Source organism: Amblyomma mixtum, chromosome 2, assembly GCF_055824585.1.
Source record: "Amblyomma mixtum isolate Tamu chromosome 2, ASM5582458v1, whole genome shotgun sequence".
NCBI lineage: Eukaryota > Metazoa > Arthropoda > Arachnida > Ixodida > Ixodidae > Amblyomma > Amblyomma mixtum.
The window spans coordinates 198392156-198680513 of record NC_143013.1 but is presented as its reverse complement, the minus strand read 5'-3'; the positions used below and the strand labels follow the sequence as shown (position 1 = coordinate 198680513).

The following is a 288358-nucleotide window of genomic DNA, read 5'->3' as shown; positions in this document are numbered from 1 at the left end:
GCTGCTGGCGGTATGACGACCAGCACAACCCCCAGGGATGTCGATTCCAGTCAGCCACGTGTAATTTTTGCCACAAGCGAGGGCATATCGAGAGAGCATGCATTACGAAACGGAGACTTGCCAAGATAAAGTCACCTTCCCAGCCTAATCATAGCGTCAACGCCTCAGAGAATACGCCGCTATCTGATCTCCATGGAACAACATCAGCAACACCATCTGTGTTGTACGACCTGAACACCATGAATCTCGGCACTCGACCGAAGATTTTTACAGAAGTAAGCGTACATCACCAGCTGATTAAGTTCGAGGTGGACTCCGGCGCGGCCTGTACTCTGATCAGTGAGGACACGTTCCGAACTTCATGGCCATCTGACGCACCAGCCCTGCAACAAGACGACACGCACCTGCGAACGTGGTCAGGACAGAATCTGCCACTATTGGGCTCTGCCAACGTGCAGGTTAATTACAACGGCCAGACCCATACGCTACCTCTGCTTGTTGTGAAGGGCTCAGGATCAAGCCTTCTAGGGAGAAACTGGTTTTCTCCATTAGGCGTGGTGATATGCGGCATACACCAGACGCCGAGCCACAACATGGTTGAGAAACTGCAAGAGAAATACGAAAGAGTATTCTCGGAAGAGATTCCAGGAAACGAAGGGCCCCCGGTCACACTGGAGTTGTTGGACAACGCGCAACCCAAATTTCTGAAGGCCAGGCCGGTGCCCTTTGCTCTCCGAGCTTCAGTTGAAAAGGAGTTGGACAAACTGGAGCAGCAAGGTGTCATCGAGCCGACGCAACATTCAGAATGGGCCACACCACTTGTGGTAGTTCGCAAGAAGAACGGAACCATACGCCTCTGCGGAGACTACCGGAGCACCGTTAATCTTGCGACTAAAGCGTCCTCTTACCCGCTACCGGCACCTGAAGAAGTATTCAGTGTACTGCGTGGCGCAAGAGTCTTCAGCACATTGGACCTCACCCAGGCGTATCAGCAGCTGAAGGTGAGCGAGTCAACTGCTGAATTATTGGCAATTAATACACTGAAAGGCTTGTACAAAGTCAAGCGACTGCCTTTTGGCGTAGCTGCAGCCCCGGCCATATTTCAAAAATTCATGGAGACAGTGCTTCAGGGCCTCCCAGGAGTTTGTGTCTACCTTGATGATGTCATCATCAGTGGCACTTCCACTGAAGAGCATGCAGTGCGCCTAGAGCTCGTTCTCGAAAGGCTAGCAAACGCAAATTTGCGCATAAGCAAAGCGAAATGCTGTTTTGCGGTGCCAGAGGTGCAATTTCTGGGACACAGAATTGATGCAGAAGGCATTCACCCTACCGAGGACAAAGTGCGAGCGATCACAGAAGCACGAGCTCCAACAAACAAGCAGGAGCTACAGGCTTTTCTCGGACTCTTGACGTTCTACGACCGGTTCTTGGAACAAAGAGCTACCGTGGCCAACGACTTATACCAACTCCTTTGGAAAGATGTGACATGGACATGGTCGCCACGCCATCAGCAGTCATTCGATGCCCTGAAAGACCTGATTCGAAGATGTACAGTCCTCCGCCACTACGACGAAAGGAAGCCTCTGCTTTTGGCTTGCGACGCATCTCCGTACGGAGTCGGCGCGGTTCTGTCGCAAACTGACGACCAAGGAAGGGAGGCCCCCATCGCCTTCGCCTCACGTACGTTGTCGCAAGCAGAACGCAACTACGCGCAACTTGACAAAGAAGGGCTAGCCATAGTCTACGCGGCGACACATTTTCACCAGTACATTGCCGGCCGAAAGGTGACCTTTATAACCGATCACCGACCGCTATTCGGCATTCTGGGACCACAAAGGCCTATGCCACCAACTTTGTCTCCGCGAATGACACGTTGGTGCATCAAACTCTCAGCGTACGACTACGCTCTGGTCTACCGCAATGGGAGTAAACATCAAAACGCCGATGCGCTAAGCCGTCTGCCACTAGACGCAACTGTTGACGAACCATTTCCACCAGGAGACGTCCTGATGTTCGAAGCACTGCCAGAACCTCCGCTTACAGCAGGCACAGTTGCAGCATCTACGCAGAAGTGCGCAGCTCTCCGGCTAGTTTACACAGCTGTTCAACAAGGCAACGTGCACAAACTCAAAGGGGACAACTTCGACGCTTACCGCAGGCAAGCTACAGAGTTGAGCACCCATCGCGGCTGTATCATATTTGGGTCCCGAGTTGTGATTCCGAGAGAACTACGCGCACAAGCTATGTCTCTCATCCACGCTGGACATCGGGCCACCGTTGCAATGAAAAAGTGTGCCAGAAGCTACATGTGGTGGCCTGGCATTGACAACGACATCGAAACAGTGGTGCGAGAATGCAAGCCTTGCCAGAGCAGCCGGAGCGCCCCGCCGAAAGCTCCTGTCCCAGAATGGGAAAAGCCAGACACACCCTGGCACACATTGCACATTGATTTTGCAGGACCAATTGAGGGCTGCACTTTCCTTGTGATCGTAGACGTCTACACAAAGTGACTTGAGATAAGGCAAATGGGACAGACGACTTCAGCAGCAGTCATTGACAACCTCCGATCACTGTTTGCAACGTTCGGCCTGCCAAGCAAGGTAGTATCGGACAACGGAACACCGTTTGTGTCTGCGGAGATCCTCAAGTTTTATCGTGACAACGGGATCTCATCAGTTACATCGGCCCCCTACCACCCAGCGACAAACGGACAAGCTGAGCGCTACGTGGCCGAGCTAAAACGCGCCCTTGAAAGAGATCAGACAGGCTCACTGCAGCGCCGCCTTGCGCGCTTTCTCTTCAAGCAGCACACGACGGTTCAGAGCACAACAGGCCAGACCCCAGCGAAAAAGATGTTCGAGCGCGAAATGCGAACCCAGCTCACAGCCATCCTCCCCGAGCCAAAGGCAGAGACGTTCCGGGAAGAAAAACCAATTCCGCGCTGCGGTACGCTTAATGAGGGGCAGCGCGTCCTCGCCCGCCAGTTTCTCAAAAAGCCACGCTGGGAGGAAGCTACAATTGTCAGACGCATAGGCCTGCGCTCTTGGCTCGTCAACATACATGGCACAGTAGCACGCCGACATCTCAACCAGCTGCGTAGATTTACGACGCCGTCTGAGAGCTGTCCGCCAGCGGAGAGAACACGTGCACCATCTTCCCACATAGCCTGGCACCTCTCCCCGGAAGAAGAGACTTCGCCCAGGACAGACCTAGGAGACACAGCGAACAACAGCCAGCCTACAAGTGTTTCTCCCCCGAGCGCACAAAGCCAGCGCGCCTCCACGCGTGAGTGCCGACCCCCTGCACGATACCAGGCAACTTTCTAAGGGGGAAGGAAGTGTTGTGTCCCCTTATTGCTTTTGTGTGTGTGTTACCCCTGCAGTGTCCCGTCCGAACGGCCACTTGCCCCCCTCTTGTGTGTTACCAGTGCAGTGCTCCGTCCTAACGACCACTTGCCCCTCTTCGCACGCTGTCGCCAGATGCCCCCCATGGTGCGCCCCCGCATCCTCCTCCTGTTTTGGGAAGCCACTCCCTCCCGTGGACGCTTCTCCGCTCCCTCCTTTCTTCGGGCGGCCAGTTCGGCTCCTGCCTCGGTCGACGCTGGTCGCACCCTCGTCAGCTTAAAATAAACAAAGTCTTAAAGTACCGTGTGCGTCTTTCGCTGCATTCAACACAGCGACCGGACACGACAATTATGTATACTGTACCTACCTTGATACCTTTTTTTATCCCCTATATATTCTCTGTGCGCTCATGTCTTCTAGGTTTACATAATGGCGTTTTTTTATTTTGATTTTTAGGATGCCTGTTACTGATACTGCAATGCCACTGATGCCTAAAATCAGTTTTTGAACATCGATTGTCACTGCTGATGTTTTTTTAATAAATTGTTCTTTGTACAAAGCCATTTACGCTCTTCGTTCTCGAGCGAGCGCGGCTGCTAAGCAGTCCCGCCGCTCGCCACCATGCACCAGCTACATCAACAGACATCGAAATACAAAAGCGAGTGAGCAGATTCCGTAAGTACTTAGGAAATCAAGCGTGAATGCAGCCCGGGAGCAGTTAATCGCCAGTATTTACAAAGCTTGGATCGAGCTAGCGGCCGCCAGCACCATTAACGCGCGAGTACAGTGCACTGTAGCGCGAGCGACCGGCCACAACCAGCCGCCTAAACGCGCGCCGCCATATTGGATTTTTGATGCGTTTACCGCCTCTCCCAGGTGCCGCCACCATCGCCATCAAAAAAAAACGTCCCCATTGGCTCTATGAGAGTGTCACTCCCTTGCTGCTGCTCTCTGCAGTGACCTCAGGTGGAGTTCTCCGCTGCTACGGCCGCTGCCGCACGCCCCTATGGCCAACCATTGCTTTTAGTACGCTCTTGGCGAATCTCAGCGGTAGAAATTGGCCGTGCGAGCGGCTGTGATGCGGTTTGAGAACAAAATTGCTGTTTGGCTGTATTCAATGATTCATTACGTATGCCTGTTGTGTGTGACGACTCTTTAGTGTTCTGCGGATGCGAAGAGCGTGCTACCCAGCGACACAACTCATCCTATGTCATCAGACGCTGACTAAAAGCTGTGAAGGTGGTGGCGCGCGTATCTGCGTAGTATTTGTTTTTATCGTGCACTTCAAGATTTTGCGGACTGGTTTTGTCGCTAACGTCGATCGCCGTTGTATACCGCAGTGACATCGCAATAATATCGTTCGGGCAGATGAGGGGTCCTGTTTGTAATAATGGAATCGTACTTATAACAGAGAAAGGTGTTACGGTTGCGAAGTACGCAGTGCTTGCGTGCTGTAAATTACACTCTTTATTGCACTGGGTCTAGAACAGCGACCGTTTGTCGATCCCGGATGTGTTTGACACATTGATGCTGAGCTTTATCACCGATGAAAGCACGGCCAAGCCAAACACCTGTGGTGCCATGTTGTTGGAGTAGGACGTGCTCCAAGCACCGTTTCGTCATCGTGGTCCGTGTTTGACGCCTTGCAAGCAGGTGTGACGCGCCGTCAGCGTTGTGCTGTGTCTTACGTGGTTGCAACAGGCTATAGTGTTGTGCAATCTTGGTATGCGAGCGAAGAAATCGGCGGCCGTCGCCACGTTGCGTGTCCTTCGCAGAGGTGCTTAGATTAATCAGCGATGACGTCCGTTTTTCCTGTTATATTTCGATGGTCAACATCGTCGAAGTCTGTCAGCAATCAGCACAGCCGCGCAGCATACCTGTAGCCTGCAGGGATGTTGGGAGTGGCCCACCCATAGCGCGTACGCTTATAATTTATGTACGGCACGCCGGAGGCGTGAACAATGGTTTTGATTGACAGGTGAACTCGGAGCTAAACTCGTGAATGGTGAAGTGCCCCGAATTCATCTCGGGACTGTCATGGCGGCAGCAGCAGCAGCCTGGGTCATCGCTTCCTCTGACGGCAAATGTCAGTACGGCCGGCTGGACCCGTTTACTGCCATGGGCGACGACGAATTCCAGTGACATTTTCGCCTCTCCAAAACGTCGGTAAGATGGTTGTGTAAAGAGTTAGGCGGCGACCCACGCCTGCGGAGAGTGCGTACCGGGCCTCATTCGCTTTCGGTCGAAGAGCAAGTCCTCTGCGCCCTCCGGTTGTTCGTAACCGGGAGTTTCCAGGGGAGCGTCGGCGCAGACCGTTTTATTTGACGCCACCAAAGCACTGTGAGCCGCTGTGTGAAGGACGTCACCGACGCGCTTATCGACGCGGCTCTGCAGAAGCGGTGTCTTGCTTTCCCCACGACTGCGGCCGAGCGTGCGTATGTTAAGGAACGTTTCCTTCTGCGCGGCGGCATCACAGACGTCGTGGGATGCGTCGACGGGACCTACATTGGCGTAAAGGCCCCTTCGAAGTCCAGCCCTGACGTGGTGAAGGCCTACTATTTCACGAGGAAGGCACATTATGTATTGAACACAATGGTTGTAAGAATGCTCTGTTTTTGCTTTCATGCATGTCACGGTTAATGGAATGTTCTCCCATTCATTAGTGGTTGTGGTCCGTGTACTGTGCAGTGTCAGTGGATGTTAAGGAACCCCGTATGGTTGAAGTTATTGGCAGCCCTTCACCATGGCATGCCTCATCGCTTGAGGCACTTTGGGGTATTAAACCTCAAAAACCGCTTCCGTTTATCAGTAACTGAGCAGTTTTACACACAGTGTAGATAACTTTTTGTTTTACCTTATGTTTGCGCACGTAATAGGTGCATGGATTTTTCCAGCTATTTCATGCATGCATTTTAATGGGTTTTTAAACGGTAGCATTTGTGTCACTTGGCAGATTGCATTCTTATGCAATATTCATAATCGTAAGTCGTAATAAATGTTTCACTTTGGCTGAAGTGGAAAAGCTCCTGCCGGAAGCACTGGCGTCTGTAAGCCAGGAAAACTGGCAAAACTGTTGTGTTCATGTGGAGCAAGTTGAGGCTGATGCATGGCAACGCGATATGATTGTTGACGCTGAAATTGAACCGGTTGTCTCCAGCATTTCTGACTCATGCAACTCCTCCTCTGATGAGTCGAGCACCGATTCCAGTGATTCCAGTGAAGATTTGAGTGGCATCGAGGAACTTGTCTGACTTCGAATTGATGTGTAATACATATGCTACCGAGGAAAGAGAGAGGACTCATCGGCTTGCTGTGATCACCTTTGTGCGTGTGTGGGTGAAAATGTGAAATATGTGTGTAAGTGGGTGTGTGTGTCGACCAGTCTACCGAGGCAATTGTAACATTTCCATGAAATCATTGCATCATTGCAATTCATTGCATCAAATTGTATCGGGCAGTAACTTGTAGAGTAGGTGTTGAGGTGGTTGTGTTAATAGTGTCTGTAGAGAAGTAGAATTTGTAAGGGAGTGCAAATAGTACTTTTCCAATGAGAATACGCATACTGGTACACGTCGTCAGTGTTTGCAGTTTTTGGAATGATTAATTGCAGAAAAATACGGTGGAGCTTAATGAAGCGTTGTGTCAATTATTCGGAAAGTATATGAAAATTTGAGAGCAAATTGGATTCATATAAAATAAATTTGAACATATACTGTTTGATTCCTTCTACTAACTGAACAGAAATTTATTCAATTATGCTGTCCAAAAAGTTCGAACATTCACAAACCCCTAGGCATTGGCCTCATTTTGTGTGTGAGGGTTGGGAATGGTATGTATGGGTGTCTGATCGTCATGTCCTGAAAAGGAATTCCTGGTTTGGTGCTGTCTTGCATTACTGTCAATCTCTGGTCGTTTTGACATGTTATGCAGTGACAGTGTTGAGGTAGCCAGTACTGTATGTTTTGTCCTTAATTTTTCGGAGGTGTGAATGATTTAAAGCTGGCTCTTGCTCAGTTGAGTGTGAATTTGTTTCGGGTCACGTCTTTGTTAGTACATTGGTCAGGTTTTCGTTTTATCAAATAGTGTTGTTCGATGGCTCCATATTTTTGTTTTCAGTTTTGGAGCACTTGACTGATTGTGTGTTGGTGTACATCCACTGCATGTGTCCTTTAATTTGTGTGCACTGTGATCCATGCCACTGGCTGTTTCCAGAATAAACCATTTCTCGCAAACACTGCGGGGTCAGCATTCTTTATTGTCCTGTCTCATTTATTGTTTGCTCTTTCGAAATATTTTTTCCTAGCGTTGTACAACTTTTTCTGCATTCTTACTTGACGCTCCTACAGCTTGGAACTCTTTGTACCTGGCTGCATGAAAATCCTGCCTGAGCAGCTTCTGCTCTTCTAGGAGAGCAGGGAAATCGAGCCAAGCTGACTCTTGAGGCAGTACTATTTGCTGTCACTGTGGTAATCAATGCTATGTTCAAAATTTAACACTTAACACGAGAAAACAGGCCATATCGAGGTGGTGTATGCATGGTGTATGGTGTATGCGGTATGCATCAAATGAACAGATGCATCCTGTTCCTTTCAGAACACGGAATAATATTCAAGCGATTCTGAACAAAACGAGTTTTCTCCAAGTCACGCGAAATTCAACTTGCGATGAAAAAAAAAATGTGGGAAGAAAAAGCTTAACTATGCGGGATTCGAACCCACGCACTGCCATTGCCTGTCGACCCTCCGGAGCGACGCGTTAGACCACACGGCCACAAAACAGCTTTTTTTTTTCTTTATTGCATGGAAGAACATCCGTAGAAAGAAGGAAAACTTCAATCAGACTGGATCGCGTCTCAAGTTGCCGGGCTGATTAATAGGAGCCCGCCATTGCCCTAACTCAACACTGCAGCCCCATCAAAACATCAAAATCCAGGGAGGCACACACATGCATCTAGGCACGGCAGCCAGCTTGGAGGTTCTTCGCGTGCAGCATATACACTCCTCACCAAAGCACACTGTTCTCGAAACACAGATTTGGACGATCATGGTGGCTCGGCATGTCTGTCCATCATACGGCTTTTCCAAAGACGGCCACAAAACAGCGCAGAGCGATACACCTCTTTATTTTTATTTGCGGACTACTTCCGTAGCCTTCACAGCGTTGCACATGATCGCACATGATGTAGCGTTGGTAGCGTTCCCTCGCGGTACAAAGGAAAATTTAATAATGCATGAATCACTCTAAAGCGCTTTAAATCCAAATCTTGCACACTATAAAATGCTTATAAAGGTGTACTAAGTGCATTATAAAATTCAACAAGCCTCGTTGGTCGAATTGCACACGCAATGCACTTAGTGGAGCGACAGACAAATGAAAAGGGCACCGGCGGTTGGCTCACGTGACCCGTTCTTTGTAGACCACCCAAGAAGCCCATGAGGCGGCGCCGATGTGATGGTAAAGCACGGAATATATCCAGATAACCCAATGAAGCTGGAGGCGTGACGAGGGTGGGATTTTGTCTTGCTACCATTAGCTCACTCATCTGAGGGCGTCGCCAGAACTCGGGAAGATTCCGAGTTTCAGCAAACTCGGGCCTTCCAGCATAGCGCCCCAGGTCGAATGTTTACATCGGCATTTCTCACTGACATCCTGGTTTTCCATATGCTGTGGAGGCCCAGTAGCATGATGAGATCATAAGGAACATCTCGGTCATCTTCTACCGCTAAGAACCGGATTCCATACGGCGGCTGAGCTACGGCGACGGCTGTCAAATCTTCTGTTTTCGGGGGTATTTATGTTTACAAGTAACTTAACCTTGAGAGTGTTCATCAGTGCCACCCACGTTCATAAGCGGCGGACGTAGAACGTCCTGAGTTACCGCAGGTGTGACGTAGAACGTCATCGAACGGAGAGGGTGGAAGCGGCGTGAGAACCCTCTTATGCTTCCTATGGCGTCAAGGCTGCCAGAACCGAGGCCCTCGCTAAGCAATTAAGCAAACAGAAGATTTGACAGCCGTCGCCGTAGCTCAGAGGTAGAGCACCGGACGCGTAATTTGGTTAGAAAAGCAGAAGAAAAAACAACCACATGCCGCCAATGCGATCCGAACCCACGACCTCCAAATTACGCGTCCGGTGCTCTACCTCTAAGCTACGGCGACGGCTGTCAAATCTTCTGTTTGCTTAATTGCTTAGCGAGGGCCTCGGTTCTGGCAGCCTTGACGCCATAGGAAGCATAAGAATGTTTTTTTCTTCTGCTTTTCTAATCAATTTTCCGGAGCCGTCCACTACGGCGTCTCTCATAGCCTCAGTCGCTTTGGGACGTTAAACCCCATAAACCAACCAAACCAACATTTTCTAATCAATTAGCTTTAAGCGATAACATATCCAGTAACATTCTAGATTGATCAACACCACAAAATAAATAAATTAATTAAAAATCCCCTGTGCCCCTTGGTTTCTGTGGCTGTTGGCTTCTTTCATATTTATAACGAGCCCCTTATTCCCCTTCTCTTGTTTGCTTAATTGCTTAGCGAGGGCCTCGGTTCTGGCAGCCTTGACGCCATAGGAAGCATAAGAGGGTTTTTTTCTTCTGCTTTTCTAATCAATTTCCGGAGCCCTCCACTACGGCGTCTCTCATAGCCTCAGTCGCTTTGGAACGTTAAACCCCATAAACCAACCAAACCAACATTTTCTCATCAATTAGCTTTAAGCGATAACATATCCAGTAACATTCTAGATTGATCAACACCACAAAATAAATAAATTAATTAAAAATCCCCTGTGCCCCTTGGTCTCTGTGGCTGTTTTCTTCTTTCATATTTATAACGAGCCCCTCATTCCCCATTCCCTTGTTTGCTTAATTGCTTAGCGAGGGCCTCGGTTCTGGCAGCCTTGACGCCATAGGAAGCATAAGAGGGTTCTCACGCAGCTTCCACCCTAATGATGATGATGATGATGATGATAACAACTTTTATTTCCACCGATGTAGGAGGCCCCCTACTCCCCGTCCCTGGCACGCAGGCCTAGGGGACGGGGGACGGGACCTCCGCGACTAAAGACTGGCGAAGATACATTGTCTCTTCGCGGCTTCAGCCGCCAGGCGGACAGCTCGTTTCTGGTCGGCGGGGACCTCGCTTCGCAGAAGGGCCTCCCAGGCTTCTCTACTCTTAATATTGTCCTCAGCACCCGGGGATCCAGGGCATTGCCAAATTATATGACCGATGGTCCCCCTCGCTCCGCAGGTCTTACATTTGTCATCTTTTCTATCGTCTAACGTGGTTCGAAATAACCAGACGGGGTTAACGAAATTTCCGGCCTGTAATCGTCTCCAGGCGATGGCCTCTGTATTGGTTAAGTTTGGATCTGGTGGTGGCATTAGACGCCTGCCTAACCTGTAGTGCACGGCGATTTCTGCATACGTTTGCAAACGTTCGTCCATCCCCTGGGGGTCGGGTGGCTCTACAGTTACCCGGAAGAAGAGATCTCGGGCTAACATGTGGGCCGCCTCGTTACCGGGGACGGATGTGTGTTCTGGGACCCAAATTAAGGTGATCTTGCGATCAATTTTGGCTGCGGACAGAATTCGAGCCGTTTCTGGCGAGACCCAGCCCTTTCCGATGTTGCAGATTGCTGTTTTTCTGTCACTAAGAATCAAACTAGCCTTGGTTCCGGCGCAAGCAAGCGCTATTGCGACCTCCTCGGCCGTATCTATGTTTCTACTCCTAATAGAGGCGGCGGCGACTGGTGCACCTCGGCCGTCGACTACTGAGGCAACCGCCGCCCCCGACCTGCCACTCGCTGCGTCCACGTAGGCGACCTAATTTGCCCTGAAATTCCCGGCCCTTTTAACCAGCGCCTCCGCCCTCTTCTCCCGTCTTTCCCTGTGATGTTCTGGGTGCATGTTACGGGGGAGGGGGGAACGATGATATTCTCGCGACATTGTGGCGGTAGGGCGACCTTGTCGCATATGCCCCTATCTACTTTTCGGCCGACCCACTCTAAGATGGTCCGGCCCGTATTCGTCGTACTCAGTCTTTCGAGCTGGGCGATTCGCACCGCCTCGGCGAGTTCAATCCAAGTATTATGCACCCCCATTTCCAACAGGCGGTCTGTAGAGGTAGAGATAGGTACGCCCAGCGCCCTCTTGACGCAACGCCGAATAATTGCGTCGATCTTCTCTCTCTCGTTTACCCTAATATCGAGGAATGGCGTGGCATAGCATATTCGGCTAATAATATACGCCTGCGTCAGTTTCAAGAGGCTACTTTCTTTGAGGCCCCTGCCCTTCAGCGCGACCCTCCTGAAGATCCCTGTTACTTGCGCAGCGTAGTTGCTGAGCTTCTTGATCGTTCCTTCATTGTAACCGTCCTCTTGGATAAAAAGTCCGAGGATCCTGATGTTATTAACTTTCGGTTGTGGGCAATTCCTCTGCGCGGGGACGCACAGGCAGTCACTCGAGGCAGGACTTTGTACAAAGGGTTTATTCTCACATCAGGGGGGCCGGTCGTCGTCGTGGCAGCTGGGTCAGGTGGTCCTTTCGCAGGGCTGGTCCAAGAGCAAGAGGCCGCGAGCCTCTCCGGTCTCGCCTGATAAAGGCTTTCTCCCAGCCTCGCTCCCACCGCCCCCCCACTCGGGAAGAAGGGGTCCAAGGCTACCCGCGGTGAGCGGCGCGAGATTTGACTTGCCCGCGAGCAGACCCTACATCTCCCCCCCCCCTCAAACGTCCGTCCCGGGGTCCGCCAGCAGGCGTTCGATGACCTCCGGGTCCGGGTCCATAGAGTCGTCGCAGGGGGGAGGGGTGCTCGCCGGGGGGCCGCTCACCGCTGGCTGGACGGGCTCCTCACGAGCCGCCTGGGGGGGCGAGGCGCCTGGCTCCGCTGGGGGCCCTGCCGGCAGCGCCCTCCAAAGCTCCTCGGCCGCCGGGGACAGCAAGTCTGGGCGGCTGGACTGGAGGATGCGGAGGGCCGCCTCCTCCGGGCTGCCCCTCTGCAGTGGCGCAGCGGGGGAAGGCGCTGCAGCCGCCAAGAGCTTTTCCGCCGCCTCCCTGCGCGCTCTATGCAGCGCACCGGCCTCGTGGCGGGGCCGGTGCACAACAAGTGTGCCGCAGAGGGAACACAGGCCGGCCCGCTCCTCGTCACTAAACACGGCCGGGGGCTCCTGGTCCCTCTCCTCCAGGGTCAGGCCGCGGAAAGGCAGCGGCACTTCCTGCAGGTCACCGCCGCGAAGGGGCTGCGCCTGGTCCCGCCACCTGGACCGCGCGCAGTAAGAGATGGCCGCTCCGTTGGCGACCGTGGTCCAGGTGGCCACGTGCCGCAGGACCCTGGGCCGCTTGGGTTGCGGCTGCTCGGCGGCCGAAGCGCCGGCTGGGTGCTGAGGGGGGCCCTGCGCCTGGTCGTCACTGGCCCTCTTGCGTTGTCCTGCACCACTGGGAGGTTCTCTCCAGTGGGCAGGCGCGCGGTTAGACTGGCGGTGGGGGCCACCGCGGCCGTGGAACCGGCGCCACTCGCGTGGACCCTGCCGCCGGCCGGGTGGCGCGCCTTGATGGCGGCCACCGTTCGACGGTGGTCTGCCATCCCTTCCGGAGTCCGAGCCCCGGGTGTCGGACCGCTGGAGCTTCCTAGAAGGCATATTGAGAGGGCGAGAGCATTGCGAGTGATAATTGATCGAGAGACACGGGTGCTACCTGGTCCTCAGGTTGTAGCGTCGGTTGCAAACCGCACCGCTACCTGCTCGTCCTCCCGGGGGTGAGATCGCCGCATCGCGCTGATTTTCCACCGCTTCGCAGCCATCGTCCTCGCGAAGGTGGAAAGCCTTCAAATCAGCGACATGCACCGGACCGGCGGTTTCGCCGTTTGTCAACAACCGCAACTGGTAGGTGAGCGGCGTAGTCCGTGCCGTAACTTCGTACGGCCCAGCCCACTTGTGCGCTAGCGACGCGGCGAAACCGCGCGCTGCGTTACTAAGTGGGTGCGTTCTCTTGAGTACTAAGTCGCCCGTGTTGAAAACGACGTGACGGCGACCTTTGTTGTACTGATCCGCCTGCTCCATGCGCGCCACATCGAGGTTTTCGCGGGCTGCTCGCTGCGCTGCCTCCAGGCGCTCCCGGAGCCTTGCCGCGTACTGCGAAAGCGGAGGGGGCGCAGGCCCCGCCGCGTCGAGTAGGGCATTCTCTAGCGGAAAAGCGATCTCTCTCCCAAAATTCAAGTAAGCGGGTGTAATACCCACTGACCTGTTCACGGTTGTCCTTGTAGCGAACGCCAGTTCGGACAGCCGCGCGTCCCAATCTCTGTGCTGCTCGGTCGTCGCGACCAGCATGCTCTTCAGATTTCGATTCACCCGCTCGGTTATTTTGCTCTGAGCGTGGTAGGGACTCGATCTCCTGTGGCGGATTTGAAGCGCCCGACAGGAGTCTACAAAGACTTTGCTTGTGAAATACGAAGCATTGTCTGTAATCAGGTCGGAAGGGAAACCGAAACGAGTGAAAGTCTCCAACAGTTTTTCCCAAATTCGTTCCGACACAAGCTTCCTAAGGGGGAAAACCTCAACCCACTTGGAATAGTGGTCCGTTATTACCAGGATGAATTGGTTTCCGCGCGCGGACCGAGGGAGGGGTCCCATGATATCGCACGCGACCACTTGCCACGGGTAGTTGCTAACTACCGCCTTCATCGTGCCAGCGGGCTTGCCCGCCCGCGGCTTGGCTACCTGGCATACCGGGCAGGTACGGGCGTATCCCAGCACATCCTTTCTCATGCCTGGCCAGGTCGCGACACGGCATAACTTGTCGTAAGTCTTACTGCCGCTGCCATGGCCTGCCAGCGCTGAGTCATGGAAGTACTGCAGGAACCGTTTCCGCAACCTTCTCGGGACCACGACTCGGAAAGGGGATGCTATCGCCTCTTCCTCGTCAAGTTGGGGGATATAGCGGAGCAGCAAGCCATCATCGCCCAGCAGATACGCGTCGTACTTGCCCTCAGCGTTAACGGTGCAAGCTGCGCTGCTCGCAGGCTCCTTCAGCACCCGCTGGCAAAGACCGTCTGCTTTCTGGGCCTCGATCAGCTCTTCTCTACTGACCGCTACTCCCCAAGACAGATTACTTTCTGCCTCGCTCCTAGGCAGGCGAGCGGTCGCCGCCACGAGCTGCTGTGTTTCCCTTCTCTCACAGCACAGTGCGGGACCTTTGTCCGCCTCCTCCTTCGTCAAACCGGGCGCGACACTCCCGTCCGCCCTCTCCTCCTCTCCAACAGCGGTGACGCCGCTTTCTACAAAGCTGGGCTGCGCCTCTGAAGCGCTTCCGCCAGCCCTGCACGGTGCGCGCGATAAAGCATCGGCCACCTTGTTCAAGCTGCCCCGGCGGTACTCGATGGCGTACGCGTAACGTTGCAACGTCAGCGCCCATCTCGCGAGTCTGCCTGCGGGGTTCTTGAGCCTCTTTAACCAAGACAATGCCTGATGATCTGTCTGCACGGTGAAGACCGCTCCGTCTAGGTACATGTCGAACTTCGACAATGCGAACATGATCGCCAGGCATTCCTTTTCGGTCACGGAGTAATTCCGCTCCGCCGATGTGAGCGTGCGACTAGCGAACGCGACAGGGCGCAGTTTGCCCTCGTGTTCCTGCAACAAAACAGCTCCAACACCGTAGTCACTAGCGTCTGTCTGCAAGACAAACTGCTTGTTCAGGTCGGGGAGGCGCAGACTAGCGGTATTCGCTATCGCGCGAGCCAAGGCAACAAATGCGTCACTCTGTTCCTTGCCCCAGACCCACTTCGAGCCTTTACGCAACAGCAGGTTCAGCGGCCTTGCAAGCTCCGAACAGCGCGGGATGAATTGCCTGTAGAACGCAACCATCCCCAAAAACCTCTGCAAGCTTTTCACATCCATGGGGCAGGGGTAGTTCAGAATTGCCTGCAGTTTGTCATCATTCGGTCTCAGTGTGCCATCATCCACGACAAAGCCCAAGAGGTTCACTCTCTTCGATGCCAACTGCACTTTCTTTGGATTAATGGTTAGACCGGCACGTCTCATTCTATCGAGAACGGAATTCAGGTGAATGAGGTGCTCCTCGAACGACTGTGAGAATATCACAACGTCGTCGAGGTACGCCATGGCGTAGTTGAACCTTGCATCGCCCAGCACGATGTCCATCAGTCGCATGAACGTGCTCGGGGCGTTAGACAAACCAAACGGGAGTCGAGTAAATTCGAAGACCCGCGGTGGCAGGTGAATGCGGTTTTCTCAATGTCACCTTCGGCCACCTCAATCTGCAGGTACCCTCTGCTTGCATCTAGGACTGTGAAGAACCTTGCGTTCCCTAACGCGTACATCACAGCCTCGATCGACTGAAAAGGGTACGCAACCGTAGGCGTCAGTGAGTTGAGCTTACGATAATCAACACACAGCCTGACCGATCCATCTTTCTTCGGCGCTAGAACCACTGGCGACGCCCAGGGACTTTGTGAGGGTCTCACCGCACCGGTGTCAATCATCTCGTCAAGGGCACAGTCGAGAAGCTGCCTCTTATGCGCACTTAACGGCCTCGGGTTACACCTGAAAGGGCGCGTATCACCCGTCTGAATCTCGTGCTGAAGCAGGTCGGTTCTGCCCGGTTTCTCCGTGAAGCAATCCGAAAACGGGAGTAAAGTTTCCGCGAGCCTTCGGCGCTGACTACTGGGTCCTGAGAAAGACGCAATAATCGCTTCTAACGGGCCACCGTCTCTCAGCATCTCGAGGGAGTTCACCTGCCTTTCTGTCGCACAGGTGTGGACACCCACCTTTTGTGCCGGACAGCCGGGCAAGGGTGCGCTTTCGAAGGGAATGAGGGGGGCGAGCTGGCTGTAACGATAGCCATTCTCCCCCATGTCGAGCACAATGCCTTCCCTCGAGAGAAAATCCCTTCCCAGAATTACTGGTATCGACAAGCCAGGCAGATAGACGAAGCGATGTCTCCGCTTTCTGCCGTCAAAACGCATCGTAAGACGCACTGCTCCCTTTGCCTTTGCCGCCCCAGCTGCTAAGCTTAACGGGGTTTGGGCCGGTCTGACACGGATGTTACCTATCCGGCAGGCCTCGTACACCTCGTCACCGACCAGTGACAGCGTTGAGCCCGTGTCTACGAGTGCAGAGTAGCATCGACCCGCTAACTGCACTAGCATAAAAGGGCTTGAGCGCGGAACGACTCCCTGAGCTCTACAGGCGAGCGGGACAAAGGCCTCCCCGTCGCCGGCGCGGGAGTTCTTTTCCTGACTAGCGCCTTGACAACCATGAAATTCTCCCGCTGACGGTGAAAGGTCGGTGCTACCAGACATCACCGCCAGCGCCTGGCGTTTCCCTGCATACGCCTAGCTTGGCATTCGCGTGCCACGTGGCCGGGCTGGTTGCAATTCCAGCAAAGCCGGTCATTCACCCGCCGCGTGGACGGAGGACCCCTCGTTCCACGAAGCGGTTGGGGACGGCTCTCCCCTTTCTCCGCGCATTCCTGACGCTCGCTCGGCGCGTGGCCTGTGAGACCGGCACGACGCCGCTGCTCGAATGCGTACGGGTCAAGCGCGCGAGGGACAACAGGGGGTTCCGCCTGCCTTTCCACGGCCATTACCTCGGCGCGCCGAGCCCTCATCGCGCATTCTCGGCCTCCATCCCATGCGCATCCCGGTTCCAGCGATTCGGCCGGCCTGGGGGGCGGCTGGTAGCGCAGTTCGGCGAGTAAATCCGCCTGCACGGTCTTGGCCTCCTGCGCTAGGGCCTCGAGGTTTGTAAAACTGCGGCCCCGCAGATACGGCTTGAAGCGTGGATGGCACTGCCTGATCACACGAGCAGCCTGATCTCGGTCGGTTGCCGTCGGGTCTGCCCTCTTGTACAGCTCTTGCATTGCGCGTACGTACTCGAGGAGGCTTTCCTCTGGGTGTTGGGTGCGCAACGCGAGCTCCTCCAGCATCCGGCGCTCATAATCAGGCGGCAAGAACTCGGCGCGGAAACGATCTTTGAAGTCCGCCATCGACTGGAAAGTCGGCTGGCAGCGCCTCCATCGCGCCGCGCTCTCGACGAGTGCTACAGGCAGGACCTGCCCTAGCATTACGTCATCTGGGGCGCCCAGAGCCGTCTGGTAGTCCTCGAGTTGTTGTAGAAACTCGTGGACTGATTTCGCGTCCGTGTACCCGGAAAAGGAGGGGACCTCCATATTTATCCTCGGGCGCGATGCTGTCGCCGATGCTACCGATGCTGCGGCCTGGTTGGCGCCAGCCACCGAACCGAGCTGACGGGCTAATGCGGCAAACATCTCAGTCACCTCCCCTATTACGGCCGCCGCGTCGGCCATCTCACTACCGGCTGCCCCGCCATCCAAAGCCGTGGCTGAAACATCCTTTCTGGGAGGCATAGTTCGCGCTAACTGTCCGGCCGCACCGGCTAACTGCTCGTGGCAACAAGAACATTCACATACACAACAATCTATCTACAAACACGCGGAAATACACAACACAAAACGCCCGAAAACTACATAAATAACACAAAACCCCTAACAAATTTACAACACTACACAAGTCGCTACCCCGCGAACATTCCGCCTGACCCGCTTCTTAACCCTAGCGGTCCGGCGTGGCCCTGAACAAAGAGGGCCTGCCACGAGTCTGGCTGCACGTCCCAAAATCGGCAGAGCAATCGTCCACAAGGTGTTAATTAAAGCCCCACGTTGGGCGCCATTATTTTTGGGCAATTCCTCTGCGCGGGGACGCACAGGCAGTCACTCGAGGCAGGACTTTGTACAAAGGGTTTATTCTCACATCAGGGGGGCCGGTCGTCGTCGTGGCAGCTGGGTCAGGTGGTCCTTTCGCAGGGCTGGTCCAAGAGCAAGAGGCCGCGAGCCTCTCCGGTCTCGCCTTATAAAGGCTTTCTCCCAGCCTCGCTCCCACCGCCCCCCCACTCGGGAAGAAGGGGTCCAAGGCTACCCGCGGTGAGCGGCGCGAGATTTGACTTGCCCGCGAGCAGACCCTACACGGTACAGCTTTGCCCTCTACCTTGATTTCAAAATTCCAGTCGCGCTTGCACCGGAGCGCTTTCGGATTGTAAACAAAAAGTTCCGATTTCTGCGGCGAACACACAAGGCCCCTTTCGGCCGCGTAGGACACTACAGTGTCTGCCGCTGCCTGCAGCCGCTCTTCTATGCTACCGTCACTACCACTGTTCAACCATATGTTGATGTCATCTGCGTAGAAGCTAAATTTTATGCCTTCTATATTCCTGAGTGCGGCGGGAAGGCCGCTCATTGCCACGTTAAAAAGGAAGGGGGAGAGCACCGATCCCTGTGGCGTTCCCTTACTTCCCAGGTAAACCTTGGGGAAGTCCTGAAATTTTAGCTTTATCGTCCTGTGCGACAGGAAATCCTTGATGTAATTATACGTCCTTTCGCCGACACCTATGTCCTGAAGCCCCGCAAGGACGGCCGCATGCTTAACATTGTCGAAGGCTTTGGTTAGATCTAAACCTAAAATCACCTTCGCGTCTTTGGATCTCGAATTTATAATGTCATGTTGCAAGCGAAGCATCACGTCCTGCGTACACAAGCCCGGCCGGAACCCGACCATCTCGTGCGGCCACAGGTCGTTCTGCTCCATGAAGCGTGTCAGTCTAGCCTGGATGACGCGTTCCATAAACTTTCCTACGCACGAGGTTAGGGAAATTGGTCTGAGATTTTCTAATCCGGGCGGTTTACCCGGCTTAGGGATTAGCACCACGTTTGCAGTTTTCCACTGCTGAGGGAGACGGCCGCTACTCCATACCTCCTGCATGTATTTCGTGAGCGCCGTTATGGACATGTCGTCCAGATTCCTTAATAATTTGTTCGTAACCACGTCTGGGCCGGGGGCCGATCGCGTCTTTAAAGTCAAAATTTCGGCCCTAACCTCCGCCTCTGTTATGGGCGCATCGAGAGTCTCGTTAGGAGGGCCCTTGTACTGCGGGAGGGATTCTGTGTCGCCGATGTAGGTGTTTACTAATTTTGCCACGAGCTCCGCGTCCGTCCCCTCGAACGCGTGCCTGGCCTTCGCCAACCTAGTGCCCGATTGTGTTTTTGAGCTATCAGGGTCCAGGAGATGTCGCAGCAGGCCCCACGTCTTGGAAAGGCTCATATTGCCTTCCATTTCATCACATCTACTACACCAGTTTTGCTCAGAAAGTTTAATTGCGTATTCCTCAATTTCCTTATTATGCCTGGCTATTCTTCGCCTCAAATTTCTGTTCCATCTCTGTGTGCTGAGACGCTTTTCCATGCCTCGTTTAGCTTCCCACATGTGCAAGAGTTTGCTGTCGGCGGTTGTCGGTGCGTCTTCCTCCTGTAGGGTCATGGTAGCGGCTTTAACTTGGCGCATGAGGGCTTCCACCCATTCGTCGATATCCTGGATGTTCTGCTCTACGTCGGAGCTTTCTCTGAGTTGTCTGAATTTATCCCATTGAGTTACACTGGGTTTTCTGCTGCTTCTTACTTTGGCTCCCCGTTTAAGGGTTACTGCGAGGACGTAGTGATCGCTCCCAAAGTTGATGTCGGTGTTTCTCCAGGTAATCTCTGCAACGTTTCTGGTGAAGGTTAGATCTGGGGTAGTGTCGACGCTCACGCTGTTTCCCACCCTGGTCGGACAGCCCGGGTCCGTTTGCAGTGTGAGGCCCAATTCGTGAAAGTCTTCCCACAGCTGCCTTCCCTTCGGGTCGTGCCTATTGTATCCCCACTCTTGATGGGCCGCGTTAAAGTCCCCTACAATTATCAGCGGGTTTGTTCCTGCCGCCTTGATGGCTTTGCGAAAGAGGGCCCTGAACCTAACTTTACGCTGCTTGGGGGTGCTGTAAATGTTTAAGAGGAAAATACTGGGCTCCACCTTCCTACCCGTGAGAATTTCAACGAGAACCGCCTCAATGTCCCGAGAACTGATTTCGTGTGCGATTGCCGCTACGTTCTTTTTGACGAATGTAGTAACCCGAGATTTTTCCCCGCGGTCGCTAGCAAACGCTTGATATCCGGTAAGTTTAACCGCGCCCTTGCCCGTTTCTTGCAGCGCTATGGCTAAAGGTTTCTCATTTTCCTGCTCGAGGTACTGTTGCACGAGCGCTCGCTTACGCGGGAACCCTCGGCAGTTCCACTGCCACACAGTCGAATCATTCTTTGATAGAGTTCTGGTCATATTCGGATTGGTGAAGTACTGGCTGCGTCCCCGTGAGAGCGCCAGTGGCTGCGTTCCCGGCAGCAACTGTAAGTTGTTCCTGAATCTTATCTGGAGACCCATAATTTCGATCATGCCAGTCTCGATCCTCTCGAATCTCGCCTGGTACTTCGCGTCTAACCTTTGTTCTAATGCCACAAGCGGATCTGTCTCCCCACCCCTCCGTTTCTGCGGGGGAGGTCTAATCGGCTCAGTGACCATCGTTTCCTCCTCCGTCGCCGGCGGCGCGTCTGGTGTGAGCACGTTTGACGCCGGAGGTGGGGGAGCGGATTTAGCGACTTGTCCTGAAGGGAACGCTTGCTGAGACGGGAGGGACCCTGCGCATGTTTGTGGTTGACGTCGGTGAAGGTCCTGAGTGAGTTTTTTAATGATCTTCTTAAGTTCATAGACTTCCTTTTTCAAATTTTCTATTTCTCTATCTTTCTCATCTTTCGCCTGGGAGGCCGCGCTGCTGAAACTTACGATTTTACGGTCCCCGCTCGGGCTTCTCTTCCGGGGGGCCCACGGGTTCCTCGCGTCCCTGGAGCTGGAACTGGCCCTGGCTCCGGACCTGTATCCGGATCGTCCTCTTCCACGGGAGCTCGAACTGGAACTGGCCCTGGCTCCGGACCTGGATGCGGATCGCGTTCTGCCACGGGAGCTCGAACGGCCTCTAGGAGGTGGCGTAGGCCCTCTGGATCCGGAGCGCCCTCTGCTGTTGGAGCGCGAGCTGCCCCGACGATGGTGCTGTCCGGGGTGCCTGCCCATGGTCTCTTGCAGGCTCGGGAAATCTTCGGCACGGAAACCCTCGTAGTTGTTGCCGCGCTTGTCTCTGGGACGATCTTGGAGGGTGTAATTCCCCTCCAATGTTTTCTGGGTCCCGTGTTTTGGCGAACTGCCGCCGCTTTGCTCCCACCGCCTCTTCTTCACCTCGTAGGGCGTGCGGAAGAGCTCCTTGCATTTCTTATCGCCGAGCAGGTGTCCTTTGCCGCACAGCTGACACTTGGTCTCGCATTGATGGTTTTCGGACGGGTTTTCTGCCCCACAACCGCGGCACTTTACGTTTTAAGGGTCCGGGCAGACGTCGGCTCGGTGGCCCATTCTTCCGCATGCGTAGCACACTTCGTATTTTTTCCGGTAGAGCGCGCACCGTTGAGCCAATGGCGTGATGCGCACCCACCTCGGGACTTTGCTATCTTCAAACAGTATCAGGACTGTCTTCGATTCCTTGCCTAATCTTCGAACCCCCAGCAACGGGGGATTGCCGTGCGTCTTGAGACGGTGCAATATGTCCGCCTCCGAGAAGTAGAGGGGAACGTCATGGATTACGCCCTTTCCGCAGTCCTCCGGCATGGCGACGTAGGTGGTCATATCTATTCGCTCCCCTTCGAAAGTGAGGTGCTTCAGCTCTACGTATTTTCTTTTTCGCCCGGCGTCTCGCGTCGCCACGAGAATGGACTGTTGGCGTGTATTTATGGAGACGATGTCCTCTCCCGCTGCGTCTTGGTCGACTCCGGCAGCCTGGATTATAGCGTTCGCCAAGTGCGCGTTCCCGTGTTTCGTCAGCCGCGTGACGCCGCCGCTGGGTCTCATGATTATCTTTTCGGCGTCGCTGGGGAGCCTGATGTTTTGCCTTTCCACCGACTTCGCCGCTCAGCTTCCACCCTCTCCGTTCGATGACGTTCTATGTCACACCTGCGGTAACTCAGGACGTTCTACGTTCGTCGCTTATGAACGTGGGTGGCGCTGACGAACACTGTCAAGGTTAGGTTACTTGTAAACATAAATACCCCCGAAAACAGAAGATTTGACAGCCGTCGCCGTAGCTCAGAGGTAGAGCAACGGACGCGTAATTCGGAGGTCGTGGGTTCGGATCCCATCGGCGGCATGTGGTTGTTTGTATGCGAAGCATACTACTTTAGCTACCACTTCAGCCTTTCACCGTGGTTATGCGCCTCCAAATCACGTGATACATGACGTCACACCACGTGACACGACGTCACGACAGTAGAGAAACGGGGGCCCACCTCGCGCCGTCGCTGTGGTTGTGCGCCTCCAAACACGTGATACATGACGTCACACCACGTGACACGATGACGTCACGACAGTGGAGAAACGAGGGCCCACCTAGCGCCGTCGCTGTGCGCCTCCAAATCACGTGATACTTGACGTCACACCACGTGACACGATGACGTCACGACAGTGGAGAAACGGGGGCCCACCTCGCGCCGTCGCTGTGGTTGTGCGCCTCCAAATCACGTGACACGATGATGCCACACCACGTGACTTGTTGACGTCACGGCAGTGGAGAAACGGGGGCCCACCTCGCGCCGTCGCTGTGGTTGTGCGCCTCCAAATTACGCGACACGATGCTGCTTCGCATTCTCCAGGCTTAACCAAGTTAAGCCTCAGCCATTTTTTCTTCTGCTTTTCTAATCAATTAGCTTTAAGCGATAACATATCCAGTAATATTCTAAATTGATCAACACCACAAAATAAATAAATTAATTAAAAATCCCCTGTGCTCCTTGGTTTCTGTGGCTGCTGGCTTCTTTCATATTTATAACGAGCCCCTCATTCCCCTTCCCTTGTTTCCTTAAAAACACAAATAGAAATTTAAAACACGAAGTCGAAATGTTTAATGGCGAGGGAGTGATGGAAGAGGGGGGGTGTGTCGCTGGGGCTGAGGACTGCGTACTGCAGCGGCGTAGGTCAAATTTAAGCCGGAGCTTCAACTGGAGGCGTCGATGGCGGGGAGCCAAGCGCATGCTGCACTTCTTTGCGGACGATTTCCTCAAGGGTCGCTACTTGAGGCTGGCTTGAAGATGGTTCCAGGCTACGCAGATCTTCCTGTACAACTTAGCGGATGAGATCTCGCAGGTTGCCTCCAAATGCTGTGCCATCCGAGAGGGTAGATGAGGTAACTTGGAGCTGTCGAGGAAAATGACGGGCCCGTGCTTCCAAGGTTTCCTCAATGGCGGCTGCTTCACTGGTGAATTCAGCGATAGTCTTGGGTGGATTGCGGGTCAGACCAACGAAAAGTGCCTCTTTAGCTACACGCATCAAAAGCTCCAACTTCTCCTCCGTCATGTCAGGATCGACACGTCGAAAAAAATTACCGACGATTACGTTACTTCCTAATGCGAAATTTGAGCGCAGCAAATAAGCTGTTTCACCTTTTCGATAGATTGAGGCAAAGAAATCGAGCAACACATGTATGCGCTATCACAGATTTTTTTTTTATTTTTCACACGTATTCCTTTAACAAAGACTCCACTAACAGTTCTTGACAGTCATGAAGGAAGCTTTGTGGTCGGAGAAATAGACTGATATATGTTCGACTTGGTACACCAATGCTTGATTCTCAAAGACGAGATCTATACAAGTGCCTCGCGAGATTGTCACAGCCGTGGGACGCGTTACGAGCGAGAGGAACGGGATGTTCTCCCGCATAAGTGTTAGGAAATTGCTGTTTGTCTTTATGTCAACATTAAAGTCCCCCACTACTAACATCGGTGTGGATCGATGGACGGTTAATGCGAGTTGCAGGAAGTGCACGACGTCTTTCGTGAGTGCGGTAGGGGCGAAGTAGGCAGCTACTACCAGCAAGCCGTTGGGCAACTTTGCGGCGCACAGTTCGCCAACTTCATGTGACGTGCCAAACATTTCGACTGGTATTGCAGAGAGACCTGTGCGCAAGTAGATAGCGACTCCCGCCGCTCTGTTGTGGTCTCTGCGAGCACCACAGCAGTATAGGAAATCTATGATTTCGAGAGGCTCTTCGGGATCCATCCAGGTTTCAGCAAAGCAAAGTACAGAGGAATGGCGCAGAATGTGATCGTGGTGTACGTCCTTGGCATGTGCGGCAAGGGAGCGTACGTTAAGAATGTGGTTGTGAATGATGAATCAAGTGCTGCCAGCGAATGACGCGTCCATTGGCTGTCTGCGTGTGTTACTGATGTGTGGTTAACATGTTAAGCTTCGCCTGTAAGAGTGGAACGCGACAGCGTCTTGCAACGCTGCCAGGGAGTCCACAGAACGCCATCGCCAATTCGGCTGTACGCCTTGCTGGACGGTAAATTTATTTTTTGAGGAAAGGAAATGTATCTCTCTCGCATATCTGGGTGGACACCTGCACCTCGCCGTAAGGGAAAGGGGGAAGGTGGGAGTGAACGAAGACGCCGTATTAGCTAGACGCGCCTTTGTTCATTCCAAACCGTTCAGCTGGCATTACGGAGTGGCTAGCGTGCTCGTATCGCACTCCGGAGACCCTGGTTCGATTCCCCAACTCGACCAATTTCGTTCTCGGTTTTATTGATTTATGCGGTCTAACTAGAAAGGTTAATTAGGCTATTTCATATTTATATTCTTGTATTTCTATCCATCGTGTTCTGTCATTAACCTGTCAATTGTTGGAACTGTCTAGGATGTTCGACACAACGTATATGAAACGAGCAACGTCTTACTGAGTGGGGAAGTGCGTGGTGGTGGAGGGAACGCGGCTTCGTACTTTTTTGTTTTTTTCAGCAGCGTTTGCTTCCGCGGACGCTGTTGTCGCTGCGGCGCGCGTCTTTCTTTTCTTTTCTTTTCTTGTGACCTCTTCATTCTCCTCTATATTAATTAGGCTAATTGATTAATTACGCAATTAACTAAACTCAGTCCAACTTAGTTGCAGCATCACTATACGATCCCTTTGATTGGTTGCATGGTTACTAGACAAAGTACAATTGGCCCCATTTGAAATTCGCGCACTGTGACGTCACGAGCATTTCGACCAATTGAAAAGCGTTACATTGGGGGCGGAGCTGGTTACGAGGCCGACGCCGACGCCGACGCCGACGACGACGCGAAACCCAGGAACGGACGCCAAAGAGCTGCGCTCTAAAAGGCGCTTCATATCATCTACATATGCGGTCACTGACTCGTTCGGGTGTGCGATGCGTGCTTGTAGAAGCAGCTGAGCTCTTTCTTTTCTGACGATGTTTCAGAATGCCTTCAGGGATTCTCGCTCGAATGATTCCCACGTCGCTTTTATTTATTTTTAGAGCGCAGCTCTTTGGCGTCCGTTCCTGGGTTTCGCGTCGTCGTCGGCGTCGGCGTCGGCGTCGGCCTCGTAACCAGCTCCGCCCCCAATGTAACGCTTTTCAATTGGTCGAAATGCTCGTGACGTCACAGTGCGCGAATTTCAAATGGGGCCAATTGTACTTTGTCTAGTAACCATGCAACCAATCAAAGGGATCGTATAGTGATGCTGCAACTAAGTTGGACTGAGTTTAGTTAATTGCGTAATTAATCAATTAGCCTAATTAATATAGAGGAGAATGAAGAGGTCACAAGAAAAGAAAAGAAAAGAAAGACGCGCGCCGCAGCGACAACAGCGTCCGCGGAAGCAAACGCTGCTGAAAAAAACAAAAAAGTACGAAGCCGCGTTCCCTCCACCACCACGCACTTCCCCACTCAGTAAGACGTTGCTCGTTTCATATACGTTGTGTCGAACATCCTAGACAGTTCCAACAATTGACAGGTTAATGACAGAACACGATGGATAGAAATACAAGAATATAAATATGAAATAGCCTAATTAACCTTTCTAGTTAGACCGCATAAATCAATAAAACCGAGAACGAAATTGGTCGAGTTGGGGAATTGAACCAGGGTCTCCGGAGTGCGATACGAGCACGCTAGCCACTCCGTAATGCCAGCTGAACGGTTTGGAATGAACAAAGGCGCGTCTAGCTAATACGGCGTCTTCGTTCACTCCCACCTTCCCCCTTTCCCTTACGGCGAGGTGCAGGTGTCCACCCAGATATGCGAGAGAGATACATTTCCTTTCCTCAAAAAATAAATTTACCGTCCAGCAAGGCGTACAGCCGAATTGGCGATGGCGTTCTGTGGACTCCCTGGCAGCGTTGCAAGACGCTGTCGCGTTCCACTCTTACAGGCGAAGCTTAACATGTTAACCACACATCAGTAACACACGCAGACAGCCAATGGACGCGTCATTCGCTGGCAGCACTTGATTCATCATTCACAACCACATTCTTAACGTACGCTCCCTTGCCGCACATGCCAAGGACGTACACCACGATCACATTCTGCGCCATTCCTCTGTACTTTGCTTTGCTGAAACCTGGATGGATCCCGAAGAGCCTCTCGAAATCATAGATTTCCTATACTGCTGTGGTGCTCGCAGAGACCACAACAGAGCGGCGGGAGTCGCTATCTACTTGCGCACAGGTCTCTCTGCAATACCAGTCGAAATGTTTGGCACGTCACATGAAGTTGGCTAACTGTGCGCCGCAAAGTTGCCCAACGGCTTGCTGGTAGTAGCTGCCTACTTCGCCCCTACCGCACTCACGAAAGACGTCGTGCACTTCCTGCAACTCGCATTAACCGTCCATCGATCCACACCGATGTTAGTAGTGGGGGACTTTAATGTTGACATAAAGACAAACAGCAATTTCCTAACACTTATGCGGGAGAACATCCCGTTCCTCTCGCTCGTAACGCGTCCCACGGCTGTGACAATCTCGCGAGGCACTTGTATAGATCTCGTCTTTGAGAATCAAGCATTGGTGTACCAAGTCGAACATATATCAGTCTATTTCTCCGACCACAAAGCTTCCTTCATGACTGTCAAGAACTGTTAGTGGAGTCTTTGTTAAAGGAATACGTGTGAAAAATAAAAAAAAAATCTGTGATAGCGCATACATGTGTTGCTCGATTTCTTTGCCTCAATCTATCGAAAAGGTGAAACAGCTTATTTGCTGCGCTCAAATTTCGCATTAGGAAGTAACGTAATCGTCGGTAATTTTTTTATTTCGATTTATGTCGATTTTATTTTTTATTTTTCCCTTTTCTTTTTTTTCTTTCCTTATTTTTAATTTTTATTCCTTTTATTATATTTATAAAACCCATGAATTCACTAGATGAACCTTTATTCGTGCTCCGACCTTGGCCCGCCGCGGTGGTTCAGTGGTTACGGCGCTCGGCTGCTGGCCCGAAAGACGCGGATTCGATCCCGGCCGCGGCGGCTGAATTTCGATGAAGGCGATATTCTAGAGGTCCGTGTACTGTGCGATGTCAGTGCACGTTAAAGAACCCCAGGTGGTCGAAATTTCCAGAGCCCTTCACTACGGCGTCCCTCATAGCCTGAGTTGCTTTGGGACGTTAAACCCCAATAAACCTAAACCAAACCTTGAGCTTTCGTGGTAGCGTCTCCGCTTCAAACGCCAAAGGCCCTGGTTCGATTCCCAGCCTCGACGCCCATTCTTTTTAAGTAGTGACGCCGAAACGCGGACAAATCTGCCGACGCGGCTTCCGACACGGCTGCAGACACGGGCACGGCTGCTCACGACAGTATTAGAGGCTATCGCCTTAAAACAGCCTCCCCTGTACCCGGCGTATCGTTTGTGGTCCTGCTCCCATGGGCTTTGAGGGAAATGAGGCAGCTGACGCCGCCGCCCGTGCGCTCTCTCACCGGACATACCCCTCCGACCACAACGATCAGGAACTCGAATTCACTCCAGCTTACTCCTTCAAAGACATTGCTTTACTTTATCAATCAGGTGCTCGGGGAGAGAGGGCAGATCTTGGGGTATCTTTTGTTGGAGCCTGCGTCTTCGCTTCGGCGGACGCGGTTGTTGCGACGCGCGTCTCTTCTTTCCCTCTTTCTTCCTATCTTTTAACTCTCCTCGATCTGCACGTGGCAGCGGTGGTGGCTCGGCTGGAGCCAGTAGGCAGGCCCGTGCACTTTCCTTTCCATCCTTCTCTCAGTCGCAGCAAACATAACAACGGGGAGGGGGGGGGGGGGGGGGGGGGGGGGGGGCTATGCGGCTCCGTTCGGGCGGTGCACTTACCGAGATCCGCCGCCACCGATCCGAGTACCCGGGTTCGAACCGGACCGCGGTGGCAGCGTTTCGATGGAGGCGAAACGCAAAAGTAGCTGCGGTTCAACTACTGCTGAACCTGGTCAGAGGGCGAAAGCTATGACGTATCGGGCAACCTTCACTACAGCGTCCCTCATAGCCTGAGTCGCTTTGGGACGTTGAACCACAATAAACCAAACCAAAACTACGAGGTCTGTTAGAAAAGTATCCGACTTTATTTTTTTTTACGAACACCTGACGGATTTTAAACAAGCACGCTTGCCGCAGCTTACCTTGAACCTTCGTGCGCATGCACGAATTTATCAGGTGGGCATGGCAAAAAGTCGACATCGTCCCAGTTATACAATAAACCCAAGTGTGGAGCAATGGGAGGGTCTGCTCTCCAGCGACTTCCGCGATGACCAGATCGGTTTGATACGGCGAGCTCAGCTGACGGCAGCATCCAGCGGAGCCCTTGAATAAACCTTTCCACAAATTCTGCAGCGCCACCAAGCGGCAGCGCAAAACAATCTGGGAAAACGGAGCGCCGCGGCGCCCGCGGCGCCGCGCTCGCGTCTTTTCGTCCGTCTCTCCGACTGTGCCTGATCACCGGAAAGCCTTTCTCGGCCATCTCGTCGCCATCGCTGTTTCTTATACCTGTGCTACACGGGAACGTCGGGAACGTTCGAATGACATCTGAGCAGAATTACATTCGAGAACTGGAATGACATTCGGACTCGACGGACTCCCGCGGTGCTACACGACACTTTCCAAACGCATTCGAAAGCCTCAGCTCGTTTTCAGTGTAGAACGACGACGACGGCGGCGGTCACACTAGTCCGACAACGACACTATATATCACGCTCAACAGTAACATGTCATTATAGTGAAATATGTAGTTTACTATAATATCATTGTAATGGGACAGTTTTGTCGGGCCAACGACACCGACGAATCCGATCGGCGGACGGTCAGCCTTTTTTCGGCGGCTGAGCGAAAGCACAGTGATGAGGCGGCAATGTGAATATGTTCGCGCTTCTAAATGAGCGAAAGGACGGCTATACTTCATATATCCACGCCTGAACACTTCCCAGCGATAAGCGCTTGCCAAATTAATTTCCGTCGACGACGACTCCCTTCCCTTCCGCGACGACTAGGCCTAGCGAGTCCGCAGGGTTGGATCTGTGATTGCGGCGGTTGTTAAGAGCGAATCATAAGCTTTAGCGAATGAAAATGGTCACTGAGTGCAGTTTTGGCAACAGTGACCTGAAATCAACTATTGCTTACATCGCAGGGCACGCATATGATGAACGGGAAACGCCGGTGTGACCCAAACTGCCGAGCCGTGCTTTACGGCCAGCAGCAGTCGTCTCTGTCGCTAGCTTGTGGATAACAAGTTAGGCCGTTTCAGTTAAAGCGAACGGTCGCCAAACATACTTCTGAATAAAGTAGTTTAAAATAAAGTACTGGTCACGTCGGAGGGAGCCGGGGCAATTAAGAAGCGAGAAGCGCCGGTTTTGCGTGATGTCAACAGCCCGCTGTCAAGTGTTTCTCAGGCGTGCGATCGCATCATCGCTTCCCACACATTGTCGCACTGCGTAAACAAGCACGGCTACTGTCGGTAAAAACGAAAACAGGTTGTTTAATAGAACTAAAGCGCCGGTTGCGTTTTATGTCATGAAAACGAGCACTATAGTAGGATACAACTTAAAAAAACAGCAGTTGCTAACACTGGGCCGCGGTCCGCGGCGTCCTGTATTACTCCGCTGGCCAATTGCAACTGTAAACGAAATCAGCTTTTTAATGTTTGACTATATCAAACAATCCACGTATCAAAATAATAGAGCTCATAATTCTTTTTCTTGTTATAAGCTTCTTGTTTAGGTAAGAAGAAACGTTTAAGCAGCGGACTACTTTTTTGTCGTGGAGGAATTCTGTGTGCAGAGGCTGAATGTGGGCGGAGCTTCACTGCAGACTTAAGTTGTATCCGACTATAGCTGTTCGTACGCAGCGATGTAAACAACAGTATGAGTGCACTCGTGCTCATCGGCGCACTCCTGAGAAATTTCATGCTGACGCGGTAGATGTTCATTGCTGTAATATTATCTTCAAGCACTCCCTTAGACAGACTAACAGATAACCACCACAGCAGTGCGCTGCAACATTTTGCTAAGAGGCAACCAACAACGCGCACGAGAAGACGCACAACGCCTGAACACGGCGGCACAACACAGCAACACGTTTGACAGCAGCCGACGCGGGAGGCGATCGCTCCTTTCTCCCATCATGCTTTGCGCGGATCCGCTAGGGGATGGCGCGGCGCTGCAATTTGTGGGAAGGTCGTTGCAGATGGACTCATCTGACCACATAAAAAAAAACACTTGTGCTAGAGCCAAATAAAGTTATCCTATCCTATCCTATCCCTTCTGCCGATAGCGTCAGTCACTGGGACGTAGCGTTTGAGTTAGGCAGTGCACAAACAGTGACCCCGACTTCATCAACACCATATCACTGGTGACGAGCCTTGGGTATACAAGTACGACCCGTAAACCAAATCCCAGTCGTCACAGTGGAAGCATTCCACGTCACCAAGACCAAAGAAGGCCTGCCAAGTGCGCAGCAATGTGAAAGTGATGCCGACTGCTTTCTTTGACTCCCTCTGTGTGGCACACCACGCGTACGCACCCCACAGGGTCAAACAATGACCAAAGAGTACTACAGGGATGTCCTCCGTCGCCTGCGTGGTGCTCTGCAGCGCAAGAGACCGGAGTTGAGGTCAACAGGAAATTGACGCATCCATCACGGCAATGCCCCTATACATTCCTCTCACTTTATTCACACATTTTTGACGAAAAACAAGACAGCAGTAGTTCAGCAGACTCCTTACTCTCCTGATATGGCCCCCTGCGGCGTATGGCTGTTTCCCAAAATCAAGAGGCCAATGAAAAGAGCGCAATTCCAGACAAGAGAGGACAATATGGCTGCAACGACAGCTGACCTAAACTCCATTCCGAAAGGAGCCTTTTCGGAATACTTCAAACAGTGGCAGCACCGCTGGGAGAAGTGTGTGGAGTCCCAAGGAGACTACTTTGAAGATGATTAGGTTTCCAACGCTCCAGTTATGCCAGTTTTTTTTTTCTTCGGCGAAAGGTCGGATACTTTTCTAACAGACCTCGTATATGCGGCTTGGCGTCTGCAGCGTTGATTCCGATGCGACGCTGGATAGGCAGCGCACCCACCCTGCCACCATGGCAGCTGGCAGTTAATGGTTGATAGCGGAGAGTTCGCTCATCGTTGTCAGCGCAGCGCATGCAGCCCACTCCCTCGGATCGCCCCACGTGCATATAAGCGCGATTCAGGCGTCCACTGACCCAGGGAGCCAGTAATGCGCACTTCATTTCCTTAAAATTATCGCAGCGTAAACGTTTGCAACGCCAAAGGCAATGAACGCCGACAGCCTATGGCTTCTGCGCCGCGTTTCTGGCACAACGTCGTCAATGCCTGCAGCCCACATCTCTCTATCATCACCCCAGCGCGGTTCAGGCGTCCACTGACCCAGGCAGTCTCCTGCACACTTCATTTCCTTAAATTGGCACAAGGTTGTCTTCGCAGCTGAAAGCACGACTGAGGTGTCCACTAATGGTTACGAGGGGAAACGGCGACGCCGACAAACGCAAGAAGGGGCGCCAAAGGGCTGCGCTCTGAAACGGTTAAGGAACGTCAATATAATCCTCCCGTCTACAACGACCGCCGCCGTGAGTTAAGTTGCCCGTTAATCCGCCCCTGTAATATGCCTCAACTAACAACATAGCCGCCGCGGTGGCTCAGTGGTTATGGTGCTCGGCTGCTGACCCGAAAGACGCGGGTTCGATCCCGGCCGCGGCGGTTGAATTTCTTTGGAGGAGAAATTCTAGAGGCCTGTGTACTGTGCGATGTCAGTGCATGTTAAAGAACCCCAGGTGGTCGAAATTTCCGGAGCCCTTCACTACGGCGTCTCTCATAGGCTGCAAATGGCCCAAGTTAAGGGGGGGGGGGGGGGGAATCTGATGGACGCCGCGACTATTTCCCACCCTCGGTGTTTGCGCCACTGCAGGTGCCGCCGTCTAGTCGCACTTTTTCGAGCATGAGTGGGTGAAACAGCTTGTTGGGAACTGCCCGAACTCATCAGATATGCCTTCGAAGCCGCCCGGTCCCAAGGGATCTCGGCCGTCTGACAAGGACGGGATGGCGAGGCCGCTGTCCTGATTATCTGATATAATAAAGTTTGTCTAAGTCTAAGTCATTGGCGAGCTGTGCGATTTACCACTTCCGAGGAGCGTCGACCTCTGTCTGCATGTCTTTTTGTGATGTTATTCAGCAATCAGCTTTGCTGGCCTACAGACCCATAGAGTTTCTTATTAGTAAGAAACTCTATGTACAGACCAGCTGAGCAGACGACAAGACTTATGACCGGACTGGTCTTCTTTCTGCGCCGCAATCCTCCCGGCACCTCGTATGGATACCAGAAAGAACTTAATATAAAAAAAAAACAAAAGCAGACGAAATCTTATTATCTAACGTGGCGCCATCCCATTAAAAAAAAGGAAAACTACCAAGTTATTGTCAATGTTCTACGAATGGATTGTTTAACGTTTTCCTCTATTAATAAAACATGACTGTCGCCAGACTCAAAATTTATCCAGCACCTCTTTATTGTTTATGACAAAGCGAAACAGAATATAAGAAAATGTTAAGAAAAGGTTACGCCACCTTCAAAATAAGCTTAACTACGTCAGATGGCCTACGTTAGTTAAACCTCTTGCTCAGAGGTGGCGGAACCATCTGCACAGTCGCTGAAACTGGCCAGCACAGATATGAGCCGGCGTTTCGCAACTGCTGTAACAGAAGTAGAAGTGTTGCCCGTACTCGAAGCTGGAAGAGAGATAAAATAATGTGACACCAAATATTGGCGCAGATGCGCACTGTTCGCCGTCTCGCACTAATGAGAAGTCGAGCATCGCAGTGACAGATGCGAAACAGGAGCGTTGAACAAGCCGTCGAGTATTGCGGCCGACGTCGACGACGCTCAAGCGAGCAGCCCGAGCAGCAGACGGGCAGCAGAAGAGCGATCACGCCGGAGCTACGCTCGCCGCCGGGCTCCGCCCTTCTTTGTGCTAGCCCCTGGTGCTCTCGGCCCGCGTATCTATCATGTAAAAGCCCTTGTACATATTGTACATAACGTGTTGGGGCTAGGCTCGGAGGCCTAGCCCGAACAGTGGTGGCAGCGGTGGGATGCCAAATCACAACAGTTCGCAAACCACGAAGCTGCCCTAGCGACGTGGGAATCATTCAAGCGAGAGTTCCTGAAGGCATTATCAAACATCGTCAGAAAAGAAAGAGCTCAGCTGCTTCTACAATCACGCATCCAACACCCGAATGAGACTGTGACCGCGTACGTAGAAGACATGAAGCGGCTTTTTCGACTTGCCGATCCTGACATGACGGAGGAGAAGAAGGTGGAGCTTTTGATGCGTGGAGCTAAAGAGGCACTTTTCGGTGGTCTGACCCGCAATCCACCGAAGCCTGTCGCTGAATTCACTAGTGAAGCAGCCGCCATTGAGAAAATATTGGAAGCACGAGCCCGTCGTTTTCCTCGACAGCTCCAAGTGGCCTCGACTACCCTCTCGGATGGCGCAGCATTTGGAGGCAACCTGCGGGATCTCATCCGCTAAGTTGTACAGGAAGAGCTGCGAAGCCTGTTACCATGTTCTAGCAAGCGTCAAGTAGGGACCCCTGAGGAAATCGTCCGCGAAGAAGTGCAGCATGCGCTTGGCTCCCCGCCATCGACGCCTCGAGTTGAAGCTCCAGCTTAAATTTGACCTACGCCTTTGCAGTACGCAATTCTGAGCCCCAGCGACACACACCCCCTCTTGCATCACCCCCTCGTCATTAAAAATTTCGACTTCGTGTTTTAAATTTCTATTTGTGTTTTGGTATATGTATTGCAATCCAGAGACCCTCCAGCAAGGTCCCGAATGCCCTGCGTGCAGTAGGCTGTCAAAAAAATTAAAAATGCTTGGCACTTGCCGAATAGCACGCATCCTATGCCCCGCATCTGCAGAAGTTTTAAGCGTTTTTTAAAGCACGTAATTAGTTCACCCCGCGCTGCATGCGCTATTAGATTGCGCATGAGAAATATATTACTGTACCGCACACCAATGCTAAAGAGTGAAGCATGGAAGTAAAATATGGTGTGTGATAAGACTCCGCAAAAGAGAAATGATAGATTTCATTGCAAATGCATATCTACTGAGCTCCATCATAAACTAAATACTTATCCCAAACAGCATAACAAGGTTGATCAGAACCCATCTACGTTTTAAGTTTTTTGTCTTGAACCCGTTTGAACCGGTTCGAACCGGAACGAAATGTCGCTTTGGAGCCGAACCCGGAACGGAACACGAAAAATGTTAACACGACTTGAACCGTACCAAAAAGAATTCCGGTTCGACACCTTGCGGGCCAGCAGTAGAGCAGCGAGGACCGAAGGTGCCGAGGGCCATGCAGCCGCGCAAACCACTTTGAAATTTTTTTGTTCTAGTGCCGCGCCATCTCTTGTGGAGAAATGAACACGCGCGCACAGCAGTGTTTTTATTATGCAAAAGGTGGCGTTTGCGTAGGGTTTTTTTTTTTTGTGCTACTGGCGCGAGTTTCAAATGTTTTGCTCCTGGATCTTGCTGGCAATCTTCATCTCACCATGCCCAGAGTAGCTTCGAATACTCAACAAATTCAATATATATTTTTTACTGTAACGTCTCAGCCTTACTCTCTCTGCAGCTGCAACGAAACGGACGCTCAGGGGCTCAGGAAAATTAAAAGAAAAGAAAAGAGCACAAAGCTGTTTGGTTTTCGCTCTCTTAGTGTGACCTAATTGCGTGCACATGTAGATTTTAGATGCGCCTAATGAATGCGCATTATTTATAGCTCAGATTCCCAGTTGTTTTTACGTGATGAATGTATATGTACTCAGACGTCTCTCAGATTTATCCTTCGGTGCACAACATTCACATATACAGACATGCGCAGATACACATAGTTGCTAGGTGCGAGCTACGCGTGCACGTTGAAGGCAAACAAACTTTGTCTTTTTCGTTATGTACACACGTGTACATCGGGAGTCCTATATAAATCTGGTTTGGTTTGGTTTGGTTTGGTTTATGGGGTTTAACGCCCCAAAGCGACTAAGGCTATGAGAGACGCCGTAGTGGAGGGCTCCGGAAATTTCGACCACCTGGGGTTCTTTAACGTGCACTGACATCGCACAGTACACGGGCATCCGAAAACTGACCCCTTTGGAGCGTTTCACACGGATGTACAATAAAAAAAAGAGTTTACTTTCTAACTTTTTTTTTAGATATAATCCAAGATATTTGCATGCCTGAAATAGTTATTAATGAAACTGGTATTTTAGCTTTATTAAACAATCTTAAAATAACTAATAGTTCGGATCACCTCGGCTTTAACAATAAGTTGCTGAAGAACACATCCCAAAGCATTAGCGCTGTGTTGTCCTGTTTGTTTTCGCAATCATTATCACACGGATTATTCCTAATGACTGGCGGGTAGCCAAAGTAATACCTATATTTAAATCAGGTGAGCGTTCCTCTCCATTAAACTATCGACCCATCTCGTTAACCAGCACTGTTTGCAAACTACTTGAACATATCATTCATAGCCAAGTCATCAGCTATCTCGAAGATCATAACATTATTTTCGATTATCAGCACGGTTTTCGCAAGGAATTTTCTTGTGATACTCAATTAGCTGGCTTTATTAATGACTTACAACTATCACTTGACGCGGGCTTTCAGGTCGACGCAGTGTTCCTGGATTACTCAAGAGCTTTCGATCGGGTTCCTCATCAAAGACTTCTACTGAAACTAGCACAGCTTAATATAGACCCTAACGTGCTCGCTTGGATTAAGGACTTTCTATCATCTAGAACTCAGTTTACCTCCGTTAATAATTCTAACTCTTCCTCTGCTAATGTGACATCTGGGGTACCACAAGGAAGCGTGCTAGGGCCAATTGCTTTTTCTAATCTATATTAATGATTTACCTGCCTGTGTAACATCTAGACTTCGCCTTTTCGCTGATGACTGCGTAATTTACCGTAACATTACTACAGACAGTGACCGTCAATCGCTACAATCTGACCTGAACGCAGTAAGCTCTTGGTGCGCATCATGGTTAATGACATTAAACGTCTCTAAAACTAAACTAATATCTTTCACTCGCCGTACAGCTCGTATTCCAACCACTTATATTCTAAATGACAACACTGTGGAACTAACATCAACATACAAGTACCTTGGGGTGCACCTTCAGTTTGACCTAACATGGCATCACCATATCGACCTCACCCTAGCATCTGCTAACAGCTCACTTGATTTTCTTAAACGTAACCTCAGATACGCCCCTATACACGTTAAAAAGCTTGCTTATATAACTCTAATACGCCCTAAAATCGAATATGCTGCGGCCATTTGGGACCCTATTAAAGCCTACGTTATCACTAACATTGAATCCTTGCAAAACCGTGCTGCTCGTTTCATATTTTCAGACTACTCACCCTTCACAAGCGTTTCAGCATTAAGAAAACGTGCCGAACTGGAAGATTTGTCATATCGCCGTAAACTTGCTCGCTTAACCCTTTTCCATAAGCTTTATCACCACCCATCCCTACGCCGTGATTTGTTTCAGTCACCTCATGCTCTCTTTCCACGCCGTGATCATTCTTTCAAAGTTAAACGCGTAAACTGTCATTCATCGTCTCATGCCAATTCATTTATTCCCCGTACTATCACTGAATGGAATAGTTTGCCATCAGTCATTGCCACAGAAACTGACAATAAAAAATTCCATGAGCTTCTTCGCTGTGACGGAAATGTGTAAATGTTTGCTGTTTTTGTTAGTGTTCAATTTTTCTTTGTGTGATGCCTTATGTTTTAATTAACGCTTTTTTGTTACACTTACTTGTTAAAATGTATCGCGATTACTTATGATTGTGCCCCCCCCCCCATGTGGCCTTTAGGGGTAACTTGAATAAATAAATAAATAAAACATAAATATCTCCGAAAACAGCTGGGACAAAGACGGCTGAGTTTATGAAAAAAAGGGGGGGGGGGGGGTTGAATCTAGCGGTTAGGGGCATTACGTACGTTGAAGGAATGTTCTTAAAGAAAATAGTTTGTCTCGTCTGCTTTCTTGCCCGTTGTATGCTGAGCTGCAGCTGATTATAAATCTTAGAGCAAACAGTTAATTTACATAATTCATCGAGATATCCTGTCTTTTTACGTGCATATTGCATTCGCGACAGTTACAATTGACTCATTTTTTGGGTTTGCGCTTTGCAGTGCATGTTTTATGTCGACAGTATGACGGATATGTGGCCTACCGCAGGCGTTTCGCCCAATCTCTACAGTTTTCGCGTGCACTGGAGAGGCTACTTAAATTTGCTTGCAAGCTTCTCGAAAGCCTTCGAATTTTGCGCTGTGTAGGGAAAACTTGTTCGGGCCACAGAGCGCCCAAGGTAACTGTGTGTCCGAAATTAAACCTATGAACGGACGTTACTTACGGAGGGCAACACTGTCCGCAAGAAAGACCAGCAGTATAGCTCCAAAATTAGCTACTCACTAAGAGCTAATAAGCCCACTATTTCGCACGTCTTACTGTTATCATGATGCTCTGCACTACTAACAATGCTGGGCCGAAAAAAAAAGCGTTCTTGTAACCCCAAATGTCTCCCTTGAAAGATTGCAAAACAGCTACGGTGAAATAAATACCCTTAGTACTTTAATCCAAAATTCCGAACAACAGCACACGCACGCTCGGTGCCAACTCGGCCAGTATGAATATCACACATGCGTTCCGAAACATAGTGAATATGTTTGGCGGCGACACAAAAAACGCCGAGCGCCAGGCTGGGGGACGCTTGTACCCATTTTACCGGTGTGTGTCCGGCGGTGGGTTTCGAACCAACCACCTCCCGCAGCCGAGACGGGCGCTCAATCCACTAGGCCACGACTGCGGTGTTGGCACAACCGCGCCAAATAGGCTTTTATACACACATGTGTAATTTTTCAGTTTTTTTAACCGATGGCTGTTTTCTACTTTATTTTTGGAGGACAGCTCCATAATAATAGATCCAACGTCCGAACGCTTTCGGCGGCCGGTTGGGCATCGTTGACGTCGACCGCAATACGCGACGGCTTGTTCAACGCTCCTGCTTCGCATCTGTCACTGCGATGCTGTACTTCTCATCAGTGCGAGTCGGCGAACAGTGCGCATCTGCGCCAATATTTGGTGTCACATTATTTTATCTCTCTTCCAGCTTCGAGTACGGGCAACTGCTCTACTTGTATCACACCAGTTGCGAAACTCCGGCTCATATCTGTGGTGGCCAGTTTCAGCGACTGTGCAGATGGTTTCGCCACCTATGAGCAAGAGGTTTAACTACCCTAGGCCATCTGACGTAGTGGCGTTAATTTCGTAAAGTGGCGTAGCCTTTTCTTAAAGGGGTCGTGAAACGTTTTGCGAAAATTTTAAACGACGTGTGTATTTGCAATTCTGACCCTTCATTTTATAGTATACTTTGGTTCGTTTCATCGTCTGGGTTGATTGAATAGCGAAAAAAACTAAATTTCGGTTTCCCAGCGCGCGTCCCCCTCAACTTACAGCTAACGTCATTTTAAGAAGTCAATCAGAGGCTTCTGTCGTCAACACAACATGGCGGCTTAGCGAGGCCTGTTTAGCCATAGTTGACCGAGGTTACAGCACGCATATTGATTCGAATGTGGCACCGTCGTCTGCTCAGAATGGGGTCTGCTAGCTGTCAAGCTGACACATGTGCGAAAACTTGGACAGCGCGCCGCACCAGTCGCCGCTTGCAAACTGCCGCCTACAGCAAGCAGGGACACGGAGCGGCAAGCATCTTTGCGCCATGCCCGGCCCACATCCGATGTAACACTTTGCCACCGCACACCAGCGCCTGCGCGCTGCTTGGCTACTGAAGTTCGCACCAGAAAAGACAAAATAGCGATGTTATCAGAAAGTCTGCCGGCTGCACTCGGGCGGCCACAAAGCACGCCTGCCCACGTAGCGCGCTTTCGGCAACGGCGCTGGACGCGGGCGCGCCCTGCGACGAACTGCACTGCTCTCTGGCTGCCCTGGTCGTCGCTAGGCCTGTTCGCATCGAAGCCGCGGTGGACAGCGCTTCGGAAGTAGCCTGGGTTATAATAAAATGCCTGCTTTTGGCATCGCTTTACTGTCAACAGCATCGTCTCACAACAAAACATATGGTCATTGTTGCGGTGCGCTCGGCAGCGGAGCTATATAGCGGACGCCAGGCGCGCAAGCCGGACCGCAACGGGCATGCGGCAGCTGAGCGGCGGTTGTGGCAAGAAATTTGCTCGTATTACAGTTGCTGCTTCTACCAGCAACTCGGCATTGTACAACGATCCTCAAAAATGATCTATTTTCCACACTTCTTGCTCCCAAAGTTTATTATTTACGTGAAGAAAAATATTTAGCTCATTTTTATGACGCCAGCGGACGGGATCCAGGTTTGCCGGCCGGCCTGCAGACTCGCTGTATTTCACATTCGCACCAGAAAAGACAAAACAGCGCCATGCTATCAGAAAGGCTGCCTATTCGAGCAGTGGCAGCATGCCGAGCTTTCGGCAACGACGCCGTCTGCGGACGCGCCGGGCGACGACCCAGATAACCAGGTGGCATCCTCTGGACATCCACCCGATATCGCCCTGAAGATATCAGATATCCATATGATGTCCATTAATACCCACATGATGTCCACTGGACATCCTCTGGACACGTGTTTTGACACAAAGTGGCAATCCACAGAATGTCTTAGGGAGACCCAATAAGATGACAAGAGGATATCCTGTCAACATCTTCAGAACATATTTTAAGTTTCCTTGCGATGTCTTACTGACATCTCCTTTCAGTCTTTTGGGTGTCCAGAATGACAGTTATTCCCACTGAACATTAAATATGCATGCACCCTGAACACCCCTTCGAATTTATGCAGTTCCTTCATGCACATATAAAAAACTTGACCTGACAAGCTAATATCTTTTTTGAAATTTTTATTTCAAAAATGCTTGGTCCATTTCTCTTCATTCACCACTTCCAGTGAGCTGTGAAAATAAGAAAAAGCATAAACTGATGACAAGTATACCATGGAGCAGTTTTCATGCCCACACAAGTGAACAAAAATCTTAAGTACTGCACAAGACTGCTGGGCTAATCATGGTAAGGTTGGATATTAGAGAAGTTACACATGTGGCTAGAGTTAATGCCACAAATATTAACAAGTCACAGCCGAAAAGAACCCTTACGGGATGATGAGAGCACCTGTTATCAGGGGCCACCTTAATAGAACACATTGGAGGCAACAAGGCATCAAAAAGTGCATGAATGAGTTGGTTAAACGTTAACGCTGGCCACTGGTTAATGCTGGCCACTTATTATGTATGTTAGTTCAAATTGGAAAGACGTTAAAGAGAAAAAAATGAAGACATTGAGGAGAATAAAGTTGTTCAAGCCAAAAGACTTTGAACTGAAACACTAATTTAATGAAACAGGGATGAGGAAAGTACTTGCAGGAGTCAAGAACAGGCAAAAGTGGTTGTTATAGCTGCCTTGGGAGAATTTGATGAAAAACCCCAGGTAGGTAGAAAAACTCGGCGGGCTTTGGTAATCATGTTCGTGCAGCATTGAAAGCAAAAAAAAATGGAAAAAGTAGCTGGTCGCTACACAGAATCATGTTTGTGCAGCATTAAAAGCAAAAAAAAAGAAAAAAGTAGCTGGTCACTACACAGAATCCATCTGAGCAACATCCCTACACGGCAAAGCAGGAGCCAAGGCATGTCAAACAATGTATGACAGTGTGGAAGCAAGGGAAAGAAGTATATATGACTACACAAAAGCAAAACAACAAAGACATCAACCTCACCAAGCCAGCGAAGGCAATGACTGAACAAGTGTTGGCATGCCCAAGATAAACCAGGTAAAAGCAGCACTTTATAAAGAAGACTGTTGGAATTACATAAGTCACACACTATGAAGAATATACAAAATTTGCCGCTCTTCAGGTACAGTCACACACAATGACGACACGCTGCATTGTTACTTTTCTAATCGCTGCAATGTCAGACATTTCAATACTTCGTATCCACAATACTGTCTTCGCTGTTCTAATCGTTGCAACGCTCAGTCACTAACATAGATGTAAACACAACAACACAAGCCCCTTGCGTTTCGTGTGCGCCGTCGATCACTACAGAACTGGATGGAACGCTTAGATCGGCGCTGGGTGCACTGGATTGCTTTTCTGAACGCCCAACAAAAGTGGATTCGCAACTGGGTGATGCGCCACGATCACACGTGTTTTCAAACAGAACTCGCGTTGCTGGCTCGCGCTGCTCCGTCGCATTCCCGCTGCCTTCAAAGAGTGAAAATGATTTTTTAGCTATTCTTCTACTAACACGAACTTGCTACGATTTGTGCTTCATTTTAGGCATGGCGAGAAATGCGTACTAAGACCAAAATCAGGAAACAAGCACTTACCTCTCACATGCGCCGCCGCCGACCTCGAAAAGCAATGGACGAACTACAGGCATGCAGGAAAGGCCAGCCAGGCGCTGCACAGGCCATGGTGGTGCCGCATTTACAGCACATGCCCCTAGATTGCGTATTAAATTCAATTTCTGAGTTTAATAACTGAAAGAAATTTCCGTGCTAAGTTTACTCAAATACTTTACCATTTCGTGTATTACACCATGATTTTCTACGCAACAAAATAAAGATGGCGACGACGGCGGTACCGGTGGCATACGGGGCAGCATTTTTGGAGAGCTTCGCTACGGTGGCTAGTTTGGCTGTGTACAAACTGAGTAAGATATATGCAGTAATAAAAATTCTGACATGACTGTTTCAGAAAATGCTAAAACAACCAGCGCATTTCAACGGTGTGGAAATAACAAGGGAATAACGAACGAAAAGTATTACTTTCCACCCATAGCTGGCGCCTAAATCTGCAATCTCCGTGATGTAGGATAATCGCGAGACAGCTCGACGTCCCGGTGCAGATAAAACTTTCTTGCACTTTGAGTTGCCCCGGACTTGGAGTTTCTATAAATAATTTTATTCTCTTAACATTTCTATCAATTCTCAACCCGGTAGAGGTTCATTTAAACTTAGACCTACGGGAACATATGTTCTCGTGTGGCCCGCTTTTGTCATGTGTCAAATTTTGTCTTTTTGTCAAATTTTGTCGCTTTTGTCAAATTTCGAACAAAATACAGCAGAATCTTGAATAAAGCTGCAAGTAAAATCAAGCGCCGCGGAAAAAAAAATGTCTTCATGACGATATCTTGTCAATATCCTTTTACTGACGTTTGACCGCCGAAAGTCGTCTGGATGTTGCAAGGATATCCTCAAATGATATCGGACATTGTGATTATTTGTGGACATCATATGGATATCAGTGGTTGTCTGGGGAAGCTGCGATCGAGGCTTGCCGGCGGCCCTGGTCGTCGCTAAGCCTACCTGGTTTTGCATCGATACTATCGATACGGCAGCTGAGGGAGCTTCGGAACTGGTCAGCGCAGTAAAAGGTACTACTCTCGTCAGCCCTTTAACTGTGAACCTGTCCCATAATAAAATAAAGATATGCTCGATTTCCGCGATGCCAGCGGAGCTACCAAATGCCAGCTATGCGAGCGGCGACCAGGCAGTAAATAAAGCGGTCATTGGATGAAATTTGCTTGTATCGCCGAATTAAATACTGCCAGCAACTCGGCATCAGCCAACGATCCTCAAAAATGATTCATTTTTGGCATTCATCTATTCCAGTGCTTGCGTGAACAAATAATACTAGCGTGTTTTTCTGACGCCGGCGGCCGGCATCCAGGCTGACAGGCCGGCCGCGAGAAACGCGCCCCCACGTCATTATGACGCTGGCGCTCTGCGCGCTCGCATTCTGCCCCTTGTCAGTGCGACGCGCCGCGTGCGGCCTGTCATTGACATCGGTTGGGCGCAGGCGGCGAGCTGCTGTCAGTCGTTGTTACGCCGCTCGCAACGGCACGTCGCGCGCCCGGCAAGTAGCAGTCATGCCGAGAGACCGCGACACCTCTACCTGCGGGAGCCCCGACCGTGAACGTCCGAACCCGGTCGTGGACTCGAGTCTTCATCTCTATCGCAAGGGGTGGGTTGACTCGCAGCCCCATCTGCAAATTATGCCTAACCCTCTTCACGCTTCTGGAATATATTTTTCTGCAGCAAAGAACAGAAGCGCGGAGCCGATCCGCGCCGCGATAGCTGACTCGTTCGTATCGAGTTCATGTAAACAGAGAGTCGTCGAGATGGGGTGGCCTTGCTCAGCTCGATTCTCCGACTCAAACCACCGCTGTCAAGGAACACCACCTAGATAGGTTCACGTAAGCAAGGCTATGTCGAGCCGCTGATACTGAAGCCAAGGAGGATGGAGAAGCAGAACCGAAACCGAAACTGGTCCCAGGTCAGTGATTGATCTATGACCACGCGCTGCAGTTTAACAGAGTGCAATTACGCGTGCAAATAATTGGAAAACCTTGTTTCACTTTCTGAATTTCTCATAAAGCTATTATTTTAGGGCAAACGAAAGTTGAAGATATCTCTACGTTTCTGAAGATCTTAAAATGACGTAGTCGAGTAGTGCGTGTGCCAGCCGACGGCGGCGCATGGTCGTTTCATGAGCTCAAAAAGGCAGCGATTTCGAACGGGATTTATTAAATGCAGACTCAAAATTGAGTCGAAATATTTCGGAATTAGCATGTCTAATGTTTATGGAAGCAGTAAAAATTAAAATCGGGCAGCTTCATTTTCTTTTCACAACCCCTTTAAAGCCTCCGGTGACCGTTGCGGCAGCCAGCCGTTCAAACCCTCCAATCAAGTCACGGCACCGGCCACCGTTCAAACTGGACGAATGGTCGGGAGGGCTCGGCCGTTGAAGGTTTGCAGACTGGAAAAGGGCGGCCGGCGAAGCGTTGTAGGAGTCTCGAGCCGGCAGTGGCCGCATTTGTTTTTCCAGTCCCGGACTACTTGCTGACAGGTCTCGGCTTCCGCTCGGACAGGAAAAGCGTCATGGTCACATGACCTACTTGCCATAGGCTGCTTGCGGACTCGCCGCCAAAGCCGGGCTCCCCCTCGGTTACCGTACCTGGACGCTGTCATCTAAAGCAGACGACGCAAGCCATGGCCACCACGACGCCGAAGCAACGCCCTGCGCTCGATCATGATACTGAGTCGATTTGAGGACCGTACTGTCAGCTTAGCGTAGGTGCATTACAGAACTCAGCTTCGGAGGTGTGCTCGCCGCTACTGCTCGCGCCGAAGTTTGCACAGAGTAGCCCAACTCGTTCCGAATAGGCAGATAGACGAAAGCTTTCGCAAAAAATGTTGACAGCAAGCGCTACAGCTGCTCCATTATACGAGTGGTTCACCTGCGATGCTTTCAGGTAAGCGCGCAGACAGCATGTCGCAAAACAAGCGAACAAGAACCTTGAAGACACGAGCAAACAATACGCGCTCGCCGCTCCGAATGCGCGTCCGTGTGTAGTGGATTTCAAGAAAATAGAACGAAGATGCAAGAACAAAGTCGTACGATGGCTCAGAGAGCAGCTACGGACCCCATGTGAAGGTTTCACGCACAATATCGTCCTCCAGGAACACGAAAAGTACGCAAAATGCACACACAGTCTAACTCAATATGGCTGGCACCGCGGCGTGCAGCTGTCGTCTTCTGCCTCCCCGCAGCCCCAAGCAGCCCGCGAACTGCCACAGGCGAAAAACGAACGCGTTGCCATAGCGACGCAGGAAGGTGGGCGGAGCTTTCTTGCTGCCCGAGAAAAACAAATACCTGACTCGAGTCCCCAAGTAGTCCCGGACAGGACTGAAAAACAAATGCAGCCAGAGAGGACGAGGAGGAAGGGTCCGCGCCGGCGAGCCGGGATGATTCATGGTGCAAGCCGCGACATGTCCGATGAGAGTCTGGGCTTGCTTTGCACGACGACGGGCGCACGGCGCTGGTTTCCAGAGAGGCTAGCGGAATGTGGGCAAGAGCACAGCAGAACCAAATTCTGGCTGGTCCTTGAGCGAAGAAAACCTGTCTTATTTTAGTCTGGTCATCCCAACTCTTGAATACGGTGACGCGGTCAAACTGTTCCAGCCAATCTTCAAGATCCTCGCCCGGTGAACCGTTGAACGTGGGCGGCAGTCGGGGTCGGTGCAAAATAATGAGGTCTGGTGTCGTAGCCATGGTTGACGTCGGAATTGAGGAGACCTTCCTTGCTCGCGTGCGGTCCGGCAGTAGTCCGAACTCTGGTGGACGCCTCTGGAGACGGCCTGCTGCTTCGCCCTTCATCTTCAGTTGAGGCAGCTTCTGCTGCTTTCTCGCGATCTTCTTCCAGACGGCTCGGGCTGCTTTGGCGGCTCCCAGGGGGTGAGGGCGACAGGGACATCCGTTAGCACCTGCACCAGATGTCACGTAGTGGTGACTGCAGTCTCGCGAACAGGAAAACAGCGAGGATGGCCCCTAAGCGAAACTCTTTATTTCGTCTGACTTGCGACCGCAAAGAACTGAATCACTCGGCGGCGGCGTAGCAACAAGCGTGCGCGGCGGTCGTTGAACAGAATGCCGGCCACTCTTGGCCGTGCTTATTTGAAAGCTGATAGCGAACTTTCGATATAAAGCTTGGAAAGTTGCTAGAACATTCTGGAATAACGTTGAATCGGCTCCGCCTGGACGCGATCAATAGAGATGAATCTAGGCGCGTCCTGCATCAAAAACAAAGCGATAAACAGGCGTGACGGCAGCTTTGAAGAACGAACGAACACTACATACATGGTCTGTTCTGAAAGTAGCAGGACTCATTTTTTTAAACAAAATTTATTCAAGATAATAGTACAAACGATTACATTTTTTCAAGGTAGCGCCCTTCCGCACCTACACGCTTCTGCCAATGAGTTTTACAGTTTTCGTACGCCTCCAGGAACGCCTGGACCGGAATGCTGTTTAGCTCCCTCGTCACGGCCTGTTGAACCACCTCTAGCGATCCGTGATGTTTCCCCTCGAGCGTCCATTTTATTCTCGGGTATAGAAAAAGTCTGGCGGGGCCAAGTCGAGGCTGTAGGGGGGCTGAGGCCGCGTTTCCGCCTTGTGCTGTGCAAAAAATCGGGTTCCTCATTCACATAATGAAGAAGATCCTACCGGTTGGCCTTTTCCTCCTCTGACAACACTCCCGGCACCAACTTCGCGCACGCTTTCCTTATGGATAAGTTTTCTGTCACGATATTTAAAACTTGGGTTTGAGGAATGCTCAAGTCATCAGAAATCATTCTGATACTCATTCTACGATTACTGTTAAGCAAATGTTTCACTCGCTACACATTTTCGTTGGTCTTGCTGGTCGAAGGGCGTCTGGAGCGGTCGTCTTCCTCCACTCTTTCCTTACCTTCTCTGAAAAGCTTGTGCCACTCAAAAAACACCTGATCTACCCATGGAAGCGTCACCGTAGGCCTTCTTAATCATGTTGTGAGTCTTTTTGTCCGTTTTACCAGGATTTACTCAAAATATGATCGCGTATCGCTGATCCAGTAAACGCTCGGCGTGACGAGACGTTTCGACAGGGGTTCACAGTACAAGCGACCTCCTCTCTTCAACGGCCGAGAGCCGACTGCCGATTTTCCCCAGCATTCCAAATATCCCCCTTCAACGATCCTGCACGCGCAGACCAAATCTCGTCCGCCCGTTCGCCCAGGAAAAAACCAGTCCTAATACTTTCAGAACAGACCCTGTACATTCGCGGCAATATGCTTACTCTGGATGCGACACGGCGCATTAAACTAAAAATGAACCATTTCGCACACGGCAAGTTTAGTAAATTAAAATCCACTTTGTGCAACTAAAGTGGTCTTAGTTCCTAAGTATAAATTAAACATTATCCTGCAAAATATGTTGCTAGTGTCTCCACATAGACTGCCTCACGAAATTCAGTGTTATTTAATGATTTGTGTTTTTGTCCTGTGACGGCCATAATTAGGCTTATCATGACATCATCCATCTATTTGCAGGCTCGGCGCTTCGTGAGGTCATCGTGCAAGAGCTGGACGAAGAATTTGTTTCAATGCAGTGCAACAGTCGTCTAGCAAGAGGAGTGCGACGATTACTTCGGATATGACTGATCAGTTCACTGGAGGACAGCTCCGTTAAGCACTTTATAGATGATTTAGCCGTGCCACAGTAGCTTGCCGAGCTGCGTTGTCCAACTTGAATGATCGGCACGCACCGTACTTGAAAACAAATGATTTTTCCACAGTCTCTGCCACCATGCTCTTGGCCCCCTTTTCTTTCCTCCCCATGGTGGCTGGCGGCATCGCAAGCTATCCTGCGTGCGCTAGAAGCTTGTTTCGTGTAACTCGATGCAATAAAGGGGTCCCTCTTCAGGAATTCTTTGGCATCCTCATTTATGAATTTTTGCTACGTAGAATGCCACATCCAGAGTGCTGGTCATTGTCTAGTGGGTTATATTTTTCATGTGCCAGTTTTCGAAAGCAGGATACCAATGCTCGAAAGCTGGATACCATTATTCGAAAGCTGGATACCATTACTCAAAAGCTGGACACTAATGTTTGAATGTTTGATGCCAGTATGAGACCTTTACTGGCCCATGCTGCAGAACGAACGCCGGACCTGCGTTGTCCGCTCGATCGACCGAACGTTGGCCCTAAACTGCCATGAAAGTGGGTCCAATGTGCCAAAATGGTAGCGCTCGGCCCAAATGCCAGCGTAGGACCGATGTTCGTTAAAATTTTTGCCAACTGCCCGACGTTCGACCAATGGTGTTGGGCTGCCTTAGTAAGCTCTTCATTGTTACCATTCCAGAATGAGTATCGTGAAAGATTTCGAGAAAATGCGATGCTGCCGCTTTTTGTACCACTACGCGGTGACCCCAGTAGATAAGTCCCTGACTTACTGTCAACTCGTTACGGTTGTGGAAGAAGGGTCGAAACCGCGACTTAGTTTCGGTCAGATGTGTGGGCCATCCTTTCCCAATCTACTTTGAGACCTGCTGCAACAATGAGTCTTTCCGAGTTAGATGCACTAATTTTTGGGCCCTGCTCTAATGTCAGCAAGTAGAGAACATACTCCGGCAATTCCGTCCGGCTGTTTTCCGGTTTTCTTGCTGGCACAGGCAGGCGACTGAGAACGTCCGCGTTTACATACTCATTGCGTTTGCGATAACCTAAGTTATACTGATAACCTCCAAGGAGCAGGCCCAATCGCTGGATGAGAGCCGCGGCCATCCGGGCAATAGCTTCATCGGGGCTAAGCAAGCGTGTTAAGGATTTGTGGTCCGTGTCTAGCACAAACAGCCTTCTATACAAATTGTACCGAAACCGTGTAACGCCAGATACCAAGGTCAGTGCATTTTCCTTCAGTTGCGAGTATTTCTTCTCAGCCTTGCGCAGGGTGCGAGATTTGAATCCAATACGGTACCCCTCCGATCCGATAGGAAAGGACTGTTCCCACACTGAACGATGACACGTCACGTTCCAGATCAATCGGGTTACTTGGATCAAAATGTATGAGGAAATTAGCCTTCTATAACGGTGTCTTTGCTCCCGGAAATGCTTCTTCCTGCTGGTTTCGCCATTGCCACTTCGTGCCTTTCGCTAGTAAACCGTACAAGGGTGCCAACATGGTAGACATTCGGGGCGGAAATCTGCCATAATAATTCAGTAGACCTAAGAAGGCTTTGAGTTCACTCATCGATGGTGCAACGCTGCCAAAGGCACGAAAGTAGTCCTGTGCAAAAAACAAGCAAAATGTATCCGTCCGCCTCGCGTCGTGGCTGAGTGGTACGAAGCGCGCGCCTGTGTGTGCATTTTACAAGATGCCAAGGTTCGACTCCCGGCTTTTGCTGTTTTTTTTTCACTTTTTTAATTTTATTAAAATAATCATTAGGTAGAAAGTCGAAACTGTCAAACTCTAATGCCTACCTTGAAAAACACAGCGCTCTTTACTTGCTTCGAAGGGAAAAGGCACTGTATTGTATTGGCGACGGACGTGATTGCGAAGTGCTTTTCTCGGGCAATGAGCGACTTTTTAGCATGCGGCACACAAGGTGATCTTATTCCAGCAGAGAGACCTTCTTTCTTGAACCTCGCAACTGTCCGAGGGCTCACCCCGGTCACCTCGCCCACAGTTTCGAGAACATCACGCGCAGTCTCCTCCGGGAAGCGCTTCCTTACGCTACAGTAAACGTTGACGATCACCTGCTTGCAGTCTTTCGAAATTTTTGGAGGCTTCAGCTTGGAGAATATGCGAGCAGGAGATGTTTTTAAAGCCGCAGTGGGCGAAGAAAACAAGCGAGTAGGAGATAGCGGTGCCATTTTCGCATTCTCGGAAACCGAAAGACGAAAGCAGACGACATCGCCGGCCGGCCTAGCTGCGAAAACCTGATACAGGAGGAGCCGAAAAAAAAACAGAAAACTAAGGCACTCTGTTTTGAAGAACATTAAAGAAAAAGCAATCTTTCTGCAAAATAAAACACCATTATCATTATACTGCAATATTAACCAATAATAACTTTAATTTTGAGTTCTTTACTCTTTTCACTTTTGACGCACTACATTACGATGCGGACGAGGAGCGCGAACAGGCGCCGTAGCCTTGGCTGCGTTGACAGCTATGTGTGAAACGGAGTATAGGTACGCTGAAAACTGCAGCTGCGTTGTCCTCGTTCGGTCTAAGGCCATTTTTGTCAATGCAGTGGCCTAAAAACGTGACCTTTTCCTCTCAGAACTTGCACTTATCCCGATTAAGCCGGAGGCCGTGCTCTCGTAGCCGTAGTAGCGCCTGCGTCAGCACCCAGTAGTCTCATGCTTTCTCGCACCGATAATATCGTCCAGGTATACCTGTACGCATGGAATGCCATTAAGCACCGCTTCCGTACGACGTTGAAATATTCTTGGCGCTGAGGAGATGTCGAAAGCAAGGCGATTGAAGCAGTAAAGATCATCGTGCGTGTTGATTACGGTAAGCTTCTTGGAATCATCATCCAACTGTAGCTGATTATATGCATCCAGAAGACCCAGCGTGCTAAAGACTTCACTCCCGTGAGGACTTGCGAACATATCTTCTACCCTTGGCATTGGGTACTGTTCGGTTTCGGTCGCAGCATTCACAATAAAGCGGAAGTCCCCACAAAATGGCAGCCTACCATTCCGCTTAACAACTCGTACCACCGGCGCCGCCCATAGGTTGGAACTTGTGATAACATGCCTTCGGTCACCAGCCAGTCTATTCTTCGGAGTTCATCGGATTCAGTGCATGGGGGACAGTGCGCGCATTACAGATCCGAGGGGTTAACCCCCCCCCCCCCCCCCCCCCTTCAAATGAAGACTCACAGGGGGCCCTTTGCATAGCCCCAGTCCGGGGGAAAATGCATCGCTTAACTCACCGAGAAGCTTTTGCAGGATCTCATTTTCGAGTTCCGACCCTACTTGCATGTATGCGACAGTGTTGGCCCCTAGGACCGGCCAGCCCGTCGCGTTAAAGCTACGGGATGATGTCGCGGCCGCAAGGCGTCGGCCCTGGTAAGTCAACGACAGTGAGGCGGCCCTGCACGGAAGTGTTTCCCATGGTTGCCGTCAGTTCCAGCTGGCCTACGACAGGCTGTGTTCCACGAAAACAAAATAACCTTACGGTACGTATGTGGTGCAGGCAGGGGGTTATTATTTTTCATTCTTTTAAGGTTGCTCCAACCTAACATATGTCCCTATATATCGTCTTCTGCAATGCAGGCCACACATTGCAGTGTCTAAGGAAAACTGCCTTTGAGATTACACTCCGGTGTCAGCCAACACGGTAAGAGGAACGCCGCTCCAGATTATCTGGCGCAAAACGGGCTTAATGTTCGCTTCATTCCCGGATGTTCGCGCGATTAAGGCATACAGTGCGTCCCCATCGTCCCAGTCTTCTTCAGTGCATCCGGAAAAGGTGTACGCTCTCGCATGCTTGTCGAGCCGTTCGCGGTGTGCCAGCCACACTCTGGACAGGTATGTGCTGCCTGTAGTTGTGACAGACCGTCCGTACGTGACGACACTCGTTGGTTTGGTGGTATACCCCGCCACAACGATCACACGGCTGGCTGTTATGTAGGTCCGTCCTAGCAGGTTCTGCTGCCTTCCTTTGCATTCGTGTCGTCTTGACGAAGTTAGCAGTGTCTATAAGCTGAGATTCGGTGTTCTGCATGCGTCGCGCGTCTTCCATGGCCTTTTCAGCCGACAGGACGAATTCCTCGGCTTCCTTCAACGTCCGAGTGCGAGACGTGAGCAGGTGGCGTTGGATGCTCTCGTCTCGTACCCCACAAACAATGCGGTCCCGGATCATACGCTCCAACGAGCCACCAAAATTGCAGCTCTCGGCAAGTTGGCGGACGTCAGCAATAAATTCCCGCACGGCCTCATTTTCATGTTGGACTCACGTGAAGAAGTTGTAGCTTGCGGATATTTCGTCAAACTTAGGGTGCCTAGAAGTTTCGCAGGTACTTGACGATGTCACTGTACTGCAGCTGGTTAATAGTTGTAGGGTGGAAACGTACCCGTAGCACGTTGACTGCGCTGCTGGGTAATGAGGCCACCAGCCAAGCTTGCATCCTGGCCGAATCCGTGATGCCATGCGCTTCGAAGGGCGCTTCCAAGCGTATCTGGTAAGTTTCCCAGGCGCCATCGGTTTCGACGAAATCCGGGGGGCTGGTCGGCAGGCATGGCTTTAACACCGCCACTGAGGCGGTTAGTTCGATCCAGCTGTTCGATCAGGTCCACTCCTCGGCGCCACTGTTACGTCACGACAGGCACACCAAGTGAACGACCAGAAAGTGACAAGGGTTCATTTCACGAACCCCGTTCATGTAGCGCGCACTTCCACTATCACCGCCGGACGTCATCCGCCGCGGTGCCAACGTTATCACAGTCCGATCGCTACGCAGCACAACGAAGCATCGCGGGGCTCGTTTTCTGCCTCCGCCATTTAACACTGACACGATCAGGCAGCAAATAACTCGCCGTGCCGGTTAGCTAGAACTCGTCAGTCTTCGGGAAGCGACACGCAGGTGCAGTGGGGAAAAGGTAAATGAAAAGACCATCACGCGATCAGGGCAAGGAGTCCCGTGCGGAGAGGGCGTTCAGAATTTTTTCTTTGTTTCCTTTTTTTTTTCCGCCAAGCCCCGCGTTCGAGTGTGCGCCCAACCTAAAGGGCTGTGGCTGCTCTATATAAAAATTTCATTACTAATCGAAGTTTAGGGTGGGCCCGAAAACATGACTCCTCTACCTTGTTTGTTTCCGAAAACCTGTAAAAATGGGAGAAAAGCGTTACAAACACCAGTTTTCTCTAGTCTAGCTTGAGGATCCGTGCTCAGCACGTACTAAAGTCATGGAATTTATGGGCGTGAACACGGGAGCGCGTGGCAGATAGCCTCGAACCCCACTAGTGGCGATACGCGGCGGCCGCTTTCATAAGCAAAGTGGAAAGGGAGGTGTGTCCTACGTCTTGCTGGACGCTGGCAAGGTGGCATAACCCTTTCCACCACGTTGCTAAAAGCAGCCGCCGCGTATCGCCACAAGTAGGGCTTGAGGCTATCTGCCACGCGCTCCCGTGTTGACGCTCATAAATTTCATGACTGTACTTCTATATACAGGTATCCTGGCATCAACCTTTGTTGGATGAGTAATGTCATGTAGAGTGTTTCTCTGTGTGAGATCAGTTCTTTTAAGTTGCACGCACTGAATTTGTCTGTGTGGCTTCGTTTTTGTGACGCAGTTTTCAACCTTGCAAATTTCTGTAAATATATTTCCTCGTCTTCATCTTCCCGACCACCGAAGGTCTCCTTCATCATCACCGCCGAATAACCAAGTTGTTTGGAGAGACCTGTGCCCCTCCGAAGAAAGACGGCAACGAAACGTCTTAAATTTGCTATCCCCATAGCATGAAATCGCGATGACCGGCAAAGTGGATTAACCACGGCATCATACACACCCGCAGTCCAGTGCGGAAGCAAAACCCTTGGCGTGTACACTTTTTACAAGAGCTGTAGTTTGTAGTGCTACTGCATCTTATTAAAGATGGGAGAAATGCACTTAAAAAACGGGATGTGAGAAACATGCAAGCAGACGACACGAGCACTCTTTGGTGTAGGAGCATGACAACCGTCCAGGAGTCGGCAGCACATTACCACATGCTACTAATAACCAGGGACTGAAGTGGCGGGCAATAGGTACGAAGCTATTAGACAGGAAGAGAGCAGACTGGATGAGGGAACCAATGCCAGTTAATGATTTCCACACTGAAATCAAGAGGAAATGAGTTTGGGCAGGGCATGTAACCCCAAAACAAGACAACCGATGGTTCCTAAAGGTAGCTGATTGCATTCCACGAGAAGGAGAACAAGGGAAGGCGCGGAGAAAACCTCCCTCGTGGAGGAAGCGAAAGCAGCTACGGGAGCGCCACCTCGAAAGTTACGCGGAACTCCGCGGAGACGGTGAGAGGCTCTTCGGAATCCGGCCAGCGTCGCGAGTGGTTGCAGCCGCACACTCCCGTCACCTTCCGCGGCAGGTGCATGGAACTTCGTCGTGCCTGGCCGCTGGACTTCTGGTTTCAGGCAGCGAAGCGAGCGCTGTAAACGTGCGCTCTCGTCACCTCCCCCAGCAAATGCTCGGGGAAGGCTCTGCACCAAGAAGGCGGCGCGCAGGGGAATATCCGGTCGCCATTGTCGGCGCATACAAACGTTCGCCGCCCATACATATCCGAAGTCGCGCCCCTGCCCCATCTGGTAAGCCGCGAAAGCCCTTCTTACGCAGCCTTCTACTTCCGAGGAATGCCTCGTTGATGTTTTCTAGCTAGCTGGCCCGCTCTGTGTATTAACTGCAAGTGTAATAAATAGCATATGAGTGTTCACGCTTTGTCGCCCCTCCCTTTTATTCCCTGGAGCACGAACCCCTCCGGGAAACGCTGCCTCCGCGGAGTGGAGTGCGGGGCGGGAAGCTGTTCCCCCAGTAATTTCCACAATTTACTCATCTTGTTAATTTACTAGAAGATAACAATTTCTTCTCTCTAACAGAGCATGGCTTCCGAAAGTTTTTCTCTTGTTACAACTATTTTCCTCCACTTACGACTGGCACTTTTTCACCCGCTTTTTCACGCGACTGCATATTTCTTGACTTTTTCTAAAGCATCCGATAAAGTTAATAACTCACTGCTGTTGCATAAACAGTGTGCTGGACATTGACCCGCAGTTCATAACTGTATCCGTGGATTTCCTTCTCGTGTCGAATTTGTCAGCATTAATGACGTTGATTTCTCTACTGTACCACTTGGTTCTGGGGTTCCTCAGGGATCAGTACTTGGCCCCCTTAGTTGTTTTTTTTATCTTCTATATTGCTGTGAATTGCCGTTCCCTTCTGTAATGTACACTATGTATTCCGAGAGTAAAATAAATAAATAAATATCTCTTGACAAGGAGCATGCCCGGAGAAGAGGGGAGGGCAAACTTGACGTGAATTACTATGAGGTATTCTTGGGGGGGGGGGGGATACTGGTGCCGACGTATGTTGGCCAGTTGGTGGCATCACTCTTGGGGACCAGCGGAAGGGGTAGAGGGATGTAGGGTGAGGGGAAGGGAGGGGGGATGGTCGTCGCCGCGACGGGAGCGGTCCGTGTCCTCGCAGGGGGAGAAAGAAAGAGAGAGTGTGTTAACTAGGACCAAGTCCCCCCCCCCCCCCCCCCCCGACAGATTGGAAACTCGGCACCTATGCATCGCTACCTCTTCCCTTTGTTGCAGCATGCGGAGAAGTGTCTGCAGTAGGAACCAGAGCTGTTGCAGGCACAGCTAGAGGAGCTGCACAGTGGCGCCGCGGCAAGACGGGCCTCGCTCTGTGCCTGGAGTCCTAGCTCGCCCAGCACAAAAAGCATGTCAGGTAGTGGCAGCAGCCTAGGCTTCATCGCGGCTTTCCCTCTCTGGCTTAACACACTTCAACTCACCGCGCTCTATTGAGCCAAGATGTGCCACTTATTGACGCAAAAGCTAGCGCAGGGCTGTAAAATAGCGCCCTAATTGTTTTCACAAAGTAATGTTTGTCAGTCATTTGTGATTGCAGGAAAGGAGAAGCAAGGACTCCACACTGTTCCTGGTTGTGTTTGTCTGGTTGGGCGACATAAGTTGCCTGGAAATGAAACGAAGAAACAAGAAGCCGCCTGGCGCTTATGTTTTCCCCACCGTGTCAAAGCGCTCCGTCTGTCCAGAGCATTATCCTCGGTTTCTGTGAAGCTGCATGGACCTGTTTCAACTGTTTATAACAACAACAAAAACGCTCCACAAGAGAGTTTTTGCCGCGCGAGGCGGATTTAGGGTTGTTTGACGGCGGAACGAATCACTGGCCCGTCAGCGCAACGATTTGGTGCAAGACCGTTTTCCCAGGCATTTCACCCTAGAAAAGCCGAGGAGGAGGCCGAGGGAAATCTCGTACTCATTACAAAACCGGTGGGTACAACCGCAGCAGCAACCTCAGCGACAACAACTGCAACAGTGGCAACAACAACCATCACTCTGGCTGCGGCGTTTGCATGTTTGTACAGTGTGGGAATCCTGGCTTCCCGCCGTTGCCTTTGCGCGGCGGTGCCGGCTTCCCGCGTTGTTCTCCTCTTTCCCTTGCTCCCGCCTCAGGCGGTGGAGAGGCGGCTAAGTGACTAATCACTGTCATTTGGCCAGAGCTCCGCCCTGGCTTCCCAAGGGCCCTTGCCATTGGCGCCTTTTGGCGGGATTTCGGGACCCGCTTGGGCGGCCGCGCGCCGCGCGACCGTCCGAGCGGAGCCCAGAGAGAGATCCCTCCGAGACAGCGTAAGGTGCGTACGCTACTGTTTGTCCGAGCCGGCCTTTGCCGTTCGGACCAGTGCATACTCGAACCCGCCCGCACGTATCCTCTGACCTGCAGTGGCTCGAGCCTGTCCAGCGGGGTCCAGTGACCTCCGGCAGGCGTACCTTGCGTTGATTGCCCACTCTCTCTCGCAACCGGCCCAACGGTCGATACGAGAGAGAGATCACAGCACTGCCGCGGGGATATTCTCCTGCAGCGGCGTGCTAGCGGCGCGCATTGCTCTAGTCGCTTCGTGCGCGCAGCGGAGCCTTGCTCCTCGCGCGCCCCCGGGACGGGGTGACTATTGAGTGTTTGTGTACCTGCTGAAGGACGACTTGAATAAACGCCTCCTTTGTGAACTTGGAGGCCTATTTCTCTGCGGGACTCGCTCTCCTCCTTGCGGAGGTTGAGTGCGCCGCAGCGGTGCCCCAGGGTGTGTGTGGTGACGGCTGATCGGGGCCCTTGGCTTGCGCGAAGCTCGAACCCGCAGTGGTTGGTGGCCTGTGTCCGCTCAGAAACCCACAACAGTTACAGAGCACTCTTTATTTTCTACACACATTCTTTCTTCATCGAACACTCCTCTCCCAGTCTTTGATTGCCGTAAAGGTGGCTTGCGGTCGGAGAAATGGGTGGACCTGCTGCACCGATGCCTGGTTCACAAGCAGACGGTTTATACCAGGGAGACAGCGCTGCGAGTGGTGTGGCCGACGGGGAAAACCTATCGCGTGCAACACATTTCCCAGCACCGCTCGCCAACGGAGCGGAGCGTAGCACTACTGTGCGGAGGCAGCGCGTGCAACGCCACCTAGACTGACCGTCTATGTTGCGTGCTGCCGGAGACAGAGCTCCCCTTCCCTAGCCTCGTCCTATCTCCGCGCATGCAGGGGTTCACTCGGCACGGCCGGTCTCGAGGAGTGCGGACTCCTCGGCCGTGCCGAGTGAACCCCTGCATGCACGGAGATAGGACTCCTCGCGTTCGATTACACCGAAGGCAGCGGATACAGCAACGCGGCTCAACCCACGAACTGGCGCATAAGAGCTGCGCTCTAAAACATGCAAGGTTTTCCAGCGTTGGGTTACCCGCAGCCGTCCTAGAAGGCCTCCAAGCCATAGGCGTAGGTCCGCGGATGTGCAATTACGCCCGAGACTTCCTCTACGAACGCACAGCCACACTCACCTTGGGCGACCACCGGCTCTCCGCTGCCTCACTGGGAGCATGGAAAACGCCTCAGGGTGCTGTGCTGTCTCCTATCCTCTTGAATATAGCCCATCTCCAACTTCTCTACCAACTTGACCAAGTTCCCGACGTACATTTCAGCTTCTATGCTGACGACATCACTGTCTGGGCCAATCGAGGCAGTGATGCAAACATGGAACACAATCTACAGTCGGCCCTCAACACCATCGACTCGTACGTTCGCGCGCGCGGCCTAGCCTGCTCCCCTTCCAAATCGGAACTCTTCCTGTACCGCCCCAGGCCGCACAACCCTGCCAACACTCCCATCGCACTCACGCTAGGAAACCACCCCATTCCGCAAGAGTCTCCAAGATTCGCATCCTGGGCCTCGTCAACGCGCTCCTCAGGAACTGCACAAAGATCACCCTCCGCCTAGCCCCCCCCCCCCCCCCCCCCTCTACTGCCCGGCTTCTCAACCTCGGTACCCACAACACGTTTGAGGAGCTGACTCGCCTGTCGGGTACCGCGACAGGCCGCACTCTACTTGTCAGCTAGGTATTACTCCTGCCGCCGCGGTGGCTCAGTGGTTATGGTGCTCGGCTGCTGACCCGAAAGACGCGGGTTCGATCCCGGCCGCGGCGGTTGAATTTCTTTGGAGGAGAAATTCTAGAGGCCCGTGTACTGTGCGATGTCAGTGCACGTTAAAGAACCCCAGGTGGTCGAAATTTCCGGAGCCCTCCACTACGGCGTCTCTCATAGCCTTAGTCGCTTTGGGACGTTAAACCCCATAAACCAACCAACCAGGTATCACTCCTATCACCCATCCTACCGATGGAGACCTCCTACCTTTAGTCCTACTCTCCCATCTCATCATCCTTCCCATCCCTTCTTCTCAAATGTAAAAGGGAGGGGGACAGAAAGAGTAAACACGGCGGCCAGCGGGGACAGCGAAAACGTGAAATGGAAAAAGACGACACGCGCAAAATACAAAATCACAGATCTCGACCGATTCATTCGCAATATTATCGTTTTTTGTCACGCTGATGACAAATGTATTACCCACGAAGCCTGTCGGCAATGCATTTGTTATTTTTCGCTCACCACAAGCAACGCACTATTTTCTGTCACGGATGCAGGCTGCGCAAAAAAGAGCGCTAGCTTCGACAGCGTTGCACCTGATGTATGAAACGGAGTATAGGTGGTGTTGGATTCAGGCGTCCACTGACCCAGGGAGCCAGTCATGCCCACTTCCTTTTCTTAAAATGGCACAACGTTGTCAATGCCAACGCATGCAGCGCACACCTGTCACTACTACCACGTAGCTTAAAGCACGATTGAGGTGTCCACTGTTCCAAGAGGGCAGTTATGCGCCTTTCCTCTGCTTTCCAAACTCCCGCTCCATTGGTTCCTCAGCTTAAAGCTAGACTAGGTGTCCACTGGTGGTTACAATGGGCAACGGCGACGGCGACGCCGTGAAACGCAGAAACGGGCGCCAAAGAGCCACGGTGGCTCAGTGGTAAGGTCCTCGTCTACCGAGCCGGAGTACCCGGGTTAGAACCCGACCGCGGCGGCCGCGTTTCGACGGAGGCGAAACGCAAGAGGCGCCCGTGTGTTGTGCGATGTCAGTGCATGTAAAAGATCCCCAGGTGGTCGAAATTATTCCAGAGACCTCCACTACGGCACCTCTTTCTTCTTTCACTCCCACTTTCCTCCCTTCCCTTACGGCGCGGTTCAGGTCAACACCACCTAGAAGTTCGTCTAGGTGGTGGTGTCTGCCACCACCCCAAAGCCACCCTCGACCATATTCTTTTCCTCTGCCCGGCGGATCCTCCCCCGCGGGGCCTGGAGCACCTTACCTCATGGGAGGCTTGGGAGACCCTACTGCGCTCCGAGGACCCGGCCAAGCAAGCCATCGCCACCGGCCGGGCTGCCAGCGTCATGAGCCTCCGGGACATGAACGTTTGAGTGCAGTGGGGCCGTGCGGGGGCCCAAGGACTGACGTGTCCAAAACTCCCTTGTTATAAATAAAGTTTTCATCATCATCATCATCAGGTGTCCGCCGAGATATGTGAGACAGATAATGCGCCATTTCCTTTCCTCAAAAACCAATTTACAAGAGCTGCGCTCTAAAATGAACTTGTTGCCAAAGAATTTGGGAAGTTCTACCTTGTCCTGACTACAACCAGGCTCTAATCAAACGATGCAAAACTAAATGAAAGCGCTTGAAGGAAAGGGTAATGGTTTATGGGATTTGACGTCCCAAAACTACTGAGGCTATGAAGGACGCCGTAGTAGAAGGTTTCGGAAATTTTGACCACCTGAGATTCTTTAACGTGCACTGACATCGCGCAGTATGCGGGCCTCTAGAATTTCGCCTCCATCGAAATTGGACCTCCGCGGCCTGTATCGAACCCGCAATTTCGGGTCAGCAGACAGGCACCATAACCACTGAGCCACCGCAGCGGCCTGAAGAAATGGAGGCAGATAAAACAGAAATCAAGTCCGCTTCAGCACGTGTTAAGGGGCAGTCACCGTAAAGGCTGAACCGCAAGGCAGCGTTTTTTCGGCGCCGCGTCAGCATCTCTTCTACCGGCGTTGTCGTTCGGAGCCGCAGGAGAGGGCGACTAACACATGGGGGCGTTCGAACTGGCGTCAGTGCTGGCGTGGTGGTTGGTTGGTTGGTAACAACTTTATTCATAGTCCTGCAGAGCTTTCGCCGACGGGGCCTTAGGTCTCCCACGTGGGGACGTCGAGGCGCTGCCTCGCCGTCGCCTCGCGGGCCTGCTGGACGGCCCAGAGTTGGTCCCCGAGGCTGGGGCTGCCAAGGCAGCGGCCAAACGCGGCGGGAGGGTTCCGGTGGTGTAAACTTTATTGGCCATGACAAATTACAGGTGGGGGGCAGAGCCCCCCTCATGGCCTGCGGGAGTGGCCCACACAGTGGGTTCCTCCCTTACAAATGGTGTGCCAGACCCTGGAGGGCCAGCCTGTTAGAGGCACTGGTGATGGCGAGTCGTTGGTCTTGGAGTGCTGAACTGGACATCAGCTGTTCCCAGTGAGTGCCACCTCTGGGGGAGGGGGGTGCGGGTAAGTGGAACAGGTGAGCAGAACATGCAGAAAGTCGCCTGGTTTGCCACATAGTCGACAGGAGGAGGAGAATAGGTCAGAGAAGCGTCCGTGCATGACTATCGGGTATGGGAGTGTGCGAGTTTGAAGCCTGCGCCAGAAAGTTGATTGCGTGGTTGATAGCGAAGGGTGAGGAGGTGCGTATATCCGTCTGTTGGAACGATAGTGTTGTAGGATGTCACTGAAATTTAACAGGCACTCCCCTTCGACGAAGGAGGCGGTGTGCTCACCCACCCGGAAGCGTATTCGCCAACTGCAGCCTGTACAGCCACATGGCTTGAAACCACGGTGAATTGATCACGGTGACTGAAGATTGTCACTACGGCTTACCTAAAAGGGATAATAAATCCTCTTAAACGGCGTTATATGGCACTAAGCATCACGATTTGCGACCTGAAAGGGAAAAAATTGGAAAAATGAAATTAAAAAGGGGAAAAATGAAATTAAAAAACAATAAAATTACAGTACAGAGAGCGGAGTCGAACGGCCGACCTTCCATACGCAACACGTGGCTCTAATCCACTGCGCCATAGCGGCGATGTCAAGCCGTCGTTCTGAATGAATATTTATAACCAGCCTTAATGTGGCTGCTACCTGCCGGTGGGCGGCGCTGTCATCGCTGGCTGTACCGGCTGCATTTGGCGAACACGCCACCCGGAAGGTAAGATCTCGGGCGAGGGCATGCGCCTCCTCGTTTCCGGGTAGTCCGGCATGTGCTGGCGCCCAGATGAGCGTTACGGTTCTGGAGGGATTCCAGCGTCGGAGTATGCTGCTGGCTTGCCGAGAGATTCGACCAGTGTTATAATTTAGGATTGCTGTTTGCGAATCGGATATAATTTTGGTAGCGGCTGAAGAGGAGATGGCTAGAGCGATAGCCGCTTCCTCTGCCGTGGTTATGGATGAGGTAAGAATGGTTCCTGCCGTGATGGGGCGGCCGTCACTGCGAACAGCCACTATAGCTGCCTGTGCGCCTGATGCGTAGAGCGAGGCATCAGTATATGCTACATTGGGATCCCCTCCGTAAGCGCTGTGTAGTGCTAAGGCCCGGGCCTCTCTGCGCTTTTTATCGCGCTCCGGGTGCATGTGTTTAGGGAGGGGGGTGTATCTGAACTGCAGCTCTTATGGGAGTGGGGATTGTGTCAATGCCGGGTATAACGCCGACAGGCGATATGCGAAGAGACTGCAGCAGAGCTCGTCCTGCAGGGGTGCGTGTGAGTCTGGCTAGTTGTGCCGTTTTGGTGGCCTCACAGAGTTCCTCGAAAGTGTTATGTATTCCTAGTCGAAGAAGGCGCTCTGTGGAAGTGCATGGGGGAAGGCGTAAAGCTGTGCGCGTACTGCTCCGAATGAGGCCGTCTAGGCGTTCTCTATCTTTCGCTAAGAGGGGCAGATACGGTAGTGCATATGTTATTCTACTGGTGATGTAAGCCTGTGTTAGTCGAAGCGTGTGTGGTTCCCGTAGGCCCGATTTTCTGTGTGCCACACGTTTGATGAGCCTAGTGGCTTGTTGTGTGTGCGTTTGTAGCGCTTGTATCGTGTCAGTGTGAGAGCCAGTAGTAGTGAGAAACATTCCCAGTATGCGAACCTTTGGCACTGTGGGAATCGGTTCCTTGCCCAAAACGAGCTGAATATTGGGTGGTGTGCCAGACATTCGGTGGGGTTTGTATATGAAAAGTTGCGATGTCGTGGGGGAGCATGAGAGCCCTCTATCATGGACGTACGTGAAAATGATATTTAGTGCAGTTTGTAAGCGGTGTTCTATATCCGCGTCGCTACCTCGGCATGTCCATAGTGTAATGTCATCGGCATAGAAGCTGAAGTGTAGGTTGGGTATCGACTTGAGTAATTTAGGTAATCCCATCATGGCTATGTTAAAGAGAGTCGGGGAGAGGACCGCTCCCTGTGGGGTGCCTCGTGCTCCGATGTTGATGTCGTTTAAGGAATGCGGGCCGAATGAGAGATGGGCCGTGCGATTACAGAGGAAATCGCGAATGCAGTTGTACATGCGTTGTCCAACGTCGAGGGATTGTAGGTTCGTTAGGATAGCCGCGTGGGTAACGTGATCAAAAGGCCTTATTGAGGTCTACTCCTAATATGACTTTCGTATCCTTCGTTTTGGGTTCCAGTATCTGATGTTGTAGTTGGAGGAATACATCCTGCGCTGACAATCCTGGTCTAAAACCATACATGCTGTTAGGGAGGAGCTCATTATCCTCCAAGTAGTTGCTGAGTCGCGTCTGAATGACATGCTCGAAGAGCTTGCCTACACATGAAGTAAGAGAGATGGGTCGGAGATTAGTATGGTGAAGCGGCTTGCCTGGCTTGGGCAGAAATACAACTTTCGCTGTTTTCCACTGAGGAGGTAGGGAACCGTTATGCCAGCACTCGTTGAAATAGGCTGTTAAGACTTCGATAGAGGGGGTGTCCAGATTTCGTAGTGCCCTGTTCGTGATCCCGTCCGGTCCCGGAGCGGAGGATGTGTTCACTTTGTGCAGTTCTGCCCTTACCTCAGCTTCTGTAATGGGCTGGTCTAAGAGTGCGTTTGGGGCGCCTTCGTAGTCGGGGTGAGTTTGGGCAGGGAATGGTGGAAGGTAGAGGTCTTTAAGCTGTTGTAAGAGGTCCTGTGGTTGAACTCTGCTCCCATGAATGAGTTTAGTGAGGTTATGATTCTGGGTCGTTTTGGACTGCGTTGGGTCTAGAAGATGCCTAAATAGGCGCCATGTCTGAGAGAGACTCATGTTTCCATTGAGACGAGTGCATAAGGTCTCCCAATTTTGCCTCATCAGAGTGGTTGCGTGCTTCTCTATTTCTGCATTTAGTCTACAAAGTCTTCTTTTAAGAGTTCGGTTCCACCGTTGTTTATGCCAGCGGCGCTCAAGGCCCGTTTTTGCCTCCCACAAACGCAAGAGGCGTGTGTCTATACCGCCTCACTGGGGCAATCCGGGGGGGTAGTACGAGTAACTGCTCGTATATCCTGTTGTAGTTTTGTGGTCCACGCCTCTATGTCCGTTATGGACGTGTGCGTTCTATTGCTTCGGCATTTTCGGAGAGATTCCCAGTTCGTGATAGTTGGGTGTTTAGGGGAGGGTTTGCCAATTTGGCTATGGAGCGTAATCTCTATAATGTAGTGATCGCTGCCTACATTTTCATTAGTGTTGCACCATTTTGCATCAGGAATGGAGTGTGTGAATGTGAGATCTGGTGTGGTGTCCCTGCTCACACTTGTTCCCACACGAGGGGTGATCGGAATCAGTAAGAAGTGTGAAGCCTTCCTGCTGTGCGGACAGCCAGACTCGGCGGCCCTTTGGAGTGTCTGTAGGGTACCCCCATGCTGTGTGTGGGGCATTGAAGTCCCCTACAATTAGCAAGGGTCGCTTATGCGCAAGTTGTTTGACAAGTGAGAAAAGCCGGTCGAAGTTTGGGAGAGCCCTTTTAGGGGGGCTATAAATGTTGAGAATAAAGAGACTGTGGAATTTTGGGTTGTTGGGAACAAGCTCAATGCAGATATGGTCAATGTCGCAAACGGGGAAGCTGTGCACCAATATGGGACACGTACGTTTAACAAGAAATGCTACGTTGTGTGGTGCCTCCGATGAGGGTAAATAAGGCGTATATCCCGGCAGGGTAATGCGATTAATCGGTTCCTGTAGCGCCAAGACATCCGGGCCTGAAGCACGTTGTAGAAGTTGTTGGAGGATCCCTCTTTTTCTCCCAAAACCCCGGCAGTTCCACTGCCAGACCGTGCATAAAGGTTTAGAGGGCGCCATCATGTGGCAGCGATGGGAGTGCCTGTTGCGTTAAAGTGGATGGAGTATGACTTATGTTCGGGGTTGGGGGTCCTGATGCTCTGGTGTCTTTGGTTTGCGCTTACGATAGGGGTGACTGTCAAATCCAGCCAGATGCTCTTCTATTTCCTGAAATCTGCGGGCTGTGCGTTCTGCATGCTCTTCCAGCGCTTTATGGAAGGTTGTAGAGATTTGGACGAACATTTGATCGATTTTTTGCGAAAGCGCTGCTTCTAGCTTAGTTACTATGGTGTGTTCAATACGTTCGACCAGGCGAGCTTCTAGCCGAGCACAGAGAATGTTTTCAAGGCGATCTGCCACTGCTTGGAGGTCTGCATCCGAGAGAGCTACGCTTGTTCTAGCGCTATTGCTCGGGGAGGGTAGCGGTTCGAGATCGGGCTCTGGGTCCTCATGCATGGGTGCGGTGGGGGGATGGTCATTGCTTTGAGGGTTAGTGTCTTGTTGATTTGGGGAGACAGGATCGTGAGTTGGGTTAGAAGTGGGGGAAGGAAGTGAGAAAGAAGGGGATGGTCCCCCAGAGGTAGCACTTAGCTTGGCTTCCAGTAATGCGATGCGTTGGAGGAGCATGGCGTTTTCTTCTTGCAGCCGCCGTTGTGCTGCATTCTCCGGCGTTGAGGTTGGCTGTATTGTGCTGTGCGCCGGCGGTGTAGAGCCTCGCGGTGACTGCGCCACTTTCTGCGCCCATGTATCCTGTTTGCTTGCGGCGGACCCCGTGAGGTCTTGCTGCGGCTGGGTAAGTGCAGGCCAAGACGACGGATGCTGGTCTGGTTGTTGGAAGGCTTGCTTCGCAGGATACTGAAGCCGTTTTGTTCCTGGGTTCCGTGCCTTGCAGGGTCCTGTGCCCGTAAGGTGCGGGCCGTTGCAGTGGATACATTTAGGTATGCACTGTGGGTCAGTACTGGGATGTTGTGTCCCACATCTGGGGCATAGATGAGCCTTTGGTAAGGGACAGACGTCGTAACGGTGGCCCGGTTGCCTACAGTTCGTGCAGGCGTCTGGGCTACCTCTGTAAGGCGTGCATCTGTAGATGGTGCCCATATAGTTGATGGCGTAGGGGACCTTGTCCGCGTCGAATGTAATGAGGATGGAGTTGGTCTTCCCCATTCTGCGTGCAGCCAAGATGGTGTGGTCTGGATTCCCTTGCACGATATAGTTGTAGATTTCCTCGGGCGTCTCTTGATAGTAGGCGTTCGTCAGTACTCCTCTAGTGGCGCCCGGGGGCGGTGCCGCATAAGCTGTGCACTCGTACCGTGTGTCGTCGATGGACAGGTGGGTGACTCCTATCGGGTGTTGAACGGTTTCGGTGTGCGTTGTGGCTATGGTAAATGTATTGTTGGTTGGGTGGATACGAAGCACAGCGTCGGCTGGCAGAGGCTTTGTTAGTTGGGCTTGAACTGCAGCTCGTATTTTCATTCCGGGCATGGTAGAGAGCAGGAGCTCACCTCGCGGCCGGAAAACAACCCTGATTGCCTCTAACGGCAGGGGCGGTATTCGTCTGTTGCGCTGGGAGACGAGGAGTGAAGCACGTGTGATCGGCGGCACCCGTTGCGGCGCCGCAACGGCGTTTGTCGCGGCGTTTGTCGCGGCGGAGAGCTGGGCGTTCCTGCCGTTTGGGTGAGCGTTGCCGGCGGTGCCAGGCGTTTGAAGCGGTTTATGGGTAATTGCTGCAATCGCTTGCCTTTCTGCCCGAGTCTTGTACGAACGGCCCAACGCGGCGATCCAGTCGCCGGACTGAAGTTCGTGTTCTGGGACGGTGCGTCCCTCCACCTGGATCTCCATGGGGAGGCCGGGCTCGCCGGCTTGGCGCGTTGGTGAGGCTGCCGTCAGGCTTATCTAGGTGGCGTTCCGCGGCTGCACAAAAACCGGGCCGGAATCCAGGAAAGGAAGAGTTGAAATCACACACCTGGACTTGCAAATCCCTGGAGATGTTTGGCGCTTGCTTGGACAGTTGGTTGGCCGCTGTGATGAAAATTTCCGGAGAAACACACACATTTAGCCGGAGCCCATGTGCAGAGCGTCCGACCCGCGTTGCCCCCTGGCGGCGATCCTCAGTGCTGGCGTCTCCACCTGGGCGTTAGGTGTGTGCTGTTTCATTGAGTTTCGCTCGCGCATGAGATGGTTTTTCCTCCTCGCGCGTACAAAAGTGGTTGCGCTCTACAATGCAAACTTCCGATCACTGTAAATACAACCAAATAGACACAAATTCTATAAATGCAAATGGCTATAAATACAATGAGTTATAATATGTATATATCTGCAGGTGCATGCAAATCGTTGTAATAGTATTACTGTAAATAGTTGTAAATATATGTAAATGAACACGTAAAGGTCCTCTTCTTTTGTACAGTCTGTGCAGCGAAGTTCCTCAGCTTCACACAAACGAGCTTAAAAAAAAAATTCAGGGGGCACTTTGACTATCTAAAGTGCGTAGAGGCGAAAGCGTTTTCTGCACCACTTTGCCTATGTGACACTGGTGACGTCACCACTGGATGACGTCACACATAATTGATGAAGTAATGACAAATTGCTAATTAATGACTAATTACTGATTAATTGCGCAGCACTAATTGACTTCTAATTAATGTCGCTTAAGCTTCGTCTTTAGGAGGGGAACGCGACAGCGTGTTGTAGCGCTGCCAGAGAGTCCACGGAACGCCACCATCCGTTCGGCGCGATGCCTTGCCCTTTGAACGCAACGCTTTTTGAGGAAAGGAAATGGCGCTGTAATTCTCAGTCATCTCGGTGGACACCTTAACCGCACCGTACAGGAAGGATGAAGTGGCAGTGAAAGAAGAAAGAGGAGCCGTAATGAAGAAACTGAAAATTGTATTTGAGGAAAGGAAATTACGCAGTAACCGTCTCACATATCTCGGTGGACACCCGCCAAAACGCTGCCAACACGGCTGTCGACACGGCTGCCGACACGGACGCAGACACGGCTGCCGACACGGATTGCTAACGACAGCATGAGGCATTAAAGGCTTTCGCCTTAAAATCCAGACTTCGCACAAAATTGTAAGCAGTAGCCCTACTGCACATAATTAACTGGTGCCATTTTACTGCTGCTGCGAGGACACCTCGTCGGCGTCGCGGAACACGCCATTTACCCTCGCAAGACAATTTTCGCGAACAATGATGCCACGAAACGAACGAACCTAACAACTTACAACGCTCTACTCGTCTGGCAAGGAACAGCAACAAGCGGTGCAAACACCTCAAACAGCACCTCAAGTATGACAGCCGTCATCCCCAAGTGATGAGCGGAACGCACGCCGCAGGCCACCATCTGCAAACGGCGAGCAAGGCTGTCTCTCCGGTTGTCGCTGGAGAAAGCGCCGCGCCGCGGACGAAGCGAGAGCTACGCGAGAAGGGGTAAGAAGGAATAATCTGACAGACGCGTGGTGCAGGAGTAGACCACAGCCATCACCACCGCGTGAAACTGCGCGCCCATGCGCAAGCATGACGCAAGCAGTGCTACCATCTGTCTACCGCCGCAACGCGGCAATTAACTGAAATGAGGCATACCTACGGCTCCCATTGCGAAGCGACCGATCCGGCTGGCATTGTAAAAATAGAGGAGGCGCTACTGAAACAGCTTGTTATGATCGAACTGCCGGACTTGATTGGCGAGCTGTGCGATTTACCACTTTCCAGGAGCGTCGATAGCTGTATGCATGTCTTTTTGTGATGTAAGTGAGCAATCAGCTTTGCTGGTCTCAGACCAGACGACCAGACTTCAGACCAGACTGGTCTTATTTCTCCGCTGCAATCCTGCCGACGCCTCATATGGGTACCAAAAAGAGCTGAAGACAGAAAAACAGAAGCAGACGAAATATAACTATCGACCGTGGCGCCATCTCGTTATAGGAAGGAAAACTACCAAGTCTACGAATGCATTGTATAACGCTTTCCTCTAATATAAAACATAACTGTCGCCAAGCTCAAAATTTGTCGAGCACCTCGTTATTGTTTATGACAAACCAAAACAGAATAAAATTGTTAAGAAAAGGTTGCGCCGCCTTCCGGAATTAACGTAACTACAATTGCTTTTCACACATGACCTACCGTAGTTAATCCTTTGGCTCAGAGGTGGCGGAACCATCTGCTCCCTAAACGCCACCACAGATATTAACCCGAGTTTCGCAACTGGTGTGATACAAGTAGAAGTGTTGCCCGTTCTCGGAGCTGGAAGGGAGATAAAATAATATGACTCCAAATATTGCCGCGATGCGCACTGTTCGCCGACTCACACTAAGAAGTACAGCATCGCAGTGACAAATGCGAAGAGGAGCGTTGAACAAGCCGTCGAGTATTGCGGCCGACGTCGACGATGCTCAAGCGTTCGCCGAAAGTATTCGGACGTTGGATCTATTATTCCGGAGCTGTCCTCCGGAAAATAAATAGAAAACAGCCATCGGCTGAAATAACTGAAAAACTGTACCTGTGTGTATAAAAGGCTATTTGGTGCGCATGCAATGTCACCGCAGTCGTGGCCCAGTGGTTTGAGCGCCCGTCTCGGCTGCGGGAGGTGGTTGGTTCGAAACCCACCGCCGGACACCCACCGGTAAAATGGGTACAAGCGTCCCCCGGCCTGGCGCTCGGCTTCCTTTAGGGGTGTGTACGCTTGGGAGAAGCTCCGTAAACCCCGCTGTGCCCCTTGCGGGCCAAACCCAGTTTCGAACAACCTCGCAGCCTGCTAAAGGTGGTAGGCACCACTCGGCCAAAGCGGTTCGAACGCGAGCAAAATGCCCAACGCTGGCACTGGGCGCACGCACGCCCTAGCGCAACGGCCTTTTACTCTACGCGAGGAGAAAGAAAAGCCCCTCCGCAGGGAAAAACCTCCCTCAGCGCCACGGTGATGTACACACACCGTCCTGCAGTTCTACCCACAGAACGGCCCAACTCTCGCACTGTTCCGCTGGCTCACCGCAGCAGCATCAGCAGCAGTCATAAAAAAAAAATGGGTGTGGCCGTGACAGTGGCGGGGGTCACGGTCAATTAGCCCGCGGAGCTTCTTTTTGTGCCATCACCAAACTATAATTCAGGTATGCATGTGTGATCTATCACGTGTTTTTAGATTGTTGGGATGCGTTTTTTTTTCTGGGATGTGCTTCAAAGAACCTTAAAGAAAGATTTACGGCTACACCCGCATGGCTACCGGTAGGAAAACAGGACATCCCGTATGACACTATTATGCTCCTTGGCCTCCATAGTTTATGGAAAACAAGGACACAATTCAACAATGCAGAAGTAGTTGTGAGATCTCCACGCGAGCATTTCATTGAAGGTGTCATACGTCTGAGGGAAGTGTATCAGGCACTGCCTGATCAGCCAACTTAATTGGTTAAATGTGTTGTATGACTTGGTTGAACTGAAAAAATTTTAACCTGCCGTGTCAGTGCAAGTGTTGCTGACAATTTTTACTTCTTTGTACCCGTTGTGAAAATGCAATAAAGAAAAAAAAAGATTTTCATTGTGTGCCTTCTGGCCGAGTTCGCACCGAGCGTGCATGCACAACTGGCTGTTGTTCGGAGTTGTATTCCACGTATTTGTTTTGCAATTTTCAAAGCTAGACTTTTGGGGTTACAAGAGCGTTTTTTTCGCCACAGCATTGTTAGCAGTGTAGCGCATCATGATACAGTAAGACGTGCGAACTAATTTTGGAACTATATATACTGCTGGTCTCCCGTTTTATTGCGAACAGTGTAGCCCACCGTAAGTAATATCGGACACACAGTTACCCTCGGCGCTCTGTGGCCCCAACAAATTTTTCTTTAATAAACGTTTTCATCACCATCCTACATTGCGGCAAAATACAAGCGCTTTCGAGAAGCTTGCAAGCAAATTTAAGCAGCCTCTCCAGTGCGCGCAAAAACTGTAGATATCAGGGGAAACGCCCGCGGTAGGCCGCATATATCGATCAGACTGTCGAAATAAAACATGCAGTGCAACTCGCAAACCCTAAAAATGAGTCACTTGTAACGGTGGCCAATGCAATGTACAGGTGCCATAAGAATTAAGTAAATGGAAGGCAACATTAACGGAAAAATTAGACCATTGCCCCCCCCCCCCCCCCCAATTCACGCATCCTTGAATACATAATGTGCAGCCTAATTGTGATTGTGCGAATTGCTCTGTGCACCATTAAACATTGACCATTATGCTGGATTTAAAGAAATAAAAAATTTTTTGACAAAGTCGCCTTCCATTTACCCTTGACGGCGAGTGTACGTCAAAAGACAGGATAGCATGAATTCATTAAATTAACTAGTTTGCTCTAAGATTTATAATCAGCTGCAGCTGAGCATGCAGCGGTCAAAAACACATACGAGAACTCCTTTATTTAAGAACATTCCTTGAACGTATTGCCCATAGATAGTTTTGACTTCCTTTTTTTTTTCATAAACTCAGCCATCTTCGTCCCCAGCTGTTTTCGGAGATAGAATACAAACTCTTTTTTTTCCCCTTGTACACCCGTGTGCAACTCTCCAGTGGGGCCAGTTTTCGGACGCCAGATTATATGGCTCCCGACGAAAAAGACAAACAAAACTTATTTGCCTACAACGTGCAGGCATACCTCGTACTTACCAACTACATATGTGTATGTGCGCATGTCTGAATATGTATATGTTGTGGAACGAAGGATAAATCTGAGAAACATCTGAGCACATATGCATTGATCACGTAACCACAACTGGGAGTCTGAGCTATAAATAATGCGCATTCATTGCGCGCATCCAAAATCTACATGTGCACACAAAATCTACAGGTCACACAAAACCAAAGAGCCTTATGCTCTTTTCTTTTTTTTTTCAATTTTCCTGAGCTCCAGTTCGTTTCGTTGCAGCTGCAGTTAAGGCTGAGACCTAACAGGAAAAAAATATATTGAATTTGTTGACTACTGTCGACATGGTGAGATGAAGATTGCCAGCGACACAGGAGCAAAACATTTGAAACTCGCGCCAGTAGCGCAAAAAAGCCTACGCAGGCGTCACCTATCGTATAAGAAATACACTTTTGTGCGTGCGTGTTGTGGTTTATTTCTGCGCATGAGATGACGCGGCCGTAGAATAAGAAAATTGCAAAGCGGTTCGCGCGGGTGCAAGGCTGCTGTGCTGCCGGGGGATCGCCGAGGGCTCCCTTTCCCTCCGCCTGTTGAGCCAACGTCGTTGCGTCGTTGGATTGAGCGTTGCATTGCCCCGTGTCAGCAGTACACAGCCTCGCGAGTCAACCCGCGCCGTCGAGTCAGCTGTGTGCCGCAGCGCCTCAGTGACAGACAGTGTCGATAATCTTCTCGTAGCGATTTCGCGCGGCCCTTTCTTCGGGCGATAAAGTTCGCAATCGGCAAGTTGAGTGGCTGATAGGGCCGCCGGCCTCGTGACGGGGGGCGTATTCCGACGCCTTGTCAGATCTGCTGCCGACCAAGCACGCCGCATTCCCTTTCGCCGCTGACGGATAGCACCTTCCGACCACGGCCTGCGGCGCGTCGCGCAAGTCGGTTCCAGCTGCGTCGCATCGCTGCTAGTACTCCTCAACAATGGCCTGGACCAAGTACCAAGTGTTCCTCGCACTCATGCTCGTATTCACGGGCTCCATCAACACGCTGGCAACAAAGTAAGTCTGGGCTGACACCAACTTTCGTTTCTCAGCCAGCGTACGGTGGGCTTCCCGAAACAATCTGTTTATCGTCAAAGTATCGTTTTCATTAAAACCTGTCAGCGCATGGGTGGCTTCTGAGTGTGTTTGCGATTTTACACGCGTAGCGTGAAACACTAAACTCCAGGGTTCAGGAAACCTAATTTCGTTCGCATTTGATTTCAGATGGGCGGACAACTCCTATTCGATCGGTCGGGACGGCAAGCTGAGGCTTTTCGACCATCCATTCCTGCAGGTAAGTTGTTTTGCTTGTGAAAAGCGCGTCCTCGTGATGTGTTGCTGTGACACTTGATCAGTCGCGCTGGCTTGGACATTGGACTACAAAAGCGGGCAAATTCCTCGTTGGCGTTAATTCTCCTCGCAGCTCCGGACCCCTCCTCTGCTTTATTGGCTAAACTTTGGTGAGAGCATTCGCACCGACCTCAAACTCAAGGCACATGTTCGGCCGATGGCTCAGCCCCGGCGGCGCGGTGACTCAACGCGAGAAATCGTCACGTGCGTTCGTGACACAACTCTATGAATGATGGGCCGTCTTGTTTCCGCGTGCTTTGGGGCTGCTTTCAACCGTGCGCAACTTTCGGCGCGTTAGAGCACAAACGCGTGTGAATCACCATTCGTAGTTGGTACTCGTACAGTTTAGTTAAAGCACGCGCTGTCGCGGGGGCGTGCGCGCTTAATCGTTTATAGTACGATAAGGGTAATTAAGAAGGCCATATCTCGGAAACTGCCGGTAGGCCGGGCTGGCCTCAGTGCGTCTAAATAAGTCGCGCATTTCTTCAGTTTCCTGAAGGTTTCTTGCCTAACGAAGACCAGTTAAGAGAATATCCAGTACAAAGTGGCGAGCGTTACGAAAGCACTAGTGGGGACGTTAGCTTGTGGTATATATATCCGCCTTCTGTGCGAACTTTTGTTTAGGTTGTGAATCACAGCTGCTTAGCAAAATTTTCGAGTACTGAAAAGCTGCCCTTGAGCGTTAGTTACCGTTTCCAGCTTGAATTAGAACAGCTGCAATTCTTCTGCGCCCTATTAACTCGCGGAGCAGGGTGTGTGTTTGGTAATTATGTGAATTCACTGTAGTCATGACAGTGTCGTACAGTTGGCCAGAATTTGGGATTAGCATGCCTGCTGGTTCTATCTATTCCTTCGGAAATGATGGCATGTGTTATTTTCTCTGATCTGTCATAAGAGTTCAGAGCCGATCACACTTGTCTAAAGCGCTCGACCGGTGTGCTGGGGAGCAAATTAAATCTTATCGCAGCTGCTTTGCTGGGGGTAAGGCGCCAGTGCCTGTGTGGTGCACATGTCTATTAGGCTTCTCCCCAGCGCAAGTATTATCAGCGAAAGGCAATGCCTTCTTTAGAATTTCGCTTTATTTCCACCGGATGGCACCGCTGGAGCGCTCTAGACAGGTGTGATAAACTCTGTACTATGTAATAAACCTGCTGCTTTCGAATGCCCTTGCCTGGAAATGCTTGGGCACAGCTTTTTGAACAAGGTTCTGCACTGTTGCCTTTTCTTGTTCGGTGTGCGGCTCTAGCAAGTATCTCCTAGGAATGCGAGCAGGAATGTTCATTTCATACTTTCTAATTAGTGCCACCCAGCAGCATTTAACGCTCATAGATGGGGTCATAAGTGTTTTGGAAAAGGCTGTGCTTTCTACCGAGTCAATCACAGGTGCACAGACAGACTTCCTGAATGATGCCTCTATAGCAGCTGGAGGCACACAAGCGGAAGCACAACACAGGGTCGTAAATCTTGATTGCAGCCACTTGTGCCAGAATACTTAAGCCAGCCATTAGAGGGCCCTCATCTGGGATTAGTGATGCAAGTTATGTCAAAGCACGTCTAGGGTGCACCTCGTGACGGCGTTCACGTGGGAGTGTCCGGACTTGCTTAAACCTTTAATAGCAACACGCCAAGTTCTGCTCTCATTTGTGGCATTGCCTTGAAGTTTGGCTGCCAATTTTGCTCCGAAGAGGGAAACGAATGAATGAATAAACTTTTATTAAGGCAGAGGAAGGCCTGTGGCCGTGGTTGAGGAATGGGGAACAAGAGGATCCATTAGATGAAGTAATAGCTCTGTTCCAGGTCATAGGGCTACAAGTGGGAATGAGGGTATGAGTAACCCACAAAATGGGGTGAGAAGCCCCACCTTACACTGCTTGTATAGAGCCACTTTGTCTACCGTAGACAGCAAGGTCTTCCTTAATGCTGTGGAGACCGAAATAAAAACAGCTTCATAGCAAAGTCCAGTCTTGAGTATCTCATTGTCAAGGTGTCTTCAGATTATTTTTAATACATTTTCATTTTGTGGCCAGCTTCGAACAGAAGCCAGTTTGCACCAGTGACTCTGTGCAGCTAAAAGGTGTTGAGCGATTTTCTCCAAGGTGTCCATCGTGTACTGCTCTGTAATTGAGCTAACACCTGACTTCAAAGGTACCTTGAGGTTGATACTTGATCAAAAGCAGGCAGTGGTGTCAGAAAAAACAATCTGCCAAGCCTTGTTTGTGTAGATGCCTCCAAGCGGAAGACCATCTCCAGAGTCTTGATTGTATCGCCATTCAAGTCCCCTCTGTTCCTCCATGTACTATTTGGTGCTCTATTCTGTTGAATGTCGCAGGTTTTGCAGAGCATATAGGCACCAAAAAGGAAGCTTCGTGTTTAGGCATATATCTGTATTCTTAAAATGTCCGCTAAATGGACACGTCCGAGTGAGTACAGCTTCTCCTGTTTGGCCACACTGTTGCTTGAGAAAGCGGCAAAAACTGCCGTCACCATTTCGGATCACATTATCTGTCTAGAAGCTCCCACCGCATTGAAATCACTCGGCTGCCTGTGCTTGCTTTGGAATGCTTTAATATAAATTGCAAATAAAACACGGCACAAGTTCTGCAACATCCAGCAGTTTCAGCCGCGATGATGTCACAGTAAAGATCACTCAACTGTCTTCACACACCTGGTGCGTTTGCATTTAAGGCTCCATCCGCTTAGCGCAGATCAAAGCAGCCGCGTCCTCTTGGTGGAAACTTCCAGAATACGGGCCCAGGTCTGTCTCAACAGGAAGCAGTATTTTTCTTTGACGATTATTTGTAGGCCTTCTGACTGTAATCGGCGAGCAGTGTTCATTTCTTCGTATCTGCGCTGGTGCATCTGTCAACGTAGCCGGTTGGAGTGTGATAAGCCCTTTTGTTCTCCTCTTGTAGCCTCTCTGGGAGCACTGTATCCCTGCGTGCACAATCGGTGCTTGATTTCCAGAGTGCCAATAAGTTAGGTCATGGGACGTTACTGCTGTATTGCTCATTCTTTCTGGCTATGACGACTAAGAGGAATGATTGTTTAATCGTGAGCCACTGTCGTGGCACTTGGCCTCTAGTGTTGCTCTCATTATGATATCCAACCCATGATGACGATTGGATCTTAAGGTGAAAGCCTTTAATGGCTCATACTGTTGTCCGTTAACAAAGCGTGTCCCATGCATTGAATTTTGGAACTGAAAGAGACAGAAGAAAACCGATGATTGCTTCAGATAGAGGAGAGAAAAATGAACTTGGAAGCCAAATTTTACTCTATATTAATTAGTTAATCGTAGGCAAAAATGTCGAAATTGCGTGGAAAAGCGCGGACGTTGATATAGCCACGGGAATGGTGTGACGTCACATCCACTGGAAGTCATCATGGCACAGTGAAAATTGTCACAGAATGGTCTGAAAAACGTCGGATATGTGTCAAATTAGATGGGAAAATGTGTAATTAAGCGTAATTAACTCTTAAAGGTTGACCTGTGTGGCCGATTTCCCTAATTAAACCGAATTAATGTCCGGCTCCCGCCTTTTTTTTTAATTCTCCCTCGTACGGTGGCCAGAGTCTACCAACGCGCGGAGTGCCTTTCACCCAGTCCCATGGCGGCTTGCCGCTCTGCCATCGGCGGAGTAATACGTAGTAGTCCGTAGAAGCAAATAGTCCGCGCATATTTTTATTTCTGCGGGCTTATTTTGCGGTTATATTACCTGCAAATGAAACTATTCGCGGAAACCTAAAAAGAAAATGAAGCGAAAGCAAAGCCTCCACGGAGCTGGCTGAAAGGCACTCCATGCGTTGGTCGACTCCGCCCACCGTACGAGGGAGAATTCAAAAATAAAGGCGGGAGCCGGACAATAATTTGATTTAATTAGAGAAATCGGCCATACAGGGCAATAAGTCGAAGTTTCTAAGAATGCTCGGAAAGTGTAGGTTGAGCTCCTGTGGCAAAAAGGCGAGTTCAGATTCCTCTTCAGTGCACCTTTAAGATCCCTGAAAGATGTATAACTTGGGTATCGATATAGCCACTGGAACGGTGCGACGTCACATCCACCGGAAGTCGTCACGGCATAGTGTCCTCTCACCACTTTAGTTGCAAAACGTGTCCTCACTATTTTTAATGACTCAAGGGCAGCTTGGGCAAACAGCGGTATGGCAAACGCATTTGGCCTGCTCAAGCTGGGGTTTGGCGCTTATTCTTCAAGCACCTCACTTGAGAGGGAGCTGAGTACCAGGCCAGGAGGGATGCTTGCGCCCATTAAAAACCCAGTGGGTGCCCAGCATCATCACTGGAAGCTGATAATCTGCTTCTCCCACATCCAGGGTAGATGCTTCTGGATAGTCTTAACCTCTGGGAACCAAAGCGGCTCTCAGAAGATGCTGAGGAACTCTCGTGTTTGGGCTTCTGTCCCTTCCTGTCTAACATGCCTGCAAAAAAAGGAGCCTGCATACACACAGTCCCTGAAAAATATGCAGAAATTAAAATAACTGGGTGTACAGTGAGACAGTCCGCTGGAAGTAGGTGTTGGACTTTTTGAGCTCATTCCGAAAAAGGCTGATGAGAAACAGTGTACAGAGCTCAGTTTTTTAAGTTCAGTTCTGACTGCAAAAGGTCACTATCCCTGAAATGCACACTGTAGCTAGTTGGCAGTTGGAGTTGCACTCAGTCGAAGGGCAAAATTTACGAAGTACAAAAGTCAGAGTCATAGTGAGATGGTGGTGCTGTAGTATTATGACAGTTCTGCATTCTAAAGTATTGCTCCGTTAACTTATAACAAGCCTTTGCAGACCGGGAAGCTTCACCTCGTCACCATCTGGAGGCGAAATGCTAGTCCCGTGTACTGTGCGATATCGGTGCACGTTAAAGAACCCCAGGTGGTCTAAATTTTCAAACCCCTTTATTACGGTGTCCTTCATACATAGCCTGAGTCGCTTTGGGATGTTAAACCCCCATAACCCAAATACAATACCCCATCCGTGACTCAAGCAACTTTCTTGCTTATGTAGCAGAGAAACTGCTTGTTTTAGCAGAGCAACACTGTGTTCACTGTTGCATTCAAGCCTGCACTTTTTATCAGCATTGCTGACAAAGCGCATTTTACTCTTTCTTGCATTTATCTCTCCATAATGCTGCAGCGCACATACAGAAGGGGATAAGACAAACACTGTTCTACTGACAGGTTTGCCGCTGATGCAGGGAACTTTGAGCTTACCGCGTCTGTACTGCAACATTGCAAAAGGCTGTGCATTAAAAGATAAACATGAGCAGTGCCTTTCCTTGTAATTCTTTCTTTTCGACCGTGTGTTCCCTTTCGCGCTTTTTTCAGCTATGCATTTCAACCAACTTGCCCGTCTTTCCGCTCTTCTAAGCAATGCAGGATGTCTGAGAAAAACAAGTGCCAAAGTCTTAAGCTGGTAATTATAGTAATGCCTTCAGGTTAAGAATAATGAGGCCATAGGGAGAAAGAGAGAAGAATGTGCAAACACAAGTGTCAGAATTTGCTTTTCCCCTGGTCACTCAAACCACGTTATTTTTAGCGTGTTAAGATTCTCCGAACTTGTCCCAAACTCTGGTGCTGTGCAACATGGTGAACATCTTCCAAGTTGCCCAATATTGATTGCACCCATTTACAATATCTGTCTATTTGGTTTACCTGTAGGATTAGTGGTGGATTAATGGCTCTGATGGATTAGTGGCTGTAGCGTTCGCATGCTGTGGCCAAACACATGGGATCGGATCTCAGTCGTGGCAGCCACACTTTGATGAAGGTGATATGCAACAATGCCCATGCTTTGTATGATGTGAGTGTGTGTTTAGGTGGTCAAAATTAATCCAAACCCTTCACTATGGCATATTTCATAGCTATATGCAACTTTTGGATGTTACGCCTCCCATACCACACCGTGTTTGGTTGTTTGAGTTGCAATTGCACTTGTAACAAGTGTGTACATGTCCAATGTTGCCACACTTTGTTTGCCTTTTATACAGGAAAGAGAAGCGGCAGAAAGTATCGTATGCAGAATAGAACATGTTGTTTATGATATCGAGCCCCTGTTGCTTGCTACATTTACATCGTCTGGAATTTCTGAATAAACAATACGTCGGCGTTCAAATATGCGAGAAGTCTTAGGTTTTTGAGGTGCACAGCACAAAATGTTTCTGACCTCGGCGCTGGACACTCTTATTGTTCCATTATTTGGCCTCTAGCTTGCATTTGGTCCTTATATTATTCTATTTCATTATCCTTATATTGCATTATCCTTATATTATCCTGCATTCAGTGCTGTTTGTATGTTGCGTGTGGCAAGCAGCAGCAGTAAACCCAATTTATAAATGGGGAAATTAAGCAGCATTTCTGCGGCGATGGTGCAGAGACCTCCTCCAGTTTTGGGTCGTTGTATCCATTGGCAGTTGTCGCTGCTTCACATCAGAAAGGGATGAAAGGTTTGGTTTTCGGAGCAGTGGGTGTTTCGAACTGTGATGCTTGATGACAGGTGTGTCATTCTACAGTGCAGTATTGCATACTTCTGAGCAAGTGGAGATAGGAAGGACTTGAAGCCAGCTACAATAAGCATCTGTTCGGAATAGTGGCGAACCGAACTCTTCATGCAGTGCCACTCGGTTTTTATTTCATGGGATTTGGCATTGCCCCGAACCGAAAGTTCTTCAAAGGTGCAGACTTTTGTGTTCTGGTTGGTTTTGGTTGGTTTAAACCAAAACCAAAACCAAACTCTTCATGCAATGCCACTCGGTTTTTATTTCATGGGATTTGGCAATGCCCTGAACCGAAAGTTCTTCAAAGGTGCAGACTTTTGTGTTCTAGGAAACCAGTCGTCGTGAGGAAAATGCCAGAGAAAGCTGCGCAAACTGTTTCAAGAGTTTCAGACTTCCTCTTCGCATAATGGCATCAACGGTAGTATGAGAAAGACAAAGAAAAATACAATTTCAGTGATATCCACACATACATGTATGCACCATGTATGCATCATCATTTTGGAACACAGGTGAAGAAAAGAGAAAAAAATGGCACCACATATTAGAATGCAGGTGCTTCAGCATCTGCAGTTGGTGTCTCAGTTTAAGGGCAGTTGACAAAACAAATCCAGAGCCCGTATAGCTTTAGGTGCAATAATGTGAACAATTTTAGGAGCATAACAGCCTATGCTTCTGTCAAACAGATGCTTATGAAACTGCTGGGGTGGGTCTAGTAGCTGAAGCATCAATATTTGGGTGGAAGTGGTGTGGGCTTTCACCATCAGATGTTCTCAGGGCTGCTGGGTTCGGTTTTTCTCCACTTTGTGCTTTGTCTGCAAAGGATATGGGCGTGGCATTGTGATCGTTTTTCTGCTGCTATGTAGAGCAGCCACACAGCACTGATGATGGCCTGTGGCGTACATACAGGCGGTGGGCATGTTCCTGGGTGAGCTGTCGTGCCTGCTGGCCTTCCGGCTGGTCTTCTGGTACTACTCGCGCAAGGCCAAGGCAGGAGAGCCGGTGGAGCTGCCACCCAGTGTCAGCGGCAGCCGAGACTTCAACCCCTTGATCTTCCTGCCCCCTGCCATGTGCGACCTGGTCGGCACCTCCATCATGTACGTCGGGCTCAACCTCACCTACGCCTCCAGCTTCCAGATGCTGCGAGGTGAGTCGTGTCCTCCCACACTTCATTTCCACTGTTCAGCCACTGAGTGAGTGGCTGAGTGAGCGTTGAAGTTTTCACGGCCATTGTGGATGGACAGTTTGTTTTCTCTGAGCATTGAGCTGCAATGAACGTCTCGGCTCCGTCCGGTCCTTGCAGCTTAATTTGAGGGGCACCGTGTTTAATGCCTTTCCTTTTGAGCTCAACATGGCTGTAGTCATCGCTCCATTTTGCCTGTATAAATTATTTATAACTTAGCTTGGCACACTTGCTGGTTGGCAGTCGTAGGTGTTTTTCAAACAGAGCAGCTCGCCGAGGAAAGAAAGGAATCTGTGTTGCCTTTTCCGTAGAAATCCCCGTGCTTCAGTGGGTGCATGTTACGGGGGAAGTTGTGGGTTCAGTCCTAGCTGTGGTGAAATACAAGAGTGTCTTTGTGCTAAGCAGTCGGAATGGATCCTGAACTTAGTGGAATGCAGTTATATCACTGTTGAAGGCTTCAGTTCAAAACCATAGGAATTTCAGATCCATGCCACAATTGGCCACCTCCGTTCTACCTTTTTCATTTTTTGAACAGGACGTAATCCACAAACCTAATCCATTTAATATTCTGAAAAAAGTGTTTCATGTTCATGGAAGGTTAGTTTGGAAAGGGCTATTAGTAGGATACAACTTAAGAAAACAGCAGTTAGTAATACTGGCCGCGGTCCACAACATCCTGTATTGCACCACAATGAACAGAATCAGTTTTTTTAAAGCTTGACTGATCAAACAATCCAGAGGCATTGAAATTCTTGAGCTCGTAATTTTGTTTCGTGCTTAACTTCTTGTTCTGGTAACAAGAAAATCTTTTACGACGGTCTACTTTTTGTCACAGAGGAATTCTGTTCGGCAGTCCTCAATGTGGCCAGAGCTTCAGTGCCTTCTTATGTCGCATCCGACTAGACTGCAATGCGCTGCTGTAGCATTGCCTGCTTGTGCATTTAGAGGATAGAGATAGAGGATAGATAGTAGTTTTGTTATCTTTTTACCGCACAGAGTACAGGCAAAAAGTAAAGTGACCTGACACACTGACACAGAGGCAAAATGGGTAAAAGTGACAGAACTGGGAGAAAGCAGGGCTCGGGCGGTTTCTTCCACCCTGGCAAGCATTCTAGGGCAAGCTCGTTTTCACCCGGCATTGTTTGAGCCGTAGAATGGGCCCCTATCAGCAATGCTGCAGTGGTAATGTCTTCGGTAGTGCTGTCGGCACATGGATATGCAGGCTGGCAGATTGAGTAGGTCACTCCCGTGGCTCTTATCAGGTAGAGGCCACAGTCGTAAGATAGGCACGGTGTTGTGATCGGCACAATGTCTGGAATGCGGTCATTGTCTTAGATATTGTGAGACAGAACAGTCTGAGTGCCTTTCAGTTCTTCCATTGCGCCAAGTTTTTTTTCTACAATTGAGAATAAAGCACTCATCACAGTAGACACAGGGATCTGTGATGCCAATAAATGAGTGTCTGTGATGCCAATAAATGAGTGTCTGTGATGCCAATAAATGAGTGTCTGTGATGCCAATAAATGAGTGTCTGTGATGCCAATAAATGAGTGTCTGTGATGCTTCATCATAGCTTTCACAGATTGTCACAGCCAGTGAACTTGCCTTGCTTAGTAAAAGTGGGACTAGCCTTCAATGATGTAGACTTGCCATGTGAAAGACACATTTAATCAGTCCTTTTCTCGTATCAGTGGACTTTGCTTATCAAGCATAGGTAAATTAGTAGAACAAACTATCATAGTAAAGCAAGCATGGGCTAAAAAAAAAAAATTAAAGCAAGCGTGAGTTTTAAAAAAAGAACAAAAAGCTGGCATTGTCTGCACACTTGGTTGCGGATTGCAGTGAGGTACGATAGCACCTATGGCTTCATCACAGGGCTTATGATGTAATGAAATTGACACCAGGGGGCCAAGCATGCTCCAAACCTCCGGAAAGCACTTTGGGACCTCACTGTGCAATGGGCAAGATGCTGTTCAGCAGCCTACGTTTGTTACGTGTCACATTTAGATGTGGTCGGGAAATATCTGACTCGGACACGTCTAGTTTGCGTCGTGGTCGAACTTGCCACTTTTCATGTTTCGCAAGCGTTCTTACCTTCCTGGCATTACACTTGTAAACTGGAGTGGGCTCATTGTGAGACCTGTTTTCAGTGAGTGTTTTTTCGTCCAGGTTTGGTTGAGTCCGCTAATGCACGTTACTCTTTTCTGTTCCGGAATGTTACCTTTACATCTTCTTTGGTTGCTGTGCACTCCTTTCAAGTGTTTTTCATTGGCCTGCTAGTTACAGTGATGGGCAATTTTCGGCAAGATGCATTGGTTATGCTGCTTCGTTTGGAGGATGCTGGTCAGCTGTTGTTCATTACTTGAGCTGCAAGCAGTTCCTGTACCTTCTTCTTGTCGTAGCATTTCTCATGGTAAAAATCTTCATTCGTTTCCTGGACTGGATAGATGCACTCCCTCACTGCTTCCTGTACCTTGGTACCCGATCGCAAACGTGCCTCTTCCTAGGGCTCTGAAATATTAGCCTAGTTTTATTTCACTTACTACATTCAGCGCTTCTTGTTCAGTTGCAAGGTGAAGTTGTTGCTGCCAACTGCAAGCAGGGCCAGCTTTGCAGGTGCTGGCGTTGCGGTATACGTTAGGTAAAAACAGATAAGGTACAAAAACATCTTGCTTGTGCTCATGTAGAAAACTTTGGAATTGACGAGTTGTTAGCTTCGGTGCCTTGGCCTTTGTGCTGTGGCACCTGCCATGCTTTTGTGAGCCACATGGAAATGGCACTCGTGCACAACTCTATTTACTAGCAATGCATTGGTGACAGGGATGTTCGGTTATGCCAACTCTCTTCCTAATGTCACACGTGCATTCTTTGCTTAGCATATGGCTGTGGTCACATCGTGTGACTGAAAGCGTATGACAATAAAGGTCCCGGTTAATTTTAAGAATGCATTGTTGAAGATTTGTGGTTACTAGAGGCAAACGTGGAAGCATGAGAGCTCTAGTGGTGCCTTTGATTAGCACATTGCTCATGGCAATTCATGCAATGAGTTCGCAGTGCAAGTAATGCCTTCCCCCCACCCCCCTCACACACAGGTGCGGTGATCATCTTCACGGGGCTGCTGTCGGTGGCCTTCCTGGGCCGGCGCCTGCGGACGTACGAGTGGCTTGGCATCTTCACCGTCATGTGCGGACTGGTGGTGGTCGGCCTGTCGGACATCCTCTTCCCCGACAGCCATGCCACCAAGGGGCCCAACAGCATCATCACTGGTGGGTGCCGGGCTGGAAGCATGGCTCAAGTCTACTGCATGCCTGCTCTGTCCTGGTCTGTTAGTTTTGTTTAACAACGCTGGTGTCAGCATCATTGGCCATGAGCGAAAAATCCACGAAAAATCCCTAGCCACGTTTCCTTGTGGCGTTGTCACAACCTGCCCACCTATGGCAGGTGGCAGTTAAATTGATGATTGATTGCTAGAGGTTGCTCGGGAAGAGCAACCTGGTTCTCACAAGCACCACCGCTGGGAGCACCTGCCATCGCCAGGCAGTGGCGCATCGCTTAACCACTGCACCATGAATGGTATGAGGACTCCCAGAGATCTGTGATTACCATTATAAGGGTTGTGACATCAACACCACCTGACCACCAGTGGACCAGTCATAGGGCATTACCAAATTTCGAAGCTGGGGCATCTCTGAAATTTTCCAAAGGGCGCAAAAAATTTTGGACAGAGACTTACCCTAGAAGATGGATTAAAGTGGATTAGTGGGTGAGTTAAGGTGGATTAGTGGGTTGAATTAGTGGGTGAGAGAACAAACGCGGGTTAATGATATTCTAGTTGAAATCAAGAGGAAGTAGGCTTGGGCAGGGCATGTAATGCGAAGGCAAGATAACCGCTGGTCCTTAAGGGAAACGGAGTGGTTTCCAAGAGATGGCAAGCGTAGCAGGGGACGGCAGAAAACTAGGTGGGCGGATGAGATTAAGAAATTTGCGGGGATACAGTGGCCACGGCTGGCGAAGGACAGGGTTGATTGGAGAGACATGGGAGAGGCCTTTGCCCTGCAGTGGGCGTAGTCAGGCTGATGATGATGATGGTGACGACGATGATATTATCGTCCAGTGGAAGGTACTTAGCATTATAAAATGTGATGACTCATGCATACCATGTAATGGCAATGGAACCAGTTCCAACTGGAGTTTTGGTGGGAAAACAGCAAGAACATTAGACACTGTAGACACCATAGCAGGCAACCTAAATGCTATTTAGGTTTTTTTCTTCTTCAGTGCCTCATGTAGTTACATGGTGTAGTTCGACTTTAGTCATTTTTGTTTGACTTGAAGCATGCTTAATACAACTGACCAGTATGTTTAAAATTTATTTGCTTAAAATCCATTTAACTGCAGTGACTGAGGTTAGCTTTGCACTAATGCGCACCTTTACAAGTATGATGATAGAAATGAGACAGCATCATTTTTCATGCATTCAACATGCTAGCATACACTGCTAAGAGATCCTGCTAGGTGTGGGATGCCTTACAGACAGTTCTTGCCATCCGCACACATGCAGCTGCGCAGGACTACACAGCAGCATACTGAGAGGCAGTAAAGGAGCTTACTCACGTGTCTGAGTGGGCTACTTAAAGGCAAGCCATTTAAGCAGAGTAGTAAAGCACATGCTGTGATTCCCTGGCAGCGTTGCAAGACACTGTCGAAGTTTGAGCTAAAATAAGGTGAATACTTGTCACTTTAAGGTGTATCTTCGAAGGAGAATACTTCGCTACACTTGTTAGGCTTGCTACAAATGGCTTTGAGATCACTAAATTGGTCAGTTGCTGTATTAAGGAGTACAAATTTTTGGTGCGTGCTTTCTTCTTTGGAATAGCATGTAATACATTAGTGTGCATGGATCAGCATGTGAAATTCACCTACGCCCCAGTAAATAATTTGATTGCATTTGTTCTCTTGTGCTGTTTCGGTTTTCATTTCACTGGCCAGATGGTGACCATTTCTGAGAATTGCTGTAGATAAAGATCACTCAGCCAGTATTTGCGACTGTGCCCCTTGTAAAATGCTGCTGGGGTCCGCCCTGATCTTCCCAGGTGACCTGTTGATCGTCCTGGCCCAGGTGATCACTGCTTCGCAGATGGTCATCGAGGAGAAGTTTGTCACCAAGTACAAGGTGGCTCCGCTGCAGGCTGTCGGCTGGGAAGGCAAGTGCCAGCCGTGTCTTTAAGGACGTGCTGCGAAGCAACAATGGAAACACGCGTTGAGCACTTGTGCAAAGACTGCGACCGCAGGAGCACTTTCCTGGCTGTGTTCCTTTCGTAAGGAGTTGCAGCTTTTTCCAGACACAAGTTCACTGCTCAGGAATCATTGTAGAATGCTGCTTTTGGTGCTGCTGGTGTTTCCACGGTTACGGGCAAAAGCATTCCCATGCTTCTGTTGGCACCAGTCAGTCTGAAAGTGTGGGAACATCCCCCTTGTGAACAACGCTTTCATTGCGTTAGCGACACTATGCCAGGTTTTCGCCTCGTCGCGTAGCCGGTGGCCGGTAGGCACGAATGGCCTTGGAACAGCCGTTGCCTAGGAACCGTTTCAGCCGAGCTCCACCAGGTGGCGTTGGTGCCACGCCGCTGCTGATTGGAGGATTGGTGGCTGAAAAGCAGAGATGTGGCATAAGGTTAGAATTGTAGGAAACCGTTGGTAAAGATGATGGCGAATCTTAATGAGAATTGCCAACACAGTAAACAAAAAAATAGTAAAGAAAGAAAAGCTGAGCATGGTGGCAATTGCCACCACCCCGTTTCAAAGGGGGCACTCCTATCCATCCATCCATGCCGTGCGCGTAGTCGCTCGCTCCCACCAGATGTGTGCTGTCCGCCGAGGTAGACGGTGAGGAGGTGGCGCTTTGCAGGAGTATATGCGCACTTCGCCTCGGTGAAATCTTGTCGTTATGGAGGGCGGTAAAGAGAAGCAACGGTGACAGGAAAAAGCTAGAAAGAGACTACGCTACGCGCTCAAGAGACAGAAGAACGCGCTGCACGATTCAAAAAGCGTCGCAGCTAACTCAACTGACCAGGCTTAGCCAGAGCTAAATCCCGCCTAATTTTTTTCCGTTGGGGCCATCTCTGGTCCGGAGCACTAATGCAACTGAGCAAGCTGGCTGCCACAAAGCTTTTCACAAAGGTGAGAGTTAGCGCAGTGCGAGGACAACCTCATGCACAAAAGAAATTTTTTGATTTGGCCTTCTGGCTTGAAATGGTCTACTGTTTAGGAACTGCTGTGCAAGTTGATTATTTCGTATTTGGACGAGAGTTTTTAAGTGCCTCCCGCAATAGTTTTTAAGTTCCAACATAGAGTTATCAAGGTTTCAGCATACACTGGGCTCCCAGCTTTGTGCAGCTGAATCTTTTTGTGAGGCAAACAGTTCGGAAACCTTATAAAACTCCCATGTACGCAGTGCATTGATTCATGGAGCTGTGTGCCTTGCGTGCATTCTCTTGTTCCGCTTCTCTCTCACGGCCACCTTAGTGATGCCAGCCAGAGGTGAAGGCTAACTCTTTTCGTGCAGTTTTGCAGCCTCATAGTGTCAGTTTCGTTTACCTTTTGCCGAGGCATATTATGGACACGGTGCTTACACACCCGTTCTCTGTGGCGCTCCTTGCAGGCTTCTTTGGCTTCTGTGTGCTGGGCCTTCTGCTGGTGCCCATGTACTTCATCCCGGCCGGCAACACCATCTTCCAGAACCCTGGTGGCCAGCTGGAGGACGCCATTGATGGCTTCATCCAGATCGGCAACAGCTGGCAGGTCTGCGCCGGTGTCATTGGTGAGTGCGCCGGTTCCTTTCCTGGTCCTTTGCTCTGTGCCAGTCATAGCTGCCGCTTACGAGTATGCAGCTCCGTACACGAATTGGAATTTCTTTGTCTGGGTTTCGTGCGTGCATCTGAGCTTGTTCTTAGTGCAAACATTTTCTTCCCTGTGAGGGGGAGGCAAAAATCGTAACTGGTCAAACTGGTTTAAGGAACAATTTCTCAGTTGATTCCAGTTGCTTCCAGTTCGCTCCCAGCTGAGTTCCAGTTGAAGCCTACTGGAATTCAACTGCAATCAACTGGGAAATTGTTCCTTAAACCAGTTTGACCAGTTACGATTTTCACCTGGAGGCCATGAGAAATGAGTGATGAGACATTTCAGACTTTGCAGTGGCTGTTCAGTATTCCACAGTAGTGTTTGCGCAGGCGAGATTCTTTGAAGTTAACGGCACTGCAGTTATTGGTTGTCGCAGGCGTAGCACATTGTAGCCAAAAACTTGATGTACCGTATAGTGCGGAATATAGGTCGAGGTTTTTTCCAAAAAATATTACCAAAAGGTCACCCCTCGACTTATATACCGGCCTTTGGCACAAACTGAATAGTCGTCTGGCAACATGTGCGAGCCGCGGACATTTTCGCATCCGCATCGTTATCTCTTTCATGTTGACAATTCTTTCCTTCCTCTTTGTCGACCGACGCGGCCAAACGTTGACGGTGGTAATCGTTCTTGGCGTTGTAACGCATTAATTTCGTGACAGCCCGCAAAATGAGTACCGGTACTCGACGTCAGTTCACCGCGGCGTTTTAAAAAAAAGTTATTGAATTCGCCGAAGAGTGTGGGAACATGTCCACCCAGCGACACTTTGGCGTCTCGGAGAAGAGCGTCCGGTACTGGCGAGCGCAGAAAATCGAGCTGTCTGCCTGAAACGTGCGGAAGGCGTCCTTTCGCAGGCGCCGCGCAGTGCGCCCTGAGCTCGAAGACAAGGTATGCGGGCATTCAAGAAATGTAGCAACTCGCTGGACGGTACCGAGGACGACATGCTGTGGGACGCAGCCAGCGCGAAGCAGTCTTCGGAGAGAGCTCTGACAGCTCGGACGAATGAGGAGGCGATGCGTCTGGTGGCACCAGTGAATAAAACGAAGTGTTGTGCCTCATAATTTTTACGTTGACTTTTTTGCTTTAAGGTAAGGGGGTCAACCTATATTCCTCCTCGACCTATATTCCGCATTATACGGTAGCATTGCATGCGCGATTTAGTTTTTGGTTTCCCCAGTGAGAAAGCAAGAAAGGAGTGCAGCACCCATTTTGGCATCGTTCTGGGCAAGCTTGGAAACTCTGGCAGTTGTTGATTTGCTTCCTAGTTTCGCTAGTGGTGAGCCAGGTTCTTGTTTTAAGCTGCTGCTTGTGAATAGTTATGAAGCGGAGGAAGGAAAGCCAGGGAGGTTGACCAGACTTGAATCCACTTAGCTACCCAGCCATGAATGGGGTGTAAAGAAGAGCGAGAAGTGAGGAGCTGGCGTAGGGTAATCATACGCTCCGTAGAGTGCCTGCATGGGTGTCATGTGTGAAGTTTGCTGGTGTTCCACTTGCAGACATCCATTTTGAACAATGCAAGCATTGCAGTGCTGAGTGTGTGCTCATTCAGTGAAGGAGAGCCTTCGCTGCATTGTGGTGTTCTGCGCCGCCGCGGTGGCTCAGTGGTTATGGTGCTCGGCTGCTGACCTGAAAGACGCGGGTTCGATCCCGGCCGCGGCGGTTGAATTTCTTTGGAGGAGAAATTCGAGAGGCCCGTGTACTGTGCGATGTCAGTGCACGTTAAAGAACCCCAGGTGGTCGAAATTTCCGGAGCCCTCCACTACAGCGTCTCTCATAGCCTTAGTCGCTTTGGGACGTTAAACCCCATAAACCAAACCAAACCAGCACTGTGGTGTTCTACTCTCTCAAAGGCTTTTTTCTGCTTCTGTCAAAAAATTCTCAGCCTGGCTGTGTTTTCTTAGCTGACTCGTCTTTGTGATGATGCACTGGAAGTTGAGACGTTGAAGCTGCTCATATGGTCCCTTTTTCAACAAGCCCATTATTCTCTTCTTGCGCTGTTTGTCCCCCAACTATATGATTGCACACCTTGGCCATACAGAACGGGGTGAGAGGCAAATTGAAAAAAATTGAATTGAAATTGAAAATAGCCGCTGCGGTGGCTCAGTAGCTATGGTGCTCGGCTGCTGACCTGGGTTCGATCCCGGCCACGGCGGTTGAATTTCTTTGGGGGAGAAATTCTAGAGGCCCGTGTATACTGTGCGATGTCAGTGCACGTTAAAGAACCCCAGGTGGTCGAAATTTCCGGAGCCCTCCACTACGGCGTCTCTCATAGCCTTAGTCGCTTTGGGACGTTAAACCCCATAAACTAACCATAAACCAACCAAATTGAAAAAAATCTATTGGTGATAAACAGCAGTTGTTGCAAGAGCAGTTGCTTCAGCCTAAGGATCATAGTGATGTCTTGCGGACCGACTCATTCTTATGTCTGCCAGCAGCAGTGCATGTATTAATGTGCGTTGTTTCCGTGTGTGCAGGCACGGTGCTGAGCATATCCTTCTTCAACTTTGCCGGCATCAGCGTGACCAAGGAGTTGAGTGCCACCACGCGCATGGTCCTGGACAGCGTGCGCACGCTGGTCATCTGGCTCTTCTCCCTGTCCGTCCGCTGGCAGAGCTTCAACTGGACCCAGATCGTCGGCTTCGTGGTGCTCATCCTGGGCATGTTCCTCTACAACGACGTCATCCTGCGGCCCTTCCTGCTCCGCAAGGGCTGCCTGAAGGAGAGCCAGCCCCAGGACGACCTCAGTGGGCTCGTTCAGGAAGAGCGCGGACCTTCGCATCAGTCTTCTACCGCGGATGCACCGGGCCCCTGAGGAGCGCGCGGAGTAGTGGCACCTGTCAATCGGGGAGACGCAGCAGTGGACCCTCGCTTGTGCTCCAGGCACGAAACCGTGGCAGTTTGTATGGAGATTAACACTGTGCCTTTCGAAGGCACACTGGATCGGTGGCTGTTCAAAGGCAGACTTACTGTTCAAATTCGGAAAGTTCGAATGCTGGCCCGAGCTGCAAAGACTGCTTTTGAACATGGAGAGATTGGCTGGAATTGTATTCCGGTGCCTGTCGACTGGCATCAGCTGTTCACTTTGTGAGTAATTTGCGAGGCATTAGCGACTTGCAGCCACACACTTCCGAGGCCCGGAGCTTGTCACTGTTGTTGACTTTTCCTCTGGCTGGTCACTGTCACAAAGCTCATAGTTACCTGAGGGTGCAAGCGCAGTGCTGTGAGACAGTGTTGTGCCTGCCCGATTCTCGGTGCGTTGCTGCATTCCTCCCCACTTATGCGAGGATGCCTGCAAAAAAGTTCCTCCATGAATGCTGCGAGTGTTTGTGGATTCACCCAGTGCCTGCTAGTGTTTAGGTTTTGGAGGTGGACTGTTCTCAGTGTTGGCGTTATGTGCCTGCCAGTGTCTTGCGATGACACATTATGCTGAATGGGTGTTGCTTTTGTTGCAGCGCCTGTACATTAATGAAACTCCCCCCATGGCTACGGTTCCATGTTGTATTGGAGAATCTCTGGTATTCTCTCTCAATATAGGTACAAATGCGAGGAAGTGGGAGCTCATGTCTCCGAGCCATTTGCAGTGGGTCCAGGGCTCTCTGCCTAATGGTACCACTTGTTCTGAGCAAAAAGTACTTCTCTTTTTGTACATTTTGTACTCCTCATTCCGGTGCACACTTTCAGTCCGGTCACCGCCTTGGCTCGTTGCATTCCAGGCATTAGCAGGCGCCGAGTAGAGCTGTTGTGCGCTGTTCTATTTGTCCTGTGAATCTGCCTGAGAGTTGTACATAAGTTGAACTCTAGTTGTTTTGAAACTTTGTCCTTATTGCAAAGATATGACGCATTAGAAATGAATGATTTACTATTTTGCAAGAGCGCTTGTCAGTGAGTTGTAGTGTCACTTTGGACAGCTACGGTCTTACGGTTTTACACCCTGTACATATTTTGTGGGTGCGTGGTACTATTTTTTAGCCAAATTATGCACACCGAAAACAGTGGCAGTGCTTCGTAGTGGTTAGTGAAGTTTCAACTCTGCTTTGTAGCCACATGCATGCTTTTATCACCAAGTGCCTTCTTGAGTTTCGAGTTGTGCGATTGTTGGAGTTGTGCGATTGGTGCCGTGGCTACGTTGGGCTTGAGAAGTTTTATTTCCTTGGTTATTAATATTGTTGTTGCCACTAAATTTTTAATATGTCCATGGTGGTTTTTTTATCCGGTTCCCAAGGAATCTGATTCACTGCCACTTAACTAGTTTCGCATAATAAGTGCTCTTGGATTAAAGATATCTCTCCACCTTTTCTGTCCTCTCTTGTCTTTACTAGTTGTCCTCGGCGAAAACACGTTGCACGACTGCGTACAATCTAACAGTTGTACAGGCACAGCCAAAATAGCAGTGAGCACACTTTGATGTTTGAACTTCAGAAAAGTTTGAAAAAAAAAAATAATTTTCTTGAGTTTTTTGCTGAAGTGCAGTAGCTGCATTTTTTTTTTTCTTTTCAGTTTATTAGCTTAAAGCCCCATGTGGGCATTCCATAAGTGGGGAAAAATCACTCAAAAACGAACAAAATAAAACAGTAATAGAACAGCATTAAAAAATCATACTCAAATACATAACTGAAGGGTTGAGCAATTTGCAATGATTGTCTTGTGTATAAAGTACATTGTGATTTTTTTCCAGGTAAGGAGTCATGTCGGCGAAGCATGATCCATATTTATTATCGTGGCTGCCACTGTGCATACTGCGAAAACTTCCACATGAGCTTTTTTGGTGGAGTACTCAGGCACAGCTGCTGCAGCAAATGTCATTCAACAAGTGTCTGCTTTTCTCTTGGGAGGTTGAACTGAAATGCAGCGTGTTTGGTCCAGTGAAATTACTTCAGAGCATGGTAAAGTTGTGCTTACTAGGTATGGTGTATGGATCACAGTTGCAATAATAGCGATGTCTGTGGTCTGATACCATGAAGGTGGTTCCCTTTACCTCATTTTCCCTTTTTGTCTTTCAGCATATAAATACAGCTGCAGTGTGCATGCACTGGCATCGCTGAACACTGCTTTAGGGAAGCTTCCGGGAATGGTTGCATTAGAAATGCAGTGGTGTTGAGAGACTCAGTGGAAACCTCAGCTGTCATGCAGGCATTGCGGAATCAGGGTGTAGAAGAGTGCTATGTGAAAATATTGGAAGATATTTATAACGATTCCACAGCTACCATAGTTCTCCATAAAGTCAGCAATAAAATTCCAATACGGAAAGGTGTCAGGCAGGGAGACACGATCTCGCCAATGCTCTTCACTGCCTGCTTACAGGAGGTATTCTGGGGACTGGAATGGGAAGAGTTGGGGATAAGAGTTAATGGAGAATACCTGAGTAATTTGCGATTCGCTGGATGACATTGCCTTGCTAAGCCACTCAGGACAAGAACTGCAAAGCATGATCAATCAGTTAGACAGGCAGAGCAGAACGGTGGGGCTAAGAATTAACATGCAGAAAACCAAAGTAATGTTCAACAGCCTAGCAAGGGAACAGCAGTTCGTCATTGGTAGCGAGGTGCTGGAAGTAGTAAGAGAATATGTCTACTTAGGGCAGGTAGTGACCACAGATCCGGATCATGAGAGGGAAATAACGAAGAATAAGAATGGGGTGGAGCGCATATGGCAGGTTCTCTCAGATCATGAATGGTAGCTTACCAATATCCCTGAAGAGAAAAGTATACAACAGCTGTATCCTACTGCTACTCACCTATGGGGCAGAAACGTGGAGGCTAACAAAGAGGGTTCAGCTTAAGTTAATAACAACGCAGCGAGCTATGGAAAGGAAAATGATAGGTGTAACGTTAAGAGATCGGAAGCGGGCGGAGTGGGTGAGGGAACAAACGCGGGTTAATGACATCTTAGTTGAAATCAAGAGGAGGAAATGGGCTTGGGCAGGGCATGTAATGCGAAGGCAAGATAACTGCTGGTCCTTAAGGGTAACGGAGTGGATTCCAAGAGAAAGCAAACGTAGCAGGGGGTGGCAGAAAGTTAGGTGGGCGGATGAGATTAAGAAGTTTGCGGGGATACAGTGGCGGCAACTGACAAAGGACAGGGTTAACTGGAGAGACATGGGAGAGGCCTTTGCCCTGCAGTGGGTGTAGTCAGACTGATGATGATGGTGTTGAGAGAGAGAGAGAAACTAATGAATAAAGGATGGTTTGGTTTATTGGGGTTTAACGTCCCAAAGCGACTAAGGCAGTGAGAGACGCCGTAGTGAAGGGCTCCGGAAATTTCGACCACCTGGGGTTCTTTAACGTGCACTGACATCGCACAGCACACGGGCCTCTAGAATTTTGCCTTCAAGAAATTCAGCCGCCGCGGCCGGGATCAAACCCGCGTCTTTTGGGTCAGCAGCCGAGCGCCGTAACCACTGAGCCACCGCGGCGGGGCTAATGAATAAAGGAGAGGTGTTGCATTGACTGTGCAGTCTATTGGAATGGAACACATTACACAGCTGGGGGGGGGGGGAGAGAGTAGCAGTGCTGCCAGTTGCAATGTGTCGCGTTGCCTTGCCTATTGCCACAAGGCTTTAAACAGCCTACTGTTAAAGGGTTGTATGCTTTCCTAGTCTGTAGTAAGATACAGTTCTTCTTGTGGCATACTTCATTGTAGCTGTACAGGGTACAGTTGGTAGTGTACCCTGTACAGTTCAGTTCAAAGTTTCAGATAAATATTAGGCAGAGCAGCATGCCTTGCAGAAGAGAGCCGGTGGTGTGCGAGACTTTGCACAGGAAATCGTAAAATTTAGAGGTCGGTTTTAGTATCTTGGTCAACTGCAGAACCATGCGGAGGAAAGCGATGAAAACTGCTCAGCAACGCTGAAGCGGTGAGAGGGGAAAAAAAATGGGAAAAACATAGCGGCGCGCTCAACAGCGTGCAAAACGGCACCGAGCCAACACCATGCGGGCCAGCGCGAAGCTCGGGAAAGCAAAACCGAAACTAAGCAGACGACTGTTCTCAGAGGTAGGGCTGTTCGTTCATCGTGATGACTAATGTCACGCACACATCAGAGGTGCACGGGCAACTCTGCAGCATCAAACCGACGGAACTCTTGGTGTTGTGTAGGGCTATTTCACGATTTCTTGCCGCGCCGGTCATACTTGTACAAGGCCTCCTTCTGGAGCTTGTTTGAATTAACCAATGCGAGATCAATAGCATCCGAATTAGCGAGGATATCCGACTCCATTCATTTACGGGGTGTTGACTAGGACCAAGCCAGCAGTTCGAATTGCCGTATTTACTCTATTCTAACGCCCTCTATTGAAATGCGCACCAGTTTTGCCACGGCTGGCAAGTGGCAGCCATTGAATTAAATTAATTCACTAAGTAATTGAGGTCCTATGGCTGATGCTGTAGATTCCGCGGTAGAATGCGCGGCTATATGGCTAAACCAAAGCTATAACATCTTTCACTGCAAAAAGCAGGCAGAAACATGAAGTCGTCTTCTCGTTGCTGCTCTGTGCAGCACTGGTGTTGGGGCCTCCAGAGTGTTGCACTGCAGACATCTCTAAAAGTGAACAAAAAATGACAATGACAGGAATTTCCATCTTCAATCACATAATAAAAGTGCAAAGAAGCCTTGTGCAGCTGTCATCTGTCCTTTCACTGCGTGAAAATGTTTAATCCTAAGCACTTCGGAAGATAACGTACTTGCATGAGCATCTCGGCACTATCTACATGCTGCTCGTATGAACTACAGCTGAAGAAATTGTTTATTAAACATTATTTATACTAAAATATTCACTGTCGATTCTGTCTGATATGTCCTGAATACACGTTTAGGTAAGTGCAGATATTTTATTGCCACAGTTGTAGCAGTAACTGATCACTTAACTGGACGAAACAGCCATTTAATCTGGCAACAGTACAATTCAATACAACAAAAAAAAGTGCACACTGCATTCAGCCAAGCACTGGAAACGGCATGCTCAATAACTGTAGATATACATGTATGTGTTGACTCAGGCAGCAGAGGTGAGGCAACTGTGCAATCTTCACACAGCTATGTTGGCTTTCCGTTGGGATTCTTGCAAAACAACTGAAGGAAGCCTTAACACAACAGCCTGCACATAGTTTTGTCAATTATACTGTTGGCATTCCTGCAAACATATTTGTGTGAAGTGCACTTGATATGACTACGTTTGCAGAAATTATAAATTTTGGAAGGATATGAAACGGAACTTGTGGGCAAGATGTAACAAAGCAATTTGGAGCTTTGAAAAGAATCGTGACAGCATCTCTGATCTCCCCGCAAATGCACCTTTAGGCATCTCACGAACGTTCCGACGCCAAGAAATACACCGGTGCATACCGCTAGCACCGAAGCTATTAACAGCTCAGGTATTCACCAAGAGCTGTGAACAAAAAGTTTCACACAAAGTTTCACAAAGTACCTTTAAATATTCAAGAATCAGTATGCTGATTTGTGCAAGTGCATGTTATCGCCTCTGCACATGGGACAATAAAATTTGCTGCTTTCAGATGATGTGCAGTATGTATCAGATTTACATTACAAGAATACCATTCGGGCATGCAAAGCAGGCATTTAAACTGCTTCCAGGCAAAACGTATAATTACATTAAACGTAGAACGTATCCTGTACACGAAATTTATGATGGCAGCAACCAGTAGTCCCACGCTGCAAACCGGTTCACTCGAAAAGATCTATGCTGTTCCTGAAGCCTTGGAATCTGTCACATGCAACAAAGAGCTCAGGTTTCTCAAGGCAATGTGCATGGCTCTGTGAATGCCCGACATGCTGCTTTGGCTCGCATCACTGGGTCACCGACAATGTGGCACATAACCGCGGCGCCTATGCCACTCCCGACACTGATGTTCATTGGAACTGGACCGTCTCGACGACAGTCTCGACGCCCTGCACAGACTCGACGGCACCCAGCAGCAGAGCATCGGCTGGCAGCGTCTCGGCCGTAAGCGTAACGGTGAGCGTGCCGTCGTCAGCCACGCTCAGCGTGTCTTCCGCCTCGGCGCCCGCGATGACCTGGTGGTGCTGCAGCTCAACCACATCCTCTTCCTCGGCCAGCACTGCGTCACCACCTCCCGCAGCCACGGCGGAGACGGCGTTTAGAAGCAGAGCCGCGGCCTTGGTGTGCTTGCCGGTGTCGCCCAGCATGTTGCCGTGCACGTGGACCACGTGTCGGCGCAGCATCTTGTTGGAGACGACGCCCTTGTGGCACATGGGGCAGAAGATGTGGTAGTCGCCCGTGTGGAAGCGGGTGATGTGGTGCCTTCGCGACATGGCCAGTGTGAACGCCTTGTCACAGTAGGGGCACTTGAAGGGCTTCTCGCCCCGGTGGCGACGCATGTGCGCCTCAAACACACCCTGCAATGGGGGAGGAGAAAGGGAAAGGGTCGAATGTGAGCCCTCGCTATACCTCGTCCAATACTGAAGGCAGAAATAACTTGATCATCCTTAGAAGCTTCATGCAAGTGAGGCTACGCCCATTTTATGCGTTGAAAGTACACACGCTTACCTATCTGTGATGACGTATAACAGTTCCAGCTAGCCTACCTACGTTGGTACTCTCAGCTCCACATTAGGTGCCTCCAAAGTCAGCACAGCCATTACATTGCCCCCAGCAATGATGATGAGTTGTCATGCTGCCAGACATAATGTCAGGGCACCATAGGAACACATGCACCATGCTGTCCCCATGAAGCATTTGTGCTTGAATGGCAAAGCGGGCGTCAGTTGTCATCACTGCCTGCCACTGGGCATTTAATGGCACCGATTTATTATGTAAAGTTAGGCCATGTTTCTCTGTTGTTAAGGCGGAGGCTTGGGCAAGTTGGTACATCATATGTAAGTATAACAGAGCTAGAGACGGGACGAAGGAAGAAGCGCCTTGTGCTGTGTTGTTCTTCCTTTGTCCCGTGTCTAGCGCTGTTTTACTTACATACCATGTTTCTCATATGAGTGGAAACATATTTGAGACCATTTTGTCTCGATGGCAGCAGCCAGTCAGCTTGTTTTGTCTACGACATACACGTGCATGTTGTCCCAGTTGTTTGAAGAAAACAATGTGCGCAAGGCACCACCGCCTTCCGTGAGCTGCCACCTGATGGAAGACGCCCACCTCTGAGTGGAGGGTGACCTGGCAAAGGTCGCACTTGAAGACGGTGTCCTGTGAGTGCCGGTAGCGGTGGGCGGCCAGGCTGCCCGGGTACTTGAAGCGCTTCTTGCACACCTCGCATGCGTGGCTCCAGGTGCTGGGGCCCGCCTTCTCGTGCTTGTGCACAATGGCGTGGAAGTTGAGCGAGGCGATCTTGTTGAAGCCCTGTCCACACGTGTGGCACCGGTAGTGCAGCTCCCGGGAGTGCGCCTGCACAAGCATCGCCACATTACCACCACGGTTGGCAGGGAAAGGTGCCGACACTGGTCTCAGTCAAGACCATGCGGGTTTGTCGCAAGCACCTTGATCCTCTGGGTGCCAAATATGCTAGCGTGTTCCCCCTGTACACATCATCATCATCAGCCTGACTATGCCCACTGCAGGGCAAAGGCCTCTCCCGTGTCTCTCCAATTAACCCTGTCCTTCGCCAGTTGAGGCCACAGAATTCCCGCAAATTTCTTAATCTCATCCGCCCACCTAACTTTCTGCCGCCCCCTGCTACTGCTACGCTTGCCTTCTCTTGGAATCCACTCCGTTACACACATCGACATAAGCTATTTAATGCACTAGTGGACAATTCAAGTCACATTCTAGACCTTTGATAAGTAGTGCACTGATTGATGAATGTACGAGGCAGATGGTGAGATGCGGGAAAAGCAGTGACGAGCAAATCAGAAGGGACCATTCCGGTAGCCAGTCTGCAGGCCGGGCATTACTCTGAGGCTGCAAATTATCTTGACGAACTATCTGATCAGCAGTGCATCGACTTCTCAATCTACCCAGTAAAATTTGCATGGTAAATGTCAGAACCACCAAAAATCTGAATTAACGAGGATTCTAAATAAACCGATCACATATTATCAAGGCTTTACTGTAGCAGCAGGGGACAGCACATGAAGGTTTAGTTGTTTTGGGACTGAAACTAAGTGAGCTACAAAATGTGCCTCAAAACATGCAAACATCTAGTGTAGCTTGCTTTGTGCACATCATGTAGATTCTGAGTTGAGAACCTGGTTATCACGATGATACGCAAACATGGTAACAAAACTACTTTACGAAGCAAAGGTAACAAAAAAACGGCATTTATTCAGAGTTTGCTTCAAAGCATGTAAAAAGATATTTACAGCACCCTGCCTCTACACTGGCTGGAACAAGTACCCGATAATTTTAGTACAAACAAGTTACCCTATTAGTTGATCTGAATTTAAAGCTCAAATGTTTGCATGGTTCGACTAATACGTGCACCGATCTTTCGAATGATTGAACGCAATTCCGAATGGCAAGCAAACACTTTAGTGGGTGGAGTGCAACGCAAGAGACTGAATTGCCATTCTCTTCTCCATACTGATCATACACAGCTCAGTCACAAGTAATGAGCACAGCTGCCAATTACCGGGATGTCTGTCCACAAGGGTTTGCAACTGCGTCTTTGAGGACATATAGGAAGTGGATTCAGCTTCCAGAATGCTAGCGCCTTCCCTCCGTGGCCTACTTTCCCAGGGCCTGACAGAAACTGAGTGCATCCTGGGTGGCTGTCGTAACACAGGCTCACCACTCTAGACTTTCATCTCTACTCGATTCTGTGTGATCCAGTTTGCTCTGCCTTGTCACACAACTCCTGCATCGCTGCCTTTTAATGTGATAGGTGCTAGTACCAGCGCCCGCACGGTGCAGCACTGTGGAAGCTACAGAGGAGGGGAGAGGAACGCCATCTGCAGTGCTTGGTGCAGCTGGCACAACGAAGCACTGCGAAAATTAGCACAGGAAGAAGAAGCAGCACAGCGATGCAAGAATGAAGCATTGTGGAATGTAGGGCAAGGGGAGAAGTCTACCACTGCTGCACAGGAATAGTGACAGAATACACCACACGGAGAAGCCGGTATGGGGCACCAGCGTCAAGGAAGGACACGAACCACGATGTGTGTAGTAACCAATAGCACGTGGTGGGAATAGACGATAGATGCATGCGTCGATAGCAGTGTGACACAGCATCTGAGTCAGTGCTACGCTGCATGCAATGGATGCAGATGGACCGCACAGTGCCATGTCAATGCGTTGTGCTCACAACCAGGTGTCACGCCTGCAGTGCTCGTTTGCTCCATGACATTCTACAGCATCTTCACGCGCCACGTGAGTCTAACAGCTATCGCCGTGTTTTGCACATTACGTAGCACAGCGTAGATGTTGTCACTTTCTTTGCAACTTCCGCATTACTGAACTATACCGACAGTTGCGTCAATCAGGGAAAATTGAAGAAAAATTTCCTCAGCCTAGCCGCCCGCTTGTTATGGCTCAGAATATGCACAAAGGGGGCATTTGGTGGTCAGTTTTGTTTTATATTACATTTAGGTGGAGTACTTGCCCGGTTCAGTGAAGATTAATCAGAAATCTTCATTGTCTGTGGTGATGGTGAACCAAAACTACAAGCTTTCCCAGTAATGATGCCGGTAGCGCCATCATGCGCCCTCCCGACGAACGACCACTCTACCGCGCAGGGAGGCTGCGGAGAAACTCTTGGGAGAAGCGCAAGGTGCGGGTAGGGGGGCAGTTGCGTGTAACATTTTCTGCACCGAATTCTGAGAAAATAGCCAAGAAAGCACTTTCAAACCAACCGCGCAGCCGCTTTCACCCCTCTTGCGTTTTGCTGCAGCTCAATGGTAGAGCTCTCATTCCTCCGGCGGGCACAGATGGCGCCACGGGTACAACTGCTGCGAAAGCTTGCATTTTCGGTCCACTGTCACCGCATAAGATGGAGATTTTTGATTAATGCTGACCGAATCAGGCAAGTACCCCAAACAAACGAAGTGTGAAACAAAACTGACCACCAAATGCCACCTTGGTGCAATATTGAAGCCCTAACAAGCGAGCAGTTAGGCCGAAATAATTCTTTTTCAATTTTCGCTGATCGACGCAATAGTCGGTCGAGAGGAGACAGGCAGGTGCATGCACATACCTGCAGATGCAGGTCGTACAGGCCCTGGGTCTCGAAGTACTTGGCGCACTGTGGGCAGGCGCTTCCCCGCTGCTCCTCGTGCGCCTGCAGGTGCTCCTGGAAGCTGGAGGGCAGCACGAAGACGCGTGGGCAGCGGGGGCACGGGTAGCTCTCGCTGGTGTGCGCGGTGCGGATGTGGCGCTCGGCCTGGTTGCGCTCGATGAACCCCTTGCTGCAGAGGTCACACGCGAAGGGCCACACGCCCGTGTGGTCCACCAGGTGGCGCAGGTAGCCCTTGCGGCTGTACGACATGTACGTGCAGTGCTCACACCGGAACAGCTTCAGGTTGGGCGCACTCTGCACAAAGACAGGAGAGGTGGGCTTGTGTAAGGCTCCAACAGCTGCTTCACAGGTGAAGAGAACAAGGAAAGGACAAGGCTCAAAGAAAAAGCATAGGACAAAGGAAAAAAAGGACAGAAATTTGGAGAATGCTTAAGCTTTTCCTTTAAGAGTGGAACATGACAGCGTCTTGCAATGCTGCCAGGGAGTCCAAGAACACCATCGCCCATTCGGCTGTAGCTCATTGGTAAATTGGTTTCTGAGGAAAGGAAATGTATCTGTCTTGCATATCTTGGTGGACACCTGCACCGCACCATAAGTAAGGGAAGGGAGGAAGATGGGAGTGACCGAAGATACCATATTCACTAGATGCGCTTTTGTTCATTCCAAACCACCAAGCTGGCGTGAGAGTGGTTAGGTGCTCAGCTCGCACTCCGGAGGCCCTGGTTCGATTCCCCAACTTGACCAATTTCCTACTCGGTTTTATTAATGCTTCTGCGATTTTTCTCTCACGGCCAACACCGCCGCCGCTGCCGACACCGGCTTTTCTGCGACAGGGGCCGTTAATGCTGTCACATTAACATACACAGCTGCTGACTAGAGAGTTCAGTTTTGGGAACACCAGAATACAAAGTCTATCTAGAAAGTGTTTAATTTATGGACTATGGAAACCTGTGGCTTAGACTGCGCTGGTTTCAGCTGTCTGCTACAGCGATGAGCTAACATTAAATACATAAATCAGAGCCCTCATTTCTGTCCACTTGTATGGCACCGAGACGCAATTAAATGAGGAGATTTACAGTACTGGTGTGGCATTCGCAATGGCAGAGCAACTTGATCAGCACATTTGCATCAAGACTTCTGCAGTCATCCCTGAACTGAGAGCACCAGAATTTTGTCCGCGCTTCACTCAAGGAACTGTACCCAAAATGTTTATGAATGGTTCAAGGAGTTTCAAAGAACCAGAGGCCTCAACAAGGGAAGGAAGCAAAATACACTGATCCGAGTCTTCCCACCACCCTGAATGCAACAGTGGCACTACCGTCTCCTCACTCACTGGCATCTCATAGGCAGTTGACTGGAGAAAAAGGGCAGTGTTTATTGACACATGGAGAATGTTGTTCACTTCGGCAGACTTATGCCCCAACAAGGTGTCAGCTAAGCAAGAGATCCCAGAGACTGAACACATTTTCATAAGATGTTCTCGGGGTGGACATTGCTTGTTTCAGGAAAGATCATCCACTTCCACATAAACTCCTGCAATGTTTGCCTGCTTCTACTCAGTGCAAGGGGGCAGCACAGGATTAGATGGACGCATTAAATTAAGAAGTCTGCAGGGATAAAATGGCCACAGCTGGCAAAGGACAGGGTTAATTGGAGCGATATGGGAGAGGAGGCCTTTGCCCTGCAGTGGACGTAGTCAGGCTGATGACGATGGCGACTCAGTGCACTGTGTATGTGTGCGTGCACCTGCAGTTAGGTTAGCAAAGCGCAACAGGTTATGTTCATGCCAATGACAATTATAGTAGTATTCCATAACACAAAATGACAGACAAACCACTCTGAAGGTTAGGCGAGTGTGCATGATGGCTACGATGGTCTCAAAGGTTCTATCCATGAGAAAAGAAAGATGCTGCTTCTGTTGGTTTGTTTTTGCGTGTCTGTTTTATATTTTTTTGTTTTTTGCTTCCATACCATGACGTATGACAAGACACAGCATCATGCAAAGCAAGATTTGAAGTGCAGTATTCCGATTGGTGCCACACTGCTCTGTGAATTCCATGACTGTTGGGTATTCTGGAGTAAAGCAGTATGAACACACAAATGAGGAGTTTAGAAATGAAAGCTCCACATAGAGAACCTGGTGCCTCGATACCAAGCGAGCCAGCCAAGAGCCTAAACAGATGTTCACAGACACAAGCAAAGGTTTGATGGAAAGGTATTCTGTGTCTTTACAAAGGGAACACATGAGAACACCACCAACACTGTCAAGTCTGAATGCATATTAAAGCTTATTGTCCCTGCCACTAGCTCGTTTACAATGCTTCGAGATGTACTGGCAAGACTCTGATGACCTAATTTTATTTCTAATTTTATTTCTCTGTCACCTTTCAAAAATCCCATGTAGAAGCCAAAAGATCGCTGGTCTTGATCCTACAGCCCCCACGATTCCTGATGAAGACAACTCAACTTAGAGCAACATTTCCCTCTAAGTGCGACTCCTTCTAATACTTAATGCTCTGACAAAGCAAGTGATGGTGGGACATTCAAAGCACACGAGGTTAATGTAGGACACTGCAATTCAAAAGCATTACACATGCTGAAATCTACAGCAAGAAGCCAGGTTACAACCGAGCAAAATGATAAGTTTCTGGGAGCACTGGTGCTTGCAGGAAATTCCAGAAGGAAGGAAAAGAGAGACCAACCGTTCCATCAGGCATCAGGGCACCCCCTTTCTCCGATGTTTCTGGCTGGACTGCACATGAAAAAAAAAAAATTTAGAACAATACATCGTGCAATAAGATTATGAATCGAACGTACAAGAACACCTAGGTGGATCTGCACACTTTCCACATTTATCTAGGCACACCCTGTCTAAGTACACCACAGACACACATCAGTGCAAGCAGAAAAGGTCAACCGCTTTGATTCTTTAACAGGGCTATCACATCAGAAGGTGAGTAGCAACAAAGCCAATAAATCAATAGTAAGACCAACTCTGGTATACGCAAGCATAATTTGAGATCTGAATCAGCAATATCTTGTAGAAAAGGTTGAACGTGTTCAAAGATTGGCAGTAAGGTTTATATTTTTGTCTTACCAAAGAATGCAGTCCGTATCAGAACTTCTTTTATGAGCACAGTTACCCACATTGGCTATTCGCAGAAAAATTGCTAGGCTAAAGTTTTTTTATCAGCTTTATCACAATATGTTCAATCTGGATTCCAGCTTGTACTTGCGACCACCCGGAAGACTGTCATCCCGTACTAACCATCCCTTCGCAGTTAAGTCATATATGTCGAGAGTTGATGTCTATAAGTTTTCGTTTCTGCCTAAAACAATTATAGAATGGAATAACCTTGACCGACACGTATTCAACAAAACTTGTTCACTCAAACTTTTGTAAAAGAGCTGGAACTGTGTTGTACTGACTGATTATACCATTCCCACCCTGTAACAGCCCGCAAGGGCTAACAGTATTTGGAAATAAATAAATAAACCTTCAGTGTGAGAAAGTATTGAAAAATAAGCAGACAGCCAGTTCATTAGTGCTTCCGAATTGACAAAAAAAGATTCCCTGACATCTTCCCTGGGAGTAACCATCAGCTGAACTGCATGCAAAGCTTTACTAGGCTCCTTTGGAATTTAGTCGAGCATGCAAAAAGAACAGCGTGCAGAAGGTAGCTCGTTGTATATCAGGCTAATTGATGGCTGTCACGTAACCAGTAATTGTAAACCTCAATGCTGCATTATTCCAAACCATTACACGGGCTTCTTCCTTTGCACCATACCCTTCAACCACAGTAAAACCTCACTGATACATTTCCGGTTCATGCGATTTCCCAGTCCAAATGCTCAAAATGTCTAACAGAGTTACACGCTATATTACTCCCAGTTATTATATTCCCGGATAACACGATTTCCCGGCCACTATGTTTAAAACTTTGAAAAACCATGGTCATATAATACGTTCATTGATCAGCCACACATGTGCAATCACAAAAGTGAGCCGAGCATGCGGGCAGCGACATGACAAGCTAAAATGCAGAGGCAGTCATCCGCCATGGTGGCTTTTCTGCAGTGCCTCGATGCAAGGAGGTGAAGCACCATCAACCACAACAACAACAACAAAATTAAAATGGTGCGCTAGCATTCAAGAGAGCTGTTCTTGCATTTTTTGTTAACAACACATCAATGAGGTTTTACTCTACTTCCTCCGCTTTCTGCAGGATACACTCAAGCTGTTTGAGAAACCACAGGTCTCCTAGAAACCTCTGCAACTCCTTGTTTGGGGCTGGGTAAACGGATGGTACGCACACTTGTGTCCGCACAGCAGGTGCAGCATGAGCTCGCGCCGCGTCATGAAGCGCATGGGGCACAGGGAGCACACGTGGTTGGTCTGGCGGAGGTGGACGCGGCTCACGTGGCGCTTCTTCTGCGCCAGGAAGTTGAAGCCCTTGGAGCAGTGCTCGCACTTGAACGCCCGGCTGGTGCCATGCTTCGCCTGCCTGCGTACAGGGGACGCTATGCATTCCTTGGGCTACAGTTCAGGACCCACTTCGTATTCTGACAGCACTTCTGTCTTTCCACAGTGTGCAGCACACTGGCTCTGCTGTCGCTGCAGTTCGAGGAGAAAGCCAGTCCTTGCATGAAACTGCAACACTGTGCAGCCACTACACATCTGCATATCACTCTTTTCAACACAATCTATGTGCCTGACGATATGAAATAAAAAAAGCTTCCCACAGCATTTTGTAAAACATGAGTGGGTGATGACAAAACTAGTGGTGCTTGAAACACAAGGACGCAGAAAAGTGGATAACACGTGATGAAAGAGTAAAGTAGGGCTAGTTGGTGCTTTTGATCCACAGACTGCGACATATTGCTAGAATTAAAATACTCACGAAGGACAGAGAGCGTGGCCTCGTGGTAGAGCATCCGCCTCGCATTCTGGAGGTGCTGGGTTCGATCCCCAGTGCCGCCGGGTACCCACCAGTTTCTTTAATGGGTACAAGATTTCCCCTGGCCTGGTGCTCGGCTCTTCTAGGGTGAGATGCTTGGGAAAAGGGCCTTAGACCACAGTTGCCTTGACAGATCAGAAAAACAGGGCCACAAATGGGCTTCTACCGCACGAGGCAGATTTAGGGTTGTTTGACGGCGGAACGAATTACTGGCCCGTCAACACAGCAGTGGTCAAGACCCTTCTCCCAAGCATTTCACCCTGAATAAGCCGAGCACCAGGCCAGGGGAAATCTTGTACCCATTAGAAAAACTGGTGGGTACCCGGTGGCACTGGGGATTGAACCCAGCACCTCCCGAATGCGAGGCGAACGCTCTACCACAAGGCCACTGCTTCGGTCACTCACTTCCACTTACTTCATTCCGTCCTTGTGTGCACAGCGCTACATGTTCTGTCACGAGCACCAAGTCATCTTTGCTAAACGTAATGCCTAAAATGCCCTCATCACGCTATTTAGAAAGCACCAGAGCCTCTGCAAGTTCCCTGTAGGGTGCAGCAGTGGAGCCCTATTGATACCACTCCCAGGTTAAAAAATCAGCAATGGATGGCAAAGCAGAGACTTCCAATTTGCAAGCACAGGCTCTTAGGACGTGAGCAGCTCTTCTCAACAGACCCATTTCACTCAGCCTGAAGGTAGATGAGGAGATCACCTGCTGCAGCGGCCTCAACACAGCAGCCATGATGCATCAGAAACCACAAGTGCAGCGCAATATAGTATTGCACTTGATTTAGACTTTTGCGGGCTGGCTCCACTGCTTTCCCTATCTATCAGCAGTGTACTCTGCAGTGCCGACATGGAGGCACTCACTGGTGGTACTTGAGGGTGGTGCTGGTCTTGAAGCTCTCCCCACACTGTTCACAGCTGAAGCTGCGGTCCTGGCCGTGGCAAAGCTGGTGGTTGCGCAGCGCTGTCTTGCTGCTCAGACACTTGCCACACTGGTCACACTGGGGACGCTGCTGGCACCGGCGCCGCTCCACATGCCGCTGGTACCGGACCTGTTGGTGCAGTGCGAGAGAGCACGGCTGTAGCATAGTCAAAGGCCCAAACTCTGAAAGCTTCCTTTCCTTCGAAGTCTTCCTAACCTTACGTGAGGCCTCCTTTCCGCAAGTGTTCGATGGAGGAAGCCAGCTTACTCTGAAAGCTCTCCTCGCCTCTCCTCAAGTAAGGAACGCATGCCGCCCATGTAGGTTTGAGGGTTCCTTCACAGGTTTTACTTGAACGCCCTTATTCAGTAAAAAAAAATAGTCACACAAATCTTTAATTGATTACTAATATACAGAACCACCGATCGGTACAGGACCGATTTCTGCCGCTGGAAAAATTCCGCCGATTCCCATCGGCCAATAGGACGCCGAGTAGGAACTTGCATTCCCTCGGCGACAAACATGGCGGCACTCTTTGAAGCTAGACCCCTCGATTCGGTCTGAAATCGTCGCTGTTACTGCATTTTTAAATGCGTTCGCTGGCCATAAATGGGGCATCAGCCTTTTGCTTCGTCTCATCTTGCCTCTGTGGAAAGTATGAGTGATAAATTTGCCTTATTTTTTTATTTAGATTGATGATTCTGCCGCTTCCAAGCTTAAGAGGACCATCGGTTTGTTGACAGAAGTGGTTTCCATCCAAAAAACCAGACGGCGCCACTAGCCTGAGTTGGGTGGAAAACTCATCCACCAGATGCAAAGGGAATAGCCACATAATTGTCAATCATCATGCCATAGCGTTACTGTTTGCATACGCTGAACTAAAAGTGGAATGTGAGAAATGGTGTAATGTCCCGCAAAATACCTGCATTTAGCGTATGTAAGCATGCTTACGCTTATGGTACATAGACAGCGTCGAGTTATGCTCTTTTCTAACCATATTTCTGTACACCACGAGCGGCGACGTGGTGGCCGGGAGGTGTGAACGAGGCAACATTTTGGTGGCGGCGGATTTCGCTTGCACTCACCGCCAAATGCCCAAGTGTGACCGAGCCGCACCGATGTGGAATCTGAACGCAAATTCGTCCTGTGAGTACACTTCCACTGGATTTGCCGTGTATTTACCATGAATTTACCGTGGATACAGGTACACTTCATCGAATGCATATTCACAAGCACGGTTAAAAAATTGCGTGTAGTCTCCCGCGTAGCGCAGAAGTCCTCTGCACCACGCCTCTACATGCAGCAAGGAATCTAGAACCAGAACAGTCTGCAGTGGGCTAAGTAACCTCTTTTAAGGAGGTGTGTCTTCTCCAGCATTCTGGAGAGAAGCTTCTCGAGGTCTGCCCTCCCAAGGCAGGGTGGAGACAGTCCACAGCTGCTCTGGCAGTAGCAATGAAGGCTTATCAGCCATCCAGTGTATGCAAAATATACGTGCCATTACACTTATTGCTCTTTTGGCCCACAGAAGGGCGGCCCTTAGAAATGACGCCAAGCCACACACAATTACAAGCTTGGTTTATCAGCCAGTGGTTTGCCTCATCACTGGGAAGTAGAATAACAAAAATGGTTGAGCATTCGCAAGCTATGAAACCCCTTTGAAGAATCTCCACTGAGGCTGCATGCATTATCAACTGTGAGTTGGAATACAACGGTGCAAGAAAGGAAGAGAAAACACAATAGACAAGATGTTGTATTCCATTAGCTATGTCAGTTCACCAACTACGTAACTCAAACAAAAGTCTTGCTGTAGTGAGTTGGAATATCAGCTTACATGGGGAGGACAGCACCAAAGTGAAGGCAACAAGGCCTGCACTGCCAGCGGGCATTGTAAGTAAAGCACGAGTTCACAGGAGGGTGAAAGGAGTGTGCAGCAGCTATTGAATTTGTTGCAGTTGATGAGCAGTGGCTCTGTGCTGCTCTCTGAAACCATGCAAGGGTGACTGGTCTCAGTTACGTGCTAATTAAAACTAGAGGTTTACAGGGCCACTGCAAGAAACAAGCAGTCTTACATGTGCACTTTTGTTACGCCCAACTTAGGCTTGATGATAAGTGTTCACATATAAATGTAAAAGATTCAGCAATCTACTACTACTTGCTTGCAGAGACTTGAAGGTCTTCTACCCAGAGCCTGCTATAAAACTGCAGTTAAGATTTGTTACAAGGTTTTTCTAAAAGCTGTTGCAGTGCTAAACAGTAAAACTGCTCAACAGACTGGCGAAGTGCTGGCAAAGTGTCGACCTGTGACGCTCAACACCGGGACATGTAATGAATAACTTGGAGATGAATGAAGGGCACTTTGTTGGTACTAGTTTTCCAGTTCTTTCGCTACTTGCACGTTAAGTGAACAGCAATTTACACACCTGAATGTTGAGCACAAACGTTCAACACACTGTTGGCGCAGCGTCGTGCGGAAGAGAATTAAGCGGACTCTGTCGGCAGTGGGGAAGTGGAGACGACATACCTCGCTCGAGAACTCCTTGTCGCAGTGGTCGCAGGCGTAGAAGCGGATCTCTGGGTGGGAGGACAGGTGCCCCTGGATGTCCTCCAGGGCAGCCCCGACGTAGGTGCAGTAGTTGCACTTGAAATGCGGCAGGCAGGGACCAGATGCCTGCAGCACACAGTTCAAGACCAGAGGGGGGGGCTCTCATCCTGCTCAGACTCCTGTTGGTATTCCAGTCAGCGTTGTTTAAATTTACTGCTACTGCAAAACTGTTCCCAACAACCCTACTTGGTTGTTTTTTTGCAGGACCACAATGCATTCTCGGGCATCTTGACTGCAAAAAGAATTTTTTTTGTGCGTCCTGTTCCCACTCACAATCTCAGTTCAGGACCAGTGCATTGTCATGTGCGAAGAAAGAACGTGACACTAAGAGGCATAGCTCCTCCGAGGTGCAAGACAGAAAAGGAATAAAGACAGACCATGTCAGTGCTCTGGGTCACACATGTGCATTTTGTCCGCTTCAGCCATTTCCCAAATGATGGCCACAATTTGTCATAATGGTGCAATAATTGAAGCATAAACATTAATCTGTTTTCCCACACAGTTTTTGTTCCCCTGTGTTAAAGTGGGTGTCCCAGTGCGGAGCTGATATCAAATGAAGCAAACAATACTATGCAGCACAGGCAGTTGGGAACATTAATAAAGCCTCAAGGCAACGCAGCAGCTCGCCTGCTGCAGTTGATGCCGACCCTTGGGATGCGTGAAATCTGCGTAGCGAGGATCACGGCCAAGTTAGCGAAGAACAGGGGAAGATGGGACAACGCACGTGCTACTTTGCCATGTTCTTGTTTCTTTTATGGTTGGCACTCAATGGCCAGATTTAATTGATATAACCGATAATGTGCTATGACAGCATTGCTATAAGCGGTTTATTTTACCATAGAATACATGGTAAAGCTGATGCTGCCGCGACTGATCATTGTTACATCCGATATATCATTATAAACAGTACTGTTTAAGTGGGTTTGCATGCACGAGCATCAAAATCATTTTAGCATGCCATTAAGAACACAGAGCAACCACCCTGGCGCGTAACCAAGTCGGTACTCCCATGCATTGTAATCCCTGAAAAGAACCCGTCGAAAAGACTCACAGCTTCTTGCTGTGCGCCTGCGGACGAGGCAGGTGCTGTCGTGACCATGTAGTGACCTGCACAAGAACGAAAACGTTTTTTTTTTAAGGAGATGATAGCTCCACATGCAAACTGCACCATGCCTTCACAAGACAGTACAGTTTGGTAGTGCTACCCTTTCGGGGTTCATGCGCGTCAATTAAACTGACAGCAGGTCAAATTTGATAGACTAGGTACAGCTGCATTTGCCACAGAGAGGAACTTTGCACTGACGAGTGTACAGTCGAGAGAAACTTTGCCCACCCTTTTGACATGACGTAGTTAGCGCCAAAAACGAGGACCAATGTGGGAGAAAGACACAACACGAGTGCTTTGTTGTGTCTACTGTGCTGATACCCCTTATTCGTTGCTGATACCCCTTGTTGATTTCTGCGTATTCTGTTCGGTTATAGACATTGCTTATATTGATGTTTTTATTCATGTATGACTTGATGTTCAATTTAGTTCCTCGTTTTCTGTCACTGCCGTCTGAACAGGAGAGGAGAACTCCGTCAAGCGGATAGCCGCTTTTTTTCTCCCCTCCTCCATCAAATTGTATTTGATTTGGTGGAAATAAAGTATTATTATTATTGTTATTATTAACTAACTAACTTTGGTCCTCGTTTTTGGTGCTAACTACATCATGAATAAGATTCAACTCGCCCAACTTTCCACCTTACCACCCTTTTGAGTTCAGTTTTCACTCACACCCAGTCTGGACAAGAAAACTGTGCGTGCCTTCTCCCCTGCCTGTGGACACTCACTGTGGTGGGCGTCCTGGAAGTGCTTGTCGAGGTTCTTCTGGAACATGAACCCTCGTCGGCACATGGTGCACTGCAGCGGGTAGGCCTTGGTGTGCTTGCGCACCACGTGGTGGTCCCGCTTCAGGGCCCGCTCAAACAGCTTGCCACACAGCGGGCACGCATACTCGGTCCCCGCTCTGTCCAGCACCATCTCTGGGGAATGAGGAGACAGCAGTCAACGACTTGTGAAAAGACGTCGTGCCGTGAGCTCTGTCGGGGCAGCTACTCCTTACCCGGCAAACCAAAAACCTCTCAGAGACGTCTCCGAGAGGTTTTTGGTTTGCTGGGTAGGTTTCCACAGCCCCACAGTTAACACTGAATGACTAGTACTAATTGCATCAAGCTGAGAGGCACTGCGGAAACGAGAATCTCCAGCAGAACTGGTACTTGCCGAGATTGATATCGACTAGGGATGCACGAATATTGAAATTTTCGAATACGAATTGAATACGAACGTGAAGAAAGAAAATGCCTTCTAATATCAAATATTTGTTCAGCACGAAAAAAATTTCAGATGATAAACAAACAGGAAAACACTGTTGTCCTTAATTTTTTTTTTTTAATAATGTGTGGTATTTACAACCAAAAACTTTTCAGTGACCAGTACTAACAGTCAATAAGTTTTTGTATAAACGTGTTGCTCATGCTCCTGTCATTACCCCTGTCTATGTAATCCCCATCTCACACAATACTCCATTCTTGGAGCCTGTGAGGCAATATCAATAACTAAATAAATAAATAAAACTAGGCTGACTGCGGACCATAAAAAAAAAAACATGACATGCACAGAAGAGTACACTGCTTGATTAGACAACGTAACAGTACACAACCTGTAAGGTGGTGACACAAAATGAGTGAAAAAATGAAATCCATGAATTGACACACATGACTGGGAACGAAAAAATAATGTACTGAGTAAAACCTCATTAATTTCAAACCAGAGGGGAGTGGACTAAACGACCGGTTTATCCGAAGCTCGAGCTATAGAAATCACCCCCCCCACCCCGCCCCCAGCTTTCAACCCCTATAAAAAAACAAAAAAAACTTCCATAAATGCGGTGAAGTCTTGCGAGAGGAGTCTCTAATCACACAAAACAACTAACAGCCCTTGAGGAGTGCAGTTTCGCCATGCTGGCAGAACAATGCGTACTTAAACGAGGGGAACATATATTAGCACCGGAATGGTGAGACTGGTTGTAAAAAGACCAGCAATGCACCAGATGGAGCTCGAAAGAGGCACATAGATGGATTTGGACGACTGGCAAATGCACGGCTGTAAGCCGCCGTCATTGAAGACTCGTGAAGAAGCTCAGAAAGTGAAACTACGGAGCCAGGCTATTGTTTGGCCCAGCGACAGGGGCCATTCGATTGTTGTAACAGCTGCCAATACGCGCATGTCACAGGCGCACGGGTTACAATTCACCATTCAACAGGGTGGATTTTTACACGCCCACTTGCTCTGCCTGCGACACCTCGACTCGGGCTGCCTTTGGGAGCCCCATACAAAATCCAACAAGGCTTTCCCGTATATCACTGTTGACCAAAACTAGGTAACTGAGCTCGTGCTAGAAGAGTTGTAAAGGCGACAGGAAGAGTGTCATGGGTGTGGGTGTTAAGTATGCAACAAATATGGAAGGATCAAACAAAAAACAGCGCTGCTCATCTAGTTCTCGTCATGTGTGATATGAGGAAAAGCCCACTTGCGGACTTTCGCATCAGGTCTCTGGAACTTCGCCACGATCAGTTTCATGACACGCCAATCCCAATAACAGACATTCTAGCCAAAGTAAAGTTTCGTTGAAGCTGGCCTTCAATTGCTGCTCTGACACACTGACGAATTATTGCCACATTTAAGCACCTCGGAGGTCACTGTTGTCTCCAGAGTAGTGTCGCATGTGCCATTCCAGTGATGGTTGGTCCAGCACCGCTTCATACAGTGGCAAGAACTATATATAGGCCAGAAGGGAAGGTGCCTCATTATCCGCTTACGTGAACACAACACCTCTTTGAGAGGGGCCCCTTCCTCAAACCTAGCCTTGCACTACAATGAGTGTCGTCGTACTCCACTTTTTAACAATACTAAGGTCTTGTACAATGACAAAGATAAACTAGAGAAATAAGAGAGGCATTTCATATTCACAAAAACTGCAACACATGCGTAAGCACCCCCTCCGTCCTCGTTCATGACTGTGAACTATTTGTATCTTGACCGCCATGACTGAAGTTGACGACATCTTTATCAGTGTTGTTGTAGCTCATGCGTGCTCTTGGTTGTAGAGTATATTTTATGTGTTCCTTTTCAATAAACCTGTAGTTGCTAGTCAGCGCCTGTCCCGTCTCCTCTCTTGTCCCTGTTGCTGCGCTGTTTTCTTCAAGTATTGCTACATGAGTGAAATATAAATGCCAGAAAATTAACATGGAACTTGGAAAGAGTGGCTACTTGGGCTGGTTAGTAGTAATTTCACAGGAAGGAATGACGCGGCAAAAACAGGATGTCAGACGAAAGATACCGTATTTACCCGAGTGTAATGCGACCACAATTGTAATGCGAGGGTCGACACTGTGAACGCATAAAGGAAAAATAAATAGAAACGAAAGAACAGATATGTAATGCGAGAAATGATGCCGCAGCAAACAAAAAGATGAGTGGAAGCTTATGGACAAAAGTATCTCAACAAATGGCTTTCATGTGCCCGTTCTGTTTCAGGAGAGCCGCACCAAAGATTACCAGATAAGACTGATACAAAGATAAGTGCAGAGTCCCGCCATGCCGTCACCATGTCGACCATGCGTTTTGGATGCCTTGTTGTAAAAACTATACTTCTTCAGGTTGCTGAACCAAGTGACGAGTCATGCCTCCTGAATGTCGGTGGCCGTTCCCAGCAACATTTAAGGGGGCAAAAATTTTTTTTATTTCTTGATATATTTACAGCAGTTTTCTTAGCATGTTAACATTAATTTTATGACTACTCACAAAATTTCACTCTCGCATCTCCAGAAAATTCCAATATATATTTTTTCCTCCGATCCCTGAGAAAAGGCTGCAGAGCTAAGAAAATATAGCAGAAGGCTGATTCAGCATTCACTGCGTTTCTAGTGGCATGCTACAATCTTTTTTTTTCGCATAGCATAAATTTTGGTTTGCAAGAAAATTTCATACAAAAAACTTAAAATTTAAAAATTTTAAAAATAAAAATGCCTTGACTTGCACTAAGGTCCTAGATGTACAACAAAAAATAAAACGGGGTCACTAGTAAAGAAGTCTGCTCCGCAAGGTGAGTAGTATCTAGGCAGAAAACTGTAATGGAGAAAACACACTCACTGATCGTGTGTTTCCTCGCAATGCACAGCCACCGCGGTTCACGAAACAATAATTTGAAGAGTACTTCCAAGTCGAACTCAGCAATCAAACTTTGGGACAGCATAAAAAATGAGGCATACAAGTGGATACAATAAATTTAAAAAAAATCAATTTTTTGGCCATTTTTGGGATTTCAAAGCTGCTCCCCCTTAAATGAGTCGTCGCCTTGAGCGGAGCCATCAGAAAATTGCACAAGTTCGATGTCGCCAAAAAGTGCATCCAATAGTGACACCGAGAAAAGTAGTGAGAGTGCTTTATCGCATGCAATAGCAATGCCGTGGTTTCCGTGTATCCGAAGCAGATCACTGCCATTAGTGTGCAGCATCAGCACTGCTGCGAACACAGAGGGAGTCTGCCGAACTTTCAGAGAATGAAACGAAGGCCTTTACAATGACTTCAAGTCGCACACGTTCTATTGCATTTCCTTGGGACGATGCGTAGAATCTGAGTTTGATGTGCAAGTCCGTCGTCTCTGGCAAGGAGTTTCTGACTGCTCAGTTGCTGCTCCGATATGTTCTGATTGGTATCTGAAGCTTCAAGCTTCCACTGGTCAACCAATGTGGCATTCTACCTTTCTCTTTTTCTGTTTTCTGAAGTTGGGAGCAGGCCTGCTCGAAGCATCAACAAATGTGGGAGTAAATACAGCATAGTGTGCTGTCCCTAAGTAATATTTCATTTTCACATGAATATTTGATTACAACATGAGGAGTGACTTCTTTCTTCCATTTTTGGTGAAAAAAAACTCACATTACATTCGAGCAAGCATGGCAGAACATGATCGCGGATATTGAGTTCTTCTTCCAATGACTTGTGCATTTTGTTGCATTATTCCTTCCTGCAAACCTGGAGGATTGCATGGAGGATTGCATTTTCTTTACGACCAATTCCATGCCTGTCCTTTAGCCCAGCTGCAAGCAAGAAAGCTCATGCATGAATAATGAGCCAGGATAAGAACCGCTCTTTGGCAGCCTTATGTCAGCCATTACCCCACTGCCGTGGGCCTTCTCTAGAGTGGTGGGCCCAGCCCTTACGCTCATGACTGCCCTCGTCCGCAGCCATTGTTCCAGTCTCGGTGGCAATGGCTGTCGCTGTTGCCACCCCGGTGTTGCTGTCGCCTTCCTCACTGGCAGCGTCCTGAAGCGCCGCCATGGGCGCATCCGAGAAGATGGTCGCGGCACCCGCAGGCATGGCGGACACCATGGTTGCCACGAAAGGCGTTGCTGCAGCCGCCGTCTGCAGAAGCCACAGCAAGTTGGGATGTGGTAGACCAAAAAGGCATCACAGCATCCACACAGCAGGCCACTATTAAGCACTTTTGCCATGTGGCTCCTTCTAAAAAAACGTGGCAATTTCCGACAATATAATACCTCTCTAATGGAAAAATGCAGCAGAGCCTCGTCAATACATTCCTGGTTCGTACGATTTCCCTGTTGACAGGCTCAAAATCGCAAGTGACAAAAATGTCCGATAGAGTTTTTTAATCCAGCTAATACGTTTCCGGATGATACGATTTCTCAGAAAGTATGTTCGTGATTTTGTGAAATTCTAATTGTATGATAAGTTAAGCGACAAATAGAAGAAGCACTAACAAACGAGCAGGCCAAGCCTGGTGACATGCGACATAGAAGCGCTGCGGCAATCACCACCTAGGATGACTTCTCTGCAGTGCACAAGCACACTGGGGCAAACCATCCTAAAGCTGGTGATGATGTGCGCGCATGCGAGCAGGCCTAGCCTAGAGCCACATGCGGCAGTCAGCTGCCAGAGTGGCTTCTCTGCAATGCATACCTGCAATGGGGTGAAACACTTAAAAATGCCGATAATAACAGTTAAGAGGCATCGGCTACTGTCAACCTTGCCGGTTATGCAGTTTTCTTCACACAAAGGACAATGCAGATATGGACAGAAGTCTACAACCACTAGAAACGCTCTTCAGACTTGGCACCAACAAGCACTGACAGGCCTCCTTTTTAAGTGAAAAGGTGTGGAAATGCCTTTGTACTTCATTCTTGTCACAATTTTGGTTTCGTTTGGTTTATGGGGGTTTAATGCCCCAAAGCTACTCAGGCTATGAGGGACACCATAGTAAAGTGCTCTGGAAATTTCAACCATTTGGGGTTCTTTAACGTGCACTGACATCGCACAGTACCCAGGCCTCTAGAATTTCGCCTAAATCAAAATTCGGTCACTGTGGCCAGGATCAAATCTGCGTCTTTCCGGTAAGCAGCCAAGTGCCATAACCACTGAGCCACTACGGCGGCTGTCAGAATTTTGAAAATATGAAGTGGTTTCGATTAAACGCTCTCCCGGGCAATACAATTCCTTTTAATGCATCAGAAAAAAAGAACGTATCAGTGAGGTTCTACTGTGCTTCGGATGTCACATGAGTACGGTTTGGAGGGAACAAAACTGGCCAGCGGTGAGCCGCACCGCACCAGAGAAGGGAGTCACCTCGATGGCAGGCTCGGCCTTCATAGCGGCGGCCGACCCCTGCTGGCCAGCCTGGCGGGCGTGCTTGCGTTGGTGCATGCGCAGACCCCGGTAGCTGGTGAAGGAGCGCTCGCACTGGGTGCAGGCGTGCTCCCCGCTCGGGGGCTGGCCCTCAAAGTGCAGCCGCTCGTGCACCTGCAGGGCGGACGCTGACGAGAAGGTGCGCGAGCATGCGCAGCACTGCAGGGTGGGAGGGCCCCTGCCCACTGTGCTGCCCTCGGTGTCGTTCGCATCAGTCTCGGCCTCATCGTCAACACCACCGTGGCGCTGCTCTATGTGGCGCTCGAGCCAGGCCTGCACAGTAATGAGAGGGACGCGCGGTTGTACAACTTACCATGACCACTTACCGTGACCCCTTACCACGACCCCTTACCACAACCCCTTACCACGACCCCTTTGAGGGTGCAACGTGGTTCGATTATTAAAGGGACAAACTGTCGATAGCCTGTACCTGTACCCATAGACTGCCCCGTTCTGATGACACAACTTTCATCAAAAACAGAGCTTCTATAAGGGAAAAAAAAGGGTAAGAAAATGATATCACCGCTGCCAACTGTTCATGCAAGCAAAAACCACAGTGACGTCAGTACTATTTTTTCTACTACAGATCTTCTACTACTGAACAAACGTGGGTTAATGGCATCCTAGTTGAAATCAAGAGGAATAAGTGGGCTTGGGCAGGGCACGTAATGCGAAGGCAAGGTAACCGCTGGTCCTTAATTAAGGGTAGCGGAGTGGATTCCAAGAGAAGACAAGCGTAGCAGGGGGCGGCAGAAAGATAGGTGGGCGGATGAGAGTTAGAAATTTGTGGGAATATGGTGGCCGCAACTGGCAAAGAACAGGGTTAATTGGAGAGACATGGGAGAGGCCTTTGCCCTGCAGTGGGCATAGTCCGGCTGATGATGATAATGATATCTTACTGGCTTGGTCACAATTTCAATCACATACTTCCAAAAAACAGGCTAAACAACTGACCACGATTCCGCCAATGTGTTTGAAACTCCTGTTTGTTAATCATAACTAATCCACATCACCTTGTGTTTGGCATATTATGGTCCACATTGCCACTGCACCACTAAACCCTCCAACTGCTCCTACTCATCTGCTACTGGTGTGCTACAAAAGCTGATCACAGAATTCTTTTTGGTCCCTATATCTAGAGTTTGAATCAAGCAGAGGAATGAAAAATTTTCAATAATAAATCCAGTTTCTCAGCAACGAATATACGTCTTTTGGTGCAGGAAAAAAATTCAACATAGCCAGAAAGTGTCACACAATTGATTTTTAATAAGAACAGAAGTTGGATAAAGGAACTGTGCTCAGTGTGCCTTAAATTTGTTCCTTGCTTGACCTTCACTACCTAGACAGCACTAGAGAAGAAAATAGATTGCATGTCAGGTAATATATGACATGAAGCAAACTATAAATACAGCAAACGCCCTAACAAGCTCTATATAGTAGGATACAGCTTAAAAAAAAAAACAGCAGTTGCTAACACTGGGCCATGGTCTGGGGCATCCTGTGTTACTCTGCTGACCAATCAAATTAGTAAATGGAATCAGCTTTTTAATGTTTGACTGCACACTAGCCAGAGGCATCAAAATTCTTGAGCTTATAATTTTGTCTGGTTTCTTCTTGTTTAAGTAAAAAGAAAACTTAACTATGGACTACTTTTTTGTCCCACAGAAATTGTGTGGGGCGGTCCTAAATGTGTCCGGAGCTTCGCAGAAGACTTAAGCTGTGTGGAGGCTGTGCTGCAATTGGACAGCGCTGTCGGACGACACTCACGATACTGCGCCAACTGCGCTGCAAGATATCTGTAAATGTCGCTTTGTTCCGGATCACTGCGTCACTTCGTTCGTTGCACCACAACCCAGAACGGTGGCGAGCCTTGTGACAACGGTAAACCGTAATTCAAGATAACCGCAGTTAAGTTTGGTATTCACGGTTAAGCATAATCACATTTAGACTGCCTGTGTGACTGCAGGTCAACCAACAGGCGGCTGCCGCAGCAATGCTGACAGAGCAAGATGGTCATCTGCACGTGCCATCTGTCAGACAGATGGCAAGTACGATCATCGTTGGCTAGATGGCACAAAACGAATCGCAGCAGAAAGCTCGGGGTGAGATCATTATGCGGGGAATTACAAAAATTGAATTTTGTCAACAAAATTCAGGGGTGCGATCATGACGCGAGTGCAATCATTACACAAGTAAATACGGCATGTACTGGAAGCTCTGGACCCATCGCACTAGCTTCAAGAGAAGGCAGCCTACGAAAGCTAATCAGCGCTGTCGTCCTCCATGCTTTCCCTCTTTGCATTTGCAAATCGTGCTGCTGTTCCGTTCTCTAGACTCCATCTGTGCTGCGTTGCTGTACACTTGCTTACCAGCGCTTCATCTCGCACGATGATGAGAAAACAGCGGCTAGCCCTTCTGTGGAGCTTGCAACGAGCGGGGGCAAGAGTTGCCTCCTCTAGGATAACTGCTCAGCACACCACCGTAGCGTCTTGCTCAAAAACAATGAGCCTTGCTTCGTGCCACCGAATGCAACAGCGGTTTTACAGCGACTTGATCAAGGCATCCAAGCGTTCAACCTAGGCTACCGGAAGCATGTGGATGAGCAGCTTTCAGTGAAACTGCACCTTAATGACAAGCTGAAGAATAATTTGCTGGCTGCAATCAAAATGACCAGCTGTGCTGGGCAAGATGTGACTCAAGACGCTCGAGACCACCGTGCTCAAGAGAACTGCTTCCGCCATGCTGGACTGTGTCATGAGGGCACGGAAGCTGCGAGTGCGGTGTGCACAGCGCAAGATGGCAGTGGCGTTGCTAGGCTGTGGGAAGAACTCGCCAATCTTCAATACGCTGTGCCAACATAAGTTGCCTCCGAGGATTTTTTTTTACGGATGACGATGACGTAGCTGTTATAGCAAGCTTGCAGGACTCTGAAATTTTTCTGGTGTCCTGGTGTCTGGCGCTAACCTCGAGGAACCACCTCCGGGCCGCTCCGGAAGATGATTGCCCAACTCTTCGCACAGCTTTTTCTGCTACCGACGTACTGCGACGATACTGCCCGCGAATACAGTGAAGCGGACAGGAGTTTGTTGAAACGATATCGTGTGTAGAAAATGTGCTCCTCATTGATGGAGCTAAATGCGGTGTTCAGGAAAAAAAACCACTGCCTACTACAAGTACGTGTACAATTCTTGCTAATAAATCAATTTTGGAGTAGAATTCATGGCAAGTGGCATAGTTTTTTTTCCCATCAGCACATTTTTGCTCCACTGTTCATAACCTAGTATGTAACGAATTTGGCACAGAAGTTTACTCGAGTTCGTTACAAGCAGGTTCGGGTATATCAAATTATTCCACAGATCGAACAAATCTCGTTAAATCACGCTGTTCGTTACAACTGGGTTCGACTGTAGTGGCAGTGCGGCAAGCTAGTGCCACAGTTCATGTTTCATCTCTCATTTGCCAACAGTGCCAGAGAAGATACAGCGGAGATAATAGCTGAAAGCCGGACGCTCAGCAGCCATTTGCACATCTCACGCCCCAAGAGATAATGGCCCGGAACCAGCTACATGGTCAGTAGTTGTAGCTTTCCAGCAGCCATCCCCTACTCACGTCAACTGACACAGAGTGCAAGTGCTGCCTACTACCCCAGCAGCACAGCAAAACGGGCCAATATCGGACATGCATCGGCAAATGTTGTTTTCCAATATGGGGGCGATTACCCGTGCCGCTTGGATAGGTGGTAAGGTGGTGCCTCCCGCTTTTGTCCACAAAACCCGGCCCCTAAGGTGCATCCTGCACTTCAACACAACTGTCACTGGTCCCAGCTTGACGAACTTCTTCACAGCGCCCTCGAGTGACAAACGGTGGCAGCTGCTGCCCCCTGGTACCTGTGAGCGGAAGAGCTTGCCGCAGGAACCGCACGAGAGCAAAGCAGGCCTCCGGGGCTGCACCGCAGTGGGACGAGGAGGTGGCGGTGGTGGCTTGGGGGCGTGCTGGTCGCAGTGCTCCTTGAACTCGGCCAGGGTGTGGAACTGCCGCTGGCACAGCTTGCAGCACAGCTCCCCTTGCACCGCATGCAGACGGATGTGGTAGCGCAGGTCATCCCTGCAACCACGGCCAACGAGAGCAACTGTCGCAGGAAAAGCAAGGGGCCACGAGAATTCCACAGCTGACTGACTAAAGGTTATATGTGTCCCCATTACTGAAATTATTTCTTCTTTTCCTTTTTAAATGCATACCGTAAGTTTAGCAAACCAGGAATGAGACAGGTAGTATAAATTAGGAGAAGTTTGCTCACAAACTTCTCCTAATTTATACTTGCCTCATTCCTGATTTGCTAACAGTGCCTACATGCTCTCACAAAGCCTGACATTTAGGTTACTTCATAAGGCTGAACAGATTTAGAAAGTAATGTCATATCTGCCTTGACGGCAGCCTACAGCCTGCCCTGCAGTGCATGTAGTCAGGTTGCTGATAATGATGACAGTGGTATAAAGGTTTGTAAAGGCTGAATTGCACTCTGAGCAACAAAGCAAACTCCAGAAGACTTAAGCTTTCTCACGCAGATTCAGTCACGTAGTCGCACACGGTGCAAGTCCGGACATTGGGACTGGCAGGAAGCTCTGGAAATGAGAACATCTGAGAATGACAAACACATTCCTGAATGACCGCAGCTGTATCTACACTACATGGCCTACTACAGCCAAGTCATCCGGAATACATACGTATTGCCACCTGCTGTTCCTTACAAGCCCGAAAATGAGCCTGTGAGGCTCACAAAGAATGCACTAAGATGAGGGATATGATCGGTATGACCATAGTGCACCTCATTAATGCACACAGGGCCTTTCCGACATCTTAAAGGTGCACTGAAGAGGAATCTGAACTTGTCTTTTTGCCGTGGGAACTCGATCTACACGTTCGGAGCATTCTTAGAAACTTTGATTTATTGCCCTGTGTGGCTGATTTTCCAAATTAAATCGAATTAACGTCCGGCTCCCACCTCTTCTTTTTAATTCTCCCTCGTACGGTGGGCGGAGTCGACCAACGCGTGGAGTGCCTTTCTCAGCCAGCTCCGTGGAGGCTTTGCTTTCACTTTATTTTGTTTTTTAGGTTTCCGTGAATAAATAGGTTCATTCGCAGATAATATAGCCGCAAAATAAGCCCGCAGAAATAAAAATACGCGCGGACTATTTGCTTCTACGGACTACTACATATTACTCTGCCGATGGCAGAGCGGCAAGCCGCCGCGGGACTGGCTGAAAGGCATTCCACGCGTTGGTCGACTCCGCCCACCGTACGAGGGAGAATTAAAAAAAAAGGCGGGAGCCGGATGTTAATTCGATTTAATTAGGGAAATCGGCCACACAGGGCAATAAATCGAAGTTTCTAAGAATGCTCGGAACGTGCAGATTGAGTTCCCGCGGCAAAAAGACGAGTTCATATTCCTCTTCAGTGCGCCTTTAAGAAATAAGAAGCTAGGCGTAATCACGCTGCCAACACTTGTGCGCACACTGTGCAGCACTCATCAGCCCCAATATATGACCAACACATCATGACATGATACGTCTACACCATTCAATTGTACGCACCCTAGGAAAGCAGATTAAAAAAAAATGTTTGGTGCAATCTGAAAGAAAGAGCATATGTAGCGAAATTAAAGGCAATATGCTGGACGATTTTACGCTTGGAGACTTGGGACTGACTACGACTGTAAGAATTAGTAAACAGCAAAATACAGTAATGCCCCGTAATGAGATTAATCATAAATAATAATAATAAAGCTGGAAAAAGTGGTTGTTACAATCGATAATTACTACATGTGGACCGATCTGGCACAGAAAATGTAAAAAATAACAGTTCCATACAGCTGCACCTCTTTTCCGCAATCTTAGCGGTGTGTGTATGAAACAAAAATAACCGAGTGTATGTTTTAGTGCAGCTCAGTGCTAAAACTTTCATCAGAAACTCAAAGCCAATATCTGTGTGAAAGCCACTTTGAGCAACTACGACCTTAAACAACGCATAAGACCATGTATGGAAAGGTGGAATTGTGAGCTCGCCAAGGCATCCCGCGCAGCCTGACAATCCAGGTGTGAATCACATTCATCTAACTGCACTGCATGTAGCAAGAGGGAAGTCCTTAGAACAACACAGCACTGGTTAGCAACTCGCGTATCAGCAACACACTCCAAGTAGACAGCGGTGCTAAAAGTGAACTGCAGTCAGTGGCGTCCTCATTCCTGTGACCGCTGTCATTGTTGCTATTGCTAGCAGAGGCATATAAAAGCCTTCCTACTTGGCAATATAAGCTGTGTGAAATGCCATTTACGCTCCAAAATGTTGCTAAGAGGTGTCAAAATTAATTCAATCATTTTATTCAATATGTTACTGTCGTAGGAAAAGCAAGGGGTCACAAGAACTGAAGGGTTGACTGATGTGTCAAAACTGGACACGGAGGTCCTGATGATTAAACGCAAAACTGCCAAAGTAGAGTGCACTGAACATAGGAGTGCATTCAGTTTTGCTAAAGCCATGTAAGCTAGCTTACAGCTGAATATAACATGTGCTTGTGCAAAAAACCAGCTCATATCTGACTGGCACTCATGTGCCACCCAATCAGAGCAGCTGATGAAACAACACAGCCAATTACCATTCTCACGAGTAACCAGCAGTGCAGATTCATCCTGCACACAGCCAACACAAACTCCACTCAGTAAAAAACAATCAACTGAAAATTCCAAAAATACAATTGGAACCAGAACTAAAGTCCAAAAGTCAGTTGGATTCCAAATGATACCAAAATGTTCATGGAAGTTCCACCTGACTTAATCTTACTGAGTAGTTTGCGCAACACTCAGTGGTCTGGGAGTTGACTAGTATAACAATGCAATCAAGGGTACCTGCAGCAAGGCTGTCCGCATTGTCCGAGTCCTCCTGAAAAAAACAGACAAAACGATACGTAAAAGTATACGTAAACACTGTGTGACTGTAGGCACGGTGAACCAACTGTTATAACTGAGCTTTAAAGAAGAAGTTTCGACACACACTTTACCATGCCAATGAAATAAAATCTGCACCATCTTCTTAATTTAACCCATTGACATACCACGTACACCTTTCCAATTTTTTAACATGAAAGCGCGAGCATCGACTACCTGGCACTGCAGCACTGGAAGCAGAAGCAGAGGAGAAAGCGTGCGAGGGCAAGGGCACGCCCACCATTCGTGCTGCTGGAGTAAGCTTCATCGGCCAGGCTGTTCTGATTAGTGCGAAGCAACCCCTACCCATCATCGGCTATTACGCATCGGAGCGCCAAGAAGCTGAGAGCGATTGCTTTTATCCACTGCATATAGCGTGGGTGAATCTGAAAAGAGCGTACATTTGGGAACAGCCGAGCATGCCCAACAAACCAGTTGCAATCGTTACTTGCGAAAAACTGATTGAAGGGGACCCTCGATATTGCCGCGCTAATTACGCTAAAGCAAATCTCTCGAGATGCTTCCCGCAAATGCAGCTGGAGCCTATAGTCATGCTTGGAACACTACGCATTTGCAGCCGTCCGGAGCCACAAACACGCAGCAAATCGAACATGAAACAAACGCTTCCAGAACTCGGCCATAAAGCTTGCTGCACGGGGGTTGCTGCGCATGAAACAGAACAGCCGAGCAGACGACGCTAGCTGCAGCGCCATGATCGGTGTGCATGCTCGTTCCCTCTCCCAAATTCCACTCTGCTTCGCCTCGGCACCGCTGCACCAGGCACTCGACGCTTCATGTTAAATTCATGTTACCGCATTCATGGTAGCGCAATTCACGCATTCATGTTAAAAAATTGGAAGGTGTACATAACTGTGTGCAAAGCGAACTCACAGGTTTTTCTGGGAATGGATTGCACCTAGCAGTGATTTCTTTGTTTCAGGCGAATTTCATATTCCTCTTGCAAATTAGGTGTTTTTTTTATGCCATATAGCAAATGCAGTAAAGAATACTTAGCAAAACAGTGAGCAGTCAGCCATTTCAGTGCAGACATATTTTTCCACTGGTAGTAATATCATTTTTGTTCCGCAATTTCAAGCGCATTGTGCATGTTCGAAACAAAAATTATTTCCATAGTCCTTCGGGTTTTTACTCGACAAGTCGCAGCATTTCGATGTTGCTATTTCCATCAATAATGGCGCTTTGTACGAAATTTTTTCACATCCCAGCAAAAAAAATAATTCACTAGTATTTGCACTCGAAAACTAACAAATTTTCTTTCTTACTATTTAGGTGAAAAAATATTTCATTTCGATGGAAAGAAAAAAAAATGGTGCATCAAAATGTTAAATTTTATCTTCAGTGAAACTGACAGATTTACCCCTGCGTATCTGGAGCGTTGTTCAGAATTTGATCGCACAGTAAATGGCAAAAATCATCGCCAGTGCAACCACTGGTACAAATGCAGTTGTGAGGACACTCTCAATTCACTTAATTCTTAATGGGAACAACTGCATATGTGACGACTGGAGCATGCAGAAATCTAAATAATGGAGTCGTTTAAATTTTTTTGCATTTCTAGTATGTTATACTAATTTTTACCTATACAATTTTCACATATTCGAAAATGTAGCATGGTACCCTTTCAGTAAAGGGGCCCAACAGACTGCTGCTTAAAATAATGTCCCTGCCCCTCTGCCACTAAGGTCAGCACTTTTCGTAGGACGTTTCAAACCCTGCAGTCAAATTCGCAACAGCCTGGCAGCTGGAAGGCTAGATGCAAAATTCGCCAACCAATAATACTTTAGCTAGGCAGCTCATTAACCCCAAACTGGCAACATGGAAAGAAGAAGTGCATGTCTGACTGGCACACTACTCACCAACGCGACTGGGAGGTTTGGAAGATCTGAAAAGCAGAGGGCAAATCATTGAAGAATTGTTATTCTACATGAATTCACAGCAGATAACACATGTTAGATTGGCGGCCACTCAGTGAGTGAGCAAGTGAGTGGGCATTTCTATGCAAGGCAATAATGAAACGGACCCTATTTTCGGAGATGCAGATAGCCATTATACTAACAAACAGAGAAGGTCACTAACACACACACGCCACGACAGTTTTTGGCTTGTGATGAGCATTGGTGAGCGAATATTAAAAATTCAAACTCAATATCACTCGTTTAAATTGCAAGTAACTTTAAAATTGACTCTTTAGCATCACTCAATACTGAAGCATAATACAATCATTATGCTGAAATTTTTTAAGTTTCCTCAAAGCAAGGCCCATGATTTCTTGCATCACCATAGTAACATTCAGTGTTGTATGAGTAAATATACATCATTCTCTTTTCAGTAGTTATTACAAGCTGCATTTACTGCAAAATTAGTGTGTTACATTTGGTCAGAATGTGACCAATTACAATTTGCACGTGCAGCTTGCCGAATGTGTTTCCACTGTTCCATAATTACTGCTGTCATGCGGCAATTCACTTAAGTGCTACCCAGCTGAGTGGGTTTTGATTTCCTTGTAAACAGCGCCACATGTTCGCATGGCCGTAAATAACATTCATCAACACTCTTGCTCTTTCTGACAATCTTTCTCCATATCTAGAAGCACAAAAAAAGCTCATCATTCATTCAATCCACTTTTGTTTGCCAAAACAAAGGAAACTTTTTTCTCACTAAAGACTGTTTACCCTAAATAATTCCAACCTGACTGAGACTGAAGTTAATGGAGCCTTTTTTAAGATTAAAGTGCGAATTCCAATAAACCAAAGTTCAAATTAAGCATGTTCGAGTTAACGGACGTCCACTATATTGTTCAATGTATCCGATACACCGTTGCACCTTATAACTGCCAACGTAAGAGTCAAGCATAGCTTCAAACTATTCTGTACTGAATCTGGGAACTGAGGATGACCGAAAATTTAGTCAAGGGCAGCCTAACCTGATACGATATGCAATGATGATCGACATAAAACGTGACTACTGGTGGTGCCGTGCAGCTATGAGAATGTGAACCAAAAACGACATATACAACAGCACAAGAGTAAAGACAAGAACCTCGTCTCATTGTTAGTTTGTGTTTTTGTGACTGCACAGAGTGACTAGTCATTTTTGGCCGGCGCTCTGTCGTTGCAGGTTACGTTGTCCACAACTGCACCTTTCCCCGCAATGGACCTCATGAGGTACACTTCATTTTGCAAGATGACTAACCAGGCACAAAAAGTGTAAAGCTCAATTTCTGCAGCCTTCTTCTGAAAACTGGTTTCATCACATCTGTGTACAGTATGGACAATGTTTACAGTTAGTCACATGATCAACCGAATGCTGCAGTGACAATGACGTTTGGGGGCACTGAACAATGTTCGAGAGCTCTAGAAAATGAATCATTCCACGACTTTCCTTAGGACAGAAGGAAAGCCTGTTTGTTTACAGTGTGTAAGCACTTCTTTAATTTATTTTTATTGTTAAGACCACTGAATGATGCAGTCAGGACCACATTAAGATTTTTCTTAAAGGGACACTGAGGAGAAATTGAAGCTGGTTTGTATCGACAGAATACCAGCTCCTGATTACAAAAACGCCACTCATACTGACAACAAAGCTCTTGTAACGTAGAAAAGAGCAAGAACCAAAATACAGGTATCGCCGCCACAGGCCAAACTCGCAAGTACAAGCCTGATGACGTCATAGGACAAAGCAGTGTTGCTAGAACCAATGGTTCTAGCGACTCTAGGACCCGAGAAGCCATGAATCACTGAGGCGCAGCCAATGCATGCGTAAATCTCCTTAACGTCGCCAGATGGCGCCACGTATCCGGCAGCTATGCGCGCGCCTGCAGCATCGGGACCAATCAGCGCCTGCTCCCCGGCAGTAGGCGGGCTCCCGGTATTCCGCTAGCGCAAACAAGGTACACGGTATGCTAAAGGTGTCTGTTTGCTAGAACTTCGTTGACGACTTCGAGAACAGAATCCATCGTAACGCTGGCAAAACGCCGGTGCAAACGTAAACGAAGCGACGGTAGCGACGGCCGCAATAGCCGATAGATGCCTTCAACATGCGGCCGGCGGTAACTTTGTTTTCAGCTGCTGCCAGGCCGCACTGCTGGCCGTCAGAAATCACGGAGTCTGCGTTACGTCATGTGCACGTCATGGTTCACGTCACTTAGTCCTGTGTCGTCATAGGAGAATCCCAAGTTTGAATCAGAGCGGCGGGAAAACTTTTTCAACTTCGAATCCAAATTTCTTAGAAATAAATGCATCTTTTGCTGCCGGCCAAGTGGCAACAAAGCCATGAAATGCCGAACTATCGGATTTTGCTGTAAAAAAAATATTAATAGAGCTCTCCTCACTGTCCCTTTAATGAATTCGAGGACTTCGTGCATGTCATAAAGACAGCAGGCATAAGGAGTCTAATGAATTTGAATTTGCTGTAATGACCATTAATAGCTTTGTACATTACACAAGCGTTCAACTTATACACAACCACCCAAGAAATAACTAAAACTAGCAGGTATGGGAGACCTTATAAAAAGGTGCGAATTATGGACTGTGAAATACAGGAACTCGAAAATTTCACATTCTTAACGGCTGGAATCTTAACAGCTTAACAGCATTTCTGGCACTGTCAAGCTAACGGTGCACAATTTAACAATGAGTATCCCAGTCCTTACACAATGGTTTTTTGGCACAGAATGATTTCAAAGTAATTCGCCCTGAAAAACTTTGACCAATTTAAACAACTTCATCACGTGACCAGAAGATTAAGAACAGCAATCACTGAAAGGCGTGATTCTAAAAAAAAAAAGCGGGCCTTCTTGACCACTTTCTTAAAGGTGCACTGAAGAGGAATCTGAATTCATACTTTTACCGCAGGAACTCGATCTACACGTTCCGAGCGTTCTAGGAAACTTCCAATTGTTGCCCTGTGCAGCTGATTTCCCTAATTTAAATCGGATTAACGAAGGGCTCCCACCTTTTCTTTTTGAATTCCCGGCAAACGGTGGGAGGAGTCGACCAACCTTTCACCCGATCCCAGAGTGGCTTGCCACTCTGCCATCGGCGCAGTGATACGTAGTGATTGGCGAAAGCAAAGAGTCCACGCGTACTTTTATTTCCATGGGCCTAATTTGCAGCTATGTAGTCTCTGACTAGACTATTAATTCACGGGAACCTAAAAAACAAAATAAAAGAGAACGCAAAGCCGCCATGCGACTGCCTGAAAGGCATTCCATGCGTTGGTTGACTCCTCCAACCGTATGCGAGGAATTCTAAAAAAAGGCGGGAGCCGGACGTTAATCCGATTTAATTAGGGAAATCGGCCACACAAGGCAATAATTAGAAGTTTCTAAGAATGCTCGGAACATGTAGATCGAGTTCCCGCGGCAAAAAGACGAGTTCAGATTCCTCTTCAGTGCACCTTTAAAGCAGGAAGTGCTACAGCATTTAGGTTGCCTACTACAGTGTCTACAATGAGTGTCTAATGTTCTTGCGATTTTCCCGTCAAAACTCCAGTTGGAACCGGTTCCATTGTCCTTATATTGTATGCATGGGTCATCACTAGAATGTTCAAGTATGTTGCATTCAGTCATCATATTTGATTATACTAATCTGACTCACTAATCCACCTTAATTAATTTTCTGGGATGGGCTTACTTCCAAACCTATGGAGGTTGTTTGGAATTTTTGGGGGTGGGCCAACTTCCAAATTTTTGGGCGTCCCCAGATTGCCAAATTTGGCGATGGCCTACGATTGGTCCACGATTGATGTTGCGACCCTCTCAATCACATTCATAGATCACGGGCAGTCCACATACCACTAACTACTGGAGCAGTGGTGCAGTGGTTAAGCAATCAGCCACTGCCTCGGACGCCAGGTGGCCATTTCAAACACAGCCACGGGTGTGGCTTATGAGACCCAGGCTGCTCTTCACGAGCTCTTGTAAAGCTCATGTGCAGTGCCATGATGGGCAACTGCAATGCATTTGGCAACAGCGGGCAGTTTGTTCAATCCAGTGGGCAGGTTGTGACGTCACATGGTCACGTGACCTCTCTCGACCAATCAGGGAATTTCGTGACAGAGAAGCCGAAAATTTTTTTGTGAGACAAGAACCAAAATGCTCTCGCATTAAATAAAATTGGAAGTTGGACAAATAGGAACAGAGTTGAAACAAACTGAATGCACCAAGAGCCCCCACAGGCACAACAAACAGCCTTCCTCCAGTGCCCACCACTGACCGTCGTGAAACATGGCACATATCAAAGGTGACAAAACGGTAAGCTAACCAGTGCGGTTAAAAGTAAACACATGGCAAGCCACTACGCAAGCAGTTCTAAAACCGGGTATCGTAGAGCCAGAGCACACTTTATTTAGGGACCACATTGCAACTGATTGTAGTAGCAGACTGTCTCACTCTAGCAGCAGTCGTTATTAATTGAATTTGGCCATTTTATGAAGGGCCTTGTATACGAACACTAATTTTGGCACGCCTGTCAGGCAGGAAGGAACAGAAGCCAAGTCATGCGGGGCTGCTCAGTACATTTTGAAGATCATTAGGGTTCCCCGAGGACAAAAGGACTGAGAACCACTGCACTAAGAACTTCCGCTGGGAGGTCAAGCTACAAAGTGTGGCCACTCACCTTGCTGCCTGCTGGGTCCACCAAAGGCCGCTGGGACCTGGCAATTAGAAGACGGGTTGCCCTCATGCTACAAGCCACTTTCTCCACCACATAGATCATCGTGCATAGTGAAAACGAACTGGCTATAAGAGTGTAATGCATGTTTGGTGGAAATAACGTCCACAGCAACAGTGGCCGTATACAATGAGAAATGTAAATTCCATCTCGTAGACGGAATCAGTCACCACCACGAAGTCTACTACAGGCCAGAGCAAAGCCCCTTTACAATGCTGTCCAATAACCTGTGATCACTGTTAGCCACAGCGAGAGTAGATGTGAGAGCTTCTGACTGTAACATTCCAACTAGCGCTATGTCAACCGTGGCATTTCCATTCCCTTCATGTCTGCCACGTCGCCCTCACAGAACACCAGACAACCAGTAAGCTGTTCTACTCAGCACGGGTTTGGCCTAGGTCCACTTGTTTCCCTTAGTTTCAACAAGAATAAGGGTCAGCTCATCGGCAGGTCACATCATCATCATCAGCCTGACTACGCCCACTGCAGGGCAAAGGCCTCTCCCCTGTGTCTCTCTAATTAACCCTGTCCTTTGCCAGTAGTGGCCACAGTATCCCCGCAAACTTCTTAATCTCATCCGACCACCTAACTTTCTGCCGCCCCCTGCTACGCTTGCCTTCTCTTGGAATCCATTCCGTTACCCTTAAGGACCAGCGGTTAATTATCTTGCCTTCGCAATACATGCCCTGCCGAGGCCCATTTCTTCCTCTTCATTTCGACCAGGATGTCATTAAAGTCTGCCGCACTGCATACCGAGCTCACCTGAAAATCAAGGTCCTCATCATCATCATCCTCTTCAGAGCTGGCTCCAGATGCATCCGGAGACCCTGAAGACATGAAACATGGACACAGAGTTGAGCGGATGCATTGCAGAGAAATGATGCACACTCTATACTGTTCAGCTTTAAAAGGTCTCCACATGGGAAATCTGCTCACCACCAAAGTAACACTATGACACACATGTGCAGCCAAAATCTGAGTCTGACGAAAGCTAGAGGAAGCATTAAATTATTTCCCTGAATCGAGAACTGCAAAAGCTTTTGGCTCTGCAGTTACCCACTGAGAATCTGCTTGCTGAGTGGGAAAAGTAAAAAAGCTCAATTTTCTCAACAAAAATAATGTTTAGCAGTTTAGCTTACACTCGGACATCCCTCTTAAATTTAGATGAAGTGTTCAAAATCCCAAAAAATTTGCCTGGAATCAATTCACAGTCTCAAAGAGTGCTACACTGAGAGCACACCTGACAACAGTGGTGTAAAACTGTACACCAAGAAAAACAGCTGAGCTCAGTGTAACATCTGGGGGTTGGTGTAGATTCAACAGAACGATAAGAAAACAGTGCACGGATGCTTCTGCTGGATTGAAAAAAAAAAAAAAAAGTATTGATCTATATAAGGTAAGGATCTATATGCACTGCTTCCCATGTGTAAGCACCAAAGGTGTGCAGTGGGGGCCGTCCTCTGCCTAGTGGAAAAACATCTGGATGGATGTATGGATAGGAGCACCCCCTTTGAAACGGGGTGGTGGCAATTGCCACCATGCTCAGCTTTTCTTTCTTTATTATTTTTTTTTGTTTACTGTGTTGGCAATTCTCATTAAGAATCGCCACCATCTTTACCTACGGTTTCCTACAATTCTAACCTTATGCCACATCTCTGCTTTTCAGCCACCAATCCTCCAATCGCTTTTTGCTAACTTCCACTGCAGATTTATTTACATGACCATTGTTATCTTTAAACCCTAGGGCCTCAGAAAGAGTGACTGTGCCTGCATCAACATCTGGATGGATACCATCACATTTGATTATGAGGTGTTCAATCGTTTCCACAGATCTGCCACACACTGCACATGTGTCATCTTCTTGGTTAAATTTCTTTTTGTAGCTGCGCGTTCTAAGACACCCTGACCTAGCTTCAAAAAAGTTGGAAGTTCACAGCGCAGCGCCATCTGGTGCTGTTTAATAATACATAATACCGTAACACTCCAACTCCAGTTCCAACTCCATCTGTTCTGCTAGAGCTCCCCAGCTTCCTTCCTCTGAGCCTAAACTACTGACTGAGCCAAATTTTACTGAGCACCACTACATGAAACCATTTTTCATCATCACCATCATAGCCAGCCTAACTACGCCCACTACGGGACAGAGGGCCCTCCCCTCAAATCCACCCTGCCTTGTGCCAGCTATGGCCGCCTTATCCCCACAAACCTCCTTATCTTGATCGCCCACCTGACTCTCTGATACCCCTATGCTTTTCAAACTCCCTTCGAATCCACTCTGTTACCTTAAACAATCAATGGTTACCTCACTTTCACATTAAATGCCCTGCCCAGGCCATACATTCTTGATTTGGTTTAGGATGACATTAACTCATGTTAGTTCCCTGCACCAATCTGCACTTTTCATGTCCCTTAATGCTGCATCTATCATTTTCTCTACCATATCTCGCTGCGCTGTCCAACACTTAATTTCAAGCCACTTTTGTTAACAAGAAAACACCACACCGTTGCGAAACTTGGTACAAAAGACCAGACCTCCGGAAAACACAATGTGCAAGTTTCAGTAAAATCAGAGAGGCTAGAAAAAATGCCGGTGTTGCCCTTTAACACTATCATATCACACCCTTAAGGTGGAGCTAAAGTGTCCCCTCAAGTTTATCCCTTACCACTTCCAAAGCTTCACAACCTACCGCAGACCGCTGTTCCTTTCCGAGACTGTTGAACATCAGTTTTCTGCACATCAATTTTTAGGCCTACTGTTGCTTCGTCTACCCAGGTCACTGATAATGCTTTGCAATTCATCCCTCCCCTAAGTAACTTAGCAAGGTACTACCTTACCTTAATAATCTTAGCAACACCTTAATAATCTTAGCAAGATTATTGAGGTGATACCCATTAACTTTTACTCCCAACTCTTCCAAATAAAGATATCTGAATGCCTCCCGTAAACACGTGCTAAATATTAGTGGAGAGATTACTCCTTGCCTGACATCCTTCCAATACCTATTCTAACGGAACAGCATTTGGAGTCCCGTTCTTGAGAAAAGCCAGCGTCCATCCATCTGCGTCACAAAAAGGCAGATGACCGACCTGCCATGGTGGTCAAGTGGCAATGAAATTAATGCAAATAAATTCAATACAATTGCCACCTGCCCACTGTGGCACTCCGCATCAGCTCATTGGTCGAGAGACAGAGAGACTCTCAAAGAACAATCTGTGCAAAAATGAGCCTTAAAAACAACCAAAATTACACAAAACTCCTAACATTTAAATTCCTCACACAAATTGTGTGTGTTGTCTTCTGTCAGAATGACAGCATTCCTAGATTTGCAGTTTAGTCAAGAACTGAGAAAGAGACTCACTGTTTCAAGAGCCAGCATTTTCATTTAAAGAACTGATTTCAAAAAGAAAAAAAACCTTAAAAATTTACTTCATAACAATTCATTCAAGATTTGCTTTTTGAGAACTATCAGCATGTTGCAATTTACCGTCCAGTTAATCTATTATAATGACTTTGTAGTGATTGAAGTGAAACATCTTTCTGTTCTCTGCAGAGGTCTTGTATACTTGTATATTGGAAACGGCGAAAAACGACACCTTCCCAATGAGGTTAACATTTACTCCCCCAATCAGCTCCTGCTGAACATCATTGGCACATTTTCGAAATGGCATTCACATGCAGTTTCAAATTAATGACTAGGATTGTGCAACATGTCAATGGATTTTTAAGGTGAAAGACTTTAATGGCTCATACTCGTGGCCGTGACTGTCCGTAGATCTGAAGTGAAAGTCATAACTAGTCACAAGTCATGACTAACTAGTCGTTAACCAGTCATGGCTAGTAAGTCATGACTCGTTAGTCATGACTAATTAGCCATTAACCAGGCATGACTAGTCAATCGACTGGTAAGTCATGAATAGTTAGTCATTCAGCAATCATGACTAGTCAGTCATCAACTAATTAGTCATGACTAACTAGTCATTAACCAGTCATCAGCTAATTAGTCATGACTAGTTAGTCACTAAACAATCATGACTGGTTAGTCATTAGCCAATCATGACTAGTTAGTCATGTGTCATGACTAGCCAATCCAAGTCGCCCCCACAGCCGCCTCGTGTGTGCCTTTGGCCATGCAGCCAAAATTGCGTGGCAAGGCTGTCGCGTCGCGCACTTTAGATCGTCAAAGTGGCCCCTGAATTTTTTCCCAGGGTTGTAAACGTCAGCATGCATTTTGACTGAAATGGAACTTTGCGCACAGGTTCTCAAAGGGTTGGGGAATCAACCGCAACTATGACCTGATCACGCATTTCTTGGTCAAAAATTGCGGCCGTTGCCCCCCGCACTCATGCCTTCTTAAGCTTGGTTAACCTTTGTCGTCCCATCAAGTGTCCACATGGCGTAGTGAACCTGACATTCCAAGCTGCAATTTAAATAGACAACACACAACACCTGCACATCACAGGATGTAGTGGGTAACCTACCAGCTGGAAACATAGTGGGGCTGCTGGGAAGGCAGTCGAGCACCTTGCCAATGGGTGGAAATGATAGGTCCTGCTCTGTGGTGACCTGAAGACACAGGGGTAATTCAAAGACGGTAAATTTAACGTCAAATCACATACAAGTTCACGAGCCTGAAGTGCATCCTTAAAAACAAATAGGCTCTCAGGAAACAAAAAATTTTCATTGTGACTATTTTTTCGTTTCTTTTTTAACCTGTTATCCTGGCAGTACAGCCAAACTTCAAGTTTAGTTTTGCTGTACATGCTACAGTGCCCTTCTGTCTTTTCATTTAGCGTGCATTTACTCCTTCCCATCTATCAAACCAATCTGTATTACACTTTCTCAGCGTGTAACTTACAGGCTGCAACCTCCTGCAGCTAACTCGGACTTGTACACCATGCACTCTTTGTATTCATTTCACTATTCTGAAGCACACTTATGTTACTGCACTCCCAGAATTCTGTTGAAAAAAAAAACCAGCAGGTGGTATAGACCTTATGCGAAACGCACTGCCATCTAGCGGTCGCCGGGCACGATCCGCCATGTTGGAGGATTCACACCACGTACTGGCACACGCTCGTCGCGCGTGCTCGAGTTTCACCGTCCTCAATATGCCCACATATTGCTTAGTGCCTTGCTGTACGCAGAAGGCTCACAAAGACGCCCAGGGAAAAAAAGCAAGAGCACTTGATTTCAGCGCATTTCTATTTCTGGACTGCGATCCCCGACATCCGCGTCACAAATGTTGCAGAACCGTTGCTATATGTCGAGACATCGCGCAACACATTTTGTTATCGCCATGTAGCAAATGAAATTAGAAATAAGCTTTGTAGGCACAAAGAAAATATCGCACAAGGCTGTTTTTCTCCTGCGGTTGGCCGTAAAGAGCTGCGATTATCGGCCTCGCAAGAGAGTAATCGTGATCAGCTGTTCAGTGGTATGGGTCGCGCTTTGCGAGAACCGTCACTCCCAGTGTTATCCGCCACAGCGGTTACACACGTTAGATTTTAGTGCGAATATTAGTTTCGACGGAAACACTACCAAGGATCAAGTGCCCGTGGCACGGAACGTTTGCACTCTGCAAGTCAGTCAATCGTTTCTGTTAGACCAGGGAAAGGTGCCTGTTTTCTGGAGCGACGGCTTGTATGCATGTAGTGATTTCACTTAACCGGACCGTTTCCACGAAGCCATGTGTTGTGTAAAAAAAAAAAAAAAAAAAGGACCGTAAGGGAAGCCGCTCAAGCGGTACCCTAGTTCCAACAAGTAGCGGGAATACATAACGCGTGTAGAATCCTCCACAAATCTCATTGCACAACTGCTTGCTCATCGTGGTAAAACCATAGAAACTGCTGCATTCACGGGCTACCTGTTTTTAACGGCGATAGTCCAAGAATGGTAAACACTTGTGTAGTGGGGTCGTGTGGGGACCTAGGGGGTCTATGTGCCCGGTAATAATAGTAAAGTGTTTTGTCTCTCTGTCTAGGGCACTAGGGCAAACTAGGGGCTCTAGGGCACTAGAGCACTAGGGCAAACAAACAAGTGCTGTATGAACTTTTCAAAGAAAATGAAAAGTGTCGCATGTTGAGAGGCCACTTTTTTCGACACCACCAACATGAGTGTGAGGGTTACTATCGTTTGCTTTCGGCGCCGACGCAACACAGAAAACACAACCACAACAACAGCAATTAAAGCGGGACGCCCGTTCGCAAAAAGTATCGAACAAAATAAAAACTGACTCAAACAAGACCGAAATGCGCACATTTTTAGCTGTAAACGAAAAGTACACTTCTTCGTACATTTCTTGGTGTGCAGTGTCGGCAGACTGACGTAGGACTCCGTGAAAAACTTGTAGCTCCGTACCCGGTGCCGTTCGGAAATTGTTTTGGATGCGTAGTAAATGTCTGTGAAGTCACTTGGAAACTTGGGCAGCAGAAACAGGCCGACTGACCATTAAGTCATGTTTACAGGCTCAAGTGACAGGAAATAAGATTTTCGAGCCAGCACAGCAGTAAGGAAGCTAACGCAGGGCACGCCTAAATCCAGAGAGCAGAGGCGGAACGAGCTGCAGTCATCCTCCAGCATGGCGGCTTTCCATTGGTTCTTCTTTTCTCTGATAGATGGCAGCAATTTTGCATAAGGCCTATTGGCTGGAGTTTCTCGTCAAACCCTTTTTCGCAATAAATGTTTTGTAACAGATGCGATGAGTTTAGATTCAAGGCGGATGGCAGGAGAAGTGCACCACTCAATATATGGTACGATCGAAGATACCAGGCTTGCAGGAGGAAAAGCTGATGTATCGCAATTAATTGCAATCTGTCACGGAGCCGACGCGGTATGCGACCGCTCCCATCACCTACGCTAGCTCGACCGAAAGCTGACAAAGGCCAATGCAATCTTGATCGGAGGCAATGGCTCACATATAACTCATGCTCCTCTCACCTACTAAGATGTGCTGCTGCTAGATTATTCACTTTCATCTTCAACAAAGAAAGGTAATTTTTCTATACATACAACAAGATAGACAAAGTTAATACTATACCCGGTTTTCCATCTTTTGGTGGCTATAGCCAGAACTCCACAAATTACAACACCGTACCCACATCACTGGCAGCACTTCACTGTTTTGCACAATTATTCGTTTTGTGAGAATTTTCAGTAAAAGCGGCAAATATCCGTAAAATTATTCTATTTGTATTCAATTCCGTTCTTACCTACACTATCTATATTCAATTCAGCAGAAGAGCTACATTATTCATATTGGATGTGGTTTTGAAAAAGTAATATTCGCAGGCCCCAAATAACATGCCTTCCTGTTGTGTGGCATGCTCTTTAACATAAAAGCACACAACTTTACTCTTGTGTTTGGTGCATGATGGCCTCAGCTGCTTACATGCCCTGACAAAACACCACTCAACAGACCACTTTGTTGCACATTGCACACGTCACCGCTCTAAGTACTTATGTTTGGGCTAGTTGGTTCATTCTTGAAAAAATTGCCAATTGGTACTGCTACTTTTTTATTACTTTTTCTGTAGCACATCATTACAGGTTCTCCATTAGCAGAAACCACCACTGTGTGTGTGTGTGTCAAGTGCACAAGCGCAGACATATATGAAAACAAATCTACAATAAATTCTGCCCCTGAGAGCAGACATCTTGGAAAGAAGCAAAAAAAGAGAAAGACCTAAGTAGTGAGAAAGATGAGTCAATGGGGGGACCCACCTCTTTTTCTGCATAAACCTTGGGTGCCAGCTTGACAATACAGGGCAGTTTGCCTGCAGGAGAGAGGCCACAATAATCAGTGATCCCATAAACTGACAGCCGGTGCAAACTAATAAAACAAGCCCCTCAGACACATTGGCATTCCTCTGCCATTCCTCCAGTACTATTCCTCTCGGCGCTACTAGCCTGCTAGGTGCCAGCACAGGCCCAGGGCTGGAACCCCTGCTCATGCACCACACAGCGCTACGCACACAGTGCTCCCGACATTTTGGCCATAGGTGCATCACATTTTTTTAGGTTGGTTGGTTTATGGTTTGCCCAGCGCCTGTGTACGTCCTTCCTTGTTTCTTGTGTCCCGTCCTTTGCGCTGCTCCACCACGATGCAACAGCACCAACTAGCCCAGCAACTTGCTCTTCTGGTTTATGGGGTTTAACGTCCCAAAGCGACTAAGGCTATGAGAGACGCCGTAGTGGAGGGCTCCGGAAATTTCGACCACATTTTTTTTAGCCTTTTCCTTAGCGATGCACTTGTGAATGCATCCACCTATCGTCTCGCATAAGGAGATCAGCCAATGGCAGCATTCTATTACATGCTTTGACAGAATACAAGTGCGCATGACAAAACAGTTTGGGAAAAAACTAGGTAAAATCAAAAGACACATGGATGAAAGCAGAGAGGAGGTTTTGAGCCCCTTTAACTGCTGGTTCAGTAAGCGCAGTGGCAAAGGGTACAATACACAAAAACACAAATCCCAACTAAGCAGAACTCGCATCCCTCAATTCAAGCGAAAGACAATTGCTCAAAACACAACACCAGCTTAAACACAAGGAGATAAAAAACAAAACTGTGCGAGCTGACTTAAAATTAATGATTGGATTGAGTGGCATGTTGATAGATTTTGTTGTGATAGATTTTGACTGCCAGCATGCATTTTGACTGTCTTGCCATCTGAGGCTTAAAAGCTTCCCCGTTATTTCTTCAGGCAAATATGTTTCACAACAGTCGACCGCGTACTGTACAAAGCATGTGAGAAGCAACTATGCAATCATCTGTTCTTTGATGTCTTGATGACTGGATGACCCAATAAAGACCACCACAGGCCATTACTGGTCCTCATAAAGGCAGCAGAGCAGCAGCCGCACAAAAAGGAATATTAAATAAGGTCCTCTTATTCAAATCGGCACTCAATGATGTATAGGATGCCAGACTACAAGTAAACAGGAATCTATAGCTACTCCTGCTCCCAAACAGATCCAAATGACATCCACAGGGAAGTGCACCCTTACCACTGGCCAGTGGTGGCGCCTCGATTTTGACCTTCTGCAGAGTCTGGATGCATGCCTGAAAAAAAAAAAACAATCGAAAGTACTCTTGTTTTCGGCTTGCTCTAAAATTTTACAGCAAAATAAAATGTAGTCTCGGGTGTTGGAAGCTTCCTCAGTGATCTGGACAAAGAGTTTGCACCTAGGGTCACCAACTCATTTCTTTTTTTGCACTTCAGAAAAAAAAACATTGGTGCAAAAAAATTAACCCTTCAATAACTGTATCACATTATGGACAGTTGTGTGACATTTTCTGAATAACTAAGATGACCATATTTTCTGCATCTCAAAAATTGACCTTCGCCTGTATGTGGAAAAGAGCCATGATGGAACCGTTGTACTCTTGTTTCTACACTACGGCAGCTCCTTCTCACAACACACATGTTCCATCCAAAACCGCCACTCTAGCAAGGAGCCTACGCCTATTGCTCTGAACACTTGCTTGCTACATCTTCCCTAACTTCCTGATTTTGCACTACTAATTTGAAATTCTTGTAACGTCAATGAAAATTGGCCCCAAAAGGAAACATTTCCTTGCTGGATGTGCCTTCATGGCTGCTATGCATTGATACAGCGTGACCTCGAAAGGGATATCCTCCACACGCATTTTTCTTCGAAGAAAAGGTCAAGCTCGAGCACAACAGGATGAAGTGCATGAAACATAAAACATGAAACAAGCTACATGAACCGGTAATGATTTACGTGATAATTTTTCTTCTTGTGGTCATATGAAAACAGAGCATTCTAGCACTGACACCTTTACAATACTGACGTCAAATGTTTTGGTTGAACTGTACGCTAGGTGTTCAATTTATTCCCTATATATATATATATATATATATATAGCTGTTGGCTTCTCTCATATATATATCCATTTAGAATATTACTGAATATGTTATCGCTTAAAGCTAATATATATATATATATATATATATGAAAGAAGCCAACAGCCACAGAAACCAAGGGGCACAGGGGATTTTTTTTTTTAAATTAATTTATTTATTTTGTGGTGTTGATCAATTTAGAATATTACTGAACATGTCATCGCTTAAAGCTAATTGATTAGAAAAGCAGAAGAAAAAACAACCACTGCCGCCGGTGGGATCCGAACCCACGACCTCCGAATTACGCGTCCGGTGCTCTACCTCTGAGCTACGGCGACGGCTGTCAAATCTTCTGCTTTCGGGGGTATTTATGTTTACAAGTAACCTAACCTTGAGAGTGTTCATCAGCGCCACCCATGTTCATAAGCGGCGGACGTAGAACGTCCTGAGTAACCGCAGGTAGTGACGTAGAACGTCATTGAACGGAAAGGGTGGAAGCTGCGTGAGAACCCTCTTATGCTTCCTATGGAGTCAAGGCTGCCAGAACCGAGGCCCTCGCTAAGCAATTAAGCAAACAAGGGAAGGGGAATGAGGGGCTCGTTATAAATATGAAAGAAGCCAACAGCCACAGAAACCAAGGGGCACAGGGGATTTTTTTTTTTAAATTAATTTATTTATTTTGTGGTGTTGATCAATTTAGAATATTACTGAACATGTCATCGCTTAAAGCTAATTGATTAGAAAAGCAGAAGAAAAAACAACCACTGCCGCCGGTGGGATCCGAACCCACGACCTCCGAATTACGCGTCCAGTGCTCTACCTCTGAGCTACGGCGACGGCTGTCAAATCTTCTGCTTTCGGGGGTATTTATGTTTACAAGTAACCTAACCTTGAGAGTGTTCATCAGTGCCACCCATGTTCATAAGCGGCGGACGTAGAACGTCCTGAGTAACCGCAGGTAGTGACGTAGAACGTCATTGAACGGAAAGGGTGGAAGCTGCGTGAGAACCCTCTTATGCTTCCTATGGAGTCAAGGCTGCCAGAACCGAGGCCCTCGCTAAGCAATTAAGCAAACAATGGAAGGGGAATGAGGGGCTATATATATATATATATATATATATATATATATATATATATATATATATATATATATATATATATATATATATATATATATATATATATATATATATATAGTGTTCGGGAGTGTGCCCCATATTATTGACCACAAGACATAGCTACAGTTGTTAGTTTTCACCAGGTCTATGTGTCTATAGAGTTAGGTATACCCAAGCAGGCTAGCACAGGTTCTTGAGCACGAACTGCAATAATAAATGCCAGCAAGATCGCTGGAGGGCCAAAGACGCAAACGCTTCTTTTGTTTTATCACTATTGACAGCACAGTAGGGAAAATCTGTATTGACAGTTTTGGCCTATTTGTACACATACAACGTAAAATGGCCCAGGTAGACAGCAGAGAAGGTGGGACTTACAGCAAGGTCATCCTCAACGGTGACTGTACGAACGATTGGGATGATCTCATCTAAAAGACAACAATACAGCACTCAGTGTCCCAACGTACTCGGGCTTCTGATTGAGCAACATACTTTACTACAGTATACAACACCAATGCAATGCACCACACTAATATGTAACAGTTGGCAAAGTTCCATTCACATCTAAGTGCAAGACAATGACAGCTGAAACTACCAGTGGCTTTGAATGCAATTTTCAAGATGCCCTGTCAAAAATGTTGTGATGCAGACTTCAACCAATATAGCTTGGAAAATGAAAAGAATGGCAGCACCAAAGACATAAGTAGAACTTATTTTTGGTTCATCAATGCTGTGCGTAAAAGCACATGACCAAACAATGCACACTAATGAGTTGCTCTTCAGGAACTTGAGATGGACCAGCAAGTTGCATGTTATCAATGTTCTGAGAGTAGTAGCCTGAAGAGTATGCCATAAACAATAACGTGTCCTCTTAAATTCATCTCTTATAGCAAACTTACAGACACTACACACACTAGGCTACATATAATAAGACAGGACGCTCGCGAGACTTCAACTGAAGTTTTACTTGCACCCACATGACTTGTATACATTTCATCTTGCACTTGCAGGTGTCTTGGCACTGACTACAAGTCTCACATTTGCCCCCACCCCCCTCCCTTCCCTCCCCCCTAACATTAATAGTGTGGTAAGAACAACGATTAGTTTGCCACCAAATGTAAGTCAGTAAACAAACATTCTGACGTAGTCAAAGGGCTTCATTTGAGCCAAATTTGGTAATTTCTGTACAACAGCTTTTGTTAATCTCATTCAACAGACAGCAGGTCCTCAAGTTCAGTTAGTTTTACTGAAATAATTTGCATACAAGTAATAATGATAAGGTTGACTGGTGAGATATGGGAGAGGCCTTTGCCCTGCAGTGGGTGTAATCAGGCTGATGATGATGATGATTATCATTTTCCACCTTCATTTTCCACCTTCAATTTCTCCAGATTTCAGGTGATACGAATACGACAACAGGTTGCTCACTGAAAACCAACTGCAAATTACGACCGACTTTCCAAAAATGATTCTATAATACCGGTTATTGTCACCAGTACAAACAATTATGCACCGCGCATCAATTTAGCTCACTGTTTTTCCTGTACATGCAGTGCTTTATTCGCTGTTGATTTTTACACACAAGTTAAAAATCACAAGGTTTAACCAAGAAAATAATGATAAAATTACAATATTCTTTACTGCATATCTTTGTTGGTGTCCATTACTGTCTGTATCCATAGTATTTCTATATACATACTTGTACATACCCTGCAAAATGTCACAGCTGCCATTTGGAATGCATAACAAAACTTGTTCGAGCAATACTCTGTTGGCTTGACCCAACAATGCTTATGATATGCTTGGCTTGCTTCTAACAGAAATATTTATCCTTAACCAAAGCCGTGGCTTGAATGAAAGTGCTTAAAAAAGATTTACAACCAACAATACTTGAGAAAAATATACATATCTGAAACAGGTTAAAAATATGCACCAAATACAGGTTAAAGATATCCACTAATTGTCCTCCAGTAACTTCAGCTGTTCGTACTTGCAAGGCGCAATTGAGAATGGCTGCATTTTGGGCAGAAATTGGATTTAACCCGATTTTTATAGTTTGGTCAGGGTGCAACAATTGGGGAAAAATGTTTGCTTTTTGCATAACAGGTTAGACGTCACCTACAACAAAGCAAGTAATGCTTACACAACATGCCTCAAGTTCAGATTCGTTCTGCAAGACACGAATGCCAAGATAATGGTGAGCACAATCATGAGGGCAACATTACTGTAAAACATCCACGATATATACAGTCAAGTCTTGATGGTTAAAACTTGAAGGGTATCTGAATTTGTTCAAGATACATGGAGTTCAAATTAAAAGGAACCTTTTTAACACCACAGATGTTAATAGGACCAAACTGCGAGTCTGAATGAAGCGAATTCAATTTATTGAGAGCCCACTGTACTCTAGAACCTTTTGTATCATGCACATACAGGGTCGTCTACTCATAAGGCAAACATGTATGTGCCATATGGTCGACACTTGCAAACTAACGAGCAGGAAGTCATGTCACTGTCATGTAACGCTCTGCAAAGCTGTGATTTAACTTCATCAAGCACCCCCGTGTTCACCTGGGAAGTGGACGACCCTGTACCACCAAGAAGACTTCTATACAGTGCCTTGTCATCTAGATGACAGCTTTTCTAGTTATCGTAGTTGGTAGAGTGACTATTCGCGGGTCACTGGTTCTGGTTTAGCACCTCAGAACAGGACAAATTTTCCTTTGTCTGCAAAGATTATGAAAGCAGTACATCTTGTACTGGTGGCCATTAGGCTGTTCTCAAGGGGGTATTATTGGTTTGCCTCACTTAAAATCTATTCCATTCCGGGGAATTCCCTGAAGTACATTGGGCTGAAACACAGCCCCTGTATTGATTAGCAAAAAAAAACATTGGAATGCAGTGCTTTAACAGTATGTTTTCATTTGTTTGAACTACTTGAAATCATAAATTTACCACCAAGTCATGAGCTACAAGCATTCTAGTAGAACGGTGCAGGGCGTTGGAAGAGTTGGTTATCAATCATCCCATTGTGCTAAGAAGTATGCACTGTGCCAGAGTTTTCTTTCATTGCTGTTCTTTGTGTTTGTCAAGCTGGATCAATACAGCGACTGCCTAGTTGGCCTACTCAAATGAGCAACCAATCTTGTCCAGCAATGGTGCCAATTAAAGATCAGCCCCAGATAAAGAGGAACTTTTCTGCAACTGCTCACTTAGCTTCGAGAAATTGAGGTTATATCCCAAAGTGCCCCCCTGACTTTTTCAGCCTTTACCTAGCACCTGAAACCCACTTCAGTACAGTGGTGAGCAGCCTTGTCTAGAGTGCTTGAGCAGTGCGCACTTGGTAACAAAAACCGAAATTAGAGAGCAGCCCCTTATTACAGGGCAAAGTTTTTGTGCCTGCTTTGTTTACGAGGCTATCTGGCGCTACTTCCGTGCAAGCGTTGCAGCTGGACCCTAGAGGCTGCAACAAAATCTGGATTTGTTTGCAAGGAAGTGCACCGCCCGAGCGCTCTAGACAAGGCTGCTCACCACTGTACCATATAAATGCACACATTGTTCATGCTGTTGAGTCACTCTACCAACTAAGATAATTAAAAAAGCTGTCATCTAGATGACTAGGCAATGTGTAGAAGTCTTCTTGGTGGTACAGGGTCAACCACTTATTAGGTGAACACAGGGGTGCTTGATGAAGTTAAATCACAGCTTTGCATAGCTTCACATCACAGTGGTGTCCACATGAAGTGGGGAACCATAGCAGTTCCATGTACTTCCCACAACACAATGACATAATGCATGACCACTGAGTCCATCTACTAGCCGAGCAGCTACCAAGCTCTAGCAAGGCAGTGAACAAGTTCCAACAGATGCATAAGATTGGCAGTCTACTTAACAGCATGAACAATGTGTGCATTTATATGGTACTGAAGTGGGTTTCAGGTGCTAGGTAAAGGCTAAAAAATTCAGGGGTGCACTTTGTTGGCCTAAAGTGCGGTGAGGCGAAAGCCTTAAGCGCGGTGTTGCTGCTTGTGTCACTGATGTGTGGTTAAGATGTTAATTAGTACACCGTTACTTGTGAATCTTAAATGCTGGAGACACTGGAGGGCATTTGGGAGGCATCTGTCTGATTCAACGCCTTTCTGCAAACACTCTCCAGCGCCCTAGACAAGGAGAACTACATATGCGTTGGCAGGAAGTAGCGTAGCCATTAGCACACACGGCTGCGGGAAGGAAGGATGGTGGTTCGAATTCTATCGTGCACAAAGATTTTTTTTCTGGTCTGAAGAGAAAAGTGTGACAACTCTGCTGACAACCTTCTGTCGACAATGATGTGGCATTAAAGGCTTTCGCCTTAAAATGCAAATCAGTAGGTTTTATGAGGTTTCACGAAGTAATACCAACTGTTCACGGAGCAGCCAATCTCAAGTGGCACAAAAGAGAGGCCAGTAGGAGTGGCATCCTTTTCAGTGACATCATTTATTGGAACACCAGGTCGACTCATACACAGCTGTCTAAACTGCCGGTAAACATTGGCTGCGTCAAGCACATATGCGCAAAATATAGGCTTCAGGTTGTGGATCGCAGTGTGCGGGACAGTGTTTGTTGGCTCGATTACGTCAAAGTAAACTTATTACTACCCTGTAACACCCTGGAATGGCCAACAGAATTTGGAAATAAATTGTGATTGTGCTAAATGTAAAAATGACTCAAGAACGTCCATGGCCTCTCAAAGAAATGAAAGAAAAAAGGAAATGCGCAGGTCGGAATCTACGAAACGTAATGATAAGTGCTTACTGTTGACATGGCTGAACTGTACTCCCGACTTTTCCTCGCCGACCAGTTTCTGTTCGAGAACGAGCAAAGCAGAACGGCACACATCACCATCGGTGATTCGTTTACTAACGCTTCCTGTAGAGACCGCAGTTACCTGTCCCGGTGCTGTTAGGATGATCGTCAGACATCCACCTGTGCAGAAACAAAAGTTTCGAGTATACGCGAGGAGGTCGTGATACAACGCGATCGTAGGCTGATTCCCGAGCACCCGTACAAGCGAGATCCGACGCGCATACACTAATGTGGTCGTAGTACACCACTACTGTGTTTGAAACGACCTGCCCTACAGTCTAACGGTGCTCCTTCAAATCCTATGCATGAATCACAGCATCCAACTGTGGTTGTACGCCAATTACCGTTTGAAACAACCCGCCCTGCGATCTAACTAAACACCTATTCTTGTGTCGCCACATCCCAGATAATCAGTACTAACTATCGCTTCGTACCATTTACTTATGATCGCCAAATCGTGCCAGCCCAAACACAATTTCTTCCCGCTCCGAAGAAGCGCCAGAAACGGTTGTTGACAACGCAGCAACTTTTCAGCAAACTTTTCAGCAAAGCAGTAGCTCTACATTTTTGTGTAAGGCCGGCGAACATTGCAACAATCATGCAAAATATGATCCGGCATTTTATGGCGCTACGTTCAACACGACGTTTTCGTCTTCAACCAATGCCAAAGCTAATGATTTTTGCTCAGATTGCAGTATACCAAATAGATATCACAGTCGAAAACATATAAATATATTCTTACTTAACTGTGTGCCAGTTAAAACGAATTTTCAAGTTTTGTGCTGCTCCAACAGTGTGAACGTCTAAGCCTAAGTCATACGACGTACCTTCTTCAATGCCCTCCGGAAATTCCAAATCCACCACGAGTGGAGTCGCCTCCAAGAAGACTTTAATAGTCATGATGGCACGTTATGCGATCTCGTTTTCCTACGTTAACATTGCCGACAGATGAAAAGAACCGAGTGTCGGGTAACGCCTTCCATTCAACACCAGCGCGGGCTCAACAAACCATCGGGGGAAAACATGGATGACCAATGCCGCGGTGTCAACATACGAGTCGCCTAAAACGCATTTGCGAAGAAACCATTTTATTCGAGCAAATAGTTCACGCATCCAGTTGTGGGCACACCGACGAAGAATCACTGACCACCAGCCGCTCGCGTCAGCTGCAAAACACCGAGAAACTGAAGAATTCCACTTTCTTCTAGGCCTGCTTCTCTGCTATTTCTTTCCGCTAGGCGTCCCAGTGGTTAGGCACAAAACTGAATCCGAAACTGCAAGAGTTGCATAGCAGTCAGCGTGCCGTGTTGTCATGCGATAGATGCAACAGATGCTGGCTGCGTACGTTTTGGGCGCTTTATTTCCGCCTAGCTACTGGAACGCATATGATATGTCCCATTTTGTGGGCAATGATCTGCGCAGTGTCCTGCATACAGACACCCCAGCTGAGTAAGCGCACTCCTTTGTAGGCCTGTGAGGTTTGTAAGGAAGGCTGAATAAATCGAGGAAAAAGAAAGTAGAAAAAAATTACGAGGAGAGAGAGAGAGAGAAAACTTTTATTGCTCTTTCAAGAGATTCGCGGAGATGAAGACTTCTTGGTCGTCCTGCTTGGGCGCTGGCGACTTGAGTCTTCGAGCAAGGGTGGGCCCTCAGTCCAGGGCTCCACTGAGTCGTGCCGCTTCAACAGCGTGCTGTACCAAGGCCCTCTGGACCTCGAGCTCGCTGCTGGAGAGACAGCTCTCCCATTGCTCCTCACTCGGTGGTTGATAATTGTGGAATGCTATGTTTCTTTCGCACTCCCAGGTAATGTGATAGAGTGTAGGTGTACCGCCGCACCAGGGAACTTTAGCGGCTAAAGTGGTGAAAGGCGAAAGCCTGAGTGCTGCCAATTAATTAACTGCCAATTAATGACGCTTAATCTTTTAGGAGTGGAACGCGAAAGCGTGTTGTAGCGCTGCCAGGGAGTCCATGGAACGCCACCACCCGTTCGGCGCGATGCGTCCCCTTTGAACGCAACGCTTTTTGAGGAAAGGAAATGGCGCTGTAATTCTCTGTCTTCTCGGTGGACACCTGAACCGCACCGTACAGGAAGGGAGGAAGTGGAGTTAAAGAAGGAAGAGAAAGAGGGGCCGTAATGAAGAAAATGAAAATTGTATTTGAGGAAAGGAAATTAGGCAGTAACTGTCTCACATATCTCGGTGGACACCAGTCGAAATTGAGGAAAGGAAATTAGGCAGTAACTGTCTCACATATCTCGGTGGACACCAGTCGAAAATTGTATTTGAGGAACTATCTCACATATTTCGGTGGACACCCGTCAAAATTCGCCTGCAGTGACGTCACGACCATTTCGACCAATCTGAAACGCGGACAAATTTGCTAACACGTCTTGGCTTTCGCCTTAATACTAATTAACTGCTAATTAATGACGCTTAAGCTTCGCCTGTGGAACGCGACAGCGTGTTGTAGCGCTGCCAGGCAGTACGTACGGAACGCCACCAGCCGTTCGGCGCGATGCCTTGCTAGCCTTGCCCAATTTGAACGCAACGCTTTTTGAGGAAAGGAAATGACGCAGTAATTCTCTGTCATCTCAGTGGACACCGCAACCGCACCGTACAGGAAGGGAGGAACACCACCACCCGTTCGGCGCGATGCCTTGCCCTTTGAACGCAACGCTTTTTGAGCAAAGAAAATGGCGCAGTAATTCTCTGTCATCTCGGTGGACACCCGAACCGCACCGTACAGGAATGGAGGAAGTGGGAATGAAAGAAGGAAGAGAAAGAGGGGCGTAATGAAGGAAGTGAAACTTGTATTTAAGGAAAGGAAATTAAGCAGTAACTGTCTCGCATATCTTGGTGGACACCCGTCAAAACGCGCACACACCTGCCGACACGGCTGATATATAACGACAGTATGAGGCATTAAACCTTAATAAAGGCTCTGAAAATAGTTAGCAAAAATGCTAAGTGGCCTCTACAAAGCAGTGTAAAGCGTGGCTAGGCCACCCATGCTGTCCTTTCATGTATCAATAGACACCCTACTTTTCCCTCCCTTAACAACCCAACAAACGACCTTGAGCCTCCTTTTCTAAATTAACAGCTCATTCATTCATTCCGGAGCTCGCCACTCCCGCCTTCCTTCACGGCGCAGTTTAAGTGTCCACCGATAAGCGAGACAGTTACTGCTCCATTGAACCCTCCACTTTTTTACCGCCACAAAACCTCCGCTACGGCATCTCCCTTTCTTCTTTCACTTCCTCTTTCCTCCCTTCCCTTACGCGCGGTTCGGGTGTCCACCTAGATAAATCAGACACCCCGTCATTTCCTTCCCTAAAAACCAGTTTTCAATTTCTGCGCGCTTACCCGCCGCGGTGGCTCAGTGGTTAAGGCGCTTGTCTACCGAGCTGGAGTACCCGGGTTCGAACCCGGCAGCCGTGTTTCGATGGAGGCGAAACGCAAAAGGCGCCCGTGTGCTGCGCAATGTCAGTGCACGTTAAACATCCCCATGTGGCCAAAATTGTTCTGGAACCCTCCACTACAGCACCTCTTTCTTCCACACCTCAACAATTTCCTTTCCTAAAAAATCAAAATTTCGTCATGGTTCACTACTGGTCTTTTTTGCAAGCAGCTAGCACACGCTTCTTTGCCTCAATTCAGCTGCACCTTATGGTCCCCTTTCCTGTCATTAGTGCAAATAATTATTGAGTTAGTGAAGCTCATAGGGAGGGGGCACTCACAGTTGGGGCTACAAAAAAAACGATGCAGTGAGGTTCCAGAATGAACAGGACCCCCAGTTCTTTAACCTGCACCAACATCCATAAGCACATGGGCATATTTGCATTTAACCTTGCTCGAAATGTGGCCATCATTAGTTGGGTTCTGTTCTTGTTTGGTTTGGTTTATGGGGTTTAACGTCCCAAAGCGACTAAGGCTATGAGAGACGCCGTAGTGGAGGGCTCCGGAAATTTCGACCACCTGGGGTTCTTTAACGTGCACTGACATCGCACAGTACACGGGCCTCTAGAATTTCTCCTCCAAAGAAATTCGACCACCGCGGCCAGATCGAACCAGAGTTTCGGGTCAGCAGCCGAGCACCATAACCACTGAGCCACTGCGGCGGCGGTTCTGTTCTTGTGACCTTCGGCTAAGCAGTTCAGGGCAGCTCTGCATCAGCCAACACAGCAGGTTTCGTTACACCTTATTACACTGCATGAGCAAATACGAGTTCCGGTTAATCATGCAGCCTATATCCATAACTGTTCAGATGGCATCAACACCAGTCCAGACATTGTTGCGGTACAACAGACATCCTATCCCTAAACATGTCTGCTAAGTCACCCCCCTACTAGACAATTCATGCCTCCATCATTTCTTGTACAACATTCAGCCTGTTTTAAACTGTAGCAACCATATTAACACAGATCTTTTATGTCCATGATGCAAGCCCAAAACTCACTCAATTAGCTATAGTTACCAATTGGTCTCATTCCGCACAAGTGGAGGAGGTGGATGTACAGTCCTGGACACATTACGGAGCATGCTTTGGTGGTCAAACTTCTGTCATGTCATACCCGACAAAAATGAGGAAATAATGCACGTCAGTACAATCCAGAGATGCACTTGCATATTAAGCCAAGAAACCGTACCTTCTCTCCGGAACACGTGAAAAAATTTCTAACACTGAAGCATGCTCCATAATAATTTGGCTGCAGCCGTACATACTGTTCTTTGAACAAAAACACTGTCATTTTCATTATCAGAAATGCTTTCAGCTTGAAACGCCCAAATAACAGCACCATCTGGATTCCTTAATCCGGCAAGTGCTGTTATCTAGTTAACCTTAACAAGTGGCACACTGAAACAAACCTCAAGATAGCACCAACTTCCATTCCAGAGACTAAAATGAGACATCAAAACTTAAGGGGGGAGAAGGGTCTTAAAACTAACTTTATTTATGGCTAGAATATCAAGAAATTATGCACTCAGATACATTTTTCTCTTCCGATTCCAAATATGCAATCATAATTGAGCTGGTGGTCTTAGATCTTGCGAAGTCCAGAATGTAATTAGGTAATTTCTTACGCAGCTTTAATGAACTTTATCATTGCAATTTGTTGCTTTTATTTACATGAATTGATAGCCAGAGAGTTTCCATACCCAATGACATTCTTCGTTTTTCTCTAAAGGCGTCATCCTGACATACTATGTCGAGAGTAAGAGGTCACACTATTTTACATGGCAACTCGTTAAGCTAATTGTAAATTGCTATTTATACGTGGCCTAAACCAAAAATGTAAGAACGTTATCGGGTATGGGAATTTGCTGGCTATCAATTCATGCAATTAAAAGCAACAAAATGCACTGAGAGTTCATTAAAGCTGCGTAAGAAATGACCTAATTACACTCTAGAATTTAAGATAACTTTTGATCTAAGACCACAAGCTCAATTATGACCATTTTTGAAATCAGAAGAGAAAAACGCATCTGTGTGCAAAATTTCATGACATTCTAGCCACAAATAAAAAGGTCTGTTTTAAGACCCTCGTCCCCCCTTAACTGTACTGTGCTTTGCACACACGTTTTGGAATGCAGTGAGCAGTAATATTTGATAACTGCTATAATCAACCTGGCTAAGTAAAAACGGATCAACCTAACTTCAAGGCTCTAAAGAGCAACCATGTTTTTTTGTTGTTCCTGAGGACTCACAACACCACAAAAGAGAGCTTGCAATCACTGCTTGCACAAACACACACAAAGAAAACTGACAACAGCAGTCCGACAGGTGTATGAAATAAAGCCTTTTATTTGTCCTAATCACAATCTGCACAGCCCACGGTAAAGTCCATTTGAGTCTCAAAAAGCGACGTCGCAAAATAAACAGCATCAGAGAGGCAGCGTTCAAAGCCGCAGTCATGCAAAATAAAAAAAGAAACAGCAAAAGCTGGACAGAGAGAAAGAATTTCAACAGGAGTCCATTTTCATTGTTTCCGGCACCCACAAGTTCATCATCTTCGCCAATCCTGGGGGCCACAGGTGCACTTTCACCGCTTCTGCCGCCCTTTGGCCCTGTCTTCTTTTCTGAAACTGCACGTAAGCAAAGAAAAAGGAAGGACACACGTCAGTGACCTCAGTGACTTTAAAAAGGCAGCGCTCATTCTTGGGGATGGCACTGAAGGAGATTAATGGTTAAACGGCACTACTTTACTATTAATGTCGCCACCTTTTTCAAAATTTTTTAAAATTTTGACCATTAAATTTTTATTTCACATTTACTTTATAGAGCACCATTTTATATGATATTCAAAAGCAAAAAAGAGTGAAAAAAGCCATGCTGGCATTTATTATTCACAAAAAATTGCCCAAACATGGCTGTTATGCAAACACTCATAACTAGTGAATGAAGAGCAGGAATTGTAAACTTTTCGGCACAGAGTTAGCCAACTAACCATACTGTGCAACCAACTAGGATCTTTGCCATCCGATAGTTGAGAAAAAAGTTATAGCAAAAACGCTAAAGAAAACAAAAAATGTGTCATTTTTGCCTACATTCCTTGACATAAAATATGATTATATCAAAACTCACCATTCGATTTCATTTATCCTAGTTCATTGCACAGGCTAGTAACAAAGGAAAGAGCGTGCAAAGTTTCATTGAAAAATATTTATTCATTTGGAAGTTATCACTGTTTGCACAACACGAAAGTGCGAGAAATAAAGTTTTGAGGAAAACAAGATTAAAGTTTTTCAATCCTTGTAGAAACAAGATCATCACGCCCTAGGAAGTTAAAATCCTCCAGGTTCATAGCTAGGGCCCTCCTTAGCTGACACGAGCTCTCTTATGGCATTTGTTGCTGCCCGTCTTTTCTTGCGGAGATGTTTTGCCTTGCCCGTTGATTGACGCTGGGCCTTCTTCACACGGTACTGGTCGCTGGTGCAACATGCTACGAGAGGGTGGTGGCCAGATTCGATGCCTGCTTCCCTCAAAATATCTGCTGTACTTCTGCTGCCATCATTGAAGGACAGATCCTGTGGCATTCAAAGCGATAGCGTAAAGCGCACACAAAGCCTTACAAATTGCCTTTGAATAATCTTTTACATATCAGACTAAAACAAAACAGAAAATTTTCAATATACGCCGCTGATTATCGCTGAGCTATCATTTTTTGTTCCCAAACCTCATCAGTTTCGGTTTCAGAACTGTTCACCACCTGTTCGACAGTTGGCTATAACTTTTGAACAAAATAATATACGAACATTATTCTTGCTGCAAAACATTTTTGAATGTTTGGGAATTCCCGAAATAAAAAAAAGAAAAAGGTAAGCGTTAGAGTTTCAACGTCGCAAAGCTGCATGCTCCCGACTAGGGGCACTGAAAAAGTTTTTTCACAACCAGCACCCAAAACTGCATAGGGGTGGCCATGAGGGATGCCACATTGGGAACTCCGGACTGATTTCAACCACCCGAGTCTCTTAATGTGCACTGCCAGTGTGCACTACAGGGGCTTTTTGCGCAGAAAAAGTGTCTGGCTCTGCTGTTATCTGTACAAAGTGGCACTGCCCTGCTATTAAAAGCCCATTTTACAGGGTTTGCCACACCACGAGAAGGGACATGAGCTGCACTCGAGTTTGCCTGGACTCTTAGCCAACAGTGCGGCAGAAGAGTAACTGACAATTCTTGGCCAGTCTGTGCATGGCCACGAGCTCTAGCACAGTTAAACAGCACAAATAAGTGCCCTTGCCAGAGTGTGCACTCAGGTTGGAGGGCGTTCACAGAATACACTTTGAGGGCCGAGCATGTAGTCTCGACGGCAGTGATTTTTTGGGCATAAAATGCAATACATACCAAATGCACATATAAGTAAGTTCATTTTTTCTGTTACATACCGTATTTTCCGGTGTATAAGACGCACCCCCCATATATGCAGGCTGTCATTGAAAAAAGTTAGTTATATAAGACGCACCAGTGTATAAGACGCATCCCAATTTACCCAGTTAGGCTAGTGAGGCTTAATTAAACATGCTTGTGCGACCATTGCAAAATGCACCTTACCTGTGAGAAGTTCTTAAGCACTGCTAAGTGATCGAAAAAGGCAACACTCACGCCATACCCGCCCACGTTTAAGCAAAAAAAGAAAAAAAGAACGAAGGAACTCTCCTTATGTCCATAAGAACATTTTATATTAACTTAAAACCTTCGAAGTCTTGTTCTTAAGATGTGCTATCAAAAAGCACGCCTATTTCTGGAGGCGACCCAGCTGAAACATTTTCTTCGCACTACGTACACGGAGCAAACAAAGTTGCAAAGGGTGACTGAAAGAAACGCGGCTTGTCTTGACAATGGCGAGAAACGCGATTGTCGCCATCTTTTGGCATTTCACATTACTCTTGCTTGGGGCCTGCGAAACGGTCGCGGGTTTATGATTCCGGAAGTCGTCATCCCCACCGTTTAATAATAAAGTTGCTCTCGGTGGTCCCCGTATTGAAGTATTAACCGTGTTAAAACCGCGTCATTGGTAGTGATGTTTTTTTGGTGAAAAAAGCTTGAACATGGACCTGAGTAATTTTTGAACTCGCAAAAAAAAAAAAAAACAGAAAAAGTCGCATATAAGACGCACCCTTGTATAGGACGCACCAGCAAGATTTTTGAAAAAAAGCCGCGTTTTATATACCGGAAAATACGGTATATTTTTATTTAAGCAATGGTTTTGTGAAAGCGACCAGCAAAACAACACATCATTAAAAGGCGCTGTAGCCTGCTATGTTGTCTGGATTCGGAAAGTGCTAGGAGCTTGTCTTGACTTACTACACTATTACCATACCTCAAATTTAATACGGCCGTGGCCGAAAATTAACTTACGTTCGTTGTGATGTGCTCTACTGCTCTAAAGAAGCGTAATTCTGAAGGTTACGCTTACACATTGTCATTTCAAGAAATTTCCTTTTTAGCCAGCTGCCCTTTCTGTACCTACGAATGCACTCCGCTTTCCCGTTTTACACTTATGCGTGCGCACTGGAGGGGCTGAAGCACAATCCCCTTAAAGGGGCTCTGAAGCATCTTCCGAGGGAAGCCCATCAACTTGCTCAATCACTACCTTGTGCTGTCACGAACACCTGAGTCAAAGAGTACACTTGTACAGTCGTGAGCAGCCTTGTCTAGAGCGCTTGAGCAGTGCGCACTTGGTAACAAAAACCGAAATTAGAGAGCAGCCCCTCATTACAGGGCAAAGTTTTCGTGCCTGCTTTGTTTACGAGGCTATCTGGCGCTACTTCCGTGCAAGCGTTGCAGCTGGACCCTAGAGGCTGCCACAAAATCTGGATTTGTTTGCAAGGAAGTGCACCACCCGAGCGCTCTAGACAAGGCTGCTCACCACTGTACACACAGCAGAGAACCCACAATCACATGCGAAAGTTGGAGAGCCCTTTTCGCCAAATTTTTCATGCTTGCACCGCTCCTGTGTACACCTGCTCAGAGATGGCTACTGCTTAGATTCTTTCACATGTCAGGCAGCTACCATGACCGTGGCCAATAAGAGGCGTAGCTCCGACGGATCTGGAAGCTCCACCCCCTGTGGTGGGGGCCGGCGGAGGAGCACCGACCTTCCAGCGCGCAAAAAGTGACGAGAGGAAAGGGAAAGGTGCGAAGACGCTTAAATTCAAATTTTCGACCACAGAAAACTCCGCTTCAACAAGCCCATCAAAAGATTTCTTGCTGGAGGATATTCGTGAAGCGGCGTTCTTTAAGATCACAGGCATACCGTAACTCTGCTAGAACCCCTTTCAGAGCCCCTTTAAGTGCACATTATTTTGCATGCTTGACAGGGGTATTGTTTTACTGTGCAGTCCAGCTTTGAGTTTCATTAAGTGGACTGCAATGGCAAGATTACCCATCCTCTTGGTTCACACAAAAATGCAGCACAAATCTAGTACCTCGGGCTGTTCCCCCCCAGTGGCCTTCAGGAACAACAAACAATGACGTTACACCTGTGCTACTATAGGGCACCCCTGCCACACATTAGCAATGCTTTGCCTTCCGCCTCTGAAAGTAGAAACAACCACTCACTTTGGTGCAGGCGTCAGGGGCACTGTGTCAGGGGGAGGCTTGAGAACAACCTGCACAACATGTCACAGTGTGTCAGCCCCGACAACCACCATCAGTTTTCACTTGGCTCAGAGAATACACAACAAAGCACTTGACATTTTGGAGTCTGGCAATCATGGAGAGCAACCCAGCCTACCACTGCACAATGGTTATTGTTTTAGTTTCACAGGCTCCCGACAGTAGTACTGCGTGTGCTACCACCCTGGAGCACGCTTAACGTATCCATTTCCCTCCGCAGTTCTGCGTGCTGCCTCCTTTTTTTTTCAGGCCCTCGACGCCTCGGCCGTAGAGTAAAACTTTGTTGATACGTTTTTAAAAATGCTGAGAAAGAAAATGTATGATCCAAACCGCCTAATTTTGAAAAATGAAACTGTTGAATGAGGTACAAAGGCATTTATTGAAAAATTCACTTTGTAAAAATGTCAGTTGGCATTTCGTATGGCACAAGATCTGAACAGATACTTTTCTAGTGCTCGCACAATTCAGTCAAAGTTTGCGCTGTCTTGCTCACCGAAGGAAGTTTGCAAAGCATCTGGTGCAACGACAGCAATGACAACAGTAACCGCAATCTTTTTGTTGTCATCTTTGGATGCTTTGCCCCTTTGCACCTAAGTACTGCAGGAAACCCACAGCAGTAGCTGACAGTTGCTGCCTTTTTGCTTTTTAAGCAGTGCTCCCCAAATCCGGCCTGCTTGTATGTAAGCACACCGCTGCAGTTCGTAGATGCTTCGCCCCTCTGCCCTTATGCACCGCGAAGAAACCTAACTGTTTCTCCTCTTCGTGCTGCGTCCCCACAAAAACTGCTCTTCCAAATGCTGGTGATGGTGACCGCGGCTTTACCCTGTTTAAAGGGTGGGCATGGAGTGTAATGCACCGCCAAGCCAAGAACAAAAAGAAAAAAGAAAAGCAAACAGTCTTTCAAACAGTATGACGTTAACACTCAGCTCTATGGCTGTCTATGGCCAAAATTGCCGCACAGTGGCAACGTGCCACCAGGTTCCAGGCAGTGCTTTGTCGTCGTGATCACTGAAGCAAAGCGTATCAGGGAGAGAGTCAGTAGACGCTTTATCATCTCGTTGGTGGTGATGGTGCTTGGTCTCCTTGCAAATTGGTAAATTGGTTTTCGGGGAAAGGAAATAGCACAGTATCTGCGTCACATATCTCAGCGTAAATGAAAGGAAGGTAGGAGTGAAAGAAGAATGAGAGAAAGAGGTGCTGTAGTGGTAGTCTCTGGAATAATTTCGACCACCAGGAAAAAGCTGTGCCAGATAGCACACAAGGACGCACATGCGCACAGCAAGTTCTCGACGCCAGTAGCAAAAAGTCCGATAGCGTAGTGATGCAGTTCTGCAGATTTTTGCTGCTAGTTGTACACTACCCACTAACACGAAATATATCTTCACGTATCGATAAATTGTTTGCCTGCGTTTACTATGACCCCACAATTTCACTCAAATCCCAAATTGAACAGAAAGACGCAACTAGCGGAGATGCAATACATAGAAGTAGGCACACTGGATCTAGGCTCCTGAAATGCCGATAACACGAAAAACCATACTTCTTCATAGCTACACATATAAATTAGGCTCTCTCCCTCTTCAACAAGTATCCAACTACAAATACCCAGGAGTAACCATAAGTAGCAATCTATCGTGGAACTTGCACATAAACAATATCTGCTCTGCTGCATTTAGAAAATTGTGCTGCTTTAAGACAAACTAAAAAATGCTCCTTCTAACATTAAGCTACTTTGCTATTCTTCAATAATTAGACCTAAACTCGAATATGCATGCATAGTGTGGGACCCGTATACTAAATTTAACGTAAAAAATCTGGAAAGAATACAGAGAAGAGCCGTCAGGTTTATTTTTAATAAATATGCAAGGTCCGAGTCCCCAACCACTTTAATAGAGATTAATAAAATTGAACTACTTGAAGATCGGCGAAGAAAGCTTAGGTTAGAATTTATTTCTCTCTTATTACATAACAAACTTGGTTTGGATCCCTCATCATACTTAACGCCGGCACCAACCAGACAAACTCGTCAACACCATCCCAGTTCTCTAACCCCTATATTCGCCAGAACAGACACAAGTTTTTGTTTTTTCCACGCACAATTACAGATTGGAATCAGCTAGTTAAACCACATTGTCCCATGAGTTTTAACCAATCCTTACTATATTGTGTTGTTCTTTTTTGAAATGTTGAGTTTTTTTTTTGTCTCTTGATTGACTTGTTCGCCCACCCTGCTTGGACTCAGTGTCCGCAGTATTTTGTAAAGTAAATGAATAAAACCAGGGGAACACACCAACGGGATTCTACTGCACTGGCAAAGCAAGAACGCACATCAACAGGCATGCGTGTCATCCCGTAGCTGTAAGCAGCATGAACGAGGAAAAGGCGCTTAAGAGAGGAAGAGCAGTGGCAGATGCAACCGCGCCCATCTCACCTGGTACTTGAGGGGGTCGTTGGGCACGGCTGTGATAAGTATGTCGAGCAGCTCGAACACGCCCACGTGGACCGCCACGCATTCATCCGGCAAGCGCGCCGACTGGTAGTACAGCTCCAGGGAGTGCCGGCCGCCCTCCATCGAGTGGGTGAAGTCCCTCAGTCCCAGCTTCTGCACGAGGGGACACACAGGGTAGGGGCATCTCAGAGACACCACAGTGGGACAAAAGGGGTTCTGGTGCTGCCAAGCAGTCAGGGCTGGACCACTATGTCCCTCATGGCCTGCTTTCAAGGTACCCACCTGGAGCTACATGTTATGCCAGACGTCCTCCCCAAGATATTTAAAGCTTGACCAATGGTTCGCCAATCGATTATTTACATTTACACTGCCACTGAGATGAGTTTGAACACACATCAACAACATGAATACCAGCCAGCTGCAAATATACTGACCTTGATGTCAGGTACTGAGTGCTCCATTATGTGATGCATTCAAATGGACAGTACATATAATATGCATTATACATTCTAAGCTTGACTTGAGTTTAAAGCTGATGCATTCAAATGCATGCTAGACTATGTTCACTTACTCTGGCTCTTATTCCTGCCTTTCGCCCTAAATGAAAAAGTGATTCCTCAAAGCACGCAAGCCATTTTTTTTGAAGCCCTTTACTAGTTAACATGATTTTTTGAATCACTTTACTAGTCATCATGATTTGCCTGCTTTCTGGTGTTCACCAACACTGATGTCATTATGCCACAAAAAACGTCTTTGAATCTCAAGAAACCTAACTTAGAACATTAGCGGCAGGCTTCCCAGAAACTCCTGGTACAGAGCTAAACCTGGATGTAACGAACCTCCATGTGGTGAATTCCTGAATATTTCTCTATTTCCCAACACCCCTGACCACTGAAATATGCACATCTGTGAGCTCCATGTAATGGGCCAGAGGTGGGCAAATGCCCTCATTTTTACTTTTCCTCCCTCACCCTCACTTATCAATCCATGGCCTTCCCTCACCCTCACTTCAGAAAACTTGCTTACCCTCCTTTGCCCTCACCCTCACTAACAGTTGTTTTAAAATCCAAGTTACCGCATAAACACGTGTCAGGGTCACACTTTTTTTTTCGGATTCAAGGGCCAATTCTCGGCCCATAAATGCAACTGCGATTTTTTTTTAAAGTAAAAACACCAATAAAAGAATGAGTGGCATTTATGCTTCTTGGTGGCTAGCTGCTGCCCATAGCAACCATAGCAGGTGGGCACGTGTTACAAGCATGTACTGTGAAGAAAGTGAACGCTGGCCGCATGAATTTACAGCACTGTGAACAAACACACCAGCGAAGAGGGACTACTTTTGCTTCGTGTCATCTACGCTTGCGAAAACTGCTTTTTTGGCCGGAACACCCATAGGCGATGTGGACTGTCAATTCGTGATGACCTAGGCAAGGACCCTATCAGAGTGCCACGTGAAAGAAAACAGATCGCCCCCGTTTGCCTCTGTTCCTACAGATGCTCTCCGTTTGCCAAAATTCAGAAATGCACGCGGTATGTGTGTCCATTTGTGGCATTCAAGTTCGTGCCTCGAATGGCTGAACAGCTTTTCAGCATGGTAATCTCTGATGAAATTTCAGACAGAATGAAACCTGGGACTCCCAAGTGGCATTTCAGCCTCCAGCCCTTCACTTCACACCAACTGTTCTTCATTTACTCTCAATAGGACTGTTTTGACCGTTGAGGAGGGCTATCAGTTTTGTATACCTACGTCATATCCGGCAAGTCTCCTCACTTCACAACACCCTGCCAAGTGCTTGCGTCATCTGCTACAGAACCTTTTAATAAACACTTGTAACAACAGTACTTGTACTCCAGGACTTCGCCACAATTAGTTTTACGACATGTCAATCCCAACAAGAGACATTTAGCCAAAGTAATGTTTCGTTGGAGATGACCATTAATTGCTGCTCAGACATGCCGATGAATTATTCTGCCCCATTTAAGCATCTCGGAGGCCACAGTGCAAGCATCAGAGTTGTCTCCAGAGTAGTGTTGCATGTGCCACTCCAGTGATGGGATCGAATGAGTGGGAAAGCGCCCTCACATCACAGTAGACGCGCTTGACCATGCCGATGCCGAGTGCCAGCACATCGAAGGCGTGCTCCAGCACGGCCACCACCATGGCCCGGTCCACGAAGGAGCCGCACTGCTCCACGAAGGCATGCAGGAACAGGTCCGTGCTCATCTCCTGCACCGTGCGGGCCTTGTACTTGTTGTCGTTGCAGTGGTCCGCCACCGCCTGCAGCTGATCGACGCTGGCCTCCACCTCAGGGCCACAGCCTGCGCTCACAACACGGGGGGAGGGGAGAAAGAAAGAAAGAAGAAAGCCCAGTTAGTACAAAGGCCAGTACGATATTTCTGCCTTGCAAACTCTGCCTTTCTGTTTAGTGCCCTCTACACGACAAGCTCAGCACAGTGCCCATTGCAATGCATTCGCCTTCACACCTGGACCCTGTCCCAAGCATAGGTGACACAGATGGTAGAACAGCCATCGAACGACGAGCTTACGAAAGCAGTTGCCTTCATCGTCCATTGCCTGTGCACATGATGCGTGGCAAAATTTACTTATAAGAAGCACCAGCGTTTGCATAAAACTATCCAACACATTTCGTATCACAACTTGGTTTGGTTTGGTTTGTGGGGTTTAACGTCCCAAAGCGACTCAGACTATGAGGGACGCTGTAGTGAAGGGATCCGGAGATTTCGACCACCTGGGGTTCTTTAGTGTGCATTGACATCGTACATCACACAGGCCTCTAGAATTTCGCCTCTATCGGAATTCGACCACTGCGGCCGGGATCTAACCCATGTCTTTCAGGTCAGCAGCCGAGCGCCGTAACCACTGAGCCACCATGGCAGGCCATATCGTGACTTGGCAATCGTAAGTTGAGTTTTTTTTTTGATAAATTTTATTTTTCAAACATTCCTCTGGTCCCCAGCAAGTCTAAAATACTGCTTGGCAGCTGCAATTCACCTGTGCCCACCGAATATAACAGCACATTTCTCGGGGACACGCTTCCCTGGGGCATCGTGTGGATGCCGGCTAGTCAGTTATACACAGTAGCTAATCCTACACTTGCAAGTGCAAACTATGGCCCAAGACTGACATGACAAAAATGTTTGTGTTGTGTCAGTCTGTGTCGTGGCTTGTACTTGGCACAGTAGGTTAGGTTTACAGTCGCCAACAGAAAATCAAGATCCAGATTTTTTGGACATGCTTGATTATTCACACTACTTCACAGCACCATGACAACTCAGTTTTCCCATTGTATAAGAGCGCCTGAAGTTTTGAACACAACTAATTACTTCTTTTTCAGACCTCATCTGCACTCTCCCCAGCACCATCACCATTAACCCATGCTACCATAAAATGTGTAAACTTGATCAAATAATGTGGAACAAGCTCAAAGAGTGCCTCTTAAAAAGGGTGGGATTGTGCTTCTCCATGGGTTGGCATATTGCAAACGTGTGGTTTCAGGTATGTACAATACTCAGACACTTGGGTACTTAAATAAACATAATGGCATCTCCAAGTGTAGCCATTTTATTTTCAGACAAACCGTTCAAAATGAAAGCCGCTACGGTGGCTCAGTTTTGGTACAATCAGTATTCGAAATTGGCCGCAATCTCTCTGACTGCGTAGTAGGGCTGCTGACATGTTGGTGGAGGCCGTGCGTCTGGACTGGTGCGGTCGGCCCTTTCATATTCGACGTGATAATGGTATGGCTTATTTTTTTTATGCAGGTATATGTCTGCAGCACAAAGTTCAATAGCAGTCGCAGTTTGCAGCACTCGTGTCCTTTCATCTCCTCAATATGCGAAGAGGCAGCAGCGAAGTGCGTAGGAGGTGCATGGCTGCATGGAGACAACAAGCGGAAGAAGATGGCAGTGCTTTTCCAAGTGAGGAGCTCACACCCATGACAAACTGCACCACTGCACCCAATGTTCTTTGACAGAACAATCAACATTAGCGTTTGGAAGACAGGCAAAATTCCTCTCACTATACGCGAGCCACCGCACAATGCATACAATACCACACCATCAGTTCACAGATTCGGCTCTAGACACTAAACCTACATACGAAGGCAAGCACTGGCAGAGTGCTTGCACTGGCCGTTTGTCAGTTAACTTATCATTACTGCCGTCTTTGTGCCTTTGCGTTTCAGGCTTTCCGTACAGAGAGTGCAGCGCAGTTTCCACAGTGGCAAGTTTGCTTTCCACAACTACGTCCCAGCCTGTGTGTTCATCTGTGATGTGCGGACAGTGATCAACACTGAGCTTCTGACATGAACATGGATTATACTGGAACTAAAAAAAAAAAGTGTCCCAGCCCGCACAGTGGTCGCCGCCCGTTGTCTGCGCACATGATGCGCAGTGAGACCGAGTCATGTGAAGCTTCAGAATGTGCACAAAACTACCGACCGCCAGATCAGCTATTAGAAGTTAAAAGTAATGAGGCTTTTGCGGTGAAATTTCATTTTTCGGACTGCTCGAGTTTTCAGACGTTTTCATGTTCCATAAAGAATCCGAAAAATTGTTCAGCAACTGCAAATGACAGCTTATGGCAACTAGATAGCCCTGAGACCCAAGAAGTGGAGCGACGCTCCAACATAGGCAGTAAGACTCACCGAGGGCAGCGGCCAGTTGCCGGTGGACCACAATGTCCGCGTAGCGGCGGATGGGCGATGTGAAGTGCGTGTAGAGGGGCACGTTGAGTGCATAGTGTGCAAACGACAACGGGTCCTCCCGACGCCCCGCACAGAAGTAGACAGCCATCTGCAGCACAAACACATTCATCGCCTTTGAACGAGAGCGTCCACACAGGGGGGGGGGGGGGGAATATGCACAACAGCAACAGTGGTTGCTTGGCTAGCGGGCGCACACATTTCTCTGCTCAAAGAATTCCCAGCGTAAAAAACAGCGACCACACGACATGTGTTTTCATTGTAGTTTCAAGCCCAAGCTTCCAACATCATCATCATCAGCCTGACTACACCCACTGCAAGGCAAAGGCCTCTCCCATGTCTCTCCAATCAACCCTGCCCTTCGCCAGTTGCGGCCACTCTATCCCCGCAAACTTCTTAAAGGGGCTGCGAAACACTGCCTGGGCGAATACCGGCTATACTTCAGGTGGGTTCTTTATGTCACACAGATGCTGACTTAAAAAGAATTACAGGAATCGATGCACAGGAACGGGAGTTATTCAGTGAAGAAATTTCAAAATACAAGCAAACAAAACGCTGCCCTCAACTCGATTTTGGCGGGGCTTCCCACTCCTATTTCGCTCTCCCAATGACGGCACCTGGCGCAACCAATCAAAACAGCCAGCCAGAGCACGTCGCGGAAGTTTGTACTCCATGGTTGCCTGCTCTCTGTGAGACTGGCAGCGTTGTTTCTATGCCAGAGCGCCCCTGGTGGTGTATTTTTATTTTACTTGCTTTGCAGGGCTTTTATCTAAGACAAACAAATTGTTTTTGTTGATCTAATATAAAACGCAGACAGATGACAAAATGTGTCTCTATTTATTCACACAATTTGCAGGATATTTACTGTTTGTCCGGTCATCAAGCTCGCGCCAGGTGATGTCATATCCGCTGCTAAAAACCCGCCACTGTGTGGCGACCATGAAGTTGTTTTTGGGAGGACATTAAAATATTAAAAAACGGAATGTACGCAGTATTACCGACGCTAATAGCACCATTATAACTCACTGTATGCAATCAACAGGCAAAACGGTTAACTAAGATTGTGTTTCTGGGCCCCTTTAAGCTCATCCACTCACCTAACTTTCTGCCACGCCCTGCTACGTTTACCTTCTCTTGGAATCCACTCCATTACCCTTGAGGACCAGCGGTTATCTTGCCTTCGCATTACATGCCCTGCCCAAGCCCACTTCTTCCTCTTGATTTCGACTAGGGTGTCATTAATCCGCGTTTGCTCCCTCACCCACTCCGCCCTCTTCCGATCTCTTAACGTTGCACCTATCATTTTTCTTTCCATGGCTCGCTGCGTTGTCCTTAACTTAAGCTGAACCCTCTTTGTTAGCCTCCACGTTTCTGCCCCATAGGTGAGTACTGGTAAGATACAGCTGTTGCATACATTTCCCTTCCCCGCTTCAGCAACAGATGCAATCAGAAGAAATGAATTTCCACTGTGCACACTGCATGCTAGTTACTTGTGGCAATGTTGCCAGCTGCGCCCAATGCTAAAACCTAGCCTCAAAGTCTGTCGTGTGAAAAAAGCATTCACCTTCCTTGCACGCATAAAACAGCCAAGGAACACAGCTATCATCACGAGTAGCATCGGCCTGTGTACATCTATTACAGAGCAAAGGCCTCACATAATAATGTCCAGTTAGCCCTGTCCTGAGCCACGTGTAATCACGTCTAAAGAACAACTGAAGAGGTTTTAGAATTCGATGAGTTTAAAAGGGCCGAATGTGTGGAACATGAAGGTAAATCCCGCGAAATAATTTTTCTCTATGGCGGCGTAATCTCCGAATAAAGCAGTGTCGGCATTCAGGCTCCTCTGCAGTGCACAGCGACGACAGAGGCCCCGATAATGATGTCACCTACGACGGTGCTATTTTCCGGCAGAGAAACTGTTGTTTCATGGAAGAAAACAAATGCCATCGAAGGTGAAGCCCACGAAGCATTGTTTGACGGCATTGGTCGACGCACAGCAGCAAGCAGGCGAAGGCAGTGGACATCTGAAATTTCGGTGACAATGACGAAACTACAAGTTTCCCTGCATTCTCAAATGCACTGAGGACAAGCCTGAACATCGTTGCAGTTTTAATTGAGGATTACGTCACCACTTTAAAAGCTAGTGCAAAGGTACTTTGCATGATTTACCTAGAAGCTTCACAGATTCAAATTTTTGAATAACCTCAAATTCTCAAGAAACCATTTCAGCTTCCCTTTAAGTCTCAACATTCTGCAGTGGAAAATTTTGAATTCCATGAATGGAGAACAAAGAAATTGTGAAATTCCACAGGAGACATCAAACACTTTCACAATGCACCTCGCATTACATTCAGAATCAAGGTATGAATAAATAGGGTGAATTTTCTTTTTTTAGAGCATTTGGAGGCAACTAAAGTGGCCCTCACTACCAGGCTTAGCAGCACATAGGAGAAGCCAGCTTTTTAATGACCCTTTGGCAATGCACGCGGCGTGCAAGTGGAGAGGAGAAAACGGGTGGGGATATGGAAAGAAGGGACTGATCTCCGTAATAACACTAGGTTGGTTTATGGTTTATGGGGTTTAACGTCCCAAAGCGACTAAGGCTATGAGAGACGCCCTAGTGGAGGGCTCCGGAAATTTCGACCACCTGGGGTTTTTTATCGTGCACTGACATCGCACAGTACACGGGCCTCGAATTTCTCCTCCAAAGAAATTCAGCCGCCGCGGCCGGGATCGAACCCCCGTCTTTCGGGCCGGCAGCCGAGCACCATAGCCACTGAGCCACCGTGGCGGCCGTAATAACACTAGAATCTAAAAAGAGGTTGTGGATGCTAACACAAAATTCTGCGAATGCTAAAATATGCAATTTTTCATGGAATTGTGGGGAACTAGGGGCCTTAATCATGCTGTACCATAAGGGCAAGTACAGCAGGGGGCGGCTGAAAGTGAGGTGGTGGTGCCGTGAACGTACAGGTGGGATTAGCCTCACAGTGGCCTGTCTGCAATCACTCTGCCTGAGTCAATGATTTGAATGATTGCGTCTCTACCACTGTTCCGTAAGGCCAGTATTCCCTAAAAACTTCAGGAGTGATCTTGACACTCACTGCCACTTAGTTCGGGAGCCCTCAAGATACAGGCGCGGCCATAAGTAAACGGAGCACGCCATTGCGTTTGAAGTGCAATCACGCTTTCTCCATTGGTAATGAAGAAGCGTTGTTTGTCTACTAGGAAGCCCACCAACCTCCGCTACCAGCGTGCGCGCACCACTGCTGGAAATTTCAATTAGGTGACGCGTGAAAAATATTCAAAGACAGTTGCGTGCTCCATTTACTTTTGTCCACGCCTGTACATGATGCAAGAGACACCATCCAATGGAACATTCAATCTCCTCCGGTTGCCCAGGCATTAATGTATCACGCTTGGCACAAAAACATGGGCATGGTAAAAAAAACTATGGGGGCACTCTGGCAGCCTAAAGTGTTCTAGGCAAAAGCCTTTGTTACTTCGACTGCCAATGACTGCCTATGTTTGTTACGACTGAGACCACACCATTGTGTTTCTTTGAATGCTTTAATGGCTCATACTCGCGGGCATAACTGCGTCATCTGAAGTGGAAGTCATCTAGTCATAACTAGTCACAAGTCATGACTAACTAGTCATTAAGTAGTCATTATTGGTTACTCATGACTCAGTCATGACTGGTTATTCATGACTAGCTAGCCATTATACAAGTATGACTGGTTAGTCATTAACAAATCATGACTAGTTAGTCAACTAATTAGTCACGACTAACTAGTCATTAACCAGTCATTACTAGTTTGTGATTAACCAGTCATGACTAGTTAACAATGACTTTAGTCATGACTCCTTAGTCATTAACCAATCATAACTGGTTAGTCATTAATCAGTCATAACTAGCTAGTCATGGATCATAGCAGCTGCGCTCGTCAATGAGTCACCCCAGGCGATTGATGTAATGTCGAACGGACAGGAGAATGAGCGATTAAAGGCTTTCACCTTAAAAAATGATTTACATCACCCACAACGGCACAGATTACGTGCAGAGGTGAGGTGGTGGGCGGATGAGGTTAGGAAGTTTGAGAGGAAAAGGCGGCTGGAGCTGACACAGGACAGGGTTAATTTGAGGGATACTGATGGTGATAAATTGCCAGGGGCGTTTGACTGGCCTGGAAGCCTTGCATTACCCCATTGTTGCATACAAATCCTGGCCTGTGATGGCTTCACAACGTTGACCTATCCCGAACAGTCCCCAGATCTCTTCCAGCAAAGCTGGAACACCTTCTTTGCGTGCAGTCTTCAAGCCCTTACCTTCATGGGCTTGGAGAGCATGTGGGTGAGCACGTTGAGTTTGGCATGCGACAGCTCATCATCCATGCCCACCAGGGTGTTGAGGGAGGCCTGCACACACCACAGAACAGACACCAGGCTCAGCGCATTTGCACTCAGGAGAAGATCTCGGTTAGGAGACCCTTGGGGTGTTTTGCTTGAATGCTAACATTGTGGTACCTCCTCTGAACAAAGACAAGAAACTGGAACTTAGGTGAATAACTATGATTAATGACTTGGGATAACCGGTGGCAGTAAAACGTAGCAGTCTTCCTGAATTCCACTACACATTCCCCTCTCAACTTTCCAGGGAGGAGAGGGAGAGAGGTGCACAAGCAGGGTGGCAAGGATGGCTCCGTGGTTAGGGCGCTCTGGAGTCCAGAGCTCCAACAAGCCCTCTACTATGGCCACCTCTTTATCTCTCTCTTTCACTCCCACCTTCCTCCCTTCTCTTACAATGTGGTTCAGGTGTCCACCCAGATACCCAAGACAGATACTGTGCCATTTCCTTTCCTCAAGCACCAATTTTTCAAATGCAAAGGCAGTAGCACTAAATGCTGCATCTCTGCATGCCACCATGAGCATGGGCTCTATGATTTAAGTCCGCCCAGAGCTATACATGGGCCAAGGCAGATGCTTACAATGCTTCCATTAGCCTGCCTCAGCCCGTATCTACTTTTTGTTTGCAATGCTCTTTTCCTTCTTCAAGTCTGTATCACAGGCTGTAAAAAAAAAAAAGAGGTTTACAGAACTCCAGGCTTGGAAATGATCAATCAATTACAATAGGCCCATGAAGAGAACCCAAAGTGAATGTGGGCAAGAACACATTATGCAGCTACCGCAGCCGTGAAGAGCTGACTCTGCCACTTCGGAGACAGGATGTGATTAGTGAAGGAAAGGAAGCCCTGGCATATGTAACTGCTCATCAAGCCAAGTCCCCAACTGCACCAGACTGGTGCAGGGAAAATGGGGATTAAAAGAAGAGAAAGGAGAGGAGAAGAGGGGGAGGACACAGGGCACTGCAGTGTGGCTCTGTTGACTGTGGCAAAGAGATAGAGATAGAGGGGGGGGGGGGTCAATTTAGCACCAACAAATTGAGTTTGGGAGGGAGAAGGGAGGGGTTTGAGAGGGAGAGGGGGCAGAGAATGCAGTTTGAAAAGGCCTCCGAAGAGAGAGAAAGGAGGGGTGAAAAGGAGGCCTGACTGATGCAACCAGGTTACCCATAAGTTGAACAATGGACCCTATGGGAGGGGAACTCCCCGCTGAATTCTACTACGGCGAAATTTGAAAAAAAGTAAGGGTCTCGGCTAGATTGAACTGGGTGTTGTTGAAGTGAGTGAAAAGGCCAGAATCTGTGAGAAACTACAGCAAGCTGTAGTATACCCGGATGTCAAAGGATGGGGCATCGCATGAAAAGAGTGTGGCTCCCTCTGCAGAGCAAGCCAAGTCCAGATTCCTGTACGATCCCATCAACATGATGGTGCGAACGGCAAATTCCGAGCACTCCACCGGTGGCAAAAGGGGGTGGCACAGTCGCCCACCTGCAGCGTGCCGGCCGTGGTGGTGTCAAGGGCCACCCCGTGGGCTGAGCAGAGCGCCTCCACCTCCACCATCTGGGCGTCGTCCGGTGGCGGGTGGGAGCGCAGGAAGGCCTGGTCGGGGAATGCCTTGTACAACCGGTGCGCCACCGCCATGTTGGCCAGCAGCATCAGCTCCTCAATTAGCCTAGGAGAGATGCAGCATCAGGCATGCCGCTGGTCAGTGACTGCTGCATTGTTTGCGTCTTCTTATCCAGTGCCGCTGCACTTAGCTGTTCCAATGACTTCTGTAATTCTGCATGTAACCAAAACAGTTGGTTACGCAGCACACTGTACTGGAGGGCTCTGGATTATTGGACTGCTGAAAACTCACTTCACGAATAGTCTTTCCATTCCACCTGAACTGAAGCGCTGCTGCAGAGGCCTGGCTGTAAACCAGACCTTGCGCTCAGTACCACAACCTTGCACTCAGTACCACTACACCAGAGCCACAACCACTTCCGTGTAATCCCAAATTCCAAACAACTGCCCCAGAATCCACCCCCGTGTCATAGAGCATGACAAAGTGAAAGTGGCGGTTGAGATAAAGTAGCCCTGAACATTGCCTACAACAGCCAGCTGCATGTTGGGGCATGTCCTAGTAAAAATGGAGCAGAGTAGGGTGGTGAGCATAGTGGTGCAGGCAAGACAGAGAAAGTCATGCGCGCCATAATGGAGTGACACAGTTTGATGGACATCGCCATAATCACATCTCAGAAGAGAGTTTTTTTATCTGCGCGAGATGGCCAAAATGACGTAGCATTTATCATAACAATTATAATAAGTGCAAAGCACAGAACAGACTAAGAACAAGGAAAGTTTGCAGGTTACTACACTACCATTCCCCGTGACGTTGCAATAGAACTGGGTCTTGTAAATGAATTTCCCTGCTTCTAATCTCCTGTCATTTCGTGCGGCTTGCTGCATGCTCGTCTCATGAAGCTTCCATGCACACGGACGGAAGATGAGGAAGACCATGTTTTCAATCCACAGAGCAAGAGACTGGCAGTTAAACATGCCAGAACGCGGGTAGGTGACGAAGACGACGACATTGCAAGCACAGCTCGGGAGCCTGGCAGTTCGAACAGGCAGAATGTTAAGAATTTTGCCAAATGATTGTTCATCTGAGGGAACGAGGTGGTTTGATCAGGTCAACTCAGAGGTGACAAAGATCTGGCTTGGTGCAGACTCCGGCCTGATTCCCCAGTGTTTAACTTGTATTTGTGTGTTAGACTCTCGAGGCTGATGGGGATCCCGCTTGGTGTGGACTCCGGCCTGCTCGAGAGTGAGTTTGTAGCATTTAATGGGATTACCTACCGGACACTTTGTAGCATAGCGTAAATAACAAACATACACTCGCCAAATTCTTCAAAAAAGGAAACGACGTTTCCTTTAAAACAGCAGCTGGTCCGAGTTAAAGACCGCCTAGAACGCTCAAGATACCCTGGTGTGGTGTACAAGATACCATGCCAGGGCTGTGACGCTGCCTACATTGGCGAAGCTGGAAATTTCAGACGAAGGCTCAAAGAGCATCAGAATGACGTTGTGAACGGCCGCTCTACATCTAATGCTTTGGCGGAACACAACGCATCAACAGGACACCCCATTGATAGGGACGAAGCATCAATCATTGCCACAGAGAAAAACTTGTCATCGTGCCTCTTTTTGGAATCATTCCATATACAGTAAAAGCTCGTTAATTCGAACTTCACGGGACCGGGAAAAAAGTTCGAATTATCCGATGTTCGAATTATCGAATGGCCGCCGAAAAAACCGGCAAGAACCATTTGCATTACGATATATGTACATATATGTACGGTATTTACTCGCGCAACGAACCCACTTGCATAATGAACCCCCCCCCCCCCCCCCAATTTTTGCCAAAGAACGAAAAAAAAAACAAAAACGTGTCCCTCCTTTTCGCGCAGTCACGGTCCACAACGCATTTCTTGGCGGCGCGCCAAGTTGCTGCGCAGAGATAACATCACGGTGTGTTTACTTTTGGGGTTAACTCTAGCAAGGGGGGAAGAGACTTGGCAGAGTGCCAACGCTTGTCCGGTTGTGCAAGCCTCGTTTTCAGTAGGTTCTCCTTATCGTCCCATGGGCGATTGGGGCGGAGGCTGTCTACTGCCACTCAATCATTGGAATGCGCGATAGCAGCAGCAAACGCCTTTTGCAGCGAACGATGCTAAAAGCCGGCCTCATGATCGCTGCGGACCGCGTTCTTCCGTTGGCTACTGATGGGTGGAAGGACGGACGACACTTGCAAAGAAAAAAAGTTTTTCGCGCATAGTTTGTAGCGCCCGTCCGGAGTCATAGCCTTTCCCGGGCGTTGGCTGGGGCCGCGCCAGCAGTACTTATCCGTATTTCCGAATTAACAGGGCTTGAATTGACTAGTATTTAGTTGCGAGTTCCGGAGGTTGCACGGAAAAGAGGATAGGCAGCCGCCACCGCCGCCGCCCCCTACCCTCCGGTGCCACCGGCCGCCGCGCCGGTGATGGCGCCATGTAGGCTTTAACCACTCATCCACGGTTTTATCTGGTTCCATCTTCTGTCGGCCGCCGCGCCGGTGATGGCGCCATGTAGGCTTTAACCACTCATCCACGGTTTTATCTGGTTCCATCTTCTGTCCCCGTTTAGGACTTGCGCAGCCTCTAACTATGCGGAGATGCTTTTTCTTTTTTTTTTTTTGCCACGTGCTGTGCGCCAAGCCGCTCAGGCGCGGCGGCGCGTAGTTCAAATTATCCGTAGCGGAACTGACTCGCTTTCGAATTAACGGGCTTTTTTATACACAGACCTCTATGGAGCTTGGCTGGACCAAGCAGTGTAGTCCGAATTATCCGAAATTTGAATTATCGAGGTTCGAATTAACGAGCTTTCACTGTACATAGTACAAAGCATGCTCTTAACAGGACACGTAGTAATCTGCCGGAAATCTGCCCCCCCCCCCCCCCCCCCCTCACCTGTGGCTCTCGGTGTGCTCGTAGACGGAGAAGCCGTACGGCTGGAAGTTCAGTCCCAGGGAGAAGACCACCTTGACCTGGTCGAGCCGCAGGGCGCCCCCCTTGAAGCGGCGCTGGCGCATGGCCTCCGTCATGCCCCGCAGCACTCGCAGGCACTCAGCCACCTGCTCCACGGTGTAGCCACCCAGCACCTGGGGCAGCTCGCCTGCTGCCTCCCGCTTCTGTGCGGGGTCATCCAGCAGGTCCTGCAAGGGGCAGGGTGCTTGTTGCACACTCTGGGCTGTTGAGTCGTGCCCAACAGCATGGGCAGTCAGAGTTATACATCTCGGATGGCTAGACTTTGCAAAGGTTTCCAGCCACTGATTAAAGCAAGTGCAACGTTAACAGTCCTCCAGGCTCACATCAATCTAAACTCAAATCTGCACTCGGACTGTTCCACCTTTCATCATGTACAGCTCCCTTCAAAAGTATAGCGCCCAAGGGGTTTGCTTCTAAGCTCCTTGGCAGGGCTCCCTAACGCATCTAGCAGTCCACAGCTTGGGAGAATTAAGGACACAAAGTCTTTCCTCTCTCGAGAGGTTACGGTCGCTGAGGATGCATAACGACGTATGCAGCAGGCCTCACAGGCAGACGACGGGGGAAGTACATTAATGCACAAAAAGGAAGCCTTGGAGAATGCCCAGAAATTGATGCACGAAGTGGATGCTGGAGAGAATTGCGGTTGCATCACATGCGGTTTCTTTTCCACCGGCCTGTATTCTCATGAATTTTTCACAGTTTCCAATCTTTATCTACCCCACTACTGGAAACTCTCCACAGTTTTGAGGAGGCAAATATCCTAGGGCTTATTTCGCTGAACATTATTAAATTATTCGTAGCAACTTGTAAGAAATCCGATATGCTGTACAGTAAAACCTCGTCAATTTGACCCCTGTTAGTTCGGAAATCCAGAGAGCTGAAACTGCTGGCTCGGTCCTCGCCAACACCCATTGAAGTCTATGGTGCTTGCTTATTTGGACGCCATGGGTCTTGCACCGGTTAATTTGACTCTGCTCCCGAAGGGAGGCTGCGTCCAGGTATGGCCGGCGCGGCAAGAGGATGCTCGAACAGCCGTACTCAAAACCCCGAATTCAATGCTGCATAGTCACTTGTGCACCTCTGACATTGGCTCGCAGTGACAGTGGCTCGGTCAGCATCAGCCAGCATCGGCCAGCCAACCTAACCCAGCTGAGCACCGTTTCGGATGCTGTTTGGTGCGTAGTTGGCACCCACCTGGGCATGCTCGTAGCTGAGCTTGCAGCACGAGCGGATGATGGAGCGGCCGAACCACTCGCTCAGCACCCGACCGTCGGAGGTGAGCGTCCACACCACTGAGAAGGTCAGCTTGTCCTCCCCGGGGTGTAGGCTGCACAGGTGGTCGCACAGCAGCCGGGGCAGCATCGGGATCACCTGCACACACGCAGGAGGACGAGGAGGGGCAGGCGTTCACAGCTGCTGCGCAGGTCACATCCATGCCATCCAGCCATTTCATTCACTCCTCTCCTCATCAGCCACGTGCACGTCAGTGTGTGGTGGACAAGAGCCTTTCCCACACATCTCCAATTACAGTTTTAACACCAGATGAACAACGTAGAGAAGGCAGTGCTACCCCCCCCCTATCAGGGGGATAGGGGGGGGGTAGCAGGGGGCGGCAGAAAATTAGGTGGGCGGATGAGATTAAGAAGTTTGCGGGGATACGGTGGCCGCAGCTGGCGAAGGACAGCGCTTATTGGAGAGACATGGGAGAGGCCTTTGCCCTGCAGTGGGCGTAGTCAGGCTGATGATGATGATGATGAACAACATTCAAAACACCTGCAAACTTCAACACTTTATAGAGCAGCTCTAAATAAGTGGTGAGTAGTTTTCTGTACATTAAGATGCTTTGAAGTGGTCGCAAGAGCACTCGGGATCTTGACAAGCATCATGCTGTCACAAAACTACCACTGTCATAAAGCTTGCACGAGCAACCCACAGGGCTTCAAGAAACTGCACGCAGATTACGTAACTTTGAAACAAACCAGAAAAAGCCGCTGACATTGTAAAAGTGAGCACTCATTTCGCTCTCAGCGACATGTTCATCAGATCAGTCACTTGAATCCCTGATGCAGTGCCAAAATCACCAAGGGCACGGAAGACAGCCTAAAACTAAGACCAAAGAAGTGTGGGGAATAGTGTATGACATACCAGTTCCTTGTTGTCATCCCGTGTCCCAGTGTGCAGGGACAACAAGCAACTCTGGGTACATTACCACACAAATGTTATCCCAGAATGTTTGGTACACTGCAGCAATTTAGTGGCAGAATGGTATGCAATAAAGCTTAAGCAGGTGCTGGCCTTTCGGTTCGTATTGTTGAGAATTGCAGTTGCAAGCTGACATGCAGTAACTGCTTGACTGTTCAGCTGGAGAATACAAACCATATACAGATAGGATGACAATGTACATTTTCCTGGCTGGTGCCACACTATTCAGGGACATTTGTAACTAAGATTTGTTGCCTAGGAAACAGCTTAAAATGAAGCATTCTGCATCTGCTTTTCACTTGCTTGGTGTCAACAACAAAGCGCAAATTCGCACTCATGCAAGCCGTGCAGAGACGAATAAATGAAAGGACAGCAATATGGCACTAAACAACACAGGACTTGATGCAATTTGACAGGCATGAACTGCTCATGCAACTTCAATACCAGTTTCCTTAAGTGTTTTTTTTTTTTATCCCATTGCACTGCGTGCAGAAAGTAAAGCACAAAAATGGCTTGACGGACATGTACGTGGTTTCTTGCACTATGTTCCCTGACGAATTTTTTGAAAAATGATTTTTTCAAAAATTTGACTACTTTCTCATTCTTTTAATCTGCTGCTAATCGAACATGGTGATAATGAGTGCATTATGTAAGCATGGATATAACACACTGTAGAAAAAAAATCAGGCTGATATGAGTACTTGGAGAAACTCTTTGCATCAACCATTCCTTCTGCCATGATTTGGTGTTATGCTAGGCTTTCTGCAAGTTTGGTAAGGCCGTGAAGCATGTAAAAATTCAGAACATTAAAACCATTTGAGGTATTTCTGTGAAATTTTGTATTTATTCACTAAATGCACTTTCAAATAAGCAAGCCAAATTTCATTGCTATACGTCAAAGAAAGAAGAGTTCACTCCTGATCCTCAGCTACCTCCTCAAACCTGGACTTAACGAACCTCCATGTAGCAAAGTACGCAATGTTATGAAGTTTTTCAATTCCGCAATGCCGCCTCCAAAGAAGTGCATGTACAGGGTCCGTCAAAAATTCCAAGGCCACAGGGTTTGCTTTTGAGCAGCATAGTCGGGCTGTTGAGATACCCTCGAAGCTCAAAATATCTGTAGAGAATAGAAGAAGGATCGTTCTACCATCTGAGAACCTCGATAGCTCTATCGGAATCTTAAGTGCCAGGATATACCGATGAAAAGCGGGCCATGTGGCCTGGGAACTTTTGACGGACCCTGTACTTGTGAACTCCGTGTAACAAAGGTGTTGCAGCAGTTGACCTCGATATAATAAACTCGCTATGCCAACTATCTGTTAGCTAGCGCTCAATTACTATAAATATGGCCAAACCACGTGAAAGGATCAAGACAGTAAAACACAAGCTGCCGTGACAGGACTGTCTATGATCGCAATGAGTGACTGCAGTGACTGGCGTGCTCCAGTGCCGTTGGTGCCTCTATGCGGCAAACACAGCAGTCTTCGCGGCTTTCGCTCTTGCAATGTCACATCACGTGGCACTGCAACAGTTAATGCTCAGAAGCAGCGGAAATGATACGGGACGACCAGTGTGCGGCCAGTGTCGCCACTCGGTTGCTCTTGCAATTCCGGTGCTGACAGCTGTTGAGCACTGGGAGCAGGAATGCAAAGTGAGGAGTGTTTCCTAGGGCTGGCAGACCGAGAGTGGGAACATGTGGAAACAGGCAGGTGCCTTCACAGCTCTCTATACTCCGTTTCATACAAAGCAGGCAACGCTGCGAAGGTTGCTGAAGTAGTGTGTCTGCTTAATCATACTACTCCGACACGAATCATTCGTTCTTGTTGAAACTCTGGTCAATGTTTGGACGAACACAAAGAGCAGTATAAACCGATCTGGTAGCACCGAAAATCACTGTCGAAGCTGTGAGGCGCTCAGTGTTCGGCCTCTCTGGCCACAATTTTCACAGAGTGTGAACTACTTTTTGGGCACGGATTGAGTAGGGACGATTCGACCTACCAACCGCATATCATACCGCCACGTGTACTCTTTGCTTCTCGAAGTCTTGATGAGCCGCAGGATGAGAATGTGGCAAGAGGCAAAACGAAGTCCAGGAGGTGCCAGTCACAGCCCTTAAGATTTGTTGCAACGAAATAAGCTTGCGCTGGCTTTGGTTGTATGGCGAACTACTTTTTGGCCGCGGACTCAGCCTGCGCGAACAGGCGCGCTAGCTTTGGCAGCGTTGCCTGCTATGTATGAAACGGAGTACAGTGGCGGCTCTTCTAGCCCAGCATAATGCTTCAATCTCCCTGCTTGTAGTGGCATTATGTGAGCCATGGTAGCGTTTTTGGCGCTGTAAACACATTCAAAGCGATTTCCCCTACATTCATTTCTCATTTTGAATTCTGTTCTGCATCGCCCTTCCGAGACTTCATGCAAAAAGTGCATATAACAAAAACATGTAAAGAAAACTTACGAACTTTTTGCCACCTCTTTATATACACGATAAACCGTACTGTCAGAGCGCGTTTTTATTCATGCACTGAATAAAAAATACTCATATGTAAACATTGGCTCCACACATACAGCGCATGTTTTCACGCATAGAACTTCTAGTCTGTTGGCAGGGTATAAACTCTGTAACAACAGCTGTGTGATGAAGATGAAGTGTGGCAGGTACGCTGCATGCACTCGTGTGCATGGGAGAAAAGGAGGAAGTAGAGAGAATACAGACTGGCTTGCCAGTATGCTGCCTGTACTGCTTCTTAATTTCCAATTAACCCTTCTTACGATACAAAGAGCTGACCACTGACCTGCTCCACGAGGTAGACGCTGGTGGCCCGCTTCTGGGCCACACTGTCCAGCTGGGTGCCGGGCCGCACGAAGCGCGACACGTCCGCAATGTGCACCCCCACCTCCCACAGCTCCCGCTGCTCCCCCTCGGGCACCGCCAGGCGGCGGCACGAGATGGCGTCGTCCAGGTCCCGGGCCGTCTGGGGGTCCACCGTGAACACCAGCTGGTCCCTGAAGTCCCTGCGGCCCACCAGGTCCTCCTGCACGGCCACCACCATGCCACCATCTGCCTCCCCACCACGACTGTGGGCAATTAATACGGCCCCTGCACCCACAGGACACCTTCCACTCCAGGTGTTTCACCCCAACAGGCGCAGAATAGCGAGCCAGGGCTCAATTTTGGAGATCATTCAGTCACCACGGGAACACTGTCTCAAACACGGACCACTCAACTTAGCATCAGCTGACGCTGAACTACAACAGTCATCGCAGCTTAAACACTAACGAAGGTACAGTCCTGGCCAAAAGTCTTAAGGCCCCAGCATTCAGCTGCAGCGATATGAATCTCCCTACAATGCTCCGCGTAAGAGATCATTCAAGACACAAGTGATGCAGGAAGTGTCTCCATCACACGAAGAAAACTTCTGGTAGCATTTCAAGGTTATTTGGTCTTTAATAGTGTTGCAATGGCTCTCTTATGCAGCTGGAGCGAAAAGCCTTCGGCCTTAAAGGGGCTGCGAAACACTGCCTGGGGGAATACCGGCTATACTTGAGGTGGGTTCTTCATGTCACACAGATGCTGACTTAAAAAGAATTACAGGAATCGATGCACAGGAATGGGAGTTATTCAGTGAAGAAATTTCAAAATACAAGCAAACAAAACGCTGCCCTCAACTCGATTTTGGCGGGGCTTCCCACTCCTATTTCGCTCTCCCAATGACGGCACCTGGCGCAACCAATCAAAACAGCCAGCCAGAGCACGTCGCGGATGTTTGTACTCCATGGTTGCCTGCTCTCTGTGAGACTGGCAGCGTTGTTTCCATGCCAGAGCGCCCCTGGTGGTGTATTTTTATTTTACTTGCTTTGCAGGGCTTTTATCTAAGACAAACAAATTGTTTTTGTTGATCTAATATAAAACGCAGACAGGTGACAAAATGTGTCTCTATTTATTCACACAATTTGCAGGATATTTACTGTTTGTCCGGTCATCAAGCTCGCGCCAGGTGATGTCATATCCGCTGCTAAAAACCCGCCACTGTGTGGCGACACCATCAGAGCCATGAAGTTGTTTTTGGGAGGACATTAAAATATTAAAAAACGGAATGTACGCGGTATTACCGACGCTAATAGCACCATTATAACTCACTGTATGCAATCACCAGGCAAAACAGTTAACTAAGATTGTGTTTCTGGGCCCCTTTAAAGACTTTTGACCAACACTGTGCACTCGAAGTGCACAGGCATTTTCAAAAACAAAGTCCCGTATCTATTTCCGTGCGTTTTACATTTCCTACAAGCGCACAGAAATAGGAACACTCGAAAAGAAGCATTCACACAACCTGCCTGCTTCGATAGTTGCGGCTTCAATAGTGGCAGTGCAGTACAGGTCGTGCACTCTGAACAGAAGGGAGTGAAAAGGGAGTATAAGCTGTCCTCTAGCGCACTCCCTATTTACGCCCTTTTTACACCCATATAGGCGTATTCATGTACAGAGTGGTACACTCAAGTCCGACGTTTGCAAACATTCATTTTGACGCTATGACCCCCTTGCGAATAAAGCAGTGTGGACTGTTGCAATGGGCATTGTGCCAACTGCAACAGTCACACAGCCTCATTCACACAGACTGCACGTTTATCACACTGCCATTCCAACTGATCAACACAACCACGAAAGGCTGTGCAGACAAATACTGCTGCCTCAACAGAAGGCACAGCACTTGACTGCTGCTACAGTAAGCAATCTGCAGAGACAACTGATGACCTGTGTCTGAAGTGCTAAGTGTTCGGCTAACTGGCGATATGCAGTTACAATTCACACCTACAGAGCAAAAGAATAAGGACGAGGATCGCCGTTCTTTGTCGCCTTCGTTCTTTTGCGCTGCAGATGTGAAGATGTGCTGTGTGTCCGTTAGGATCTGTAAAGCCTCGCGCCGCCAGCTAACCGCAACAACGCCGGTCACGCCGATCTTTCGATGAGCTGCCCTTTCTAAGGCTATTCCACCTGTCACGGGAGACAGGACACATCTGACGCACTGACCTCAGGCACCTTCCACCCTGGGCTGACCCCGAGGTCGTTGAGGATGTCTGGCGCAAAGTCCGCATGGTCTATCCCGTATGACTCGAGGATGGCGTTGGTCTCCACTTCCAGGCTGCCCACTGGGCCCAGCTGGCGAATGAGCCGCCTGCGCATAGTACACAGCCGCATTTCTTCTCTCTTCCTTCGGACAAGCCTCAGCCATAAGCAAGAAATGTTACGTGAACAAGACAAATTGACCACGGACAGCAATATGAGAAGCTCTAAGTTGGGGGAGCCTCAGTACTAGTGGAGGCTAGTTTCACACCGAAGGCGCGAAGACTATCCTTTTGAAGTGTTAATCAACCTCACTTCAATTTCCTCTCGAGGCGATAATATTCTGGCGCTATAGTTTTGGCACTTCACTTCTCTCGTTTGCGTTTCATTCGTTGCTGATAGTACAGCATGCAGATGGCCAGCTGAACACACATCATGTCACTCATGGACATGATGTCTGGCCCAAGTGCTGCTTCTGCATCAGAGCACTACCTGACAACCTTCAGCGGGTTACAGCGCAAAGCCCGACTGAAAAGTCATGGGAAGAACATCACCAGAGACCCTCCTTTCTTTTGCAGGCTTCAATTTGTTTTCCCAGCCCTGTTTTTCACTGGAAAGATCACCGCACTACCTCCACTTTGGAACAGATTCTCGCTTGACGTACACTGCCGTAATTCACTCAGTGAGGAGAGGCAAACATGCTTTAAACTTAAAATCGTCAGCTCAGACAGTTAGTCCCAAGGAAGTGGAGACTCGTGAACCAGAGCTTAGCGACACTACAGGAAGCAGCCCAGAAATCACCTGACACAGGTTTGAAAAAGCGGGCGATGACCAGTGATGGCAGTTTGCCGACTTCCAAGATCACTCACCCTTGAGCGAAGGTGGAGTCCGGCAGCCATTTTGTCATCTCTGCGAGAAACAGGGTGTTGGCAAAGTCGGCTGTCCTCTCAAAAAAGCCTGCAAAGAGACACAGTTCAGGTTCTGTCAATCAGGTGGGTTAAAAAAAGAAAAAGAAAAAGCGTGCTCGAACTCCATAAGCTACAGCAAAAAAAGGCTGTCATCACTGTGTTCACTTCCGAGCATGCTTCTCAAATGAAGAAACTTTAAAAAACATAGGAAGTGTGCATTCCATCCATTTGCCTACACAGTGGAATGCTCGTTATGTGCCCCAATTTACATCAAAACCTTGCTGATATGTGCCCAGTTCAAGCACTCAAAATTGTGAGCAATAAAAGTGTTCCTTAGAGTTGCACTACTTGTATTGCCCTTAATATGTTCCTGGTTACTGCCATTTGCTTCGAAGTGTGAATCAAATAAATACTCAAAACATTTGAACACTATTCCCGCAGCTCCTGTAAGCGCAGACCGATCTCCCCGCGTGGGAACTGACCGGGCGGGCACTCCTGGGAGGGGATCATGAGTCGGGGAAAGCGCGAGTCCCTCGGGGAGAACAGCACCCAGGTCGGGTTGCGGTCCTGCAGAAGCCGCAGCACACCGGCAGTCACCCGCGAGCTCTTGTTCTCCAGAATGTGCACCACCTGGGCAGAGGAGGAATGTCAGCGCGGCCGAGGTTACGCTGAAAGACAACGAAGCATGCTCTAACACTGCAGAGATGCAGTCTCTCATGAACACTTTTCTAGCTTCTTCAGCCTCCCTTAGGCATTTATAATCCCACACTAACCACCTTTGCTAAATCGGCCATTTTTTTGGGGGGCCGTTTCAGCCCACTGAAATAGCTGTGTCTTCATCACTAAAAAAAAATTCACTTAACTAGGCAAAGGCCTAGTCAAACACCGTGCCCAGTAAGCCAATGGCTGAGCGGCGGCAATGGATACTGCTTCGTGCTGACACTTCCCACATTCTCACTCCAGCGCAGTCCTCCGCACGAACCTTGTCCAAGACTGCAGGGAATCTCTACTGAGCACTCTGCTTCCGAGCTGTAGCCGCTTGGGGCAGAAATAGAACCGATTAGACCGACTAAAAATCTTCTTTGTTTCTCTCCTGGCCAGCGTTTTTTTTCATCTCATCTTTGAACCCTTCTATCGCAACAGTACCCCTCCATTTTCTCCCCCTGCGTCCCTTTTTCCTTCCTTCACTGGCCCCTTCGATCAACAACCTTGGACGGGCTTCATCCATGCGACGGCTCGAGATGCACTGCACATAACTGCTCACATCGTAAAATTTTCATGGCAGACCCTCTGAAATGACCACGAAACATTCTTATTTGGTTGTCATTTTTGTGTTCTCATGCCTCACACTTTCTTTATAAAATGAATTCTATCCACCTCACCCAGCTTCCGCCCTACTACAACTCCCTTACCAGCAACACCACCGCTGAAGGTGTACACAATAACAGGCACTTCGATCCTCCGCCGCCGCGGTGGTTCAGTGGTTATGGTGCTCGGTTGCTGACCCAAAAGACACGGGTTCGATCCCGGGCACGGCGGTTGAATTTCTTTGGAGGAGAAATTCTAGAGGCCCGTGTACTGTGCGATGTCAGTGCACGTTAAAGAACCCCAGGTGGTCGAAATTTCCGGAGCCCTCCACTACGGCGTCTCTCATAGCCTTAGTCGCTTTGGGACGTTAAACCTCATAAACCATAAACCAAACCACTTCGATCCGCCCTGTCCCACAGTTTCTGCATCCTGTACGTCACATGCAACAAAGAGGAGCTGTCCTCCCAGTCACATCCACCTCTAGCACTGGCCAAGCAAGCAGCAAGGCTGGCCGCACTCACCCTTCCCGTGCGCTGGACAAAGCGCTTGGAGAGCGGATGCCTCAGGACGTCTGCCACCGTCAGCTGCTTCTGTGGCTGGTCTTGTGACTGCTGCTCCACCTTTTGTGGGGACGATGTCTCCGTGCCAGACGAGGCCGCCCCCTTCTGGCGCATCTTCTTCCCCTTGCGCCGTTGGCTGGCGGGCACTTTCTTGCCCTTGCGGGCTTTGACGGGACCGTTCTGCTCCACCTTGGGTGCCGTCTCCGCCGGAGCATCTGAAAGCGTTACAACGATAAAGCAGTGCGATTACTTTGTGTTGCCAAGGGATGGCACAAAAGTGGGTGTGACAAATGTCCCTACTCAGCCCTTAACGAGTAGCGTGCATCGGCCACTTGCCCGAGCAGGTCAACTGCCCAGCACAACACAGTCGCATTCATTCGTAAAGTGGCCAGCGTCTTCATCGTGCAGAGAGTGCAACAGGATATATGACAATGTTTGTTATGCACGACACACAGCATGTTGAAAAAGTTCAAAAAAGAGCTCATGGAATATGTGGCTGCGGTTCTAAACGTCTGGAAAGTGGGTAGGTATTCAAAATTCTAGGATGCAAGCACGCCACCTCACATGAGAAGAACCACGGACAACATACATATATAGCTTTGCACTCTGCTCTTTGCAACCCATCGTCACGTGCACTACGAGTGCTGGGCGTCAGGTGCCATTCAATACCAATCCAAGAGAGCATCAAATATAAGCAGTAGCTTGCAAGAACCAGACAGGGGACTGAGCATAATTACACATATGCAACCACACATGCACGCACAAAAGACAGGGCCACATGTGCTGACTGCACGCCACTCAAGGCACGGTCAAACAACACAGTAGCCCGCAGCTCAATAAATTCAGAAGGGTCGAAGACGGCAAGATTCAGCACAAGCCAACAGACCGACCCTGTCTCACTACTCTGTTCCGACTTGGGCAGTGTGCGATTTCAGGTCACCAGTGGATAAGTGAAAAAACTGTGGTGCATTTTGGTGCCCTTTCCGAGGCCTGCACCAGCCGCACCTTCTGTTGTAGGAGCAGGCTTCTCTTCCGGTGCTGCTTCCTTGCCGGTGTTGGGAGTCGCGCCCCACGTGAGCGGTCGCTCTCCCCAGCCGCCATTCGGTGCTGTCTCCAATGCACTGGGGTCGGCCAGTCCCGGTGCTGGCACAGAAGGCGGAGGGGGCAGCCTGACCACACCGTCTACCTGGAAAGATGCGGGGAGCAATCTCTCTACAGCTTCACGAGCCTGCCTGGGCTGGCATCACCGGACCATCCTACGGGTTGTTCCATGCACAGTCCAAAGAGAAGGCTGCCAAGTCACTGCGCTAGGCCCTTTTGTGTCGTAAACAAGAACCATGCATGACACATTGGCTGCACAAATGCCATGGGCCATTCCCACAACTTCGAAACAGCCAACAATGTCCCTCCCCCCCAATGTTTCACATGTGCACAATTTTGGGCTAGAGCTATGCGCTCCACTGTGGTGGAGCGCATATGGCAGGTTCTCTCAGATCATGAATGGCAGCTTACCAATATCCCTCAACAGAAAAGTACACAACAGATGTATCTTGCTGGTATTTACCTATGGGGCAGAAACATGGAGGCTTACGAAAAGGGTTCAGCCTACATTAAGGACAATGCAGCGAGCTATGGAAAGAAAAATGATAGGTGTAACGTGAAGAGATCGGAAGCGGACGGAGTGGGTGAGGCAACAAACATGGGTTAATGACATCCCAGTCAAAATCGAGAGTAAGAAGTGGGCTTGGGCAGGGCATGTAATGCAAAGGCAAGATAACCGCTGGTCCTTAAGGGTAACGGAGTGGATTCCAAGAGAAGGCAAGCATAGCAGGGGGTGGCAGAAAGTTAGCTGGGCAGATGAGATTAAGAAGTTTCCGGGAATACGGTGGCCGCAACTGGCGAAGGACAGGGTTAATGGAGGGACATTTTATTCACAAGTGGGTGTAGTCGGGCTGATGAGGATGATGACGTACAGTGCCCCTTATCAAAGACATGCCATTTCTTCCACACTCCAACCTGAACCAGACTGCCAAGTGGGTGCCTGCCACTTGGGGCAGCCTGCCTCATGACATGGAGGTAGGTTGTTGAAGAGATGCTCCACATCGAATGACCTTGATGGCACCGGTGATGACGTCCGGGAGGTTGAGAGAGTGAGAAGTAGGACTCAATTTCCGAGAACTCTGCCTCCGAAAACGAGGAACAGTGACTGCTTTCGAAAAACACAGCTAGTGCTCGCCACAATGTCCATTAAGGCCGATTCACACGATGGACGGAATCACTGATTTCGACTGCAAACCGAGCACCACATCATTCGATGTCATCACTGGCTGTGCCTTGTCCGTGGGTGGATGTGGCCCGCATGCACATGACGGATGGTGATACCGGAAAAAGTGGATGGACAGGGAAACCAGTTGCCACATGTTATAATGATCATTGTCGTTTACTTTCCCTTAATGGCCCCAATTACATAAGCCTCTCCTCCAGCACCATTGCACTCTCATTGCTTCCCACAGCCCTCCTTGCACTTCCCTCCCAGGAGCGAGGCAAGAGCCGCACCGCACAACTGCACTAGTCCAATGGAAATGGACAGGCGATGGAACCTTGCCTGCTACACCGCTTGAATTGCACAAAAGCGCCGCCATCCTACTAAAGGAGAAAACAAGCGCAAATTCCAGTCATTGAGGTCATCCTGGGAGCTCTCTCAGCGATGAGGGCGCCCACTCTCAAGAGTTGCCCTTCTGAAAGCGCAGCAGGCTGCAGCCCATGCGCCCATTTTGGCTTGTGAGTGATGTCTGATGACGCTGTGCTCTGTCCGCGGTCGGAATCAGCGATTTCGTAGATACTTTTTTTTTTTTCGTGTTGGTCTCTCATTACATTCATAGTTTTGCTTTTTCCCACTGGGCAGCTTGTGCAGTCGCCCCATAGGTTACATTTGAGTAAATACAGTATAATACCGTGCCTAATGCACCGTTTTTCGCCGCACAACAGGGAGATGCATAATCGGTGCTCCTCTGTAGAGGGAAACATACAACGCGGAAAAGGCATGCAAGCTCCCCCTCCCCCGCTCACCTCCTTGGCTGTGGCTGCAGAGCTGCGGCTGATGCGCTCCGCCACACTTGCCTGGCCTGACTGGCGCCCCGTGCTGGTGACCCCCGTGTCGTCCCCCTGGTGGCCATCGTTGGGGCCAGGGGCATTGCTGTTGTTGTTGTTGCGTGCGTCCAGGGAAGCCTGCAGGAAGGCCATGTCTTCGAGGTGCTGCTCGAGCGCCACACTGCCCGTGCTCTCGGCGTCCGACGACCAGTCTTCCTCGCCGCTCAGCTCGTCGGGGGCCACTGCACACCCCAGGGGCGGAGAAGAGGGCCTGCGCCGCCTCTCCTCCTCGGGAACCTGCAAACCACCAACTCCTCTGTCAGCCCCATTTCTTGATGTATATACACTTTTCTGGCATATCAGACATACTTTTAATCCTACTCTCACAAAATTTCCCTGTTATGTCCAGAAAAAATCCTAATTTACATTGTCACATAGTGGTGACTGCAGTACGGTGAACAGGAAAACAGCGAGAATGGCTTCTAAACGAAACTCTTTATTTCGGCTGACTTGCACCCGCAAAGAACTGAATCACTTGGCGGCGGCGGCGTAGCAACAAGCGTGCTCGGCGGTCGTTAAACAGAGTCCCTGCCACTCTCGGCCATGCTCTTTTTAAATCTGATAGCGAACTTTTGAGATAAAGCGTGGAAAGTTACTAGAACACTCTGGGACACCGTAGAATCGGCTCCGCCTGGATGCAATAAATCGAAATAAATCTAGGTGTGTCTTGCATCACAAACAAAGCGATAAAGCGGAGTGCCGGCTGCTTTGAAGAATAAACAATCAAACACTATAAACATTCGTGGCAATATTTCTAAATTTCTAAAATTTCTTATAAAATTCCTAATACCGTATTTACTCGCATAATAGGTGCACATTTTTTCCAGAAAATCCGGCTCAAAGTTCGGGGTGCGCCTATTACGCGGGGTAAAATTTCCGGAAATTTTTCGACTGGCAAAATTGAACACACCGTGTGAACGCACTCGTGTACGGGCCGCACCCCGTTTTCGTGAAGAAAATGTAAAAAAAAGAAGGTCCGTGTAAGGGCCGCACCGAAACTTTCGGAATGCACGCGCCGAGGCCTCCGCGATCGGCTCCGGCTGCGCGCAACGGGCGCTTGATCGCCGAGGCCACACACGCGCACAGGAGCTTCCAGACGCCGCCCAAGGCCAAGCTCATCATCATCATCATCGTTTTCGCCTGCCGCGAGCTTTCGCTATCTATATCGCCATCAGCATCTCCAGCTCGTTTTTTTTTGTTGTTGTTGCTGTCAAGTGCCAGGATTTGCGGTAGCGCGATAGTTATTGTGGTTTATGGCTTTGCCGCGGAGCGTTGATGTTTTAGCTCGACGGGCAAGCACCTTAACAGCTACACAGCTGGGAGTTTGCTCTCGAACGCGGCAAGCGTGCGGCAGGTTGGAAAATACGACGTGGCCGAGAAGTGCGGCAGTTGCGACTGCGGCGTCCCTAAATTTTCGTACGAGACTCCAAGCGCCGAGGTTTTCGCGGGCCTAAGTCGGGAACGTTTCCGGCTGGAGATGAAGCTTTCCAAACAGACGTTTAAAATGAGCATCCCTGAAAACTGTGTGCGGCTGTTCTACGCAATGTCGTTGTACGTGCTGTGGGTCCGCAGCAGCTACGACGGCAGCAGCACTAGTAGGGACTAGTAGTCAGTTCAGCAAAAACTTTGTTAAAGTAAAGATTGGGAAGCGGGGGGTGGCGAGGCGTCGGTTTGCAATCGTGTAAATACAGTGGAACCTCGATTATACGTCCCCCGGTCATGCGACGACCCGCATTTTACGACGAATTTGTGCGGTCCCGGCAAAACCCCCATAGAGACAATGCATTAAAAACCTCGGTTATACGACGCAAATTTTAGAAGGACCCGCTTCGTACGACGTACGACGTCTGGCTGGCTGGCTCGTACCGTCCGTCAAAAAAAAAGTCGTCAGCAAACGCAGGCCGGGATGTACTGTATTTTCGCGATTCTAAGCACCCCCCGAATCTAAGCACCCCCCCTATTTTCGGAAAAAAATTTCTGAAAAAAAAAGAAAAAAAAAACTTTGCATGCGAATCCTAGCACCCCCTTTTTTGCGCGGATGAGAGCGTTGCCGAGGCCGCCAAGTGCACTTGCTCTCTTTTTCGTCTAGCCTGTGCAGTCGGAGTCCCGAGGAGGCGCGGCCTGCGCGTTGTTGTTGTGACTGAAAGAAGGATGAAAAGGAAATTGCACGGGCCCGAGTCAAGCCACCACCGCTGCCAAGTGCAGATAGAGGAGAGTTAAAAGATCAGAGGAAAGATAAAGAGAAAAGATAAGACGCTGTGGCAGCAACAAATGCGTCCCCCGGAGCGGACGCTGATGAAAAAACAGATAAGCGGGCGAGGCCGCGCTCGCCGAAGCGAGGACAGCGGCGTCCACGGCGCTTTTTGTGTTGCTGCGTTCGGACACTACAAGACAGATGGCTGCACAGAACTGTCTGCGGCTATTTTTCTTTTGAATGTTTCCTAAATAAAATGTTTTTTCTCGAGCCCGTTTCATCGAGATTTCGCCGCGAAAAGAGGGGCCCAGGGGGGGGGGGGGGGGGGTCAGTTTAGATTTTTCGAATCTAAGCACCCCCTCTCACTTTGGGCATCGCGATCGTGAAAAAAAGGGGGTGCTTAGAATCGAGTAAATACGGTAGGCACACTTTAGCCAGTCGATAACCGGTGCGCCTTAATCTTTCCACCTATCAAGAAAACCGCCCGAGCCCGCTGCCCTGCTGCTCACCCGCTGCCCTGCTGCTCACGGCAGCCTCAACGGCCATTTTATCTTGTTTGTTGAAGACAAACAAGATAAAATGTGCCGGCAAAAATGTGCTGAATTTGTGTTCCGAGAAAAAAAAAAAAAAAGATGACGATGAAGTTCAGACGTTAAAAAATATCACGCTTGATTTTCGATTATACGACACCCGGATTATACGACGGTTTCGCGCGGTCCCCTGAATGTCGTATAATCGAGGTTCCACTGTACAGTATTGATCACAGTGCCAAGTTCGGGGTGCGCCTATTATGCGCGGAAATAAAAAAATCTGATTTTTCGCGCCCTAACTAGGGGTGCGCCTATTACGCGAGTAAATACGGTATATATTTTCCCTCAAAGTGTTGTAGAAAAGCTGCACAGTTAAGAATATCTGGAAGAAGGCTGCTGGCTTGCTTTCCTGCTGCCGTGCTACAGGTCAAGACGTTCTCAAAAAGCTGTCGCAGAGTGTAGCCCTGGTCGTAGCTTCGTTAGTACAGAGCTCCTTTCCCATATGAACTGATACAGTGTGCTGTTAAACCACGTGCCGTTAAACCTTCAAACACAGGGATGAAGAGGGAAGCAGGTATTCGCAAACAATCAACTGACTTTATTGCTGGCCGGCTAAGGTTACCTGGGAGCATGAAAACAAAATTCCACCAGCCTATCGGAGAGCAAGTTGGCGCTCCCAAATCGTAAAGAACCTGAACAAGACACGAATAAAGTGCGTCGAAAGTAAGACCATGTGCTGTCAGCTTTTCTCTTTGCCTCCATGCTTCAAACACTACAGTTCTCATCACGAGCAACCTACTCGCCCAAACAGCTACACTGATCTTTCCCAGGTTCGCTACTTCTGAGGCCCATCACACACTTCATTAGGCTCCACCTACCAGAGTTCGAACGCTAGACTGCAACCTGGCAAATACACGCGCCCCGAAGCTAAACAATCCGCACTCCACATCCACAAGGCAACCTACAGCTGAGACCACTCCTCCGAAACATGCACCCAGACTACCACAAAGGCTGCAGGAAAGAACATGCATCCCACCTCACAGGACAAGACATCCCATGTACAGTTAAAACACCGCACCCCCAAATCCCAGGCACCGCCCCCAGAGACATCTTCCTGGACACCTGCACAACCCGGGTTACGGGTTTCTCCGTAAAGGTGCCACCCCTTAATGTTCACCCCACTTACTGACAACCTGTGGTACCAGCACCACGGCAACAAACCGCTGTTATGAGCGACCCTGGGCTGGAGGGTGTCCCCAGAAATGAGTGCATTCATGCATTCACCCATCAGCTTAGTGTCCGGGTGCCGGCCGATGGCCTCCCCAACCCTATCCATAAGCTAGCAACAAAAATGAGCCCATCGACCAATGCACTGTAATACACTACAGGCAAAACTGCATCATTCCACTCCATTGTAGACCACTTACAAAGCACACACTGGAGGCAGCTTCAAACCAACCCATTCCCATCTCCCCAGTTTGCCCACCTGTTCCACTCTTCCCTCAGCACCCCCATCACTGTCTCAATGTAGGGGAATGCCCAGGCTCAATCTCTTTCTGACCCATTCCCTTCCCCATCCAAACCTACTGGGAGGGGAAACGGAAACAAACATTGCTGTCCTCCTGAGAAAGCAGCCTTCTGGCCACACAAGCTGGAAAACAGCTCAAGGTGATCGATCATGCTTCACAGGATGGGAAGGCCGTAGGGCTTGTGGACTAAGAGGCCCACTTGAGAAAGTTTCTAACCTTGCTTTAGAATCAAGTTTGTTCTTCCAATCTCTCAAGATAAGTCAATCAAGAAACCTTTATTGTATAGATGGCTAGAGGCTGCAGAGAAGTAAGGGAGGATTAACAGCGGCTGGCTGTAGCTGCCCAGCACATGAAGAGCCACAACATGCCCAGCCCATCTGGCCATGCCTGCTCCATTCACGGTGCCCACCTCGAGCAGTTCCTCGGGTGAGAAGACCATGGTGGAACCCAGGTCCTCCGTCTCGGCCCAGGGGTCCACAGTGGCGGGCCACTCCCCAACCGGCTCTGGCTCTGGCTGTGGAGGCAGCCGGTCCCCGTCCAGCATGGTGGCCATGAGCTCCGAGGGAAGCGGGGCCAGGGACGCCTCCAGGGAGCAGGGCATGGGCACGCGACCTGGAGGGCGGGCACCGGGCCTCCGGCTGTTCTTGCTCTTGCCATTGCGGCGCTGCATCTGCACGTACTCCTGCACCTGTGGTTGCCCGCCAGTTTCAGTGGACCACCCGTAGATGCAACAGCCCCAGCTGGTCACTGACGCTGCACACTTTCATACTGCAGCATAATCTCGATGACAAGCTCATGGTTGATACGAGTTTTGGTATAAAAAAAATGCTGCCACTGTCTGGAAGATGCTGAAGTAATGAGCGTTAGCTGTTCGGTAGCACCATCTATAGTCCATGTGATGTATTGCAGGGTGATTAGGCTACTTTTCTATTTTGTCCCCAGACGGCATACTCGCATAGTTCCACCTCTATCCACCATATTGGACCGTGACGTCACCATTGGCACGCGACAGGTGATTGTTTCTACAATGCTACTGTAGGTGGTGCTATAAGACTCAGTGCGAGATGTGTTGTTTTCTAGTTGCTGCCACAGATGGCGCTGCGATCTCAGGGTGGTAGCAGACCCCACGAGATCTCGAGACGTGATGAGTAAGAGCGAACGCTCTTAAAATTTGTAAAATTTCTCGCCCCAAGTGCACTGTGTAAGATAGAATTTCAGGTACTTTGAACCCTCTCCTATGCCACAAAAGATGATATATAAGTCAGAGCCACGGCCGCAAGTAACATGTTGACGGTGCCCCAACACATCTGAGGACTTGCTAGCAACACTGAAGCAAGCTCTGAACAGCACAGCTGAAGAACTTTATGTGGGTAGAGAGCGTGGGACGGCATTAGCATGTTGCGTGCTCTACACAGGACTGCGATCACACAGGCTTTGTTCATCTTTATGTGAACTTCAGCTGACACGAATATTCCTGACCCAGTGAAATATGCACGATCAAAATTCTACTGTATAGTACTACTGTACAGAGAAAACCTGGCAACACTGTCTCTTGAAGCTGTCGATGCAGCTGTTGCTCCATCATGACAATTGCAAGAAGTACATAGACCTAGCAACAGAGATGGCTTTAAGCATCTCTGCAGTTTATTACAGCAAGTTTCCTGCACCTTGTTTGTCAGAGTAACGCAATGCATTCACAATTCTCTGAGATTGTCCACTGCAAAACTACACTGGAGTCTCTTTAAACATAACCTCAAGGGACCAGGGAAATACATTCCATTTACCAGGAGTTCCAATTACAGAGAGAATAAGCAGAATGGCACACTGTGAGCATGAAGTTGGCAGCAAAAGACTAAGCAATGGATATGGTTTGGTTTATGGTTTGGTTTATGGTTTGGTTTATGGTGTTTAACGTCCCAAAGCGACTCAGGCTATGAGAGACGCCGTAGTGGAGGGCTCCGGAAATTTCGACCACCTGGGGTTCTTTAACATGCACTGACATCGCACAGCACACGGGCCTCGAGAATTCCTCCTCCAAAGAAATTCAACCGCCGCGGCCGGGATCGAACCCGCATCTTTCGGGTCAGCAGCTGAGCACCATAACCACTGAGCCACTGCGGCGGCCTAAGCAATGGATATGAATGTCTTCTACAATGTGCTGCAAGTTAAATAAAAGTAAACTGTGCAAAATACCATGGAAATGACCACTAATTCAACAGTGAAAGAAAATACTTTGCATTTTTATGCTTCAGCTCTCACAGCCATTTTTTTCTGAATGGCATCACCTATATTTGAGAGGTTGCGTAGAAAGAGTTCTGAACATGCTCTTGCTGAAAGAAGTTCTTCATCATTTTCGTGCTCATTCTCCCTGTACTCAAAAGGGAAGCCAGACAAAGATAAGTGCATTAGTAACGCTTTTTGCCGGGCTAGTTGGTACATATTCATATTTGATAGGGTGCGCGCTAAAAAGACATACACAGGAAAGACAAGTGCGTTAGCATGCCTTCTATTAACCTTTCTAGAAATGAACTTGCCCTTTTGGATGGGTACATCTAGACTATTAACCCGTTCGCCTCTCTATATTTTAGTGTCCTTTTAGATGTTCTAATGTGCTTTTATTTACCGCCCTTTACACGGTTTTCATCTCCATCTTTCACTTGTTCTTTGTTATAAATTTCGTCATGTTGTTAGGCATTTTTTATGGTGTTATCCTCTTTTGCAGTGTCATCTTTCTTACAGCTCTGTTTTCCCATGTTGTTATGCATTGTTATCAGCCGATATGAATCCCACTTTTTTTTACCTTACCTCGGCAGGTGTTTGATATGTTCACATTCTTGGGTTTCTTTTAATGTCACTTAGATATGCATTTCTTGCGCTGTCTTTTGTTTGGTTGTTGGGGTCACGCTCCATCGCGCAGCTCATATCTGGTTATCAGCGGATATATAAGTGCGCCTGGCTTCTTTTGTCATCATTAAAGTTGGAAGTTGAGCTTCTTTCCTGTCGTCTCGATCTTTTTCCTGTGTACGTCTTTTTAGCGCACACCCTATCAAATATGACAAAGATAAGAAACAGAAACCAAGGCTTGTATCCTCAGCTTGCGTCTCTTTCAACAACGTCCCTTTTGGAGACACCCGATTGGCCGATATGCCGAAAGCAGGGGCGGTGGCTCGTATATGCCATATCTCCTTCCAGTGTTTCAGCCAATCAGGTGCCACCAAAGGGGATGCAAGATGGGACACGAGCACAGTTACTAACAATTCTGCACACTTAGTCTGGCCACCTAGAGCTACAAGTTGGGGGGGGGGGGGCGACTTTCACTTGGCAATATACGGTAGTACTAGCAAAGTTTGTCCAATAACGTAGTGTGTTCCAGCAACAAATTTTTTTTCCTTTTTTGTTCTTTCTGTGACCATGGGGACCACAGTGCTGCCTAAAAGAAAGAAAAAAAAAAGATCAAAACACAGAATTTCAAACGAGACTAAAATAGTGCCAGTGCGGTGTCTAGTTCTTTGGTTATGAGCTGTGGAATTCACGCATGATCTGTCCCCAATTTAACGCCCCAACAGACACATTTTTTTCAAAAATGGTACCAAAATGGTCATTTAGTACCAGTGCTGCCATATGTCGACAAAAAAAAAAAAAATGCTTTGGACGTGCCCTATTCGCCTTGAACCGGACACACAGAGTGCCAGAAAATAAACGACAATCTAGACTCATCTTGAGCTATGACGAGCCTGACTTGTCCAAGTCCACTAGGTGGGTTAAAAGGCAGTGCTCGTTGGACTCACCTCTTCAGATCAGTTCGATGACAGAAATATGCGAGACTTTTGGATCAAAACGTTCAGATGTGAAAATATATCAGACAGACTGCTCCCCTCTTTAACACTGCATTCCACAAAGGCAGAAAGAATTATGCCACTGTGCTATAAGGCTGTGCACTAACCTGTCCAATCAAACGCTCGATGCCAAGCACCTCGATGGTGTCCGAAGGCCGAGGAGCGTCAGGGTCGGGCGAAGACCCGTCCCAGGTGGGTATTGGCGACTCGGGAAGCTCGTCGGGACACCCTTCCTCGTCGTCCTGTTAGAAGCAAAAACCCTCCACTAGTACAGTAGAACCTCACTGAAATGTTCCAAGCTCATACGATTTCCCACTAAGTATGCTCTAATTTCACCAATCATCGTGTGTTACGTTTAATGGTCATCCAAACGTGCACAAACATACAAGCAGCACAGTATGGGACGCACGACATCAGGAGACCAGCAACAACGAGCAAAACCAACAGCAGCACAACTTTTTCGAATCGCCGCAGCGAAATGGGGCGAACCACTCCAAATCGACGATGCGTGAGAGCAGGTTGGCCCCAGGGACACCAAAAGTGGCTCCCCCGTGCAGAATAAGTGCAATGAGGTGAAACATCCGAATACGATGACGGCAACAGCTACTTACACCCTCACCACTGCTGACCTGGGCGCGTTGCTGTTTGTTTCGCGCTAAAGAAAATGCAAATACGATAGAAGCTTACAAGTACCATAAAAGTTCTTCAGAGCTTGCACCAACAAGCCCTAACCCACCTTTAAAAGAGAAGTGTAAATATATGCCTTTGTACTTCATTCTAAGTCACATTTTTCCAAATCTCACTAGTTTTGGATCATATCTTTTCCCGGATAAATACATTTTTAAAGCGGATATTTTTTAGAAAAAGCATCAACGAGGTTTTATTGTATGTCACTCTTTCGAGGAAGGTCGATTCTTGCCTGTATGGAAAGGACAAGAACGACCAGCATCAGACAGCAAAGACTATGAACCAAATAAAAAAGTACTATCCATAAGTAAGTACTGCCAGCTCACAACCGTACTATTTCCGAACTAGTTCCAGAATGAAAAAAAAAAAGCAGTGTCCAAGGTAGTTTTCCCATTCATGAATGCACGTCTCCGTTGAAACAATTACCTCAACTAAATGTGCTGGCTAAAAACCATCCCATTCATGAATGCATGTCTCCGCTGAAACAATTATTGTGACTAAATGTGCTTGCTAAAAAACAATGTAAAAATTCCAGTGTGATGCTTCTGAAGAGGACACAGAATATGGCCCTGAATATGACGTGCCAGTAAAGACAAAAATGTCCGCATGACGTGGACAGATGGGAGAGGAAAAGAAGAAGACGGAACGGAGGTTCTGGAGGTGGTGCTCAAGAAGGCATTGATGAATTCTGACTGCACAGGTCGTAGCTGCAAAGCAATGAATACCGGTGATGGCAGATGTAGCAGAAGGTGACACTAAGGTGGTTGGCATGGCAGACCGTTGCTGAGATCTCTGGTTGCAGTGTGGAGTAATGAACCTGATGGACAGCTTTGGCTGGATGCTCCCGACTACCCTAGTGGCAAAGAATACTATAAACTGCAATATGTTAACAGTGGTGCATCAACAAGCATCACAAGCAGCATGCCACCACCCAGCACGTCTGGGAAAAGTACAAGAGATGCATTTCTGCGCAGAAAATCCCCAGAATAACTTAGGTACACCAGTAGCAATACGTTCTGGGTGGTGCCCCTTGCTTTCTCCAAACTTTTGTCCGTGGCAAGGAGACGTCAACACAATTACCTGTGGGACGGTGCACTATACAACACACAAAAAACAACTCCACATTTCCTCAGCCTGAACGTGCTTGTTACACTGGCACTCATTCGTTGCCCGTGGTGGCGTGGTGCCTCAACCAATCGACAGCAGGGAGAGAGAGACACTGCTGAACCACCCACCTCCAACAGCAGGTCGTCCTGCTTGTCTTCCTGCACGTCTCCTCCCTCCTCGCCTGCTGCAGCCGCAGCATTCTGGCCTGAGTTCTCCAGTACGTCGTGAATGGACTCTCCCGTCTTCCGCTCCCACAGGTGGATCCGATCCCACAGGATCTGAAATGCGCCCGGGGACAGTTTTGCAGACCCTTCTTCGAGGCACATATTCACTGGCTGGTGCCGTGCCATGGCCGCGAGTTTTTTTTTAATGAGATACTACTAGCGGTCCTGTTCACGGAAAAAGCCAGTGTCCGTTTGCCAGTGTCGTGAAAGGAGCCGTTTACAGCATTGTCTGAAAACCGCCACCTGCCGGGGCAGTGGCGCATCGCTTAACCGCTGCATCACTGCGCCAGGAGGGGTATGAGGACCTGTGCGGGAGGAATCTCTGATGCTATTGCACTGTACTCTTGTGAAGTGCCATCCAAGTTTCTTTTTTGTTTTGAGCTGGTACGGGCCGATGTTAACATACAAGCTCACTAGTGCAGTGTCAAGGCAGCTGAAGCCAGAACTGAATGCGCTTCATCATCATCATCAGCCTGACTACACCCACTGCAGGGCAAAGGCCTCTCCCATGTCTTTCCAATTAACCCTGTCCTTAGCCAGTTGCGGCCACCGTATCCCCGCAAACTTCTTAATCTCATCCGCCCACCTCACTTTCTCCCGTCCCCTGTTACGTTTGCCTTCTCTTGGAATCCACTCCGTTACCCTTAAGGACCACTGGTAATCTTGCCTTCGCATTACATGCCTGCCCAAGCCCATTTCTTTCTCTCGACTTCGACTAGGATGTCATTAACCAGCGTTTGTTCCCTCACCCACTCCACCCACTTCCGATCTCTTAACGTTAGGTTACGTTGCGTTCATGCAGCGTAATCTGGAACTTGAATGTCAACTAATGGTTGCTTCTTACAAAGTGGCCTCACTTCTCACAGAATACAAGAATGATTGTTGGCCAAGTAATTTCATTTTGTTTGCTGCACACAGTGCTAAAAGACAAACAGGAGCTGCATGCCCAATAAACAGAAAAAGTCTTGATTAGGATTAGAGGGCAAACCTGGCAAACATTTCTGCTACGCTGCCCACTTCCGATGAAAACAGCTAAGCAAAATTAGACGTTTCTAGCAATGCTTAGCAATAAGACAGCAAAATGGTCAAGTAATCAAGTAGACTGCTACAGCATGGTATGTGTGAGAGCGCAAACAAAAACAGCACAAATGTAATGCGACAAAACTCGCCATCAGCTATATGAGTAAAGGTGGTGCGGAAGATAGGATGCTACAAGAGAATATGTAGGAGAGTTCGGTTGATTTACGGGTGACACGAACACATAACATTACTGATCAGACACATGACCTATTTAAAATGTGACCTTGTTACATAAGACGTCCTTTCATGCCGACAAAGACGACCACGGGATGGTGACAAAGGTATTTGCTACTGCAGTTGCACTGCTGGTTACGCGATGAGAATCATTTCCTGCGAATGACACAACCTCTGCAGAAGCCTGCAACGGCTTATGCCATAAAAAAAAAAAAAAAAGACTTGCCTTCCACTCCTCCTGTGGCTTGATCTGGACAGCCACGACATCCCCGTTGAGGGCTCGGTTCCGGTCATGTAGACCGCCAATATAGATGTCCATCTGACTGTCCTGAAACACCACCAGAAGGAGGCACTGTCAGCTAGGCTGCACCCACTGCTGCAGTGCTATTATCCATGACCACCATTGCTATCCATCGCCAGCACTGATCATGACAATGACCACCTTGGCACTATGATGGACCACGAGTGAGGCACGCAAAAACAACATTTTCGTCAAACGGCTGCTCGTGACCTCTCCACAGTGACAAGGAATGAAGTGGCTTTGAAACATAACCAACGCCTAGAGTGGAGGAGCTGGTTCTTTTTAACGGTGAAACAATCAAGCACTAGAACTTCAGTTTTTCACAGCAGAAACAAAAACAAATTAAAGGGGGCACTTTGCTGACCTAAAGTGTGGTGAGGCGAAAGCCTTAAGTGCGGTGTTGCTGCTTGTGTCACTGATGTGTGGTTAAGACGTTAAGCTTCGCCTCCAAGAGTGGAACGCGACAGCATCTTGCAACGCTGCCGCGGGAGTCCACAGAACGCCATCGCCGTTCGGCAGTACACCTTGCTCGTCGGTAAATCGGTTTTTGAGGAAAGGAAATGTATCTGTCTTGCATATCTCCGTGGACACCTGAACCTCGCCGTAACAGGAAGGGAGGAAGATGGGAGTGAACGAAGACATCCTATTCACTAGACGCGCCTTTGTTCATTCCAAACCATCGAGCTGGCATGGCGGAGCGGTTAGCGTGCTCGTCTCGCACTCTGGAGACCCTGGTTCGATTCCCCAACTTGACCAATTTCCTGCTCGGTTTTATTTTTCTGGTCTGACTAGAAAGGTTAATTAGGCTAATTGGTTAATTAGGCAATTAACTAAACTCAGTCAGACTTACATGGAGCATCACTATACGATCCCTTTAATTGTTTGCATGGTTACTAGCCAAAGTACAATTGGCCCTGTTTGAAATTCGCGCACTGTGACGTCACGATAATTTTGACCAATTGAAACAAGGTCAGGGTAGCTACGGCGGCCACCTGAGGTCTTGCTTTGGCTGTTGGAGTGTTGCTTTTGCAACAAAAAAAAACAGAAATGGCATTGCCGTGCAACTTTCCATTCAGCTTTCACAGCTGCAGCAAAGTGCCAACAAGGAATGTGAACGACAGGGTGTGCGGGCTATGCAAGAAAATGTGCACAGGCATGTGCAGCTACTGGAACGCTGACATAAAAGCGAGGAACTACGAGAAATGGTTGCGCACCTCACCATTTGTGAGGCAGCCACTCTGATCCTGGACCCTGTCTACTACGGTTTCTTGGCTGAGCACAATAACAATGCAAAACAAAATTGGAGGCCATTACATGGCAACCAGGAAAGGACTTTGAAAGTTTATTGGTAAACATCATGGATCAAATCTTTTTAGTAAATGTAGATGCTCATTGTGTCATTTATCTTGTAAATTAAAAAAATTACGGATGATCAATCCGACTGATGTGGCAGAGTATGCAACGGCATTACTGTTCCCCCCCCCTTTCCGGACGTAGCAACCTCTGCTACGTCCACTGCTAGTTAAATATAACGAACCTCACGAAGCTCATAGAGCTGCAAAACGACTCTGCACAGCATCCTCCACGCCAACAATTAAAGTAGCAAGCTGTCCCTTAATGCAGTTCAGCGATTAATAATACTACCAACTTGCCACATTAGTACATGGCACTTTCGTTAAGTACCTATCCCACCCTCCGCAAGGTATCACACAGCCAGTATTTGATGCCGAAACCTGATTACGTAAATATATACGTGATAGTTATACAGCACAAGAGGGAAATCCTGCCTACGGAAATGTATACGTAATGGTTGTAGAGCACAAGAGGGCATCTGCATGAACAGGTGTGAGTGCGAGACCTTAACCAGCAAGCACAAGGCCTTGAACTTCCCTGCTGCAGGCTGGACATGAAAGCCAACTCAAACAGTGCCATTCCGACTGTCATGTGGCCTGTCAGCACAGCCCTCAGCTGCAGAATGTGCTGCGAGAGAGACATCGGCCTCTTGTTTGTGTTGGTGCATTTCAGTGTGGCGGAGTAGTGAAACAAGTTGCCTTTTTGTTGAACATCCCCAGGAGTCACATTCAAATGCTGGTACAGTGTTTGCAAAAAGTAACCGGGCTGCCTTTACCACTTCTCAAGCCACTGGCAGGCTTTTTTATCGTCCAGAAAAGGACAGAAATGGCGAAAGTTTGCACCACACAGCTTGCCCTTATAGCAAGCGAGGCCTGGTGATTGCATCAACATGCTCCCCCTGTGGTTACGGCACGGTTATTCTCGGTAAAGATGGCACATTTGAACGTGAATGAACAGTGGAAACAAATATTTCCATGAGCATCACTCGCACATTTCAATACACTAAGCATCCAAATACTCATTATATGCCCATACAGCGTCGATCTTAAATGGATGTTTGTTCCTTTGCCTATTTACATCACAGTGACTCAATATTATGAAAGTAGGTACGACACACCAGTTTCCAACATACTGTCACGTAGACGCGCCAATACTCACTTCAATAAGCACAAGCCTCTTCGATGAACCAATTTGTCCTCAATGCCAACATGACTACAAAGCTGGGAAATGATGCCATAGGTGAAGACTAATTTAAGCTCGCTATGAATTACGCACAGCTCAAGGCCATCAGGCACTAGGGCTAGAAGCTGGAGGCTTATTGGCACCTGAAAATACGCAAGGATACTCAGCCGCATGGCAACCAATGCCAGGGCTACACTTCCATAGAAGGTCACTCATTCAACTGTGCTACTCATATCGTTATAAGCACCTCGACAGCCATGGGGGTAGACAAAATTTTAAGGCCTGCTTGAAAGCCTGCTTACTCCTCGAAACTGGCACATTGGTGCCTCCAACTACTTAACAGTTAAACTATAAGAACTAGACTACTATGCCTTAACAATGACTTTTACAAAATGCATGCAGCATCAAATTTGAAAAAAAAAACAGATGTAATGGTGAAGGGGTATTTTAGTATACGAAACAAAGATGCCAACAACCAGTGAACCAAGTAAAGCCCAAACCAATTGCACCATTATAGATAAAATAACAAGCAATTTCTCTTAAGTGATTCAGAATGCACATAATTTTGGAGAATATGTCAGACGGTGAGTATAAAACCCACACATTGTATGGAATGCCAACTGATCTACGACCAGAACTCCTCCATTCTAGATCCACAGGTGTAACTGTACATGTATGTGTGCCAGACACTGCGTGGTAAACCAGCAACACTTGTGAGCCCTGCACCTACGGAGAATACTATGATGCGAGACGCGTCTACAGTGCAGGCCTTAAATGTATAATGCACATCAATCTTCAGACTTATGACCTAAAAGGCTACTGAAAATGGCTTCCCCATTAAGACTAAAGCAACAAAAGTGATTTCACTTTCCTCGTTCTAAAAGGGTGCAGCTTATTGTCAACCACCAACTAGCCCGCCTTCACTTGTTACATGTGCAGCTTGACGTGCAGTATGAACAGAGTTTATTCCCTCAAATTTTTTGCCTGGAATGACGAGTACCAAGAAAAGAAATTGCATTACTTCACAAAAAGATTTGAAGGCCATTACATACAGTGGCTATCCTCAAATGCAACAAAAATTCAGTATCATTGAACCTATTCATCCACATAAAAAGGAGGTGTCCGCTGTTAAGTGCCATACAGCAAGGAGTCTGGGAAATTACAAGTTATAAAGAAACAGAATTCTCTGCAAAACAGAGCTTTAAACCTCAGCCAATTGACAAAAAGATCTGCTCCAAACTACAGCAGCCCCTAGCAGGGGATATTGGTATTTCATTCAGAAGCCATCAAGGCTATGAATCTGAAGTGAGAAAGCTGTTTCAAATGACTACTGTTTTTGCAAGGAAAGCTATATTTCCTGTTGTTTTTGCCCCAATAAAGCATGCATAGAAAGTTGATATGCACTTCAGAAATTATGCAGTAGTCCAGAGATTTACAAGTAAACCAGACTAGTTTTCGTACTGCTTTGCATTCCCTTACAAACCGCTCCTTAAGGTGATGCCTAAACGTCAATGCTCTTTACCCACTACATCAGTTTGTGAAGGATCACTGTGGCTCCACTCAGACTTGCAAAGACATCTTTTCTTATGCTGGGCTTTATGGAACCGGGTAAAGCTATCATGTGCCTAACGTAAAATTAAACATGTGTTTTCATGTTACATTTTATAATGACAGTTTAAAAATTTGGTTCTTTGAAAACATTAAAAGGCACGAATTAATAAAGGCATCTTTTCCGTGCAGCAAGCTGAGGGTGGCGTGTGTTCACCATAAAACCATAAAAAGTGCTGTTTCTCCAGCTTTCTGCGTGAAAATGAAACGGGGTTCAACACAACCACTTTTCTGCACACATCACACGCATGCTTTTGTTTTCCAATCTGGTAACTAGTAAGATGTGTGTACCCAATGAAAAAAACGGTACGAGATCCATTATCCAAGGGATCTTGCATAATTTATGTTCTTACAATAGAAATGTCCTACAAATGCAACTACAAATGTCCTAACATTCAATATCTTGTCTAATGATTGCAACAAACAAGCAGAAAAGCATTTAAGTGCAAAGTTTGCCCAAAATAAGAGATGGCTAGCTTTCCTATTGGCCTAGTATTGAACACTACAAAAACTAATGTTTCGTAATTAACAGGCGCACTTTTAAAAGTAAATATGTTTAAAAAAAAATGTTGTTGCTTAGATACTTTAAGAGGCTTTAATGGCATTTCGGAAAAAAGAAACCTTTTATTGGCGTCGTGTGCTGTTGTGGTTTCGCTACTATGGCTTTTGCACACTGCGTTCGCGCGGAAGTCGTCTGCGCACACACGAACAGCGTTTTCAGAATGAAGTCTTAGTAGTGCCACTCCGTGTTCCCGAAAAACTACGACTGTCTCGCAACAAGTAGCTCACCGGCCCATGACGCTTTGAGCGCCCATGGTGGCTGAAGTGCAGCGCCGCCAGCTTTCCCTCTAGGTTATAGTAAACTCTACGCTTTCGAACCTACCTCGACAGTAGGTGAGGGTGCTGCACAATATCGACCATGTGTGTTAACTCTTTTCTCACCACAGGAATAAACGCAGTCTAACCGTAGTGTGCTTAACAAAATTGCTCTGAATTTTACTATTTCTGTTTAATGTAGTAGACTAAAATGCAGCTAAAGTGCCTCTTCAAGGATCAGCTGAGTAATAGCACACCAATAATAAAAATAACTTATTGACAGAACATCTGTGACCAGCACAGAAGTATGAAGTGGGAAAAATGAAGGATGTGCGGCGGTACAACACTATTTAATAAAAAAAAAATTTACCTCTTGTGTTCATTGTACTATTCTTCAAAGCAGGAAGACTAGACAGGCCTCCCTCCCCCCAAAAAAGAAAAAAATGCTCGTCATACATGCCTAACTCTGCAATTTTCACGGCAAAGCTTGCAGTTTCAATGCTTTTTCACGACTTTTAGCGTTTGTGCGTTGGCTGAGGCTGAACATTTTGAAATCCGAAGTAAAAAAGGTGCCAAATCAATGGAGATGTCTAGATCCATCACAACCATTTTCATCAAAGAGATCACTGGTTGATGCACCGGAATGTTAAGATAAATGACGTTTTTAACTCTTTCCGTACCACGGGGAAAATGACCATTTTCTGAAGGTTTCAGTACATTTTTTTTTCCTGTAAAAACTATTGCATTCAGTATTGATTGCAATACCCAAAGACAGAGCTGAATAAAGGTGCTTTCTATTAACATACGTTTAAAGAATAAATTGCATGCTGCAACAAAAAATTTTATTTGCTAAAAAGATTTTAGAAAAAAATTCAACAAAACTTGCAAAAACATGCTTGTATTTAAAAAGAAAAAGATGCTAAAAATTTTCTGAAATATGCAAAATGTTTGTTACTCTAGTGGCCACTCTCTGCAAAAAAAAATCATTTCTATTTTGAATTCTATTGTTGCTACAAAACAATAACTGAAAGCCCTATAATTGTGTATCGGAGCGTGGCCGCCTGTGTTTCAGGCTGGTTTCTATCACCGATGTGAAAACTGAATCATCTTCAGCACCTTGCAACATTTTCAGGTTCGTTGTTGCGCAGGACGTCGATTAAATCACTCGCAGACGAAACGGAGTCCTGAGATTTGCTATGTTTTAGAGCACGCGCAGTGCATGCGGAGGCTGCCAAGTGACTTTGTTGGTACCGCATCTTCGGAGTGCGTTAAAAAAATGCCGTTTCGTAGGGGCAAAAAAAAACTATATCGGAAACAAAACTTCAGCTCTCCGGCTACAAGCCACATGCGCATCGTGCCTGTAAGCAACGCGGAAGGCTCCGAAGTCGAGCGGCGAAGGTGTTATCTGCGGGCAACATGGCGGGCAATGAGCGCAGGTCCGCGTCTTCATTTCTTCGCAGCGCGTTAGAAAGTGCCCCCTCGCGGAACAAAAGAAAACTACATCGCAAACAAAACTTTGGTTCCTGGCCTACAAACTACACCTGCAGCGTGGTCATTAGCAACACAGACGGTTCTGAAATCTGGGCATGAAATGATCGTTAGTGGGCTAACGATGCTCAATGGGCGCAGTAGGGAAAGAGTTAAAAGGGCTCTATGCAAGTATAATTCTTTCAGGCGCTTTGTACACAATTGCATACGTGGCAAACTTACAGCTTTTTCTCAGAGACTGGTGCACTTAGTAGTGATTTCATTATTTCTCTCGAATTGAGCACCTTTCATGTAACAAATAAGTTGTTTTTTTTTTTTACCATGTAATGAACACAGTAAATAACAGTAAGCTAGGTAGCACTTTGTCTGCCACTTTTGTGCAGACAGATTTTGCCGCGAGTGAAAACATCGACTGTTTTTGCTAATTTTGACATCTCCGAAACACAAAGTGATTCCACGATCCCTAGGGTGCTTACCTGACACACGAGAACATTTCGATGTTACTATTTCTAACAGAACTCACACTTTGTGTGGAATTCCCCACATCATTGCAAAAACTTCCCTGCTGGTCTTTCACACTCGAAAACTAATAAATACCCTTTTTGGAGGCCTGAATATACAACTTAAATGAAAAAATAATTGATTTCAGTCAAAACAAAAAATGGCGCCTGAAAGGGATAAGAACACCATGCTTAAAGGTGCACTGAAGAGGAATCTGAACTTGTCTTTTTGCCGCGGGAACTCGATCTACACGTTCCGAGCTTTCTTAGAAACTGCTATTTACTGCACTGTGTGGCCGATTTCCCCAATTAAATCGAATTAACGTCCGGCTCCCGCCTTTTTTTTTTTAATTCTGCCTCGTACGGTGGGCGGAGTCGACCAACGCGTGGAGCGCCTTTCACCCAGTCCCGTGACGGCTTGCCGCTCTGCCATCGGCGGAGTAATACGTAGTAGTCCGTAGTAGCAAATAGTCCGTGCGTATTTTTATTTCTTCGGGCTTATTTTGCGGCTTTATTATCTGCGAATGAAACTATTTATTCATGGAAACCTAAAAAACAAAATAAAGCGAAAGCAAAGCCTCCACGGGACTGGGTGAAAGGCGCTCCACGCGTTGGTCGACTCCGCCCACCGTACGAGGCAGAAATAAAAAAAAAAGGCAGGAGCCGGACGTTAATTCGTTTTAATTGGGGAAATCGGCCACACAGGGCAATAAGTCACTGTTTCTAATAATGCTAGGAACGTGTGGATCGAGTTCCCGCGGCAAAAAGACATGTTCAGAATCATCTTCAGTGCACCTTTAAGGCCCCTAACTTTCTGCGATGGAAAATTTAAACAAAGAATGTGCAAAATTCAGCGGGACATATCAAATAAAACTAAAGAATGTGCCAGAATATTTGGAACAAAGACATGAATATAGTGTGAATATAGCGTGATAGGTAGCTATACCTATCTTTGCCACCAGACTTCAGAGCCAACAGGCGAAGCTAGCTTTTTAATGACCTTGGGGGCAAATTGTGCAGTGAGAAAGTGCAAAGGTGGCGGCTACGGATATAGAAAAAAGTTTAGTGGAGTAGGGAAGGCGCAGAAAAGCAAATGGGCGCAGAACTGGCAGCTTGAAACACCAAGCAGTGACAGGACAGCAGCGGCTGCTACCACGCGCGAGGCTGCGTGCATTAAAGTACCACAGGCCTGGCTTCGCTCGATTGAGGCAAGCAGATCTGAAACACTGCCTCTTAGAGTCGACATATTCGCTGTTTCCAGATTTCAGTGTGCCGTCAGTGGGGGGGGGGGGGTTTCTTCAGCAGAGGAGCCTCGGATATGGTTGACCTGAAGGGTTTGAGATTGCACTGTAATCTTAACAATATCCCTTCTAATACTCTCCAGAGTTGTAAGACTCTACCCCATGCTCCTTTGACTCTTCCTCTCTAGTAGTAACACTACAGTACCACCTAGTTAATTTGGACTTCACGTGAGCAAGAAAAATGAAAAATGTCCAAGTTATCCGAAGGTCAGAATTAATGAATGCCGAGGCAACCTCGAGGCAACCTCAGCGGCTCCCTTCGAGCTGAGAGGGTTGGCTCGCAGCGTCCCCCGGAGAGTTGCGGAGATATGTAGCAACTACCCCTAATGCAAAGGCCGCTAGAGAGAGTGAGCGCGCGCGTCGAGACCGGCCATGCTAATGGCGAGAAAATGAAACAACCAGCCCAGTGCCAGTCAGCGCCTAAAACTGCGTAAAGCTGTACTCGTCTGGCTGTCTGATGCACGGCTAGGCCACTAACACCGCGGCCTGGAGCAAAAATGGAAACAGAAGCGATGGAAGCCTCCGAACAATGTCCGGGCAAGCGAAATACTTGGACGATCACTCACTGCGCCGGTTGTGCCGAGACACTGCCTTCGATGAGGAGCCCGTCCAAATTATCTGGTGTGACCCCCAGCTGCGTCCGACACCACAGACTTACATGGACGCTGGCTGGGACCACATCGGCAGTCTAAATTATCCAGATTTTCGAATTAACGGGGGTCAAACAAACGAGGTTCACCGGATTACGCAAAATACATGTAGAGAAAATCAGCAGATGGATGCATGGCTCATTACATTTGACTTTATTAACACCACCAGCCCTTCGCTTGTCACCAGAAAGAGTATAGGTGTACAGTTTGCATTGCCCTGCCATCCACGTGGCAATGTTATATGCAGCCCAAAGGATAAGTTAGTGAAAGTTTCTCTCTTTGTGTTGTCATATGGCCTGGGCAGTTTGTAAACAATCATCACTTTTTGTATATCTGCAACAAATGAGCAGAAGCATTTTGTGTGAAGTGAAAGCAAGAACCTGCACACAAGCAATTGTAAAAAAAAAAGAAAAGAAAAAAACTAATGTTGTGCATGCACACAGTCTGGCCTGAAGAACATTAAAACTGTACTGTCTACTAATAATTAGCAAATCGTTAGGCTTGGTTCGTGGGATTTAGTGCCCTGAAACTGCACATGGGCTATCAGTCACTCTATGCGAAATAAATGACGTGTTTACTTTGCTCTCTGACTGTCAATGCCCCGCCACTTCCTAAACGATCCGCAGCATCAAACAAACATCCCTAATTAAGCAACATGACAGCCGCCGTGATATGCTACAATGCCCATGTGGCATTTGTTTTTTATCCTGCGCATGCTAATGAGCAACAGAAATTGCTTGAAATGTTACTGGTCAATACGTCGTTCTTTACAGTGTTACACACTGTAAAGCCCAATCCTAGGAAAAGTCCCTCTGGCTCCAATCTATTACATTTCCATTTAAAGGCCAAACCGCGAAGCAGCGCTTCCCCAGTGTTGCGTGAATGTCTTGCCTGCAGGCGTCATCCCTCAGTGACAGCAGGAGAGAGAGACCAAACACGAGCTTATGCGAATTAGCTTCTCCAGACGCAGGTGTATAGAGATTGCGGACGTCCGGAGGATTTCCTCCTGCGTGCAGCTATACTCACTTTCATATATAGCAGTCAACGCTGCCAAAGCTAGCATGCTAGTTCACACAGGCTAAGCACAATCTCGAAAAGTAGTTTGCCATACAACCGATACAACCTAAGTGAACAAAGGTATATTCTCTTGTGACAAATCTTTCGTACCGTGAATACAATCATACAATCTCGCGCACTTCGTTTTACCTCTTACGGACTCGGTGAGACTAAGGTATATTCTCTTGCAACAAATATTAAGTACCGTGAATACAATCATACAATCTCCCGCACTTCGTTTTACCTCTTACGGACTCGGTGAGACTAAGGTATACTATTCTCTTGCAACAAATCTTAAGTACCGTGAATACAATCATACAATCTCCCGCACTTCGTTTTACCTCTTACGGACTCGGTGAGACTAAGGTATATTCTCTTGCAACAAATCTTAAGTACCGTGAATACAATCATACAATCTCCCGCACTTCGTTTTACCTCTTACGGACTCGGTGAGACTAAGGTATATTCTCTTGCAACAAATCTTAAGTACCGTGAATACTATCATACAATCTCCCGCACTTCGTTTTACCTCTTACGGACTCGGTGAGACTAAGGTATATTCTCTTGCAACAAATCTTAAGTACCGTGAATACAATCATACAATCTCCCGCACTTCGTTTTACCTCTTACGGACTCGGTGAGACTAAGGTATATTCTCTTGCAACAAATATTAAGTACCGTGAATACAATCATACAATCTCCCGCACTTCATTTTACCTCTTACGGACTCTGTGAGACTTTGGAGAGGTAAAAGTGACATGTGGAGGTATGATATGCGGATGGTAGGGCATATTGCTCAGACTCCATTTGTGCCTAGGAAATAGTTTCACATTCAGTGAAGATTATTGCCAGAGGACGTGAACACGCAGTGCATCAAAGCGTCGACCGCGATTCCCTATGCTAGAACTTCCGTCCTATACCGAGGCACTCACCAAGGATTCAAGAAGAAATGATATGTGACGCGGTAATATGGTTTTACGAGCGCACTAAGCTTTTGCTGCATTGGCTGCTATGAATTTTCGAAAGAGTACAATCGACCCATTCAGCCGGTGACGCGAACCTACTGCCGTTGCAAGGGGAACAAATCGTGAAGTACAGTAGAGTTCACTGCATTGCTATAGATCTATTGTTGATGCGCATTTAATCTGTTCCTGATTAAGATACCTGGTGCGGTGTCACTGAACTTTAGTCTCTTGCTTCTTTGTATCTTCGCTTTTTTGTGTACAGATAACTGTTTTTCCCAATAAACGTTCAGTTGCGAGTGAGCGCTTGTCATGTTGTCATCTTCTTCTCTTCGTCCTTTTTGCGCTCGCTAACCATGAACACGAATAAACAAGCCCAAATTCTTACGTTAATACAGTAGAGTGTTGAATGAGCTGTCATTGCATATGCACAAAGACTTATGTCAAAATGGGATGCCAGATGCAAAGCACATTACTGAACCATGAATTAGACAACTCCAGTGGATACTCCAAACAGCTTGCTTCACACTGCATGCTGCGAAAACACTGAAACCATGTTCTAACCTTTGCATACAAGCCCCCTGCACTTGCGAGAATGAAGTCATAACCAGAGCGATGCCCTACAACTGAGAGTGACTTGCTTTGAAGTGAACCTGTTGCCACTGCCACACGGCCCCACATTTTCACTGCCTACAAATAGCACACCGGGCCATCATTTCATCTCCAATCACCGATTAAACAGAAAATAAGCTTAAAAAATCAGCACTTCTTTCAATTGGTCAGTGATTGCACTCATTTTAGGTTTGGTTTGGTTTATGGGGTTTAACGTCCCAAAGCGACTAAGGCTATGAGGAACGCCGTAGTGGAGGGCTCCGGAAATTTCGACCACCTGGGGTTATTGAACGTGCACTGACATCGCACAGTACACGGGCCTCTAGAATTTCTCCTCCAAAGAAATTCCAGCCGCCGTGGCCGAGATCGAACCCGCGTCTTTCGGGTCAGCAGCCAGGCACCATAACCACTGAGCCACCGCGGCGGCGCACTCATTTTAGGCCCCACAAGATGAGCTTTGGCTTCTATGGCAATGCCAGAGCGGGGAACGGGTGGAATGTCTCAGCTCACTGTCACTTTACCTAGTTTGCCCACTCTTATGCTTTGATTTACTAAATGTGCATTCGTGACGCAAGCCGCTACATTTCAGAGACTTGCTGTCTGTAGTGTGCGCCGAAGCTTGAATGTAACACAGTGGAGTCTGGAGGCGATATCAACTTCGAATGAGTCGATATCGCCTCATTCGCAGCCGTTTTGGTCCCACCATCAAAAAAAAAAAAAAACATGAACGTGAAAGACACTTGCGTACAGGATGAGGCATACTCAGCTGTTTATTGCAAAACAAAAATCAGCAAAGAAAACAAAGCAAAGAATGTGCCCCTTGCTGTTGTGTTCAAGTGGTGCTTAGGGCCCAGTCAGCCGGATTGATTTTCACCTTTTGCCCTCTGCACCAAGGCACTGTGTTGTCTGAGTTTCTTGAATAAACTCAACTAAACTAAATTCCAAAATTTTCAGGCACAAAATGTGAGGATGAAGCACACATTTTGTTCTGCCTGTACCCCATTTTACAGCTACGCATCCAAAGCCACTGTTAGCAATGAAAGCTTTCTTCAAGGTTACAGGCACTGACAGGTGGCCAGTCATCTGCCAACTCATCACATACTGACAAACAAAGCCATGGCTATCCATGGTTGCTGCCACAAGTGGAAAGCCCCACACTCCCCGCTCCCACTTTCAGTCTCATAAAACTTGTGACTGAGGTGGCTTCCATATGCAATGTGGACCACCACGACTGATTTCAAACTGGGGCTTTCAAACCACAAATGCCAGTGCAAGAGAGAACCAAGTGCTCTAAAGAAAATGCACAGCCAAACAGCAACCTCTGCTAACGTATTGCTTGCAAAGCAGCACGGGTTCAAAAAATGAGCAATGCAGTCTGTGCAAAGGCAGCAAGCAAGTTTGCGAGCTTCGTTCGTGCTTACTGGCCAAAGTTTCACTCTCTCATGGCTTGAGATGGTGCACACCTGGCTAAGCCTAACAGCAGAATGATACGCACGCTGTCACGCGTTAAAAAAAAAAGCCACCACCACCGCGCACGAGAGAAGTGTGCACAGTAGTGCCACCTGGTGGCAGTTCTTGCAGTGGTGACCAAGTGTGCGTTGTAGATTTTTCACTCATAATTAAAAACGCTGCTTGAGCAACGGCTATCTCGCTAGTCCCCAAGTGCAACCAGGAGCATAGAAGCAGCTGCAACACTACGGTTGAACTTCAACCGTCAAATGTTCAACCATTTCCGTTCACTTTCGTGTGTATCGCACCCATCAATGGTGCAGCGGAAGCAATGGCGCAGACAGGTGCAGTAACCATCATGCGCTCACATCGGCTGTGATGGAGGCGATGAAAACTGCAGTGGCTTTCATTCAACCCACCATCACAAAGTGCTGGCACTGCTATGCAGGGAAGCCAACCTAACTGGCTTTTGGCACTCGGAAAAAAAAAAAAAAAAGTCTTTTCCATGCTCTGTAGTAAAGTTCGCCTATGTTGCCGTCGCTTCCCCGGCTAAATGTGCTCCTCTTATGTGCATCCATCAAAAAATGGCGCACAGAAAAACATGGGAAACACAGGGAGAACAGACAGGGCGCTCCTGTCCTGTCCGCTCTCCCCGTGTTTTTCGTGTTTTTCTGTGCGCCGTTTATTGATGGATCGTTACCAACTGGCCCAACTTTCTGTTTTACTCAACTCTTGTGTGCATTTCTGAAGAAATTTTATATTACTAACATCGGCTAAATCAAGCAATATCAACATTTTTTACCTGTTCTCCTCAACAAGGTTCGATTGCATCATGCATCGCAGATGAGCACAGTTGCCCCAGCTCAAAGCTTTCCTTCGTAGCTATACGGCTCCTCTTGGGTGAACGCTAACGAGTGATTACCTCTTCCATCGAAATCCAAACCCCTGTGACGGTTACCATAACTACTTTACACAATTACCACACTCGCACAATCCTTGCCCCGTAATCTCGACAAACATTGGTGCCAAAAATAAGGCGAACATTCATAACAAAAGCACACGGCATGCAGTGCAGCACACAGTGAAGGCCAAGCATGAAGCAGCAGCAAAACAGGCCAGAGAAAAGCAGGAGAGCAAAAGAACGAAAGGAAAAGAACCGCAGCCCTGAGCACAGCTATGGTGCGAACTCTCAGCAAAGTGACTCAGCTGCAAACCTTGCAAGTGTGCGAACACACAGGTTCAATACACAAAGCGAGAACGGGTATAAGAATCGTTCTAAGTGTAAGACACTAACAACAACAATCTGGTTGTCACTTAGTGACACTGGGCATCTGTGCCGGCAGTCTGACTCCTCGTGTCGGGCTACATCTAATGGCAGCTGCTCTCAAAAGGAGTTCAACCCATATATGCCAAAACTTCAGAAATTTGGAAAAAAAAATGTTTTGCTAAAAACTGCTTATTTAACTTCACAATTTAGAATCATCCTTTTATTAGTGGACATATTTTACTGAACACCGACTTTTGAGCCGTCCTACACAGCAGGATACCAGGCTAATTCGCTACCTGTTAAGTACAGCGAAGTTTCGAACAATCAACACCATTAAAACCTCATTTCTCATGCACGTTGGGTTCCTTGGGACAATGCGTAAAAGTTATGTTTTCCCTGCAGAATTACAATGTAGCCGATGCGGTCGAATTACAAAAAAAGGTGTCCAGAGAAAAATGGCAGATCTTTCTGAATGCACGACGCCTGAAACACAACCCTTGCACAGGAAAAATTTAGAACCCCTTGAACCCAAGCTAGCGGACGCAAGTTTTTATGCAATAAACTTTTAGAGTTACTGCCCTAAAAAGTGGTGTCCTACATGTATGGTACTAGGCATATATGGGTTAACACCGAGCAGTGAGCATATGGAGCGGTGCACACAGGTTTGCCTGCTCAATTCAAAATAGGTGCCAATCAATCTGACCTGTGTAGGCAAGTGCCTAACATTTATTCCTAGTGCCAGGAAAACTGACAGGCACTGGCCGCTGATGTGATCCTAGTGCCGGCACTTCAAATCCCAGGGCCAGACTTGCATGCAGAAAACACTGCAAGTGATTTTACAGCAGAGCCATAAATGCCATGAACTGAGGATTTTTTATGTTGCAAGTCTTAAGGCTTCACTGAAACAAGCTTGTTCATTGGCTCTATGCTCAGTTAAGGGGGGACGCGGCAGTTAGAACTATTTTCATTATCTCTGCACGAAATGCAACAAAATTTCGTACGGATGTGCAATTTTGGTACGCATTTCAGAGCAACATTTATTTGACGCTAGCTGTCAAGTTACCGAGTAATGACAATTAACACCCTCATTAAGTCATCCCCAAGTTAACAAACAACTACAGAGAAAATGCACTAGTTTCTGATTTCAGCATGTTCACGGACACCTGTTCTGTGCAATAAAGCTACAGTTGAACCTCGTTATAACGAAACTGTTTATAAAATAGTAATGGGTATAACGAAGTAATCGCCGGGACCCTTCAACTACATTATAACGAGGTTCAAGTTTATGAGATCTGTTTCGTATCCCTAAATAAATAAATAAAGAATGTATATTTACTCAACATTTCTTGCAGAAATAACTTTCACAAACAACTGCTCACATATGCAGAAGAATTGAGAGCTTGATTGCGCTGAACATCTAAGCACTCATGTGCAAAAAAAGTATCATTCTACTGTCATTCATTAAGAAATGCCGAAAGGATGAGCGACAGCAACAGCAAAAAATGTGAAAGCTGAGAAAATCAACCTCAAAGTTCACTTTTCCACATCTCTTGCAAAAACAATCGTAAAAACCCTCCTGGGCAGATCAGCTCGATAGCACGGCGGGGATGATCACCTCAATCATTACTGTGCTGAAACTGCTGTCCCCGAAACTAGCAAGACAAAGCCATTTGAGTGCAATCTTGCCGTATTCGCCCAACGCACATGCTGAACACTCCAAGCACGCTGCTGAAGCAGACATTTCTAGGGACCACTAGGGACCACTAGGGATTTTTAGGGATCCCACCATACCTTGACGCACACGTGTCAAGTGTGTCACTGATACGTACGCACCACAGCCAGTGGAGGCCCTCACTGGTTACCTCGAGACTAAAGGAGCTGATTGCAGTGCTACTTTTCCTGTTTTTTGATCACCTTGTTTACTTTTGTTCTTACTCGGATGAATGAAGCATTGTGGCGATTGGAAGCTCCGATTTGTGTTCTTCACAGTGATACCAAGATGGTGGTACTCCACAGTCCGAAAGCCTCGGAATCTGCTATGCGCCGGGACCACAGTGCAAGATTTATAGGTGGGGACACAAAATGCGAAATGCGCTGGACTCCAGCGGCCAGATAAAGTACCACTCGTGCACCTCCTGGCCATGCCTGTGATCGCAACGTCTCGCATCGGCCGAGCGGTGCTACCTCGCTGTCAAACAAAAACATACATCGTCTATCTTGTTGCCACAGAAACTGAATGCTACTGCCTGAATGCTCGTTTCTTGGAGTCTGGATTTTTTACTCTCCTTTTTTATAATGCGGGGCATTCAACGGATGTGCAGTGAGGGACACAAGAAGCGGCGATGAAAGAACGACCCAATGATCAGGTGAACAAACGAAAAAGTGCCATGCAAGAGTTGATGCTTTGTCATCAAGGCAATTTAGAACCGCAGCGTGGCCTTGTAGTAGCATTCGCCTCGCATTCGGGAGGTGCTGGGTTCGATCCCCAGTGTCGCCGGGTACCCAGCGGTTTCTTAATGGGTACAAGATTTCCCCCGGCCTGGTGCTCGGCTCTTCTAGGGTGAGAAGCTTGGGAAAAGGGCCTTAGACCACTGTTCCATTGACGGATCAGAGATAAGTTCCGCCGTCAGGCAACCCTAAATCCGCCTCGTGCGGTAGAAGCCCATCTTGTGCCATGGTCCTGTGGCCATGGTTCTTAGACGTGCAACAGGCTTAAACAATGCTCGCAAATAGGCCAGTGATTAAAGAGACAACTCACAGTGCCCAGAGGAACTAGGGGTCTTTATCTGTCCATGGCGCAGGCCACTGTGTCCCCACCTACATATACTGTATTGCACTGCGGTCTGGACTATCACAAGCACGCTTCGCTCAAAATTTTCAATGACCATGCGTAAAAAAAATGCAATCCTTTTCCAAATTTCTACTGCAGGTTTCACCAACTTTTCGATTCGAGACCATTGAAGACCTGAGGAACACACACACACACACAAAAAAAAGAGAAATTTGACCCGATCGGCGAATTTCATTTGCCGCGTCCCCCCTTACTCTTTTCACTGTCAACCAGCTATTTCTATGGAAAGGTTAGGCTGTCCTCCAACACACCGCTCCTTCAGGGTAAACTCGTTAAGCCTCGTTTGCTTGAGAATAAGCAACCTGGCCAGGGCTGCAGTTAGAGCACCACCACCACCACCAGCAGCACAGAGGTTAGTGAGAGGCCCAGAGGTTAAGACCAGAGGTTAAGATGAGAAAGAGTGAGAGAGAAATAAAAGGGAGAGAGGGGAAAGAGGAAGGAGCCAGCGAAATAGGACTACCGAGGATTACCGGCGCACTGATAAAGGAGTCCTCGTAGTTCCTCGGGTTGATGCGCAGCACCCCCTGCGAGAGAGAGAGAGAAGGAAAAACACACAAGACTGACGCTTCTGCACTCGGCTGCAGTCCCCACCCAAGCAGCACGGTTGATTGGCCCAATGTTGGAAATGCCTGGTTTCACTCTGGTCTTTCGCCCAATATTCCCCAATATTGGCCCAATATATGCTCTAATATTGGTCCAATATATGCTGCAGGGGTATGCGCACACACCAGCGTTTCAGTCTGCAGCGCCTGCTCTTCAGTCGCAGCTGCAGACTTATGCCGAGTGTACCAAAATGCCAGTGTATACTGCAGAGCGAGAAAGTGGCCCTTAATAAGGCTGAGATCTGGGCGAGTTGGTATGCATTCATACTGGTGAACAGCGCAAAAAAGGCGGGACAACGACAAGACAAGCGCTGACTATCAACTGGGTTTATTGAAGGACGGAAGGGTATATATACAAAAACATAACACAAAGAAGTAAGAAGATAGTGTGAAAAGGGCCGTGAAAATCAAGACCTATGTCACATGTGAAGTGATGTAAGCTAATTCCTTGTTGCTAAGTGTCATGGACATCACTAGCTTACATCACTTCACATGTGACATAGGTCTTGATTTTCACGGCCCTTTTCACACTATCTTCTTACTTCTTTGTGTTATGTTTTTGTATATATACCCTTCTGTCTGTCAATAAACCCAGTTGATAGTCAGCGCTTGTCTTGTCGTTGTCCCGCCTTTTTTGCGCTGTTCACCAGTATGAAAGTGGCCCTTAGTTTTATAAAACCAATGCGAGACATAGAATGCCACTGAACACTGTCGCCAAACAAGCACGCAAGTATACGCACTGCCATCATAACCTTAGGCTGATGTAGCACATAGGTACCAAACACACATACACAAGCCACTACAATGTGTTAGCAGAGTTCTACATTACAAACTGGCAATAAAAAAAAACAGTTAAACCTGGATATAACAAATTTGAAAAAAGTTCGGGATTTTTCATTGCCTCCAGGTTTTTGTTACGTGAAGTTTTTGCAAAAAGATTTGAAAAGACATTGCACAATGGAAACCAAAATAAGAAATAAATGTAGATGAAATCACCTAGAAAATGTTTACAGAAAACAGCGTTACTTGAAGCCACAAACACAAAGAAATGTTCTGCGATCGCACTGGGCTTCTTCGATTATCCGCCTCTGGCAGCCCGCAGGTTGCCATCGGGCTGCCCGAGTGCGCTCGATTTTCTCGGGTTGCTCCGCCCACTTCCGGTGGCTGCCCGGAACGCGTTCGTTTTTCTCTGGCTGGGCGGTTTCGGGCTGCCAGCCGGTGGCCAGACTCGCCAGGACGATTTTGTGCTGGCAGCGCTCGGGCAGCTAGCAGACGACAGAGAGGTGTATGGTAGCGGGAAGCTCGACGCGGCCATTTTTATAAGGACTAGAAGGACCGCGGTTCTTCATGCGATGTTTTGCGCGATGCAGGCGCTTGTTTCGACTAGGCCACGGTGCATATCGACTGTGTCGCCTGAAATGGCACCTTTTGCGGTAGTTCTCGCTGTTTATTGATATGTTTTGCGTGCGTATGCGCGATCATATTTCGATCGTCTCACCACCTCGCAAGCACAATTGCTCGCTTCATATTACGATCGCATACTTCTGATTCACAAAATATTTCGGCTGTTAATTTCGTGCGCCCGCTGGATATTGCGATGCTGTTCGAGGCCTTTCACCAGAGCAGCCGGATTCCAGTTCCGAGTACGCGTTCAGACGCGCGCATATATGCATGTGCTGAACGTGTTTTACGAAGTGTTGGTTGAGCGTGAAACGGGAGCGTATGGTCTTCATTGCGTTTGGCGCAGTGCAAAAGTCTTTGAAAAACGTTTGACTGAAACATGTCCTTTATTAAAAGCCCTCACGAGCACATTGCTCGAGACATCTCTGCGGGCATATATGTGGCCACACAGAATTGTCGCGCCGACCAAGCGCATGATTCTGTCGTCGCCAATTGTTATACAGCTTCATGCTCGGGCCTTCTGCCACATATGCTCAAAATATCTGAGAAGTACCGCAGGCATGCACCTCCTCGCGTTTGGCTCATTTAAAAAAAAGAGAGATAAAAATGAGCTCTAGCGCTGCAGATCGTCATGCAAACATATGCGGAACGTGGCGCCGACACGCAGGGCTTTATTGTAGCGCCTTTCATTCCAGTGCCAGTTCTCTGCTATAAGCTGCATTATTACAGAAACGATACGCAGCTAAATTTATACAGTGCACCCGCTTGTTCTAGGTGGACGTTCAACAAACTGATATGCGCTTTTGCAGAGATTATGCGTTCCTTGCTCGCAGCAAAAGCCGGCGGCTGACAGACTACAGTTGAACGAACATATTCCGATTCTTTTCTGCTTACAGCTTACAGGAAGCAGGTTACGAGCGTAGAAATCGCAACGAACACAGCAGAGTCCACCAGGGTCGATCGTCGGCGGCATAACACGCAATAATCCGAGAGTACGGCTTGTCGTTTGATAAACGCACGGGCAGTTTTTCCGTCCTATGTGGTGTCGACTGAAACACGTTAGATTACGATTGCTCATCGCATGCTTTTGAGGATTTCTTGAAGCTTACACAGTGCACCGAAGGCACACGCTCGCGTTATCGTTGCCGATGTATACGAGTGCGAGCTTGATCAGCTGCATGTTCTGCAGTCTGCGGCACGCAGCCCTCAATAACTGCAAGTCGTTGTTTGGGATACCAAGCAGCCTATTTCTACCGTACGCGTGCGTAGCAATGAGACGCAGAACGCGAAGCTAGGGAGAGCATCTGCCCTCCGTGATCCGCGACTTGCTTGCCGCCGTGATTGCCGGCAGGCTGGTTCCGGTGGCCGCCAGCCCACGTGACCATGATGCGTTTTCCTGTCAGAGACAAACTTGCGGGCCGCCAGCGGGCTGCCCGAGCGCGGTTAATCGAAGAAGCCCACTGATAGCGTGACTGCCGCAACAACTGCCGCCAGCTATGCCGCGGTTTGCGCAACGCAGCTAGGAGTGGGGTGGGGCGAGTAGAAGAGGCGGGGGCATGACATGACTCAACGGCGGTTGCTCGTTGCGATGGTTGACGTTTCTCTTGTGTTAGTTCATGCTTTATCATCGTGAAACTTTTCTCCAAAATTTCTTAACTCAGCACAAAATTATAGATGGTTGGCTTAGCGAGTTAGTTATATCAAGGTCAACCGCCGCAGCACATTCGTTACACGGTCTCAAATACAAGCACTTCAATGGAGGCAGCCTTCAGGAATTAAAAAACTTACATCGAGAGGTTAAACCGTCGCAACATGGCAATGATTTGCCATGGCATGCATTACCAATGCGAGCCAACTGTAGTGTACTGCTACTACTCTTATGGTGACTGCACTTCCAAAGACGGCATGCAGTGATGAAGGTCAAAGCTCTCACCTCCACGACTTCCCCTTTCTTCAAGGCCTGCTGCACTTCGCACAGGGGCATGTACGCCTCATACTGCACAGGGTGAAAGCATGCGAGAAAACACACATCAGCTGTTTCTCTACTAAAATGTGCACGCATGCGCAGTGCTGAGCTGCACGAGGAAAAAACAAGAACGCTCACAAAAGGCTTGTAAAGCTAACAAAAGCAGGCTAAAGAAAGCACACTTCAGCGATAACTCTGCTCATGTGCAAGATGATGACAACTGTCAATTTTACGTCGACTGCGTATGTGACTTATGCCACAGCAACATTTAACAAAAAGAATGCAGTACAAAATTGTTAATTGCACTTTTGTGTATTCACAAACCTGGATAATTTGGACTGGTGGCAAGGCAATGCATACATTGGACACTCATTAATTTGGATAAATCTGTGCTCACACCAGTTAATTCAGACGAGCTCCCACCGAGATGCCACATGAGGTATGACCAGAACAGTGAATGAGCATCCAATTATCACTCGTCAAACCTGAATTTCATGTTGCAGTGCTGCCCATGGACATTTGGCGCATCCAAAAAGAGGTAGCCGTGACGCTGTTCGGACAGGCTATCAACAGATAAGTCCGGGTTCGTAGTTTTGACTTTCCACCTGAGCCCATGGCAACACCGGCCAGCCAGCTCAGCCAAGATGCCCACTGCTTTTGCCACTGATCTGCGCACCACTACGGTTTTCTTTTTGAGTCTAGCAGTTTTGGCATGCGTTTCCTCTGCAGCCAGCCCTGTAGCTCTGTAGCGGTGTTGACACATAGGGGACTTTACTGTTTTGGAGCAGTCTGACTCTCCCGACAGCACGCGCGTGGTAAAGCATCTGACAGAAAAGAAAAAACACCTCTGCCACAGTTTGACCTAAAAAACACTGCCAATGTTTTCACAAAACAAAACTACTATGATGCGAATTGTTTTGTTTTCTGGGGCAGGCCATTCCAAAAATTTATAGCAGCTCCAACTATATACAGTCTACCAGCCTGCAAAATCATCCTCACCAGTTCCGGCTTTCTCCCTGCCCGAAGGCTACTCGTATTTTTATCCTCGATTATTAACCTTGAGGCTAGTACAGTTGCCGACCAATTTTTCAGACTCTATGGGACCCGGAAAATGGTCCGAATAATCAAACAGTCTGAAACATCCATGAATTTAAAAAAAAAAAAATCTTTCTGCGAAAAGCCAGCTTTAAAAAATCACGATCTTTGCCACTCCCCATGTTCCGCTTGCAAGTGATAATATACAGTCATGCTTTCGTCATGTCCGCACCATCTCACATCACGATACCAGACAGTGCAATGTAGCCACAGGTCATGCCGTGGACGAATGCATGTGCCACGCGAAGCAAGAAGTCTGTTTCCGAGGGCAAAGACCAAGAGAGGTAAGCCATCTCGTTGGCAACAAAGAGCATGCCATTACCTCAGGTGGCAACGACGGCAGCAGAGTACCGCATAGTTCCGACGAAAAAAAAAAAAACTTTCCATAGAGAACCAATTCCCACAGCATTGCTAGCGTCTATTTTAGTCCGAAAAAATCAAACTTCCGAACTCCACAGAGCGCGAAATATCAGCTGTGAAAATGTGCACATTCCAATGAGGTGCCTAAAAGTTCCTCAGCAAAGCCTGAAATATTGTGCAAGTTCTAATTATTGGAGTCTGAAAAATTGGTTGGCTACTGTATCAGAGTTGTTCTGTATCAGAGTACTGCTACTGCATCAGCAGTACTGTATCAGGCTACTGTGTATCAGAGTACTGTGTACCAGAGTAGAGTACCGTGTACCAGAGTAGAGTACCGTGTACCAGAGTAGAGTACCGTGTACCAGAGTAGAGTACCGTGTACCAGAGTAGAGTACCGTGTACCAGAGCAGAGTACCGTGTACCAGAGCAGAGTACCGTGTATCAGAGTACCGTGTATCAGAGTACCGTGTATCAGAGTACCGTGTATCAGAGTACCGTGTATCAGAGTACCGTGTATCAGAGTACCGTGTATCAGAGTACTGTGTATCAGAGTACTGTGTATCAGAGTACTGTGTATCAGAGTACTGTATCAGAGTACTGTATCAGAGTACTGTATCAGAGTACTGTATCAGAGTACTGTATCAGAGTACTGTATCAGAGTACTGTATCAGAGTACTGTATCAGAGAGGCTCGTGCCTGCACTCATTATCTGATAGTGTAAGCTTTTTTTTTTCCTGCCACAGGTGGCACAGGCAGAAGCCACAGAGTAAATAAAAATGGCACTCACCCTGGTAGCCCGCTCCTTGGCCTTTGGCCGCTGTGATGAGAATGATGGAGAGGCCAGGTGGGTCTCTGCAACACACACAAAGGGCAACGGACAAGTCACCGACAGCTCCCAGAATGGAAGAAAGTGCTTCCACGCGAGGAACACAAATCTATCCCCGACAGGAACGTTCCCCAATGACAACCGCTACCTCAGCGCCATATCTCTGGACACGAGAGTTACCAGATCTGCAATCCGTGAGCAGGGTATTTGCAGCTTACCCATGCAATTCTCTAAAAATATGGTCAAAGTATGCACTGGGCCATTATAGTTGGTGCCAGTACTTACCATATAAGCTCATATAAGGGCCGCACTTTTTCTCCAGTGGTTTTGACGGGGTGCAGCCCTTACATAGGACCAGCATTTTTCCATAAAATTTTTTCTTACTACAGAGGAGCCGCGATTATGCGTCTCTTTCTTATGCTGTGACACGCATTATTACGCCAAATTAGCACAGTCCTGGCGAATCCTTCGAATACATAATGCATTGAAAGTATTGGATGATAGGACACACGCCCGACAACTGGAGCAAATTGAGCACCGGTACTCACCTATGGGGCAGAAACGTGGAGGCTAACAAAGAGGGTTCAGCTTAAGTTAAGAACAACGCAGCGAGCTATGGAAAGGAAAATGATAGGTGTAACGTTAAGAGATCGGAAGAGGGCGGAGTGGGTAAGGGAACAAACGTGGGTTAATGACATCCCTGTCAAAATCGAGAGGAAGAAGTGGAACATTGAACAACAATACAACAATATACAATATACAACTATACGACCAAAGTCTTGTCATTCGTACTTGCAGTCAATGCCTGACACCCGCAGTGAGTGAAGGCGCCGCATACCTGAGCTCCGTCGGCTGGAAGGAAACGAGCCCTCCGATAACGTAGCTGCACTTGACGGACTGCAGGGACTCCGGCGGACGTGGGATGAAGAAGCCAGTGGACTTGAACCACTGTCAGATCTGCAGCACAAAAATCGCAACAGCCAAGCAGGGCATGCTCAAATGCATGTCACGCAAGTCAAATACATATGCCACATGAAAACCATGAATAGAAATTAGAGAAGATTCAACGCACTATGGACGTAGGGAGTTCAAGAGGGAGGGCATGAAACAAGCTCCCACCATCCCAACTGAAAATGGCATTCGTCCAGGCTTCTCTTTCTCTAGTCTTTTTCAAACCCCCTCTTCCACCATGACAGCCGTTTGTGTTCTTTTTCTGTTACTATACACCCATCATGAGTGCTTCTAAAGTGTTCAGCTGGCTAACTACAAGACTGAAATCCCCTGATTGATTTTCTCTCTCCCTTTCCCTTATTTGGTTCCTCCCACAGCACGGCTAACACCACCTCTACAAGCAGGTGTGCACGGACCCCTTCCATTTGTCGCTGGCGACACACACATGGCACTAAATGGCCTTGTCAGATCTCTGCGCCGCAAAAGCGTGTGTTTCGATGCTATGTTGCCTGAGCAACCGAATCAGATTTAAGCCTGAAGTCGAAGGGTAGGTGAACTCGCAGCCTACACACTGTTTCGTCCACCAGAGGCAACATGCAGCACATGACCCACACACGACGCCAAGATCTGGCTTCGCAGATCTGTACTACGTGCAGGCAAGCAAGCATGCCACCTCCACATTCGCAAGAAAGCTTCCCTGCGCCTCTGTGCAAATGTGTGAGGAAGCTTTCTTCTAGGGGCATGCTTTCTTGCAGGGGGGTACTTTTAGTGCACTAAAACCCCCAACCTCAGGCATCTTTGCAGCAAGGTCTTCTCCAACGAGTGATTATAAACAGTCCTTTAGTCACATTTAAACAGTCCTTTAGCCACATTGCTTGGCAGACTGCGCCCGAGTTCAGGCTCCTGTCTAGCTTCTGCAGCATTGTGGCAGCACCAAGACTGCGCTCCAGTGGGACAACGCAAAGTGTGATTGCGGCAGTCATCACTGTACCGTATTTACTCGAATCTAGGCCGGCCACGATTCTAAGCCGAGACCCGAAAGTTGAAGGCCACAGAAAAAAAAAAAACTTACCTCGATTGTAGGCCGGCCGAAAAAACAACTGCGAACAAGACGTACAGCACGCAAACGACATTTAGGAACTCGAGTGAGACACAGCGGGAAGCATCGTGCCTGCATGCTCTGCCGAAGCGTGATTGGTGGCCCCGAGAGGGACCGTTGAAAAAAAAAAAGCTGCCAAAGGAGCTTTGAGAGAAGAGGAGGAGGAGAGGCGGCGTTGGGCGAGGAGACATATGCAACGCCAGCCCGGGATCAGCCCCCGCTCATTCGTCATCATCATCGCTGACTTCTTTATCGCTGGCCTCCTCGAACAGTGCACTATCTTCACTGCCATCAAGTGCATTAGAGATGCAGCACTTGCGGAATGAGCGCGCAACCAAGCTTTCTGGGATGTCATCCCAGGCTGCAGCTATCCAAGTGGCTACAACTCCCAGCGAGGCGCGCTTTATTCGGCCTGTTGGTGTAAGCTCGCGCCGCTCTTCACTAAGCCAGTCCACGTAGTACTTGCGCAGCCGATCCTTAAAAGGCTTATTGAGGCACACATCAAGAGGCTGCAGCTGGCCTGTCATGCCGCCGGGTATGATGGCGACGTCGGTACCGGCTTCGGAAAGCGCAGCTTTTACGCCGTCAGTGAGGTGTCCACGGTAAGAGTCCAGGACGAGGAGGGAACGTTTGGCCAAGAGGGCCCCTGGACGCCGCTGCCAAACCATTCTGATCCACTCTTCAACCATATCGCTCGCCATCCATCCATTTTCGTTGGCGCGGACGATCACATTTCTTGGAAACACTTCCCGAGCTGGAAGAGTCTTCCTCTTAAAAATTATATACGCCGGCAGCTTGTGGCCATCCGCCGTGCAGGCCAGCATTACAGTCATGCGCTGCTTCTCATATCCGGCCGAGCGCACTTTCACTTCCTTGGCACCTTTTTCGTTCACGGTGCATGCCACTGGCATGTCAAACCATACCGGCGTCTGGTCAGCGTTTCCCATTTGTTCTACAGCGTAGCCGTGCTCCATCCTCTTCCTTATTACGAATCGCTGAAATGAGATCAGCTTCTCTTCGAAGTCGCCCGGCAGCTTTTGACAGATGGACGTGCGACGTCGGAGGCTGAAGCCAAAGCGCTTCATGAACTTCTGCAACCAGCCCCGGCTGGCTTTGAACAGTTCCCGGGGGACGCCTCGCTCTCTCGCCAGCTCTCTTGCTTTGGCTTGCAGCACTTCCATGGTCACTGGAAGTGCCGCTGACCTCTGCGTCTTCACAAACTCGGCCAGTGCTAACTCCACTTCTGGATGGCGGCCTTTCTTGGGGCCCGTGAAAGCCGTTCTCGTTGCCGTGCAAGCAAAAATTTCATTACGCTGCCCCCTCCAACGGCGAACATTCTTCTCATCCACGCCGAAGTCCCGCCCGGCTTGAAGATTTGACGACTGCTCTGCAGCGAGTGTAACTTTCCGCTTGAAGGCGGCACTATAATGGCACCGCCTGTTTGGTGCCATGGTGTTGGTGATAAAAACCACGCACGAAAACTTCACTGCTGCGAATGTGCTCACGCCACCGCACGAGAACAGAACAAGGCCAAAATGGCAGCCAGTGCTGTCTTTCGTTGGCGTTTTGTGGGGGCGCCACCTGCGTGCTACATTTATTCGTATTTTACGAATACGAAAACTCGAAATGAAATCCTCGAATCTAAGCCGACATAAGAGTTCTACATCTCGTTTTTTTTAAAAAACTATCGGCCTAGATTCGAATAAATACGGTATGTGATGTGGTATTATGTCGGCATCATGGCTTGCTGCCTAACATCCACATCACCTAAATCAGATCTTAGCTCCCAGCCATAACATACAGCCAGCTTGTCAACTAGCTTGGCTGTGATTCGTCCCCTGCCACCGAGGCTTTGCTTGCCCTCACCCTTGTGCCCTTGCAAGAGGTTGTGCAGCGTTGGCCCCATGCGCTTTCACACGCGATTAATGCAGTCTTCTTTGACCACCTCAATGTAGCCATAGAATTTTGAATCTTGAATGGCATTGAATGTGTAACTGTCCCCACTGAAGGTTGTGTCACTGTAGCGAGTTTTCAAACAAAATTTTACCTGCCTCCACCTCCATTCAGCCTGATTTCCAAGTGGTGTTTTTCTGGAACTAGTAGCGTGATTTCCAAAGTTCGCACCCACCATTGTTTGGCTTGGGGCCAGTTTCGCACCCCAGAAAAAGTTGGATAGTACCGCATAGTCCAGGACTAGTCCTGCATGCCTATATGGGACAAATGCCCAAACGTCATCTGCGTGCCATGACAGCATGCGGTAATGTTTCCCTGTGCTCAAAACACAAGTCATCATACACCTTCACCACAGCGTGTGCGGCCTGTGCCATAGTGGTCACGGCAGCTCAGTTGGCAAGAGGTTCAAGAGTGCTCATCAAGTGGCGCTGAAATGTCGTGTTGTGCATTCTATCACGAGACAATCCCATCGCTGAAAAGATGTTCATAGCTGTCTGGCCATTACCAGTTGACAGCATTACACAGCTATTCAGCATCCTGACCTCAAAAGGATAGCACTTTTTCTTGCCGTCAACCCTCCCCAGGTTCCACTCGACTGCTATCTTACGACAGTTGTCACAGAGTACGTTAAGTTTCACGGTGCGGTCACATGCACCGTCTCTTGCAACCAACCTCATGCATATGCAACCAACACGATTTGCACTGCAAAGCAACCAAAAGAATGTTTGCTATTTTGAGGTCGATACCGGTATATGATGCTGCTTCATCTGCGGCCGATGTAAACGCATCACTTCAATTAGCGAAGAGCGCGGTCTTTTATGCAGTCACCGGCATCGATTCGAACCAATAAAGCATAGCCTGCTCACTGGCACTTAGGACTTGCGTTATGTCACTGCCTGTGACGGGTGTGGTATCAATTCATACACGACTGCAGTCGGCACGAAGAACATCACTGTTGTCAGGCAGAGTCGAAGGAGCGCTGCCACCCGCAGCACAAGTGTCGGACAATTGCGTAGCGCTGGGGCTTGCTTTTTGATCACCAGTCACAAGATGCAATGCTGTTGCGTTATTAACACGCTTTTTTTCTCCTTCGCTCACTTTCGCCCGAACTTGTGCACAGAGCGGTCGTACCTCCCGGCATGGTTCTCATGTTGCACTAGCATGGTCGGAAAAACAAAAACAAAATGACGCCGCAGGGCGTCTGCTATCCAAGCCTAGCTTGCCGCAGCCAACCAAAAGGCGCCATTTTGATTACATGCCTCACCTGGCCATTAGCAGCACGTACTGCACATTACTTTGGCGTTCCTTTTTGCTGTGAAGACAACATGTACAGGGCTGCTGCTCGCAAGGAAAATAAAGCCGAAAGCAAACGCTTCTGAACGAGACCAAAATGGCCGCAGTGGAGCGTGTAGTTTCCAAACACCTGGTGATGAAAACTGTGTGTCGTTTGCCCAGTTTAAAGTGCAGTAAGTGTGGTACAGCATTTTTGGATTGCTGTAACGTCATAATTACGAGGTGTATATTGACGGTAATTTGCAGGCAGATGCGAAATGGTACAAGGAACGTGAAAATGAAAAGACAAAATCCGATAAATGCACTAAATCAGCCGCCATTTTTTTTTTACAGCGACAGCTGTTACTTGTATGCTCGATGCAAATCCCTTGGCGGTGTCCGCAGCAGCTGCGCATCTCTTCTGATGTGCGGGCAACAAAGCTGGGCTGAACCGAGTTGCGAGCAGCTGCCACTAACAACGTGCTAGCGACGTGCAACTTGAACACACGTGACATGGGCAGCGGCAGCTGTGCTGCCACCACTGCCATGAAACTGGGCCCACACGGAGACGTGTGACAGTGCGGTGCGAGAGTTCCCACAACATGCGTGAAAACTCGTTCAGTGTCACACCTTCTGTGTGCAACTGTGTGTAATACCAGCAGGATTCACACCCACCAAAGCTCAAGCGCCATGGCGCTCTTTGCAGTGAGATTGCTACTGTGGGACTGATAAGGTACCGTATCTCTCTACATCCAACCGCCACTGCAGAACTTCGTGCATTGCGCACCATGGTGTAAACCTGGTTACATTTTTTCTTGTTTGCCTCGAGAGTGTTCATGGACGCTCCATGAGTACCGCTACACAGACAGTCTGCACAAAAGTTCCTCTTTACTGAGAAACACGCAACACAGTACAGTGAAACCTCGTTAAACCGTAGTTGGCCGGAACCCGGAAAAAGTACGTACTAAACGGTAGTACCGCTTAACAGGAGTAGCATAAAATCGCCCACTTACCTACCAAAAAACAAAACCAGAGATCAGTAGTAGTTGAAAGAAGGAAAAAAACATGCAGCCTTTATTTTGCACTGAAAAAGTCGGCAATCTTCGTTTGACGCCGCGGTGTTCTGGCAGCGACAACAGCAGCCTCAAACTCATTTAGGCCGCGAGCCAGCTTCTCGGCCAGTCCCCTTTTTTCAGCGAACAGCCGCATCACGTTTACAGCGCGTGCAGCCTCTGCCACTGTTGGGCCCAAATCACCCTCACTTTCCACGTCGTCCTCATCACTGTCCGGCGCACAGGCACTGCGCGCTACCCACTCGAAAGTAGCGCGGGGAGGAGGTGAAGCGAGCGCGGCTTTGGCCGCTTATCTGTTCTTTCAGCCAGCGTCGGCTCCGCGGTTGTTGCTGGTTGTTGCTGCGACACGCATCTTATCTTTTATCTTTATCTTTCCTCTGATCTTTTAACTCTCCTCTATCTGCACTAGGCAGCGGTGGTGGCTCCGCTGAGCCGGTAGGCAGGGTGCAATTTCCTTTCACCCTTCTCTCAGTCGCAACAAAACAGCAACAAGCAGCGCACGACTGCTGCGACACAACAAAGCACACAAAAAAAAGACGCCAGCTGCTTCGGCCGCCGCTAACCTCGCTTCCCTCGCCCTTTCTCACGCTGCTGATGACGATGACCATACCGATCGCCTATGAGCAGTACAGTAGCGCCGCTCGTGGCAGTATTTTTTTCTTTTTGCTCTCGGCGCACCGGCTTTGCGGGCTGCGGAGTGAAGTCGAATTAACCGACGCACGACAAAATTTGTTCGAATTAACGAGAGTTTCGCCCCATAGACTCTTATGTATAATTGTAGGGACCTCGCGTGCGCGTCGAGTTATCCGATTTTCCGAATTATGGCCTCCGCGATCGGCTCCGGCGGCTCGCCGTCGCGGAGGCCACGGGTAGTTATTGCTGCCGCGGCAAAAAAAACCCCAAAGATGGCGCTAGTTGTATGATTACCAACTTTGGCGCCAATTTGTCATTAGAACCGTCCTTTGGGTCGGTGCTACCGGCGTGAATTCGTCACGCGCGAGTGCGACGAAAAGTGAAAATGGTACGTGCTAACAGATGCGACCGCGATAAGCTGGTACGGTTTATGCGGATGCAAAATGCATTATGTTCAATGGGTGCTCAGTCGGGGACTTGACTTTACTACTTTTAAAACGAAAGTACTGTTTAAGCGGGTACGTTTTAACGAGGTTTTACTGTACATCTTAAGTGGTGCGGGGACCTCTGCCCCTGTGGTTGGCTTCCCCACAGTGCACCCTCTTTAGACGTGTTAGTTACTTTAACTAGCAAGGGAGGGCGCCGGCGTAGCAGAGACATGAGCGCCATGGATGGCGTGATTGCTGTGCGTGCGGGGGAGATGGCCCTCTTCGGCTCGGGACCTGCGAAGTGCACTGACGGTCACGTGCGAAGCTCCGCTCTTCGTTGGCGGGGTGAATGACGAAGCCTCATGGGGCGGGAAACATTCTCCCACAGCTCATCCCGTCTGGCCTCAGAGTTTCTCTCTGCCCTAGCGTGGGCGAACATTCACTCGTAACTGTGCTGGTGAGTCGGATGTCCTCGATTCCTCAGTGTATTTTGTTGCTAGACGGCGTTATTGTTGTTATAGCAATAAATGCCTTGTTTGTGTCAGCAAGAGTGTCGTTCCTTTGTTCCCACAGAGCAAGGCCCGCTATGGTTGGTGTGCGCTCGGTAGCGTACGCAACCACGCGGCGGAGTCCTGGTGGCTTTGGACCGTGTCAGCCACGCTTAATCGGGGTAGAATGTGTTTATCTCCCTAATTAAAAACTTCACAGCAGATTTTTGTTACACTTAGTGTATGGGAAACTAAACAAATGGTATAACACTGTTCATCTTACCTGAGCATTTATCCTAATGCGAGAGCAAACAGCGCCCCTTCTGGAACAACTCAACAGGTCTTTCACTGATTCTACGGAGGAAGCCCGTGGTATACGGTACCGCATTGATTTTAAAGTGACCAGAGAAAGTAAGCTAAAGAGGCAATCTGACTCAGCCCGGTGCCAGCTGTATTTGCACTGCTTCGGAGTGTACGGCCACTGATCAGCCTACCTGCTGCCAGGGGGAGGGCCTCCGCCCGTGCGCTTGCAGCGGTGAGCTGCGTGCTGCTCCTTAAGTCCAGGTGGCAGGAATGCAGCTGATCCGCTCGCGCCTCCGCGCCGGGGATCCGAGCCCGCTCGGTCCCGTGTGGGGCCCCAGGAGGCTGCACCCGAGAGGGACGACGAGGGGCTGGCACTCAGTGGGGCAGAGGGGTGCCGGCCGGCCAGCGGAGACCGAGATGCCACCGCGGGGGAGGCATTGGCACGCAGGTTGCTGGGGTCGCTGAGAGACAGGCGGCCACGCTCGCACGTGGCCAGGGACAGCTGCTGTCGCTTGGCCTGCACACATCCACACCAGCGGCACAGCTTTTTGTGAGCTCATGCCTATAATGGAAACCATTTTTAACGCAAATAATAAATGAGCTCGCAGAAAGTTGTTCCCAACAAAGCACTATCTCACAACACCTACGTCGCGTACTTTCCCTGATGTTCTACAGTGAACAACATCTAGGACAGCAGCGAGTTCTTGAGTAAAAAAAAAAAAGGCTGCCACCATCTGGAAGACGAAGTAACGAGCGTTAGCTGTTGTATGCTATTGTAGATGGCACTACAAGTCTCAATGCGAGATGTGCAGTTTTCTAGTTGCTGCCACAGATGGCGCTATGATCTCAGGGTGGTAGCAGACCCCACGAAATCTCAAAACATGATGAGTAAGCGCTAACGCTTTCAAAAGCCTGCTTACAGCTTCTAACAGTGGCAAACAGGGCAATGCCTAAATCTCCGCATAAAATCTGTCCGCCAGCAAGTTCACTAACTCTAGCTGCCTTACACAGAAGCAATCGGAGCACTCTATTTAGATTAAGACTACAGCAAGCTTTGTCATACATGGTATGCTGGCACTCAAAATGCATCGCAGTGTCTTTCAACACTGTATACAAAAGTGGATCTGTAAAATAAGCAAAAGGGAGCAGTGCTACTCTTAAAACAAATAACTGGGACAATTAGTTCCCCGTGCTCGGTTCGACAACAGGAGACAGAAAACCAGATGCAGACTAAAGATGGACAAAGACAAAACACCGACAGTTTTAGTTGCGTCGTCTTCCACTTTTGGTCCTTGTCTTTCTTGGTGTACCATTGTGGCACCAATCGGGCACTACTCTGCCGGGACGCTAGCTGCCAGTATCAGGCTCAGCAAGGAGATGTGTCCAAGGTGCAGGACAGAAGTGTATACACCGTAGTGCCAAAGCCAAAACAAACTAAAAGAAGCGTGCAACTCTGAAACAGCTTGAGCAACAAGGTGCCTGAAAGAAAGTGCAAGAGAAGTTCAGAAATGACGGCGCAAGTCAGGAGAGGCAGTGGCTGTTACAGCTACATCTATGCGCCTGTAATCACGTGGCGACGCACCATGCCACATGTGGATGCAATCTGAGAGAAAGCAGGCAGTCCCACCTTGGCGTTCTTGCCCTGTCCACGCTTGCCACTCTTCCCCCCCTTGGCAGGTGGCACAGGAGGGGCCGCAGCGGGTGGGGGCTGCGCTGATGCGGCAGCCCCCGGATCGGCCGGACCGAGGCTTAGCTGGCCAAGGCCGTCCCTTAGCAGTGCCGCCGTCGATGCCTGACCTGAGTCCACTGCCACCTCCTGGGGTCCCTGTCCACTCTCCATGTGACACTCATGGGCCTTCCCTGCACGGATGGAAACACACACGTGCATGAACTTCTTTTCCTCACACAGCACTCCATGAGCTTACCTTAATGGCCCCACTTCTTTGCTAACCTTCTCTGTGCATGACTCACACAACATAAGCAAGCCTGACACTTTTGTGTGCCTTGTCTCCAGACTTTCTACCTTTGTTCAGCAACTTCTTGCAACAAACAGCAAGGCCTGCCAATAGAGCAAGGCATTGTTTCCCTCTCAGAATGCAAATTTTCCCTCTATTCCTCCAACCAGTTACAACATTAATATACCAACTCAATAGACATTTCCAGTTTTCACCTTTGCAAACATCTTTGCTATAATGCCCGACATGCAACCTTTAAAATGGCGTGCGCTTCAGAAATGCTCTGTTGGAGCAAAGTCAGTGCCAAGGCTAACGTTTTACAGCACAGAAATAGTGGCAGTCGAATATATATTTCCAGCTTCCTTTCAACATCCTCACAACTAGAACACGGTAAGTAATTATATGCATTTCGAAACTTTAATAATGCTTATTGCAAAAGTCCTTTTGAAATGAGCAGCTACAGCAGAGAAGTGAATTTCAAAATGTCCACCAAAGCCTAATTAGCAACTGCAGATATCCTGCTTTGCTTGTTGATTTAACTCCTAACCCTGCTTAAACCCTTAACTGATGTGTATCTGTTCATGGCTACGAGCTTAAGGAACATTTCCGTAACCAACAACTTGGCATACCAACAGAAATAGAAAGCCATCAAAGAGTCGGTGCAGCCACCTCAGACATCACAAGACTTGCTGACAAGCAATGGTTTTTGCTGTGTTTTTACCAGCAAATGGCGACATTCAAATGGGGTAATTTTTCTAGGCGGTTTAGACAGCTCCAAGTAACCCCATTGTGCATTGCGGTGGCTTCCAATGCTTGTGGAACACCCGACCATTACTGTAATAACTAGCAGATAAAAATCAATTGCATTACACACTTTCGCCGTAAGGGCTCTCTGGGCGCTGCCATATTGCTTGCTGGACTGTCGAACGTCTCTCATGCTAGCATGGTGAAAGTTGCAACGCAAGTGGTTTCTGACAGTCCTGAAAGGAGGCGTTTTGACAACAGCCTCGCCTGATGCAAACGTCTATATACCAATACGCGACTCGCCCTGTTAGAAAATGGTGAAGACATGACTTCTCTCAGGGACACATATATAAAAAAAGAAGGCTCGCTAGTATTTAGGCAGCAAACCAGCACATATGACAACGCTGCAATGTCTTCCACAACAATAAGCCACCCATTTCAAAGATTCTTCCTCGGCTTCTCCCCATAGTATTGAACTGTTTGCGCTCAGATCTGATTTCTGACAAAAGGTTCAATTCTAAGAAGTTATTAATGTAAACACAGCGTGGATAAGCTGGGTGGCTTCGTAGAAAGTCTTAAAGCTCTTTGAGTAACCTAAACCAATCATATCCCAAATGAAGTTGCTGACTGACTGACTTTTGTTCATGAGCGTGATTAGCAAAAAAGTGACAAAAAGCAAAATTACTCGTGTGCACATCTCTGAAATGCTGCCCACTTCTTTCAAGTTTTATATGTATTAAAAAAATACACCTTTGAGCAATGCAGAATAAGAACAGAAAACAAAAATAAATTTATTCGTTCAAAAATTAACCCCCAATTTACTCCTAAAATAAATGCGGCATAGGTGCGCTAGTATAATATGTATGTAGACTTCGCCTGGGTTCTGATGGCTTTACAGACAATCCAAGCAGCAATTGGCGCGACATAGTTTCTGCCTTTCCACTTGGTTGCAGCTGCAAGTAAACCGGTTTGCCTCCTTTCCACTAGGCTGCAGCAGATTCGGTACTCAGTTCCACTTGGCTGTAGCTAAACCGGTTTGCCTGCAGCAGATGCAGTACTTAGTTCAACTTGGCTGTAGCTAAACCGGTTTGCCTCCTTTCCACTAGGCTGTGGGACGCGCGATACTGTCAGTTCCACTTGGCTGCAGCTAAACCGGTTTGCCTCCTTTCCACTAGGCTGTGGGACGCACGGTACTGTCAGTTCCACTTGGCTGCAGCTAAACTGGTTTGCCTGCAGCAGATGCGGTACTCAGTTCCACTTGGCTGTAGCTAAACCAGTCTGCCTCCTTTCCACTAGGCTGTGGGACGCGCGATACTGTCAGTTCCACTTGGCTGCAGCTAAACCGGTCTGCCTGCAGCAGATGCGGTACTCAGTTCCACTTGGCTGTAGCTAAACCAGTTTGCCTCCTTTCCACTAGGCTGCAGCAGATGCGGTACTCAGTTCCACTTGGCTGTAGCTAGACCGGTTTGCCTCCTTTCCACTAGGCTGCAGCAGATGCGGTACTCAGTTCCACTTGGCTGTAGCTAAACCGGTTTGCCTCCTTTCCACTAGGCTGCAGCAGATGCGGTACTCAGTTCCACTTGGCTGTAGCTAAACCGGTTTGCCTCCTTTCCACTAGTCTGGAGCAGATGCGGTACTCAGTTCCACTTGGCTGTAGCTAAACCGGTTTGCCTCCTCTCCACTAGGCTGTGGGACGTGCGATACTATCAGTTCCACTTGGCAGCAGCTAAACCGGTCTGCCTCCTTTCCACTAGGCTGCAGCAGATGCGGTACTCAGTTCCACTTGGCTGTAGCTAAACCGGTTTGCCTCCTTTTCACTAGGCTGCAGCAGATGCGGTACTAAGTTCCACTTGGCTGTAGCTAAACCGGTTTGCCTCCTTTCCACTAGGCTGCAGCAGATGCGGTACTCCGTTCCACTTGGCTCTAGCTAAACCGGTTGGCCTCCTTTCCACTAGGCTGCAGCAGATGCGGTACTCAGTTCCACTTGGCTGTAGCTAAACCCATTTGTCTCCTTTCCACTAGGCTGCAGCAGATGCAGTACTCAGTTCCAGTTGGCTGTAGCTAAACCGGTTTGCCTCCTTTCTACTAGGCGGTTTGATGCACGATACTGTCAGTTCCACTTGGCTGCAGCTAAACCGGTCTGCCTGCAGCAGATGCGGTACTCAGTTCCACTTGGCTGTAGCTAAACCGGTTTGCCTCCTTTCCACTAGTCTGCAGCAGATGCGGTACTCAGTTCCACTTGGCTCTAGCTAAACCGGTTGGCCTCCTTTCCACTAGGCTGCAGCAGATGCGGTACTCAGTTCCACTTGGCTGTAGCTAAACCCATTTGTCTCCTTTCCACTAGGCTGCAGCAGATGCAGTACTCAGTTCCAGTTGGCTGTAGCTAAACCGGTTTGCCTCCTTTCTACTAGGCGGTTTGATGCACGATACTGTCAATTCCACTTGGCTGCAGCTAAACCGGTCTGCCTGCAGCAGATGCGGTACTCAGTTCCACTTGGCTGTAGCTAAACCGGTTTGCCTCCTTTCCATTAGGCTGAGGGACGCGCGATACTCTCAGTTCTACTAGGCTGCAGCTAAACCAGTCTGCCTCCTTTCAACTAGTCTGCAGCTGGCATGCAGCATCACGGCACAGAACGGCTTTTTCGCTAGTGAGGCACCTAGTGCGAGCGCACTAGAACATAGAATAAATAAATAACAAAACAAGCTCAAAGTCCTGCTGCCTAACTAAAAGAATGTTTTCGGGTGCGCGGCTGTATTACTACCAGCTATCTCCCTTACGATGTACAGAGGGCAGAATACTTGCTTAGAAAAACTGAGCTACGCGCTCTGGGCATGTTTAGGACTTAACACGCTATATCTATGGATCACACTTGGTTTGAAATGGCCAGGACATAATGTGCAGTTAAACTGATAGGACTGCATAGTCATTTCTTGCCTTCCTGGTCACCACCACGGCTTTGGTAGCCACTTTCGTGGTCGGAAGACACAGCCCGGGCATTCTAGACAAGTGTTTCTTCCTCTGTAAGCAGCAGGCAAGCATCTGGACTCTGGCGATGTCCGTCTGCTTTCTTTACAAGTTGCGAGTAGATTGCCATTCGGACTGCATATGTACTGGAGGTATGGGCAGCAGTGCCACAAAAGATAAGCACAACAAATACACAAAGCTGTCATTGACTGCTAAAATGGGATGCAAGGAGAAAATTGGAGGGGACACTTAACTCTTTCCTTACCATGGGGAAATTGGCTGTTTTTTGTATGGTTTAGTTACGAATTCTTTGTGCAACAGCTACTAAATGTACAGTGCCATGCGGTACATAAAAGTGAAGGTGCTTTCAAGCAGTATTTATTTTTAAGAAATACAAAAAAATTTATTTAGATAAAAAATATTCATGAACAAAAAAAATACAAATGCAAAAAGTTTCTCAGTAAGGAGTAATATCTCAGCCAAAAAATTTTTTACCGAAATTCCAAAATATACAAATCATGGGTATATCAATAGGCAACATTTCTTTATAAAATGATACCTATACACTCAGTACTCTTTGAGTTAGGAAAAATTACAAGACGCATAGTGAAATATTTAAGTTCTTGATTGGTCCTACTTAAATTTTTTTTCAAGGAAAAGATTAACTTATAGCACAATACTATATACCAAAACGCGCGTGTTAAATGCACAGTACAAAAGCACATTACGAAAGAAATACAGTAATAACAAAATGGTAATAAAAATTAGCAATCACAAATAATTAATGAAAGCTGATGTTGATCGGCTGATCGGCTGCGTCTTCTTCATCTGAGCTGAACTCCGACGACGCGACATCGATGTCCGAGTCATCTGTGCTCGATGAGTCTAAAAGATCACTTGCCGGGTCGTCGGGATCGAGCAAAACTGCGATCTTTCGAGCGCGTGCGGTTTTGGATGTCGACGCCATCACTCCGCTCAAGTGCGCGTCAACCTTCGCACCCGCGCGCCCTTTAAAAATCGCCGCCACGCGGTAAAAGTGTGAACCGTGCAGAAACGGAAACTCTACTTTGTATAAAATCACCGAGATGGCGCCACAAGTCCAGGGCGCAGTGGTATTTTTAAAATTCGCGCTCTAAAACTTCGCTCGCCGGCGATCGACGCCTAGTGCCGTGGTAAGGAAAGAGTTAAGCCCCCCCCACCCCCATCCCCACAAGGGTATGATGCGATAGCTTTAATGGGTTAATGCCAACAGATGCGGAATTGGTCACTCTCGACTTAACATTCGCAGATCCTTAAACCCTCACACCACTCCTGTCGCAGTAGTTAAGCGATGCGCCACTGCCCTGCGATGGCAGGTGCTGTCCCGGTGGGGCTTGAGCAACATAGGTTGCTCTTCCCGAGAAACCTCTTGCGACCTATCATTGATATAACTGCCACCTGCCACGGTGGACAGCTTGCTCACAATCTGGGGGGCAGGTTGTGATGACGCCACAAAGTCACGTGACCTAGGTAGCTTCTCCCCAGGTTTTTCGTTCACAGCGCCAACGCCAACGACACCATTTCTGCACAACAGGAGCCTTAACACTATCGCATTAAAAATCATTAACAGTTGGGTTTCTGATACCAATACTGACACGACTGGTCAGAAAAATATTTAAACAAAAAACAACGTAGACTGCTAACAATGTAGGCAGTTCACATTACCCCGTTACCATTATTAGCGCCATTTTCCTTTATGCAGAATGCCGCATGCTTGCCCTGCTTTCACAGAAAACACTACTAACATGATTTTAAGCTGTGTGTGCCCAAAACCGGACCCAGTATCAGCAGGCCACCAATATGAGCATCCCAAAATAGTGTTCAGCAACCCACTAACTTAGCTGCATCTCCGAGCTGAATTAAAGCCTAAAGGTGCACATTTTTATGTACCAATTCGAAAGAATTATGGCTGATGAACTATACAGTTTCCTTTCACTTGAAATAAGCTTTACTGGTTGTACACAGGTAACGTCAATCAGGTAACTTTAACGCTAAGGTCACTCAATCAAGCCGCAGTCACCGTATTTTTCTTTGATGTCTCTCTTTGGCCATGCTACATTTTTTTAGTGTGTATCCAAGCTAACCTGTTCCCCTGTCTTTATGTTTATAAAGGCAAGCTGCACTCGACTGGCATTCCAGTCACTATGATGACGAAGTGAGGACAACTCTGCAGATAAATTGCACACATCACTTCCCAAAATTACGTTGACCCCTTCAGTAAGCAACTTAAGCCTGGTGCAGAGTTCGTTGTAAAGTTACACTCAGCCTTGTAGGGGGTGCAGCTGCCTGCCCAAGACATTTCTCTTGTTAGTGATAATAATACTAAGGAACATTTACTGGCAAATTGCATAAAGCAAGGACTGCGTGCTTAGAAAAGAATTGTTCCTTAATGCAATCGAAGTGCCTTCGTTATTATTGAATGAGATATAATACAATGTATGCAAAGCATTTCTTTGTGAATGCGTTAAAACTGTAATTGCTGTTTTAATTGTTTTTCGCCACTGTTGAGTGATGCCACTACAGGAGCGTAGGGCTTTGTCAAGTTGTTGTTGAGACTACAGTTTCCCTGCACTTCCAGTGTCATCTGATATCATATGATGCAAATAAAATTCAATTCAGTTGCGTGCCAGCAACATAACATGACCTAACCAATTTAAAAAAAAAAAAAAACAGCCCTTTTCATTTTCGTTAAGAGACTTCTTTGAGATAGTGCTTTTCACCCTTGCATTAGACTACAGAACACACCCACAGCCATAACAAAAGAGATCAGCAGCTATTAATTGAAGAAAGACTGCAACTTAGATAATGCACACAATAATGGATAAAAATAGATTTGGAATAAAAACTAATTGTCTGCCATAGCTCAATGAATAAGTAAACTCGGGCATAGGAGCTAAGTTTGTAGGCAGCCATTACTTGGAAAAGGCAATAATGCTCTCCATTTAAATTCCTGCAGTAAAACGTCTCAAAAAATTCTTTCCAAACCTCTTTACTTGTTCTAATACAGCATCGAAGCCGGTCCACTTATGAAAAGTCGGCCTGAAGCCACTCATAAAAGAAACAGCATTCCCTTTCTGCGAATCCCAGGGTAAGGAATAGTTTTGAGAAGCTTCGAATTGAACAACAATGGTATAGCAGGAACTCCTCGGCAGCTCAGTGCATTTCTAGAGAACTGCACAAGGCAATAATTACGCTTTCCTTTAAAGAAATCAAATGAAATCAAATCAAATTTATTTTGCAACAAGTAGATGGTCGCCTGGGCTAAAAGCTGTACAAACAGCTTGACAAAGGCCCAGGAAACCGGTGCACAACATAGCAGGAGCAAACAGCAAATTTCAAAAGTTCATTAACAGTGTTATACAATGCATACATCACTGTAGCACGAGATGAAAACAAAACAAAAAAAGTTGATCAGTAATAAAATCAGTGGAAAAAGCTCAACAAGGCAGAAAGTTTGTAAATGCGAGTATAATATTTAAAGTAAGAACACATGTATGGATAGATTATATTTGCACGAAGTAGGTTCTCAATTGCTTAGGACTAAAACCAACAGTGTCTTTATATTTGCTGCGAAGAACGGAAAGATTATGAGCCAAGGATTGTAATTTGTAGTCTGTTCTAAAATGTGGTAGGGACCACGTGTCAGTGCATCTAGTGTTTACTATTGCAGTGCGGTGTGCAAGAGATGCAAGTTTCACCAAGAAATTACCCATACCTGCCGAACCGAAATAAGTTACTTGTAGCAAGCGATATTCATAAGTATTATCCACACGGATCATATTAAGTGATGTTATTATGGGTTGCATATTTGACGTTGGTTCTAAGTTTACGATGAGACGAACAATTTTTATTTGCAAGACAAGAAGCTTGTTCATATTTGTTTTAGTTGTTGTTGCCCATACTAGAGTACACTAGTTAACATGAGAAAGGAACAGAGCATAGTAAATTTGCAGTTTAGCACTTATGGGGAGCAATGCGCGACAGCGTGAGATTACACCAGTAACGGTAGAGAGCTTTTTAGAAACATGGTTTATATGAGCGTCCCATTTAAAATGTGAAGAGAAGTATACACCTAGAACCTTATGCTCGTGAACTATCTCTATGTGCTGGTCTTGGAAAATGAGTGGATCTAGGGCAGGAACTTCTTTATTATAAGCTCGAAATATAATGGCTTTGGATTTAATTGGGTTCACCTTGATTTTATTTGCTTTGGTAGAGGCTGAGAGTTTAGTAAGGACATCATTAGATCTTAATACTAGTTGGCTGATATTATTCGCAGAAATAAGTAGGGTACTATCATCGGCATAGATTACAAATCGAACTGAGGTGTCAATGTTAACAATATCATTTATATATGTGTTAAATAAAAGGGGGCCCGGAACACTTCCTTGTGGTACGTCACATACTATTGGTAAGAGAGATGACTTTTTGTTAATGATGCATACACACTGGTGCCTATTTTCCAGGTAAGATTGCAGTAGAGCCAAAGCTGTTCCACGAATTCCATAAGATGAAAGTTTATTAATGAGAATACTGTGAGCGATGCAGTCAAACACTTTGCTGAAAGCAATAAATATTCCGGTTGTCAGTAAATTATTATCAATATTTCAATATTATCAATATTTTTCCAGTGCCGCCGCGGTGGCTCAGCGGTCATGGTGCTCGGCTGCTGACCCAAAAGACGCGGGTTCGATCCCGGCCGCGGCGGCTGGAATTTCTTTGGAGGAGAAATTCTAGAGGCCCGTGTACTGTGCGATGTCAGTGCACGTTAAAGAACCCCAGGTGGTCGAAATTTCCGGAGCCCTCCACTACGGCGTCTCTCATAGCCTTAGTCGCTTTGGGACGTTAAACCCCATAAACCATCAATATTTTCCAAAATTATTTCCTTCAGGCTTAGCAAAGCAGCCTCAGTCGAGCGACCCTTCCTGAAACCATACTGTGAGTGTTAAGTCTGTTAAATTTTTTTTCTTGTCAAACAAGTTTGTAATACCAGAAAAAATTAGCTTTTCTAATCCCTTGGAAAACACTGGGAGTACGGAAATTGGCCTGTTATCGGATACTAGATTGTGATCACCTCCTATATAATACCGACACCCTTGCACATTTCATAGCAGTGAGAAATATACCTGACTCAAGCACCAGATTGAAAATATGAGCTAAAGGAGATGTTAGCAATTCTAATACGTATTTAACGGGTTTAATTTGAATATCGTCAGCACCTAATGACCTACTGTTATTTAGACCCATGAATGTGCCGTATATTTCGTTTTCATTAGTAGGATCAAGAAATATGCTTTCAACACTGTTATAAGCTAGGGCAACTGTGTCTGATGGAGTACAAATTGGTGTTGCAGTGTTTACAAAGTAGTGGTTGAAGTGTTCTGCCAAGTCACATGATGTGCGTAAGGACTCATGCACGTGTCCTCCTTTTCCTCTGCTTGCAAAGCAAAGCACCGAGAGTAAAGCAGCCTACCAGGTTGAAAGCAGAGTGGCCTGAAAGATGTGCAGAAGGCATTGTGCACATATGCTGTCACATGAAGCAGATGCACCCCAACAGATGGCGCTGTGTTAACGCTTTCTCCCCAGTAATCGTAGAACAGGAGTATTTGCTCAAGGCTGCCCAAAGTTCACCACCCTCCAGGAAAGGTCAAGAGCACAGGCACGACAATGACTGCTGCTCAGCTGTTAACATCTCCGTCATCTCTTGCGACAGCAGACATTTTTTGGGAGCAGTCTGTCAAAAGCAAGTAAAGGCCACCAGCCCGTACCCGTAGCAATGGCCTTTTGTTTCTTAAACAGAGCATATGCAACAGCAAGCAAGCGTTTGTCTAGGGACTCGGCAAGGCAGCTTGCTTGCACCTATGAACGTTTCAAAAATATGACCTTTTGCTGTGCAACGATACAGTGTAGCACACATCCCAGTTTGCTGGGTCAAACAGTGAATGCATGCATAAAAATACCGCTCCAAATAACTAGCCACAGAACAAGAAGGCCTATTTCGTATGTGCCACACAATTTTTCATGCACTAATTCCTGCTGACTGTACTGTTCGTTTTTTCATTATTGTAGTGTACAGTTGCAAACATTTGGAACAAATGTGCACTGGTGACCCAGGCTGCCACAACAATCCACACAGAAAGGTTGGTTGGTTTATGAGGTTTAACGTCCCAAAGCGACCCAGGTTATGAGAGACGCCGTAGTGAAGAGGTCCAGATAATTTCAACCATCTGGGGTTCTTTAACATGCAATCACATTGCACAGTACACAGGCCTCTAGAATTTCGAATCCACTGAAATTTGATCGCCATAGTTGGGATCGAACCCGCGTCTTTCAGGTCAGCAGCTGAGCACCAAACCACTGAGCCACCGCGGCGGCCACACAGAAAGGATAAAACTAAGTGTCAAATCTATTAGGTGTGATTACTACATAAACACAAAAGTTTTTGCTCTCTAAGCTCATAAAACTGGAGTACAATGCTAAAGATATGAGATATATGCTGGCAAGAGTTTCATTTATTTTTCATGAGACATGTTCCATTGAAGCAAGGAAGTGCCTACAAATATGCACTCCTCTCAACAGCCAAATATTTTTTCGGGAGGATCCCAAGTTAATTTCTTGTACTGGGACGAGGGCAGCATGGCGGTACATGTCAAGCAAAAACCACAAATACACTCTACGACAACTTTTTCTGGCAATAAAGCGTAAGCTTCAGAACCGACGCATGCCCTCTTTTTCTATGCAGTAAAATATAGTTCCCACTAGCATATATTAGTTTTCTGTTAAAACATGGTATACCGTCAATATACATCATTTAAGGCATATCTATAGCATAACTGTCCATACGCATTATTCAATGTCAAGGAGGAAACAGTTTTCTTCAATACGAGTTTGCTAGGGGGACCTAGTTACAAAAAGCTTCCATGCATGGTGCCAGCTGTACCAGCAATGGATTGGAAGTACCGAGGATAGAGAAATGCACCAGGGAGTCATGCGGCGAAATTATTTGATGGAACGAGACAGTTATGGATGCTCCACCAATGTAGCTGTCCCTTCACTGACAAGGAAAGCTGTCGCCACGTATAACAATTTTTAGACCGAAAGTTCCATTTCATGACCAAAGCTGCAAAAGCAGATTGCTCGCTGAAGCCTTGCCCTTGAATAAATAAAAAATAAATATTGCCACGACTGGGATTCGAACCTGCTGCAGCGCGAACAGATCAGCTTCGCTGGCCACTGCACGAGAGCGACATGCTATCGCCGCAGCCGATCACGCCTCGTGTTAATTAAACTGCAACACACTCTTGCGCTGTGCACTGCACACCATAGTTTCCATTAACTTTCATCTGTGGCGTGAACCGATCAGATCAACTTAACCTTTATCAGAGCTTAACTCGAGTCTAATATCGTCACCAGACGTGCTAACGATCCAGCAAAGAAAAACTATTAGCCAACCAGGCTAAACATATGCTTTGGCATGTCTACTCGGTTTAGCTACGTTAAAACCATACCTACATTAAAACCATTTGGGGCGGGGGGGAGCAGAGTTCAAGTAAGGTGCAATGCGCACAATTTTTTTTTTTACACAATCTGTTCGTTTCCAGCTAGCTTCGGAACCTCCTTTTTCACCCGTAGGTGTTACTAGGCTGCGTGAATGCATGTTCACAATAACATCTACAATGAACAATGACCAAACAACAATTTGCACTTTGCAAACTGACAGGAAGAAATCCTTATTCATGAATATATATGCGACAGAAAAAAATAAGGGCGAGTATGACGTGCAAACTTTACAAACAAGAGAAAATGGCAATCCACCAAACTGAATTGTCATAACAAACTGCTAAGACTTTTCCAGCTGCAAGAAACCAATGTTAAAGTATGCGAAAACGCAGGTAAAACACATGTCTCAACATGGCATGAACAGTTGATCAATTATGTGCATTGTCACTTTTTTCTTCTTTGTTGTAAGCGAAGGTCGCAACCCGGAAAAGCACCACTACGCGCCGCAACTGTGGCTCTGTAATGCGCAGTCGCTACTAAGAAAAACACAAGATAGCCTACATTCTTCACAAACGCAAAAAAAAGGGGGGAGGGGGGAGAGAAGGGAGTAAATGGCACGCTCGAGACCCCTGAGAACTGTACTAAGCGCAACGCCACGTACCACGCTGCATTAGAACCGCTGCCCTCGCTAAACAGCGGGTCCAGCCTGGCGTGCTTAGCGCACAATGCAGGCCGCGACGCCGATCGATTCCAAGATGAGGCGAGGGGGCAGGCGCGTAGGACGCTGCTTCTTCCGGAAAGGAAACGCTCCTTTTCCACATCCCATATCCCTTTGCCTCCCCCATCAACCCAAGGACACGAGAACGCAGCGGTGAAAAAAAACAAAAAAAAAAACAAAACACGCACGCACTGCACGCACCGCAGATAGCGGCGGTGAAGTCAACTTTCCTCGGGATAAGGCCGGCCGAGGGACATCAGCTGTTTCGCAGTTCGCACGTCCAGCTAGCCAGCGTGCGGGTACGCTCGTGCGGGTACGCGGGTACGCTCGAGGCGAAATGAAATAGCAAAGAAGAGGGGACATCTCCACGGTAAAGAGAGCGGTTCGATACCTCTAATCCTTAGCAAGTGCAATGCGTGCTACCCTACGCCGTCAAAGCCGTGCCCCTGAGAGTCGATGGCTCAGGTTGGAATCGAACGTGCACCTACGATGGAAGTGAACAAGGGTTCCAATGCTACGGGCGCAGACAGCTCTGTCGTTGTGTGGGTGTGATAACACGACAAAGTAAAAACATACGAAGGAAGGGTTGCATCAAACGTGTCAATTCTGTGAGCGAGAGAGGCGACGTCGCTCGTGCCGTGTGGCATGACTGCCCGTGAAATAATGCCTCGTGCTTTTCGGGAGCCTCATAAGCTGTGACGAGCAAGCCAAAAGCAGCTACTAGTGAGAGGAACGGGTTACGACATACCTGGAACAGTTTTTGAGGAGGCTGTGATGTGCGCCGGTCCGAACGTTCTCGGTTGGGACAGGATCCAATGGCCGACGCAAAGCCAGCAAAGCTGCCGTAGCTGCCGGACGGCCGCGGCCCGGTGGATTGAGAGAGGAAGAAGATATGTAGGAAAGGGGAAGAGCTTGTTGAAATTCTTAGTTGCGAAACTTCCCATCCGCTCCATGCATTAAAAGACGGCGGTTCAAGTTTGCCAAAATACGGGTGTTACGGATTGCCGCGCCGCTCGCGGTCAATAAACAAAAGTGTGTTCAAGGTGCAAACTCCGAGATTTTTAACAAACGCACAACCGCCTGTAACAAAATTCCTGAAAGAGATGTATTAACAAAAATCTGTAAACATAATGACCCAAAGATAAATTAAAACGCAAAATAAAAATAACACGTTTTAGATGACTACGATTAATGACGGCAGAAGCTTTGATTTGTTGCTCCTAGATGGGGCTTTAATCCGTAAGCATCCAAAAAAGCGGCTAATGGGTCTAGTATAGTCGCTTTTCCAAGCTGAGTGCTCTTGGTTGTTCTAGGTTCTAGGCATATGACGGGAAGGCTTTCACGATGGCGATTGCGCTTCTGAGCTGCGAAGAGCGGAATGTTTCGATTTCGGCTGTCAGCCCGTCGCCAACTGCGCTCGATCGAAGCCGCGCGCCATCGGACAGCACATAAAAGCCTAAGCAGCCGACGACGCACAGGGAGAGGAGAAAAAAAATCTATACTCCGGACGCGCCCTAGCGTGTTAACTCTGCGGAGCCCGATGCGAGCAATACGTTGTTCGAGCCGGTACATAAGGTTGTAACATCCGAAGAACAAGCTCTTGTGAGGCGTCTTCATGAAATGAGATTCAACTCCTTTGACTGTTCAGGATAATAATAAAAATTATAAACATATATAACGCGCAATGCCCCTGGAGCGCAGCAGCGTGTTCGAAACAGACAACTTTTGCATTTTGTTAAAGAAACAGACTAATTTTCACTGAGATGTTGTCGGCGAGCACGCGGAGAACGTCTATAGATACCGGGTCACCTTTTTGTTCGGCAATTATATTAACCGCTCAATTAATATTGAAATAACATATCAGCCATTTTATTGAAAATTAATAAGCGATTATTTGGCTGCACGGCGGCAAACATTTGAAAAACATTATGCCATGCATTTATGGCGCATGTGGGAAGCGAAACGTGCAGCACTGTTTATTGGTGGCCGGCGGTAATACCGAGCCCGAGCCGGGCAAAATTGTTAAAATTGGTAAATTAATTTTTGAGGAAAGAAAATGGCGCAGAACCTGTCTCGCATATCTCGGTGGACACCTGAACCGCGCCGTAAAAGGCTCGGATCGCATTTGTAGGCGTTGTGCATTTGTAGACCTCGTGCTTCTATCGCCGAGCGCCTAGTTTTGACCTTCATCAAGGTTAGAGGTCAAGCAGTGAAAAAGGGAAAAGGAATTGAATCAATATCCATGAGTGCGCGAATAGCTCTCGTCCAGCGAAACCACTAGACTATCGCCGCAGCCAACACGCCTCGTGTTGTTGTTGTTGCCAATCCTACCCACGACGGGGGATAGGCCAGGATTCAGTGAGGAGAGCCAAAAGAAGAAGGTAAATTGGACCTAATGGTCTTGCGTTGGGTAAGAAATAAAAAAAATATAGGGAATAATAATAATAACAATGGAAGAAAATAAACGGGCGAGAAGATTAGAGAACTTATTTCACGAAAATCGCTGAAAGATCGCGCTGTGCATTGGAGTGTGTCGTCTTCATCAACTTTCGTCTGCTCCGTCCCGCGGCACTGCCTGCTCACCGTCGTCTTCTACGTAGCACAAATCCGTGCTTTCGCTCCCATTCGAATGTAGTAAACATTCTCCGTAGTTTTTATCCATGCCCATTGATCCGCTCTAAATCTTCTGTTCCACTTTTCTTTCCTACGATTCTTAGAGTCACTGGACACTGTGAAAACTTATCCAGGGATTATAGCGAGTGCGAGCCTTTTCGTCTTTCTTTTCGCCACTAAGGACCGGCAACGACGATGTGATGCATGATGTACGTGTGTATACATATGTATACATATGTGAACGTACACAAACCCTAGAATACGAACGTTTTCTAGATTGTGATTGTGCTACCCGCACTATCCAATTTGTTGATTATCCTCCGCTAACAAATTTCCAACTCTCTTCACAAGGGCCGCCGCGGTGGCTCAGTGGTTATGGTGCTCGGCTGCTGACCCGAAAGACGCGGGTTCGATCCCGGCCGCGGCGGTTAAATTTCTTTGGAGAAATTCTAGAGGCCCGTGTACTGTGCGATGTCAGTGCACGTTAAAGAACCCCAGGTGGTCGAAATTTCCGGAGCCCTCCACTACAGCGTCTCTCATAGCCTTAGTTGCTTTGGGACGTTAAACCCCGATAAACTAAACTAACTATCTCTTCACAAGGGTCTTTTTAACTTTTGTACAATAAGTTTGCACACGATCTAAGAAAATCTTGAATTCTCAACCATTCTGTAAAAACGAGGCCTGCGATGGGTCGTTGCAGGCGACTATCGCAAGTGGACTCATGATAATCGCTTTATCGCGAACTTTTGCCGCTTTTTAAGGGAGGCTTGTTTACACTCCTTTTTATAACTATCTTTCCCTTTTTCATTATGCCTAATGGCAAACAGCTCGAATAAAAAAAAACAGTAAAAATGCAGTCACGTTGAAATTATACATATATGATTCAACGAAAAATTCATATTTAAATATATAACAAAATAATGAATAAAGAACAACATCAAAAATAATATACTTCGCCTCTTTCAGTTTCAAGTTTTGTTTTTGTTTTCAGATTTATCTTTGTGCATTATACAAATACCGCCCGACTTTGGGCCAATCCCTTAGCGACTCTAAAACGGCCGTACTCAACTTCTATCGCATAAGGGTGCATGCACCAGCTCGGTGCCTGCTGGGGCGGCCAACCCGAAACCTACCGCGACACGCAGAGCTCATCTGGGTGCCTGCGCACTAGGGGCATGGGGATTCAGTCCGCCGATAATTTAGCCCCAGGGGTTAATTTGGGGGGCTCAGGCGGTCCTCGCGCTTGGGGACTCGCGGGAGCGCGTGCACACCTCTGCCGAGCTACAGTGTCCTATCGCCTGGAGCGTCGCACCCATCCACCACCCCACCCATCTCTAAGCCGCAGGGAGCAGGCGACCTGGAGGAGACTCCAGACCTGCACGCTCCCTTCCCCCAATCTTCTCTCTCATTACGACCCCTCATCTCCGGCCTGCATTTTCTGCGCATCCCAAGGTCCACCCTTACCACATCCTTCTGGACTGCCTGGTGGAACCTCCCCCCGCTGGAACCACAGCACTCAAGACCTGAGAGGACTGGGAGGACCTCACTGCGATCCAAGGACTCCGCTCGGCAAAAGATCGTTACCAGCAGGGCCATCAACGTCACGGAGCGCCATAACATGAACGTTTGGTGGTGGTGGTGGAAACGTTTATTGCCAATGATGTAAATCGGGGGGGGGGGGGGGGGAAGCCCCCTACATGGCACTTGGATGCCTCCTCAATGTGAGGAGGAGGCACCGTTACAACGCGAAGGATAGCCCCTGGAGCGCAATCCTTCTGTGAGCGCTGGAGATGATCCGGCGCTGGTCTTGACCGGACGAGCTGGTCAGAAGAGACTCCCAGTAAGACTCTGCCGTGGTTGGTGATGGGGGATGAGGGAAGGTGGGGCATGTGAGGAGGGTGTGTAAGAAGTCTCCTGGTTTGCCGCAAAGTTTGCATGATGACGGGAATTGGTCTGGGTATCGGGCATGCAGCAGTATTGGGTATGGAGCAGTCTATGGAGCAGTCCGGGTTTATAGTTGTCGCCAATGTGCAGCCTGGGCTATGGTGAGGGATGGAGCTGGGGGTGCGTATTCCCTCCGTTTGTCTGGGTAGTGTGAATGACTGTGTACGGGAGGCCTGGGCATGGCCCAAAAGAACTCTCTCCACCGACTAGCACCAGAGACTCTGTGTCTGGCTTCAAAATTATCGCCCTGCCATGTCAGCGAAGGCGGTTGTGTGGAATGCGGCGGGCGCAACAGAAAGACGTGCGAAGTAGCCAGAGGGCTTAAGAGGAGAGGCCGCGCGGGGAGCCCAGCGCAACCACACGCATCCCCGCGGCCCGTTTTGCAATGCGTCCCCAACTCCTCCCCCCCCCCCCCCCCCCCTTTGGCGCAGAGACAGGTAGGTTTGTGCGTTTGTGTGTGCGCGCATGCGCGCCTGCAGACGGCCATGTTGCGAGGTACGGGCTGTGGACTCGGTGAAGGCTAGGAGTTGGGTCTCTGTTAAGGGCATAACGTAAGAGTAGCGCAAAACCAGGACGACGGACACAAGGGGAGAGAACACACACCAACAACACAGGCGCTAACTTCCCACTGACGAAGAAAACCAAACCCAACCAAGTGAACGGAACCTGAGCCAAAGAAGCGCATGCGCTGACCTAAGATATAAAATCGAAAAAAAAAGGTGCGAAAAATGCGATAAAAAATGTGAGATCAGGGATGTTTTAAACCCAAGAAGGCCAGCTCTCTTTTAGACAAGGAAATGGACGGAGTACTAACGCAGTTATCTTGTAAGGCAGCAATCTGTGCAGCTTCCACAATTTCGCGAGTTAGCTTATCTCTACTCTTAGCAACGACTGAGCATTTGTCCAAAAAAGGCACGCACTTGCAATCTTTGCAGTGCAAAGCTAGATTGCTGCCGCTATAAGTCTTCATGTTATTATTGTGCTCTCGAAGCCTATCGTTCAGGCACCTACCGGATTGCCCAATATACTGCTTGCCACAGGAGAGCGGAATGTTGTACACAATGCCCTCAGTACATTTAACAATTCTTTTCCTGTGGCGGATGGTACACTGCTGCTTTTGGGAGCTATGTGCGGAGGGCACGGACCTTTTGCATAACACACTGAGCTTTTGTGGAGCTGAAAACACCACACGAACGTTTGCCTTTTTCCCTATTTTCTTGAGATTGTGCGCGAGACAATGGACGTAAGGAAAGACAGCCACCTTGTCTCTCGTTTCTTCTGTAGTGTTAGGTTCTTTCCGGAGCTTCTTTTTCAGCAGGTTTTCGGCGACTGTACCCACGAAATCTTTAGGGTACCCTGCTTCGAGGAACCTCGCGAGTTGTTCATGAGAGCTAGATGCGGATTGATGGGGGCATGACTTTTCAAAGGCGTTTCCCATGCAGAGGTTAATAATTGTGTACAACATTCCGCTCTCCTGTGGCAAGCAGTATATTGGGCAATCCGGTAGGTGCCTGAACGATAGGCTTCGAGAGCACAATAATAACATGAAGACTTATACCGGCAGCAATCTAGCTTTGCACTGCAAAGATTGCAAGTGCGTGCCTTTTTTGGACAAATGCTCAGTCGTTGCTAAGAGTAGAGATAAGCTAACTCGCGAAATTGTGGAAGCTGCACAGATTGCTGCCTTACAAGATAACTGCGTTAGTACTCCGTCCATTTCCTTGTCTAAACGAGAGCTGGCCTTCTTGGGTTCAAAACATCCGTGATCTCACATTTTTTATCGCATTTTTCGCACCTTTTTTTGTTTTTTTTTATCTTAGGTCAGCGCATGCGCTACTTTTGCTCGGGTTCCGTTCACTTGGTTGGGTTTGGTTTTCTTCGTCAGTCGGAAGTTAGCGCCTGTGTTGTTGGTGTGTGTTCTCTCCCCTTGTTTTTTTTTATTTATTTATTTATTTCAGATACTGTCAATCCCATTGGGATTTTTACAGGATGGGCACATAGTAAAAGCGAATACAAATGGAATGGTATACATTAAAAACACTGTTGTTTGCAAGTAATTACATGAGTATGGGAAAAAAAACACAGATAACAGAAAATAAAACACATAACGAAAGAGTATATTTCACAGAAAAGAGTGCAATTTTATACATTGTAAGTAGTATGTTCATACAGATGCTGTTATATGCAGTGATACGAGTGGTCTGTTGTACTTGTGTAATTATGATTTATTTATCTATTTAATTATCGCGCAACTGTTCTTCTACCAGAGTTACAAATTTCTGCAAAGATGTATTAGTAGTGATAGAGGGGTTCAAACTATTCCATTCTTTTATGGCAAGCGGAAAAAATGAATATCTGAAACAGTCGGTTCGGAATGCGTACTTTCTAAGGGTTAATGGGTGCTTATGCCGGGATGGTCTCGATTCATCTACAGATATATATAACGAAGTATCTATGTTTAACGAGTTATGAACTAATTGGAACAATAATTTTAGTCGTGCTAGTCTGGCGCGTTTCTGTAAAGTAAGAATACATGCTTGATTTAGTAGTTGGGATGGTGAATCACTGGTCCTGTATTTGTTAAAGATAAATCTAATTGCCTTTCTCTGCACTCCTTCTAGTTTGTTAATGAGCTGTTGTGTGTAGGGAAACCAAATCGTGTTTCCATATTCGAGAACTGATCGTATAAATGTGTTATATGCTAACAGTTTGGTCTCCGGTGGCGCTTCTCGAAGCCGTCTTCTAAGGAAGAACAATCGTTTTAAAGCAGATGATACTGTACTGTTAATATGTGATTCCCATCTTAGATCATGTGAAATGATTAATCCAAGGTATTTGTGTTCGTGAACTCGGGTGAGCGGTATGTTATTGATGCTGTACACATATTCGGACCTTTGTTTTTTACGGGTTACACATAGGAAGGCTGTTTTTTTAATGTTCAATTCCATTTGCCATTTGTGACACCATATTACCACTTCATGAAGGGCGCTGTTTAAATCATCGTGGTCATTTACAGAGTTAATTTCGTTGTAAAGGATGCAGTCATCGGCAAAAAGTTTAATTTTAATTTTTATGTTAGAGGGCAGATCATTAATGAAGATAAGAAATAAAAGTGGAGCAAGGACGCACCCTTGGGGTACTCCCGACGTAACGAGCGCAGTAGAAGAAATTTCATTGTTAACTACAACATACTGAGATCGGTTAGTTAAGTAGTCCTCGATCCAATTGATAATAGGGCCGTTACCTAAAGTTGATCTAAGTTTGCTAATTAGTTTTTTATGGCTTACTCTGTCAAACGCCTTAGAGAAATCAAGTGCAATCAAGTCAACTTGCTTTTGGTTATCAATGCTCTGGAACAAATCATGTGTTAGTTCGAGTAATTGGGTGATAGTTGAAAGTCCCCTTCGAAATCCATGTTGAACAGGCGATAAAATGTTTTCTTGCTCAACATAACTGGTGATCTGCTTCAGTATAATGTGTTCCAATAATTTTCCTACCGTGCACGTTAGTGATATTGGTCTGTAATTTGAAACGTCATCTTTGCCTCCTGTTTTGTGTATAGGAATAACTTTCGCTATTTTCCATTCATTAGCTAGACTGCAGGTTGATAAAGATTTATTGAACATTAAATGTAAATATTTCGCGTTGACTTCGGCATATCTTTGCAAAAAAGTGTTTGGAATATTATCAGGACCATTTGCTTTTTTTGTATCTATTGATAATAGTAGGTTGAGCACGCCTGTCTCAGTTATTGTTGGCATGTCTAGCGGTGTTTGATTGCGGTGAATACTATCCGGTGTGCGGCCATCGTCATCTGTGAACACAGACTGGAAGTATGTATTTAAGGAATTTGCAAAGTTTTGATTTTGTCCTGGCCAGTTGAAGGTGTCTTTTTGTGTTTTGGGGCTGAGGTATTTCCAAAATTTTCCAGGGGAGTGTTTTAAAAAATTAGGAAGCGTAACTGAGAAGTAGTTTGTTTTCGCTGCCTTAATTTTAGCTTTCATTTCACGGATGGCGTTCGTGAGCTTATGTTTTACCTGAGTGTCATTTTTTGATTTTAGTGATTTCCTTAGTCGTTTTACTTTGCGTTTCTCATGAATGATATCGCGTGTTATCCAGGGATTACGTGTATTTGTTCGTTTGGTCTTCAATGGTACAAAGTTTTTGATGCAGTGCGATACAATGGCCTTGAAGCTTCCCCACAGCGTATCTATATTTGTACCTTGGTAATTAGCGAGTTCTTCAAACGATTCGTACTCCAAAATTAGGTAATTAAGTATGCTTGAATCGTCAGCGTTTGTGAAGTCTGGGTAAGTAGTTTTCGAGATAGTACGAGCTGCTGTTGCTTGAATGGGTGTGGTGCACAATGTTAGCTTATGATCTGATATGCCATCGAATACTGCTAAGTTGGTTTGATCGATCGCAAAGTGATTGCTGAGGAAGATGAGGTCAAGAATGTTAGATGCACTACCTTGAACACGTGTGGGCTCGTTGATAACTTGGAACAGGTCAAAACTAAGCATAATATCAAAAAGAGTTTCAGAACACGGGGAGCGGTACGACATGCTTTGCCAATCTATATCTGGTAGGTTGAAGTCCCCAAGAAGGATCAGTCTGGATTTTTGAACATGTTGTTGCATATATTCATACAGCGAGACCAATGCAGGCTGATCTGCCGAAGGACTGTGGTAAACACAACCTACAGTGACAGTGTTCGTTCCAAATAACAACTTACAAAACAGTGCCTCGGCACCCTCAACTTCTGGTAAGATTGCGAAGGGAATTTTTTTGTTTATTAGTATAGCCACACCTCCTCCACGTGTTAACCTGTCTTTGCGCACGATAGCGTAGTTTGGTGGGGCAATTTCTTTGTCACTGATATCGCCAGTGAGCCAAGTTTCTGTGATCGCTATGAAGTCAGGTTCGAGGCCGATAAGAAGAGATTCTAGTGACTCAAGTTTATTGAGAATACTTCGCGCATTTACATTTGCAAAAGTTATCTGTTTCGTTTTGTGGGATGACGGGGGCGTAGGTTTGGTGCTTTGCCATGTTCGTTTTTTTGGCTTGTACTCGCGTTTGTCTCGGGACACGAGTTAGTTGTCGCGTTTGTCTGTGTCTTTACGGGTACTCGGCAGTTGTTTTCTTCATCCCATTGGAACATTTCACCGTTTATGCGTATTTTGTCGAACACTAGTGCAACCTTTGCCCCGGAATCTTTCATTGCTTTCGCACTAGTCCACAACTTTTTCCTTACGTCGCGTACTCGGGCTGAAAAATCTTCACTGATTTTTGTCCGTGTCCGTCGTCCGTCGTCCTGGTTTTGCGCTACTCTTACGTTATGGATCAATACCGACTTGCCCAAATTTCCAACCTGGTGAAACTCTATTAAGGGAATTTGACCCAAAAGAAAAGAGGGCCCCAGGCCCTTGGAGAATGCAGGCTGGCTCCCCGAGCGGCTGCTCTCTTCCACTGCTGGAGGAGGACTCGCTTTGTCCGTTGACGGCCGCGTTTTCGAATGCCGTGGTCGCGTGACCAAGCCGCGGTTCTTGGAAGAGACCACCCCGGGTTCCGATGCGAGAAGAGAGAGGACAGCCGTGACCCTCATAAATATGTCAAGTTCGGGGGGGTGCGTCTTCGGCTGAACAGGAGCCCCGCGTTCGCGAAGAGGCCGGCACCCTGCGGCGCCGAGGGTAGGCCGGAACGCTCGCGTCACTAACAGTTTCCCGGAGTTCGCGGACCCACAGGCCAGCAGTGTCTTGCAACGCAACGGCCTTACTAACGGCTCGAGGCGGCGAGGGAGGCCGGCAAGTTAGCACCAGGAGGGCTCCCAACAGAGGAGGCGAGGCGCTGGTTTAGGGGAACCGTTGCCCTCCGAGGGACACCTGATCCCCTTCGACACATCCCCAACGGGGCCGCCGGCCTTCGCGTCCTAACGGCCGCGGCTTCGTGGAAAAATCGGCGGGCGCCCTTGGTCGGCTGCATGAGCAGCGTCGGCGAAAAACCGTTGGGCGAGGAGGACACCGAAGGAAAGAAAGAGAATCCTCAGAGAGACGCGTTGGAGACAGAAGAGACAAAGGAGAGAACGAGCAGAGACGGGCGATGTGAACGGTGGCAGATCGCGCTGGTCTGTAGTCGGCGAAGCCGGACATGAGGGGTCCGCAGCAAACTGACCGCCAGCCGAGACGCCCAAGAAGCCTGACGCCACAATCCGTCATAGTACCGCCAGCCGAGACGCCCAAGAAGCCTGACGCCTCAACCCGTCATAGTCGCCGAAACGTGGGACCATCACCAGGCTGAGCGCCACCCCACCATAGCAGCCGAGAGCGAGGCACCTGTTGGCCGGACTGCACCGACGCCTGATACAAGACAGCGGTGAGCGGAACCCCCAGTTTCACCTTCAGGCAGACAGTGAATAAATGAGGTTGACCCGGAGGCATTGTGTGTTGGCTCATTTCTCCTCGCTTCAGCAGAACCCGTAGATGGCAACAAATATTGTGTTGCATTGTGACTGACCCCCGACAGGCGGGAACGTCACAGTAGCACGAGAGAATATCACGGAAGGAGAGCAGGCGCTCCGAGGCTCGTAGAGGGGGCTCGACTCCTGCCCGGAATGTGAGACCTCGGGCTAGGGAATGAGCCTCCTCGTTGCCAGGGAGGCCAGCATGTGCTGGCGTCCAGATGAGGGTGATGAGGTGCCGGGGCTGCCAGAAACGTAGTAAACGAGCAGCGGTGCTGGATATGTAGCCCTTGGCATAATTTAAAATGGCAGATTTGGAATCGGATATAATTTTTGTGGCAGATGTAGAAATGAGAGCAAGGGCGATGGCTGCCTCTTCTGCCTCTGTGGTCGAATTGGTAATGATTGAGCTGGAGGTTAGAAGCTTTGCGTTATTGTCGGCTACCGCCAGGGCCATACGGGAGCCTGTCGTATAGTCCACTGCGTCCACACAGACCACCTCATGGCCTAGCTATAATGTTTGTGGAGGGACCGAGCCCTTGCTACTCTGCGTTCCCTGTCTCGCTCAGGGTGCATGTTCTTGGGTATGGTGGTTACGTTGAGGTTAGAGCGGAGGGTAGCAGAAAGGGGGACCCCCTCGGTAGGCTCTGTAATTGAGGTCAGGCTCAACTGGGACAATAAAGTACGACCAGCCTCTGAGTTGGATAGACGGGATATTTGTGCCGTAAAGGTAGCTTCTTTGAGCTCCTCAAAGGTGTTTTGCACACCGAGTTTGAGGAGTCGGTCGTTAGATGTGCTGGGGGGAAGACGTAGATCCGTTCACGTGCAACTACGTAGGAGCGCATTAACCCGGTCTCTCTCCATGAACGTTTTATCGCGGGTGGGGCAGTGCGGGGACCCAGAGACCTAAAGGACTGAACATCTTTGCTTTAATAAAGTTTTCACCACCACCGCCACCGTCTTTTCGAGTTAGAGCCAACAATTTCAGAATAAAAACGCAGAAACATACCCAACAATTCTAAACAGAAGCATTTTGAGCGGAAAACCATTGATGACAGCAATTTTCTCGTATAATGCAAGCTTTCACTCTAACAATGTTTATATCCGCAGATCACCCGACGGCAGTCCTGCATTTTTTTTTCTATTAACGTTTTAGCTATCGTCAACAGCGTTCCCCATTGGTTTTATATGGCAGCCTTAAAAAAAAAAAGATTTTGCTACACGTCGGAAGAATGGACCATTACCAACAATATTTCCAGCACAGTATCTTACAGTTTTCCAATTTTCAAAATTTTTCTCAGAGAATATGGACACGAGCAGGCCCACAGCTGCAGCGACTTTACTGAGCCTAGGCACGCGGCATAGCTCGGAACGCGGAGAAGACGAATCAGCACGAGATAGGCGCGCGGCAGCCTCCTACGAACCGCTGAGCCGCAGCAGTCCACGACCGAGAGCTACCGACTAGCTGTCCGCAAGCCTCAGCTGGGGACCGACCCTTGGTTACCCCGACGAGACGCTGCCCAAAGCGTGAAACCAGCTGCCGCAGCAGAAGTCGATCCACCTCGCGGTGTCACCAGGGCGGGGAATCTTCGTCAAGGGCGCCCGATCTCCACGGCAGAGCGGCCATGGAAGGAGACCAACAGAAGGCGCTCGCTCCGGGCCGGGCTCGCAAGCGGAGCGACGACGGGACACGGCGTGTGCGTCGGCGCCGACGGAAAGACGAGCAGCCCTCGTCGGGCACGACGTCGCGGTCCGGGGGCAGCGGCACGTCCAGTAGGACGCGGCACGCTGGTGGGACGCCTGAAAAGTCGGGGCGCCCGTCTAAGAAGCGTCCTTCCGGGCCAGACGAAGCGACTGCGATTGTGGACGCGACCGGAACACCTGCTCCGTCCGCGAAGGAGGTCGTCCGGGAGGGCGTCACGCGAGACCAGGCCACCGTGGAATGTCTCGGGTGAGCAACAGTTCGAACTATACTGCCAGCAACTGCTGTGCAGTATCGCCTGAGTCAGCTAAGGGCGCTGCGTATGGGGGTAGAGTGCCGATATTGCTCAGCTGCGGCTCAACACTAGTTGTCATAGAGAGCAGGCAGCAACCGCCGGGACGACAGACTTCAATGGCTGAAAAACACTGCCTGTAAACTGGTTCCGCCCACACCGGGGCGTATGTCGAGCCTGTGTTGATTTGATAGTCCCCGGAGACACCTAGCTCAATTTAACCTCGAGAAAAATGAACACTGCCATTTGGATCCAATTGGAATAGAAGAACCAACTGACCTATCCAAATGGAATTAGGGAACCTGCTGGACTATTCGGTTGGAACTATGGAACCGGATGGAATGTCCAGTTAGGAATGTGGAAATAAATTAAATAATCCAATTATAAGAAATAATTCTTAGTATACCAGGGCAACGGCATGAGGCCGAAAGAAGACGGGACAAGGAAATAGTGCTCATGGTTCATTAAGAATTTTGTCTGACCAACACGCCCACGTATTTATGTTGCACACTTGTAAGAGTCAAACCCACATTTAATTCATCAGTCGAGTAGACAGACCTATAAAATTATCGGAAATCGGTGGATAATAATTATAAGGTAGCCAAAAACCTAAGGACCATGGGTTATACTCATAGGAGGAGGAGGTGGTCAAGTATCACATGCAGCAGGGGAAAAAATCGTGTTCTCGTGAATGATTCTCAAAGAGGGCAAGCGTAGCTGGGGGCGTCAGAGGGTCAGGTGGGCGGATAAGATAGGAGGTTCGCGGGGATAAGGTAGCTAAAGCTCGCACAGGACAGAGTTAATTGAAGGGATACCAGATAGGCCTTTGTCCTGCAGTGCACGTGGTCGGGCTGATGACGATGACCCGAACATCTCTGTCGGTTGATCGCGATAAACCCTTTTTTAGCAGAGAACGTGAGGAACGGGATCGACTCGAAGTATCTTAAATGTTGAGCGCACCACAAGAGCGATGTGTAGCGGACATCGGAGTACCGGTGGCGCTGGGTTTTTGGCGCTGCGCTGTCACTTGCGACTTGACTGTGTTCGGTCCACCCTGCGCGCCGCGTTGCCATGTCCTGATTCGTGGCCGCATTTGCACTCTAACCAATCGGCGCACCTAGTGCGCTGAACCTGCTTTCGCTCCCTTTCCTTTTCGCACTCCTTTATGTTACGTCGCCAACGTCAACGACGTAGCAGAGACAGGAAACGTGGTCTCAACAGCTATCGCTGTCAAAGTTGACGAGTTGTTAATGTGTGAGCAGGGCGGCAAGCGCCGGCCCCCCGGCAGCCAGCCACGAGCCCGTGGTAGGAACCGAACCCATGAACATGGTGGCCAAGGACGGCCAGCCCGCTGCCTGCAGCCAGCCGCCGCCCAGCCTCGCTGAGAAGAGGGTGCCGCAGGGACCCGCGCTACATCCGGCCGGCCCGCCCGCCGTATGTCGAGAAGAACGCCAGCAGGTATGCGGTCTGGATTATTCTGGAGCCTGGTGCATGTTCTTCTGTGCACGTAACGCAACCAAGGAACCTCCTGGCGGACGAGAAGCGTCGCCCAGACGCGCCCCAAGAGAGCGACGCGCATTTTTACACGAGGTCGACCAGTGCTGGAGGCGGCCACATTATTTGTGAAAACTGAAAAAATATTAAAAATGAGATGTGTGCAGCGAAGAATATGCGGCTTTGATTGCAGGCTCCAGTCTCCGCAACGGTTTCCTTGGTTGCTAGGTGAAATGCACTTAAAGGAGCTCTCCTGATAAAATGCGCAATTCAAATGTCCTATAGGTCAATTATGGCATCCAAGTTAGAGCGGTCATGGGTGATTTCGACGATTCCACCTAAAATTTGCGATTCCGAGAAGTTCTCCACGGTCGGTTGTGCTTTCAAGTATATGATGAAAGTATTCCAGGAAATTAATCATTACTACTATAGTAGACTCTAAATCGAAAAGAGTCGAGAACGAATTCAAGAAAAAAAGTCTTAATTCTGTAATGTGCGTGCTGCAGGAGCATCGGGACCGTCACAGCAACCTCCGTTTCTCAAGTACACTTACCTCCGTTTCTCATGTACAGTTCTCCATTTTTTTAGTAATATCACGGCAGCGTCGACCAGTCGGCCGTTCAGCGTCCCATGAAAGACAGCAGTGGCGAAACTAACGAGATTGAGCATGCGCTGGGAGCGCTTCCCAGCTGGAGAATCGTATGCTTGGCTGTTCTGTTGATGTGACACAACACCCGCTGCTCGCCTGCTCGATGATACTCTGCACAACCTTCGGGTGGACGGTGCGGTGATATTACTGAGAAAAGATGGAGAGCTATGCGTGTCTCACACTGCATGTACAAACATGTCCAGATCCGTGTCGGTCTAGCAGATTATCATGAGCCAATCTTTCCTTGAGATGTCCTACTGAGAGGAATAGCAGATTATCATGAGCCAATCTTTCCTTGAGATGTCCTACTGAGAGGAATAGCAGATTATCATGAGCCAATCTTTCCTTGAGATGTCCTACTGAGAGGAATAGCAGATTATCATGAGCCAATCTTTCCTTGAGATGTCCTACTGAGAGGAATAGCAGATTATCATGAGCCAATCTTTCCTTGAGACGTCCTACTGAGAGGAATAGCAGATTATCATGAGCCAATCTTTCCTTGAGATGTCCTACTGAGAGGAATAGGGAGGCCGACCTTCGGTTGGAAATGTGCCCCGATCGTCTGCTGCGCTTCTTGGTGCGGACGATTACAGCTGTTTCCTGACGGTAGGAAAATGTTGGCTTGCTAGTATAACTGTTCTGACCCGCTGCAATATTTGGTTTCTAACCTCAAATGTAGCGCGCGTAACACAATGACGGAACGGAGGACACTAAATGCGCCAACTTTCAATTCATTTTAGAGCGCAGCTCTTAGGCGTCCGTTTCTGCGTTTCGCGGCGTCACCGTCGTCGTTGTCCGTTTTAACCAGGAGAGGGTAAAAGCGCAACCTCCTCCCCTTCTGAGCAAGAAACACAAAAAAAAATGGCAGTGGTTTAGCTCTGGCTAAACCGGGTAAATTGCGTAAGCAATGGCGTGCGCGTTCTTCTGGCGATTCTTCGGCGCGTTGCCTTCGCCTGGTAGCACTGCGGCGTTCCTGAGCAGTCAGGTGTTGAGATTCATCAGTGACCGATGACGTGGAACCACTCTGCGAGGTAGAACGTTGTCGCCGAGCTGCATCCTTAGCACGACGCTTTGCAAGACGTTCCTCACACTGTTCTGGCGTCTCTTGTGCACGTTGTCGCTTCTTCCTGTCGGTGTCGCTTCTCCTTAGAGGACTGCATAGCAAAACATTCACACCAAGGTAAGCGCGCATTTATAGACGCTTAACAGCGCGGGAGCATGGGCGCCGCCATATTTGGTCACGTGACCCTTCCGCCACGCTGCCAGGGCGTGCACAGAACGCCATCGCTCGTTCGGCTGCACACCTTGCTGGTCGGTAAATTGGTTTTTGGAGAAAGGAAATGTATCTGTCTCGCATATCTCGGTGGGCACCTGTACCTCGCCGTAACGGGAAGGGAAGAAGATGGGAGTGAACGATGACACCGTATTCACCAGACGCGCCTTTGTTCATTCCAAACTATCGAGCTGGCATGGCGGAGTGGTTAGCGTGCTCGTCTCTCACTCCGGAGACCCTGGTTAGATTCCCCAACTCGACCAATTTTCTACTCGGTGTTATTTTTTATCTATGTGGTCAGACTAGAAATGAGGCTAATTGCTTAACCGATATTATTCGAATGCCATCGATGCACTGCGCGCCAATGCTGCTAACGCCGGCTTCGAAGCCCAGAACTGGCGGGCGGCGGCCCTAGCGGCCATCTGTCGTAGACAGAGCAAACTGCTCGGCGCCGCTGCGCGCAGCGCGGCTGAAGCAACGCTGTTCAAGGTCAACCGTAGTGTTCCTGTATATGCTCCCGCTCCCTGTGGACTATCAACCGTGGCCACCGCCGGGGCCCACGCGACGGCTCGAAACCTGGTGCAGTATTGCTTACGCAATAAAAAAAAAGCAGCGCCGCGCGGAAGGCTCTCGCTGGCGCGCGTCGTAAAACGGGGGAGAAGAAACCCCTGGAGAGCGACTAGCCTTGTGAGTGTGGCTGCCCCCTCTCCCACCGCTCTCTGACGCTGCGCGCGGGGGATTGCCGTCGATTGTTCTGACTGTCCGAGTCGTTTCTACGTGATGTTGACGGAGAGAGCGTAGCCTTGCGTAAGAGATGTCCTCTACCTCTTCACTCGCGCGACGGCGGCGGCGCCGCGGCAGAAAGTTCCAGATGCTCTTCGAAGCCACACCCGGCCTTTGACCAATGAGGGCGCGCGCCCAGCACGAGAAGGAGACTGCACAGCCGACACTGTGTGTATGTGCACGCCTGCCTTGGCGCGAAGAACAGACAGATGTGGAGCCAGAAAATATAAGAAGGGCGTTGACCGAACGAGCCGCCGTTTAAGCTTCAGTGAACAAATTGTGTTTTGTTTGTTCGCCTCTCTCTCTCGTGGTAGCGCACTGTAAGTGGAATAATTCTTTTTGAGGAAAGGAAATGTGCAGTATCTGTCTCCCACAGCTGCGAAACTAATAAAGCGGGGATTGGAATTGGATTTGGTTTTTGAGTAAAGGAAATGGCGCAGTATCTGTCTCACATATATCGGCGGACACCTGAACCGCGCCGTAAGGGAAGGGAGTAAGGTAGGAGTGAAAGAAGAGGTGCCGTAGGGCAGGTCTCCGGAATAATTTAGACCACCTGGGGATCTTTAACTTGCACTGACATCGCACAGCACACGGGCGCCTCTTGCGTTTCGCCTCCATCGAAACGCGGCCGCCGCGGTCGGATTCAAACCCGGGTGCTCTGGCTCGGTAGACGACCGCCTTACCACTGAGCCACCGCGGCGGATGGGATTGGAAAGCAGGGTCCAGCTTCCACACCATATCCACAGTAACCTTATCGTTACCCCTCTTCCTAAAAATATGCACCCAGAGTATCATGTCGCTCGCCGCAAGCACAGGGCTAAGTCTCTGCACAAAAAATATTTAACAGATCAGACAGCAGTCTATGTCGACGCCGCTGAATACCCCGACCGCGAAGCTTTTTCGCTCGCGGTTGTAAACTACTGTGGACGGCCGCTAGTTGCGTGCTCCATTCCCGTCAGATTGCCTGAAGAGGCCGAGGAGGCGGCCATAGCCTTGGCGATGGTCTCCACTTCTGCAGAAACCATCTTCAGCGACTCTAAATCGGCGATTCGTAGTTTCGCCAAAGGCCGGGTCTCCCCTGTCACCCTCTCTCTCCTCCACTCCACCAAACTTCAACTCCGCCCGATCCAATTGATCTGGGTCCCTGCGCACTCGTCGCATCCAGGCAACGAGGCGGCCCACAATTATGCCCGAGGATTCGTCGACCGGGTTGTGGTGTCGCCCGTCCTGCGGACGGCGAGAGATCGTATGGTCACATTTCATGACATAACCATGCACTACCGCTTAGGTAGACTTCTATATCCCCCCGCACATAGTTCTCTCACCAAACCCCAAGAAGTTGCGTGGAGGCAACTCCAAACGAACACCTTCCCCAACCCCGCGATATATGCCCGCATATACCCTGGGGTCTACTCCCCTTCCTGTCAAATGTGTGGCCAACATGCCACTCTATCCCACATACTCTGGGCTTGCCCTCGGGACTACCCCCCTAGAGGCTTGCAGCTCTCGAATCCAGACCAGTGGGAGGCCGCATTGCTCAGCTCCGACTCGGACACACAGATCCGGGTTGTGACAAGAGCCCTAGAAGTCGCCGAACGCCACGGGCTCATGGCCACTTGATGGGGCTATAACCCCACACCGTCAGATACATCTGTCGACGAAAATAAAGTTTATCCTCCTCCTCCTCCTGGAAAGCAGAGGGCAAATTGTATAAATTGGTTTTTGGGGAAAGGAAATGCGCAGTATCTGTCTCACACATCTCGGTGGACACCTGAACCAGAGGGAAGGCGCAGAACTGCCCTCTTGAAACAGCGGGCGCCGCAATCGTGCTTTATGCTACGTGTCGTGGCGGTAGTGACAGATGTGCGCTGCATGCTCTGCCATTGACAACGTTGTGCCAGAAACGCTGCCACTTGCCAGGGTGGAAGTGGCAGGGCGGGTGTGAACTTTAATTTAGATATATAGACAAGCGGGAATTTCTTACCACTTATGCGGGAGAACATCCTGTTCCTCTCGCTCGTAACGACTGCCACAGCTTTGACATTACCTCGCGAAACACATGCGCAGACCTCGTCTTTGAGAACCAGGTATTCGTGCAGCAAGTCGAGCATATATCCATCTATTTCTCCGTCCACAAGCTTCCTTCATGACAATCAAGAACTGTTAGTGGGGTGTTTCCTGAAGAAGGAATAGGTGTGAAAAATAACAAGTGTTCTGTAAATGTACATACATATTTTGCTGGAATTTTTTGCCTCAATCTATCGAAAAGCTGAAAGAGCTGATGAGCTGCGCTCAAATTTCGCATTAGGAAGTAATGTAATCGTCGGCAATTTTTTATTCACTGCAAGTGATGTTTAAAAATAAACTTTGATTTGATTTTGATGTGGCCTCATCCTCCTCGCATACGGGAGGAGCTGGGTTCGATCCCCAGCCCCCTGGGTACCAACCGGTTTTCCAAAAGGTGCAAGATTTTCCCCGGCAGGTGTGCAGCTTTTCTGGGGTGACCTTCTTGGGAAAAAGGTCTTCGACCAAACCGCTGCCGTCGGTTGCTCACGACGACAAATGCAGAACTTGTAACAGAAACCTGTGAGAAAACCTGTGCTCGCATTGAACAGAAATCACTTTGTGGTGTGTTCTCGGTTCTGTCGTTGTGTTACGGGCGCTGCATTTGTCTTAGCAAGCAACTACCGTAATCAAGTGGTGTTTTTAGACAGGAACGCTACGAAGCACAAGGCAAGTTACGCTATCCTTTCTCGGTCGTTTTTTCTTTTGAGAACGTAGACAAGAACTTGGTGCTCTTTTAATCTGAAGGAGCTATCGGCACAGTTCTCGGTCCTTAGTTTCCGCCGCACGTTGTTCACCATTATGGAGAGAACAGAAAAGGAGCACAGTACTTCCTCCTTCGCGAGATGCTCGCGGCCTACAGGGCGCTGGGAATCATCCCGGACAGTCTCGAAGCGCTCCTGCGGCCGCGCGGCAGTGCGCGCACCCGTGGCAGAACAATGGTGAGCCTCTGTGCGTTCATCGAGCAGGCGGGCTTGACTTCCCGCTTGCTCTACGCCAGGTAGTGCACGCGTGACGCGAACGCTCCGTGGATGCTACCTCGGACGGTATACGCGGCCGGGCGCCCCACCTCGGCCGCTAGTGCAGTGTGCCGCGCGCGCGATTAGTCCGAGACAGGACGCTACGTGCGCGTGGCTATGTACATAGAGTTTACTTCTTTTGTAAGTGATTGTGCGCAGTGGCCGCTCGCGCGCACTTATTTTCGGACAAAGCTTGGACATTAGCGCGCGATCGGCGCGAACTTGATTACTTTTGTATTTTGTAAATAGTGTACAAAGCTCTCCCTTTGTCTTTTCTTGCTGTCACTCCCCTCTATACTTCTCCTCACTATCCTCTCCCTTTCTCTTTCATTTCCGCCGGCTGCAGCTCGGGTGCTTAAGATATTAGATATCAATTGCCGCGGCCGGCAACACTCTTTTGCTTCACTTTTTTATTTTATGCGAAGCATACTAGCCGCACAACCGAGCTCTTCCTTGCTGCGCCGCGCGCGGCCGCGTAGCTACCACTTGACCTACATCGGCGCACCACGTGATATGACGTCACAACAGCTGTGAAAGCTGGGGCTCAACTCGTGCGCTCGCTTGCCGACGCGCAGCCTCCACCGGCGGCCTAACTCCCGCTCCTTCCGCTAGGGCCGCTGACGTCACAACAGCTGTGAAAGCAGAGGGGCTCAACTCGTGCGCTCGCTTGCGGACGCGCAGCCTCCGCCGGCGGTATGCTTCGCATCCTAGGCTTAACCATAAGCGAAGCCAGGCCAGTTTTTTAAATAGACCACTACCACCACCACTTCCTCCTTCAGAGCTTCCCTTGGGCGCTTTCCTTCTTGCGTGACTAAAATGAAGCTGCGTAGTGCGACCAGGTGTGGATTTGTTGGCGCCAACGTTTCAGTGTGAAGCAACTATCAAGCTGCACCACATTTGTTCGTGCCCTTCGGTTTCGGCTCCCAATATTTTGGTTACGTCTTGTAACAAATATGCCGTCTTCCATTTTTTTTTACTCCTCCATCGTGAGATGCCATTTTATTTTTTTTTTCACAGAAGCATAGCGTGGCTGGATTCTCTTTGCACAGAGCCCTCAGACAAGGTCCTGAAGAGGCGGTTAAAAAATAACGCTAACAGAAGGAAGGAAAGCGTCAGTGTCGCCTTGCACGTTTCCTTCGCTTCTGCTGACTCTTCGAAAGTACCTTCCAACTGGCCTGTTTTACACTTCTGACAACCGTGCTCGCGAGGTTCTTGGTATAGTTTCTTGAGAGAGTGAACGATGCACTCCATCCATTTATGGTGCGTGAACATTGCGCGTGCACATTTCAAGATACAGGCGGCTCAATTTAGTCCGGAGCCCTCCACTGTGCGTACTGCTATTGCCGCTTCCTCGGTTTTGGCACGGATATATATGAAGCCATGCCGCGACTGCCAGCGGTGAAAGACGCCACGCATGAAACCTGCCGGGCTTCACCAGCCCATACCACCGCCTAAAGTGGGCACGGACATGCTGTGCCCATTCCCAATGTCGTCCTCGGGGAACAGAATTGTCGTAGCGACTACTTAACGCGGTACGCCGAGACACTGCCGCTTCCCCGCGCCACTCCTGCCGAAGTGGTTCAGCTTTTTGTAGCATCTATAGTCTTGCGTCCCGGTGGACCATCTGCCGTCATAATGGACCGCGGAACCGCTTTTACAGATGACTTAAAGCGGCCTCTTTTCGAGCTTACCCACACCAGCCACAGGAAGACCGCAGCTTATTATCCGAAATCAAACACATTGACTGAACGCCTCAACCGGACACTCGCAGACATGCTTTCTATGTTCGTCGATGTTGAACATCGCACGTGGGATGAAGTTATCCTGTATGCAGGAGGCGGCTTTCGAACGTTTTTCAAAATGTACTACAGCATTCGAAACACACAGCTTTTAAAGCACGCACGAGGTACAGGAACAGCGTAGACAATGCAAACAATGGGGAGGGGGGGGGGGGGGGAGGGAAAAAAGACGAGAAAGGAAAAAGGGAATCGGTGACAACTTCAAACGCGATTCCATAACGTGGATGCAGGTGTTCGGATGGAGGGAACGACAGAAAATAAAAAAAAGGAGGGGGGGGGGGGAGCAGAAGGGAAATTTCTTTCTCCACCACCTCATGGCTTTCTTATAAAGACAGGGGAGTGAACTTCGAGGTGTCGCTTATTACCGAATTTCGGCGACAAGCGTGAAGCGCTTGACCCCTGCTCAGCAAGGAGACATTTCAAGAGAAACTAGTAGGGATGGAAGTCAGGAGGAATGCCAACAAAACACCTCATAAAAAAGAATAAAACGCTACTGCACAAGACTGCAAAATCCCACTCAGAGGAGCGTTGTGGCAGCACAACAGGATACAAAATATATGACATCAGCAAAAATCCCACTACACGAGCACTCCATACCCACTCAAAAAAAGAAAAAATAAGAGATAGAGACAAGGCTAACAACAAATGCAACACCGGAAATGAACTGCAGTGAGTCACAAGTACAATGTACCGTTAGACAAATGGAACTGCATGACTATTCAGGGTTAAACAAATGTAATTTTCCACTTCGCGTGAGCGCGCGCAGAACAACATGGCAGTTCATCAATGTATGAAAAGAACAGGGACATAACAGCAAAAATGACAATAAAAAGAGGGCAAAAAAGAACAAAAATGCCTGACAATACAATACAATGCATGCCATAAAAATACAATGCAATTCAATGCATAAGAAAGAATAAACGACGTCGATAGCAATGCTTGCTTTGCTTTTTTCCACCCTTTCTGTCAGTCTCTACTCCCAAAATGTCTTGGATAATTATTTGTTACTCTATTAGGGGTGTAAGCATGATAGCCAACCTACTGTTTCATTGATGCCACTAGAGACTGTGCTAAATTTGTGAATCAGGTACGATTCACAGCTCTCGCGCTCATAATATGTTTTGAACTCCGATTGGAGTAAAAGCTGTAAAGTTATCGAATGAATGCCCAAGGTTGTTTATGTGTTTTGAAAGTGGGATATTTGGCTGCGTCCTCACATATGATCTGTGACTGTTGACGCGAATTCTGAACGGTGTAACTGTTTGTCCCGCGTACTGAGCTTTACAGGTGCCATATTCCAGGAGGTAGACAACTTTACGGCTGTCGCATGAGAAATTACCTTTTACCTGGAATGAGAAGGATGACACTGTGCTTCTGGCACCAGTAGTTGTGGCCACCATCGGACAGAGTTTACACCTAGGTTTACTGCATGGCGCACATCCTCTGAAGCTGCTGTTGCCGTTTGTCGACGATGTTATCATATCACGGATGTTGGTTGCACGCCTGTACACAGTCCGGGGGGGGGGGGGGGGAGAGGGGGGAGCAGGGGTGACTTCTTTCATCCTTTCACTCTGTAGAAGGATGTTGTGGTGTTGCTTAAGAATTGCATTAACATCGGAGATTGATGCGGAATGTGCAAGGACAAGATAGACTTGATACTCTGGGTGTGGCTACTTTTTGCCATTTATGAGTTCGCGCCGGTCAAGCTTTGAAGCTTTCTTGTTTGAATCGTCAACAACTGACAAAGGGTGTTTCTCTCATGCTAGGTCTGTTCGGGATTGCTCACAGTTTGGTTCAAAGTTGCCCTCTTTAGAGCAAATCCTACGGAAACGCAGGGACAGATTGTAAGCGATGGAAGAAGTTTTACAATGTTGGGTGCGACTGTTCTGGAAGTGTAAGTTCTGGCGTCGGTCTGTGGGTTTTCTGTAAAGTATTGTCTCAAGTTTGTTTATCGTGATGGTTTCAGATTCTAACTCTCAGTGACCTTTAGGTGGCAAGATAAGACAGGCATCTCACAGCTATCCATTGATGTTTGGGGCGCTTAAACCTCTCAGGCATGTTCGAAAGGAAGCTCAAACTGCGCCTTCTGAAGCCATTTCCAAAATTATACCAACCTCGTTCTCAGCTGTTCAGCTGTACGGGCAGCACAGGGCACCTTCGTTTACGAGCATTCGGGAGACTAGCACAAACAATGCATCTACAAAATCAAACACGTCAGACAAGGCATACGAAAAGAGACGCGAAGCGTGCAGGCGGCGGGCACTTGTGCCCTTTCAAAAGCGCGATGCCAGTAGTTGGCCTGCTTGGTGGCTGGACCGCCTGCACGGCTACGTGGACTGCTTAGGCGTATGTCCTTGGCTGTGTGGCCACAGACGCGAGGTTTCGCACGTGCGGAAGCACGTTACTTCACACAGTGACTCACATCATTCCTTTTTCTTCTTTTTTGAATCCCGCAGGGAGCTCCTTACACCAAGTGCACCACACCCCTCTTGGTGCGCTCCTCACTGGTGGCCGTTGGCATTCTCTCTGCGTGGGCCTTGCTGTACATGCGTTTCATTGACAAAAAAACAGAGGTTGCGGGTAGCGTGTGCACTAGCACTTCCTGCACGGTATACTCCAGGTGGCTGCTCGACTCCATAAACGACTCCATCGACCCGTGCCTGGACTTCGCGGGACACGTGTGCCACGGATGGAACAAGAAACGCGCGCTGTCCGTGCGGGAGGAGACGTTCATGGCAGCCTTCGACCGAATGTCCCGCCTGGTTAGAACCGTTATCATCCCGGACGTCGGCCAGAACAGGCTCCAGCGAGCAGCCCGCTTCTACCGGAGCTGCGACCGAGTCCTGAAAGGCGAACGAGACGAGCTGCAACAGGTCAAGGAAGCGCTTCGGAAGGCCGGTCTCGTCTGGCCAGCCGTTGCGAAAAGCCATGACACACTGCACTTGCTCCTGTATGTGGCTCTGAGGCTCCACTGGTCCGTTATGCTTCCTATGGAACTGACTCAGCGAGAGAATGGCACCGTCGTCGTGTTTCACTACCCAACCGATCTGATATCGATCGTGAACAAGTTCGTGGACTTGTCGGCACCAGGAAATGCGATGTCTTACGTACAGTCACTGCGCGACGCATTTGGAGCGAATAGCAGCGACTCCGGTGAAAGTATTGAGGAAGTGCAAAAAATGCTGCGAGATGAAGAATATGCCATAGTAACGTTACACAAGGACTTCACTACCAGCAGCGAGCCGCAGCCTATAAACGATTCTGTGCTCTACAATACCGTGCCAGGACTAACCGAGGCGCGCTGGAAATCAGTATTGGGCTCATTCGGCATCGTCACCAGTGGACCTCTTACTTTCCGAACTGAGCTCACCACATATGTCCCAGCATTCTTCAAGGTTTGGAAGGATATCGGCGACAAAGCAATGCATCTCCTCCTATCCTGGATGACTGTTCAACTGGCTGCCCTTTATGCAAATCGTCGCCTGATTTTGAACTTCTTCGGTGTCAAGGACGCAGAGCTTCGTTACGGTGCTTTGTGCTTCAGCAAAGCTTATAGCCTGTCCGGGAACGCCGTCTTTTCGGCTTACATCAGAAACATGCTTTTCGGCAATGCCCGAGCTCAAGCCGAAGACATAGCGATGACCGTTCGCCAGTCTTTTTACGAACGACTGCGGCACTGGTCCGCGTTTAGCGTGAACTATTCGTTCATCTCAGATTGGAACTACACAGGAGTCGTGTTCCGGGTCTTTGATGACGCCCCGGACAGCGACGGCTACGGCACTGCTGGGTCCCCGGGGAAGCCCACTGTCGACATGACGGACTCGCTCGTCCAAAACTGGATCAACGGCGCGGGCTTACTCAGCTCGACCTCGTCCATCGGATCGTCTGCCGCTATCGAGAACTTGCGGTTCTATATGTGGATGAACGACACCGTGTTGCTGCCGTACGTTTTCGCCTTCCCGCTATTCGACAGGGACTCCACCTTGGAGATGAACTACGCCGGAGTGGGAGCGGAGCTCGCCCGAGCAATCAGCGACTACTTCGTGCGCGCCTACAGGGACGACCATCCCGTTGAAGATGTAAAGCAATTCATGAAATGTGTGGCCAACTCATCAGCACGAAGAGCAGCGGACACGGCTGCGGTGAACGCAATTGGTGCCGGACCATTGCTCGACGCCTATCGCAGTCATTCGCAAGCCAGTCTGCGCCGGTTGCCCGGACTAGAACACTACACCGGGGCGAAGCTGTTCTTCGTAGCGTACTGCTATGCTAAATGCTTGGGCACCTCGGCGGGAGCCGCGGACGAAGCCGACTGCAACGACATTCTTCGCCATGTGCGGGGGTTCGCTCAGGTATTTGCGTGCCCGCCTGGGACACCGATGAACCCGGCAGCAGAACGGTGCGAACTGTTTTGATGACTTGTTGATAGAAAAGACGGCAAATAATTATCGGTGAAAGCATGGCCGAAATCCGCGCGCATTCGCATGGGCACCGGGATGCACCAACGCTGCCCGTACCTTAATTCTGAGTGCTAGTTTCAGCACATTCAGTTATTACCTTAGGTTTTTAATTAAGTGACATTGTCAAGTAGAATTTGCATCCAGAAATTTGAGCATATGCATTTGGCAACACTTTTTTATTATCTGGCAACGTGTTTTACCTTTGACATTGTAATTCGAAGCGGACGTTATTGCATTAGTGATAGATGCTGGCTGGACAGTATTGCCCAGTAATGTCGCGGTTATGCGCTGTTTGTGCGAAGGTATTCTTGTAGTTCACATGTTTTTGTGCCAGTTGCAAGCTTTCATTGAGAGATACCTGCCTGCAAAGTTGCTTCTTTCATTCTGCTTTGTGATTGCACAAGCTTTGACGAAATCTTGATTCGTGGAAAAAAAAAAGATATTAAAGGTAAGGACACATTAGTGTCAGTCCTCGTAGCTCAGCGGTTCAGGTTCTGCACATACTCCGTGTGGCTGGAACTTTATACGGGTGGTGTCACTGACGTTCCTATTGCACCGTCGACCCCATGAAACTGGCGCGTGATATTCAAAGGAAGATCCGGGACTTCCCTGGAAAGTGGGCGCCCGAGCAAAATCTGCTCCTCAGCCTGACTACGCCCATTGCAGGGCAAAGGCCGCTCCCATGTCTCTCCAAATGACCCTCTCCTTTGGAAACTGCGGCCACCGTACCGCCGCAAACTTCATCCGCCCACCTAACTTTCTGCCGCTCCCTGCTACGTTTGCCTTCTCTTGGGATCCACTCCGTTACCCTTAAGGAACTGTCGTTATCTTGCCTTTGCGTTACATGCCCTGACCAAGCCCATTTGTTCCTCCTGATTTTATTCTCTGCCGCGAATGTCAGCTAAAACCGAAAATAGGAGAGCGCGGTAGCGCGTAAAGGAACAAGTAGAGAACGAAGCCAAAGGACCTCTCCAGCTAGGAAAAATCGGCTGATGGTGAAACAAGGATGACGCACGCTGCCCCGCTTGAAGGCCACAAACAGGAGAAGACGGGGACACATTCAGCAGCCAAATGCCGTGATCACTACCCGCCCCTATTTCCTTGCTGTGCGGCAGGTTATTTTGCCTTCGCATTACATGCCCTGCCCAAGCCCACTTCTTCCTCTGGATTTCGACTAGGATGTCATTAACCCACGTTTGTTCCCTCACCCACTCCGCCCGCTTCCGATCTCTTAACGTTACACCTATCGTTTTCCTTTCCATAGCTCGCTGCGTTGTCCTTAACTTAAGCTAGGCCCTCTTTGTTAGCCCCCATGTTTCTGCGCCATAGGTGAGTGCCAGTAAGGTAAAAGTGTTGTAAGGTGCGATTCATGAGCTGAGAGAACCTGCAATGTGCGCTCTACCCCGTTCTCATTCTTCTAGTTATTTCCCTCTTATGATCCGGATCAGCGGTCACAATGCCCTAAGTAGACATATTTTGTTACTCGCTACTAATTGCTAACTGGTGTTCCCTTGCTAGACTGTCGAACATTACTTGGGTTTGCTGCGTATTAATTTTAAGCCCACCCGTTCTGCTCGGCCTGTTTAACTCATCGATCATGCTTTTGCAGTTCATATCCTGTGTGACTTAGCAAGCCAATGTCATCGGGGTATCACAAATTACTTAGGTATTCTCCATTAACTCTTATCAGCTGTTCCCATTTCAGGCCCCGGGATACCTCCTATTAAGAGGCGGTGAATAGCATCAGCGAGATCGTGTTTACCTGGCTGGTACCTTTCTTTATTGGAATTTTATTGCTGACTTTATGGAGGACTATGGTAGCTGTGTAGTCGTTATAAATATCTTCCAATATTTTCACGTAACACTCTTCTACAACCTGATTACGCAATGCCTGCATGACAGCTGAGGTTTCCACTGAGTCAAATCGTTTCTAATTAATGAAGGCCATACGTGTATAGGGGTTGGTTATATTCTGCGCATTTCTCGATCAACTGATTGATAGTGTGAATATGGTCTATTGTCGAGTATCCTATATGAAAACATGCCTGATCATTTGGTTGATTGAAGTCTAAGGTTGTCCTGACTATATTAGCGATTAGCTTAGTAAATACCTTGTACACAAGCTATACAAATTTCTTTTTATTACAATCAGTCGATCTATTTTCTGTCCAGTGAAGTTATAAACCTGTTAACATCGTTAGCATCTTTAGAACGACGAAGTATTAACCTGGAAACAAGAAACACATTTTCTGAGGCGTTAGCTCAGTTTATTGCAGTTCAATCTGTCACCATCTCCATCCGTTCTGGCAGCGAAGCCTGCGTCTGTTTCAGCTTCTGCCGCTACTGCTAGCAGCTCAGCATCACCTCCTGATGCTTCCCAGGTCCCACCTAACATCTCTCTACCTAGCAATGCATGTTGCACCGATATCTGCACAACAGATGTTGAAATGTCGTGTTCTACGCAGAAGCGTCGTGCTTCCTCGTCTCCATCTAAATCTAGTTCTCATCAGCTGAAAGCTAGAAAAGGACCACCAAAACTTCTTCCCAATGCTGATATCCTCAAAGAGGCAGTGTCTGCCTCTTCAATTGGTCAGTAATCATGGCAGGCATCAAAGTGTTACAATGGAATTGCCGCTCGGTATTCTCTTCTCTTCCAGATCTAGAACTACTTATTCGGAAACACAACCCTGATATCGTGCTTTTACAAGAAACGTGGTTATCACCTTATAAATCATTTTCAATGAAAAACTTTCGAGTTTTCAGATTAGATCGAAATGCTGGTAGGGGAGGCGGATTGGTAATCATGCTTTCTAAACACATATGTCATCAGGCATCTATCTCTAACAAAATTCTTCTCCCTGACTGTGAGCTTTTAGCGCTCAAAATTTCATTTCCGCAGTGTGCTGATATTACAATTGCTAATACCTACTTTCCTTTAGGTGTACAGAGGACAGACTGCTTAGACAGCTTGGTGGCTGGCGCAAGTAGTGTAGTTATTGCGGGAGATTTTAATTCCCACCACAGTGAATGGGGAAGTCGCACTGATTCCTGCGGCCAGCTTCTCTGGTCGTGGCTGTCTGCAAATGCTGTACGCTGCTGTAATTCAAGAGATATAACATTTATGCGAGGTGGTGCTCGCTCAGCCATTGACTTAACATTATCGGCAGGTAGGCTTGAGGTGACTGACTGGTTGACAGAAGATTCGGGTACTTCTAGTGACCACTTTCCTATAACTTTCACTATCCGGTTATCTCCGCACAAAAATAGCTGTGTAAACCATAAATTTGTCAACCACAATATTATAAGTTTGATGTCCGCCTCACTTGCCTCTATAGTCAGTACTAGCCGGGATGACAGAGCTCAGCAGGCGGTTTCATTTTTGCAAAGTGCAGTAGACCATGCAATATTCACTGTGCCCGCAGCAGTCTCTAATAAACAGCCGTCTCCCTGGTGGACACAAGAATGTGAGAAGGCCTATCGTTGCAGAAAAGCGGCCTGGAAGAGGCTATCCTGCAACCAGAGTCCAGCAAATTGGTTAAATTACAAATTTTTCTCTGCATCTTTCAAAAGAACAATTGCAAAAGCCAAGGAGGACTATAACCAAAATTTGAACACTTATCTTTCAAATCCTCGTAATCGGAAGGCCCTGTATAGATTTATGCAACGTAACAAGAGTTCTCCAGTCCCTCACCTTAATTCTTCAACAGTGTTATCCCCCCAACAGGCTCAGGAAACCCTGGATAGTATTGCTCAGGGACTAGCGGTACGTTTCCAGACTCAAAGAAATGTCCCTTTGCGCGCAATCACACCCTCTTCAGATTATACCGAGGTTGATGCGTCAGAGCTCCTCTCAGTCCTAGCAATGATGCACCCTGCAGCTCCCGGGCAAGATGGTGTCACTGTTGGTATGATTAAAATTTTAGCCAAGGATTTCACAAGCAACCTCTTAGATATTGTCAATACTTCATTGAACAATGCATGGATTCCAAGCATTTGGAAGATAGCGAAAATTATTTTATTGAGGAAAGATACTGGTAAAGGGTTCGTTTTAGATAATATTCGGCCAATTGCACTAACTTCAAATTTAGTCAAATTAATTGAAAGGGTAGTGCACAGCCGTCTCACAAAACATGTTCAGGATGTTAATGGCCTTAGCCCAGCACAGATTGGCTTTCGTCGCGGATGCTCTATATGGACCGCGCATGTGGATCTTGAGAGTAGAATCCGGCTCTCGATACGCAGAAGAGAAGTTTCAGCCTTGGTGACTCTTGATGTAGCAAAGGCCTATGATAGTGTAGAACATACTATTTTACTTGACAGACTTGCGCAGTTACATCCTCCAACCTACATTTATGCATGGATATCTGAATTTCTAAAGGACAGATGCTTTTACTGCGCAGAGGGTACCCTACGTTCTAATACTTACCATCAATCAAGAGGAGTGCCGCAAGGCTCGGTACTATCACCGCTGCTTTTTAATATTTTGGTCAGTGACATCCCCATCCGTCCTGATATAACAGTTTTTGTGTATGCAGACGACATAGCTTTTTTCGCCTCGGCCACGGATATCCATTCGCTTTACCAGATTATGCAGGGATATTTGGATGCTCTTGGAGTTTGGTTGCACCGTATTAATTTATCCCTGAATGTTGACAAATGTGGCACACTGGTATTTCCTCCAGACACGCCTTTGTACATTTCATTAGCCCATCACTCTAATCTGATTCCACAAGTGGAATCTGTTACATATCTAGGTGTTACTTACCATCCAACCTTAGATTGGAGCCTTCATATCAAGAACAACGTGCGTAAAGGAGAACGCGCTCTAGGCCGGCTGACACGAATCGCCAATAAAAGGTTTGGGATGCGCCGCGACACATTATTGTTACTTTACAAAGCTTATGTAAGACCTATACTTGAATTTGGTTGCGTTTTGTTCTCTGGTAGCGCAAACTACAAGGTCCAACCCCTAATCTTACTGGAAAGGCGCGCTCTACGTCTCTGCCTTGGTCTCCCGAAATCAGTTTCAAACGCCCTGCTTTATCTCGAAGCCAGTATGCCCGATTTAATTTCCCGCTTTCAAATACTCACGGTGCGAACTTTCCTCAGGTCGTTGGACCCGATGACTAATGTCAGTACTCCTATTTTTGTGTCTCAGCAGGCCTTATTTTTTTACCATCATTGGCCACGGTATAAAATGCCACAAATTACCTTAACGCAGAAACTTTTAACCCCGATTGGTGTTGATCTCAGTTCCTTGCAGTGGGTTGACGACACGCCGGCAGCAGTGGAATTCCATTTTGACCACATCTTCCCATCTCATGCGAAACACATGCCCACAAACATTTTAAACGGCATTCTTTCTGGTCATATAGCGGAATTCCCCCATCATGTGGTGCTTTCTACTGATGCCTCCGTCAGCGGCCAAAAAGCTGCAGTTGGCATCTTTTCGCAGGATTTGGCATGGAGCTATTCTGTCCGCATCCCAGATTATATCCCCATATTCTTTGCGGAATTTTTGGCTCTTGGAATGGCCCTGCACAAAATTCCGTGTCATGTATCTCACGTTATCATCCTGGCTGATTGCTTGTCAGTTTTAGTCTCCCTTGAAACTTCCCAAAAATATTTTTTGTGCAGCTTCCTGCGATTTTTTGTCCCGTCCACTTTAAAGGAGGTCCGTTTTGTCTGGGTTCCTGGTCATGCAGGCATTCATTCCAACGAGGTGGCTGATTATTTAGCAAGGTCAGCTCTTGACGGGCCAGTAACGCATCCCGTCCCGAATTTCAGTCTGCTGGCGATCTCCAGGTTTCAGCGGTTCCAACACATATCAGCCAGGTTACGCGATCCCCTACTAAATACTGCTGATTATCAGCACTTAGCGTATAAATGGAACATCCGTTCGTGTAAAACCAGGTAGTGTGAGGTATCAATGACGCGTCTGCGGTGCAGGATTCCCAGTTTAAATTTATACCTATGCAGATGTGGGTGGTCTCCAACAAACCTATGTGATTCATGCGGGGTCGTTGAATCTGTGGACCATTTCCTCCTCTCCTGTCCAAAGTTCGCACTTCAGAGAAAGATTTACCTGGAGGTCCCTCTCTCCAGGTTAGGGCTCCCGTTATCTATGCCAGTGCTATTATCGTTCGGAGCGAGCGCCAAAGGATTTGCTTTGAGTTCAATTTGTGAGAATCTACATGATTACATAATTGCAACTGGTAGGTTGATTTGCTAACTCCTTTAAAAGTCTCGGAGTTTTTTTTTTGTTTTTTTTAATTCTTATTATTCTCGCCAAAATGTTCTTTGTTATTTCACTTCAAATATTCTTCTGTCGTTTTTCATGAATACATTTTTCAAAATTCACGTTTAATCCTATGAAAATTTTCTTATGTATACCACTACACCTTGGCCAATCCCCCCACGTGGGTATGTGCCATTATAAAGAGGTGAAGAAGAAGAAGAAGAAGAAATACTGATGCTCGGGCTCTTCCTCATTTGCGTACGTTTTATAAATACCAATCACTAACCCATAACCTACCAACACTTTACAAATACGGATAAACAGAGGGCATGAACAAAAAGCATTTGCATTCTCATTTTGTGTAGCTATGATCTATGTATTTTGCTTCTTCTTGCATCGTATACGATTTTCATTGCTCCACAAAGAGTTGCGTTTTGTTGATAGCTGGTTATATCACTCGAAATTGCCATTGTCCTAACCTGTAGCGTTTATTGTCACGTCCTTGGATTTAATATTGTTTAGTAGTAAGATTTCCACTGCCTTCATGATGCTGCTGCTATGTAAATGGTATATTTCTGTGTACCTTTATCTCAAGAGACCATCAAGTTATTTCTGGTAAATAAAGATGTATTGTAATTATCTCTGCATGTCGCCACTTGCTCGGGGCTCATTATTCCTCCCGTAGCTATTCAAGCAGTCGTTCATTAAATTAATGTGTGTTGAGCTAAGGTTCCTTATGATGGCATTGGTGGCTTTGTATTTTCCCTGGGCTGTGTTGCATTGGGCCGCTCTTGCCGTCGCATATACTTCTGTCATAGTGATGGCTGCGTCTGGACTAGTATTCGAAGCACCCGTGAAATGAAGGTAGCGTGATCGGATTAGTCGAGCGCTATTGTACCGGTTTCGTAGTGTTTGTTTCAATTCCTGATATGTCGCCTGACATTTGCAAGCAATTTATTTGTAACGTGCGGGTAACTGTGGCTTTGGTTTTGCCCGGGTCAGTTCAGCTTCTATCTTAAGATGCCGGTCCCCTAGATTTCTTTTCTGCAGTCATGCCCCATACAAAAAGACAGTAGTACAGATTTGACTGTACTACACTATTTTATAATTTTCTTTAGCAAAAATGGTTAGAGGGCCTTAGTAAAAGTATATCTATATGACGTTAACCATGTTTTCACACGTTCCAGTTCATTGGAGGTCCTCGAAGGTAGCGCGACGCCATGCAGTACCGTATATGGCTTCTCCATATATAAAATATAATAACAATCATCATCAGCCTGACTACGACCACTTCAGGCCAATCCCTCTCCCGTGTCTTCCCAATTAACCCTGTGCCTTGCCAGTTGCGGTCACCGTATTGCCCCAGACTTGTTACCTCATCCGCATACATAACTTTCTGCCGCCCCCTTCTATGCTTGCCTTTTTTTGGTATCCATTCCGTTACCCTTAAGGACCAGTGATTATCTGTGCAAAGTAGCATCCTCACAAACACGTGTGTATTGTGGGTTTTCCTGGTCAAAATCCTTCCTGGCACCGATTTAAGATTCCATTATATTCTAGATACTGCATGAGATGGCATTAAAAATTTATTCCAAAACCGTTGAACGACACATTCTGAGTGCTATTGGCCAATAACTGGATGGAAGTGCCCCTTCCGTCCTGTTTTCAGTACCGGCATAACGACTGCCGCCTTTCAGGCTACGGGAGGTGTCTTACAAAAGCAATATTACACTCAACCCAGGCCGAAACCGATACACTGCAACAGTAGGAGCAGCTACTGCTGTTGTTGGCCTCTGGTGGAGTGGAACATCCCCACAGTGGAGAACTGGCCACGGTGTGTTGCACATTCGAACGGTAGTGACACCTGCAGGGACTTTCTTACGCGATGGGCGCATGGGGGAGCTTCGACAATGAAGAAGACGAAGCCGCACGAGATAGGCGCGCGAATGCGTTCTGATCCCCGCTGGACGCGAGAAAAACTGACTGACTGGCCGCCCGCTAGCCCCAGCTGGAGACCTGCCCTCTTTACATCGACGTGATGCCGCACAGCTTGCGCAACCACGACCTGCTGCGATAGGAAGCGAAACCCCGCGCGGCGTCGCCAAGAAGGGACCGGGGGACTGCCGACCAGGACGCCCTTCCCTTTCGGTCGGGTAGCCATGGAAGAACAGGGCGAGGCGCCCGCCCAGGGCCCGGCTAGGAAACGAAGCGCCGACGAGACCAGGCATGTGAGTCGTCGCGGGCGGAAAGACGAGCACTCCTCGTCCTCATCTGGCGCGTCGAGGTTCGGGGGAGGCGGCACGCCCAAGGGCGAGCTGCAGGCTTCTGGGACCTTGGGTCGCCTCCTGAAGTCGCGCCGTTCCAGTTCGAAGGAGGCGACGGGAGCCGTGGCCGCGATCAGTGCACGCATCCCGGCAGCTGCAGAGGTCACTCGGCAGGACGTCACGCTACGCCAGGGTGTCTCCGGGAGGTGAGCAACTTCTCTATAGTACCGGGGAATAACACGTGCATGCGTTCTTGTAAGTAGCACGAGCGCTTTTGATAAGGGAGTTACTCAATATACACCAACGCACACATATGGCTACTAATGAGTAATTACTCCCTTATTACAAATCTGCTCCCCCTTGGGAGATTCCAGTAAAGATGGGACCAACACCGCTGCCACTTCGAGTTCATCAATTTTCTCTAGCCCTTCCATATGCCGGACGTCCCGGTTAGCTCATTTGTTAGTGCGACTGCTCCGGTGAGGCAGTGGTCCCTGGTTCAGGCCCCTGATCAAGACAAGCTTTTCTTCTTTGAGCAACCTCTAAAGCTTTCCGCTACAGCCGGATGGCTGCGCTGGAATGGATGCTAATGAATAATTACTCCCTCATCACAAATCTACTCAACCTTAGGAGATTGCATCAACATGGGTTCAACACTAGCGCTGGTGCGTCTCTATCGGTTAGGCTGTCTCATCTTCTGCACATATACAAGGAACCAACTGTTGAGACCTATACGTTGCAGATGTGCTGCGTACGGCTGACATACTTATGTTCTATTGGTTTTCCTTTTGATTTTCTATGACCGCTGGGAATAAGTGGCGGGAGCGCAAGAATCATTTTATAGCTCAGATTTTGCAGAGAAGAGCAAGACTATCGTGATAATTTCCATTCGCGCGCAGAATTATTCCGGACTCCCTAGTTTTCTCAAAATTACAAGTGTAAAATATCGGAGGAGTTGCGCGGTGTTCTTTACCGGCGGCCAACGGGTGGCGCTAGTTGACGACGGCCAGAAAAGCTGGCCATGGTGTCGTCTGGAGCTGTTGTTGCACAGTAGACGCCATGAGCGCGAGGCTAGACGACTCTCAGAAACTTGCTGTTTTTAGGTAATCACGAACCAACCATATGCGCCTGCAAACCTTCGCATCCGCCCCGACGGTTCAGTGGTTATGGTATTCGGTTGCAGCCGTCGCGGTAGCTGAGTGGTTATGGCACTCGGCTGATGAGCCGAAAGGCGCTGGTTCGATCCCGACCGGGGCGGTCACTTTCGATGGAGGCGAAATTCTAGAAGCCCGTATACTGCTCGACGTCGGTGCACGTTAAAGAGCCCCAGGTGGTCGAAATTGCCGGAGCCCTTCACTAGGGCTCCCTCATAGCCTGAGTCGCTTTGGGAAGTTAAACGCCAATAAACCAAACGAAACCAAACCATTCGGTTGCTGTGCCTAACGTGGCGGGAATAAGTCCCGCGACCTTGGGCATAGCAGCCGAACGCCGTAACCATTTCGACGCATTTCGACGTCTTGCTTTTATGGCGCTTAAGTGGTTAAGGCTGGCATGAGCGTCAAACGCGAGGGTAAGTATGTCTGTTTTTGTAGAAAAGAAATACCTTTTTCTTCGAATATTATAGCTTGATCAGCAGCTTTGTTCATTGAAGCCAGTAAAAACGTAAGACGAGTCCGCGCGCGTATTTTTCCCTCCGTAGGAAGCTAGGGTGAAAAATAATGGTCGAAATTTGGAGCTCTCTACTACGGCCTCTCTCGCAGCGTGTAGCACGCGTACTTGTAGCTGTCGCATCGTATACCTGTTGGTACGATAGCGCGGGTCCACACACAGTTGCCTGTAGTCGTCACTGACTGTAGCCGCTGGGCCTGATTCTACGCGCGAGCAGTGCGGCGAACGCCGGTCACCCGCGACTTCGGGACGAGCATACGACAAGGACCGAACTGACGGACCTGGGAGCCGAGTACAGCAGCATGCGGCGACCGCCCAACACCCTAAGCCTCGCCGAGAGGAGAGCGCTAGAAGGTCCCGCGCTCACTATGACCAGCGCACCCGTCATCTCCCGAGGCACGCACAAGGAGGTATGTGCGCAGGACTGACTTCGCATATTGTTCTTCCGTGCGTGCAATACCGCGAAACCGCCATGCTGTGGCTGTTGACCGAATGTTGCCTGGAAGCGCCTCACGAATGCGACGCGCCTTTTCAACCTTTCCCGGCCTGCCCACACGAGGCCTACCACCGACAAGATGAGAGCGCTGGGCGACCATATGAATTTTGAAAATATTGTAGAGCAATGAAAACGAAATCTTCCGAGATAAATTTGTGGGGTGCTATGTAATGGTTATGTTTGACAGAGTTCATGGAGCTACGTCCTACTTTCTCGCATTCGTGTGTAAAAACTGAAGAAGGGAGTAGTTGCGGCGGCAAAACAGTTTATTACGGTATGCAAAAGCGTCCAGTGATGGGTTAAATGATCGCAGTATATATGTCAGAAGTTACACACGTGCGGACGTCCTTCCAGGTATGACGTTCTATCGCTCCTGCTCTCCAAATTGACCACAACCTAAGCCAAGCGTCACTACCTAAGCGTCAACATATATGAGATTCGTTTAGCTTCGACGAAACTTGTTGTTGCACTGTCATTCAGAGCGCTGAATGAACAGGACGGACGTCACCACAACCTGCTATATCCCATGTCGTGTGCGCTTATACGCGTTTTCTGTATGACTTCTTTCGCGCCGAGTTGAAGATAGGTTAGGTGTCGGCACACGACAGGTTTGGCGTGTCTTCCTGAGAGATGGTGGGTAGTTTTTTCCCCGTGGCGAAGGATACATTTGTCAATTCTTCCACCTCCTCATCAATTGCTGCATGACTCAAGCAGAGGCGGCAGAATATGCGTGGGCGTGCATCTTGACCACTGAAGGTAACACGGAATATGCACAACTTTTGCCCACGTACCCTTCGTTTTCATGACGGGCTATCACGCTTGATTCAGGCTAAAAAGAGAAACGTGAATAGTTTCGTTTATACGGCGAAAAGTGTAACAGTTCTTCAAAGTCTTTCACGAACCATATTATCTAGTACATTTTTTTCGAAGAGAAGGGCTTGTTTCCACAAGTAAGAGGACTGCTGGAAGATTTCGCAAAGTGAAATTTTACAATAATCCGCTCGGGACTTTTGAGATATTAATATTCTTTTGAACAGAAGCGACTGCACTGAGAATTTCCTCTTGAGTCTGTTACAGCAGTAGATGCATGAGCTTGGGTTGCGAAGTGCCTTCTGATGGACAGGTGGCGGTAGTTCCTTTCTGTTAGGAGCCTTAGTGCACGAAGATTGGATGGTTAGTGAGTCATTGCGGGGTTCATGCGTGACAGCGAGGAGGAGAGACAAAGGAATCGGATAGAAACAGGCTTAACTTTTCACGTATTTTTGGGATGCTCTGTTCCTCGCTTAAAGTTGACGCATACGTTGAGCTGAAGTCGCGGCTGCCACTAGATGTGCTAAAGGCAGCTCATTTGTACCTTCCTTTAGATTTGTTAGCATTCCTAGTCGTGCGCGGCTGCTTTGTGCAGGCAGGTCGGCGAGCTTTGAATGACCGTTGGATCCTTGATTTTAGTGCCAACCAACCCTGTTTTTCCTCAGAGGAAGGTACGTTTGAAGGTTGAAGGATGATTGCTGGGACAATTCTTGCAGTGCACAGTGAACAATCTCATCCTGAAGCCCTTGAAAGAGAAGGGATCCCCTGAAAGAGAAGTCTTCGCGCCAGTAGCATACACAGCGGAGGAAGTGATGGTAGTGTTTGTGTGGAAGCAGGACATTAACCTTACGGTGGACCTGCCGGCAACTGCACAGCCTGAGGCACTTAATGAACTGGAATAGTTTCTCCTTCCACTGTCCCAAAAGCAGTACATCGGAGGTACAGTGCCTTGTTATAGGGCAGCGGTGTAGTTTGCAGATGACCATCTAAGGGGCATCGTCGTTAATACGAGTCCTGAGAGTGCGGTGATAGTGAACACCGAGGTGGCGCTTCCACATATGGAGAGCGTCTTGGCACTGCTTAGATGCGTTGCATCAGCTGTGCACTTTGAAGAAGCATTAGTATGACGTACAGAATTCCTTGTATTGTCGGATGCGGTAGCAAAAATGTTCTGAGGTCGATGTCGCTGCCCGAAAGCGCTTTGAGTTCAAGAAGCTTAAACATTTTGCAGCATCCATAGCTACGTGTTGCAGCTCCTTGTACCGGATTTTGGTATAATATACGGCCCATCATAGAACACCGTAGTAGAACTACAGAGTAGAAAGGGCAGTTAAAAAAACTAAGACAATTGCCTGGCCCGCACAGAACGATATTCTACATATTCGAGCGATATTCTTCGGAACTGTTGGATTAGTAGGCACACAATTTCGAAGCGAAATTATTCACGCTTTCGTCTGCCACGCTGAGAGCCGCTTACTCCAGAACCATCTCTGCGATGGTTCGGAGACCCCGCGGCTGCGGCTATTGCACACGTCCGCAATAGCTTCTCTGAAAGGTTTTTAATGTGCTCATGAAGCCGAAAAAAAATCAAGGTCTGAAACGCAACATGGTTCTCATGTCGTTTCCTCGGCTAAAAGTAGCATAATATACTTCTTAGGATATACGAGTTCTGAGTGCGAGTTACAACGTTTTCCGGAATTATATTAATTTCGCAGAAGATCATTAGAATATGAGGCCTTCGAAGTGTTTAAAAATGCTAACATTGTATTGGATGCACTCTAAATATTAGATATTTGTACATTTTCGTGTAATATGACCCTAATTGTCCTGCACGGCCATCACCAACACGCAGGTGATGGCGAGTCGCGATAACACTGTTTCCGAGCGCATGCGGACTAGGCCCACTCACGTCTAGCCGTGAGTGGCATTTGAGTATGTCCTGGACAATGGGGAACCTGGTGGTGCAGCCGATACCGAGTGTACAGATCTTAGACGCCTCGGCGCAGGCAACACACCACTTCCCGCAGATGGCACCCACGGTCCTGACCCGAGCGGAAGAAGTCGGCAGTCACCTTTTCTTGTCCTCATCTCCGTCTTTCACTTCCTTATTCGCTTGCTCGCAATAGTCCTGCCTCCTCCTTTCTTCCTACGTCATTTGTTCCCAACGTCTAGGGTTAACGTAGTGTTTCTAACTACCCTTAGTTACGACATATTAGGTTATAACTAGGGCTGAAGCTGGCCAGGCCAGGGCTTTTTTAGGTTCCTGTTTAATTCCTTGCTCCTTGGTGTTTCTCCATGGTTGGTACTTGGCAGGGTTACCGAACAAAACAAATCTTAGTGTCGATGAACTCAATGAAATGCTCACGACTTTCGTCGTTTCTGCCGCATGCTATAATACCCCAGCCCAGAGGAGTGGCGCCACGACTAAGTGTGGTAGAGCACCGCCCCGGTGGCTCAGTGGTTACGGCGCTCGGCTGCTGACCCTAAAGACACGGGTTCGATCCCGGCCGTGTCGGCCGAATTTCGATGGAGGCGTAATTCTAAAGGCTCATGTACTGTGCGATGTCAGTGCACGTTAAAGAACCTCAGGTGGTCGAAATTTCTGGAGCCCTCCACCACGGCGTCCATCATAGCCTGAGTCGCTATGGGACGTTAAACCCCCATAAACCAAACCAGCGGTGCTCTGTGTACCTCACTATGTCAACGCACTCGTAGAAATGAACCGTGTGAGACGTGCGAGGCGTTACGACGGTCCACTAAGAAAACCGCAGAACACCAGCGGCAGTCGGCCGATTTTGGAGCGCAGAGCGGCTACGGCGTAACCGGCAGAACCAAGGAGGAACAAAGCGGAGGAGACGACGGCTACGGGGGTGATGGCACGAGGAGGAAAGTAAAGGAGGGAGGGTACGGTGGGAGCGAAGAGAGCGTGAGAAGGAACTGAAGGAGGAGGGTATGGCCATGTATGGCCGCTTTGCTGCGCCTGCTGTGAAACGCGCCGCCGAAACAGAGGACAAGCGCCGCCATAGTTCGGCACTGCGTGTTCTGTGTACGACCGCCTCATGCTTCAGATACCCAACGGGTGCGCTCAATGTTCGCGTTACAGATTGTTGCAAGCGTACAGCGAATTTAATATCACACTTTACGTGATGTTTTACTGTCCACACCGACCAATAGCCATCGTCATCTTTACCCCGCTTGCGCTTTACCTCTCACGCTGGCAACCGTCTCCCTTCGAAAGCTGCATTCCAGTGCACTATGTGTTCTTGGCAGTGAATCGTCTCACAGGCCACCAGCGAGTTGTCCCCATGGTAAGGCGACGACTGGGAAGGGTAGGAAACTGCATGTGCATTCCATTTTCCAGCCAATCCAGAGGTCAGAAACAATTCCGTGCTTAGTGGTCAGAGCTAAGCGAACTGGAGAGTCAGACCACTTTCATGGAAAACGTATGCGGCAAAAAGAAGTTCTTATTACAACGGTTTTCGCATCTCCACCGGGGCTACCAGAATAGCTTCATTTCCCCATGCCTTAGACGATGTGATCGCTGTGGACCCTCAAACCGCCTACACATGCAAGGATCATTCGCATGAAAACTCAATTATCCTCTAGCACCATCTGCACTAAAGTAGTTGAAACCGAGACTGCGCCTTCCCTTTGGCAGTGACGCATTGGTTTTGCAGCCCGCATTTCACCCTTCTTCTCATTCAGGGAACGACTGAAGGGATACGCCCCTCGACACTTGTGGGGGTGTCCTCTCTGATCGCTACCACCGTACTCGTTCTGGGAGCATTGCTGTACCTGCGCTTCATTGATAAAAGACCGGAGACGGCGGTGAACGTGTGCACGAGCGCTGCTTGCAAGGTGTACTCCAGGTGGCTGCTCGACTCCATGAACGACTCCATCGACCCGTGCCAGGACTTCGCGGGTCACGTGTGCCACGGGTGGAATAAGAAGCGCGCGCTCTCCGTGCGGGAGGAGGCGTTCACGGCAGCCTTCGACCGAATGTCCCGCCTGGTGAGGTCCATCGTCATCCCGGACGTCGGCCAGAACAGGCTCCAGCGAGCAGCCCGCTTCTACCGCAGCTGCGACCGAGTCCTGAAGGGCGAACGAGACGAGCTGCCTGGGGTCAAGCTGGCGCTACGGCAGGCCGGCATCGTCTGGCCAGCCGTAGCGAAAAGCCATGACACACTGCATCTGCTCCTGTACGTGGCACTGAGACTGCACTGGTCCGTCTTGCTTCCTATGGGAGCGACACCGCGCAAGGACGGCACCGACATCGTGTTCCACTACCCGACAGATCTGATACTGATGGTGAAGAAATACCTGGAGATAAGGTCGAATGCTGACTGGGGAATGTCTTATGTGCAACATTTACGCAACGTATTTGGCAGCAGAAAAAGCGGCCCCTCCGAAACACTAGCGGAAACAAAAAAGTTTTTGCAAGATGAAGAGTACGCCATATTACGGTTGTACGACGGCTACGCTACTAGCACTGAGCCGCAGTCTCTGAATGACTCTATACTTTACAGTAGCGTGCCCGGAATTACAGAATCACGCTGGAAAGCAGTGCTGGATTCGTTCGGAATCAACATTAGTGCGCCTGTGAATTTTCGAACTGAGCTCACTTCGTACGTTCCAACGTTCTTCCAGGTCTGGGCAGAGATTGGCGACAAATCAATGCATGTCCTCCTGTCCTGGATGACTGTTCAACTGGCTGCCCTATATGCAAATCGTCGCCTGATCTTGAACTTCTTCGGGGCAAAGGAAGCGGAGCTTCGTTACGGTGCATTCTGCTATAGCCGAGCTTATATCCTGTCGGGGAACGCCGTGTTTTCGGCTTACATCAGAAACATGCTTGCCGGCAACGCCCGAGCCCAAGCCGAAGACATGGCGCTGGCCGTTCGCCAGTTCTTCTACGATCGACTGCGGCGTTGGTCGGCGTTTAGTGCCAACTATTCTTTCATCGCAGACTGGAACTCTACGGGGAACGTCTTTCGAGTCTTTAACGATGCCTCGGAGAGCGACGACTATGCCAGTGGGAGTTCAGAACAGCCAACAGCAGACATGACGGACTCGCTCGTCCAGAACTGGGTCAACGGTGCGGGCCCGCTCAGTTCGGCCTCGTCCACCGTGTCTTACGCTGCCATCGAGAACCTACGGTTTTACATGTGGGTGAACGACACCGCGCTACTGCCGTATGTGTTCGCCTTCCCGCTCTTCGACAGGGACTCCACCTTGGAGATGAACTACGCCGGAGTCGGAGCGGAACTGGCCCGAGCAACCAGCGACTACTTCGTGCGCACCTACCAGGACGACCATCGCGTTGAAGATGTCAAGCAGTTTATGGAATGCGTGGCTAACAGTTCTGCAAGAACTGGAGGAGAAATAAGTGCACCGGACACGGCTGCAGTGAATGCGATCGCTGCAGGGCCGTTGCTGGACGCCTACCGCAGCCGTTCGCAAAACACTCGGCGCCGTCTTCCCGGACTGGAGCGCTACGTCGGAGCGAAGCTGTTCTTCGTCGCGTACTGCTACACAAAGTGCCCCGGCACCCTGACGCGCGTCGCGGGTGAAGCAGACTGCAACGAGATTCTCCGCCACGTGCCGGAATTTGCTAGCGTCTTTGCATGTGCCTCCGGCACACCGATGAACCCGACGGCGGAACGGTGCGAACTGTTCTGATCAGGTGACTGCGTGTGCTTAAAAAAGAACGGAATATTTATCAGTTGAAACAGAGACGAAAGCTCGGTTCCCAGTCGTGCGTACAGAGATGTATCGTAGATGCGTTACTTTGACTGTCAATTTCGTCCAGAATGATGATTTTTTTCTACACGCTTTAATTGGGCGACGACTACAAAGCAGATGATCAAACCTGACGTTCTGAAAACTCTCTTACGTAATCTGGTAACGTGTTAATCCTTGAGATCTCCTTTTACCCATCATGTAAAGCAGCTAGAAATGAAGACTAGCTGCATATTGTTGGTCTGTAGCTATATCTCACACAGCGAATTTGAACTTACTCTGCTGGTTTTTGCATAATATGAAAACCACGAAAGCTGGTCATAGCGCAATGTTTCAAAAGGCTGTTCGGCTCTTATTTTGTCTGTGCAAGCAGTGGTGGCCTATTAGTGGACAGACGGATATTCAAGCTAAAGTATTCCTGAAGCGTCTTTCTTTGTCTCTCAGCAGTTCAACTAAGCTTCCATGTTCCTTGGCCGGAACTTAAGGCAGCCTCACAAAAAACTGAAATATGAGGTACCCGGCTAACCAGAACTTATAAATACCAAAATATAAAATACCTGAACTTAGTGTCCGGTGATACGTGCCAACAGATGAGCTCTGCGGAAATTCAGTGATTCAAAGACGCGACGGGTCTAAATTCCTGATCGTGATCTGCAAGTATCTGCATGTTCATGAATCATCTATGTGCTGGCACCACACAGATAAAATGTATCTTATCTATGTGCATTAGATGGCTCGCGAAGTTGGTAACATCATTTTAACGCACTAATCACCTCGGCTCGCCTCGGCTACTTACGGTTAACAGCTGGCTCTTGCCCGCTTGGCGCAAGAGTCCATAAAGAGTCTACATTTGGTATCTAATAAAGTCTGCCCCTCTTTTGTGGCAAAGTGCGTTGTCAAGGGACTCATCTGGGCTGAGCAAGCGCTAACCTTCGGTGAAGAACCAAGCGCTAATGTAGCCCGGGAAAAACAATCATGCGCAGACCTTAGGTTTCGTGCAAGCTGGAGATCGTGTAGCGAACAAATATTTCGTGCAGTAGTCTGTAGGTGGGTTCCAAAAGACGGTTCGAACAGCGTGCAGTGTTACAGTCGTGCACCAAAAAGATGCCACGAGACCTCAAGGCAGGTGGAGCGGGTGACTTCCTTGTTAACTATGTACTTCTGTGAGGCGGGCCAAAAGGCACGACAATAAGGGAGTGATTACCGCTTTCACACTAAACATTTGACCAACTGTTCCTACTTCGATCTATTGATCAGTTCGCTCTCGCCCTTCCATAGGCTTGGAGTCCCGGTTAGCTCAGATGGTAGAGGGACTGCTCCGGTGAAGCTGTGGTCCTGGGTTCGAACTCCGGACAAGGACGAATTTTTAACTGCAAAGTTCCTCAGAAAGCTGTCTAACCTTCCTTTGTAGCCGTATGGCTGGGCATGGGTTAATCGCAATGAATAATTACTCCCTTTTTATAAATCTACTCCATGTTTGGGGTTTCCGCTCAACATTTGACCAAGGCACGACAATGGTTAACGGCACCTTCACTTTCTACAATGTGTCCCGCCTACTACTTCACCCTTTTTTTCACGCTTCTTACAGATTAGGCATACGTACTGGAATGAAAGAAACTGTTGGCCACGGCCGCTTCTCTCTCTCTCTGTTTTTAATGCGCTCGTATAACAACCCGCATTCGCTCAAAAAGTGTCCGACGTTGTCGTCAAGCGAAGCCGCGGGGAAGAAGAGGCAAAGTGGACAGAGGGAATGGGCGACAGGAAGAGGAAAGGAAAGTGAGTCAGTGGAAAGCGACGAATGGGGAGTTGGAAACCATGATTGCCAGCCTTCGTTGAGGAGTGCGGAGATGGGCAAGGGAGTACGGCGTAGCGCACTGCGATTGCTGGATTCGGTTACGCCGCCCGCTATTGTCGGGGGTGAGTACTACTGCTAAGGCATACTATACCGCATGAATCGCATTCATCATCTGTGATTTTATTTTTTTGGTCGCTCGCTCATCGCAGCATGAATCACGTTGTTTCTGCAGCAAGGCTTACGACAAATTATTAAATAGTACTCTTCCTGTACCCGCTCGCTGTGCAATTTAAAAAAAATCAGA

General features: G+C 48.2%; 5 protein-coding genes, 1 long non-coding RNA gene and 1 pseudogene across 7 annotated transcripts; 3 read left to right on the top strand and 4 right to left on the bottom strand.

The window, feature by feature from the left end:
• Positions 1 to 40524: 40524 nt before the first annotated feature.
• Positions 40525 to 42108, bottom strand: LOC149362171 (uncharacterized). The gene is made up of 2 exons (XR_016288482.1): positions 42025 to 42108; positions 40525 to 40592 (listed from the first exon to the last, which is right to left on the bottom strand). It is a non-coding gene; the product is annotated as an uncharacterized LOC149362171 (long non-coding RNA).
• A 29491-nt stretch (positions 42109 to 71599) lies between these two features.
• Positions 71600 to 91337, top strand: LOC149362170 (solute carrier family 35 member F6-like). Its single transcript, XM_089572933.1, has 7 exons — positions 71600 to 72126; positions 72334 to 72403; positions 79868 to 80105; positions 83234 to 83407; positions 85235 to 85345; positions 86803 to 86961; positions 89517 to 91337. The coding sequence occupies exons 1-7, from the start codon at positions 72050 to 72052 to the stop codon at positions 89852 to 89854; spliced, it is 1167 nt and encodes a 388-aa protein (XP_089429059.1). The 5' UTR covers positions 71600 to 72049; the 3' UTR covers positions 89855 to 91337.
• Positions 91338 to 94903: 3566 nt separating this feature from the next.
• Positions 94904 to 147085, bottom strand: LOC149362169 (uncharacterized). 2 transcript variants are annotated; one of them, XM_089572931.1, is made up of 24 exons: positions 146751 to 147085; positions 146006 to 146043; positions 145873 to 145921; positions 141457 to 141506; positions 139104 to 139158; positions 137817 to 137869; positions 134576 to 134660; positions 130859 to 130923; positions 130043 to 130079; positions 125282 to 125307; positions 123327 to 123360; positions 120986 to 121046; positions 120312 to 120528; positions 116365 to 116697; positions 114900 to 115146; positions 110514 to 110705; positions 109732 to 109787; positions 108600 to 108746; positions 106023 to 106210; positions 104512 to 104702; positions 102900 to 102949; positions 100156 to 100491; positions 97167 to 97412; positions 94904 to 96412 (listed from the first exon to the last, which is right to left on the bottom strand). In XM_089572931.1, exons 1-24 carry the CDS (start codon positions 146821 to 146823, stop codon positions 95906 to 95908), a joined length of 3336 nt encoding a protein of 1111 aa, XP_089429057.1. In that variant the 5' UTR covers positions 146824 to 147085; the 3' UTR covers positions 94904 to 95905. The 2 variants fall into 2 exon arrangements, with proteins under 2 accessions (XP_089429057.1, XP_089429058.1); XM_089572932.1 differs by having other exon boundaries at positions 114945 to 115146; positions 146751 to 147084.
• Positions 147086 to 151705: 4620 nt separating this feature from the next.
• Positions 151706 to 243362, bottom strand: LOC149362167 (uncharacterized). Its single transcript, XM_089572930.1, has 27 exons — positions 243244 to 243362; positions 230202 to 230434; positions 228766 to 229091; positions 221213 to 221331; positions 220336 to 220400; positions 218061 to 218123; positions 214595 to 214648; positions 196955 to 197056; positions 195379 to 195528; positions 193564 to 193698; positions 190030 to 190308; positions 185287 to 185604; positions 183223 to 183403; positions 182179 to 182432; positions 180832 to 180979; positions 180311 to 180398; positions 179409 to 179553; positions 177172 to 177411; positions 173372 to 173548; positions 172100 to 172344; positions 169101 to 169284; positions 167542 to 167631; positions 163156 to 163303; positions 160572 to 160807; positions 158471 to 158641; positions 155983 to 156032; positions 151706 to 152006 (listed from the first exon to the last, which is right to left on the bottom strand). Exons 2-27 carry the CDS (start codon positions 230412 to 230414, stop codon positions 151964 to 151966), a joined length of 4224 nt encoding a protein of 1407 aa, XP_089429056.1. The 5' UTR covers positions 230415 to 230434; positions 243244 to 243362; the 3' UTR covers positions 151706 to 151963.
• LOC149362168 (uncharacterized) lies at positions 222646 to 226487 on the bottom strand (annotated as a pseudogene).
• Positions 243363 to 255134: 11772 nt separating the features above from the next.
• On the top strand, positions 255135 to 268999 carry LOC149362166 (membrane metallo-endopeptidase-like 1). Its single transcript, XM_089568236.1, has 3 exons — positions 255135 to 255460; positions 256766 to 256961; positions 267041 to 268999. Exons 1-3 carry the CDS (start codon positions 255135 to 255137, stop codon positions 268997 to 268999), a joined length of 2481 nt encoding a protein of 826 aa, XP_089424362.1.
• An 8442-nt stretch (positions 269000 to 277441) lies between these two features.
• LOC149362165 (membrane metallo-endopeptidase-like 1) lies at positions 277442 to 286199 on the top strand. The gene is made up of 4 exons (XM_089568235.1): positions 277442 to 277752; positions 279432 to 279624; positions 281237 to 281383; positions 284226 to 286199. Exons 1-4 carry the CDS (start codon positions 277442 to 277444, stop codon positions 286197 to 286199), a joined length of 2625 nt encoding a protein of 874 aa, XP_089424361.1.
• The last annotated feature ends 2159 nt before the right edge of the window (positions 286200 to 288358 follow it).

Coding starts and splice junctions, on each gene's coding strand:
- LOC149362170 (XM_089572933.1), top strand. CDS start 72,050: ATGGCCTGGACCAAGTACCAAGTGTTCCTCGCACTCATGCTCGTATTC. Junction 72,404..79,867: donor TCGACCATCCATTCCTGCAG/GTAAGTTGTTTT, acceptor GCGTACATACAG/GCGGTGGGCATGTTCCTGGG. Junction 83,408..85,234: donor GCCCAACAGCATCATCACTG/GTGGGTGCCGGG, acceptor TGATCTTCCCAG/GTGACCTGTTGATCGTCCTG.
- LOC149362165 (XM_089568235.1), top strand. CDS start 277,442: ATGGAAGAACAGGGCGAGGCGCCCGCCCAGGGCCCGGCTAGGAAACGA. Junction 279,625..281,236: donor CCCGAGGCACGCACAAGGAG/GTATGTGCGCAG, acceptor CAATTCTTGCAG/TGCACAGTGAACAATCTCAT. Junction 281,384..284,225: donor ACCTTACGGTGGACCTGCCG/GCAACTGCACAG, acceptor CTTCTCATTCAG/GGAACGACTGAAGGGATACG.
- LOC149362167 (XM_089572930.1), bottom strand. CDS start 230,414: ATGGAGAGTGGACAGGGACCCCAGGAGGTGGCAGTGGACTCAGGTCAG. Junction 197,057..214,594: donor ACTCCTTTATCAGTGCGCCG/GTAATCCTCGGT, acceptor GTGGTGTTTCAG/GACAGTCAGATGGACATCTA. Junction 185,605..190,029: donor CACCCGAGGAACTGCTCGAG/GTGGGCACCGTG, acceptor GGTGGTTTGCAG/GTTCCCGAGGAGGAGAGGCG.
- LOC149362166 (XM_089568236.1), top strand. CDS start 255,135: ATGGAAGGAGACCAACAGAAGGCGCTCGCTCCGGGCCGGGCTCGCAAG. Junction 255,461..256,765: donor GCCACCGTGGAATGTCTCGG/GTGAGCAACAGT, acceptor ATGTGTGAGCAG/GGCGGCAAGCGCCGGCCCCC. Junction 256,962..267,040: donor GTCGAGAAGAACGCCAGCAG/GTATGCGGTCTG, acceptor TGAATCCCGCAG/GGAGCTCCTTACACCAAGTG.
- LOC149362169 (XM_089572931.1), bottom strand. CDS start 146,823: ATGACTATTAAAGTCTTCTTGGAGGCGACTCCACTCGTGGTGGATTTG. Junction 120,529..120,985: donor GACTACGTGACTGAATCTGC/GTGAGAAAGCTT, acceptor CCGTGGTTGCAG/GGATGACCTGCGCTACCACA. Junction 100,492..102,899: donor CCCTGATGCCTGATGGAACG/GTTGGTCTCTCT, acceptor GTCTTTGTGCAG/AGTGCGCCCAACCTGAAGCT.